Raw genomic sequence first — 277,345 nt, 5'->3', positions numbered from 1 at the left:
TTCTACCTGACAATAGTGGTAGTGTCAGGCTGCTTTCTCTGGAGGAACCATATCCTTGCTAATATTTGTCATGCTGGTGTGTTGATAGAAACAGAATGAGGGGCTGCACTGGTCAAAGTGCTGACATTTATCCTGTGTGCTTGTGGCTGCAATGGTTTGGTTGGGACTCGTCATTTGACCGCCTCGGCTTTGTTGCATCTCTGTCTGCAGACCATCATCCAACCATGATGGAAACCGTCAGGGACAAATTAGCCACATATGTTGAATAATGGTTACAACAATTGATTGGGCACAGCTTCTCTTCAGGGACTTTCTGTGTGTGGGTGTGTGGAATGTGCGTGTGTGTGTGTGTGTGCGCGCGCATGTGTCAGTGGATTTGTGAATGATTGTACTCGTAAATTCAGCTGTCTCGCCCCCTGCATGTCTGTTAACTGGTACGAGTGTGTTTGATTGTGTTCATATCGATTCTTCGGCAGCGATCAGCCACAGACATATTTGCACCAATTGTTGTGATATTCCCGACCAGGGAGGAGGAGGAGGAGGAGGAGGAGGAGCGAGGGAATCGCACCGACAAATCTGGAAAAGCATGAATCATTTTCTGTGATGCTTTTCCAGCCGAGCCTCCCTCGGCAGCACACATGCCGTGGCAGCCGCTCTACCTATGATTGATGACTTTTCCTATTGTCGGCCCTCCTGTCTATGATCTTTTAATAAAGTACGTTTTTTACACCCACGGAGCCTGTTGGACTGACTGCAGTGACTCACTGTAAGATGTTGCTGTGTCACAAACAATCCAAAGAATAGCTCTCATTGTGTGTATGTGTACATTTGAGATGAATGCAGCAATACTTCTGTATGCTTTGTAGCTGACATTGCATCTGTTTATCAGCCCTGTCCGTCTCTGCTATGGTAACACTGTTAGTTAAAGGGACACTGCCAATTTCACACATGGAGTTAATTTGTTAGATGAAAATGTGTTTGTTGCCACAGGCGGACAAAATTGTAAAAATAATTCCGTCGATAGCGAATCAGCTAAAGAAGTTATGTTTTTTGCAGCTGCAGCCTCGTCCTATTTGGTGTTGGACTGTTGCCATGATCAGATTAGTCAAGTCAAATTAATTTCTAAAGCACATTTAAAGCCATACTCAGAAAGTGTATTTTGCCTTTCAAGTACTCACAAGTAGTTGTCTTGAGCTCATGATGACATTTTTCCCCTCCTGCATTATTTCTTTCTGACTCCAGAATGCAGAGGAAGCCTGCCATGTATATTTAGCTTGAAGCTAATTGCCACAAATAAACTGTCCAGAAATGTCAGTTTACAAACCCTCAAACTCACTCTCTGGTATAATCCATATCTTTTTTAGCCAGCTGTATTCTCAGAAAATTGCAAACACTTTGATTTGGGTTAATGCACTTGAGTGTTTGTAAATCAGCCATTTTTGCAGTTGTTGGTGGTAACTCTCGATTAGCTCCAAGCTAATTATATCTTGCTGGATCTCCCTGCAGTTTTTTTTTGTTAAAGTTCCCTCAGTAAAAGTGAGTGTGAGATTAGACAGGTTTAAAAGCCAAACTCAAGAGGCAGGTCTTGAGCTGGGCTTTGACAAACTCAGTAAAGGGGGCGGGACTGATGTGACAAGGAAGTTAACTTCACAAACTTGAGCCCGCCGCTGAGAGGGCTCAGTCACTCCTAAGGTAGTGTATAACAGATATTCAGAATAAGGAAAGCTGGAACTGGCAACTGTTTGCAATGTCTCAACAATCTTAAAGCTGCTAGTTTAAACTGCGGCCACTGGATTCAAGCTGAGTCATCAGTGACGCCCTGTGCCAGCTGAAACTGGCAAGTTTGCACTGCTGCAACTTTCCCGGCAACTGTTTGGCTTCGGCGTGCATCTTAAACTGGGCTTTAGCCTCTACTTAACCTGGGGAGCAACCACAGGTAATGGCCAGAAGACCTGAGTGATCGTGGTGGGGTAAAGGAACTAAAAAACTCAAATAGCTAAGAGGGAGCCGATCTGTGGAGTGCTTTAAAATGAAGGAGCAGAGCTTTCAAATGAACTCTAAAACTAACAGGGAGGCAAGGTTTTGTTTTTGTTTTTTTTTAAGTCTAGCTAGCCTTTCCAAGCATACACGTTTGTTTTTTGGTGAAGAAATGACAAAAATATAGCCTCTGGTTCAGTCGGGTTGATGTCTGGGTGTGTACAGGTCAGAATGGGTTTGGTTGTTAGCCCGTGCAGATCTCCTCTAGTGCTTGAGACTTTAGACGGATATCCTTCGTTGTAAGTGTGCAGAGTTTGAAAAAGGAGGGCAATTAGGAGGTGATGGGGTGACATGGAAAACACAATATATGCAGGTCATGTGGTTTTGGGGAAAAAAAACAAAAGTCAAAGGTCAAAAGCTAAAGAGTTAGCTCTTAAAACCTTTCAAAAGCACCATTAGCAAAAGTACTTTCAAAGAAATTGAGGGGAAAAAAATCCTAAAGACATGGATTTGTGTGCGGAACAAAATGAATGAGATGATGATTTTTTTTAACTATATTTTACTGATTATGTAACACAGTTAATTTGTTTAATTTTAACTCACCAAATTGATGTTTCGCGTGCTGTGGTCAAAATGGCCACTAATGGAAAAGATGAATGCCGAAGGAACTGCACGGCAAAAATAGAAAACATTCTTAGAAATACTGTCGCCATCGCAGCGGACACGCAAGCAGGATGATGAAACCGCCAGTGTGAGCTGTCCATTCAGAGACAGACCCTCCTATTTATTTTTCTTTCCTCCCCTCTGATTGGCCGGCAAAGGTGTGCGGCCAGTGAGCTGCAAGCCTCCCTCCAGAGCTCGATGACAGATCTAAAGGATAGTTCCCTATCCCTCTTGTTACAAATAACTTCCTCTGACATGTTTGGGCACGCTGACAATGTTTTGACTGAAAACAGCTTTCAGGGTTGGATGGGATACAAGCTTTCAACCCCTAGGGTGGGCTACTTCTTCAACTGCTGCTTTATCCCTCAGAGGAGAGGAGGCGAGAGGGAGCAGAAAGAGAGACAGACAGAGCCCAAGCAAGGCTGGGATTAAGGACTGCAAAAGACAGTGAAGCGCCATGAGTAAGAGCAGTCTGGGCTATTAAGCGTTTTGGCTTTTCAGTGTGACACAGGCCTGTTTTTTCTCTTTCACTCGGTGCTTTAAAGACAGGCGGATGAGGGAGGGGACAAGCCTGAGCAGAGGTGTGTCATTGTTGACACAGGCAGGCAAGAGTGCCTGGACAGTTTTCCTCTAGTGCTGTGACTGGATCCACTTCTGTGGTCTTGGCTGTGTGTTTAGAAGCAGTTCCAGGTTGTTGCATGTGATCTGTGTCGTGGGCGCAGACAGGCTTTGTGTCTGCAGTCTGTCCTCCAGGTCGGAAATCATTGAGCAGAACACGTTCAGCTGCTTTGTATGGACCAAAAACCCTTTGATTTGAGGCAGAGTAGGCATAAAGGCGTACCAAAACTTGGTGTCCTTCCAGAGGGTGGTGTCTCACGTCCGGCACCATGGGGAGGGAGTAAATCGGAAGTTTCATTGCGATACCAAAGTGACTCTTTGAACAATGATGCAATATCCATATACAAACTCTGGCATGTGATTCAAGTTGAAGGCCTTTGATCGAAATGAGATGATATAAGCTCACGAACACACTCATATTTACATCATCAACACAAACATACAATAAAAACTCGGTTTCACACTTAAAAACGTGATAATGAAATCATGAACAAAAGTTAAATCAAAAACACTTTTCTTTTTAAGGAGCAAAAGGCTGACTATTGAGCTGCACAAAAGGGGGTGTGGCGCAATGTTGCAATGGAACAACTAAATAGTGTTAATATATACTGACGCATTTTTGGCCAACAACAAACAAAATTGTCAGTAATATTCATCAATAGGCAAACAGTGCAAATGGGATCAATTTCCAATGCAGATGTGCAAATGAAAGGAAAACAGCAGTCCCCTATCACTGAATGACAATTCACAAAATCTCTCCGCTGAAAGACGATAATCAAATCATAGTTTAGTAATTGTAGGCACTGCAACCCTGGCAGATATTTATGGTTTTCTGGCCCAGTATACACCCGCTTTCACGACAGCGTGACTTTTAGATCAAAATTAAATAAGCCTAATCTGGCCCGAAGTTTTGGTATGCTACTTCCACATCTGGACCGTTTCTGGCTCATCCACGGATGATCTAGCCAGCTGTCAGCCGACACTGACAGCCAGAAGTGGCCCAGAACTGACATCGAAGCATTGAGGCTCAAATAAAAAATGTTAATCTTTCCAAAGCAGAATCACAAGAGTGAAGGTGTAATGAATGAATGAATTAGTGTGTTTATCTGCCCTAATATAAGCAGTAATCATTAGCAGACCCGGCAGTGAACGTTAGCGGCTCTGGATTGGAGTTTTCACTGCTGCAGCTCAGCCAACATTACCCAACAAAGCAGTGCTTTTGCCAAACACATTTCAAAGTTCTCATACTAAAAGCTTTTGGCTTATAAAGTTATTAATAATAATAATACAGTGTTTGAAAAATGAACTAATGTGCACTCTAATTTCAGTCAAGCAGGGTTATGTTAGCATTAAATAATTGATAATGTAGTGAGCTTTCGTTGTTGCACATAAAATTCGAAGACTGATTAGCTCAACACAGAGGTACGGGAACAATGACGCTTGGTTTTTGCTTGACGTACGCTTTTAGCTGTTAACTTTTGAGGTTAACTTTAGCTTTCTCACATTTCTCTGTATTAAACTCTGCCTCCAGATCGGGTTGTAAATGCGAAGCTTATGTTTGTCGTCCATTGAGATAAAGGCCCATTGTTTCAAAAGCTGTCTAAAATGTGCCATGTAGAAAGAGAAATCAGGTGTAGGGAACATTTTTAGAGGGGCTGGGCATATTTAACCATCAGTTCAGCACTCAGCCCCCACCCCCCACATGTCTTCCTTCTCTTTTTATCAGCTGTCCTTTGGGGCGAGTCTTACAGATCAGGCAATCGGAACGCCGGTATGTTCCCCTCAAGTGCCTAATCAGAGGAGATAGTGAAATCGATGAGGTGGATGGATCCTAACAGGAATCTGAAATGAACACCAGTCCCAAGGATCAATGAGTATCTGCAGCTGTTTGCATGTGAGAGTGTGAGGAAGAGATTCGACCTTGCTGGTTGTATTCGATCACTATTTCTAAAGGATGAGGGGGGGGGGGGGGGGGCTCAGGGAGGGTGTTAATTAGAAGGTCAAAGGTCGGCTGAAAGAGAAAGCCACCACAAGCCACTTCAGTAAAGTCAGAGCACAGTGCGCTGAGGTCAAAGTCAATCTATCTCCTGTACAAAGGGATCCCACTCGATCAATCAGAGACATGAAGGAACTCCACATTGATTTGAGCTCCGACTCGTCTACAGCAATTGTTCTAGAAACCAAAAGCAATAGAAAACATTTTCTGAAGGCACCTGGGATGAACTGTGGTCCTCTGATGGTTGGATAGGCAAAAGATAGAAATAAACCAACGCTGATGAGAGGCGAGGACAGATTCTCATTACCATCTGGTCTCTATCGCCTCTGCCATGACTCGAGTGATGTCACTCCGAGAGGACATGGTACCAATTACAAACCAGATTAAAGATGTCTCATGAACAAGAAAATAAAGTCCTGGGTCTGAGTCAATGAGTTTACATGCACAGTTGTGGTTGAGCTACAGTTGTAGCTTGATTAGGCCATTTTATTATACTACTGTCGTCGTCTCAGTGTACGGGGAAAGAATCTGTTCATTCACCCCAAGTATGTCCTCCTCCGGGACAGTAGGTGGCAGTGTCCCCCCTTACAGCTGGTTACGGTGGACGCTTCTCTAGTTCATCTTTGGTCATCACATGTGAAACAAGTTCGCCTGACACTTTTAATGGCATTTCTTTTAAACGGCAGACGTTAAGTTAAAAGCTATTCACGAAAAAACCCATAAACATCAGGATGAAGTTTATCTCTTTGTGTAGAAATGTGTTGTTTTCAGCGTGAACAACCATGATCATACCCCCCCCCCATCCCACCCCACCCCCCATTCCCCAGACTGTTAATGGTTCTGAACACCACAGCGGATCCGACTGCACATGAGCAGCATGCCAGGCTGATAAGGTGACTGATTCCTGACTGCATTATCCGGGTGTTTTAGCACGGCTTGAAAAATTACGATTTCACTCAAACTAACGTGTTTATATGTATTTTTTAAAGTCCAGTTTAGTTGGACTACCGAAATAATTTGACTTCTGACATCATCTAAACGGACCGTGTGTCAGTAGTACTGAAGAGCTAGCATCTTTCCCACTAATGCCGGCGATGTGGCTTTTGATATTTCCACACACTAAAGTATTGATCCAGTATTTTTGCAGAGCAAATGGCATTATTATTATTCAGCTTTGTAGATAATGGCGAACCATCTGGGCAAATCCACCACATTTTAGTGCTCCCCTGTCACCTTAGGAGCGAGACGAGCAGTGCTGGCTCTTCTCTTGTTTCTTTATCAGGACCGGAGACGGCTCAAGCGCTTTCCCAGAATCTGTCAGGGCCCGGCGAGCGCAACGCTTCATCCATCACAGGAGCCAGCTCCACAGGCTTTTCATTTTACTGGAGAGGCCCACTTCAGAGGCCAGGCCTATTAAGTTTTCACATTCGTGTCCCAACGCCTGTCATTTGGCTCACATCAACCAAAACACTCCTTCATTCTTGCCGTTTCTCTCTATATTCCTCATGTCCCATTTATCTTTATTTCTCAGTTTCTCCCTCCTTGCCCTCTGTCGCTCCCTCACTTTTCTCACTTCTAATGAGGAGTGAACTCGTTCTGAAAATTATGATGTGATCCCTGGGTCAAAGCTGCAAATGAAACGCACATTTCGGAGCACACCCAAGACAAAGCAAGAGGGGATGTGTAGCGCTTCCAAAATAAAGTTACTTCAGTCCGTGCATGCTTTTGTGACTATTAGTTCCCAGTTATCCCATATAAACGGAACATTACGCTATAATTACTGCTTTAACAAAACAATCTCCATTAATCCTCACGTCACGTGTACCAATCATAAGAATGAGGGCACTGCTGTACTCCTCAGCAGTGAAGCGGAAAATATCTGGATCTGCTGAACTGACCAACTAAACACTATCAGGTTCATCTATTTCCCCTCAGAAAGCCTGGCGTGCCGTGTGTGTCATGCTGGAGTGCCCGATCACAGACTAAGATGGTTGACAGTCAGCTTTAGTTTTTGGAACGGTCTCAACGTCTCAATCGCTTTTCCTCCCTTCATCTTATTTGACCATTTAAAAAGCGGTTCTGGTATCACTGCCAATCATTTTGCAAACATTTTCCCTAATTCGATGACTCAAAGCAATTTATCCCTCATTCTGGCACGGACCAAAATTGTTTTGAGGCCGCAATTCTGGCAATTTAACATCTGGTTTCAAAGGATGAGCGATGATCTCTCTGAACTGTCTTTATTATGGTTCTAAACTGTAACACAGTGATGCAACACTGACAAACATGAAACGCTCCTGTAGCCTACAGTATACACAGTGTGCAGGGCCAGCTCCTGGCATGGGGCAGTACAGGCGGTTGCCAAGGAAGCAAAATGTCAGGAGGGCGCCACTTAAGTTTTTTTTTTGTTTCTTATATGTTAGTTTGGGTTGGAGGAGATGTTGGCCCTGGTTACAGTAACAATATTAGTAAAAGCTGATCTAAAATTTAGCCTCAGGCTCCAACACTGTCAGAGCGGGTCCTGACAGTATATATATATATATATATGCCTTATTAGCTATAATTTACTCTTCAGTTAAAATGAGACTATATGTTTAAAGTAAATATTACCTCCGTCTTACAAATAAAATCCTTAAATAATTGGCCATAAAATGCACAGACGATCAACTCCATACTCATGCTAATTGCTACTGGAGCCTTACTTGGTCTGGTATGACCATGAACTTGTGTTAGCTAATGTTAGCTCTAGTCAGAGCAGTCTGTTCAACGACCTCGTGACAGTGTCACATGGCGCAAAACTCGCCCACTGTTTAGCAAGATGGTGCGACTTTGCCTCCTTTCATCCAGAAGCGTTCGGCCTCTTTGAATCACTGTGTTGCGAATCACACACATAGATTTCTTATGCCAAAGAGGATTTTTGTTCAAGTGCAAATAGGTGGTATTAAGAGAGACGTTTTGACCACTGCATTTCTTTTTTGTGACTCCAAAATGCAGAAAGAGCCAGACACATATATTTAGCTTGAAGGTAACGGTGCCTTTTTTTTCCCCACCAGCTACTTACAACAGTAAATTTGTGGACTTTTTATGAAAAAAAATTGAAACACCTTAAAGTTACTATTTGTCACAGATCTCTGAAAGCCAGCGCTTCATATTTCACACCCCAAATCAACAGAGGGACAGCGATGGAGTTTTATTTATATCTATGTAGTAGAATTACTACATGACCCACAGTCCTAAGGTGCAACAGCGATGTCTCTGAACGGTGGAGCACGCTGTTGCCATGGACACATTCCTGCGATCGCCTGCCACAGACATGTGATTTCCCTTGGTTTAAACAACATCGTGTCTGAATTGTTTACAGAGGATCGTGGGGTGAGTGGTTCCTAGAAGTCCTTTACCTTTGCCTTTTATTGCATTTTCCTGATATCTTTTTGCTCCGAATCAAATATTTTAGCCTCGCATTTCATCTGCTCTCCAGCTGGTTTGGTTGCGGGCTGAAAAATTCCTTATATTAGGCTTTTCTGAAACATCAGCGGAGGAATTAAGTGGGGAAATTTACTCCCCGAATCAGATCCTGGGGGGCAAAAAGTGGGCAGTCACCGTTGGGCTGCCCCTCAAAAATCACAGAGAAATATCTGTAATGTTTGGTTGAATGTTTCATGAAAGCTTTACAAAGCAGTTTATTATTATGAACCAGACAGTGCACACATATGTTTACGATTCCTGGCAGTGTATTTTTCCAGTATTTTCCTGGCACATTTTCTGAGTTGTTTTTTTTTTTTTTTTGCCAGGCTATCATTACTGATTATGAACCCATGATGCATAGAGGCTCTTTTGGATCTCTTTTATTGCCAGTAAAGCAGACAGTGAATGAATTATTGTTCGTTTTATTGGTTTTTAACTCCTTCGCCCTGAAATAATAACTCTAATTCACAGTTAATTTAAAACCATATCCGTACTTCCATTGAATCTACTTCCCTCCAGCACATCATTACCAAACATGCCACCCAGGGCTGTAGATTCCATGTAGATATTCTGTAATAGGTGTTCTGATGGTGACCGCAGCTCCCAACTCATTAGGCGTGTGCAGACAGGCCACGGTTGGGCTTTGCCATCATATTTGCATGTTTTCATTGTTGTTGTGCCAGACAGACATTTGTGGCCATCCACATCACACCACCAATGAGGCAGCATTTCAAGTAAACATGCTCAGCATTCCTGTGTGTTGTGATTGTGGTACAGTGTGTTCTCACGTTTCTGGCGCAGACACTTTTCACCCTCAGCATGTCAACACTCAACAGTTAGGGTCCAGAGAAAGAGAACTGATTAGGGGTCAGCGGCGTGCGGAGGGTTTATTTACTCACCTCTGACATTTGCAATTTGAAAGGAGGAACTGACAAATTTTCCTCAACGGCCTCTTTGTCGATTTTGACCTTTTCTCCTCCCTTATCCCTGCTCACCACTCCCTCCCTCCCTCCCTCCATCCCTCCCTCCATCCAGGAAGGAAGCTGTTGTTGTGAAACACTCCACCGTTTTCCTCCCAGACATCATCTGTTGGCTTTCTCGGAAAAAACGGCAGCAAAGTTGTTTAGGACACAGTTCTATCGATCCGTCAGTGTTTAGGTTAACTTACAGGGCAGCAAACTTTGAGTTTGAAGTATTTTGCATGTGTGCTGCACTCCAGTGAAAACTCCGCCTAAATTGAATCTGTACATTTAGAGTTTGACTCTCTTTCCCCCTCTCTCCCAGGTCTTAAGGTGTTTACATAATGAACATATTGAATCTGTTACTGGGCCCAAGTCTTATTTCCACTTCACTCTGGGTAAATAAAAGGATAGACCCTATATTAAAACATATTTTTAAAATTATATGATAATTAAACCAATTAGGAGTTGTTTATGGGCCGGTGCATGGGTTATGGCCACTTTGGGCATGCCATTGAACAATGTGGATCTTGTTTGGCTGACGTTTGAAGCGGTTTGGCTGTTTAGAGGGTCCTGTTAACTTAGACTTTTAAATAGCTGCTTTTTGAAGCTCTGTCGTGTGCTCTGCGCTCAGCCCAATCCGTGAGCTCCTGGAAACCCGAGGGGAACATTATCGAATTTAACACAAAAACACACTTTCTGTTTTGTATTTTGTCAACCATATCCCCACTCGACAAACCTCAAATAAAGAGTCGCTTTTTTCTTTTGTCCAGAGCTCCACCTTCTGTATCCATCCTCTTTGTCCCGAGTTTCTCTTGATTATACAATGATCGTATCTGTGGTGGAGGCGCAACAATCAAGTGAGTTGTCCACTGAAAGAAAATTAATCGACTATTTTTATGACTGATTAATCCTTTCTGTCTGTATTAAAGCAGAAATAGCAAACCGTTGCTGGTTCTAGACTCCTGAATACAAGGATTTGTGCTTCTTTGTTATTTATGGCAGTCTTTGGTTTTTGTAGAGCTGGAATGGTAAAAGATGCCATCTGAACACAAGTGTCACTTTGGGTTCTGGATGGCTCTGATCACCATCATTTGTCAGAATTATTTTTTTCCATATTTCATAGAATTCATGATTCATTAATCAATGGTGAAAATAATTCTTGCCGGCCTAATCTACAGGCATGTTGAAGTCTTTGATTTTTTTTAATTTGGTATATGTATTTTGAATTGCGAATGGGAACATTTTCATTTATGTTTAAATTCATAGAATGAAGCTCGTAGACACCTTTTTTCCACTTTTGTGCCGATGAACAGTCAGCTTCTAAAAGATTCCGCTCTGACAGTTTTCGCCCCTCTCGGCTTCTTGCTGCCCGGAGTTCAGCAAAGACAGTGGAGAAAAGATGCATCGGTGCTTTCCCCGCGTACATTTCAGAGAAGGCTTTCAAAAACCACTGGTAAAAATGTTTGTCTCAAGTTAATGGTCCTCTTCTCACACTTGAGACCAAACAGAACAAACAAAAAGCACTTATGTCAAACAGCATCCTTCATTACATAGGAAACAGAATGTTTTATTAACTCTAAATAAGCCCCACACCTATCGTAAACACCTATATTACTGTAATGCTATCATTAAATGAGCAAGAGGAAGCCTTTTAGCCTGATAAACAGCAAACTGCTTTCCATTTGCCTCTTACTAAAATGATTTAATGGCCAGATTGAATCAGTGGAATTAAGTTGTTGTTTCAGTCACAATGTATAAGCAGGCTAGCCTGAGCCAGAGGGGAACATGTTCTCTCACTCCAGGAAACTGTAGCTTCTCTATGTGTTTTATGGTGCTCTGGTTCTATCACTAAGTCGGCACGCACATAAATCTATCTGCTGTCTCTAATATTGTTGAGTGTAGAAGGACATTATTATTACAGGTCCATGCTTGATGATAAAGGCATGTTTACTTTTGAATATCAAACGACTTGGTGCGTGCCCATAAAGAAGCCGCATGCCAGCATGTGTGGGAGGACTCCCAGGCCTGGGCTCATACCTTTGGTTTACCATTATCTTACATCAGGTTTTGCATGTAAGGCCACAACCCAGATTAGGCCTGAAATAGGCAGTTGATGTGAAGTGTGTGTGATCAACGTTAGCTGCAGCGGCAACACTAGCGCTGCTCACGGCCAGCATGGGGTATTTTTAACTGTCAGCACTAAATGCTTCATTCAGCCCCGCCATACTCTGCCACCCACCCACCTCGTAACCTCAGCCAGAATACCTCCACTTCTATGTGCACAGCACCACAGGCAGGCTTGCCAGCTGTTTACACATGCGCACAAACACTCAGACGCAAACACACATAGTAAAAAAAAAAACAAAAAAAACGCAGCAGGGCTTTCTTTGCTGTCCACAGAGAAACACTCATCTATAAACTAAGACATCCAAAAATGCAGACTCACAAACAGACTCTTCCACTGTACACACACTCATCATGTGATTTGGCCTGGGCCTGTCGCATCCGTTGGCAAATTTGTGGAACGGAATGTGTAAGAATCCGTGCCCACACATCGAGCAGCCGCCTAAAAGCTAACTTTTGGCATGGTACACGATTGGGAAGTGTACCCAGTGAACAGCAGGAGAGGAATGTAGGCAAATAACCTGTCTTTACTAGATAATACTGTTGTAATTAAACATGTACTTTCTCACCCGCCATCTGTCTCCCTCTCCCTATCGTTGGATCTTGAATAATGGGTGGCACTATTTGACGAGACGATGCTTATCTATGAGATTCAACCACAGGGCAATTGGTAAGACAGTTTAATGACTTCTAATGAATTTCTCCCACGCCACCACCAAGGCTGCATTGTCAATCCCAGCCGGAGGAACTTTTTATCTTCAGGCTAAGATCCGAAGGCATTTGTCTGGAGTTGTGCTCATCTTCCTCAGGCTCACAAAGTTGTCTCAAAGCAGGCCGCCATGTTTGAGATGTTTCCCCATTGCATCACCCGGCGTGCACAGCCATCCGGTGAGCCCTGCTTTCTCTCCGTTAGCTCTGTTAGCTTGTCAGTTCAGTGCTAATGAATGAACGAGGGGAGCTGCGGCCGGGCTGCTCTGTATTTTTAGGGCTGTGTGCCTGTGGTCTATGTGGCCTGTCCCATTCAGAGGAGCCATAGGAAGATATTTTTGGCCACAGACTGAGCTGAGTCCAGGCCCACACAGAAATGCTGACAGACGCAGTCAAAGAGGAAAGAAGGATGTTTTCCTATTGGGAGGAAACCAGATTATGCAGGCCTGATTATGGAGAGGAGAAAAGAAACCAAGAGAAGATAGATGAATGTGTTTAAATGTGAATATATTTGTGTGTAACAGGAGAGAGAATAGAGAATTTTGACATCTTTTCTTTATGTAGACCAACCCTGAGCCTAACACTGAAAACCATCAATCATGAAATAGTGAAACATGTTACATTGTAAACGTTATGCTGTGAAACACACACAAGGTCAACGCAGCGATATTCCCCAGCATGTTCACATGAAAATTAAAACAAAAAAATGATAATTACAGTAATTGTGTCCCAGTTTTATATTATTTTTTCCCTCTGCAGTTGGTTCAGTCCATAGTAGTGATATTAAAGATAACCATAGTCTTATTTATATAGCTCGCCAGATGCTATTTCAGTTGGCTCACTGATTGGGGCGATTTGCATGCTCCATGTAATGTGGATACAGCTTTCAGGCTATGATTCCCCATATTAATATTTAATTGCCATCAAAGTGTGTTTTCAAAGTATAGGGTGACACTCCGATCCCCCAGCCCAGTCACAATAGAGCTGATTCTGGAGCGGGGTGAGGAGCGGAGTGTGGTTCCAAAGAGCCCAGTTTTCGGTCATCTTATCCCTCCTTCCTTATGCTATGACACCTGTAGCGCCTCTCCAGCAACAGTAAATCACATGACCATTTCCTCCAGAAGAAATCCAAGTCCTCGAGCAAGATACGTCTGGGCGCAAGCAGCAACCTCGGCCCAAGACAGATTGAAACCTGAGGCGACGGCATTAAGAATTAAAAACGCTAGAAAGTGGTCCCTGTGCGCGCCTTGTTTTGTCATCAATGTTCCATTAGTGTCACTTTATTCCGCACCTCCCCTCCTTCTCCCCTCAGTGTGTTTGAGTCAATATCGGGAAAGCCGGCTCGTTTCGGCCAAAATGGTTACAATATACCTTCTTCACGCCTAAAGAGCTGACAAAGGTTATTAGGCTGACCTGCGCTCAGATAAATCAGCGCTGCAGCAGATACGTCATCTCTGGGATTCATGCACATGCGTGAGTGGACCCGAGCAGGTCGATTTATTGTAACCGCGCCGAAAAGATACAAGCACCTCAAGAAATCCAGATGAACAAACACACACACACTCAACGAGTGTTTAATGTCTTGGTACTTGACTTCCTGGACAGTGGCCTCGGTATTTAGAGGCCTGTCCTGCTGCAGGAAGTCGCATGAATATAATACCTTTGTGTCTCCAGCCAGTGGCCAGTGTGGTGATGTTGATACAGAAGCAGACCTGACACACAGATGTTGTTTATGATGTGGCTAACCTAACCTCGATCCACAGATCTATAGTTCCAACCAGGACTGTTTTGGGGAAGTCAAGTCAGGCCTAACCAAGCAAATATAAAAGCCCCAACTCCTTTAAAGCCACATCAAATCATATCATAAAGTGCAAGTCATAATGTAGATAATCCAGCTTCTGGTGGTTTAGCATTTTCTTTTCAAGCTCTTGCCTGAAACCCATTTTAATGGAACTAAATGTGCTAGCGGAAAGAGGGAGTGTCTACTTTTTTTTTTTTTTGAACATTTTATATTCGGTGTTCAAATATAGATTTTAACAAGAACAATGCTACAATTTTCTTGACGCTCAGGACTTTTGCCTCTCTTCCCCAGCCTTTCCTATTGCTTTAACCTCCTGCCTCTCCTGCTCCCCCTGGACCTCCTGTCCACTTTAAAGCAATACTTCACCCAAAAAGTGTGTTTTGCCTTTCACGAATTTGTGTCTCAAGCTCATGAGGATGTTTCTTTTGTTTTGTTTTTTACCTACTGCTATAATTCCTTATAACTCCAGCATGTGAAAAGAGCCAGTCACGTGTATTTAACTTGAAGCCAATGACAACTGACAAAGGAAAAAACTTTCCAAAAACACAGTTTACAAACTCTCGTGCACATCGTCCGATATCAGCACACATCTTTTTTTTTTCCAACTGTACCCTCAGTAGTCAATAAACCCTTTGATATGAGCTACAAACACTAAAAACGAACGAATCCCTCTGTTTCAGTGCTCGTTCACAGTGGCAGCGAACGCAACCAGCGGGCACATTCCTTGTTCTTAGCCGTCGGTCACCATTAGCCTCAAGATAAATATAGGTGTCTGGATCTCAATGCATTCTTGAGTGGCAGAAAAGTCATACAGGATGGAGTAGTTGTGAGTACTTGAAATGCAATAAACCCTTTTTGGGTGAATGTGTCGCTTTAATTGTTGGTTCGACTCCAGTCCGCAGCTTCCTCGGTAGAAACGTCCACAAGGTGTTGAGCAGACACAAAGAAGTTGGTTGACTAAATTCACAGACTTGAATGAGAGAATACTGTATGTTACTTTACATGCAGAATATTCTGCCAGCTTTCCAAAACCGTTCCATAATGAATAACGTTTTTATTAAGTCAGCATATGTACTTACAAACCTGTCTAAACAGAGATACTTGCTACTACTAGATAGGTCACGTAGCTACAGCACAGTCCAGTTGCCTTTGAATCAAACACCCTTGCATAATCATGAAGTGGGAACAAGCACAGCTCCCCAGGATCTTCATAATTAGGAGCAATGCCCTTTTACACAGTTTTATTTCACAGTGTACAAGCATTGCAAATCCCTACATCTTTTGTTGAAGCCTGGTGCGTGTATGCATTCACTTCTACTGATGTGCACGCAAGCACAAAGGCAGTAAAGGACCTCTCTGCTCCTTGGCCTTCGAGTCATCTCGCTACATCAATAAATACAGTGAAATAACATTAGCAATAATTTCAACTATACGACCAGGCTATAATATGATAGAATTAGTATCAGTGTTTGAAGATTTGGCCATTTAGGTGAAATTCTAAGCCGGGCAGGGAGTAATTTGGACACAGAGAAAATTGATTTTGACCATCAGCACTTTCTCATTTTCAAACAGCGCCTGCGGCTAAATGGGTTAGCCTGTTAAGCACATTACACAGGTAGCTTCTCCTTTCCTCCCCAATGATTATGTGTCCGCCTTGAGCAATTGATATTTCTTGCAAATAAGAAAATTATCATATTCCATGACTGGAAAGAAAAATTAGGGCCCGTTGATGTGGAGTGGAGCCTCAAGACTGAGGAGGGAGACTGAGGTACAGTTTTCTTTTCTTCTCTTGTTTTTAAGGGCGGAGTGTGCATATCAAATGTCCAAAGATATATGGGAATTGGGACGCTGTCAGACCTCATCAATAAGAATATACAATGATAGACTGTAAGTGGTGGAAGGGAGGCAAGGAAGCCCGGGGGGGAGACACGAAGAGAGGGGTAGGCTTTTACTCTGAGGCACATACCATAGTGTGTTCCACCACTAAATCACAATTCTTGTGAGTTTCCTCCTCTGATTCCGATTTTGCTGCTGTGTCTTACTAACATGAAGCATTTTATCCAAATCACTTGTAAACCTTTATCAGTCAAGGTCACTTGTTACCTCTCCGTGTGTTTTCATCCCATGAGAGCCCGAGAGCGACAGCGATGATCAGGGGGCAGTAACACATTCACCCTAAAGAGGCACCGGTTGCTAGCAATGAGGTGTATGCCATTATGTGGGTTTTTGGCAAATGCAGCCATGTCAGAGGAGCCTTCTTTTGTATTGCTCTTGCCCTGTGGCCTAAAAGGCCGTCTGCAGACTGCAGCCCCTGGCGGTCTAAGTGGAACCACATGGGGGAACCTGATAGTGGTGCTTGGCTGGAGGAGCAGTCAACCTGGACAGTGTGGCAGGCAAGCCCAGGCCTGTGAGACGGATGGTCACTACTGTGGGGTCTGACCCGTCTTGATCGAACACTAATGCTCATACACCATACGTGCTTACATGTTTGTTTGCTCACAGGCATGTAATCTCTTATGTTGCCCTCACATACACACCTCATACATCGTGCACCCTCTCAGGGGTTGTTGCGGCTGCGGTGCCCTCAGGAGTGGCCGAGCGATAAGGAGCATTTACCGTAGGGCCAGTCGGCATGCAAACAACACCAAGCGCACTAATGAGAGGGAGACAAAGCCACAGGCCACAGACATCCAGTAAACAGCAGACCACAGTCCACAAGATGTAAGCTCTTGTCTTCCATTTGAACATGCAGGTACTGTACATCTACCAGACTTCCTCAAGTCTTCTTAGTTGAGGAAGTGTGTGTGTGTGTGTGTGTGTGTGTGTGTGTGTGTGTGTGTGTGTGTGTGTGTGGCCAGAGTAACTTGACTAACTGTCCACCGTGGACTTGCATACACCAGCTACTGTGGAATAACAATGTCATTAACTTGGTTGCTCTCTTGCACCTCAGCACTGTGAAGGATCTTTAATTGGTGGGTCAGGCAACAGGAATAATCAGTTTCTCCCTGTCTCGCTCCTTCTATCTAATGTGCTCTGCAGACATGTGCTTCCAGTTACGTTGGCGCTCAGCCCTGAGCAGAGGTTAAGTGAAACTACCTGCTCCTCTGTGTCTGGCGATTATTTGCTTTGTCCACGGCACAGCCAGATCATAAAACACTTGCGTCCACTTTCCCCCAGCTCTCAAAGTCCCTGAGGGTCATTATTGTTACGCCTAGATGTGTGGCTGTACAAGGCCGACCTTTTAACGTCATGCTGTGACACCCGACTGAGGGTTTCACTAACAACACGCACCGCAGGACAATATTTCAACAGCAAACTATTACGCACTTCAAACCTTTTCCAAAAAGATCACTCCCTCCTACGTTTACACAATATTGATGATCATCAGTCTGGAAGTGATACAGTAAATAATGAAAAATGAGGTTTCTGAAGGCAAATGGGATGAGACATGAAAGCGGACTGGGGAGCTGGCTCTGGTTTCCTGTCTGAATGGCTGTTAATTAATGGAGCAGACGAAGGCCATAATTCTTCACTGGCCCAAGACTGCCACAGTGCCAAGCAGCTCAGCCATCACAACATGCTGCTGGCCTCACACTTACATCGTTGTGTTTTGGTTTGGGTTGTTGGTTTTTTTTCAGTTTTAAAGAATCCACAATCATTAGTCCATTAGTCAAGCCACCTTGCGCTCCCTCTTTTTCACCACACACGTGCATAAAGAGAGAGGGAGAGAGAGAGATAGATCGGGAATAAAGATCAAGGCCTTTTCACCCCCTATCACTTTGGAAAGCTAGACCGTTCTAAATGATTTCCAAAACCACAGGTGATTCATCTCTGTCTCTCCCCTTGACTTCATTTGCAGGATTGATTCAAAGATCAAAAGGGCATGCAGCTCTTCTAAGATGAGCTCTAATCGCTTGAACTCCAGCGCAGTCATTAAATACAGTAGTATGGATGTCTCTGCCCTCGTGCCAGCTGAAAATGGCCCGCTCTAGATTTCTGCTCTCTTTAGCAGACGCCACTCATGGGGAAACATTGGTGCCTCCCATAGACTCTGATTAAAGTAAATGAATGAAATAAGATACAAGGAAATTGAAATGATTAGTTTTTATTGTAACCACGACGACTGGCAAGGCCCTGCCGCTTAAGAACAGGAACAACTGAGCCAACACAGCGATTGCATTCAACTGTAAACGAGGGGGGTAGGCAAGCAGGGCGGGAGGGTATGAAAGCAATGTAAGACAAAAATTACATTGATTATGTATTCCAAGTCAAGGGTTTCTCTATGAAATATGGTCGGCTTTCAAACACGGTTGAATTTAAGAGATATAGTCCGAAATCCCCCAAACAAAGTCTGGTTTCGATCACTGACAGACACTGAGATTTCTGTCATGCAAGAATGTAATTCCCAGCAGAACGGCCCTTTACTCTGTGTGTGTGTGTGTGTGTGTGTGTGTGTGTGTGTGTGTGTGTGTGTGTGTGTGTGTGTGTGTGTGTGTGTGTGTGTGTGTGTTCAATCTGAGTATGCATTTTAAAATGTTTGAAATGAAATTAAAGCTACAACTCTGACCTTAACCTTTGGCTGCAGTTATAGTAACAAAACAAAACAAAATTCCAGCTGAAACTATAATCCCTTTCAACCCTTTTAATTCAGATTCTTGGTCACATTTGTTACATATTCAACAATATATACCAAAAATAAAAACAATATTTTTCTTTGTAAATTTGTATCGATTTTTTTTTTGTTTTCTTCCTGTTAAACAAATACGATGTGATCTTACTTAAACATGTTCCCACCAGTTCCAACCAACCTTCAGTCTTCAGCCTTTAACAGCATTGACAGCGTGTCCCCAAGCGAGGCTACATTATTAGAGAGCTCGTTAAAATGGGACGTGGATGTCTCAGGCTGTTTGTCTCATGAAACCCTGTTTTCCTTCCTCAAAATACCATAGTTATTGATCCGCTAGCAGGAATGTTGTGGATGGGCTCCATCCCGTCAGTGTATATCATCGGGGCTTGACCTTACTGTGACAAAGCTTTGGACACGCCCATTTTTCAGTGTTCCAATCGAGCTCTTCCAATTATTTCCTGCCTTTCTATCTTGTTTCACGAGGAACGATACAGAAGTGAGACACCAAAATGCTGTCACAGCTGGACTTAAAGGGTTTTTTTGTCAGTAGAATATGTGAAGAGCTACATTTCTATGTCTATAATGTCTTCGCAGTCACTCTCGTGACTCATTCCTACAATTTAATTTACATCCAGTTTTGGAGACAACATCATGCTGTTTTTGGAACTTGTTGTTTTGCACAGTCAACGTATTTGGTACACTACTTAGTATTTTTACTCTCCCTCTCCCTACACCTAGTCCTCAGGCTGTCTTTAGGCGTGGGTGTAAAAGTGACCGCATTCCCAGCAGGGACAGTTGAGGGGAAGCAATCAGACCCAAAACCTCCAAATGATGAGTGTCGTCGTCTTCTCTCCCTCATCCGGCCCGAGTCTGTGAGTAGTGGTTGATTGGTTTGTCCCATCTTCGCCGCCACTTCTGGGCTGGAGTTCCCCTCGGAGAGCCCACACGGCTGAGCTGGAAGGGTGGGATAATGAGATGCTGTGGGGACAACAAAGTCCTCTGCCCCTGCTCGCTGTCCCTGCACTGGTGCAGTTTAGATGTGAAACTCCCAACCTCAAATACAGTATGCAGAATCAGAGTTTAGACAGTGACACTGTTGACTGGCAAATTACAGACATTGGTTATGGTGAAAAAAATAAAAGGTATATTTCATACAATATGATTTGCTACTGCACAGGGAGTAGTAATTTAAGACACGACTATAAATACATCCATTCATGTGTTTTCCAATCTTTTAGTCCAACATCCGGAAGCATAAGCAGAGCAAAAGTGATTTCATTTGAATGTTGGCAGGGCACCTAGCAGTTTAGTGGGGGATGTTAACGACCTCAGTAATAACCCCAAATCAGCGACAGAGGGGCGGAACGTGCCTCGACGATTTCTGCAATAAATAATCACATTTTACTATGACCACTCCTTTCACACTCGTCACACAACCCTTCACTTCCTGCCTGTTGATCTGATCCCATCCCTGTACACACCCACCACCCCTGTGCCTTCTTTAATCCCCCACCCATCTGGCGAGAGATGAAAGGACGCCTCTTAACCCGGTGCAGAGTGGGCCAGACCCAGTGGGCATCGCGCCATTCGTACATTTCCACATTCTCTCACCGCCTGTGCTGTGTTTCCTCTCCAGAGGCACATCAGGACCGCTGGGCCTGTGCCTTGCCCTGCCCTGCTCCTTTCCACTTCACAACACGACTACAAAGCCACGGGCCAAACGACAAGAGTAGGGACCATCGTGTACAGCATGGCGGGAAAGAGGAGAAGGGGGTGAATGGAAGGATTCAAGTGAAAACAAGGAGCAATAAGGGGCGATGCGAAAAGCTCCCAGCAAATTAAAACAGCTGCATGAATGGGTGTCATGCTGTGAAACTGGGTGAGGGTGTGGATGTCGTGGCTGCGTGCCAAACTGAAAACTTCAGGGATTCCTAGTAGGGCACAAATTGTCACATGCTCCAGAGGCCAAACCCAAACCACCATGACCATGGCTGGAAGTGACATCATTCGCTATGGTTTGGCAGGCAGCTATAATGGTATTATAATAGCGACGATGGCATCACACTCGAGGAATGATCCAAGAATTGGTTAACCACTGAGGAAAAGAGGGGGGGGGGGGATCTCTCAGGTAGAGGTTTACTGATCTGGTTAGAGAAACCAGTAATGACCCACGCCAGTGAATCATGTCGGTCTGCCTTCTACTTTGATGTCAGCAGCCCTGACATTCATGGTACTCGGAGCATAATAATCCTTATTAATCCCCTGACTTTTCATGAAGAGTGAAAAATATCGTCATCCAGATGGACTGGCACAAACTTTTGTTCAAACATTCAAGGTTCTAGAGGATTCAGCCGACTACTTAACGTTTCATCGGAACAAAAGCTTAATTTGTGATGGTTAAACAAAATAATAAATGACAAAACTACTAGTTTTTGAGAGAAATATGAGAAAACACTGACAAATTATGCAGAAAATAATCAATCGATTAAATACAGGTATTGCGTATTATTTAAGATTTCTCTGAACGTCCAAAACACAACTTTGGTCATATCTTTTGTTGTGTTGTGTACTTACACCTAGAAGCAGAAAGCAAGATTAATTAACTTGCTATCAAGCGAAATCAAGCTTAGTTTGTGCAATAATGTATTTTACTTATAAATTACTGACTTATTCTTCGTCTGTGTGGACCCTGCAGCTCTCTACTCATCACTGGGGCTCTCGAACACACGATACCGCCGAAGCATGCTGAATGTGTGTTTATAAACAAGATTCAATATTATTGTGACGTCCGAGCTGAATTCAATAGATTCCTTCTCTGTCAGTTGAGCTTCCGTTGCAATACGATCCGAAATTGCATTCAACAGCAACAGGAGACGGGCACGGATCATTCTGTCTGCCGTAGCGCTAGCGCAGCCTCTCTAACTTCATCATCAAGACTCAGCGGGCCCTGCTAGGGGCCTTGGGAGTCTGAAAACACCCTGGTCCATTACCCAGAGTGGGAGGCTAACCTGGAGGTAGAGTGTCTTGGCTACCTCCATCAGAGTCCCATGTCTGGCTAGAAGCACTCCCTCGGAGGCTTTTGGCTTTAATGGACTCTGCTAAACACATTCTCTCAGTGTATTACTGTACCTTCAGGATCTGGTTTCTATATGCTCTGTTCACACATGACTCAAGCTTGTTCAAGCTTATCTTCTTTCCTCCCTTTCTTCAGTTTTTTTTTTTTATCCTTTCCATAGATTCTTTTGTTTTTGTTGACAGCAAGTCTTTGTCCCCGGCATGTACACAATTTTTAAAAATAGATCCGAATTTGAACTGAATATTTTCCACCAGCTCTCTGTGTCGGCTGCTCCTCCCGAGAGGGTCAGATTATAGCTCACATTAGGGAAACACCTCATTCATTCACACACGTAACCCTACATCAGTGCAGATTGTCTGGCCGAGACAGTTCATTGACTCTGGAATATCCGTCATTGTTTTCCCTGTCCTGTTCAGCATTCCCACGTGTGCGTCTGGTTTTAATGACTGCAAGTCACAGCCACAGACCAGAACTCGACACACCAAATGGTGCCAACACCACACTGGAAATTTCTGCTCTGTTTGTTTTTTTTTCACTCTGTTCTAACACCAGCAATTGTCTTTGTCATTAATTGTGCTCTAGTTCTGAGTCATCACTTTTGTCGTACCGTTCTAAAACGTGTGTCCTGAGCTGCCATTCTTCACCTTGAATTTCCAGTCTTAGCTCACCTCCGATCTATCATCATCAGTCTTTCACAGAGGGCAGCTCGTGTGTTATTGCAAAACAACTGAGTCATAAAGTCAGTTCTCTTCATTTGGGCTCCTAACATTTGCAGTTGTATGTGGTTGTTTAATGCCAGTATGTTCGTTAAAACTAATGCAGTACAATGCTGTTTATGATGTCCAGTTCTCACTGATGTCTGTTTATGTTAGTTATCATTGTGGAGGCTGTAACAACCTCCACCAAAGAGGTAATGTGATCAGTGTTAGCGGGAGATCCGAAAAACTATTGGAAGGTTTGGATTAAATTTGGTAGAGAGATAGGTTATATTACAAGGAACAAATGAGTAACCTCTGGACCCAAGCTAATAGCTATTAGCGGTACTTTTCTGGACTTGTCAGACGAATTTCCATTAATTCCTTGAGTCGAACTGAAACAACTGAAAGAAAAATGTTCCGGCTTCTGGAAATAACTATGATTGTATTCTGGTTCTGTGACCCAAAAGACCTATTTTCCATTCATCATTGATACCTCCAAAAGGTATTGAGCAGATTTTTTGACAAAATCCAGTTAGGCTGTGTATTTTAATCAGAGATTATTCTGGATTGATGAGCCAGAAGCCTATTTTTTTGGTGGTTTGAAAGTCAACCTATGATCAGGTTTTGTCTGTTTTCACGTTCTCTGAATCCTCTCTGGTATGTGATGATGTTGAGGTGTTCTCGTTCACACGGCATTACTTAGTCTAGTTTTATATTCACAATGTAATGTGAGGAATTTGGTTCGAAGCTGCCTGATACAGATTTGACGGTACAGCATTGTTTGTTTCTTGGCTTCAGTCATTTTTCGCGCATTCGGCTTCATGCATATACAGTTTATCTGTCTCGCTGTGCGATAAAAGTGGGATGGTGAAGGGTGAGGAGAGGTGGCAGCGTTGGTGAGTATAAAATGTTACAGTGGCAGGAAAATGAATAGATAAAGTTAGGCTGCTGTGTCAGGACACATAGTGCAACATTAATTAACATGTGGCTTCATGCTTCGTCTGTGTGTGTGTGTGTGTGTTCAAATGAAAACACTCTTCGATAACGCAAAAAATTCAGTGACAAGAAAAAAAAGTTCTGCACACTGCAGAAGTTTACCTTATCGCCACCTCAGTGTTCGTGCTAACCGTTCGAGCAGAGCAAATTCTATATATTTTTAGTATAAAAGTCGTATTATATTTTCCCACATCACAAATTGTACTTGGACATCATTCCCAGGGGAAAACACTCTCCACCTTGAAAAGAACTAAATTCAAATTTTCTGCTCCACAAAAAAAGTTTGTTCATGAATATAAAAGATCTTTTTAATCCCTAAATAGTTCAGAGAGTAAACCATACTGACCATGAAGAAAGAGCTCATTTATCACTTCGAGGTCCACAGTGGCGTTGTTGTTGACACTTGTTTGAGATATTTGGCACTGGTTTCCTCATCATCCGATTTGGAATTAGATCATCAGCTCCTTGAACTCAACATGAAAGGAGCCACCACAAGGTCTTTTTTTTTTTTCCTCCCCCTTCCACTAAATAGATTGTTAGTTCTCAGAGTCCTGAATTAGATGGGAATGGGCTTCACTTTTCTGTGTTTCGCCCGCATGCGTTTTGACTCGTAGTTATTTGATCTGATCAACTGATGTTTTGCGTGTCAAGCCGAGGACAGATAGAGAAAACTGTTGGCCTACACAGCTGCATGTCCAGAGGCTGTTCTCTCGCCACCTCTTATCACAGCCCTCTATAACAGTGTATTGTTTGGCCAACTGAGAACTAAACTCTCTCATTAAGGCAAACGGATGGGAACTCAGAAGCGGAAACCCATGACACTTTTGGGCTTTGCTCAAGGGAAGACACTCATGTTGAACTTGTGTGTGGGTTAAGATGGTGAATGGATGTTTCACAGCAGAAATGGTGCTCAGCGCTTTCATCTGTGGTGAGAGCTCAAATTGGTGATTGTGGTTGTGGGAAACAGAGACAGAATTGCATAAATAGGAATAGGCATGAAATGAAAAATAGCCTTTTCCTTTAATATTCTCAGTGAGGTTTAAGAGGACTGTCATTTCTGGTAAAATATCAGGGACATGCCTCCCTCTTGTGGTTGGAGTTCGATGAGCTACCGGGGAAAGTGACTGTCAAGTGTTCTTTCCTCATCACGATGTCACAAACTCTTCCATCTGATAGTCCCACTAGGCCCCCACTTAGCAGAATCAAACTTTTTTTTTTCTGTTTTTATTGCCGTCCTCTGAGTTTATATTGTTGTTGCACTTTAATTTTGATCAGTAATTATGATCATAAAGTTTGTGGATCAGTCTGAGTTCCTTTGGATGACAACACAGGAGACATCTGTGTGCCCGCAATGTGCGAGCCATAGAGCTGCTCTCCCTGTGGTTGCTGCTAGTGGAAAACCCATAATGGCCTTTAATTGGGACTTTAATTGTGTGTGGTGGAGCAAAAGCATTGACTACAAAACTAGTGGTATTTGAGTGCATACATGCATCTTTTGTGTAAGTATACGTGTTCCTCACCAAATCCTCTTCCTCTCCCGGCTTTGTGAGAGGCTTCAGTGCGACTCAGAGCGTCATGTGCCGTGTCAAATCACATACGTCATGATCTATATGACACTAACTTTCTTTTTTGCCGACGGGGGAAGAAGACAATCAGTGAGTTGAGCTCAGTAAGGACACAAATACATCGGCATTTGTCCTGACACAAAGATGCGTTTGGTGTGAGGCGTTATTTGGGGACTCTGCTCCAGAAAGATCTATGCTCACTTCATTCATCCATGCCCTCTGGGTATAATATGCAGGAGCAGCTTAAATCAATGGGATGCATTTTGAATGCTAGGGGTGGCTGATCTAATAATGTGCTGTGAGGGATGGTTAGAGCTGATAATGTGTTTGATGACCCTGTGAGGGATCGCAAATTCTCCTCTCAGAATAAGTATTGCTGTCATGTAGGTGAAGAAGCTATCCCACATGGCTGGTGAGGATTATGAGAAGGGATACCAGAGGGAAGTGAGGCACACAACAGCTGCAGGGCTAAACAACAAGCGAGGAGAAAGATGGATCAAGATGGTTTGTCTGTCATGACTGTACCGGCACCAGCAGGAACATTCAGATGAGATGGAAAACAAGACGCCATCTTGTGTTCCATTCACGTCTGTAGCACTTTGGCCCCTGTTCTCTATACATTCACACACTGACATTTCACATTCACACCAACACACGCTGGCGGGAGCTTGTGGTTCCAGTCCAGTGACAGCAGCCTGTAGTCAGGGTGGCGACGCTTCACGAGTAGCTCCTCGTATTGGAGAAGCATGTTTGTGTTGGCCCTGAATTAATAACTTTTCATTTAGTGCGGAAATGACAGGAATAGTAATTAAGGAAATGGAATGATTTTATTGGCCATGATGTTTATATTAAGTTCCAGATGTGAAGCAGCTGCTCGCGCAGTAAGAGGCCCCCCCCCCCCCCCATGTGCTATCTTGAGGAACTCTTATTAAGAGCAAGATAACAGCACCAGTCAAATGTGTTTCTGTGTGTACAAAAACATATAGATCCCATTCACAGCATGTCGAAAACTGAGCTAATATCATGTCCACTTTGATTAACGTGTGACGGTTATGAGGCACCAAGAGGTCTGTTCTGTATTTGTGAATGTGTCCCTCAAGTGCAATTTATTTGCAGATATAATGTTACTCTATTTCAAGCCTGATTTGCTTGACTGGAAAAGTTAATATTGAGGAGTGGTTGTTCAGCATTTTTGGGTGGCCTCCCCCAACACATGTGAGATCCATGTCATACTGGACTAAAGTTCATTCACCCTTAAACGGCAATGACAGCCTTGCTGAGATCCTCACACTGCCTGTCGCTAAGCCTCTTTGGATTTGAAGTTTAGATCAATCCAATCTCCTCTGTAACTTATGAAGCTGTTGTCAGCGCCGTGACGAGCGCTGGCACAGGAACAAAATACCCACAAGATGGATTGAAACAGAGCAATGATTAGAAATTTCAATCTGCCTATATTTTATGCAAATATAAAATTCTCTACAATATGATATTGTATTCTCTTGGCTGATTATCGTCCGCTTTGATGGACTTTCAGCATAGATCACAAAAGCTTAAGTTATTTGATAGTTTGAGGTGATTTACAGGGATGGACACTCGAGTCTGAGACTTGGACCGATATGTTAGCTTACTGCTAACTTTGTAGGATTTTAAATCAATGCTTTGTCTAATAACAAGTATTTTGCATGTCAAATACTCAAAAATAGATGGCTTAAGCTTACAAAGATGTCTTTTCAACACTGCATCACTTCATTGTGACTCGAAAATGCAGACAGACCCAGTCACGTTTAATTAGCTTGAAGCTCATGGCGCCTCTCTGCTACCAACTACAAACAACGGCAAAACTTTTCAAAAATGTCTGTTTACAAACTATCAATCACATTGTCCAGTTTATTCCACATCTTCTTTTTCAAATACTTGTATTTGAGCTAAAAACAGACTAAAAACAAGTGGAGACAGTTTGCTCAAATGAATGTGTCAGCTGCCAGCACCCAACCGGAGGGTTTATAGTTTGTTTGTGTTCAGCTCAAATGAAAGCTTTTTCTGGATAACTGAGCTCACAGTTGGACAAAGAACGTGAGGATTATACCAGAAAAAAAACACACGTTTTCAGAGCGTTTTGCCGATGTGTCTTCTTGGTGTTCATGGGGCACAATTAGCTTCATGCTAAATATACATGGCTGTCTCTTTCTGCATTCTGGAGTTACAGAAATGTGATGGCGTGGTGGTGGTGGGGGGGGGGGGGTACGGTCTTTGGATGAAGAATTACTTATTAGATTGGTGTCCACCGATTATTTTTAAAAGATTAGCATTGCCATGACAACCGTCATTCATACATGGTCCTGTGCTAACTTTCTAAACAGAGAGAAGGAGAACTGGCATAACTACTCAAGAGCCCCCTGCCCCCTGAAGGGGGGGGCGGCTTAAGACTTGCACGAAACTTGAACTTGTGAGCATCTCTGACTGCCTAACAAGCTTACTGTCTACTCCCAGTGGACAGAAACCTAAACATTAGGGTGACCAGAGGAGGTGAGTGAAGCCCTCCGGAGGGTCGTTTCCTTGCAAACTGGAAAAAAAAAAAGATGTGTGTTCGATGCTTAACAAAGGAACAGCTATGGAGAAGAGCCTGGGCAACTATAAACTCTCATTTTACAGCGATTTCCATAAAGTCACATGCACACCACCCTTAAATCCTCTTTTAATGTTGTTTTGCAACTGTTCTGCACACTAGCATTGTAAATCTAAATTAAATACAGAGGAGCTGCTCTTGTTGTTTCCGTCTCTTTCCTCTGATTGCTTTCCTCTTTCTTATTCATTCGAGAGTCGTTTATTATAATTTTTTTTTTTTTTTTTACGGCAATAGAAGAACCCGGCCCATTACTGTAGCCGATGATGTTTTGCTCCGTTGTGATGTGCTCCCATCTGGTTTCGAGTGAAAATGCATCACTCCATTAACATTGCCTGTGATCTGGAGGATGCTTTAATCTAAGACTATAAACTCCATTTAATTACATCCACCAAAAGAGCTCTATTAGTATAATGCAATCAAACAGGGAGCACATCCATTTGGCAAGTCACACGTGCACAAATGGCTCTTGAAAGTGTTTACTTTTGTCTTCTGATCAGCTCATATATTCATATTTGGAGGTCCGAGCTTTCGCCCTGATTGATACTTGTGATTTTTTTTATGGGTGAAAAAAAGGATCTTTTTCAGTGTAAGAGGTTTTAGATTCGATTTTTCCTCTCTAAATGTGTGGCACATGACTTTATGACTGACCTTTCATGCGTCTCGCTGTATAACCTCCAGTCATAGTCATGATTGCCGTCTGTGTTGTGCCAATTTCCATTAGTCAAGCAATATTTTTAAAATTCATTATATCTCATTTCAATTTAAAAAGGAAGCAGGACAACCTAGATTAACATGATATACAAAGGCATTATTGTAAAAAAAAACCAAAAAACAAGCTGCCTGGCTATGACTTCTGTCCCTGTGTTGTGATTTAAAGCCCTAACAAAGTGTACATTTGATTAGATTACTGTATTATAGATATGTCAGCTTCTCAATGTTTTTATGTCTAATAACTGATGACAGATCTGTTTCATCGCTGACATCCATTCATTCATTCATTCATTCACAGAAGATAAGAACGTCATAACCTGTGTAAGGTCTGAGAAGGTCTCCTGTGAGATGAACTTCTGAGGATAACCCTCGGCTCTCTTTCTGACTTTCAGACATTCGCTAGTGCCTCGTCGCTAGCATTCATCGACGCTAAGCTAACTAGTAGTCAGTCAGAGCTCCTTGATACACACAGAGAGGAGAGATGCTATCTATCTGCTTGTCTTGGTTCTTCTTGCTCAGCCGTGCAGCAAAACTGATGTGAGCTCCTCCTCTCTCTTTTCCTCTTAAGTGCAACCAAGGGTCCATTAAATATTGAAAATGGCCGCATTAGCAGTTGTTATTATTTGGACAACTGGTCCACTTAATGTGTGTCCAATAACTTTACTATACTAGTAAATATACTGACAAGTACATTTAATTTTTATGATAGATTAATGAACACACCACTGCAGGCTTCTTTTGTTCTAGTTTAGAAGTTGCTTTTAACATGTGTGCACCGAACTATGCGAGACTGCTGTTTGAACAGCTGGCAGGAGGTTCTGCTGGTAGTTGATCTTCATATCTATTTTTCTAGTGTCGTTTTCTTGCCGTCGTGTACTGCCACCGCTGTTCTACCCGCCTCTGACAGGACAAAGGAGCTCCTGCAAACTCTTAGGAGAAACTAAGGGAAACAGTAAGATACCGTTTATCATCTTAATTGCTCTACAGTAAATAGTTGGGATATTTTATAGCTACAGTGTAATTCCTTAGTATATAATATAAAATCATATAGCTACAATAACAAGTACAAACATGTTAACATCCACAGCGCCAGATTTGACTCACCAGTGTTTTGATGTCTCGCTGTTGTTGGGAAAAAAAGGTTCAAGTTTTTCTTGAGGGCCGTCCTGGTGATACTGCACCAACATGTTGGAAATACCTTGTCTGTTATTTGAAGAACAACAAAGTATTGGAAAAAATAATGTTGTTTTTTTTTTCCTTTACATCTTTTATTTTTTTTACCTGTTTGCTTTCACGTGATTTGATGTCATAAAAGACTTGGTCTCGATCCATGTGGGCCTTCGTAGCGACGATGGGATGTTTAATTGCCCGACGCCTCTGTGACGCAGTGATGTCACGGCGCTTTTTCAGCCACGCAACACAATCTAAAACACACGAGTGTGTCTCTCATGAATCTACATATTGCAACACATAGGTTTTGTTTTGCATGGTGAGAATAAGTTTATGGTGTATTTTTGAACATTGTACATATGAGAGAGAGAGAGATCTATATATTAGTTTAGTGGCATTGGAGCAAATAACCTGCTGCTGGACACAAGATGACGAATTCCAAGTTTATTGAGAGAGCACTCATTGGTTGTGTGATGTCACACAGCTTTTAATCAGCTAATCTTTCAATTAAGGCTTCGTGACGTCTGAAACCCTGAGGTAGTAACAGAGCAGGGGAGCTCTCATGTCTGACGGTCTCAGCCTGTCAATGTGCTTATTTATTTATTTGTTTTAAGCGTTCATGTTTCTTTGTGCGATTCACCATTCAATTACAAAATAATGTGGAAGGTTGTGCTCTCCTGTCGTATTTACATGTGTGTTTCCATGTTACATTCAACAAACAAAACATCAACAAATACTTCGATCTTCATCGTAATTTCCGTTACAAGTGACGACTTCCTGTCTTCTTCCGCGGTGTAGCAACAGTAATGGCGTCGAGCAACGACGTTGAGGTAGGTAGTTGTTGATTTAATGACGCTTTACACAGGACATTTGATCGTGTAACAGGGTTTAGAGGATACGTTTATTTCCTTTTGGAGGCTTTAGTCGCGATACTGGAGGAGAATGTGTTTTGTTTGCCTTAACACGGTGCTAAGCTAATGCTAGCTAGTGGAAAGTGAACGTATACTCGACAAAACATCAGCGGATCTTTTGCGTTATTATTATTATTGTTATTATTATTGTCAGGGTTCTGATAGACATTTTCACATATCCAGTCTGTATTGGGCGACCATTAAAGTGGCTATTGGCGAGTGTGTTGTTTTGTCACCGATGGTAACGGTGTGGTTTACAGGAGAGCACTACAGCCACTGAGGAGAGCTCGACTGAAACGTTTGCGTCCTCCAAGAGAGAGGACAGACTACGGAAATTCCGGGAGTTACACTTCAAACGGGTGAGTCATTATCATAATTTGGGACATGTTTCCGTCTTGTGGATAAGTTATTGTGGGCTGGGGTTGCTGAGGTTTGCCAGGTGTCCGTTGTGAAAACTTAGGTTAGACCATCAGTGACGGTACAACTGGTGATAGACTTATACTAGAGAGGGGATATGAGATTGGAAATACCAGGGTAAGGATCACCTGATGCTGGCTTATTGGATTGCTTGCATAGGACCATGACACTGGGGTTACATAGCTCAGAGGTGGAGTGGCTGTCTAGCAACCAAAGGGTTGCTGGTTTGATGTGTTATTTATTATTATTATCAAATGAAGTTGTTCATATTTTTTCACATTCTAATAAGTGCTGCGTGATTCACCACAGCCTAATGAGGGAATGTTAAACATATTGGCATATTAACATGATAGTGATCATTTTAAATCTGTCTGATATCAGTAGATGTGTATCAGAACTGCTGTTTAAAGTGCTAAGACGTTGCACAGACATTTCTCTCACCTTTGTGATGGTTCTCCAAGTGTGGTATTAACAGGTCAACACTCCTACAACAAAAGTGTCCTCTCTGTTTGGTAAGACAGGAGTGGCGGCAGACGTGACATCAGTTGTGTCTTTTCCAGTGGTTCAACTGCCTTTCTCCCTCAATTTTTTTGATTCCCTCCTCAGTTTGAGTTCTTCTCTAATCATACCAGTTTATCACCATCGAAATGAAATGACAAGCAATGATGCTCATCATGGTCCACAGGATCATCCAACCAGACCCTCAAACGAGTTTGGTAAGGCCAATGCTAAGCACTTGATGTTTTGCTGCACAGAATGAAGCACGGAAACTGAATCACCAGGAGGTTGTTGAGGAGGATAAAAGACTGAAACTCCCTGCTAACTGGGAGGCTAAGAAAGCCCGACTGGAGTGGGAACTTGCTGAAGATCAGAAGAAAAAGGTGTGTAGATGTCTTCAGTCTGTGAAACATTATGTCGATCAGCCAGTATTTTCATATTTGTCTATTCTCCATCTACATTTTCCCCACATTGAGGGAATATAATCAATAATATTAATTTTAATAATCAATATTTGGCTGTCAGGAATGTGCTGTGAGGGGTGAGGACTATAAAAGAGTAAAGCTACTGGAGATCACGGCTGACGATGCAGAACGGTGGGAGAGGAAGAAAAAGAAGAAGAACCCGGACACAGGATTTGCAGGTTGGTGTCAGTGAAGGCACACGTCAACTCTGGGTCCCACAGAGGGTTCATACCTTTAGTCAATTCCAGCACGTAAATGTAAAATGTGGCATGCTAAAACAGATCCACCCACAAATGTAACGTGTTCTTCCTTGGCCCGTGCTGCACTCCTCCAGCACTCTCCTGATCTTTATTAGAAATAAGTCATTAAAAATCATTAAAATTCACAGAAATGAGTTAATATTGCCCAGCCCCACTGTATCTAATAATTGAGTGTATGTAAAAAAAAGATCATAAGGAGATTATTTAACTTCACTCATTTTTTAAAGTTTTCAAGGGACTTAATGTAAGTGACAGAGAAACTTTAACCTCTACATTTGAATTATTTTGCTCTTCCCACACTTTATGTATGTGTGACTTTACAAACTTGTGTAGAGACATTAAAGAACCGTTGCTTTCACCTCATTGATTTATTAATTAAGGTCCAAGTACGATCTAAAGATAGCCAACGTATTGAATTTGACTCAAAGATAACTACACACGGGGCGGCACGGTGGTGCAGTGGTCAGCACTGTCCCCTCACAGCAAGGAGGTTCCAGGTTTGAGTCCCGACTCTACGGGATCTTTCTGTGTGAGTCTGCATGTTCTCCCTGTTCCTGTGTGGGTTCTCTCTGGTACTCCAGCTTCCTCCCACAGTCCAAAGACATCAAGAGGGGACGAGGCTGATTGATACTCTAAATTGACTGTAGGTGTGACTGTGAGTGTGAATGGTTGTCTGTCTGTATGTGTTGGCCCTGCGATGGACTGGTGACCTGTCCAGGGTGAACCCCGCCTCTCACCCAAAGGCAGCTGAGATAGGCTCCAGCCCCCCCCCCCCTCAACCCTTAACAGGATAAGAGGTAGAGAATGGATGGATGGATGACTACACATTTCAATTTACAGAAAAAAAAGGTTCCCACCTAATATAATCAAGGTCCATGTTGAACACACTGAAGTCGTTGTAATTTTCTGATTGTATTGACAGTGGAATCCTGCAGGCGTTTGTAATCACACGCACACACACACACACGCAATATCACACCAGAGAAGTAATTCAATACACTTCCCAGTTGATTAAACAAGTCCCACATTCTTCATTCTACACTCTGTTCTTTTTTCTTTATTTTTTTTTGCTGTTTAGTCAAGCATGTGATTGTTTGATGTCACATTTTATCATATTGTTGGTTCCAAAGGTGGCTCTTGATCTAAATCCCCTACATAACCAGGGTGTATGGCAGCACCAGGACCACATTAATCTGTTCCTAATTTAATCTGCTAAAAAGACCCTCACTATGTCTCCTAAATATGGCTGCCATCTGTTGTAGCAGAGCTCCCTTCTGAATTAGAACCTTTGGGCAGAATATTATCACCAGAGGGGCTTCAATAGAAGGGGGAGGAGGAGAGTTGCCCCCTCATTGCTCCTTAACCAGCTGCAGGCAGCGTTGCTGTGCCTCGTGCCTGCTTGCTGTTTGTTCTGGTGATTAGAACTCACTTGCATTTTCCTTCTTTTTCCCCCCTCAATCAAACACGCACGCAATGGGACACAGGTTATGCCGAGGCCCAGTTCAGACAGTACCAGAGGCTCACGAAGCAGATCAGACCAGACATGGAAAGCTATGAAAGGCAGCGAGAAGAATGGTGAGTCCCTGTTCTATCGTTGTGTGTAGTTATGGAGATGGAAATCTCAAAATAGGAAGTATTTTCCCCTGGAGTTTTGCGCATTCCCCCAAAATTAAAATGATACCTGAGGACATCTCTGCTATTAAACCCATAACTGTGAAAGGCCACGTCAAGTGAAATAATTGTAAGGATTTGTTTGGCATAATCATTTTAGCCGTCATCCCATCACATGTGTACAAAGCATTTTCTATATGTTAACGAGTGTACAATCCTCTGCCCTGGGGATAGTGTTGAAATAGCTGTACACTCTCTCAATAATTTAAAGATTGTGAAGTGCAAATGCAAGGCATGCGTGTTAAGGTCAAAGAAGAGTTAAATGCCTGCAGGTTTTTTGCCCTGAAAGGCTGCCACATGCATAACCGTGAAGGATGCACCGACACATTTTGCCTGAGGCCACATCTTGTTTAATCAGGATGACCGTAATCACAATGATGGAATAGAAAAGCCAATTTAAGTATGTTAAACTGCTGATTTTCCTTGGTTCTGTATTTCTAATTCCTTTGCTGGTGCTCAACAGTGGCGAGGACTTCCACCCCACATCCAATAGCCTGATCCACGGCACTCATGTCCCTACAAAGGAGGGCATTGACCGCATGGTGGAAGACGTTGAGAAACAGTAAGTCACATTCAAAATCACGACAGTGAAGCAGAGGTGCCGTTTCCCCTCCTGACCCTCCAAAAATGTCGTCTCAGTATCTGACTCCGCACGATGTACATCAACCCACTGAGCTGACGAGCTTCCTCTCCCACCAGTCCTCAGCCCGTTTAAAAGAACCTTGAAGGGTTCAACCACTGGTGCTGATAGTTTGGGTCTTGTGAAAGCAGTAATCATAACTGTTGCCGACCATAACAGCTCGTCCAAGACCACCCATCCCACTTGGTTGTGGTCAGCTTCCAAGCAAACCCTGGTGCAGTTCGATTGCAGTGAGGGCAAAGTCCGACTCAACTGCAGAAAGCCATCAAACCACAGAGGATTATGGGCGGTGTGCACGTGCCATTTTCTTCAGCTGGCTAATGAGATGAGAGGAGGGCTGACTTGGACTGAAATCTGATGTTCACTGGAACTCAAGTTTACATTTTCCAGCACAAAGTTTTTGACCAATTAGGAAAACTTATGTGAGCCAGTTTTCAGTTCCGCTCTTTGGTACACGCCCCTCAGCAAAAAAAAAAAAAAAGTTTTTTTTTCTTTATTTTTTTTCAATGGGTCTGCTTGAGTTTAGGCACAATGAGACTGGAATAAAAAGAAAATGAAGACTAGTCGAATGGACTGTAAGTGCCTAAAGTTATGGAAAACTGTGGATTTGCACATGTTGGACATTAGCTGCTGTTCTTCTCAATAGAGTTGAATCATGCATCCAGGAATGATTTATGATATTCAAACCCTCAAATCATTTTTACATCTGTCTCTAGGGTGATAATAACTTCAGTCAGACCTTTTCCAGCACTTGTGCACCACAAGCACGGTTTGTAGATAGTTCATAGCAATGGGAGACTATGGGCCCTTTCAAAACTCTCCCTCATTTGCTCTGGTCATGAGTTAGTAAACTCCTCCATGGATTCTATTCACACAGAAAAATTCAAATAACCAAAACTCATCATCAGTAATTCGAAGACTGTTCACTTTGTTCATTGTCAGGGATGGGAGTTTGTGTTAAAACAGGAAAGAAGGTCCCAAAGTGCAAATACCCATGAGAAACCTTGATAAACACTCCGTCTAGCTGCCGGCTATTTTGCTCATCCACATCCCAGTCTCCAAAACACTCCATCTTGCAAAAAACATTCAGCCCAAACTTTCAGAGTGGCTCTCACAGTTGGGTCGGACCGTATTCCCACAACAGCAGCAGAATTCTTTTGGGAGCGGGTGGTTGTTTTGGTCATGCACCCAACTCCAATATCTGAGTTCAGATCTGACCACACGAATTGCGCCAAAGGCAGGCAACAAACCCAAGGCGAATTCAGCCGGACTAAACAAGGCACCCAAAAAAAAAAAGAAGAAGATGATCCTCTGAGAATCTCTGTCGTAACAAATTATGTGTGGAGTTTGTGGCCTCTTTGACAATTAGGAAGCAGGGATGTTGTGCGTAAATCAGGGCCCATCTGATCTGGATAAATCTGCCACTGATGCAAACAGCTGATTGGGCGTTATTGGTTTTAGGCTGTAGGAGGAAGAGTTCCCAGTAGTGTTGGAGGTGGGTATCGCCTTGTTTACCAGCACGACAGCTTAAAATAGCGCCATTGACATTGTACAAGTGGAGGTGGAAGGACCCTAAAAGTGTTCCCTTCTGTTGACGGTCAGGTTGGGCTGGTAGCAGAGCAGCAGATGCCCTCAGTCCTTGATAGCACAGACTGAGTTTCGGTTTGTAAGTGGCTGTCAGAAGGAGGTTTCAAGAGTCAAACGGTACATTTAAGTGACGGCCGTTTCCAGCTCTTCACTTCTTCCACTGTTTTTATTAACTTTGCTGCAGAAGTCCACGTCTGCTTTGATTAGTCTGGACTTTGCCTTAATTGTAGCGAAACTGAGAACGTCTTAGCCCGGTGTTGGAGATGCGACTGTGGAGCATTAGACAAGCGTTGAACTGCCAGGGGATGACGCACAACAATGCTTTGAAGACACACTGAATCAAGCCTAGTTGCTCACTAATTGACAATATTTTCCTCGGCCTGTGTGTGTATTATATTTTCCGTAGCCACTCTGCTCACCAAATTGAAAAGCACAGCCCCAAATTATTGCCTGCAGCCAATTATTGTTATTGGATATGGCACGGTTAGTGGCTCTGTTGGTTAATGGAATCCTCCCTAAGCTGCTTTCATTTTGTTTTTGTTTTTTTGTCAGGATTGAGAAGCGAGCCAAGTACAGCCGACGAAGGGCCTACAATGACGACGCAGACATCGATTACATTAACGAGAGGAATGCCAAGTTCAACAAGAAGGCGGAACGTTTCTATGGCAAATACACGGCAGAGATCAAGCAAAACCTGGAGAGAGGGACGGCTGTTTGAGTCCCTTTTATCTTCATTATTATCCATTCAGTTGACGGCTCAGATGTTGCTTGTTTTTAGGCAGTTGCGTTCTACATTTTTGATATATAACGCTTAATTTTCTGCTGAAAGATGATTCCGTCATCTGATGCTATGTGGTGTTTCTTTGTACAGTAAATGAAGAGCGTAGTCTCATCCTGATTTTTAAATAAACCACTTCCAATTATCCATTCATCTTGCACACTTTCTGCCTCCTCTGAGGGTTTACTGTGTGTGGTCTCATGACAGAGAGATTTTGGGCGTGAGAATGAGGTACCATCAAAACCTTGGGGGGGGGGGGGGGCGTGTTTAACGGAAGATACCAGCCAACGTGTTTTGATGTAGGTGTAGAGAGATAAGGGCCGACAATTGGGCAATTCAATTCATTCATTATCGTCTACATCTCGGTTTTACCAACTCGCCTGGAGCTGCGACATGAGCAGGAAGGCCTTGTGACTTGGACAAAAGATAAAAGGAACGAAAACAGGTTCCCATGCGAGTCTCCCATCGGAGTGCGAGATGGCACTGCACCCTCTTCGGGATAAACCAGCCCCTCAATGAGACCTGTGTCCTTGCATGAATCACACTTGTGTTGTATTTCATCGGGATTACTCAATCTTCTTTTCAGAGAATAAATTTATGGCATGCCCTCAAAGGATAGCCTCGATACAATGACATAAGATGTTTATATTTTGCTGAAGCCAAAGGGGGATCATTAATTTCCGTCCTTGATATCCAACGCTACTTTAGAAGTGCGCTGGAGTGTGTTCAGGTGGGATCAGTTCGTCGTTTTATCTGATCAGCCCGAGGACCTGAAACGTCGTCCCAGCTTTTGCTTTTTCAAAGTCCGTTGGCTGGGAAGAACTAGCTGACTGAAACATTGCGTTTGTCTCCATGTGTAAGACCTCTATGTATTTACATGTCTTATCTTTCATCTAGGAAAATAAATCAGAATCACAGGTCAGTTTACAGTAGGCGACAACCAGTCTGGCAGTCAGACGCATTAAAATGTATTACCCAATCGATGGTTATCTTACTCAATAAATGTGTTCCTTGAGAGTAATAATTCATATGTCAAACTAATCATAAACTAGCTTTAGGGAAAGCCGCAACATCACGATAGATCAAGGTACTCGTGAAGGAACACGTCTCAAGGCTTGTGTTCGCAGGCTTGTTGACGAGGGTAGCTGGGGATTGTCTGGGCCCCCATCAAGAGCCGGGCTCCCTGCTGTTGATTGGTGCGCGCGTGTACACATAGCACCCCTCTAAACAGAACTCCATTGTGAAATCCGATGCCTCTACTTCGTGGAACGGTGACGTGTCATTTATTTTGGAATTCTCTGCAGAGCTGCTCTCCTTTGTTTTACTACGCTCGTCTTACATCACATATTGGACGTGTAAGGTTGGCTTTCAGGTCTGTAACCGGACTACCGGCTAAATATAAACCTCTCTCAATGAAAACATTACCCACACCTAGTAACCAAGTGATGCGCAGACAAAACACTACTCCGGAATTTCTGGGATGATGCTGACACCTCGTGGCCATGGTGAGAAATGTAGCTGGCGTGTGAAATCTGTTGCCAGCTTTCGATGAGCGCTTGTCAGAGCAATTACGGTAAATCCATGACGAACACAATCTGTTGGTTCGGAGGAGAGAATTGTGGATATTTAATGTTTTTTTTTTCTACTGAAAAACTGAGGTGAATCCTACCTAAAATTGAAATGCATAACAGGAGGACTGAGAAGTGACAAGAAAAGCTTACATACGGCTTAGTTTCAATCATCAGCAATTATTTTTGCCTGAGCCATAAAATTCAACACGCAATGTTACTGATTGGTCTGAGGAGCTCTTCAAAAAAATATGATTGCATAATTTTTATTTTAATCAATTGAAATTAATTACATCTGAGAATTTTAAAAAAAAACTGTCGGTTTTGGTAAACCCGCTGATAAAATGGAAGCATCGTCATCAAACCTTCAGAACAATTCACTGCTCACGTTGCACTCCTACATATATTAAGAGAAGGCGTGGGGTCAAGGGTCAAGGTCACACTGATCGATTGTGCTCCCCCTTATCTCAGTGTTTATGGATTTGACTGGAGAGGTTTTACTGTTCGAATGTGAACACAAACATAAGTAATCAACTTTTTTTTTTTTTTGTTTGGCCCCTTTATTCAGATGAGATGTCCCGAGCTCGTGGTTCACTTCCACCGCCTCTTCTTGAGGAAGACGAAGCCTTGTGGCGCTCGCATGAAAACCATTTAATATTTCTGGAGGATATGGAATTTTTGGTACTGACACACAGAGGTCTGTTGACATTGCTATCGCCATTTCACTCCAATAATTATGGGCTCATGCTACTGTGAATGTCAGGATGGCACCATATTTTGGTGTAGTTCAACTGATCTGAACTGATCTCATTTTACGTTGTTGAAAGCAGAAATGGTTCCTTAACATTCAGCATTATGTCACTTGTTTTTAACTTATGAATTATGGTCGTAAGTGGGAAAGACCACTCACTTGAAGGCTACAAGCAAACATTTACACAAGTAGTGAAACAAATGATGGAAACAAAGCTTTTATTAAATAAATACTTTATTGAGGAAACAAAATGCACAACAAAGGGAGAGAAATAATCCCACCTGAGTGACTTCTTCACCTCCTCCCACTTAACTCTTTAACATCAGCAACACCTGCCATAAAATGATAGAACAAGATATGTACAGCATATGGACAATATTTACAGGTTCAGTGTACTCTGCAGCCACACTACTGTGATTTGTTTGACTTGTGTTTGCGTGCGCTGGAGTGGCCTGATCTGACGGGGACCCAGTGGCCGTAGGGCTTTCTGCTCTCATAGCTGTCCATTCTGGCAGTTACCTTTGCGCTAGGTGGCCCCGCCACAGTGGGCCTGGCCACAGAATTCTGGAGGGACGAGATGACGGAGAGAGGCACATTAGTCTCTACAAGACAATGCGACAGGGAAGGTGAAGGCAGAGTAACAAACAAGTGTGGCCACTCACATTGATGCTGAAAGAGATGAGTTTCCTTTGCGGGGACATCTTTGGGCTGGACTCGTCGGGCTCGTCTTCACTGCTCTGTTCAATAGAAAAAAACAGCAGCAGTTAGATACCAGTATGCAACTGATGGAAGGCTGAGCTTCAACAGTTTGTGAAATTCAATTTGGCTGATTGACTTTCCATTACTGCTAGTATACGTCACTTAACACTGGCATAGATTTACTCTAGGATTTTAGTTTCAACAAACTGCAGCTCTCATGCACACTTCCTCCTCACACTGTCAAACATTAAACATGAAATGAAAGTTTAAGGACAGACCTTGAAACACCATTTAGAAAAACTACATGAACATTAAAAAGAAATGCAAACAAAATAATTAGATATAAAGTGTGTCTTCTCTGGGAAAGATGGCGGGCGATGTAGGTTTCCCCTCCCCCACAGCACACGCCTCATGTACCAACTTATCTTTGGCATATGGAGAGGACATCTTCATCTGTTTTTAGCTCTTGACAGGAACTGTCACTATAATGCAGTCCACACGCCTGCGCTCCATCAGCGAGTGGAGGACTCTGCTAAATAACAATGACCCATTTCAACTGCAAGCATTCATACATTTGTCATGTCAAAGTTGTCCTGTCTGTAACAAGTATGTAGGTTCTAGAATTAGCATCTGTAAGATTTATGTGTGCGTCTACATGTGAGGCAATCTATGTGTTTGTATGGTTAAATCTATGTGGGGAAAACTGCAAACTGTATACATTGCAAGAATAATGAGTCAACCTTTCACGCAATTACACTGTCATCACCCAAGTCACATGACAGCCTTTTAATCCCAGGTGCCGATGAGTGAAGGAGACCACTGTCATGTAATCTATGAAGACAGGAATAAATACAGAAAGCATGTGTATTCCCTCAGGGGTCCAAAGGTTAACAAAAGACAAGAAATTCAACAACAAGGACATAAACACTGTTGGCGCTGTAGCTGATAACAGTACAAAGCAACTTTTATCTACAAATGATCTCGTCACTTACCCACCGTCAATAATCAACAGCCAGTGCCTTGTTGAAGGGCCTACCTATAGCATAATTCCCTGTGCTCGCCTTAGATTTTAATCTGATCCAAACATGGAGGAAGACACTTTTAATATTTTCATTAGATTCCTTAACAAAGCCTCATTTTTATGTTGTGTGGAGATGTGTTAACTAGCGTTCCCTCTCAGACACCCACCTCTGATGGAGATTTCCTGGGGTCTTGTCTCACCCTTGTCTCTGGCAGTGGTGACACCCCCTCAGACTGCTTCTCTGGCAAGACGGGTTTCACGCTTTCAGGGATTTCCAGCTTCTCCACTCCCAGAATCTTCATGGCATTGGCCTTGGCGGCTTGGAGGAGTTCCTTTTTGTCTAAGAAACACAGTTGAGATACAATGTCCTCAGTTGTGACACATTCACCCACCAGCTGACTAACAGTCCTATGATTGCTGATCTAATCTAAATTTACCATTCAAGCTCAAACTGCAGCTTCCTGAAGAAGACCTGGATCTGGACCTCGATCTTTTGGGTGGGGATCTGGCAGGTCTGGACCTAAGAGGACTCCCTGTTCTCCTGGATCTGTTCCAAGCACCTGGGGACCTGGATCGGGACCTGTAGCGTCTACGCTGCGAGTATCTGTCCTGGGAGGGTGAGCGGCTGTAGGACCGGGAGTAGGCCCTGTAACGTCTTGGTAGGGATCGGCGGTGGCGACCACGACCATATCGACGATGGTTGTCACAGCGGCAGCGAGAGGAAGGTCTGTAGCAACGTGGATAGGAGCGGGATCTGGAGCGAGAACTGCGCCCGCTGCTGGGCGAGGACGAAGATGACGAAGACCTGTGACGCCTCTTGACGAAACCTGAGAGGCGGCGGGTGCCGCTACTCATGCTGCTGCTCCTCGATCGGGATCGAGCACAAGTTGAGGGGGGGCTGTTCACGTCAAAAATCACACTTATGCCCTCGCTCCGACGGGCAAGCGCCATGGCAGAGTCTCCCTTCGCCATTTTGTTTTAGCCACGACCTAAAATGGATCAAAACATGTCAATCAAGTGCCTAATATCAAAAAAGCTCAAACAGGCAGACCATCCCACCACTATAATCACTAAAATTACCACCAAGTGCCCCGTTAAATATCAGTTCAAATCGGTTGTAGACGTTGATTGTTTTAACAGTTCAGCTCCGCGTCGACCCGCGCGGGCGTAAGCTACGTTGCGTAATGGCCGGAGGGAACTGGAAAATTCCAGACTGACGCAAACACAAAAGGATGGCTCGGCTAGCTAACGGCTAACATGTACGATACTTTTTGATTTGGAAACAAAGACAAAAAGGAACACGCTTGATTGGTAATTTAGGCGTAATTAGACTGAGAGCAACATTGCGTAACATTCTTAGTCAAAAGAACATTGCTGACGTAGCGATACCGGCGCCATTCTTACCAGGTTGATGGTCTCCAGCAAGCTTTCTTCTTCTTCTTTCAGCGACGGGTTAGAGAGCTAGGTCCTCCTTGGCGTATCGAGGGGTGATTAGTTTTAAACGCGATCTCGAAATAGTCGGATTTTGTAGTTTAGGTTGATGAGTTCGGTGAGCGATTCTAGTTCGAAGTCACGCACAGCTAAGACGAATGAGGAGGTGGGCGGAGCAACGGCTTATAAACCTGCCTATGGAAAGTTCCAGTCACGTGATTCTGTGAACGATTTGATTGGTTTATTTGAGTTGTTTTGAGTCTGCTCCTGCTCAGTGTGGTCACATAATATGAACACGGTGGCAATAATAAGTCATACCGAGGTAAAAGCGTCAGACCTGGTGCAGGTTGCGATGTTAGCGTGCTATGAAAGAACCACTGATGAGCAGTGAGAGCTGCTGATGAGAAAGAGCCACCGACTGATGGAAGTTTATTCCAAGTTTATTAGATTTTGAGTGGATTTTATTGGGTTGTATAACCACCAAACATTCTGACTAATCTCTGACTTTGGTCCCAAAGGTGACGGTTTTTCCCGTGAGAAGTACAGTTACCCCTAAATCCAGTTTGTATTCTCAATTAATTCGATACTTCTTCATCTTATAAAATAAAGTACATTTTATGAGGCAGTGTTTTTCATCTCGACCTAGATTATTTCCACAACAGAAACACAAGTCAGAGACGTCTCTCTGACGCATGTAGAAAACGATGCTGTTACTGCCCCTTCACACATATCCTTAGCAACCAGTCGATCTCGCGATATTTTATGTTATCTCGTTCATGTTCACCTCGCTTCCTCTCCCGTCTCTCCGCCAAACACAAGTCTCGACCGCGCATTATCGTCCTGCAACCTGCAGAGGAAACGAAATATCGCCCAGCGATGGATATTCTGACTGTATTGCCGTCCAGTTTTGGATATGTGATATTTACTTACCTCTACAGCTGGATTATGTTAGGCTACTTAGCTGTAAAGGTTGGAGGAGCCCGAAAGAAGTACAATGTTCAGGCAAGTTTGAGAGCAAGTTCCATGTCAGGGCAACAAATAGTGGAAAATGTTGGGGTCAGAGTTAGCATTGGGTGCTTGTAATCGTTTATCATGTTTCTGGCTAATTAAATCATGTAATCTTTGCAGTACCCCACCATGTACAGTGACAAGGAGCAAGTATTCAACTGCATCCAGAGGGCACATCAGAACACTCTAGAAGTGTATCCTCAGTGGCTGCTTTTCCAGACCATTGCAGCTCTCGTCTATCCGGTGTGTGTCACTTTTGCACAATTAACTATTATATATATATGTATATGTGTGTGTGTGTGTATATATATATGTGTATATATATATGTATGTATATATATACGTGTGTGTGTGTATATATATGTGTGTATATATATGTATGTGTATATATATATATTTATATGTATATATATATGTATGAGGAAGATAGACTCCTCTGAAATTGTGCGTGTTCATAACTTGTGGGAGTGGCAACTGGCCCCCCTCATGATCTTTGGCATGAATTCCTTTGATAAGGGAGTCCAAACTACACAGTCATGATGATAAAGCAAAACTGGCGCCAACCTGAATAGTAGGTGATGCATGCTTGCTGTGTCTCCTCATCTCTGATGCTCTGTTTCAATTCTCAGTTATCAGCCGCTGTGCTGGGAGCTATTTGGGTGACCAGCAGGTTTTCCTATGCCTGGGGCTACTACACTGGAGGTAAGAATGTATCAGTGTTGGAAAAAATACACAGTTCTTTTTACTTGTGTCAAAGCAGAAATGTCTCGGTCTCGGTAGCATGCTGGGGTCATGCGTTTGTGGCGCTGACCGTGCATGACATCATGGTGCTCAAACTGATCCGTTTAAAGATTTACACAAGATGGGTGTGTTAGGATAATATGGATCCAATCTTGTCCTTTTGACACGAGCCTCTATGTTTTAGTAAACTGGTTATAGAACTGTATTGCAGAATATGAAATGATTTGATTAAGTTCTTGTATATTTCCTTCCAGATCCAGCCAAGAGGATGAGGGGAGCCTATGGCTACATCGGATACTTTGGGGTCATCTTTCTCTCCATATCTGTCGCCTTGCAGTTGCTTGGAGTTTTTTAGGATCTCTTGTCCTCTGTTTGCCCATGCGACTAAAAACTTCACAAATATTTTCATGGATCAAGTTTATATTACAATTCTTTATACACTGCTAATGTGATTCTAATTTTTCTTTTATTTTCGTGAAAATGTATCCGCCTAAACAACACTACTATATGCTGACTTTAGCTACAACTGTGCAACCTTTCTTCTTTGGTGGTGATCAAATAAAAAGACTACTAAGAAAAAAACAACTTGAAGTATTCCTCTTTTAACAGTTGCAAGCACTGCTGTGTGTGTGTGTGCATGTGTGTGTGTGTTCATCGAAAGCAGGAAGGCCCCATGTGACCCACACATGATGTTTCAGTCTCAAACTGCACAGCAAACGTCTGCAAGAAAGCTTTGATCATCCCAGCAAACAAGTACCCTGAAAGCTGCTGCTAATAACCATGGCGTTGCTTTTTTTTTTTTTTAATTCACAGCAGACAGCATTATTTCCACACTGCCCGAGTTCCAGACGGGTAGAAGTCAGAGGAGTCTGGGATGTCACACAACCCGTGCCCCCTCAAATTCCGATAAACCTGCCATCAGGTTGTTGCTCCACCTCCTCTCCAGCAACAGACCACAAGAAACTGTGTCATCGGGGGGTTTGACATGACACGGCCTGGGAGTTTCTTTGTTCACAGATCTGACTTGAATCTCTGAACACAGACAATGATCTTTTAAAGGAGGGGCGTTATCTGAGGACAACCTTGAGCCTTTTGTTTCAGCAACAGGAGATATCAAAACATTGAGAAATCAAAACATGAGTGAAACAGCTCAAGCACCATGTTATGCATATATATATATATATATATATATATATATATATATATATATATATATAGTTAAAATTGCTGTTCTTACACACAAGTGTTTGCTTTTGTGTACATTCTGGAAACAGTTTCCATGGTTAATTTTCATATTTAGTTTATGCATCTTTAAATTGTATTTATGTGGTTAATTGCACTGATGAAAAGCTGTTGTTTGAAGGCTGTTGGTGTTTGTGTTGCAGTTCAACAGCCGTGTTCGAATCATCTCGAGTTGCCATCTAATCCTCCACTCACAACGTATCTTGTGGTAAAATGAGCGACTATGTCACAGTTGTCCCATACAGGCTGGTTTAGCAACATATTTGGCACAGACTTTCAGAACTCTGCTGTGAACCACAACATACTCTTTATAAGAAGAGAGACTCTGAATTTAAACACTTTATGCAAGAGTTTGCAAATTAAACAGTAAATAACGTAGAACATACAGCCCAGTTAACATTTATGAATGCCATTCTTATACTCATCCTATTATGTAGTTTTGAGATTTCCCATTTTGTGCCGCAACACTTGAAGGCACCAATATCAACAGCGTCTCAGAGGTTCCCTCATCAAATGGGTGTGTGCGAAGTGCGCATGTGCACAACAGGGCTCTCTCTCTTTCTCTCTCGGAAGCAAAGTCGGGCTTATCCAGGGGGGCTCACATCAAAAAACCGAAAATACAAGGTAACCATTCCTTTGAAAATGACATGACATGAAAGCGGCACGGCTCTGGTACATGTTTTTCCTCAATTCCACCGTTGTCGTTTGGGTTGTGTCACTACTTTCAGCGACTTAGCTGCGTGAAGGCACCTTCAAGGAAATGTTTGCTAATACCAAAGCGATGAACAAAAGAATCCGACGTAACAGTTGTGTGTTTTATCTCCTGTACGCACCAACGGGGTTTTCTTTACTCATCTATCCGTCAGATGACGGTGCTGTTGTCGAGTACATGTCACACAACGGCTTATTTTGGGGTTAAAAATTTCGGGGTCACGCAATTGTTGGTGCTTGATTCACTGTGGGGAGTTGAGCATCACCGTGGCTGTACGGCGATTGCGCACAAAGATGGACATTGTTTTCCAGATTCACGTTATTCTTTTGGTGTTGTCATTGTATCAGGTTGCCTTTGAGATGATTCAGTGTTTCGTTTTGTTTTTCCCTCCCCTACAAAGTTTCGTGATCGTGCTGTTACGGCCCTTCCCAGAGTCATGTCAGGGTTTCTGGACGGGATCCGATGCGGAGACTGTGAGTGTAATGTGGACTGGGGCGAAAGAAGAAACACCATCGCATCTATAGCTGCTGGAGTTCTGGTATTGTGTCTGACTTCCCGGCTGTTTGTACCATAGTGAATACGTTATTATTCCAACCTCTCTGACCGCTGAATACCCTTCAACCAACTTCATCCTTTGTCCTTGCAGTTCTTCACGGGTTGGTGGATCATCATCGATGCAGCAGTGAAGTATCCTGATCAGGGACAGTTTCATCACGCTTATCACACTTGTGGAGTCATCGCTACTGTGGCTTTTCTCATGTAAGACTGACTATGATTGCTGCCGGTTGTATATCAGGTCCACAATGTCTCTGGGGCTTCTAGTCAAGGCTCTTCAAGGCCTTCCTCAGAAGATAGGGGCGGGGGGGCTCAGTGTAGAGTGACGGTCACATGATAGCAGCTCTTAAAGGGGGAGATTGTTGTTACCCTATGGCTGGTGTCAGTTATGCATGGATTTTTTTTTTCTCTTTTTAAATCATTTTCCATCCATGCACTGGCTCCCCGTCAGCAACTTCAGTTCTCTCATCGCACCGATGCTGTCACATGATTTTGTTGCGGAATCTTGCAATCACACATCCTAGCTCGTGTCACAACACGTAGCTGAAAGCTCTTGAAACAGCATTAGTTGCCAATAATCAGTCGCTGTTGAAATGTTCTCTGCGCGCAGGATAAATGCTGTGTCCAACGGCCAAGTGAGAGGCGACAGCTACAGTGAAGGCTGCATGGGCCAGACAGGTGGGTTGATGGGAGGGACCTCATCATGCATTCTCAGTGTCTTTTTCTAAAAGATAAAACATTTATTTATTTTTTCAAACCTCATTTGTCATTGAACTCTTTTCCAGTCAGCTGACTATGGGGATACTGTCACATCTGGTCTCAGTACTCTCTGTATGTCCTACTGTCACAGGTTGTCTTTTCTGTAACTTGCGCCTCCTTGTGCGTCTGCAGGTGCTCGTGTGTGGCTCTTCATTGGCTTCATGCTGGCCTTCGGCTCGCTCATCGCCTCCATGTGGATTCTGTTTGGAGGATTTGTTGTGCCTCGTAAGTCCTGTTTGTCTACTTCGCACATTTCAACTTGTCTTTGTGGTGCAGTGTACAATTTTGGGGTGTGACTTTGAGTGACACTTGACAGTTCCTATCCCTGCAGCCTTGGGTGAGAGGCGGGGTTCACCCTGGACGGGTCACCAGTCCATCACAGGGCCAACACATAGAGACAGACAACCATTCACACTCACAGCCACACCTACGGTCAATTTAGAGTATCAATCAGCCTCGTCCCCTCTTGATGTCTTTGGATGGTGGGAGGAAGCTGGAGTACCAGAGAGAACCCACACAGGCACAGGGACAGTTGGTGCATAAGTTCATGGTGCATCTATATTATTAGTTGGTTACTTTACATAGCTTTTAGCAGCAGAGACATTGTGAGAGGGTCATCTGATGAACTGGCACCTGCCAAAGGCTTTGTTTGGACCACCACTTTGGAGCCACTGATCAGTGAGTCATCTTCCATCTGGGGTTCTGGTCTGTGGCAGATTTGTGGCGCTTGCTATGGGAAAGAATCTCAATCTGCACCATCGTTCCAATATCCACTCTGTATACTGTAACACCACCTGATTCCAACATTCCCAACAACATTCGAATCCCTTACAGCTTTGCCTACAGTAGTGATCACAGGTACGATGCAGTACCTGAATATACGTGTTGGTGAGAGATGCACACAGCCCTGATGCGGTGTTGTGCACTAATGCACATCTTAAAAACTTTGTGTCATTTGCAGAGAAACCTGTTGTGTACCCTGGCATTGCCATTTTCTTCCAAAATGCGTTCATTTTCTTCGGGTAAGTTCCCAGCGGGTTCCTTTTCACGTCACCACCGGTGCTCTTCTCAACTTCCTGCTGACATCTTGTCTTCTCACGCAGGGGTTTGGTCTTCAAGTTTGGCCGTACAGAGGATCTGTGGCAGTAATGGACTCTCGACTCGGTCTGTCCACTGTCCTACACACTTTGCTTTCTATATTGTATGAGGCGACTTGCTTTAGTGGTTATTCACTTTATATATAGACTTTTTTAGCTTTCAGATTAACATGTTTAATTTATATTGTTTGCTGTCTAAAAAAAACCCGCTAAATCATTACTAAGCACAAATATTCATAGATTCCTTGAAAGGTTAAATATTTTCAAATGTGGCACATTTGTACATGTGTCTATTTGCACTCGGACTGTGTAGCCATGTTGTTAAAATGGTTTACAACTTGTGTATAACAAGATGTGTATTTTGGGAACTTTACTTCCCTGAACTGTCCAGCTTTCTTTTGGGTATACTTACTCCATGACATCATTTTAATTTCGACTGTTTGTTGAGTGGAAACAATAAATTTTATGGGACTAAATATTGTCGAGGCCGTTACTGTGCACATATTTACTGAAATGTGTGGTACCGTTGGTGAGGATAACTTATTTTTGCAGGTTAGCGTCAGGTACGTTAGCTAGCATCACCATGGGTTTCCTCCATCTAAAGTAACAATTCTTTAACTTGTAGCTTTTTGGAAAATTGACACAAATAAGCTCTTCTCTTTTTGCCATGATGATGTTTAACATCACTTGCGACAACCGTTTTCAAGATGCATTGACGCTTCAAAAATCACAAGTGTGTTTTACAGATGTATTTTATACCTTCAGTCAAAACATAGAAATATCTCAAGCTGTTTGTTAGCCACAGATCTTATTTCAGCCATTTAAAAAAAAAAAAAAAACACCAAAAAAAAAAAAAAAGGTGAAGAAGCGGGACTTTCGACCATGCTAACTCATTTAACACTTTTAGGACTCTTAGCTTCACCACTCTATTATTCTGAAATAGCTCTTGGTCAGTCAGTCGTATTAATTTAAAAGTCATCCAGGTTGATTGTGGGAAATTCATCAGCTTACAGTTCCAAACTTAAGTCAACAAGTTTTGAAGCACTGCTGGATATATTCACACATGTTCTATATACACATTTTCAAACAAACATGCTGAAAGAGAAAGGATTCTTCATTTTGGCCACCTTCATTTTTATGTATATCGATATGAATGAGTTGATAAAAGGTTTGCCCCTCCAGGATGGGTCTTTGTTGATTTACTTGGGGACTGCAAGATGGGGAAACTGCAAAACAAAGTGTTTTTGTTCATTTTTTAATGAATTCACCTTTTTAAGACAGAAGTGAATGCTGGTAATTCTCTCAAATAATTATGAGGAATAATTTAACACATAACTGCTTTGTGTGTGTGTGTGTGTTTGGGTGTTTGGGGAGGTCTTAAAAGATGGTGTTATGTAGCCTACCTCCCAGTAAGCTTGATCATCAAAACATTTTTTGTCCTGGGGGGGTCTCCACAAGTTCCACTTTAGCAGCAGCCCTGTGAACAATGACAATCGAAAGAAAAACAAATGGCATCATTCCACGTTGACAAGTAACTAAAGTTAACGTTCCTACTACAAGAGGGCACCCCGACGTATAAGGTCACTAGATGTTCCACCAAAGTTCCACTAAACGAAAGACGGATTGATCAAGGTGACCGCAGGACCTCCTTGGTGGAGGCATCCACAGGAGTCCACTCCTCAAAATGGCCCACAAATGCACCTTGTTTCAATATAAAACCCTGGTAACATTCTGTCCAGTGGTTGAAGGTAATAATTTAAAACCAAAACACACCACTTGAGTAGGACCTTAAGAGGTCAATATGTGGAGTACTGAAGGCTCCCGAGCGCTGACATAAACAAAGATCAACTCCTACCAGTTATGGTCCCCATTGTAAGACTGACACTTAGGGTGATGAAGAGAAGAGAAATGTCAAACACAGCAAACCGGATCGCCCTGTAAACGAGAGACTATTTAGTGTCACACCTCTGATTTGTGTCGGTATGACTGTGGTGAGAGTGCATTCCTACATGGTGTGATCATCCAAGGCTCTAATCTGCAGGAGAAGATGAGCCAGCCATCCAAGCAGACCAGGGAGTCCGTGTGTGCTGAGAACGGCACAGGTGTCATGGCACTGAAACGCCACCAACATGTGGACCTGGAAGACGGGAGATTGTCAGTAGGACTAGATAATTAAATCAAGGGAAAATGAGCAGTGATCATAACCTTCAGGTAGCGGAATCCAACAGTCGATACCACAGCCGCAATGAATCCGATTGTCATGGCTTCCCACGGCTGAAAGCTTGGTGGGGAAACCCCGACAGCAACACCCCCAGCCAGGATGCTGGACTGCAGATGGACCTGATAAGAGAGTGTAACATCGTAACTTTTGAGACTGGTCCAGCCTCTTCTTTACATTGAAGAGAACATTTCAAACGTACAAGGTTGAGTTTCCCCTTTGAACTGGAGAGCACAGACACAGCAAAGGCTGTTACAGCACTGACAGCCAGGGCCAAGTAGGTGTTACACATGGCCATCAGCCTCTTTTCAGGATCCATGGGGTTTACCAAGCTGGAGTTAAAACTGGGCCAAAACATCCAGAGAAACACACTCCCTGCGGACGAGGTGACAGCAGTTTTGGTTGAGATCTCAAAAATACTTATCAACTCAGGGTTTGAACATGAAACTGAAAGCCATGCCTAACATGGAGAACAGTCCTGGTGTACGATCAAACTTCTCCTTCTCAAATCCCTCTTCTGATCCTTCCCTGGACATGATGTAGGACATCATTAACCCAAAGAAGGCCCCAAAGATGTGGAGAAACCTGAAGCTGCCATGAGGTGGCTCCTAGCATTGAAGAAAAAAAAATCATCAACAAAAACAGGCCAAAAATAATTTAAAATATTCTCGGGCTGAGAACTAAGGTCAAGCAAAGGGTTACTGACGCTCAGCAGAGTCAGGAGGAGCCAGTCATTGAAGAGGAAGCCTGGAACCTCCAGCAGGGTGATGATGACCAGTTGGACCGGGTTGGTTTTCCCCAACACAGCTCCAATAGAAATGATAGCAGAAGCTGCGCAGATCTCAGCATCGACCAAGCTGTGTTAAATGATAACGCATAAAAACAGAAGCTCTGAAATTTTCACATTTTCTCCAGAATATTTGCGCGTGACATTTGCTTTTCATTTCATAGCCGAGTGTGTGTAACCAGGTAGACTTCAGTTACCTGTAATACCCTACCTCCTCATGTCTATGACTATCTTGCCTGAGTGGTACCAGGCCTCCAGGCCTCGAAGGATGATCGCCCACTGGATGGCTATGACAGCCACCAGGAGGTTGAACCCAAGGGCGCTGAACCCATACCGCGCTAAAAAAGTGCCTAGGAAGCCAAAACCCAGAATCACCATCGCATTCACATCCTGGAATCCTGCCAGAATGGAGGGAGAGGCATAAACGGTAGAGTTTAATATTCTCATGAGGACAACTTAAAAAAAAAAAAAAAAGGCATCGGCTCCAAAAGGAGCTGGAGCTTATCATTGACCAGCAGTTCTAACTGCCGCGCCTCCCCGACTTTTTTTTATTTTACATATTATTTTTTGCTTTGTAAAGAACTTGCAGTGTATACTTTTACATAAAATTTTTTACTCATCAAGAAAGATTCGATTGAAACACGGAGTGCAGCATATACATTTATATATATATATATATATATGTGTGTGTATATACATGTATATATAAATATATACGTATATACATATATATATATGTATATATAGGCCTATATTTTTTTTACTACAATATATCCAAACTCACCTGCGTATATTTTGTAGAATGTTAACTCGCTAAATGCCGAGTTTGAGATCTCAACGAAAAAGGAACAAACGACAATGAATCCGATCTGTAAGAAAAGCAGTAAAGGAGACAAACGGGAGCGCAGACTGGGTGCGTACTGAGGAGCCATGGTCGGGTGATGCGCTCCTTCCCTCAGACCGAAGAAAAGGGGCGAAGCTCTCTTTTTTATCACGTTCAGCGCAGGCAGGGAGGAAACATCTACTCACCTCTTATTGGTGCAGGGGTGAAAGTTGATTAATTAAGTTTGGAAAGATCTCTCTGAGGTTGCATATTCCAGCGTCGTAAGCTGTATATTAATTTTCCTCCTGTTTTCCTGGAGGAAACAAGTCTGCATGATCACCTCAGATCCTTTTTTATTTATGACGCACAGACATGCAAGTCCACAGAGCCACTTTATTGTTATTGTAGAGACGATGCTAAACAAAACCAGCAATATTATTGTAATATTTTAGCCTGGTAACAAAGCTAAGATGACATACTCAAGCCTATAGGGGAAGAAGTTTAGTTTATTAGTTTACAAGTGTTTTTGTGGACAATCCTCGTCAATTAACAGTAAAGGTGGCAGCTTTAGCCCACACGATTATCTCCAGCTACTAAGTAAAAATACCCAGTACCTTGGTAAGGAAAAAAAAGGGAAAAAAAGGGGGAAAAAAAAGTGCAGCTTCACCCATAAAGACATTTCAAATTTGTCGGTTCATAACTTTTTTTTAGTGACTAAACATCAGAACTCCAGTGAATCCAATCGGCGCCATGTCCTTGAACATTGGGGATTTTTTCCTAAAAGAATAAATATATCAATACATATTTTCAGCTCATACTAAACCAAGAACGTATAGAATAACCTGAAGGAAGCCCCGCCTCCACGGCCAACTGATTGGTCACTCACCAATACCCGATTTGTCCACAAACAATCTGATTGGTTGGAGGCCGAGACTTTCCACACACAGCGCCCCCCCCCCCCCCCCCCCCCCAGTCCTCGGCGGTGGAGGGGAAGTGGGAACTACCTGCCACAGCGGCACACATATGGCTGGTCTGTGTATCAGTCAAGGCGGCAGCGCTCGGCGGGTACACTGATTGGATACACTGGCCGTCTGGCAACTGGACGCACGTTAAACGCAGCGCCGTTGTGGGCTTATTGAGCCTGCGCTAACAGCAAAAGAGGAGGTTCCCGAAGAGAGTCCTTTATTTATTTCTTTGTTTCCAGTAGGGGGGGGGAAGAATTACAGCGACATATACAACAGCACTTCATTTATTGTCCTTGTCCGTAAACACAAGAAAACTGGATAAGATTACAGTGGTTACACGAAGGCCAAAGCCAAGGGGAGGAGGATGAAGCGGCGCAATGCGGACTGCAGCAAACTCCGACGGCCGGTAAAACGGAACCGAATCACCGAGGGTATATACGGCAGGTAACTTATATGGAGCCTGACGTATGGTTCCTTATCACGACAATAACGGGGGCAACAGAATGCCAATGTTTGCCGGTCGTTAGTTGCTTAACACGTAACTTCTTGGCGTCAATATTGTTACCAATGAAATGCCAGCGCTGGCTAGCTTGTTGACCTAGCTAACTAGCTGCTAGCGTTAGCTTAGTGTGTGCTAGCGATTTGTTTTCGTTGTACATTAGCAGGTAGCTTTAACGGTAACTGTTTAGCTAACCGTAGCTCTAGGCCACAAAACAGCCCGTTTTGACTTAAAGTCGCAATGTGTCTTTCGCAGCAGTAGCACAGTTTGAGAAAAGCTGTTGTGATATTTCAACGTTAACTAACGTAGAGTAACGTTATCTGCCGTTTGCCTACCGCAGCTGTCGTTTCTCAGCCGCGTAAAATTGCCTTCACCTAAAGGCACCTATATTAGCCAGCACTACAGCCTTGTCTGCTCATTGCCAACTTAAAAAATGGCTTTTTCTGTGGTACGCTACACTTTTTAACGCGGACCATAACTTTACATGAGTAAGCCATAAGACTTCAGTCAGGCATATGTCGTGATTGTGCTTCACAGTTCAGATCCGACAACTTCGTTGATGATTGGTTGCTCTTTCCAGCCACACCTGACAGGTTCCACTTCCTTCACATCTGGCTGCTAAAGGGCACCGGTTACACACGTGGCATCTACACCTAGAGATGTGGAGCAGTCCTTGAATTATTGAAGAGGTGCCCCATCACTAAACTGCCACGCGTTTGAGTTCAAAGAAAAACCCCGCTGTTTCAAATTTTGAATCTCAGTCAGAGAACAAAAAAAAATGTCAGTTGCGATGAAATTCATCTTATTTCATGAACTGTGAAACTAGAGAAGAAATGTCAGCTCACTACAGTAACATCCCAAGCGAATTCACCATCAAACAGTCGAATATATTGTGTTAAACTTAAAGGAGCGTCATGGAGGACTGTCAGACATGGACGGCATACAAAATGTTTTTTGGAAGGGTAGAAGATTTATGTGTACTTTTACTGCATATGTAAGCCTTGTTGCATACTGGAACATAAACTGCATAGACTCAATGTAGCCCACAAAAGCATCTAATCTGTCAAACTGAACAAACACTGAATTCATCCTCGACATCACAGGTGTCAAACTGATCCAGTAAAGGGCCGGTGTGGCTGCAGGTTTTCATTCCAACCGAGCAAAAGCAACACCTGATTCAACTTAAATCAATCAAGCTGTGTCCACACAACTCATTTGTTGGATCAGGTATTGCTTTTGCTTGGTCGTAATGAAAACCTGCAGCCACACCGGCCCTTTACTGGATCAGTTTGACACCCCTGCCCTACATGTTCAGCACTTGGGATGTACTAACTTCACGATGTTTGTCTCCAGATTAAAAAGGATGAGATCAGCATCACACTGTCAGTAGGAAAAAAACAAAACATTTAGAGTTGTTCATTTGTGTTTGTTTTTTCTAGTACCTTCCTGTACCTGAAGTTCCTGGTGGTGTGGGCACTGGTGCTACTGGCTGACTTTGTATTGGAGTTCAGGTTTGAGTACCTCTGGCCATTCTGGCTCTTCATCCGGAGTGTGTACGACTCCTTTAGATACCAGGGGCTGGTGAGTGGCTGTTAAATAATTTATCGTTCATAAAGGTTGAGACGGAGCATTGTAGGAGAGATTGACATCTTTTCAGCTGTTAGTCTTCTGTTGTACATCCAATATTAAGATATTGCTCTAAAAGACAGATATGATAATTATATTTCTCAATTTTCCTTCTGCTTTGATTGGAAATGTTAAGTTTTGATGGGTGTCAGTCGTCAGCAATGGATTTTTATTTAAGGAATTTTATGTGTCGAACGTCACGAACAAGCTTTGAGTAAAACCAGCTCAATGAGACAAGCCAAATGTCTGTATGCAAAATATGAATTTGGACATTTATGTATACAGAAGGATGTCAAATGAAAGAAATACCTGAATGACTGAGTTTAGAAATATAAGGAATGATATGCCTCCACACAGAACAGAGGATCACCTAAATGTTTTAAGTATTAAAATTATGTGAATCATATGCTATGTCCTGAGCAGTCACAAGACTTTAACCCAATTGAACATGTATGGGAGATCTTGGACCGCCATATTTGACGAGTCTCTCTGCAGTCATCAAATTACCAAAGGAGGGAAAATCTCAACAAATACTGCTCCATCAATCACTACTCTTCCAAAGAATTGTAGCATCAATGCCAAGGTGGATTGAAACTGTTCTTGTATCTCTCACTCATGTTAGTTTTTCCTTGAGTAGTTACTGATCTGTATCACAACCCAAGGCATATATTGGTCTGTTGATGTTGGCCTTTGACTGACAAATTGATATTCCTATATATGCATTCAGACATGTTTAAATATTTCGTTTTTATTTGAAATTTATTTCAAAACTGGCTTCATTTTTATGGCCATAGTACAATAAGATGTGCTTTGGATAACTCAGGTATCATGTCATTTTCTAGCTTGCCCAGCAGAGCTCATTCTCAGGGCATTATTTACAACTCCATGGTGAGAAGCTGATGTCATGAAATATACCAGGTCCTTTAACCAATGACTAAAACTATAATCTAGGTCATTGAAGAAAGTTGCCAACATAAGAAGCCATTTTGTTATGGACAGTTGTGATAGTGTTATCATGATTGAGGGCCCATTTTGACTGATATATGGATCCAATTGTGTTTTGTTTTTCAAAGATGTAGGCCCCAAAAATATGTGTGTGAATGGAAAAAAGAGCCGGAAAGTGAAAGTGTTGGTTTGCCAACTGTGTGGTTAGATGAAAGGAAAGATGAGCAGAGAAAGTGTTGCGTCATGGGTTGCTAGGGAAGACAGCAGTTGGCTTGCTGTGGCACATGTGAACAGAATTTTTAACAGAGAAAACCTGTTGAAGTTTACTGACTTCCCTAGTTAGCTGTTCATTTTTCACAATAACTTATTTGTGCATGTTTAAACACAATAGGCGGTTTATTTTGTTACCAAGGAAAAGTGACTCGCAAGAAGGAAAGATATCAGACTGTAGAACAGCTATCAAGATGCTAACATGATTCTGAGACAGCTGAACTCAAATAAAAGTAGTAGAAACATCGTGAACCTGAGAGGGGAAACGAGGTGATAAATAAGAGTGAATTGTTGATTTTTATTTTTTATTTTTTTTCCAGGGCAGGCCATCTCCTCCATAGGTTGTAACATTGTTCAAAATAATAGATTTTGAATTTGCAGCATGTTGCCGGTTAAAACCTACATCTTGAACAACAAAACCTGTGGGTTTATATGTGTTTTTTTATTGTAGTGTAGATATTAGACTGACCATCTGTGGGTTAAGCACAACCTATGGATGTAATTCATAATATTGTGATACATTTTTCAGGTTTGTCACCCAGCCTAAAGTTCCACCACACTCTCAAAAATGGCAAGCTGATATTAGCTGCTGCCTAGGATATAAACTCTTACCTGACATGATGTACAAACGACAGACCTGTTGGAAGGGCTCCTGCTATGATTTAGGCTACAATGCAAACTAAACTTTGTATGTGACTGTTGGTCTGTTATAGCTTCACCTCCACTAATGTTGAGCAGATATTTTTTTAAAAATTGAAATCCATTAGGGAATGTGTTAGTGTCACTCAGAGATGCAGATAAACAGGGAAAAAACAATGTAGCACTGGTGTAACCATTCATAGTATGATTTTTGCATTAATGAAACATGAATGTTAATCACTTAACTGTATCACTTCCAGTATGAAATATTAAAATACAACAACTGACATCTGACATCCAAGAGCTGGAGCTGTGCTGTTAGCGGAAAAACTGCTCCTTTTTTTTTACTTTCTAAGGCAGTGGTTGAAATTTAGATGAAATCTTTGTGTTGAGCATGATTAGCTGTGATATTTGCTGCTGACTTGATGTGATGAATTTGACCCTAACCCTCTCTTCTCCTCTCCTCTCCTCTCCTCTCCTCTCCTCCCCTCCATAGGCCTTTTCAGTATTCTTTGTGTGTGTGGCATTTACCTCGGACATAATTTGCCTCCTCTTCATCCCAGTACAATGGCTGTTCTTTGCTGCAAGTACCTATGTGTGGGTGCAGTATGTTTGGCACACAGGTAAGGCCCGATGCTTTTAGGGTGTCCAGCTAGTTTCTGAAGCCTCTTTCCCTCTGGCCACTAAGCCTGGTAACACTCGCTAACATCTGGCTTTTGCAGTGAGAACAGGTTTAATTGACAATGACCCTGAGGTCCCTGCAGTAGTATCAGTTTTTCAATGAAAATTTGAATAATGATGTAAAAATCAGCATTACCTCAGTTGTTGCAATTCATACGGCATTCACAATATTCATCAAAAATAATGGCAGTTACATATATTTTCAAAGTCCTACTGCCCTGGTAACCACAAAACACCATCACTGCCTTCCACGCTCATTTATGCTGTACCAAAGAGGATAGAAACCCAGGAAAAGAAACCAAGGTGCTTTTTTGACAACACCTTTCTTTCTTTCTGTCCATTGTGTTCTCTGCATTTATGATGTTGATTGTGATCCACAAGGGGGAAAAGTGTGCAGCTTTTATTAACTTGTTTAATCGTGTGTTAAAAACCAGTGTTTACGCGGGTATGTGCCATGTGAAAAAAGTATTAGTTTGTTTAAATTCTTCACATTAGAAATGGAAAAATGACCCTGGATTAACTTAATAGATGGCCATAATTAAGACTTATTAACCAAGAACAAAAACCTTGATTCAACAAACTTTGTGTGGGTGTTCGTAAGAGCTACAGAGAGCTGCACTCTGCGGATTAGTTGTCAGTCTGATTTAGTGGCATCCCCCTGTTGACCAAAGGCCAGGTGTAAGATTGAAATTCTAGTGCCAGCTGGGGGAGGGGGTTGTCGCAGTTGCTCTGGGCCATACAGCTCCTCTCACCAGTAACATTCAAATCTTTTAGATGTCATGAGATTATTAATATCTCTTACTCCTCTATAACCTGTTAGTAAAAAGGTCTGAGTTAGTTACAAATGAGAAGATTGGTAGTGACTTTATCCTGATGACTCTGTGCTGAGGCAACTGGTTCAGTCAATATGAAGATATCCTCAGATGATTAAGGTGTGAGTGTGTGGGTGTTCAAGAAAGGGGGACATATTTGTCTTAACTAAGTCATAATGACTCTGGTGTTATCCCCGTTTTAAATCAAATGTTTGGGACAGGCAAATTGGCTGTCATCCAGGGGGCAGCAGTCCCAAGACTTCCCAGAAGAATAAACAGATTAGAGTAGAAAGCCTTTCATTGTACAGAGTATAACAGAATTAGGACTGTATAATTGAAAGGCATAAAAGACAAATGCGTTAAAGGACACAGAGAAACAAATCAGCCTTGGCAAACAAATATCCACTGTCAACAGGCAATGACAATGACCAAGTATTCTTGCTAACTTCATTCCCTCCATTATTGTGCTTTGATACTGACTTGTATCATCTATATTTTGCTTTGTTTCATCAGAGAGAGGAGTCTGTCTACCCACCGTGTTTCTCTGGATACTCTTTGTGTATATAGAGGCAGCCATCAGATTCAAAGACCTGAAGAACTTCCACGTGGACTTGTGTCGTCCATTTGCTGCACACTGGTGAGCCACTGTTCTGTCTCAACAGTCGGACGCTGTCTTAGACCGACATGCTTCGAGGTTAAGTGTCATCTGTAAATGTGTCAGCATGATTGAGAGGGATGATGTTGGCTAAATGCAGCTTTAAATGCAATAGACTCATCATCTTTGCATCACACAACATGGAGTCGTTACTGTCACATGAGAGATTCCACTGTGGGGCACATGCCTCGTTTTCCCTCCCTTGGTGAAATTTAATTGTTTATCAGTTGAAAAAAAATAAAAGAATAAGTGTACACACAAATGCGTTAATTAGGGATTGGCATATGTAATGTTTTCCCAGATTGAGTAATCACAGGAATTACTCAAGTGGGAGAGATTCTTCACAAAGGGAACGTTATTTTTAGAGCTCATCTAAAAACACATTTCATCAGGAAACAGGAGTATGTCCAGTGCAGATTGTCATTCAGAACAGTTCATTCACAACTAATGAAATGCTGTAACTAAAAGGCCCTGTAGAATGAGAATATTAATTACGCCAAGGATAAATAGTGTCAACTACCAACGATAGCTATGTGATATCGGATGTGGAATGCCACAACCTGCCTCATTCACAGGTTTGTGGTTGTCAACATGTCTGAGACATTTACTGATGTTTGAGGGGGTCCAGTAAGTTGGCCTCTGAAGTCTCTAGATCCAGGCCTCAGTTTCAGAGTGTCCTTGTAATGTTTCCGCTGATCGTCATAGCAGTGCTTCCCATGACACAGTTCGCAGTAGAGCACCCTTTGGCAGACATTCATCTGGCATGTGGCTGATGTGCCCTACCCATCTCAGCTGGGAATGCTGGAGCATGACGTGGATGCTCTCCATTTCAGCTCTGTGGAGGACCTTGGTGTTGGGATATTGTCCCCACATTTGATGTGGACTAGTTTACTGAGGACTCTCATATGAAAGCTGTTGAGCTGTCTGGCATGCTGAGTCTAAAAGGTTGCAGGTCCAACAGGCATACAACAGGCTGGGGAGGACAACTGAACAAGTGGACAACTGGAGTTAATTTTGGCCAACATCACTCCACTGGAAGTGTTTTTTGTCAGTAACTGATCCAGGATCATGCCTGGAGAGGCATTCAAAGGAATTAATAAAAGATGAAGTTCATTATTAACCCCTCCAGTGTTGTTACAACAATAGCAAGCAACTGAGGAATCAGTTGCCACCCGTCCCTAATATTTGTGCTGTATAATGCACTCTTTAGTAGAAAAACAAAACAAGTTTTCCCTCACGAGAAGAAGTATTTTCACTGCCAAATTTTATGTTAGCCACTGGTTTTAAGAAAACTATCATATTTAGCCATAAATTGATTCTGTTTACAGATAAGTCTCAGGTTTCCTTTGGATTCTCCCTGGGCCGTCTGTTATTATGAAGAGAATTTTTTTTTAAGAAGACATTTTCTCATTGGCCTGCTTTTTACAGGGAAAGAGATTTTAAGATGGCAATGTATGTTAACCCGTATAAAGTAGTTCATATGCTGAGAGGATGTCATTTTTTAGTCAAAGGGACTTTTATCACTGTTGATGTGGCTGTGTTATCCTATGGTTTATCTTCCTCCCTAATAAACCATGTCTGCAGTTGTTGTGTCATTAATGGGATCATTACTGTTTTATCATCTTGTTTGTCCTCCTTCTGTCTCCCTCTGTAGCATTGGCTACCCAGTGGTCACACTGGGCTTTGGCTTTAAGAGCTATGTAAGCTATAAGATGCGCCTCCGGAAGCAAAAGGAGGTGCAGAAGGAGAATGAGTTTTACATGCAGCTCCTGCAGCAGGCTCTGCCTCCAGAGCAACAGATGCTCCAAAGGCAGGAGCGAGAAGCAGAGGAAGGTAAGTGTCAAGCCCACACATGTACCGTACATTCTGTACACACTCAAGAGAACTCACAACATTGTGATTTCCTCATGTCCATGTAGTGTAATTGTCACCACGTGTGTAGGATTTAAGTTTTATCTCAGGATTATGAAGAAACACATCAATTACAAAGTGAAGTTATCCAAAAATGGCAAAATTGTTACCCACATATGGTTCACATGTTCTGGCATTTATCAATGTGGTGGAGAGAGTAATTATATTCCCCACATAATTATGCAGTAACGCGTAGAACGCATCACCTAGTTTGTCCTTGATGTTGTAAACTCATAGGAGTGGACATTGGAACAGAGCTGAGAGAATCTCTGAACAGTTGTGACTTATATTTCATATATATATTTCATCTTTCACTGTCTTCCTTACAGCAGCTGCAGCAGCTAAAGGAATATCTGAAGTGGACACTCCCTCAGTGTCACAGAATGGTGCTCCCGCCAATAAAAAGACATCGGCACCGCTGCCGGAGCTAGAGTATAGAGAAAAAGGGAAAGATGGGAAGGGGGGCGGGGAGACTAAAAAGCAGCACAACAGTAACAGCATCTTGCCATCATCAGTGGACTCTAAACTCCAGGAGATGGAGTATATGGAGAACCATATGAACAACAAGAGACTAACCACAGAGCTGGGCAGCACAGAAAACCTGTTGCTCAAAGAGGACAACAATTCCTCCTGCTCCTCCTCTTCCTCCTCCTCCAAAAACTACAAAAATGCCAGCAGCAATGCCGCAACACTCAACTCCTCACCCCGCGGTCATAGTGCTACCAATGGCAGCGTGCCCTCCTCTACACCATCCTCCTCCTCTTCTTCGGGGAAGAACGAGAAGAAGCACAAGTTAGCAGTGGGGAAGGGAATGTCGGGTGGCTGCCACAGGGATCCTACAGACAACTGTATTCCCAACAACCAGCTGAGCAAGCCAGAAGCTCTTGTTAGGTAAGAACATGCATCCCCATCGGTGTGTAGTGGCACACAAAAATCGTGGTTCCGTACATATATTGGTTTTGAAGTAATAGTTAAATTTGTATTGGGTACAGAAATAAAACTGTTTTTTAAATGATCTTTTAAACTGCAGTTCACTGAACAACCTGTAATTCTCCTTTACTTAAATAGCCCATTAATACTGCTTCACCTGGCTTAAAGGATGAGATCTACTTTCCAAATATTCTCTCTAAAGAAAACCAAATGAACCATTCATTAAGATTCAACATTTAGAAGAGGAACTGTTCTTGTTGACAGAGATCTAATGTGAATTCCTGGCTGACATGTAGAAACTTGTTTGATTTCTTTCAACTCGTTTAAAACAAGTGTTCTCACCATGGACCCACTAACTCCCTCTAAGTATTGAGTCAGTGCTGATTGTCAGTTTGTGCACGTGGCTGAAGAGTTCAGCTTATTTTCAGACAATTTACAGCACGGCTAGGTTTTTCCTCTTCTCTTGACATTCTCTGGAGTTCATATGCGATGTTTTTTTAGTCTAACTTTGCATGTATGTTAGGGCACATTGATGTGTATTTTATCATCAGAGGGTTGTTCTCAGGCACTGTGCATATCTGGTTATTTGTTGTGAAGTGAGGTGCGAGGCTTCTGTTACACATTCTCAGCTCAGCTCAACTCAGAAGCATAAATGTGTTTTTGGCATTATTACACTTAAATCATTCGAGTGATTTTAAAAGACTCCATTTATTTTATTTTCAAGTCTGTAGATCGAACGTGAACATCCTTTGGCTGTGTTAATAATATTGACGGTGCTGCATGGTACTTTGGGCTGAACATGCATGCATTTACAAACTTCCTGTACTTTTAGGCCTCTGTAACGATCATGCGGTCTGCAAAGTTTGATATCTTCATGTCATCCTGTGTCTCCTCTGTTCCATTTCCCACCTGAGACAGATTGGAGCAAGATGTTAAGAAGTTGAAGGCAGACCTGCAGGCCAGCCGGCAGGTGGAACAGGACCTGCGCAGCCAGATTGGCTCCCTGGGCAGTGCTGAGCGTTCAGTACGTACTGAGCTGGGCCAGTTACGCCAGGAGAACGAGCTGCTGCAGAACAAGTAAGTCACTTCTGTAAGGTGTGGGATTTTTTTTTTTCTTCTTATGACTCTATTGTCATGCATTACCAGTGTAGGTTTTTGTCATTTACACTCATCCGTTGTTTAATTTCTTTTTAGTTCCATTCGATTGTATTTCAGTGAGTGACTGTATAAAGTACTCTTCGTGTTGTGGGGATTTTTGTAGGTGGGAATATGTGATGAAAGTTGTGGGTATTTCTGGGCTGGTGCTGTGTTTTTTGACAATGTGTTCTGCGGTACTCACAAGAAAATAATCAAAACTGTTAAAACACACATTGGTGGCCAGACAGAGGATTTTGATGTTAAAACTATGATATAAATAAATCCAGAGTTTGTCCAGTTTATTTATGAGTTATTGTTTTTACGTCCCGTTTCAAAACCATACATTCCAGCAATTCTGAGACGTTTTTGGCAACTACTTCTGCTGCATAATCAATATGTATGTTAAAGTTATGAATCAAACCAATCCTACATGCACCCTTTAAAATTCTGCATTAGATTCAAGAACATGGACACCAACCTGGAGCTCATCAGTTATCACATTCTTCCCTAAAGTTTGGAAGAATTTAACAGAGCGCTCAATCGATGCAGTAAAGCATTTGATGAGGTTCTTTTGCCCTTTATCCTCAAAAGCTTTTGATTCTTGGCAGAAGTTGATCTGTTGTCTAGAATAAGTGTACCAAAATCTTGCAGCACCAGTATGGGTCAATGGTACCCCATCAAAACCTCTAAAAATAGATAGGGGAACCTGATCCACTGTCCAGCCTTATTTTGACCGTGTACATGGGAGCTCTGAGTGAAGCGAGACAGCAGAACCATGTTAAAAGAGGAACAACAACAACAACCTTGTAGCTTACTTTAGAGAAAATTATACAAGAAAATGTGAATCCTTAGGATATAAATGCAAGTACATGGGAATGGATAACCATGGGTAAATGACCAAACCAACTTGGTTCAGATAATTGAAAGTAAAAAATGGATTGAAATCAAATAAGACACATTGAACGCTCCATTTAAGTAGTTTTCTGACAAAAATCATAACAACCCTTGCAAGAAATAATATAAGGCTGATGTAAACAATTTGAACAGTAACATTTTTTTTTAAGTATCTTTGAAATGGGGAAGTATGCAAATAAATATTTAAAATCTAAAAAAATGGAGGGAACTTGCATGGAAATCATGCAAGGTTTTTTTCACCCTCCAAATGTACGTTCCAAAAGTCATTGAAATTGGACTGCGAACTGTTAAGAGGAAGCAAACCACTCTCTCATTTTCTTTTTCTGTCCTTCATAAAAATCCTTTTGGCATCCTTAAAATGATTTTGGGAAACTATAAAAAGATAATGGTTTAAGTGGATGAGATAAGAGGCCATAAATCATTTCAATATGAAATACCATTCATACATTTTCCAGATCTGAAAAAGAATTGTCATAAAGGAAAAAATGGACTCTAGCCTCTTGAAGTTCACTGACAAAGCATTTTGGAATGTTTGCAGGGTTCTCCCAGACCCTGCAAAGACAGAAATATATACTGGGCATTTTTTTCAAATGTTCCTAATTTGTTTAAGATAAATTAAAGTTTAAAAAAAAGAAGTCATGTACCAGGGCGGCACTGGTGCAGTGGTTTGCACTGTCACCTCACAGTAAGAAGGTTCCAGGCTGGAGCACGGGATCTTTCTGTGTGAGTCTCCATGTTCTCCCTGTTCCTGTGTGGGTTCTCTCTGGTACTCCAGCTTCCTCCCACAGTCCAAAGACACCAAGAGGGGACGAGGCTGATTGATACTCTAAATTGACCGTAGGTGTGACTGTGAGTGTGAATGGTTGTCTGTCTCTATGTGTTGGCCCTGGCATGGACTGGTGACCCGTCCAGGGTGAACCCCGCCTCTCACCCGAAGGCAGCTGAGATAGGCTCCAGCCCCCCATGACCCTTACCAGGATAAGCAGTAGAAAATGGATGGATGGATCAACACTGAGGAGCAGTTTTACACTGACACATTCATTTCTGTTGGGCAGCAAAAATATTTCACACTGTCAGAGACTCTTCAGTCTACATGCAATAATCAGTCGAAGCAGATTTGGCATATGAATTCCTTTCTCCCCAATCACTAACGTGCTGCTCTCTTTACTTGTAGGCTCCATAATGCTGTGCAGGCAAAGCAAAAGGACAAACAGGCTGTGGGTCAACTGGAGAAGAGGCTCAAAGCAGAGCAGGACGCCCGCGCCACTGCTGAGAAACAGCTCGCAGACGAAAAGAAGCGCAAGAAGTTAGAGGAGGCCAGAGCAGTGGCACTAGCAGCCGCATCCAGGTAGCTGCACATCTGACACTTAGTTTCCTGACTCTATAGTGTCAACTGTCTTTGTTTTAAGCGTTTATTTTAAATGATTGGCATCAAAATGAATTCTCATCTTTTCAGAGGGGAGTGCACAGACACACTGCGGCGGAGGATTACAGAATTAGAAACAGAGTGTAAGAAACTAACAATGGACAACAAGCTAAAGGAGGACCAGATCCGAGAGCTTGATTTAAAAGTTCAGGTAAGGATCTTTTCATTTAATTCGTTTAATTCAGAATAGTAAAGTTGAAAAATGAGCTGCTTTGTACATCCTGAGATCTCCCATGAGAGGCAGATTCTTTGTGAATTTATTATCAGTCTGTCTCATGCGTTGTGCAGTAGGCATGTTATAATGTGTTCATTAGATGAGTTTTTCCCTCGTCAAAGATCAGCGCAAAATCTACTCTTCCTTTAGACTTAGTGCCCCTTCATCAACATGTTGCTGTGCAATCAGTCAGGATTTAGCTTTAACTCTTAAGCTCTAGTTTATGTTACATTCTATCTAAACCTCTGTCCCACTGCTAATTTCTGCATTTATGTCAAACTGAGTGCATTTACAGAGCATCAGTTCCTCAGTAACGTGTGCTGATCTCCTCTCCTGACTCCATCTTATAGGAGCTTCATAAATACAAGGAGAATGAAAAAGACACAGAGGTGCTGATGTCAGCGCTGTCAGCCATGCAGGACAAGACCCAGCACCTGGAGAACAGCCTGAGTGCAGAGACCAGGATCAAACTTGACCTCTTCTCGGCACTGGGAGATGCCAAGAGACAGCTGGAGATTGCACAAGGTCTGTGTGATTGACAAATCAAATGTGTATTGTGGGCAAACATATAAATGTTTATATGCTCTGAACAATAGTTCTGGAGTGTTTTTAGACTGACTTGCTGGTATCTGTCCTCAGGTCAGATCCTGCAGAAGGACCAGGAGATAAAAGATCTGAAGCAGAAGATAGCCGAAGTCATGGCCGTCATGCCCAGCATCTCGTACACAGCCGACACCAGCAGCATGACCCCGGTGGCCCCCCACTACTCCTCCAAGTTCATGGACACTAATCCCTCCGGCTTAGATCCCAACGCCTCTGTTTACCAGCCACTCAAAAAGTGAATGCTTCATCCCATCCTTCCATCCATCCTCTCATCATTTTTACCCCTCTGCAAGCCCACCACCTTTCATTCTGCTCGGCGTGTCTGCGGCAGAGAACGTTGTTTTTCTTGGGTTTTTGTTTTCTCCTCGCCAGGTCAGAAGGATGTTGTATTGTGTGTAGTTGAAACAAAAGACAAAAAAAAAAAAGTAAAACAGACATCACGTCAACTAGGAAGTCCCAGTTTTTTCTCATAAGTGTCTAGTGAAACCTCACAGATTCGGGTTTTCATCTCGAGGGTGTTGCTTACTTTCTCACCACCACTGAAACCACTGGCAACCAGTTTTCTGCTCTTTGGTCCCGGGGAGTAGCTGCTTTATTACAGCAGATTGGAAAACGGAGTTCCCCTACATCTGTCAAACAGCCTGACTTGTACTCCGACTTGTGTCCCACATATTGGTTTTTTTCACTCTAGAAAGGTAACATCTGTACAACCAGAGGAATGTAGTGCAAAGTTAGCACAGACTTGTCCTGTTGTATTTAATTGAATCTTTTAATCCATAATCAGACCCCAAATGATTCTTGCTCCCTGCTGCGTCTGAGTTTGGCGGTAAAAAGTTTTTAAAATGCGTTTTTGCCTCTCTTTTTTTTTTTTTTTTAAAGATGCAAGTGTTGATTTCAACAAGCTGGAAGGTTGTTTACCACATGTCGGAAGGGAGATCTTTGATGTAAGCAAAAGCAGCTCCGAGTATTTGGCACCAGTTTGAGAAAAAGCAAACAAGCAGCAGTTTGGTTTCCCATGCTGCCTTTACTGAAGTAGTTATTGAGTTGAAGAACGAGTGCAGATGGAGAAGTCCTGTATGTTCCTCAAATATTTTGCGTCATGTTTCAGCGGTTGTCATGATCACAGTGCCTTGAGTGAGGACATATTTAGTTTAATAGTGAGATTCGGCCCCAACCCACTGGCATCTGGCTAAGCTGGAAAGGATGAGACAACACCCCCCCCCCCCCCCCACCTGAAGCAGAACAAAGTTGCCTTCAGAAGCTTTTTTGGGGGGGGGGGGGGGGGATTGAGCTGATTTCTCTGCTGAGGAATCTGATCCATCGTGCTCTTGAGAACAGCTTTGTCCCTCAAAGAAGAAATGTTAGACACATTGGACAGCATCAAATCAAAGAAATGGTCCATCTGTCCTGTTCTTCATGCTCTATTTGCCCATCGTTGTATTGGCCAGCGCAGAGTCGACTGCAAACAGGTTTTATTTCTGCTGCTGTTCCTAATCCCTCTGTTCAGCTGTTGCCCTCCCTCTTCGTTCTGATTTATAATTTAAGAATTGCACTGTAGAAAACACTTGTTTGCAAGGGAAAAACTGTTGAGTTGGATTATAAACAAGAGACCAAGCTTGGGAAATGCCAAATCTTGATATTGCAGTAAAAACAATTGTATTAAATTGATCCTCCACTTCAGTTTGTGTGCCAAGAAATGCGATGCTTGTTTCTGTCATAATGTGTTCAAGAATGTACTGCAAAGACATCGGGTGACAGGTTTGTCAGATATCCGGTCAAAGATGACTTTTCTGTTCAACTGGCAGCAAACAGTCACCTGTTTTGAAAAAGACCGTAGTGAGGGACGAGAAAATCCAATTTCTTTTAGTGAATGTTACAGTATTTGCTACTGTGGGGCAGCAGATTTCTTTACTCCTGTTTCTGATTTTCTTTTCCTACAGTGAGCAAATGGCTGCACTGATATGGTTTCACTATCATCTGAAATGGTCGTTGTTGTGCATGTGGTTTTCACCTACTGTACACAGAGGGGGTTTTCATTACTTTTTGCGCGATTGCTGTCATTGGCTCTTGGGAAGAAAAAAACAAAACAAAACAATGTTGTGAAAAATTACAGTCTAGCCAGTTGTTTGGTCAACTGATTGTTGAAAGTATAGAAGTGTTTTTGTTTCTGTGCCCACAGTCACTGCTGTTTCTCCCCAGGTCTGACCTTGGCTGCGCTCTCGCTCTGTGAGGTTTACAAGGAATAAACATCTTTTTTTTTTCTTGCAAAATGACTTTCCCTGCCTGTTGCTGTTAATGGAATGTGTGATTGCAAAATGGCTCACTGGCTTTGACTTGGTTGCCTAATGACATCCTGTCATGTTTTGTTGTAACTAAAGCAAGACTCCGTAGTTTGACTAAACAGGATTTTATTTATTTATTTATTTTTTGTATACTGTTTTTGAGTATATGTATGTGACATTCAGTTATAGGGGGCAGCATGGCTCAGAGGTAGAGGGGCTAGCAACCAATGGCATGCTTGTTCGGTCCTCATATCCCCCAGTGACCATGTCTAAGTATCCTTGAGAAAGATACTGAGCCCCTGATTGCTCCTGATGGCCCTGCGACAGACTGGCGACCTGTCGCCTGATGTCAGCTGGGATAGGCTTCACCGCCGTGACCTTTAATTGATGAGCGGTATAGAAAATGCATGGGTCGATGGATGGAAACTCCGTTACATAGCATTTTCCTAGCAGGAAAGAACTACATAGGCATTGTGTCAACTCGTCACAAGATGCACTGTCATCAGATTGCCACTAGGAGTCAGTATTTATCTACATAATTCAGGTTGAAGGGGATTACTTTGGTCTGCCGGAGCTCCCGCTAGAACCACTAATTCCCTCTTTTCAGAGCTGTAAAATCCAATTCAGCTCACACAAAAGGAACTTCTGATTCTTCTTTCATGCCAGTGAGTAATAATGGCTCATCAAAATGTGATAACCAGCAGTTCTCCCACAATGCATCTGGTAGCTCCAGTTCAGCAGCACTGGCAGGTAAATGCACCACTTCACACCAGGGGGATTAACATGCTCAAACTGATGCGCACATTTCTGTGCTGACCTCTGTGATTTTAATCATCCAGCCGCAGGATACAAATCATGGTTTGTACACATTCTAATCCGGCTGGTAATTCATATCATGCACCGACAGAGAGATGAAGGATCCCACTGATAAGGATCCGGATTGTCAGTGCATAAAAGAAAGCCGTCTTCTCAGCATTCTGCCAGGTCCCCCCAAATACTCCTGATGAACCTGCAGGCATGAAGATCCTCTCATTTTAACTGCATTAACTCTCAATCCTCAGTATGTTAGTGCCCCCCCCCCCCTCCATTTTGGCACCACCTCTTGTTTGGCAGAGTCATGCGTGTGGAATTAACAGATTATAAAAGAACTATTTTCTAGCAGTCAGCATTTGGCCCTGCTGTACTCGCAATGCTATTAGGGCTCTCAAATCCAGCTGTTTGAAGAGAGGAAACTCCATCACGGCTCTCCTGCTTCCCTCGACCAGCTTAATTAACATGAACTCCATATGTCATTTTTTTTCTTTCTGGTGAAGCTTAATGAATCATATTTGAAATGACTTGGGTTTCTTAGATGATTCTCTAGGCTGGCAACAATATTCTCACTTGGCTATTTACTAATGTGTGTCCTTACATAAGAATAAATGATGTACCACTTTTCTTCTCGTTCACAGTAGGCAAAACACTCAGTTCAACGCTCTCTCCCTGCAGACGCATTGCCCCCCCCCCCCCCAAAAAAAGACTTCACTCCAGCAAAAAAACAGAAGGTAAAAGCAACACACGCCAACCTGAGGCATTTAGCTTAGCGCTTGCACAGCGCAAAGTCAGTGCTTTGTCCGTGTCATCAGAGTTTAAGAATGACGATAGTAAGTTTGGTGATGTAATAGCCTGTCTGTGAAATCCGGCACCACAAGATTTTTTGAAAGCCTCTCCGCAGGGTGAGTCGTTGATTGTTTGATGATAAAAGCCTTGCGAAACTCAGGAGGGGGTGTTAAGGGGTTGGTATCACTTAAGATGTGTCCCACTGATGTTTGATCCCAACAGCAGTAGTTGTGGAAGGAATGATTAATTGCATTAATTAAAACCTTGTCCCATTTAGGTCACAGGAGCCCCAACATTTGTCTCTTGTGGGGCCAAAACTCAGATAAATGGTGGGTAACGCGTCAAAGGCGAACGTGTTGTTCTGTTCAAGTCTCTTCTGTCCGTGCATCCGGTAAAGTGTCCCTCTGCTGCCTCGTCCTATGTGATAAAAGTTTATAATATCCCATAAAAAGAAAACAGCACAAACATAAATTTGATACATATCAATATACTTGTATTATTAGAGCTATTATCATTGTTCTTGTGTTTATTTGTTGCATTTTTTTTCTTGCAGGCAAAATTTGATCCCAAGGCCCCACTTTGGGCAGCCCTGATTTAGGTGGTCTACCCTAATTACACCTTTGCCCCCCCCCCCCCCGCTGTGACTTGTCCAAGTGTCTGCCTCAAAAGAAGGCCATTAGTTATCAATTAGAATGACTCAAATGTTCTTCTTTTCGTCCCTCAATCAAAACAGAATTAATAGATCCTGACACTTCCTTTTATTTCTGGTCATGACACTCCTGACATTTCCACTTCTCAAGAGTTGGATGCAAGAGAGAAGAAGCCAATGTGGCTGAATAAAACATGATAAGTCTCCACAGTCCGTGACATGACTAACAAATGACCTGTCACTATCACGGCGCGCTGGCTGGAAATAAAACTGTACGGCGCGTATACGTGTGTATGAACAGCACCGCCCGCCCGGGATGTGAGCGCTGATGATACAACCGCCCCCCACTCTCCCTCCCGTGCTTCCACAAACGGGCGTCACGCGTATTATCGGGTTAATTTACATATGTAGCACCGCCCAGGGGGACGAGCATGATAAACCACCATCGACTGAGAGCTAACCGTGCGGAGGGGAGGAAAAACAGCTGAAAAAAGTTGAGTTGGGAGACGGCTGTTGTAAAGCCGGGGAAGTGTTTCGACGGACGCGGACAGGCTTGACTGGGGCGGGGGGGCGGCTTGCCCCACTTTTGCACTTCGATATGGACGCCTTGAAATCCGCTGGTAGGGCAATTATACGAAGCCCCAGCATCGCTAAACAGTCGTGGGGAGGCGGCAGACATAAAAGTAAGTAATGCGTTCCTAACACACGCAACTAACACATCTGTGTGACGGCGTTAGCATGTGCTAATCTGGCTAAACCAAGCTAGCCCCCGCTGGCAGCTAACGTCAGGAGACAACCGGCGTGAGTTGACTCGACTTTAAAACTCGGCAGCTGCAGTTGTAAAGTAACTTGTCACTGTCGGGGGGAGTGTTTGATAGACACATCAGCTCAAGTGCTTAACACAGCTGCGGATATTTAACGTCAGAAATGTTTTTTTTTCTCAAATAAATATTATGCTTTTGAACTTGACAGCAGCGCCCCGCAGCTCGTCTGCGCCAGATCAGCGCTCAGTCTGCGTCTCCCCACATCGAACCGGTCACTCCTTTGTGAAACCTAAAAAAGTGGAGGCGTGGGACGTTTTTTTTCTGAGTGTGTTTTTGTGTGTGTGTGTGGGGTGGTTTAAAAAAAAAAAGTTAGAAGGTCCTGTGAAATCCTGCAGTTTACTGCCACGTCACTGAGACTCGTTGAGAGGCTCAGCGGGGAGGTGGCATGTTGTGATGTGACTTGTGGAGGAGACACGGGGGAACGAGTGGTCGTGTTTCTGGCAAGGCTGCACCATCCTAGCAACCTTGCCTGTTGCTAGGCGATACACTACACTATGGGGAAACGCGCCCGCACGCGCGCGCACACACGCACTCAAAATATGAGGAGTGGTTGCGGAGTGTCGAAATCTTCCAGAGTTGTCTTATACAGTATTTTTGTTTGTTTGTTTGTTTGTTTCCGAATTAGCTGAATGATCCCCTTCATGTGCTGCCTCCGCAGCTCCCTGCAGCCACCACGTAGTAGGCTAACACACGCAGGCAGAGCTGCCTTTTATATCTGCTCACACACCCCCGCCAGCACCCCCTGATCTGTATTTCATAGACAATGGAGCACTTGGCAGCAAGATGTCACACGTGCCAGACAGTGCAATTGATCCTTTGTTTTGGTCTCCTGGGGGTGGGGGTGGTGGTGGGGGGTGGGGGGTGGGGGTGGTGGTGGGGGGTACAATGAGCAGGGTTCATCCACGTCTGACCAGGAAGTAGTCCCACATCAGCAATGCTTTGTCAGGATCTTGCAACTCTGGAGTCTTGGACCAGGAATCTTTATTTCAGGGACTCTGGTTTAGGTGTTTTTTTCACAACGCAACATAAAAATAGTCTTGAGTTCTCACTCTTTTTTTTTTTTTTTTTTTTTTAATTTTCAGCAGCCTGAGTTAAAAACTCAAAGAGGAAACAAGAGCCCCGACAATTCACGTTTGAATGTTTTGCTCGCAATCGACCGAACCGGTCTCAGCTTCTTCTTCCGTTGCGTGATGAGGGTTAACCAAACCTAAACAGAATCTGCCACCTTCTGTCTTCTCGGTTCTTTCCTCCTCGTTAACTTATCCTCAGCTCCTCCTCTCATCTTCTCCTTTCTCCTGTCTTGGTCAGAAAAAGAATGCAACTGCGGCCGGATGATAACTTGCAATCATATGTTGAAGCCATACTCCATGGATATTTAGCTGATAAATGCCAAGATGTGAGTCATTTATGTTTATTATTTTGATATTATGTGAAGAAAACAGTTTTTGGGTGGAGTATCACATAAACTGTGCTATCTGTCTGATTGCCTCTCTCCTCTTCATTGCTCGTCCTCATCTCTGCTCTCTCCCCCTCACTTCCATCCTGTTTATGAAAGAATGCTATCAGCTTTCGGCGTATGCTAGCCAAGTCTCTGGCTTTAGTCGCTTGTTAAGGTGAGGCAGTGCTTTCATCAAGCGCGTGCCTCGTGGCAGAATCATCGCAGAGCCACCGAGCTTTTCGACGGAACAGTGGCCTTCTCAGTTTTTGACTCATCTGCCATGGCGACAGGACGTTCCCTCACCTCCTTCAGCGTCACCTGCCCAGCGCTCTCCCAGCAATCCCATGTCTGACGAAGGCTTCTGCTGGAGCTTTCAGGTCTGGCTGCAGTGAATTAGCTGCCATCATGTGCCAGCAATGAGGAACCTTGGAACTGATCTCTCCGGTTCTCCCACGCTCGTGCAAATCCACACATGCCAAGTTGTGAAATGAGGAGAATGACAGCTGAATCGCTCAGGGGCAATTTTTCTAATTTGTGTGATGGTCCAGTTGCAGTTTACTGGACCGTCCTGTGGTCCATCAAGTTACGGTGCGATCTGGGGCTGTTCGTCAAACGATCAGGTCTAGGCTTGGGTGCTATCTATTGTTCTTTCCTTCCTAACGTTCTCATGCATTGCACAGTACATCGCGGTGCTTTTTTAAACAAAAACAAAACTCCTAAGGGCCACATCCATTTTTCCCCTCCCACATTACTCATTTATTGGGAGCGACTGAGAAAATGATAGCTGCTCTTTCTCCAGCCCGTTGATGTAATTACAGGCGGGGCAGTTTGAGAAGGCACCAGTGAGGTGCGACCCTATTGTCAGGGTGGGGCTCTGGTGTGGTCCCTGTCTTTGTATCTGGTTCATACATCATTATTTCAGACAGCAGAGTAATGCCAATTCATTTAAAAAGAAACAAAAGTCTTAAGCTTTAAATTGTAGGCCAAGTTTTGACACCCCCCCCCCTTTGGCATCTCGCAACACCGCATTCCTTCTCTCCCCCGGTCCAGCATTGTCTTCACTCTGCTGTCCACTGTCTCAGTAATGGTCGCTGCATGTCATCAGTTCAGAGGCAACACAAGTGCCTGCATGTCCTGTCTTTGCATCTCTTTCTCGGGGAAGAATGTGTCAGTGATGTCATTTCCTGCACGATTCCACCGGCTCACTTGCCTTTTGGCAGGCCGCTGAGATGACAGCTTTTTCTTCTCTCTCTCTCTCTCTCTCTGTCTCTCTCTCTCTCTCTCTCTCTCTCTCTCTCTCTCTCGTTCTCTTATTACAACTAAAGTTCCCATCTTCAGAAGGAATACATGGTGTACAATAGAAATCATCTTCTCAGTCCGTGAAGACCCTGTTTTTATGTCTTTGCCAGTCTGGAATATGTAGGAGGCAGGGAAATCCCTTTCTGCAGTGAAGAGAGCACGATCTCTCCCACATCCGTGGTCAAGGAAGCGTCTGCATGGAGGTTTTTAAATACAGAACCCATCAAATATCAGGATGTTGCTCTGTCGACGTGTCAGTGAGTAAAGAGGAGCGAGAGTGCAACATGTTTTACACCCAGCAGATGCGTGGCTTCCTGTGGAGATGGAATTATTTTGTATAGCGGCGGACTAATTTGCATTTTTGAACATTATTCAGATAGTGTCACTGCAGCGACAGAAGTTGACGCTGGTTGTGAATAATACATCTGTAGTTTCAACTTAAATGTCAGAATGGTTAATGACAGAGACAGTATGCTCTAATCTATGTATCAATACTGAACATACCGAGGAGTTTCAAGTAGGAATGTCACAAGAACTGTAGGAAGTCAATGCTAAAATCCTGAAAATATGTTGTTGTTTTTTTTCTATCGATGGCACCAAAATTACTGAAGGCACGACGGGAGTTACCAGAGATACTTGACAATATCAACAACAAGGAATCAAAGCAGCAGCAACACGTCTGCCTGCATTTGAGAAACATTTTTATGAAAAGTGTGTAGTTGAGAGAGAGAGAGAGCGAGCGTGTATGTGAGGTGTGAGCATCATTGCGGCGCCGCTGGGGTCCAGTAAAACCACTGCAAACCCAATAATGGACGCACATCTGCACGTTTATAGTTGAGGCTTTTCCTCTTTGAGTAAATGGCACGTAGGTCAGGGACCAAACTAGTTTCCCCTGTGTTTTGCTTGATTGAAGGGTAAATCTGAGGCCAGTGGCGACTTAAAAAAAAAAAAAAAAAAAATCCGCATCAAGTCTTTGTTTCAAAGTGTGTTGAAATATTTCATGAACAAATATCTGTCAGGGTCAGTGTGGTTCAGTTAAGATCGACAGATGAAAACTTGAGTAAATGAACCAATGTATGCTCAAATTTATCAGCAGAACTCCTGACTCAGCACCTTCAACCGTAGCTCTGAAAAGCTGTTTCCTCCTTATTGTTTGCCTGATCATCTATTTCGAAGAATCCCATAAATTCAGCAGTAAATTTCTGGTATTGTGACAGCCCTAATTTTGATTCTCATTTTCTGCAGTATCAGTACTAGCAGTACCAGCTGCACTCCCTGCTTTCACAGTGCTGTGCTCACGTTGCGCTGCTTCCTGTGGCGTCACTCTTCCCATTCACTCATGCCTGCTCAATAAATGGGACCAGTTTTTAGTGGTTAAAGAAAGCAGAAGTTCAGTGTAGAAATACTTTGCATTTGAGGCATATCAACAAGAAAGGTTTGGGTGACACACACACACACACACAAAAGCACACACACACACAAAAGCACAATCACCACAAATTCAGCAAATCACCTGAAGGGCCAAGAGACCCTGTGGATACTTGAGGGAAGTCATGACAGCCCCACATTTGATCACCACTGAAGCATTAAACAAGATCAGAGGGATTGTTTTGAAGTTCTAGAAACACAAGTGGTCTGCACTGATCTGACCCCCCCCCCCCCCCCCCCCCCTGCACCTGTGGCCCCGATCTGACCGCTGTGTGTAGGTGGTGGTTTTTGTTACCTATTGGAGACCTTCTCTGGTATAAAATGTTCTTTTCACAGCCCATAATCCTCATGGGTACCAAAGATGGTGCTAATCTAGTAAAGTGGCCTTTGTGAGCTTTTGGTGGTGAGGGTTAAGGTGTGAATGAAGGATAGATTTTGGGATGAATTGTTAAAGATTTGGTTTTCCACTATGAATGTAAGTGATTGTAATGTCCTAACGTGTGTGTGTGTGTGTGTGTGTGTGTGTTGCCTAAAGTCATCCAAAGTGGTCTATCAGGCTGTAATGGAGATTGCCTCCTGTAGGATTTCTTTATAGAGTTGTAAAGTCCTCACTGATAAATGGCTCTGTTGGGTCTTCTGTATCCTTAAGTATAGTGTGTGTGTGTGTGTGTGTGTGTTTGTGTGTGTTTAAAGGACTGCACAATCACGCTTTCTCACTGTTTCTCCAAGAGGATAATTTTTAATCCTGTGGGGAAATCAATGTTTGACTTTCTCTTGTTCCAGCAGACATGAAAGGAAAAAAAAAACCCAGTTGTTTTCATTGCACCAGTAGCTACACAGGCTAAATTGAAGGCTTAATTGCAGTTTGATGAATTTGTGAGGGAAAAGATGATCTACTTTCATGTTATTGCATGAGCTAGATTGCAGTCAGTTGCGTGCAATTAGGAATCTACTCTGAGTTGTTTCTGTCAGTGCAGAATCTTGATTATTATTTCTGAGTAAACATTCCTTTTTCTGCATGAGCTGCAGAATCATCCTCAGAGGACACCCCGGTATTAGAAAAATATTCAAACAGAGACGCAGTGATAGAGAATACACTCTCCTGCATATTCATAATTTTCATATGAAAGGGAATGTTTTAGTCATGTCAGTATTTTAAAAGACGAAACCTTGCATCGCTGCAAAGGCCTTCGGGAAGTCAAGGCAGCGGCTAGCCAGTTCACCTTGCTGGTAAGAAATAATAGATGTAATCTTCTTGAGCCATATGTCTACACATATGGTCAGTGTGGCCTGTAGCTTTCTTTTTGAGTAGAATACATTAGTTGCTGAATAAAAGCCAGCTGACACTGTGGGAGAACGGCTGGGGACACACAATGACCAATGTCTGGAACTCGTTAGTCAGGCTGGGGAGGTTGAGGGGTGTCTCTGGCATGTTTGGCCGGAGGACAGGAATGAAAATCAAGTAGTTGTAAGGAAACCTGCACCCACAACCGCCCTCCATCACCACCAATTCCTCTCAAAGTCCCAAACACATCATGTGCTTTTGTCTACTTAAAGATATACTTCTTTTTTTTTTAAACTACAACTACATCTGTTCCTTTCTGTCTCTCAGCAGGATTATGTAAGCATGGTGATCTTTGGGCCCTCTGCAGAGAGCTCTTGTTGTTGTTCATCGTATTGTTAAACCAGTTACAATTTTAAAGCGACATTTTCAGTTTTTCTTCTTGCTCGTCTGAATATTCCTGGAGCAGGTTGTGTCCTTTCAGTGGAAATCAGACACAACCTGACAACACACCCTTCGCCCTAAACTCAACCCCCTTTTTTTAAACTCGCTAGGAATGCAAGGGGGATTATTTTTCTTAATGGAATATTCCCCTACCTCTCAATGACCTGTCCTTCTCTACTCTCCTCTTGTTCTTCTGACGGCGCTGCTAGAATTACAGGATGAAACATGCCTCCGCTGAGATTACAAACACATGTTAATGGTGGGCCGACATCCACACATTTTAGACAAGTTGCTGGAGCTGACATACACAGCGCCAAAGTGGAGCGAACACAAATCTGTGGACCTGCTGGTCAAATATTGATTGGTCTGTCAATTAACCTAATGGTTTGGTTTCGGCCTGAACTATGACTCTTTTTTTTTTAATCAAAATTGCAATATGAACTGTAGGAGGTGCAGTATTTGCTAAAGGAAAATGTCTGGCAAACACAATTGGCAATTAGATATTTTTTTCCAAGTTGTGCAGCTGTAGTTTGGAGTTTGAACGAGACCTCTTGGTTTCTTCTCAGTGAGACCAGTCCCAGCTGAGGCATGTCCAGACTGCATCGGGTGTAATTGTTTCCAGGTAGAGTCTTGTTCTATTGCTGTGTGCCTTGAGTCAGGAAAATCTGCATGTCTGACCACCCATCAGCCGTCATCAGGTGGTAGGTCATTATCACTCAAGATGAAAGATGCTTTTTGAAGAGATACAGTGTCAATTTCAAAAATGAAGTGCAGCAAAAAAAAAAAAAAGAATATTTATTACCCTCTTTGACTGTGGCTGCTTCTAAGTTACTGCTGGTTGTTGCCAGGTTTTGTGCTCGTGTCTAGTTAAGTGTATTTGGGGCAGCCAAGTTTTGAATTGGGGTCAATTATCCTTGGGTGTATTTCACACCTGTTCCTGTCCGTCCTCTGGCTCGCTTTGAAGAGAAGCTCTTCTCTTGTTGGAGATGAGTTTCTGCATGTTTGGTTTGGGTAGTTTCGATTAGTTTGGTGTGGCTCGTTTAATTGAAATTTAATTAAAATCACAATATGGCGCACTGCAATTTTCAAACACCAGGATGGTGCGGGTTTTTAAAAAAAAATATTTTTTTTTAAAGGTTAATTGTGTGTCAAAATATTATTTGAAATTGAATATTGTGGCGCTGCAGAGACTTCATAGTCTACAGACGTGAGAAACCTTTCTTTGATACACATCCTCACAAAAATCAGCCTCATCGATTTGAAGGGCTTTTTACATTGAAATGATGTAAAAAGGATTTTTCCCTTTTTAGTATTGCAAATCAGAGTAATTGCCCTGCTTTGGTGTACATGATGGTAAAGACATCAACATTGTTTTATTCCACAGGTGTTTATACATGTAAAGATGCACCCAGCAGCTGCATAAATGTTCCGCTCTTTTGTTATTCGAGTTTCATCAGAAACAAGCTTCTCCAGTTAAGTGCGTCCGTGCATGCAGTGCTTTAAGTATCCATTACATCATCGGGATTCTTGTTGAGTACATTCCGACCTTAGCTGGTCACCAGCTGTAATCCTTGACTTGCATGACCACTCCTTTCTTTTCACTCCCCCTTCTCCTCACTGTTTTTGTTAGTTTTGTTTTGTTTTTGAGTGGATTTACCCACCGCTGAGAGGCACGTGTCCCAATGTTTGGACTTAAATGACGACCAAAAGACTCTTATCCTCTGCAAATCCTTTCTTTTACCCAACTGGAATTGTTTTGTTGTCATCAAATCAACAAAGGAAAGCTTCACAGGCGTGCAACACTTTCCCTATGTCGCTTGGAATGCTCCAACTTGGATATGTAAGAATATCATAAGCCTGCGGGTATAGAAGATTAAACTAGAAAAGCGTTCCGGCGCCCAAGGACAGAAAAAAAGAGGGCACGGGCTGTTAGGCATAACTGATCCCCTCTGACTGGTCATCTTACTCACTTTGTATTGATTGTTCTCTCCATGAGCTGGCCTGTCTCTGAGGTAATGTGTGTCTAAGGCTGGTATTTGTGTATGTCACACAGAGACATTGACCTGGGTTTTGGATACTATGTGAAACATTTCCTGTATCCTTCCCAAAGAAGCTGACGATAGGAGGTGGAACAATGGTACTGGATCAGCCTTTGTATGAGACGGGAACAATGACAGTTGCCCCATGTGTAGTAACACACTTTTCCCTTTGACTGACAATAATGTGTCTTATGTTGGTGCACATCTCTGACCTGCTCTGGGAGTCAACCGCTACAGCAGAGCATGTATGTTACACTCGTGCAGTAAATTACATAGTGAGATGAGCCCCAACCACAGACATCTGCAGTAGAAATGCAGAACTTTTCTGTCCAATGCTATCTCTCGCTCTCTCCCATTAAGCTTTGTGCTTAATGTGTGTAATCTGTGTATCCTTGCAGGCATCTTTCCTCATCTGACTCTGCAGTTTCTAAATTAGTCCAAAATGTCCTGATTGGAATCTAATAATGCTGGATAAGTCTTTTTTTTTTTTTTTTTTTTTTTTAATTGCACGTGACTGTCTTGTTGTTTTTTAAGGAGGATCATTTCACCACAGGCGTGGGTTGGCTAGGGTTTTAAGTAGCTGAATAGACGTAAGCAGTTGTTGTTTGGGTCGGAGTAATCGCTCTATCGGGTTAATATTACGGAACACAGGTGTAAATCGCTCTGCTGCACCATATAAAAATAATATGAATCTTTAATGGACAAGAGTTCCTAACAAATGAACAGACAGCTGTCGTTACTAAAACTCGACCTGGGACTGGGGGTGGCCACTCAGAAGCTGCTTTAGGTAGCTTATTCCCGGGGTCCCTTTTCATGCATCTTGTGTTTTGTGTTGGATCCCTGCACAATTAATTTCAGGGACATCTCTTGAAATGTGAAATAAATACTTTGAATTCATTCAACTCTAATGAAAAAGGAAAACATGGAGATTTCATAATTCTGCCCTTGTGGCGTGCAGTACAGTGATAAATGTAAAATGCTGTAAAATGATTTTCAGCTTCATTTTTGAGACAGACACCGCTATGCAGTATATAAATCCGTGGTATTTGGGGAGTATTTCTTCTTCAGTCACACATTTTGTTGTGATTTTCAAAGATGAAGTGTTGTACAATATATTAAGTATATTGTGTATATTAAGTTGTTGCGACTTGACTTAGGCCTCACGGCCATGTTGGGAGCAAAGGGCGTCTATCATAGTTTCAGCGGTTATTTATTCTCAACAGGGTGGGTGATGAGCCCAAGCTGCTGTTTCCACCAGTTATCCACAGGGGTCATAGACAATCTTTTTAAAAGCTCCGTGGCCGGGAGGTGGTGTGACTGTTTTTATCTGACCCCTCCCCCTCAGACCTGTCTGGTTTGGTAACACTTGCCGGGAGTTGCCTCCCACTGGCTTAGCTCTTCTGGTTCATTGGAGTACGTAAGGTAACGGTCACAAATGAGCAGCAGAATCACTGCGCAGTGATACTGTTGTCGTCATGATTAAAGTGATGGACTGAAAAGTTTTCACGTCAGAAAATATGGAAAGATTAACATGATGTTGTGGTCTTTTGGTTTATAAAACTTAAGAATGAGGTTTCCCTTGTATTAACCAGCCTGTGCCAGTTTTTTCCTGAGAATTGCTCTTGTCCTGCTCATGTTCACACAGCGTCCTTGGCTGGAGAGCATGTAGTGTTACCTCTGTCCAAAGTTCATACATCTGAGCTGACTGTGTAAAGGGCAGCCAGACAGCACAGCTTTCCCAAAATCCCTGGCTGACGCACTTCTCCAAACAAAACAAGAATTCAGAGCCTCATATTTGCCAGAATTCAATGTGGCCAAGTGTGTTTTCGAACTACTGATGCCCCGATGGACATTTATTCATTTTCCATCTTGTTCTGAGACTGCAGGCAGGTGGGCAGGAGCATGTCCAGCCAGAGCAAAAACAATGAGTCATTCACAATTTGTGATCCAGAGGGTTCATGTGACTGCACTGGGATTCTGTGCCCTCCCTCGCCCACTGAAGCCAATGCAACCCCACATGCACCGAGCACCCAGTGCTCAGACGCTCCTTTCAAATCTTAACAAAGGGGAAACTGTTGATACAGCAGGCCTGACTTGTGGAGCCTGCTGGAGCTTTGATCGTTGACCTGACACTCTTTATTTATGTTGGAGTGTGAAACCAGACTGTGTAGCTTTGTTGCTTCACACCTCTGGGATCCCAAAATAATGGCCGTTGCATATCTGAGGGATTCGGCGCTTTGGTGGCTTACTCGTGTACTCGCAGCTGTAGTCGATTGACCTGGTGTTACTTGTAGAGTGATGTCAATAACGAGCCTGTGCAATAATTTCCCCTGATGCTGTTTGAACATTAACTCCTATTTGGTGTTGCAGGTAATTATCAGGCAGTAGTCACACCAAAGACGTGCCCCCTGATAAATGCTCCTCTGAATATATTTCCAAGCAGAAAAACATTAGGAATGTTAACTGGCAGCGAGCTGGATCACGGCGCTAAAACGTCTAAGTTGTGTGGTGATTTGTGTTTTATGCCCGTAGCGCTGCCTGCATATATCTCCCTGTCTGCCAACCTCTGAGTATTAACCACATGATTTAGCCGCCATTCGCAGCATAGCAGAGCTCTCCCGCTGTTTCCAAGGTGATTACACTGTTGCATCTCCCTAATTGTCCATTACATTTGTTGTGTGAGGGCTGTGTGTATGTGGATTTATAGTGGGACAGTTTGACTCCCTCCCTGTCTTTGCATAATTTGGCTTTAGTTCATAACTACCACACTTCCTCTCTCTTATCAGCTTGTTCTTCATTTATGAATGTCTCCATGCCTCCTCCCCCTCCCCCGCAACTCCGTCTGGCTGTCGTCTTCCACGCTTGAGGCCAGGAAGAGCAGATCGTCTCTCCTCATTACTGCCAGTATCACTGGCTGTTGACAGACACCAATACAGAGATCCACACTGACTCTTCCCCCTTGTCCACATCGCCTGTGTCTTTGACCGCTGTGCACACCAACACCCCAACCACCGCCCTCCATAGTCTCAGCCCTTTGATTATAATTCCTGAGACCTCTGTGGTGTCTTGCCTCTCCAGATCCCTTGTAGCATCAAAAGGGCCCAGCTGCCTCTGTAGCTTCATTAAAACTTCATGAAAAGTCCCAGATTGCTCATAGAGTCAAATGATTGGATCTTAAAGGCATGTCTGAGGCCCCTCCAGTGTATTTTCCTCTACCAGGGTCTGGCGAAACCACCCAAGGAGTCTACTTGGCTCCACATTCCCGCCTAGAGTCATTAAAGCCCATATCATAAAAGACGGCTCATTGTTGGTTGAACAAAGTAAAACCTACTAAAGCCTTTCATTCTTGGCCCCTGCACTGTAATGGGAGAAAATCTAGAAACAATAATTATTAGTAATTCTTTGTCACTGAACAAGTTCCTCTAATCTCCCATATTGCTTTTCTTGAAATACTGAAGTGAAGAAAATACACCACAATTTTTAAGGAATTGAGATTTTAATGTGTTCAACACCGTGGGGATGTACAGTTCTTATGTTTGCAATAACCATGCCACTTTTTTCATTAATTTACACAAAGGTTTTAGCCAGATATCTGATGCTCCTTTATTAACGAGACTATCTGTCTGTTTTAACTCTATTTTCCATCACCAGTGGCCTGGCTTAAAGGTTGTGCAGGTTTGATGATGTGATCTTAATTTACATCCTGATTAAGATGTCCTGGTGGAGGTGGCGGGACGGAGCCCATCTAAGCAAGTTCTCGACTGATCTAGTGGACTTCTTCATAGGCTGATTTTGCTTCAACGAGAAAAGTCCATGTTTTGTTTTGTTTTGTTTTGTTTTTCTGTGGAGGGTTGTTGCAAAGTGTTACAACAGCTGGTATCACATTACTAACTATAGGTCACTCGGAGAGGGCATACCTCCACCAAGGGGAGCCAAACCCAGTCGCACCACAGCGTACGTCAGTGTGGTGGTTCTTTAGAGAGGATGGGAGGTGAAACCTGATCATATTTGTATTTTTACATTCAGGGATTAGACTAATGTGGGCGCTGTGGTGTAAATATCACCTCCTGTGACCACTAGGACCAGCAGAACAAGACACAATTCAGCAAAAACTTGGTCTCTACAGTAAACCATCACCAAATTCTGAAGGAGTTTCTGACCGAGTTGAATGTGGATCTGGTTGACCCATTAGGGCCGTATAAAGGAGTGACTTCCTGTTGCTAGTGGTGGAGTGACGACTAATCTGCCCCAAAATTAAATGGGTTCTTCCCCGGCCCGTGTAACACCCATCCACCAAGTTGAGTAAAAATCGGGCTCATAGTTTTTTGCACAATCCTGCTGACACACAGAGAGGCCCAGTGAAAACATGACCTCTCTGGTGAAGGTTACTACACGACAAATCCATAACTATCGACATGGAAGGTTTTTGCCATTACAAAGCTTTGGTCAAAAGATAGCCAGAGCTGTAGCTTTTGAGATATTTCATAGGTGATACCCCTATAATGCGGGTGGTGGCATAATAGGTAATGTGTAAGGATAAATGAAAACAATGTGCAGTCATATAAGCATGTAGCTTTATCCAAGGTTGCCTTGTATGTTAATATTTTGTAAAAGTGATGTTTGCTCATGTGTAGGACACGAGTCTGTGTCAATAAACACCGATATGATTTGAGCAACTGCAGACTTTAGACGTTCCTCTGTGCAGTATAGAGTGTCTCATGTCCTTTGGAGTTCAAATTTAGTAAGTTGAACTTGGGAGAGGAGGACCGAGTACATTCATAACGTTGGCACAACAGCGTTATTGCTGACATCACCGGCTTGTAAGATTCCCCAGATTCACCTCAGCTGTACTTTTATAGTATAGAGAGGGGAAATAAATTAGGATAGATGCACTACTCTACCTATCTTCCCTGTTTTTATGTTTATATATAGGATTATTATTTTATGAAATTGTGGTTAATTCCTGAATGTAAGGAGCCAAAAATGCAGACGTGTTACACAATGTTACCTATCAAACATATTGAAGGACGTTACCTCCACCTTCAAAAATTAATGTTGGGAATGAATAAAATTTTCAGAGCAAAATGGAAACAGTATTTTTCTGGTAGAAACTCACTGGCATCAAAGTGGTTGAAGTTCAAGTCATCTCTCAAAGCATCCTGGACATTATGGCTGGAACACTTAATGAGACACACAGCACTTGGCCCTTGACCCCGCTAGTCCATGAGAACTCGGATAAATAACACAGACAAGACCGATCGATTGGGAGAGGTGTCTCCTGGAGTCACTGCCTTAAGTCCTCCAGCGCGCTGTGTGAATATTGTAGATGTTAATGAATATTTATAGATGCTCAGCTGGCTGAGGAAGGGAGGCTTTTCTTTTTGTCAGTTACGGTGTTCAAGGGGATTCGTCATTTTCATCTTGGCTACAGATGGGATATCGGAATGGTGGTGCAGGTCCACATACCCGTTCAGATCAGAACTGAAAAAAGTGTAGATCCTGCATCTTAACTGTTAATTAGATGAATGATTTTTGTCTCATCTGCTCCAAGGTTTACATATGGTGATCATCATTCGTTGGTCAGCTAGCAGATTCTTTATGTTCTTCCATGCATGATGCATTTGCGTGATGCTTTGTGTGGCGATGCAGTCTGAACTGGGCAGCTATAGAATGAGAACCAAGGTGCTGGCACCTGGATTTGCAAAGAGCTGGAGCAAGACCACCCTGCTGGTTCATTATCCACACTGTTCTTTAAAGATGATTAGCAAATCAAACCCTTGGGCTTTTTTTTTTGTTGTTTTGTTTTTTTTTTGCTCACTGACACTGGCAGCAGCTGTGGCCCAGTCCCCCCTTGATTGTATCCCAGTCTACTCTGCAAACATCAGTGCTCCAGTGTCACCCAGGCGAGCAGCAGTCTCTGACCAGCCAGAGCTCCAGCGTAGCCAGCAAGCCTTTGAAGTTTGCTCTAATCAGCAGTGCAGCTGCAGAGAGCTGCTGTAGAGGGGGCTGCTGCTGGGGCGGGGGGGGGGGGGGGTGTGAATGCAAATGTGACCAATATGAAAATGGATTATTATTCCACACAAAAGCAACACTCACTGGATGTATATGCACCAGTCTTAAAATAGCTCTGTAGAAAATTGTTTCATCGCTCATTAAAACTATTACAGTGAGCCTGTGGAGTTCCTCATGGGGAGGAGGAGTGGGGGCGGGGGTGCTCCTCAAACAAGCAGTCAGGGCAAGCTGCTGGTCATCTCTAGAGACCCCCTGCAAGCATTAGTATGGGCAGGTGAAGCAAAAGGGGCTTGCTTCTGGTATCTTGGCCGGACCAGCACAAGTCTGCTGCTGCTGCTGAGTGTATTATGTGAATGACATCGCTCCTAAGCTCTGAATCACTCAGAGCATCTTCAAAGCGTATCTGACAGATAGTTGAAATTCACTGGAGCAAAACTGTCAGCCCTGTTGCTTTAAGTAAACACTGAAAAGCCCCGGACTGAGTCCCCACTGTTGCTTTTGGGAATAGGAGCACAATCTTAAGCAGCAGAAGTGTGGTTGCTGAAGACTACTTTACATTATTCATTATTCCCGAAATGTTTGTACAATTATCTGGAGATATTTTCGGGGGGCTATACTTCCATAATGGGCATTTTAAGTCCACTTGATGCAGGTCTTGAATTGCATCTGCGGCTTGTTTGCCACAGGTTCTGTTACAGCTAGGGCAGTACTTATCCAGGCGCTAATGTACAGGATCAGCCTGATCTGTTCTCCACACACATACAAGCTCAAAGACCTTGACCTAAGAGTGAATGTTGACTGTCAGACTCACCCATCACTTAGCTATGGGGTTGGTTTGAGCTGTATTTAGACCATTAAAACCATTCTCCACAACCACTCAGCACTGGTTTGGGTTTGCTGGGGAAGGAGGGAATATTATAGGTTGGAGTCTGCTGCTGCTGTTGTCTTGTGGTTTAAATTAAATGGGTCCTTAAATCAAGTGATCTGATAGGGTACATTCTCTTGAAAATCCTTCATGTATCGAGCTCATTGTTTTCCAGTACACGGATCAGTTGTATTGTGGAGTTGTCAGAAACAATAATGAAGGATTTTTTTTCTAAAGTAAATTGAGGTCAATTGAAAATGCGGGTCAATAATAAGAAACAGTGGTACGGGCCAAGGAAGATTCCATTTCTATGAACTGTTACTTTACCCCCAAAGTGTATACCGGCTTTCAGAAATAGGTGCCTTGAGCTCAGACGTTTTCCCTCACTTCTTTGGTTCCAGAATGCTGAAAGCACCAGCCACGTATATTTAGCAGGAAGACAGTGGCCAGAGTGCCAACAGCTGCAGCAGCAAAACTGCCCCGAGATTTCCTTTTCTAAACTCTCGGGTGCATCGTCTTGTATAATCCGCGTCTTCACGACCCAGACGCACGCTCAGTAATCCCTGAACACTTTGATTAGAGCTAAAAACAAACCGAAACCCTTCCAGCAAGCGCCAGCAATTCACATCCCGGCAAAAACTTTGATCATGTGGATGGACGCTGTCAGTCGGCTGTCTGAGATGTAACCCAAGCCAGTATTGCACTAGATTGTGATATTGGATCGGGTCAGTCTCATTCCTAGTTTCTAGGCCGAGGAACTGCAGGTAGATCGGCACCTGATTCCTGTATTCTCAATCCAATGAAATATTTCTAATTTGAAGCTAGAAGCAGCGTGCTTCAAATCATTTTTCCCCCCCAGTGTGAAAAAGACAATATATGCATAAATAAATACATCACATTAAATCTCCTTCAATCAAATTGTGTATGTATTTATTTCCATTTACAACTAATTGCATGTTTCTTTAGTCAAAACAGAGACAGTGGGGGGGGGGGGGGGGTATTGATGGGTGTTGCCTAATGGCCCTTTTAGGAGTCAAATGGAGTCCCCTGCTCCTGCTGAGCGTTACAGCACATAGTGGCAGGTTCATAAAACCTTTGAGAGCAGAGGAGGAGTTGACATGTTTGTGGCAGCAAATGGAGAAATACTGAAAAAGCTGATTGTGTGAACTTTAATTGTGACATTGTGCTTTTGTAGCAGTTTGGTCTGACAGTTGCTGACTGTCGCCATAAACTGAACATGGAACTGAAAGATTTTGGGGTTATTTTGAGGTACGATCTTTTTCTCCCTTGCTGGGTAGTCCTGGCTGCGACCAGCCACGCCCAGCTGTCTTCAGACTGAGATAATTTACAGTGATAAATGAATAATGTCATTGTCTCGTTTACTTGGAAGAGATTAATATTTATGACTGACTTCTCTGGGAGAGGTTGACAGGGTTCTTTATTCCGATTCTGAAGGCTTATTCCAAATTCCACAGTTTCTTCAGTTTAACTTTGTTTTATGGCATTTATGCTTGTACAACACGTAGTGACGGATGAGAGGGGACGGTAATTCATACGTAATCACAGATGCAGTTCAGAATTATTAAACAATTGGTCAATAAAAGCAATGGATGGGAGATGTCTGATAGGAGTACCTCAGCCTGTTCCACAGCACTAGCAGCCACTTTGATGATGAGTCGATGTCTCATTGGTGTGTTTCTCTCATCTTCAGAGCTTCCAGAGAACTGGACGGACACGAGGGAGACCCTCCTGGAAGGGATGGTGTTCCAGCTCAAGTACCTGGGGGTCACCATGGTTGAGCAGCCCAAAGGAGAGGAGCTTTCAGCGGCTGCCGTCAAGAGGATAGTGGCCACGGTGAGCGGCGACGACACACACACACACACACATGCGCGCACGCGCGTTAGCGGAAGGGTATACAACTCCCCTGTCAACACATCACTGTTCAGAAAAGTTCTCCCAGAAAATGAGTTTTTCTCAAGCGCTTTTTTTTTTTTTCCCACATCATCTCGCTTCACCACTTGAAAATTATAGTGACCTGACTGACACCTTGGTGAAAAGTGTTTGGTTGGCTGCCCATTTACCCCCTCAGGCCCAGGCTGACATTTAGAGGAGGATGCAATTAGTTTGGACACTGTTGCTCAGTATAGGGCTCAGCCAGCTTTATCATGGTAGAAAAGGCTTAGTGTTATTGGATCTGGCAGCTCAGTGGATAATGAAGTTAGCGGCGGCGGTAGTGGGACTCAGGACACTGATGTATGGAGAGGGAGGCCGAGGCTCTGATTAGCTCTAATCTGCTCGCCGTCCATGCTGGATGGCAGATTGCTGAATGGAATATTTTTAACTTGTCAGATTGTGGAATCCCTAACATTCATGTTTCATTTGACCTAAATGTCTTCGAATTTTGTTTGTTTAAGACAGTGACTTTGTTCATTAGGAGTTCTAATGTTTGTTTCAACAGTCTTTGGAGGTTTTGACCCTCTGTCCAAATTCCATGAGAGCTTAATGGCAGGAGATTGATTGTTTTGGTATTCTGGGGCCATCAGAAGATTTACATGAAAGCCAGTTTGAATTTCACTGAAGGGATATTTTTGTCTCTGTTTCACATTCATCTTTTCTGTCTCCTTCAGGCCAAAGCCAGTGGGAAAAAACTCCAGAAAGTCACGTTAACAGTCTCCCCTCGTGGAATCATCCTTTACGACAGTGCCTCCAACCAGCTGATAGAAAACATTTCCATATACAGGTCAGTCCACCACTCTCAAATCCACCGGCGACTCCTCTTCCTCTGGCACCGCACAGCTACATCAGGGACACACATTGTTTGGTGTCCCTGATGTAGTCAGGCGCCCCCAGTTATGTGAAGTACTTAAAGTTGTTCTTATCAGCCTCAATAAAACAATAGTCGTTATTGTGTGATGGGTGTCATCCATCACTCAAGGGTGTGTGTGTGTATGAGAGAGGGGGAGAGAGAGAGACTGTCAGCAAGATTTCTCATCAGTTTCTCTCTCCAGGGAGCAATACAGCAGTCGTATGTCTGAGCTTTCATCTCAGGTGTGACTGACGCGCGCGCACACACACACACACACACACACACACACCCTGTCTAATAAATGCCTACAGATCTCCTGCCTGCCGCAGCCTGCATGCATGTCGTTGCCTAACCTCTGTTGGCCTCGCGCTTATGAGCCGAGCGTTAATCACTACTGTAAAATTCCTAGCGTCTGAGTCTTCATATCAAGGTGTGACGGGACTTCCTTCCTTTTCATTTTGCAAGCATGAATGGAATTGCATTTTTTTCCCTCAAATCTGGCAGATTTAGGACAAAATCCCAGTGTGAGGGAGTTTCCTTTATGATATGCTGGACCACTTTGAGAAGCGTCTTGTCTTGTTTCCTGATTTGCAGTGTCTCATTTGTGTATTCTCCTCTTTTAGTTCCACCCGTTTTAATTTTGTATCTCTTGTCGCAGAACAACTGTAGTCGTAACCAGGATGGATTTAATTTCTCAGGCATTCAACATTTATCTATATTAAATCTGTTCTCTACATCGCTGAGCTGTTTCCAAGACTGAACCTGAGTATCATGTCCCCGGGGGGGGGGCAGAATGAGAAACACTGCTGTCACTGGCTGAGATCGAACTGAATCGATGTGATTCTTATGTGTGATGTAACTGAACAGATAACATGAGCCATGGCACTTCTTTTTCTTTACTAATCACCGGGACAAAGTGGGATTCACATAATGATTCCTTAACGGATTAAGCCACCTCTCTGAAAAATGATCATTGTGTGTTCAAATTGCTTGTTTTATTTCCTGCGCGTTTTAGTTTGTGTGCAATCTTGATTGGCGTTTGTCTTTTTGTTAGCAGGATTGTGCTAAAGCTATTAGATGGGCGGGTGGGTTTCGTGTGGGCCATGAAAATTGCATTTTATTTTTCAACATTTCATTCACCAGAGTTTGTCTTGGCCAAGTTGTGATATCTGCCTGCCATCCGGTGTTCTTGAATAATTGATTATTTGCTAAAACTGAAGAACAGAGTCCATTAGTCCAAAGGCCACATTGACATCCTAAAATGTCTGTATTTGCCCAGATCAGCAGTGAGACGAGACAACCATGATATACAGTCAGGAAGAGCTGGAAACAGATTTTAAACAGTAACTCAAAGCAGTTAATTGTTTATTAATTGTTTATTAAAGTAGCTTTTTTAAGTAACCGAACAACAACTCCCAGTAGCCATGTTTTGCGATACGGCTCCAGTGGAAGTGGCTTATTTGTTTGCTGCTGCATTTAAAAATTTGTGTGAGATGAGTGCAGCTGTGACCCCCCCCCTCATGTGTGAAGACATAAAGCAGCAGCAAAGGTGTCACCCAGCCGGCTGAAGCCTCGACCCCAAACATCCACTTAGAAGATGGACCACCATTAAAAGATTGGGTGTACTTATACAAAAATGTTCCTGTGGATCTGTTTTGTTCGGCTGCAGCTGTGATTCTTCCACCAACATCATCTCCCCTGCTTTTATTGATTTAGTGTCTCCTCACCTTTACATTCCTTAGCCAGTCGTTGACAGAGTATGTGACAACCGTACTGTAGTTGAAGGGGACGGGAAGGACAGATGGCAGACGTTCGTTACAGCTCTCCTCATCGTTTTGAGCCTCCCTCCCAACTGGCCCATGTGCCCGTCACTTTGTTCCAAGGCAATCATGATCAAATGGTGGAGGAAGGCTATTTGTGGATCATTACTGCTCAGTTTAAAACCCTTCCCTGCACCTGAGACTGACGAGCAAGACTGATGCCTCACACATGGGACACAAAAGAATGAGAGAGTTCAGGCCGTCTACACCTCAGCAAGCCATTGTGACACCTCTTAAACAGGCCAGGCCTGAACTAAAAGCTCTAAATTAAAGCTCAGTGTGTGTCAGGGTTGTTAGACAAGGGGAGTGTGATGTAGCGACTTGTTTGAGAGGCAGGACGGAGCAGCATCCCGTTGGCAAACCTGCACAGACGTCCACGTCTTCAATGTGAATTTACAACATTGTTGAGCTGTTGTACCTGCACACACACAGCTGGGCTGGGTGTGTGTCTGTGTCTGTGCGTGTGTTCGATCATGTGTGGGCCGATGGGATTGTGACTGCAGCTGGCTTCAAACATGCCAGGGATTTTTGTCTAATAGCGTAGAGGGATGATAGATTGAACAGTTTAAATCAGATTGCTGGACTAGCTTAAGGGCTTAGCTCAGATGAAGTTGCAAGATGGCCTCACTTGATCTGTGATGAATTTTTATTAAAATGTGTGTTTTGTTTTGTCCCCCCCCCCCCCCAGAATATCATATTGCACAGCGGACAAGATGCATGACAAAGTGTTTGCCTACATCGTTCAGAGCCAACACAACGAGACTCTGGAGTGTCATGCCTTCCTCTGCACTAAGAGAAAAGTGGTAAGCAGAGACATCAACTATCCACACACGTCTGTGTATCCAAATTATTCACGTAATCTTTAGTCGAAGCAAAAATCGCACCTTCTTTAAAAATTATGAATCCAATTTTTAATGAATCCTCCAATGCTGACCCTATTATGTTTTTAGATCATAATGATTAAAGGATCAACTTGCCTCAAAGATCAGTAGTACTTGTCTACTTTAAATGTAGACAAGTATTTGAAATGGAGTTGACTCAAGTATCAAAAGTAAAAGTACGCATTCCACACGCTGTTTGTATATTTCAGTGCTGTGGAGCGTTCGGTCCTCTGAGGGTCACATTAAAGGTTGTGTATGTTCCAGTTGTGCTGTTTGGATTGTGTCCTCGTGAAGTTGCTGTTAAACGTGGGGGAATATAAGTTCAGTATATCCTTTGAAATGTAGTGGACTAAAAGAATAAATAAAACACAAATACCTCAACATTGTACTTAAGCACAGAACTTGAGTAAAAAAACCACGAAGTCTCTCTCCTTCACTGAAGGTCGACCACTGCTGATTGCTGTAATGAGCACATGGGTAACAGGGCAATAGTTGGTCTGTGTGTTCCATTCAGTATAGAATAATATATATATATATAATACATACACTGACTTTTATGTCGTGTGAAGTCAGGAGAGAGATGAGGAGCAGGAGTGTGACGGCAGGGGAGCCAGTCGTCCCTCTGGCATGCCCTCCATCCCTGGGGGTTTGCTGGACGAGTGAGCCACACCCTTCTCTTCCTTCCCCTCACTGATTTAACTCTGGTCTAAAGGCCACGTATCCTCTCACTTACATAAACAGCCTGCAAGATTCTCTTCCTTCTTTCAAGTATCTGTGATGGAACTTCTTGTCTTTGCGGTCACTTCCTTTTTTTTTTAAATTTTGTTTTAAGCGGGGTCGTAGCTCCTCAGCTTCCTGCCTGTGGATGAGATGAGTGTTATTCATCTGCCTTTGATCCTCTCCCTTCTCTCTCTGCTTCCCTTCGACAGGCGCAGGCAGTAACCCTAACAGTGGCTCAGGCTTTCAGAGTGGCGTTTGAATTCTGGCAGGCTGCCAAGGAAGGTACGCATGGTCGCCCCCGACGACACACAGAGTGTGACGGATGAGCGAAAACGCTCCTCTCTTCCTTCGTCCTCCCCCACTGTTGTTGTTCTCTGCATTTAACCTGCACATCCTTCTCCAGCTCTGGGTGGCCACAAAATGACTTTTATCATCATAGAAACACACATTCCAGGGAAGGGCTGGAAAAGACTACACGCGCGCACACACACACACACACACACACACAGATCAAAGAATGACCAGGGGGATTGGAGGCGTTCTCCCTGCAGTGGTTAAATCATCACCCAGGGAGCAGAGAGAGCTGTTTTCAGTTGAGCAGCTCCTCTTCATTATGAGCACCTCCGTCATGGTTAAAGGCGCATCTAGGTATCAACAGGGGAGGGGTGAGGAGAAATTAAGGTTAGCCTGGGGCACCGGTGGGCCGTCTAGAGTAAATCTTCTATTTATAGTGGGAATAGGACTCAGGACGACGTGTGGGAGGTGGGATTTTCCCTGTCGAGGATTCATTTTGAAGGCACCCTACACAACAAAAAGTGTTCTGCTCATTATTTATCTCCAGTTTTGATCTTTTACATCCAGGCATTCAATGTCTGCGAATTTGTGAGGAGACAGGCAGAAAGTGTGTGTGTGTCTGTGTCTGTGTGTGTGGACACAGCCACATTCATAGTGCTGTGTAAGGATGGTGTCACACAAAACCAGCTTCTTTTTTTGGTGCAGCTCAGCAGAACACGCATGCAATTTACTGCATGTGTGAATCCAGTACAGACGCCTGAGGAAGGCAACCTCCCATCATCCTCATCTCTACACAAATCCTTTGATTGGCCATTGTGGCTGGCTCTCTAAATTGGCACCTGGCACCTTCAGTCTCCCACCTTTTTTGTCCAACCCCCCCTCATCCATCCCAGCACTGAGAGAAGGGAGCGTAGAGAGAAAGAGGAGGGGGATGGGGAGAAGAGGGCAGGGAGCATGAAAGGCGGGGCAGAGTTTGCAAGAGATGAGCTCACAGTGTCATTGATCCCGTCTCACGAGAAGTCAGGCTTGTTTAACAGACCCACACTGGCACTGTATGAAAATTGCAGACACTCCCCAGTTCTACCCTGACTTCTTCTGTGGTGTGCAGGAATGTTTTAATGTGGGCACATTTTCATTAAAAGGAGAGCAGTACTTTTCCCATGATAAAGGCCACAGGCGCCTCACGCCTCTTCATTTGTATTTTTGTATTTCTGAGCTGAATATTAAATACCGTGTATCCCCTTCCCTCTCAGCTGCTCTAACCGCAGTTCACGCTGCCTCCCGGTTTCTTCCTCTCTCCCCACTCTTCACCTCCTCTTGTCTTGTTTTTTCCCAGAGCCTAATTTATGGAGCCGACTCTCTTGGTTCAATATAGTGTCACTGATGCTTGCTGGTGAGGGGGTTACAGAGGGGGGGGTGAGGAATTTTTCAAAACGAAGAAGTGGTGTTTCTCTTGTGGTAAAGAAGAAAGAAAGTAAGACAGAGGAGAAAAGGGGGAAAAGTCCTTTTGAGTTAGTTTCATTGAAGTTGCGTAACCCTGGAGGATCGGGGCAGGAAGATGAGGTATCAGTAAGAAGCGAGCAACAAGCGAGGCTGACAAACTCCCTCCTCCACCACCCACAATGCTTCTCTGTAGACGACCACACATTTCTGACCCACATTCCTCCCCATCTCTCTTCATCAGGTCTGTTTTTCGTAGAATATTCACTCCAAACACCAGTGCTTACTTTGAACTGGTGTAGCTTTAAGTTGGTGCCATGTTTATTGGAGACTGAAAAGCGGGGCCGCTGGGGAAGTCTTCTGACACTGCCATCGCAAAGCTGCCAGGACTCATGGGACGTGGGATGTTTGGCTTTTTTTTTTTTTTTTTCCAGACCAAGGAGAGTTCAGAATTAAAAATGTGAAAAAAAAGCGATCTGCTGTTGGTAAGCAGCTCATTTTAGAATGGACGTTTAATCTCTGACCACATCCCTGAGTTTTAGTCTCGCTTGTGTTTCCCTGTGATTTGTTAGCCTAACCTTGATGACAGGGGATTGGATGCTATTTATAACGGTGTATAACTGTACTCGCTCACGTATATACCGAGAAAAGTCCTTGTTCTGAGCAGGTGAGGATGTTTGCAGCGAGAGGCTATTATCCGTCTGACCCAGATGCCCTGCCTGGTTCATTTAAATATTGTCTCGCTGCTGCACCGAGTGTGTGTTTGTTTCTGAAGCCCTCCACGTTTAAGCTAGCAGATGGCTTGAGTAATGGCCTTAGCCTTACCTGCCAATTTACTCCTGCTAAGTTGTTTACACACATTATTTGCTTGGCTGGTGAATCATGAAATACACACATTTTCAGCTGCTAGAGGAGCGTCTCTGTAGTAATGCACCAGCACTGTTACAAGTCCCTGAATAAAAGCTCGCCGGTCTTCTTTAACAGCATTGATTTCTCTTCTCTCTCTGTGTTTTCTTCCCTCTTGTCGCACCCCCACTTGCAGAGAAAGAGAAGCGAGTGAAGTCGGGTTCTGACGGAGAAGGAGCCAGCAGCTCTCAGTCGGAGAGCTCAGCAAGCCTGGGCAGCCTGAGGGGAGGAGGTCAGTCATGTCAGCCATCATCATGTCTTTCTCTGTCACAGCAAACGTAGCCTGAGGGGAAGGAAGAGTATTCAGCCACTCGTCCGAGGTTGGCTTGTCTCGAGGTAGCAGGTCAGCTAACCACATTTGCTTGAATATTATTTGTTCCCATCACAAGTAGCACTGTCAGGAGGTGGCGATGGGAAATGATGATGCTTCTTCTTTCAAACAGTTAAGTTTTGATGGGACACCTCTGCAGCGGCACAATCACAGGCTTGTTTGTACATATAACACAGAAGAGACAAGACCCAGTTGTTTGGTCATCTTGAGATGTGAATCATGCCCTCTGTGCATGTGGTTATCCGCTGAGCTGGACATCCTGAAGGCATTATTAGCTCTGTGTCTTGTCCACAGATGAAATATTAAGATGAGGCTGTTGCTGGAGGCTGAACGGCCGCACACTCGTTCCTCTGTGTCTGTGCGGTTTTGTTCTCTGTCACACTTACTACGCCATCTGTTTTAAAATGGAAGCTTCAGTTTCAGACAGAAGCCATGCCAAAACCATCTGAAAATACCAGCTTTGCCACTGGCCCGCACCCACCCCACCTCCCACCCTCCCCCTCTGCCCTGCCACTTGGCCTCCAGCCGGAAAGGGGTCTCTCTAAATCTGTTCTGACACTTGATTTGGGGCCATGGCCCTGGATGCATGTGTTGCAATTTATGGCTGACATGGGTTTTAAGGATGATCTGGAGTGTGAAAACTCAACAAAGTAGGACAAGGAAACATGTTGTGGTAATAGAGAGGCATTTGGATTCTCCATTATCCCTCTGAGGGTTCAGATGGTCATTTGGCTGCCAGCGGTTCGGATTTCTGGTGAGATAATTGGCGCACGACAGCGGACTAATACATGGTGGAAGTTTCTGAACGGGCCAAAGTTTCTCTACTGGTTTCACTGTAGCTTCAAGGCCAACACAGCTTTATAGCCATCGGGAGGTGACATCTATGTACCCTTTCATTTGACTGATGAAATACAGTCCAGTGAGTCAGGCGAGCTCTCAGGATCAGTGGTGAGTCAGCTTTATCCCGACACACGACACCTTCAGCTTCCTCTTGGTGCCAGTGCTAGGAATGATGAATCCGCCAGCTGACCTGCTTCTACCAAGCTACTGGTAGTGTTGCCTCCTCCACAGGCCAGGCTGGAGAGAAGGGGAGTGCTGACTTAGTCTCTGTTTTTGATTGTTCCGTTAAGGATATTTAGTTCCAACATCAGCAGCGCTGTGTTGGGCTAGCATTAGCTTTTGTGTTTTGTTTGTTGTCAGCAGAGATGGTTAGCTTAAAGACAGGAAAGACACGAGCGTTGACACACACTATTGGCACACATGAATGGTCAGATGAGCCCATTACCAGCCAATCTCTCTACAGATCAGCGCTGGTTAGGCGGTTAAGTCAGGGTTACTCCGAGCTCACTCATCACACAGTGACAAGGCACAGATGGCGGCATCAGTGAGACACATTAGAGGAGTAATGAGGAGGAGAGGGCCTGAGCAAACACGAGATGATGGAGCGGCTAAACACAGCACATTCATCTCTTGCCAAACCCGTTTCTCTGTGTAGAACTAACGCTGATCACACTTGTTGAATGTTGCTTTGAGAATTTGTATACAAAAAGTGATCTCCGTGTTTGTTTTTTGCAGAAGTAGCCACAGCAGAGCTGCTGGACTTGGCCGAGGGGGCTAACGCGGCGCTGGTCCACTCAGGAACAAAGCAGACGGAAGCGAATCCATTTATGGTGCATAATCACGCAACTGAGAACAACAATACTGTATGGGTAAGACAAGAATGGGCCTGGTCCTTAAGACTCAGCTGTTCAGGCTTGATAAGATGAAAGAAGAACTCTGTGTCAGCGTTGAAGTAGAAACACTGATTGATTAGTACCTGCTGGACTCTCGGGGGGGGGGGGCAGCCTATTGAAGGGGTGTGGCCTTACCCTGGGGGGGGGTGTGTCACAGCTGTAGAGGGTGTGTAAAGATTAACCTCTACACCACTTTCTGATTAAGGAATGTGTGAGGGGTCAAGCTATTGTTATCCAGCTCTAGCTGAAGTTCGCATGTCTCCACTCCAGAAATACTTAACCAGAACTGTGTTGTGTGTGGCAGGAGCTGGAGGACGGCCTGGACGAGGCGTTCTCAAGGTAAGAAGAAGTGTGCTTCTGGTTATTTTCCTCCCTCCCAAATCACAGTCTGCTGTTCTGCAAATAGCCACCTGTGGTTTGGGCGGCTCTGGTAACGAACACAGCCTCCCCCACAGACCGGCTCAGCTCCCAGGCCTTGACACAGCCCACACCCACCCTGAGTCATGCTGCTACTGACTGCTGACGGCAAGCCCTTCATTCTGAACGTTGCCGCTTTGAGATTCATATCACAAACGCATCAGAAAGTCACTTATTTTGAGTTAAAGTCGATTCAGTCGATGCCTGTAAGTGCAGCTCGTGAGATCTCATCATGTTCAGGTTCAAGGTTGCCAGGATGGAGCGTTGTCTCTGCTGATTGGAAATCCTCCAGCTCCGTCTCTGTCAGCCTCTCACTAATCAGAGTGGAGCCGCGGCCCTGTGATGAATGTTTCCATTTGCTCTGCATCAACAGTGTGAGCCCTGGTGGCCGACTCAGGTGGCAGCCTGCAACTGTTTGTTTTAGACCTCCATGAAGACTCATTCAGACCTTTTTATTACTGCGTTTATTTCCTTTCTGGCCCTCCACTCTCATGCCCACTTAGCAGGAGAGTGGTCGTAGTAATCAAGAACTAAGAGGCCTCTCTGGCTTTGTTATTGGATGATTATTTGTCAGCTCACGCTGTAATTACACCGTTAATCTCCCACTCGGTGATAAATGAGGAGACTCCTGACAGAAGCGGAGATGTACTTACTGAGATATTCTCTGATTGAAGGGGAGTCGGGGGCCGGCGGGCCAGGTTGACTCCTGTCTGGAAGACATGTTGTGAAAATTGGGAGACAAAAGAGTTCTGGGAGAGAGGTTAGACTCTGGATTCACATCAAGGTGCCTCAGCGTCACCCTTAAAGTGTTCTTTCACAGGGTTTATTAAGAAGAAAACACCAAATATATTCACTTTTTGAGACCGATGGTGTTTATGCCCTCAAAGTGGCTCTTACCAAGCTGAACTACTCCTGAATGTTTATATGCAACTTATTTTTATTCTCTTCGATGAGCAGTTCTCTCACTATGCAGTCGTTTTCCTTGGAGCAACATTTATTCAAGGGCATTTTTGTTGCTGTAAGAGGCTGCGCTGCCCCCTGCTGGCTGTGGAGAGGACTTCCTCAAGTGCCTGTTGAGTGTGAATAAGAAGACACGCGATGCTGTGGTTTTGTTGTCAAGCACTTAAATGCATCTCTGAACAGTTCGCTGACTTGTTTCCTTCCTTACTTGTGATGTTTCCTTTGCCCCCCCCCCCCCTCCTCCTCCTCCTAGCCGCAGTCTGGATAGCTTTGAATCCTGCTCAGGTAACAATGTCATTCCCTGGATCCTCATTAGTCAACCACTATTCAAGCCTGCTCATCTGTCTGGATCTCAGTGTTCGACACCATTAACACAGCTCAGGGCCCTTGTTTGATCAGACCATACAAGGTTTTGTCCTCTATTGTGTCCACATCTTCATCACAAATGTTCCTCATCAAACTCTTTAGTGTCACGTGACGCCACACAGAGATCTAACATGTCATATTGGTTGTGATCCGTTCACATTTGTAGCCACGTTTGGCTTTTAAATCTTGGGAGTGTCACTGTGTTTATCGCTCACCCGTTTGTCCATGTGCATTGTCCCAGAGTCACGATTCATTATTATCAGTGAGCTCGATCAGAACCCAGCAGTCTGCTCTTAAATCTCTCTCCCTCTCTGTTCCTGCAGACTCGCTGAGTCTCGCACTAACCCCCAGGTCCTGGACATTGGGGTAAACCCTCAGGACTTCAACACTGAAGAGTGCCTGTCCCCAGGTAAATGGGACCAAGAGGACACAGACTTCCCAGCACAAAAAGACTCTCTGGGGTTCTAACGTGAAGCCTCCACCAGGAAGGAGACAAACAGGGAAAGACGAGGAGGAACGGTGGGTCAAACACGGCTGAAGATGGAGACGCGGCGTCGGTATGTTTTCCCACCTTCTCCTGCTGCCGAGTCCTCTCAGCGGTGCAGCCGAGTGGCTCTCGAGTGCTTCTGCATCCACGCGACCACAGAAGGACGACATGAGCCGGCTTTTCACAGAACAGGCCAAAGCAATATAGACCAGTTTAATTATTTTCTACCAGGAAACATGCAGTCATGTAATGTTTGTAAGTCAGTGTATTACTTCTTTTGTGTCTGTTTACCCATTCACCAGACGTAACGTGTTTGTGGTGTGTGCTTTTGTACATTATGTTTTTGTGTGTGTGTGTGTGTGTGTGTGTGTGGGGTAAAGGTCAACTAGAGTGGATGAGATGAACTCACTGGTGAGGGTCACCAACACACCAGTACTGTTACTACCTGTGTGCTTCGAGGCTTCAGCCTTATGCCAGGCAATAAAAGCTTTAAGGAAATATGTGTGTGTGTGTGTGTGTCAAAGGAGTGTGTGAGTGAAATAGAACAAAAAGACAATCCTATTATTTTTTTCCAAATGCAAAATCTATTTTTGCACTCAGCACTCATCCTCGTTTAAAAGCACATACGTCATGTAAGGGAATTTAATGTCAGTTAAGTGTGGAGCCCATCGTTGTCGGTGCCTGAACTCGCTCCTCCCCCGGACTTCATTTACTCGTTTAACTCAAGTTTTAAGAACTATTGTGATAAAACTATGACCTTTTGACCCGCTCTGGCATTCAAACATGTCTTTGTGAAAGTCTGTTTAACTTTTAACGCCAGTTCCAAATTCAGGTCATAGTCGGGTGCCCATACTGACTTCAGATCAGATATCAATGAGAACGCCGGTGCAGCTTCTCGCGCTGGACCGTGAACATGGCGTTGACGCATCACCGCACCACGAATGTGATTTGAAATGTGTGAAACTTCATCAACATCGTTCACTTTCATCGATTATTTTTCAAGTTCGAAAAAATTCTGCCAAAAAATTATAATCCAAGCCTCATGAATCCAGTGACCAGGAATGGAGTCCAGGGCCGAGTGAGTTCCAGCAGCTCTCAACCACTGTCGGTTAAACTGTTGCATTGACTTTGCTACTTCGCTCTTTTGATATTTTGGGCATTTTTGTTTATGTATGGATTTAATTTAATTCACTAATTTACATAAATTTCAATAAAAGTACGTTTGTGTATGATTTTTTTTTTTTTAAATGAAACTTTGTTCCGTCATCTTGAAAAAGCAAGTTTGTGAGAGGACCACTTTCTCACAAACTCCATGAGTTCAAAGTTGTGACATTTCACCAAAATAACTTATGCTGACCTTTGACCTTTCTGGGCAAGTATCACTAGAAAGAAAAACAAAAAACCGCTCCAACAACTTTGTCCAGAGTAACTCAGCAATAACGTCGTTAAATTCAAAGTCTTCGATGGTCACGTTGTAAGCTGACAGGAACATGGACTGCATCTCGAGTTCAAACTAGTCATTTTTCCATTTTATACACAAACTTTTTCAGGGGAGGGGATTTTTTTTACTTGATTGATTCATTCAAGATGTCACCCCGGAGCTCGGAGAAAATTGCCGCAACGCTGGGGTGGCAGGGATTGATTTACTGTCTTCAAGCGCACGTTCGGGTTCTGTGTCAGCCCACCATGCAGTTCCATTACTTTTCCTGCACCTGTTAGGAAAATTTGTTTGATCCGGCATAAACTTGCATGAAAATTAAATCACTCTTAGCCAAAACACAAATGTGTAAGTCAATGTTGTCTGACCCACAGTGGCTCAAGGACACACAGCTCCTTAGAGAAGCACTCAAATACAATCGCTAACCGCTTTTGTTTTTTTCCTCTTTGTAAAGAAACTTTCCCGCTGTGCTGCATCAGGACTGTTAGCAAGGGTACTTATTTAATACAGGTACTGAACTAATTTGGCCAGTTTGCGAATGATATTCCAAAGTTCTAGTTTATCAAAACATTATTTAGCATTCAGTAACAAACAGTAACTTTAACGGTCTAAAAGACTAAGATTAATAACCATGGGAGACGATTAACCTTCACAATAATCAGCGGCCCGAGGGGACACGGACAAGAAAACAGAAGCGATGCATTCTCAGTAGCTGTTGATTATTTTAATAACCAGAACAATAGCAACGATTTTAGACTTTACAACAAAGAAAAAAAGTGCAAATGTGGGGACTTATCTTGGAATATAAAAAGGAAAGCTGCTTCAAGTGTCAGTGCTTTTCCTGGCATTACCTCAGAAACATCCGAACTCCATTAAAAAACGCATTAAATTCCACATACAGTTACATGCATCACATTGTTTAACTTAAAAAAAACAACACCACACAGAAACAACAGTGCAAACACGGACCACGAAGCTCCCTTGAAACGGCAATGAGCCAAAATGCTGATTTTATGAGTTCGCCGTTGAACAGGACTGTCAAAAAGCGCCAACTCAAGGCGACGGACATCTTTGAAAAATCTTGGGTATGTTGGCAAAGCGCTTGTGTGTAGCGCAGTTCTTGGCCTGCCATTCACCAAGGTCCATTTTTGGCACCACACCCCCAAACCGTCTTTGGTAGTTTCTGGAAGTGAGTGAACGCACAACCTGAGGCTTGTGTATGTTTTTTTTTTTTTTTTTTTTAAACAGGTCTGCTTTTAAAAATTGAGACTTAACTCAAAAAGCCTATTTTGGCCCTTTGAGGTGCTCACAAAAAGCTGTTTTCCCCTCCTGCCTCACGTCTTTGTGACTCCCACATTCAGGAAAAGCCAGTCACATACATGTAGCTTGAAGCTAAGGGAGACTGATGGCTAACAAAGGCGAAAATGTTCTTTTACAAGCTCAAGCGCAGCATCTGGTCCGTTGCCGCTGATCTGTCCAGCCATTTGGTCGGAGCTATAAACAAACTGACACTTGCATCATGGAAAAAGCGTTTTGTTTTGCTGTTGCGGTCTCCATCAGCTTCAGGCTCAACACACGTAGCTGGCACTCTCTGGAGTCACAAAGAAGTGACAGAGGAGAGAAATCTTCTTTGTGAGCTAAAGACAAATATTTGTGAGTACAGTGGTTCCTCGTTTATCGCGGTGGATACGTTCTGAAAATAACCCGCAATAGACGAAGTAATCAGCTTTATTTTTTACAATTATTATCCATGTTTTAAGGCCGTAAAACCCCTAACCACACACTTTTATACACTTTTCTCAGACAGGCATTAACATTTTCTCACAGTTCTCTCTTATTTAAACACTCTCAAAGTTCAAACTTTTGCAGATTTAAAAAAAACAAAAACAACTACAATATTAGTAAATGAAACCAAAGATCAAAACCTGTTTTCAAGCCCAAACATTTTTAACAAATGTAATTTTCATGATCAATCTACGAGGTTTGACACAAAAGAAATTATTACCAGTAACTCACGCGGATTTCCCAGTTCCTCTGACGGTGCCTCTTTGTCCTGGCGCTGCTCCGCTGTAACGTCTTTTTCCTCTGAAGGCCTTGGTGCAAGTTTTCTACCCGAAAGTTTTAAGTAGAAAACTTGCAAACATACAGCACTTCAAAGTCACACTGCTAGCGATTGAACATTTATGTAAATCTGGCTAGCCGAACACATTCTGTACTCCCTTAGCCAATCAGGACGCAGAACACGTGTGTGGTTCTCCCTTAGCCAATCAGGATACCGAACACAATGCGCGTTCATACTGTACGCTGTAAAAAAAAAAGCATGCAAAATTACACTAAAAGAGGCCGCGATAGGTGAACCGCGTTATAGCGAGGGACCACTGTACTTGGAAGACAAAACACACTTGACGGAGCCTGAACGTACCTCCGGGTAAGGTCGGCCGGATGCTGCCACATTGTTCCCGTGTTCCCGGCCACATGTGTCATCAGGTCCAACAGTTCAGTCATGACACCTTCAGACGATTAAAAAAAAAGCACCATTACGATGGTCGATAGGATGTGAAGATTTAGAGAGGAAAAGGCGAGATGCCCCTCGTGGCCACTCGACCAGGAGCAAACAGGAAGTTTGAAGGAAGTAGAAATGAGTGGCGTAGAACTGCAGTGCTCTGGTGAGGGGTCCCTTAGACGGGTCAGCGTGGTTCTCTAGTGTTTCTCCAGGTGTTCCCATTCATACCTTCAGTACCTGAAGTCTCCATGTGTCTGACGACCGAATGCACGTACATCCTTTTTTCACGCTCCCAGTCCTGCTCCATGTTGAAGACCCCAGGCCTGCAAACACGACTCAGCTGCTGAAGCAGGTCTTTGTGATTAATAACGCTGAGAACTGAAACCTCATGACGCATGTTTGAAATATGACAGAGAGAGGATGACAAGACACTGTTAGCAAGGGCCGGTGCTACTGACCTAGCTAACACCGAACTAGCGCGCAAAACGTGACTGTTAGCTGTTGTCTTGGGGATTTTCATGTTTTAAACCCAGCACAGCCCTGTGGAGAGAAACCAACTTGTGCACTGAGTTTCTACGGGAGAGATGAAGTTGAGAGCTGTGCGTAACCGCCGGGTCACGGCGGCAGTTGCCACCATCTCCACCTGCTTGTATCAGTTTTGTTTGACGAGGTGAAGGGGGGGGCTCACGGGGTGGTGTCTGCGGACTGTCACGCTGTTTTATTCAGCTCATAAGGCACTAAAAGCTGCCCGACATATTTTTCAGTTGTTTCTGGTGGCACTGGCAGGAAATCCTGAGTTGAGAGCAGAAACGACACATTTCACGTTACGAGACTTTGCGGGGTGAGAGTTCTCCTGATGTTGTGACACACTAAATGTTTCTGCTGTCAACACAAGAGTTAAGGCCGGCGTTCTCGCCAGTACACTGACATTCTGAAACGAAACATTCACAGGGTCTCCTACCTTGACAAATAACCCTAAAAAACCCAAACCCTTTCGGGGTCTTTCTCAGTCCAATTCATCAAGCTAAGCAGGTGAATATTCAACCGTACAACATTAGCTCATCATAAGAGAACCTCTGGTTCCTGGCGTGACACCTGGCTGTGGAGAACCCCCGGCCCTGACTTGGACCTGCAGGCCTCTTGTTCTGCTGCATCAGAGTTTCTTTAGTGCTGCTGGTGTGCTGACAGGGAACCACCACCACCGATTTCACCTGGAGAAAGCAGATGTGTGTGTCCGGACATACAGACGGAAGCTGAGACAACAAACAGCACCAGAAGGGAACTCACCTGCACCTGGAGAGGAGGTGTGACATCGTAGCTGGTGTCAAGAGTGAGGTCCTGCCGACTGGGTGTGGCCTGACACTCGTGGAGAGACTCCTCCCTCACACCTGCATTCACTCCCCCTGACACCTGTCTGCTCTTCTCACTAACATCATCCCACTGTATGGAGACATTGTGGGATACAGACGATTCAAGTATGGGTGGACCAATGTTCCACGCCTCCTCAACATCGCCCTCTAGAGGCTCTACAGGAGCTCTGACAGCGTCCGATGGCAGCCCACCTACCACTGGATACTCGTCAGTCTCTGAGAATGACAGGCGCTGCCTGGTGTGTGCAGCCTGTGTTTGCTTCTCTGGCTCTGATGGGCTTTCAGGACGGCACTCTGCCTCTTGTGACCCGACTTCAGCTCCCCTGCACAAGAGACTGAGGCTAGTCGGGGCTTCCTGAGGGGTTTCTCTCAGTTTACAGTCCTTTAAGTAGGACGAGGAGAAATAACCCTTATCATCCTCCTCTTTCTGCTCATCTTTAACACAAGCTTCCCGGGGAGTGAGACACAAGATGCCATCGACGTCGCCATCAAAGACGAAAGCCGCATTCAAGACCTCACCCGTAAGACTACACCGTACAGGACCGGTCCTACTTCCTGGCTCTGTCGAGGACTCACATTCCACATGATCTGACTGCAGCTGAGACTCTACGGCCCCAACTTTGACTGTTTTAGCTACCAGTGTGGACGGAGACATGGCTGCAGGAGACGCTGAGTCCTGACTCACAGGAGGGCTACAGTAGTCCATGAAACACCCGAGATCAGGGGACAAAGTGTTCTGATCAACGGCCTTCTTTGCGGGTGTCTCATAGCTGACAGTTCCCTCAGGGGAATCATCTAATTTCCGTTTTGTCACGCAATTGTTGGCTATCTCAATTTTAAAGTTAATGAATGAATCCAAGTGCTTTTCCCCATGATGCAAATTGGTCTTGTCACATGATATCATCCTGGAAAATGCTGACAGAGGAGCCAGGTGGCTGAATTTGTCAGCTTGGAGCCTATCAAAAACAACAGCATCAGGCCCTGCGTGTTTATCCATGTCTGTAGAGAAAAGAAAACCAGGTTATTACTTGAGCCAGAGAGATCATTTAGGAAGACAAACAAAACAAAAACTGCATCAGTTGTTCTTGTAGTTCAGAGATATGGAATATGCCACGTATACTACTTGAATTACCAAACACTTGCAGGTTTCCAAAATCTGCTTTTTGATCTCATGAGGCCAAATGCACACAAAAAAAACCCCTGCACAAACATTCGTTCTTCGATTGATACTCATTGACAAATGGTCCCAGAAACAAGGACTAGTATCTGTGCAGCAGGAGAGAATTTACATTTAAGAGAACTTGGCAAAATGCACTTTTTTGGGGGGGAAGTATTACTAGGAAGCATAGTACTTTAATATTGTTATACATCAACTAAGATGGTAAAGAAGCAATTTAATCCGCGTTCATGCAAGTCTGTCACATTTCCACACCTTTGAGGAAAAAGTTCCTGCCTATTCACTTAAACATATCAGCAATACACCAAGTAATTTATGCCCAAAATTACCGTCTCACATTTAACTACAAGCTACATTGTTTGAGCCAACATATACACAAAAAAAGTCAGAGTAAATCAATACTGTCTAAATGTTCCAAGTCTCAGTCCATCCTAACTGAAACCCGGACTTCGATTTCTGCAGCAAATTTCCATGACTTTGCCTGCATTTTCCCGCTTTCAAAACTTGTACAAACTTGGCAAATCTTAAGCTTTTTAATTCTCCGTTCGCAATACTTCGTGTTGCAAAAAAAAAGAAAAAAAGAAAAAGACAAATAAAGAAAAAGAAGGAGGCTAAATGTGCACTTCGTTCAGCTATGATAAGCGATAAACAGATGCTAGTTTGCACAGCTAACAGCTTGCGCGGATGGCGGTCAATGGCGGCAGGACTCGGCGGGTGCCCGTGCTAGCAAGCACCAAACACTTGATTCGGGACTTTAACTAACAACTTGGTAAGCTGGTTATTTCCAGGACTGCACCCTGGACCCCACACCCACCTGATATCAGCCCCCGCCGCCCTCCTATCAACTCACCTCCGCAGCAGAGTTGGACAGCCGAGAAACCAACCGCCGCTCATCCGTCAGCTCCGGTCTCTTGGTAACGTGCACGGGTGTTTCCCTACGTGAACGCGCTGAGAGAAAAAAAATAAGGGGGCGGGGCGCTGTTAACGTCATCTTTTTTTAGTTTTCTGTCTTTACGCGACTGAGCTTTTGTGACCAAAATGAAATACTGTGGCAGTAAATCCGTTTCACCTGATGTTGAATTTAAAAAAAACCCATTGAAGTTTAAGCACTGAATATTTATGCATTGAAATGACGTGTCTGAATGTTTTGCCTCTAAATTTAATTCGTAAATTTTTAAAAAAATAAATAGTAATAATAATAATCATAAAATACCACCATTAATTTGAAACGGGAACAACGCCGGTAACTACAGGTTATCATACTATTCATACCCGTAATTTTGCACTGAAATACTGATATTAAGGAAGCAGCAACGCAAATAAGGAGAGTTGAGTCTTACTCAATGAGTTTGGGAATAATAACTGGTATTGGGTGTCACTTGGTCATGTGACAGGGCGCTTTTAGAAATAATCAATTTTCTACTGAAATATTCTCTTCTATCCTTTCATATTTTTTTTTCTTTGTCAGTCCAATCAAGTAGTATAAAGTTGTGGACCTGGTCATGAGGAATCCTCTCTAAATCCGACATGATAAGACTTCCACATAAAGTCTCATTTCATATCTCCACCGATAGGGGCACGTTACAGATGAAAGTGACTCCGGGTCATTGGATTGTAATTTATTGACAGTCCCTAAATCAAACTGGTTTGACCCACTAATTGGGTCCAGCCGTGACTGATAGCGGTTTTACGCGCGGATTAAACAGGAAAGGTAGCAAGACACCAGTCTGCTGCGATGAAAACAAAGTGGCGTCTCTTCTGTATTTTGTGGAGTTTTCTGTCACTTCCTGGCCCCGGCAGCTGCACGGCGGACACCTATGACCCTCCGTCGGCTCTAAAGAGGGAAACCGTCATCAAACGCGTCTCTCAAAAACCCACATTTGACGCAATCAAGCCGTCAACAGCTGGCGAGAGAGAATCCAGGCAGAAGTTCCCTGCCGGCTTCCATCCACCGACACCTGCGGCGCCTCGGGCAAAGACCCAGTCCGGTTTCGCTGCTCTCCCGGACGTGTCAGTAACCTGCTCCACGTCGGACTTTCTCGTCCGGGTTAAACCGTCGTTCTACGGCTTTGGCGCGGATGCTTCAGAGCTGAATCTGGGCGGCACCTGCAGAAGCACCGGGGTTCTCCGACCATACGGTGACCTGCTCTTCAAATACCCGCTGACAGCGTGTGATTCCCAGCGTGAGGTAGGATGAAGTCCGTCTGGAACAGTTTTTGTTTTTTGGTCAGGCTTGTTCTGCTTCGAAATCACAGCCCCCCCCTCCCCGACAGTTGCGTCCGGGGTATCTCGTCTACAAGTTCAGGCTACATTACGAGCCTTCGCTAAAACGGTTCCCGAGCAGAGCGCATCCGTTCGACGTCGTGATTGAATGTCGTTATCAAAGGTATTACTCGTTTGATATACATTCGAGGGTTTGCCACACTTCTAACCTCCAAAAAAACCTAAACCTCCACCCCGCTCAGGAACCACCACGTCTACCAGCTGGCCGTGAAACCCACCTGGCAAACAGCTGTCGTGCTTAAAAGGCTCCGAGGTCGTCCCAGTGACTTCCAGATCCAGCTGATGGATGGTATGTAAACAAATGTCTGTTCTTTTAATTCTCGCGAATGTCTGCTTACTGGCTCTAATGTGACCTCTCAGATTCATGGAGCGGACCAGCCAAGTCGGAGGTGTTCCAGCTCGGTCAGACGCTTCACCTCCAAGTCTCTGCTCCTCAACTCCCCGCCGGAGAGAAGCTCTACGTCAGAAGCTGCGACGCTGCACCGTCCAGTGGCTCCACATCATCCCTCAAATACACAATCATAGGGAACTCCGGGTGTGTTACTGGAGAAAAAAAACCGACTTTAAGCTAAAGGTCATTGGTGTTCTGAGATCAGTGTCTCCTGGTCATTCACAGCTGTATGCTGGACAGCAAGAGAGAACCTGGAGCTTCTCGGTTCATCTCTCGGACAGACAAGAGCCTCAGATTTTCCCTGAAGTCCTTCCAGTTCATCTCTGACCCAGACACCGAGGTGAGGATGATGACTCGTGTCACCTCAAGTCCATCCGATTCAAACGTCGCTCACATTCGTGTCCACTTGTAGATCAGCGTTCACTGCAGGCTGATCGCAACGTCAGAGAAGCCGAGCGCTGCACATAAATCGTGCACCTATGAAGGGAGCAGGTGAGCTTCTAGTCCAGACTCGTGTATTCTTTCACGTCTTTCCTGGTGGACTGAGTGCGTCCATGTATCTTCCACAGGTGGAAGGCCCTAACAGGTGATGACGCTGTATGTAAATGCTGCGATTCACAGTGTGTGACCTTGAAGCCCCCGAGAGCCACAATGGAAGGTTTGTGCATTTTTGTTTTTTTTTAAATATTCAGTTTAGTAGTGATGCAGTCAGCCAGTCTGAGATTATGAGGTTGTTTTGGTTTCCTCCTAAATGTGTTAAGTTAGGGATCCCACCATCTGGAAACAGAATCGCATTGATGCATTCAAAATATGTCTGCTTAAAAAAAACCAAAACGGCATCTCTAATTTTTCCAAGGCTCTGCCAGAAGTAGATTGTTGTTGGTCTCCGATCAGCCGCTCGCAGAAGAGGGTTTACTCCCAGTCAGCCCCTCCATGGTCAGCCTGGGAGGAGACGGCGGGACCACTGAGCTGGACGGTCCCCAGATGTTTGGGGATTATTTGGATGGACTTGACTATGGCGGGGGTGAAGAAGAACAAGACTATGTAGAAGAAGAGGAGGAGGAGGAAGGGATGCTTGAAGAGGGAAGAGGACTGATCATTCTCGGAGAAATGTTTGAACCCGAGTTAGAGACGTTTATTTTCAGGAAGAGGGCGGATGGGGAGGAGTTTGGAGACCCCGATTCCAGCGAGGACGGGTCGGGTTATGAGGCCAATGAGGATAATTTAGGGAACAAAGGGGCGGGAGGGTTTGAGGGAAGGGATGTGGAGAGGATGGTCCATGGGAACCAGGAGGAAGGTGAGCGGCTGTTATCACAGGCCAGTTTGCAGGGAGAAGTGGACTCTGAAGGCGAGGAGGAGACGGGTAGAGGTGAAGTGCAGTGGGAGTGGAATGATGACCACTCGCATGACGGGGAGAGGACCTGGTATTTCACATGGAGGTAGTATTTATTTAATGAACCCATCTGTACTCCACTTAAAAAAGAAAAAATTCTAATTTGTCTCAAGACATTTCAATAAAAACATCAGTTAATTTTGGCTCATCTGCTTGTTTCTACATGTTGTCGTCAAATTTAAAGGTTCATTTTCATTATCGAAGCATTTGTAACACTGACAAGAGGTCATATCAATAATCCCTCAATTATTCCAGATGCTAAACATGAATACATCAGTAACTGAAACCAGTAGGTTATGTAATTCCCTCACATATCAGAAATGAAAGAAGGCTGAAATAAGAACACGCGTGACGACAAAAAAAAAGCAGAAAAGATGTCATGTCGTAAATCTTTATTCTTTATAAGTGAGCATTTATCGCATAGTTTTTAAACAGTCTACTGTTCAATGCAAGAAATATGCTTATGTTCGAGCCTTAACTGAGAAAAGCCTCCATTATCAGCAGCAGAACTGTGTGTCGCTAAATAAAGATTCCATTACCTGACACGTTTGACCCTCCAACACACTGAGGGTCACGCACAGAAATAACTGAATCATCGAGGCCGACGCCGTGAATTTGTGACAAACGACATTAAAAAAAATCTGGCTCTAACTAAGAGCTATACACTCACACACTTGATTTAGATAAGGATTTTAGAGTTTTAAACAACTTTGCAAAGAAGACATTACATCTGCAGAGACCCACATCTGAACGTGACAGGGGAAAAAAAAAATAACTTAAGATTATTCATATTTTTTTTGATAAACATAAATTGCATGAAACTCCTTTGAACATAACGCATCCTTACTGATGAATTTACACGTCTGCTAAATTTACAGCTGAGCGCCCTAAAAGTCCCATTGTCAAAGCTCTGATTCAGCAGGACACAAGTGGTACAATCATTAGGAGCCAGTAGAGGGCAGTATATTCCCATCTCTTGCAACAGTAAAGTTCAGAAGACCATCTGGCGAAGAAAGCGTACTGTGTTTACTCAGTAAAAATGCTAAGTGTGCACTTGACAATATGACCCACACCCTTAACATTAAGTTCCATGGTTCTTCTTAAGAATCCACCACATTTCAAAATAAAACTTATCTCACACAAACACCAGCTCGCGGCAAAGTCAGTGTCAACGGTCAGTCCTTCCCAGGTCATCTTCAGACAATCATGTCCCTCCTCCTTCTGCAGTACCCGCTACAGTCTTGGTTGTTGTCTCTGAGGTCGAAGAATATCAGCGGTTAGTCTAACGGATAGTTGTATAATAACAGGTTATTAACCTGTCAGGTTGCCTCTTTGGACACTTAGCACACAGGTAACAAACTGAGTGAAAACCAACATCAAGAGGTTTCAGTTTTCGGCCACCATGATTGGCCAGAAAGCTTTGATTACACATCGGTATGGAATATTAAAGCCACACTTCACCAAAAAGTGTATTTGGCATTTCAAGTACGCGCAAATCCGTGTCTTGAGCTCGCAGAGATGTTTGGGTTTTTTTTGTGTCAGCATTGTGAGTCCAGAACGCAGGAGGATTCAGGATATTTGGCTGTCAGGCGCCATTAGCCTGAAGCTAAATACACATGGTTGGTTCTCTCTACATTCTGGAGTCACAAAGCAGCAAAACAAAGAAAAGCATCTTTGTGTGCTCAAGACACCCATTTGTGAGTATTTAAAGCCACTTTCTGTTGGTTCCACCGTCGTCATGTTTGACGTTACGCAAACAGGACGATTGAAAAAAAGTCAGCGCGGAGGGCTGTGACGATGTTTTTCAAACAAGACACAAATTACTTCCTAGTTACATCAGACCCGAGCTGCAGCCGGGAAATATCATGTCGACTGCAAGGTCACTTGACCTGAGATTGAATGCTGACAAAGTTCTTTCCCAGCACAAACAAAAGCCAGATGTTAGCAGGTGCTCAAGGGGTTTTGTGGCTAATGGAAAAGGGGCTTGAGCCATTCCAGAAAAATGGTCCCACAAACCAACTTGATCCCTGCCACGAGGGGCTCCTCCACCCATTTTGTCATGTTTTCTTTTAATTTGTCACACATTAAAATCAGCATGTTCAAACATAAAAAAAACCTCAGGTGGGCGTAATCTCATCTTACCTGTGATGCTCTCTGGTTGTGCTTCCTGTCCAGCAGTGTCTTCCACCCCGTCACCAGTCTCCGCTTCTTTGGCCTTTGTCACGGGTTTTTTTGCAACAGGCGGTGGCATCTTGACTGGGATTCTGTGTGAGGTTGTGTTGGCCTCCATTGCAGGTTTGGTCTCCATCACCACCTTGTTGCTCTTAGCGAAGATGAAGCTTGCTGTGCTGGTGGGGGACTGACGGACGGCTTTTGGTGATGTGGGCAAGTGGAGGCTGAGGCGAGATGGAGGGTTTTCTTTTGATCTGGCCGCTGTCCTCAGGCGGATGGCCTCCTGTAAGTTCATGGAGGGAGAGGTTGTCATGGCAGGAGGAGACTTTTTTGTGGGGGAGAGGGCTGCGGGTGAAGATGAAAGGGGAACCCCAAGGGACGGGGACTTTGGCAGAGCTGGGGGTGAGGTGACGATAGCGGGTGGAGAAGTGGATGTAGGAGAAGTCATGATGAGAGATCTTCTGATGGGCTTCTGAGGAGCCTCATTACTGGCAGATGAGGTAGGGACCGGATTGCTGGGCTGCTGGGGGGTGACGGTGACCTCAGTTTGGCCTGGCTCCGGAGCTTTGGGAGGCTCTGGGCTGCTATTAACATGCCGCAGCTTGACCATCTGCAGAATGGAAGGGGTGATAATAGCACTAGGTTCCTCTTGTTGTACAACGGGGGCAGACGGTGACTCTTGGATTTTCTTTTCTGTGCTTACAGGACTCGGCTTGTGCAAAATGCTGGACAGACCCTGCTCTGGGAGAGGTGGAGGTATGGGAATGCTTACAGGTGGGGAAGCAGAAGGTTCCTGGGGCTTCTCTGGTGACTGAGAGACTGTAGGAGCTGATGGGATGGAGGCTTCACACGGTTCTGGATGGGAGAGCTCTTGGGATGCTGGACCATCAGAGTTCAGGGGAGTATCCTGAGGGAGAAACTCGAAGGGAGGTGGAGGGGGAATACTTTGAGGGGGGGTTAGAATACCATTACAAGAAACAGAGCTAGCTTCAGATGTGAATGAGACGCTCACAGGCGGAGGCAGTGACTGCAGGGGTGGAACCGGTTCCGGGGTTGGTGGAGGTGGAATAGTTTGTGGTGGGCAGAGTTTGCTAACAGGTGTTACCTCTTCAGAGGTTTGAGATGCATCCTCAAGAGAAGGTGGAGGGGACGCCTCTGTGTACGATGGAACAGAGACTGCTTCAGGAGGCGTAGGGGAGACCTCTATAACTGGTGGAGGAGACACCGTCTTGACCAATGTGTGGGAGATGTCTTCCACAAGAGAAGGGTGAGCTTGAACCAGAGGAGGGGGGGGCTCCTCAGGTATCACAGGACTAGCTTCGTTAAGTGGAGGAAGACAGAACTCTGTGGGTGGTGGTGGAGAAATATCTGTAGGTGGTGAAAGAGGGACTTCTTCAATTGTTGGAAGAGAAATCTCTTTAGGTGGGGGTGGAATGATTTCCTTCATCATAAGAAGGGGGTCTGCTGTAACTGGCGGAGGCGGGGCCGTATAGGCTGGTGGAGGAGGGATGTTCACGGGTGGGGGTACAACCACCTGTGATGTACTGAGCTGCTGTGGTTCAGCCTCTGTGCTCACCTTAACACCTTCTGCTTTCACCACCGATACACCGTTTGCGCAAGATGATTTAAGCTGCCCGGTATTTGCAGCGCCAGGAACGGACCCCTCCGTACTAAATAAGGGTGGAGGTGGAAGGGGAAAATCTATGTCTTCAGGCACACTGACCACTTGTGCCATTGGTGGAGGAGGTGGGGGCCAGGACGACTCAGGGGATACAACAGGTTTGCCGGGAGGAGGAGAGGGAGCTGGGGATACGCGCGCTAATGAAATGGGAGGTAACGCACCCATTTTTGTTTTTACCTCAGAGGCTTGTGTGGACGTCTTTTCTGATTCTTCTTCTCTCTTTGCTGCCAACCTTTCTTCACGCTTCTCTACAGCCTTTACCAACATCCCGTTCAATATGTCACTTACTCTTACTTTCTCATCTTTTTCTGTCACGTTGCCATTTCCTTTCAAATCTACGTTCTGAGTCAGTCTTTCACTGTTCTCTTTCTGAATCTCTGCTTTCAAAATACCACTTCCTTGAACCTTCGTTGTTTCCAGCACTTGCAGAGTTCCGTTAATCGACTCCACTGTTACGGTCGGATTCTTCTGTCTTCTCTCTCCTGCCAGACTCTTCATAGAACCCTCCGTAGATGTACAGGGAGACTGCCTCTGCTGCCTTCTGTCTTTTGGATTCTTTTTTATAACATAATTGTAATCAGGGGCCGGGGGCCCCAGCAGCAGCTCAAAGGTACGCTTGTTGTGAGCCCAAACCTCCGGGGGAGGGGGAGGAGGAGCGTGGACTTTAGGTGGTGGTGGAATGTCAAAGAGTTCTCTCAAGGCTCTCACGGAGGGGCTGATGCTTGCAGAGTCCACTGAAGTGTCAGGTGGAGGATCCTTGGTGGATTTCACGCCTGGCTGTGTGAGCGGAGATGGAGCGGGCGGAGAGGACCCAGGGAACAGCCTCTGGAGCTTCGCTAAGATGCCTCTCTTGTGCCTCGGCGATGAACTGGTCGGTTGCTTGGACAGCTGTGGGGATGTGCAGTCCTGACTGGAGTAGCCACTCGATGGGGAGACTATTTTTTTCTGAGGTGATTCCTGCTTTTCCTTTGACATGTCTTTGGGAACTGTCCCATCAACCTTAGTGGAATCTTGTGTCTGTGGAGCCTTCAGCTGGGATTTAATGCGGTGAAATGATGCAGAGCCGGTAGAGTCATCCAGGGAGCTGGTGTCACCGTTGTAGCCAGGGCTGTCTATGGCCTTCATGGAGGCAGGAGAAGATCGTAGTTTGTTTTTTTCATTTTCCTCAACCGAGGCTGAGATGGTGTGAAGAGATGATTCTCCTGAAATAACCTTAAGCTCAGCCAGATCACGCGATCGCCGCTTTGCCTTGTTGTGCAGAGAAAAGGAGCGACTTGGAGGAGGAGGAGCCCTCTTGGGCTTCATGACCGAGAGGCTACGTGCAAAAGGCCCTTCTCTCTTACCCTCGTTTCCCTTCCTATTGAGCTTGCCATTAGTGGTGTATGTGGAGGCCTGGACTACGACTGTGTCCTCGTTGGCGGAGGTATCCTCGTCCTGTGACCTCTTCTGTATGGGGGTGCTGCTGCTGGAGATGGTGGAGGAGTCTGACACCAAGGTTTCCGAGGACTCAGAGTTGCTCCAACAAGAGCTGTCTGACATATTGTGGGGGTTGTGTTGGGAGGCGGAGGTCATGTTGGAGCGCTTGGAGGAAGTGGTTCTGAAGGAGGCTCTGGAGGAGGCACGGGAGGGCGCTGGGCTGGACAGCAGCAGGCTGCTCTTGCTGACGGTGCGTACGCTGTTGCGACTTCGTCCACGGCTAATTTCCACCACATCGATGGACGGTGGGAGCACAGCATTGGGAATGATTTTAGACATGTATGCAGCCTGGGGAGACATGGACATGACAGGGCTGGGCAGCTCCTGCTGGGTGCTGTTGGCAGTGGTCATCGAGGGAACTGCCAGGGACTGACGCCTCTGCCCATCTGGGAAGTCAGGGCCAAGCCGGTGCAGCAAGGCCAGGTCATCCCTATGTGCAGCGTTGGCGAGCTGCTCGATTTGGTCTTCTTTGATGACGTTCATGTTCGAATCTGCTGTATTTTGTATCCCATCAGTGGTGGGGCTGTCACCAGTCCCGCCATTAAAAAGCTGTTCCTCCTCTAAGTTCGAAGCCTGTGCCCAGCCCACTCTGTCCAGCCCTGGTAGGAGACAGGGGGGCTAATTAGCACACCATCAACGTACCCTCCCAATTCATGCTGTGTACATCCACACAGGAAAGACAATCAAGTGTGAATTACATTAAAAACACATGCCAGTTATAAGAGAATCTTGAGACCATTACGATCCTGAAAATTAAATGTTCTCAAACCACATAATTCAGACAACAGTCAAAAACATTTCTTGTTTTTTTGTTTTTTAACAGATGAGCTTCGTACCCAGTTCTCTCTGGACATGCCGAGGGATTCCGGCAACAGTCTTCCTGTGTCGCCTTCGAGTCTTGGCCTTCTCAGACTGTTTCCCGGAGTTTAAGGGCCTGAATGTGGATCCTGGTCAATCAAGAGAAGGAGTGGAAGGAAACTAACATTACTAACACCACAAATTGCTAAATATTTAAAATAAAATCCAACTGCACTTGAGAAATATGTGACATCGTGAGATTTATTCCACCCGCTGCTCAACTCTTCTTATCAACATGACCTGCACGACTTTGAATCTGCATGCACATAAAGTAGTGGGCTTGTTGTGAGGTTACCTTGCCTGGTGAGTCCGGAGCGAGAGGATCTCGTGGACACGGACGATTGTACCGAAACAACGGAGGAAGTGTCAGGAATGGTGCTGTCAGTCGTAAACCCTCCACCCTCACCATCCGTCTGGACTGTCATTGTTGACTGGCAGAAGCAGAAGACGCAAACGTATGTTAATCTTTCTGGAATAACAAAAATGTGCGCACAAGAATTTCACACTTTAACGGAACAGAAGAAAATTGGAATCCAGGGCTGGAAGTGCCACTTACAATAGTGCTTTCATTGTCTTGGTACTCCACTCCATTATTGGTTTCTGCAAGGAAAATCATCAAATCTGAGGATTTACAGTCAAGTCAATATAGTTCATAATCTGTGATTAACATCCTCAAAAAGCAATGTGCTCGTATCGACACGGTGGCATGGAAAAACTGGGTCTCTAATGTTTGTACCTTCCTGCTGCATCATCTTTAACCCTTCCAGCGCCTCACTGTGAAGGTCCTCCAGGTACTTGGGCCGGCTGGCCTCAATGAACACGTTCTCCTGGAACTGGGGGGTTGCTGAGCTGCTGTCATCATCATGTCGCTTTGCCACAGCTTGAATAGAGAGACAAGGGGGGTGGGGTGGTGGGGGGATCAGCAGGGATCAACTCGCAGCTCTGCGTTACTGTAACAGTAGATAAGGTGGCCATATGGATGGGACAAGAGCATTCAGGTGGACACGAGGAGGAAAATTAATATCCTTGAGCTTGAACTTCTGTCCTCCTCGTGCCAGATTAGTGTCTGGTGACCTTCAGAGAGACTCAAAGAGGGATTATAACATTAGAAACCTATGTTCAGAGAAATATGCTCGGAATTATGTCACAACTAAGGATCAACCAGTTGTAAAACTGGCTGATTATTGGCCTTGAATGATCAGCATTTTTCATATAATTGGTATTGGCATATTTCTGTCAGTGAGATGATTTTTTTCCTCTTCTCAGTAATGTACAAGAATAATACAACACTTAAACATCGTTCTGAGTAGAGTCGGTAAAATATTACTTGGCTATTCTGTTTTTTGATGCATTTCAATAAAGACCTGCTGGGAACTCAAGACACTTTAATGCTCATTTAAAAAAACAAAAACAACTTTTGAGGGGTTATTTTATCAGCATGTTCATTTATTTTGAAGCCTGTTCAAAGTTTAAACTAAAAGCACATTTCTAAATATCATGTTCAGAAGGAGCCTTCCGTTAAACTGACGTAAATTTAAAGGCAGCTTTGTGTTGGAGACGAATTTAAACCCTGACTGCAAGAGAATATTTGCCACAAGTGTCAGTTATCGGCCTCCTCGGTTTATCAGTACAGTATCAGTCACACATCCTGAACCGCTTCCACCTTTAACGGCAAAATACATAACATAACATGTTGGGAACCCCCGGTGCCATCCCACAAGAACAAGAACTCAAGATATAAATTGCATTCAATCACACGCAAACCGGAAGCTGTGCTGTTCCTCGCACAGTGCAACTCACTAGAGATTCCTGTGAATTCTGCACCTGAGCGGAAGTAATAAAATAAATAGAAAGAAGAGGGGGGAAAAAATGAAGCTTTATGTTTGTGATCTGCTGACCACCTGGGATGTGATGGCATGCGACTGGAACACATATGGTGCCCCCACACTCTCGGGCCACAGTCTGGGATCACGGGACTAACAACCTGCTCAGACACTTTTATGTAATAGCGACAGCTGCTCCACATTTAGCCACCTACTGTACTTAATTGTCCGAACTGTCACTGTAAGACCATGCTGGAATTAGCCTGGGCAGCCATGTGCTCAGGGATCGCTACCAATGGCTACTACTGCCTCTTCTGTAACAGCATTAGAAGCAGACAAATCCCAATAAGCGTTTACCTATAAATACATGTCCTTACACCCTTTCCTGCAATTAAGAGAAATTAGAATATAAATCATAGCAAATCTATATATCAGCATACACTGAGTTTTATGTTCTCCGGCCAGAAGAACCACACTTGGCTGTCTTTATCGGTTTTCTTGAGAGAGCCAGTCCATCCGGCCCTTCTTGGTCATATTTGAATACCAAAGACATTTTAGCAATAAAAGCAGGAGCAACTGAGTCACAAACCATTCAGGTCTGTTGGCTGCTAATTATAAGCAACTAACATGTGCTGCTTTCACTCACCTTTCCTCTTAAAGATGGTGGGGAAGCAGTGGAAGTTGGCGTTTACGTCATTCGTCAGAAGCACCACCATGACCTCTCCTTTATCTTGTCAAGTAACACAAATGTGCACAGAAACAACACCTGAGTTCTACTGAGGAAAAGTTTCTAACTTCCTCTTCCTCTTTCACATCCACAGGTACAGTTTATAGTCTGTTGGGATGAAAAAAATATATATGTATATAAAAAAAAAATCCTTTGAGGACCAGAGCAGGATTGTAATCTCGCTTGTTTGTGATGAAGCTGTTTTTATCAGTTCAGTTCCGTGCAGAGCGGAGAAGGTCCCAACAGCCAATACACAATCAGAGCTCAGACACTAATCCTCAGCAGCCTAATTCCTGCCATCCCTCTTGCTGCCCATCTGAAAACACGCTCGCCCCTGATTGGTCCGTCAGGACACAGATCAAAACCATCATCATACATGTAAACACTGAAAGAAGGGAAGAGCTGTTGTCAGGGATTTAAGAGCAAAAGTTGTGTTTTTAAGTAACAAGTCCTTTGTTAAAATGTACAACAATCTCAGTGTCGAAATCCATTCACTGAGGGTTCAATCACTTAGCCACAAGAGGGAGTGCGTGGATTGAAACTATTCATTCCTAAAACAAGATTAGAAACATGTTTGAAAAGCAGCCTGCAGCTCCCAGCACATGGACACACATGTGAAATATGTTCCCTGTTGTTTCCAGTTAGGGTTTGTACAGTAAGAATACAGAAGACAACAGAGTCTCCTGACAGTTGAGCAGAAATTTAGATTCTTAGCGTCCAGTTCCTCACTCAGAGCTGCTTCACACTCAGTCACATGGCTGACTTTTTCCTCTTGGTTTGTTGTCTTGTTTGAAGACATCACAACTTGTCTGCAGCGGAGTGGCTTATTCACTTCCTGGTGTGCTGAGCCGACATGACACGGAATGTATGACATGTGAACGAATGGAAAACATTCCCATGGTTGTGGTCCCGCCGAGTGACTCAGACAAAAGCAGTTTACAAAGAGACGAGAGGGAATTAATCAATCTCACATGTTAGAGATCACTCAACGGAATTGGCAGTTAAACGTGGAAGCTTGGGTTTTTAATTATGAACAGAAAGTTGATCCGCATGCATAGTTTGAAGTCGCCAGTATCCAGTTCCCATGCCTGAACACACACTGGACTGGAGGTGCAAGGGCGGGGCTCGGCTGCATGGTAATGAGGGGCTCATATTATCACCGATGATCACACTGGAAATTGTGTAATCTCTGATGTATTAAAGCACCATCTGTCAGTGGTGGATTGTGAGGAAGCTGGTGGTATTAACAGGCTGGAAGTGATTAGGTATGGAACCCAAACTGATGTTTACATCTCAGATTCGAATAAACCGACTGCGTCTGAATCGATTTGATCCCGAGTTGTATATCTAAGCCACTAGAGAGGAAAAACAACGTGCTGCAGACACCTGGCTGGGGGAATTAAAATGGCATTTTTAAGAATTGTGCTGTAAATAATAGTGGATTTAAAGTAAAAGAGCAATCATCTGTTGGCAAACGTGGTCTGATGAAATACAGATTCTAGAAAATAAACAATCAAAATATACCACCTCACCAAATGCCAGTCAAACACGCAGCACTGTTGGTAATTTGTTACCGATGTTTTTGGGTTTTTTTTTTGTGTGTTTATGTTGTCTTTGTTGATCTCTATTACCGTTTTTGCTCAAGAGAAATAAAAAAAAACAACCCATAAATAAATCCCTTTCCGCCCTTAATCACACCAACTTTGAGCAAATTAGATTCCATGTTACTGAAACGACATTTGACGCTGGCCGCTGCTTCTGTGCCTATCGTCTGATTTGCTGTTGCTCGACAGCGAGCCAAGCAAGACACCGTGTTTGTTATTTATCCATTTAAACCGATGCCGGGGAGGTTTTCTTCTCTGCAGTACCACATATACGTTTCGGGGATCCAGCATATTTGATTTTTGATGATGTCTCATATTAAACGACTGATTGGGATGATGGTCTATGTTTACCACTGTTGATAGCATCTGTAATTTACATGATGTGATCTTTCTGTGTACACGGAAAAACACACGCAAACCCTGAGTTTGGAAAGTTAACTTCATACACTGAAGGCTGTTTCCTGGTCACTGATGGGGAGCAGAGGTAGAGGGAAAAAAAACAAAAAAAAACAAACAATATTTGCCAAAATGAATGACGTACATACAATATTGTGAATCCATAATATAATTTTAACAAGCTAGCAGTGGTTCAGTACTCTAAATTAGCCAAATCACAAGTTCAGGTATCAGAATCAGCATTGTAAGGAATGCAACACCTGCTTTGGGATCAGGTCTGGCCCACTAGACCGCCCAACATGACACTAACACTTCAGTGAGACCTCTTTATTTTCCTCTGGACAGAAATCAGGTTAAAAAATTGCTTCTGGATTTTCATAAACTGTCCATTCATTGAAGTATCGTGTTACATTTTCTGTAAATTTAATTTACAAGACAGCCTAAATACTTCTTTTTAAGCCTTCATCAGACTGCCAAGAATACAATGCTCGCGGAGAAAAAGACAGAATCTTTACTTTTTTTATTTCATTGAATTTTTTTAACCAAAAAAGATCAAACATAGCTTTATGTAGTCAAGTTGCACTCGAATCAGCCTGAAAAATACCAACATAACCAAAAACATAAGGCATGAACTCCACGGCCTCCATTTGTAGCAACACACACCAAAATGACTTTCTAAACCTAAAAGACATGTGGAGCTCACATAAGAAGGGGCGGGGGGGCAACTGAGGATTTTTGTGGCATTACTCTTCTCCAGGAATACGCTCTCAAGTGATTTATGCTCCTCTAAACCTGCATGGCACAACGCTAAGAGCCAGGGAACCATGATTCCTTCAGCCTCAGAACGCTCGTAGCTCAAATTTATAGGCCTGAGCTGTAGAAAGCACAGTTCACACATCAAAAGAGGAACAACCTACCACAGACGAGATGCGACTCTTCCAGGAACGGCTTCATGGGAATCAAATATATGCAAATACCCCCGCGACACACATACACACACACACACACACACACACACACACACACACACACACACACACACACACACCTCAAGTCTCTGCCCTGACTTGCCTCTCTCTTGTTTTGCACCATCAGACAGACAACCATGCAGAGGCATTCTCTCCAGCGCTGAGGGTGCTGTCTGCCAGGTGCTTCAGCCTTTCTAATCAGAACAAAAGCAACTGAGCACAATGCAAAGACAGTGGGAAAAAAAGCCAAAAGCCCACTGCTTCTGTATTAGTCCTGTTACACCGGGCACGAGTGCTTGTACGGGTGAAGGCTTGTGTGCTAAAAATAACACCACATCACATCTGAGAGGGAGGATGGAAGAATGAGTGTGATGCAGATATTATGGCAACATCTGGCAGGCAGATTGACACAACAAGCATGTATCACCACTAAAAGATACTGACAAATATTTTGTGCATGTACACTAGCTTCCATCCTGAATGGCCTCTCAACAGGGGTGGGGAAAAGCCCTGCTCAGAGACTGCGGTGCCAGCTTCACAAGGCCATCAGCAACAAATCAGATCCAATTATAAAAAAGTCCAGGAGAATGTGAAATATTCAGGCCTGCTGGATCTCCCTGGAGCTGAGAACAACGTAGCCACTGGCTTCCTCTACATGTGATTACAGACCATAAAACAAGACATTGAATGCATCTGCTACGTGTCCCTGTGACCTTTGACACTGACACACACACACACACACACCCACACACACGTGTTCTCAGGTCATCCTGGAGTCAGTGTTGTTTGTACTATATTTGAAGAAATTGTCTGGAGGCATCGCTGAGACATTGTGTTCATGTGATGCCACCTTGAGCTTTGATCGCCTAAATCTTTTCAGTTCGTCTCCCACTTCCAGTGGACGTTTGTGCCAAATCTTAAAAGAAAAAAAAAAAAAAAACTCATCGTGTTCCTCAAGTAGAACAGACAACCTGGAATCGTGCTGTCTCCAGCTCACAGCTGTCAAAAATAGCTCACGTTATTGTGAGCACAAGGGTGTTTATTAGGACACACCGTATGACATCATTAGGTTAGAACTCCATCAGCGTGTCAGCGGCATGTCAGCCTTGTAGCTGCTGCAGGTGGAGCTGGTTTCAACAACTTCATATAAAGGTTGTACGTTGCAGGCGTTGAGAGGAATCGGAGACAGAAGGAGAAATTTCTGATACAAAAATTCATTCGATCGTTCAAATATTCAATGACATTTTTTTTTGAGGAAAAAAAACAAAACAGAAAACGTTTGTAGCGCTGGTTTAATCTTGAACACCGTTGCTTTCTTTAAAGCTTGTTCTACTAACTCTCGTGTAGAGCCTTCACAGTCACGAGCGAGTAAACCGTCAAACAAATTTAGTGAGGTGGAAGTGATAAGTGAAGCATAAGATGTAGGAACATAAACGGTGTGTCTGAGTAAAAATACATCATTTTCCACTACTGGCCTCTTAAAATAGAACATTTTAACTCTGATGATTAAAAACTGTGACATCATTTTCATCCACATGGCTGTAGGGGTGTTCCACTCTCCGAGGCAGTTCAGCTACGGGGTGAACCGCAGTAACACTTAGCACAAATATTCATGCTGCTGGCCAATGATCCAGCAACTTTTCCACTAGAAACATGCCATGGAGTGGGCATTTGTTTTGAATTCAATGACAAGAGTGTCTGCACACTCTCATTCTGAACGTCTTCTGTACCGATCAGGTGGAGCTCCAACGATCAACACCCTAACACCTCTGGGCACTGAGACAGCAGGTTATGCTGATGTAATCATGGCAAGTACTTCAATTACAGTACATACAAGTGAAAAAAGTGCAGGCTTATCGCTAGGAGTCCTTGAAAGAACAGCGCGTTCTGGGAGAGAAAAACTACAACAACAACCAGCACCTTTATTACTGAAACTTTCTGCACTAGTTGAGAACAAAGTTATCTTCAGCAACAGCACCGCAGATTTCTGTTCCTCATGATGAGTCATATTCCTCCAAAAACCTCCTCATTTGATTGAAAAATACTGAGGGGTGACTCACAAAACTTTCCAAGCACATACTTATCAGTCTCTCTGTGGACTTACCACAGTGTGTTGGCAAATATGTTCCTGACAACAGGCTGTGCAGTTGTTTAAAGCTACAAACATCTCATATCTCCACGATGAAACCAAGTAGGATTTGACCATTCTGTTCAGTTTGGTAACACTGACACCAAGACTGCAAAGAATAAAAAGGAACTTGATGATGGGAAACTCAAGCACATTATTCAAATGGGACTTGAGGGCAAACTGACACTTAGTGAACCTGATTTGAGTGACCTGAATATGATCCTCCGCCATTTGGGTGTGGCGACTCTGCACCTACCGAAATAAAATCCTCGTAAACTCTCATAACACTCTGTTACCATAAACAGTCCAAGCGCTTAATAAGCATGTGGTCTACTTCCGAACCATAGATATTCCTTCAGCCTCACAAGACGTATCAGCAGATTAAAGAAATACTTGGCCCAAAAGGTGTATTTGCCCTCACAAACAGGTATCTTGCGCTCAAACGGACGGGTATTCTCATTGCTTGTTTGTGGCAGAAAGAGCCAGTTACCTATAGTTGGCTTGATGCTAATGGCAACTAACGGCTTGCCACAGTTACACTGACAAAAGGGCCCAAAAATGCCAGTTTACATGCTCTCAAGATCCCAGATCCCGGGTGCTGCTGGAGGAGGCTACAGACCTGAAGAGGCTCAAGCTGCCACCCGTAGCTCCACCTGCTCACGTCCCCGTCTGTCCATCAGTCTCTTCCCTTTCTCTTTCTCTTCAACTCTGTCCCTCTCTTTCCTTCTCTTTATCCGTTGTCCTCCATTATCTGTCTTTGTCTCTGCCCTGCTCTCCTGCTGTCTTTCCCCCAAAACCGGTCAAAGCAGAAGGCCGTCCCCATTGAGCCTGGATTTGCTCCACGTTCCTGCCTGCTAAAAGGAAGGTTTTGGTGGCTGCTGTTGCAGGATGTGCTTGCTGATGGAGAATTGTTGCATGTAGATTCATTGAAGGAGTGAGGTGCTGGACCTGCTCTACTTGGAAAGTGTCATGAGAGAACTTCTGTTGTGATTTGGCGCCGTACAAATAAAATTGACTTGACTTGACTCAAGTGCATTTTTTTTAATATCATCCGGTTCAATTCATTTTCATCGTGGTGGCGGCAAAGTGGAAGTGTTGTAGTTAGTTTATTATTTAGTTCAAGTCAAAGTTTTTGTGGATAAATGAGAATAAACAACCATTTTGTTGTTGTTAGCTTATGCTAGGCAGTAGCGTCACGCTAAATCTAAGTGGCTGGCTCCTCCTGCATTCTGGAGTCCCTCATGGGTGATACAGCAGAGGAAAAAAAGCCTCTTTGAGACGAGGACACCTGTTTGTTTTTGTTTCATGTGTGTGTGTGTGTTTTTTAAATTAAGTATCACTTTAAGTAGCCGCAACTGTAACTTTCAGATAGTTCACATTTGAAGAGGCACGCCCTCTCAAAGTTCCTTAATTGTTTCCCTCATGCTTTCCCACTGAGGCTTTATAATTTAACAAAAACCCATCACAAATAGAGTAAATAAATACCTTGCCTGTGATAATGGCGCCATCTCTCAGAGGAATACGCCTCCCGGAGGTGACAGCGAACCTAAAAAGTAGTAAACTGCTTCCCAACGTGAGAGGAAGAAAGTGAAACTCGGTCAGTTTCCACAAACCTGTTCTTCGTTGTTTCATCATCACAACAACACCAACGTGCTCGGTGTCTCATAAACACAAACAAGTGCAGCTTGGCAAACCATATTAAAAAATAGTTCCATTTCTAATTCAGTGTATGAATAAAACAGGTGTGAGGAGCATTGTTGGGCCTGGGTGTTAAAGGACTTCACCCTAAAGATGTAATGTTGCTGCTCCGCGCCGATGTTTGCTTCTTTCACTTCCCTTCAGACGGCCAACAGCCACTCTGTCCACGTGTCTTATGTGCCATCCCAAGGATAAAAACTGCAGCTTCCCCAAAAAAAAAAAAAACCCTAACAAAAACACACCTTTTTATGCTGGAATGCCATCTAACTTTTTTTTTTTTTTTTAAATACAATATAACCAGTTTGAAGCTGAAACACCTGCATCTGTTTCTAATCAGACACTGCGTTACAAGATTAGTGTCTCATTTGTGTCAAAGTGCGACCACATAGCACCTTAAACTGACAAGGCTTTAAATACAAATACAGCCGGGCGCAACAATCCTGCATGTCCACGACACAAATATTCATCGGAGACAGCCAAATGAAGTAGCTCAGTATCACGTATCATGGCATGTGAGCCAAACACACACACACACACACATACACACACAAAGGGCTCCCTTTATCTAGCTTCCTCAAAAAAAATATCTTCATAAAGCTAAGGAATGCAAAGAATCTCAGAGGGAGTGTTTGGGGCTAACAGGTGACCCTCTGATGGTACCTTGATGGAAGTGTATGACCTCATCAGTCATGTCCATTTAGTTTCGCTGAGAGAATTCCTCTTAAAGCCCATTAAGAACTCAACAAAAATCTGAGAGGTTACATAAGAGAGACGTGTCATCTTGTTGTACAGGATCCAGAGGAGTGACAGCTCTGCTGGGAATGCAATAACCATCAGACAAGAACCCAAAGACTCAGGTATGACAGCTAAAGCCACTCGAAACAGAGGTTGCGTGACAACAGATGACCTCTGCCTTTTGACCTGGGATGGAACCAAACCTCTGTTACTGAGGGAGACAAAGCAGAGGAAGAGTGAGGTTTCCACAGTCAGAAGGTCCAGAAGGCCAGAGTTTATCGCTACACACAGGCAACTGTGCAGGTTCCCTCTCTGCTCAAACAAGATTCGTGGAGTTTGAGCTCAATCTTTGTTTACCAAATGACTTCCAAGCAAAGAACTAGATAACTCTATGCAGGGTTTGGGAACTCAACCTGAAAGAGCGTCTAGAATTAGGAGAGTAAAATGTTACCGTGACGTGATCCCACATCGAACCCTCCATCACCTGTTCATTAGTATTTGAATGAATCGGTCAGAAATTCACTCTAAAAGCTGGAACGATCTGAACGGAGTAAAGGAGTTCATCGTATTTGAGAGATTTGGCCTCTGCCACAGACCCCCCCCCCCCACCCCCCCACCCCGCGCTCTGTCACAACGTTTTGCAAAACAGCTGAAAAAACACTGGAGAAGAGGCGTGTGATGCGTTTGCTTCAAAACTCTCACTGGTCTGAGAGTTCCACAAGGTTTGAATTGGTGCGAATCAAAGTATTCATCAGGTCTTCATACGAGTCGCATACCGACGCGCTGCCAGTGCCAGTGTCTCGGCGAGAGGAGGAGCAGTGTGACTGGAGGGGTCAGGAAAAACAGAACCCCTTGTTCCTTTCTCACTGTAACAGTCCTGGCATGGCTTTTAATTAACTGGCGCTCGGCCACCATACCAGGCATTTGGCGGACAGGAGGCCCCTTTGGCATCAATATAGATCATCATCATCACCAGACGCTCAGCGACAAGTATACAGTTCTCTGGGCAGGAGCGGTACAGTAGTCCTGCTCTGCAAATAAAACTCCTCAGACAGCATTTCAGGAATTGGTGAGCTTCTTCCTAATCAGAGGACCCATCTGAAGGGGAATTTGCCCTGATTGTCAGCAGCACAAACAAACACTAAACAGCCTGTTCCTTGGTCAGAGGACACAACATCAGCATATCTTAAAGTAGTCAACACTTGTAGCTTTAAAAAGAACCCATAAATCGGTTCTTAACTGTTCTTCTGTTTGAGTGCGTAGTGCGAATGCGCGGAGAAGTCTGGGCCTCCGCCTGACACTGGAGGGTAGCCTCCGAGCTGACCTTGGAGAAACATGTTATCTCTTTCAAGGTTTACTTTCTCTTGCATAAAACAAAAACCCAACTGCACACTGCTGGAGTGGCTCAATATAAAGCAAATATTGTGCAATGCCGTCTACATACGTACGCACTAGCTAGTCCATGCATTTGTCATCAACCAAAAGCACAGATATGATGAAATATCCACATATTCATCTTTTGTTGTGGGTATAGTTCGCCTGTGTGATCATTGGGAAATACCCCTGGGCTGGAGGAGAGGCAGCAACAGCAACAAGCGGATCCTCCTCTGTCTGCACAGCAATACCCCAGGACTACCCACGCACTGCCAGACAAACACAAATTAAACAACTCTAAACACACAGCGTTGCTACATGTGTGTTTTTGCTTGTTTGTCTGATGTGGGTCTCGTATCCGTGAGAAAAAGTCGGAATTCGTGAGGATACGAAGCTGAAGTCACATTTCAAAAACACAGTAAACTGGAAAAAAACAAAACAACATTCAGTCTACTTGTTGCACTGAGAGCGAAAAAGAAAACTGGTTTGGAATCGTTTAGCAGGCTGATATATGAGCGCACATGTGCAAGCTCGGACAAGATCTGCTCAGCCCAGGAAAAAAAGCAATGCGGCTGCACTTTTCTTCAGAGGGTGCGAAGATGTATTTATGTGATTATTTATGTGTAGGAATCTGTGTTTTGCTTCTTTTTTTATCATTATTGTGTCCCTTCAACTTCACGCATGCCCAGAATAGACGACAGCCGCAGAGCAGCACTCCACCCTCGCGCATAACCTGCACACCAGGTGAGCGAGTGAATATATCACAGAACGGGACAGACAGAGATTTTTTTTTCACAGCAAACAAAGCAATCCTTGAGGTCAGAGGGTGAGTAGGAAGTCGGTCTGTTCAAACACGCCTCCAGTGAGCAAACATGCATGTCTGAGAGCCAAGGAGCAGGATATTCCACTGGTTCCCAGCTACTTCTTCCCACTCAACTCCAAAACTCTGCTACTGCTCCATGGGCATTCACTACCATGTGCTCTAAGAGACTACAGCACTGCTGGGCTAGTAACTCCTCACACTGATTCACTCCATCATCTGTTCATCTCATTCATCGATATTTTTCAGGAGGCCATCTAGTAATCGGGCCGTCATTGGCAGGGCTGGTATTGCAATTGTGATATGATTTACAATATCAGAAGCAATCATCATTCACTCATCAATATTCATATTTTAATTGACAACTATATTGAAAATATAATGATACAAAACCAATATATTTCCTTAGGTCTGAAGCGACGAGCATGTGTGAATGTTCCAGGCCTGGTGTTGATGTACAAAAGGTCAAATAAACTCTCGACCTTGACTGAGCTCACAGCGGAAGCGTTGGTCTTCCACGACACACGTCTTCTAAAGTCTTTGACATCCAAAAAAACAAAAAAACAACCTGATAATCAGGAGCTGACTGATTGTGTTCAGGGGAAGCGAACACAGAATTCACTATGGGTTCATGTAAACATGATTAGCCAGGTTAAAATTCCCCAACAGACATTTGTCAGAACCTCCCAGCAGCTTCCTCCCGTACTCCATGGCTTGATTTGTTTATGTAAAGCTGTACTTCACAAGTGTACGACTTCATCTTAACTTCTATTCATAGATCAGTACGGACGCAGAGTGTAATTCATTATAAACTAGAACACAACTGCAGAGGTAAACACTGGTGTAATATAACAGAGAGGATGTGATGAGCGTAAATCATCCTGTGGGCTCTTACCGTGACTGTTTCCATGTGAATGGGCCTGTCTTCCTGACTTGTGGCCTGACTTGGGTCCACCCTGCTGCCCGTCTAAGGCCAGGTCGAGAGCAGGACCCAAACCCAGTCTCTGCCCATTAGCGTCGAGATCCTTCCTCTTCTTACCCTTCAGCCAACCCAAAGCCCGACCCAGGGAGCGACTGCGCTTCTTCCGACCCAGTTTACTGTGCTTCTCCTGGGCAAAAATGTCAACCACATCCTGGGGAAGCAGATCCCCACAACCCAGCGAGTCACGGTTTGACATACCACCTCTCCTGGGAGTTAAGCCCTGAAAAAAGAGAAGGGAAGAGAGAGGAGGCAGGTATTGAATTTTACTATCGCTTGACAGGTTATTATTGCAGATTTCTACTGTCATCAGGCAGTCCATCACAGTCATTCTGTCATAGTGTGCAGTGGCGTGCAAAAGCTGGAAGGAAAACAAACCCAGCTGCTATGTTCCAGAAGATCAGGACATTTAACATCTGAGTTGCTGCAGAAGAACCTTTCAAACTCAAAGGAGCTCAGGTCTAATTATCGCCTGCCTTCCAGCTTTGATTTCCCCTCACCAGGGTTCATTATTCTCACGCATTTCTGGAGTTCCTGTCATGGCGCTCTTCTGGGTACAGCACAGAAGTAGCTGGGTGATGTCAAAGAAAGCTTAGCAAGGTGATTCCAGCATTAAAAACCTAAAAGTACAGGTTTGGAAAGGGGCATGGCAACAGAATAAAATGAACAAATCTAGCAGTCTGATCCAGTAGACACTGATAGATTTTGTACCAATTTAAAAAACAAACAAACATTTGACATGTGCCTAAAGCGTTGTTTTAATTCTTCAGACCACTCCACTTGTGTTGTCCTGCGTGTCCCTGGGCGCCGCTCATTCGGCCCACACAGCCAGCCGACTGAGACCCCTCTCCCCTGCCTCTAAACCAAACTTCACAGTTCTGCAAAGAAAGACCTGGCACCGCTCCCTTCATTCCATAACATGGAGTCATAATTCACAAAGCCGCACCCCTCAGCTCATAGGCTTTTAAACACATGCACACCAGCACACTAGGAAGAGTCAAAGATTAGACAAATAAACCATCACCACTGAGGTGTTTTGAAGAAACCCGGTCCATTCATGTTGGAGTGGTTTCTGTCCCACATTCCTTACTGTGTTTAACTGTCTTCCTTTATCATCGTTTTTCATTCTGGGCGCAATGAGCTCATTGCCTTCCTTCTTCCTCCTGCTTCCACCCTTCACCTTGCTAAACTCCTCTTGGGGATCAGCAGCTTACACTGGGCGTCTTCCAGCGGCATACTTTATTAGATATTTATCTCTGAATCAAGGGCTAAAAGTAGGAGCACCCTTTTAAAGCTGACGGGAGTGGGAGCTTGTAAATAAGCAGACAAAAAAAAGGAAGGTGGGAGTGAAGAAAGAGTGAAAAAAAATTATGAAATGCTTGAGGATTTGTTATTGAGAAAGTCGATGAAAAGTTTCTGGATGCTGCGATGCTTCACAGTCACGCGTGACTAACACTGCTGACAACTTTCAGGATTACTAAACTTTTAGTAACTGTCTCCTGGAAGATTTCCCTTCCTCACACAAGAGTCAGATGAAACTGCCTGAATCTGTGTCGTGTTCTGCGGCACACAAATGTGACTTTTCTAAATAACTTCTTGTCATCAAAGTAAGAAAACCGGTTTGGATGCAAACGGAATTTGTATTTGGCAGATCTGCACTCTTCAAAGAGCCTGACATGGACTTGGTCGTAAATTAACCTGTACTCAGTCACATCTTCGCAAAGTCAGAATGTGGGAACATAGGAGGAAGCTTCTCAAAACCAGTGGTTGTCATTAGTTTCGATACTGTTGGGGGGAGGTCTGCATGCATGCATAAAGCTCTGGACTTAAGGCAGAAGAAGAGTACTTTACATACTTGAATTCTTTATAAACGTAATACACGTGGCGTTTTTTTGGAAGTACTTTGGTTCCTCATGTAGCCAAGTTGAACTTGTTATTCAGCGCAGCACATGTCGTGGAAACACTACACAGGGTGAGTTGTAGTGAAAGGCCTTAAAAACAGTGAACATCCATCTTGTAGAGAGAAAAGCACCAGGCCTCTCTCCCTGCACGAAGCCCTGTGTTTCTCCGGCTCTGAATTACTGTCATTTGGCCATGACGAAGGTCTGTGCATCTGTATTGGCCACAGCCGCAACAATCAGACGCCTCTCTTGGGAAAAAGGGGGCTGGTTCATTCATTTATAGCCCGAGAGGATGCTGGGAGTGTCACAACTCCCTGGATTAGAGAGCAGTACTGGGAACTCTGGGATGGAGATGCAGAGGACCACCCACTGGACGGACTTGCAGCCCCGGTCACAAGGAGTTGACTCACGCTGCCGTTTCCATGATTACACATAACAACCTGCGATTATCAGTTTTGCAAACAGATTTTAAGAGGTGACACAGTTGAGCGTCCTTAAAACTGTCACAGCTCTTAAATTTCATTTGTTTGATAAGGTCTTCTTCTAAAATATTTACTTAAAGGCTTACAAAAGTAAACTTCACATCTATTAAAGGGAAAGGTAACTTGACAGCACACAGAGAGCACGCACCTCATCCAAGGTGAACTTTCAGCCCCTCGCACATCCTGCAACCACTAGGTGGCACTAAATTCACCTCGATGTCTTCAGGCCTGGACTCTCAAAAAGGTTAAGTGAGGAAAACACGATATGGGGTCCAGTTCCCTGCTCTTTGAGAAAATATATCAAATTGGCCGGATCACCATGGTAACACCATTTAACTGCTGTGACCCGTCAAATTTCACCAAACTGAGATGGATCAAGTCGACCTGCTCGGAGGAGTACATCTACGCAAAAGAAAGCACGACATGTCCTGTTGCTGCGATGACTGATCCGCCCAAAAATTAATCGGCTTCTTCCCTACGCCATCTCTGCACCCTTCCACAAAGTTTGGTGAAAATTGACCATGTAATTTCTTTCTTTCTTTCTTTCTTTTTTTTAAAAGAATATTTCTGCTGAGACAACAAACAAACATCACCCAAAAACCTTACCTCCTAGGTGGAGTAATGAGTTATAAAAGTCTCAGCGATAGACAGCAACATCTTAATGACAGACTCGATTCACTGCCTCAGCAATTACTTACAACCCAACCACACTTCTCATTTCAAACCAGCCGATACACAACACACACACACACGCGCACACACACACAAAAGACTGGGGTGCAATATTTTTTGAGGCTTTGACTGCACACTCATACCAACATCTCCTACAAAGCAAGGCATCAAAGCAGGGTGTACGATATTAGCATAACTGGTCATATGGAATAAGCCCAACACAAACACAAACACACACACACACACACACACACACACACACACACACAGCCCCAGCAGGCATGTGTCTCAACATGCTGTTTACTTATCCTTTAGAAAAGACGTCAGGCTTCTACACTGAACGGGAGGTACGGCTCAAACGCTGCAAACCTCAACGCAGAGTCAACACCTGCAGCTCTGACACTGACAGCGCTGTGTACACATCAGCTGGAAGCAAACCGGGACTGATAATAGTTTACACACAGTCATGATATAGACTGAGAGACTCAGCGCGTCTGGAAATGGCAGGTATTGATGGCATCGGTTTTAAAAGCTCTAATGTCGTGCAGCTTCAGGACGTGAATTCCACAGCAAATCTGTTTTGTTTTTTTTTCTCCAGTCTTATGCAGGCAGGTCAACAGAGTTAAAGCAACACAAAGCGCTGACACCTGCTTTGCCCAAAGCAAAGCACAGAAGCAGAAGTAACAGTGCAGATATAAGCCAGGGCCCAATCCCAGGATGATGGAGCAACACTGGGCTCTGCTGTAGCTTTTTACTAAAGTGAGAGAGGGAAATCCAGTTCTTGTTATATTTGACAATGACTTCGCTGATGTGACTTCAGCAACCTTAAGAGATCTGAGTCAAAGGTGAAGTGTCAATAAAGCCATTTTCCGTGTTTGTCTTCACCACAATGCCTTTAAGGTGGGGTTTACGCCTCAGGATCTTGTTTGACAGCCTTTATAACCTCAGCTCTGGACTCTGGATGGTGCAGGGGCCTTCTGTCTGCGACCAAAAACTCCCACAATACCAATTTTAAGCTCAAGTGCAATCACAGCCTTATCAGCTCTGGCAAAACATGAACAATCCGCAGGCGTTGGCGGGGCTGGCGGGGGTGTCTACAGGAACTGGGGCTGCGAGTGCAGGGAGTCATTCACACAAGGAGGCTGACGGAGCAGACGGCTTCGTGGGGATAAGGCAGTGCCAAGAGGGAGTGGCAGCGATACAAACAGCCACCTTTGTTTGAATTAGAACTGGCTCGGTCTCACCAGGAGGGCATTCACATCCAGGCCCGACTTAGCTGTCAGTGAGTGAGGTTAAAATCGGGTTTAATGTGGTTACTCTGTGAGAGGAAAATAACAGCTCTATCCTTCCGGGGGGGGGGGGGGGGGGGGCGTGTTTGGATCTATTAAAGTCTTCCTCAGTTTAGCAACAGCCTTTTTGAGCAATAACAACGTGTAAACTACTGACAGAGTGACTCTGAGTAAATGGCAACTGTTAAGCAACTGTGAAAACTGGAGTTACTGGGCGTTGCCTGTCGTCTCTGTTCATCATCAAACAAAGGAGAGCGCCGCTACTTAAGAGCAGGCTGAAGCAACCTTGTCTGTGCTAGAACTCTGCCCACTTGGGACTAACAAGCTGCACTGATTGCCAGGAAGATCTCCTCTTCAACAGAAATACATTTTGTTCTGGCAAAGAAGATGAGGAAAGGCAAAAGACAGCAGGAAAACAGCCGGAGTTTTAGCACGGCCATTGACTAAAAGGTGTTTGTGCTTACATTCTCTCCCTACGTGTATACACAGTACAGTAGCACATATTTCAGCCCTGATGTCTAAACAAAAGAAAAAAACTGATTTAAAACGTATTTTTCGGCAGTTTTGATGAGAGTTTACCGGGTTAAAAGTTTTACAGACGCTGGTTAAAGCGCCCCGACCAGGTCAAATGATTTCATATCATTTCCTAGGAAATCCTGACTGATATATTCCCACTGTGGTCCTTGAAGGACTTCGTTCCTCCTATTACATTATCCTTTACAGCACCGCTGACAACATTAATCCAACTTTGGATAATAAACACTTAAAATTTGTGGATTCTGCCACATATGCTTTAATAATACGAGAAAATCCACTCACTTATCATCCTCTTTCACTATCTTTCTACAACAGTTTCTTTGGGAGGCCCACAAAACTGCTTCCCAGCAAATGCTTAACAACCACATTATATCACACTTTTATCTTGAAATATCAATCTCAACATAATTGAGATGTTACATTACATTTTGACGGGAGACTGGTGCCTCCTGCCTGTTCCTGAGCTACTCCAGAGCTGACTGGACACGACAGCCCCGCTACCTTCCAGAGCTGCGCTCAGGTACTTGAATCTCTTGGAATTCACAGTGCAGAAATCGAGACAAAAGAGAAGAGGACGAAGTTAATGGAAGGAGCGACAGAGAGAGAGAAAGACAAATGAGTCCCAAGTCAGACATTGCTAATTGTTAGCAATCACACAAACGCTGTGGTTCCAGACCGGCCAGCACGGTACTGAGATGAACGACGAAAGCGCTATAGCCACAAGTCCTTGTGCTCCATGTTCAAAAAATATGTATGTATGTGGTGTTTCATTTTAAATCATGTGAAAATACTGTAATACTTTCCTGACAGTAGTATCAGGGCTCACGTTGCATCCGCTGCCCCCCCAAAAAAGAAGAAAAGTCCTTCAAACTACCTTTAAAGTCGTGTTCTCTCTAAATAAATGATCATTCAATATCCATCCGAGATAATCAAGCCCCGCTCGTGTGGACGATCTAGATTTAAAATCAGAAATCAGACTTTTACGCCACACCTAGAAACCAAAGAAGAGGTCGAAAATGCAACAAAAGACAACAAACACTTTAAAAAAAAATGCATGTATATCTATATGTAAGTGGTTTAGAGAGAGCGCCTCAGAGTTGTCTCGCATTTTTGTGTCTACGTGCATCCCTGACCACAGAGCACCTCAAACAAACTCGGAGCTGAGCACAGGAGGTGATCCAAGCCAGGCAAGAACAGAAGGAAACAATGACAGGGTGTTGGGACGTTGAGGTGATGAAAGCTGCTCACTTAGTCATCGAAGCTGTAGCTACGCTAATAGCTTCATTAGCCGGGTCCCGTTGTGTTCCAGTCGTGTAATTCATTCATAACAAAACAGCCTCACCACGCCAATACAAACTTTGACATTTCATTATGAGTTAAGGTTCAGAAGCCAAAACCTGAGATGAGCACAGCAGAAGTCTAAGTAATGACTACGTTTTTGGAACTCCTTGAAAAGTTTTGGTACCTTTTACCGTTTCTGGAATCCTGGCGACTATTAATGAGACCAAGTGCTCATGAGAATTTGAATACGAGGAGCCAGCGTCCAAGGGGCCGCAAGTTCCCTGCAGTCCGATGTCAAACCATCATTCTAAAGACACAGTGGTGAAGAATAGCAACCAACACACAATCTCTCACTGACATTATATGGTCCTTTTTTTTCTTCCTGGAGAAAGGATAAAGTTTCAGAAAAGGACCATGTGGTAACGACAGTGATGAAAATAAACACTGAATAAACACAACAATGCCGGGAGTCAATAATGACACACAGCACGGCGCGCTGCGGTGCAGATCTGTGGACGCATGTTGGCGTGCTGCGAGGCCGCTGCAGCCATGCAGCAGCTTGTCTGGTAAGAGACGCGGCTGCATTCCTGAGAGATTGATAATTACCGACCGAGGAGCTCTTCCCTCTCCAAATGTGCTCTCACCCTCCCACCACCTCCGCCTGCATCCCCTCCCCTTGTTCTCCCTTTCGCCACATCCCTGCCCCCCCCCCCAACCCCCTCACCTCCCTCACCTCCATGCTACATATCCCGTATACAGTAGACAAGGAGACTGGCTGAGCCATAAAAGAAAAACGGGATAATGGCCGGCGCATGAGGATCATTTAGAGATAATACTGTGACATGTGCTTAAGTGCACTGGCTGGCATTAGTTTGGACTCTGAGGGCTTTTTGAGGGAGGGGGGACACACACACAAACATTTTAGCGCTGGAGAAACACAACAATCATTTTGACACAAAAAGTGCAAATAAAGAAGTGTTGTTTTTTTTTTTTTTACAAACATATTAGAGTTGTTGTTTTTTTTTAAAAATACTTTCTGAGAGTGATGTGTAGAAAAGTATTCAGAGTACTTTTTCTTACACATATTTGAAACCCTTCTTAAATACAGGGCAGTGAGACTGATTCAAACTACCTCGGGCTAAATTTTTGGAGAATTCTGTCTGCAAAAAGCACGAGGCCAGATCTCACCAGACATGCTGCATGGATGCAGAAGGGGTTAAAAAAAAGAACTCTTTATATTAAGGAACTAAAAGCTTTACCGTAGTGAATAAATGCTGGGGGGGGGGGGGGGGGGTGTATGTCAATATGTTGCTGCTGTGAACCAGAGGGGAGTTCTCCCTCCTCAACAGTAGCGCCGAACTGAAAGTGTTACAGTTTGTTTGTTTTTAACTCAAATCAAAAGAGTGTGTGGGTTACGGAGCATCTGGCTGGATAAAGAAGACGTGGATTGTACCAGAGATGCACTTGAGGGTCTGCGAACTGACATTTTTAGACAGTTTCCGCTGTTGTTAACCATCGGCCATCTTGGCTTCAAGCTGAATATACGTGGCTGGCACTTCCCGCCTGCTGGAGACACACAGGAGAGATGCAGGAGGGAAAAGACAAAACACACGTACCACCCATCTTTAAGTGCACCACTGTGGGCCATGAAAATATACATCCAACATCACCTGAACGGGATACTGTGTTGTGGATTATTTTCAGTACCATGATTCCCTACTGGATCAGTGCTGGGGGACAAATAGTCGGTCAAATGTCACAAAATGATTTCTGAAATGTTGAAATGCGTCCATTCAGTGTACCACGTTTCTCATCCCGATGCAGGACCAATTTGCTGGATACTGATTGGATGACCTGATGTGTTTTTTTTTTCCCAACCATAGCCAATATTGTGATTATAATCCATATTGAAACAGGGCGTCTGAATATTGCGATATTTTTATTTTTGCACATCCCTCAGTCCTTTTTATGTGTGTGTTTTTAGGGGATAGATTAGCTACTAGCTTGTCCCCCTACCCAAACTATCCTTAGATGCTTTTCTTTTTATTTTACGATCTTTAAACCAGCTTCTACTTTTAATTGTTTAATACTTTGGTTCTTTTAAAAAAAAAAATAAAAAAATTTAAAGCTCTGGCGGGACTGAGAGAGGACAGCCCAGCAGAGATGTTTGCTTTTCTTCCAGAGGTTGCCAAGGGTCTAAGCCAGGACTTCAGCCTGCGTGGAGCTGGAGACCCCTGAACTGCAGCCGCCGCAGCAGAAGCAGCACAAGTTACCATCTCGGCAAACACAGCCGGACACTACGGTTTAAAAATACATCCTGGCATCTTGAGCGTCTCTGCTGCGCACCAGACATAACAAAGACTCTGGAGCTGCTTTGAAATCCCTTCAGTCTGAGTCTCACTCAGTCGGACGGTTGCTGAAGTGGACAGCAGTTTGGAGGAAAATAGAGTGTGGGAATAAAAAGCCCTCAACTGAGACCACAGCCCGAGAGAACTCTCGGAAAGTCTTGGTATGCAACTGGAGTAGACAAATCAGATATAGCTTTGCTCACACACACACACACACACACACACACACACACACGCTTAATTGCTGCTATTGATTAGTCTTTCAGAAGCGTTAACAGAAACCACAGACCAGTTACTCATCAGCTCATCTCCTTGATCAACAGCACACTGTGTCCCACTCATCAGCCTGGAGTCCCCCCCCACCCCCACCCCACCCTGATTGTAGGGTGACACACACATCAGCTTATCAACATTTAAACACACAATCATGAGTCTGTAACTGTTGCAACATCCCATTGTTCCTCCTGTTGCTTTCTCTCTCTCTACCCTGGCACCTTTCACCTGTCCTCCGCTGAGCTGCCACTCACCTATCTGCTTCTCTCAGGTGGAGAACCAGCTGCACCATCTCCTGACGGCAGCACACACACTGACACTTCTGACTTGTCCCCGGTGAAATCCTTATCTTGTTTTATTCCTCAACTCTGGCTGCACCATCACCACCATCACCATCATCACCACCATCATCCCCATCTGAATCCCGGGTGTCTAGCAGGCTCTGCTGTACCTCTGCTGCTTACATAACTCACCTGTAATCTCCATGGGTACAAGCCTCAGCACGGCAGGCTGGCAAAGAAGCAGCACCAGTATGCGACACACCCTTTTTAAACAAATAGCTAAGTCTCAGCCTCACCTACCAGGGTACAAGAGGTAAACTTGAAGCCATGGAGCTGGAAAAACAACAGGCCGTCAACCCTTGACTGCCGGAAGAGAAAGGAGCAGTTTGCAGGAGAGCTCTCAAAGTCCAGAAGAGGAATCAGCAAACACAGAGGAGGGTCAGGGTTATCAAGTAGAGGGACTGGACACAGCACAGCAGCATTATGACCTTCACATGCACAGGATCAATCAAGCGCAGTCTTCTTTTGCAGGGGGTCAGGAAATAATACAGTAGTCTTCATTGTGATGAAGCTCCACAGGTCTTAAATTACCTTCACTCAGGATCCCTCTAGGGCCAAGCCGAGCTAATCTCCCACACCTAGTTTCCATGCATGCCTGTACTCAGCCTGGATCTCCTACCATCCATTTGCAGCTCACTTCTTTCATTATAACGCCGGTTCAATCACGTCACCAATCATGTTTCTCTGGCTTAAATGTTCAGTTAAAAGGTTGCTGTTGTTTTGTTTCACGCCTGAAAAACTGTGGCGGACTTATCAGCCAACTTGATGCAACTGGAGCGTTACGACGGAAGTCACTTTGGTGTCACTTCACCACTTTTTACCTCTTTGCAAGCATGTAACTTAACGTTTTAACTGTTAAAACATGCCAACGTGTTCTCAAATGAGTTGACAAATCACAAAGACTCCTTGAAGACATGAAAGTGCAGTAAAAAAAACCCGACAAGTGGTGTTCAAACCTCTTTAAACTTTAATGTTCCGGATCTCCCTTCAGCCTCTCTCCATTTGAAGCGTCACAGCTGCGTCCTCTTCCTCCGCCACCTATAAACTTTCACGGTCCGAAGGAAAACTTCAGGTGAATCATTTCCGTGAGCAGCACTTGGAGAAGCGTCCGGATGTGTCCGCACTCGCTGGTACGGGTCCGTTTGTTTGGGTGTCAGGGAGAGACTCCGCCGGTTTCTGGGGGTTTGTATGTGGACGCTCCACCGGACCACGGAGGGCAAATGAGCCGAGGACTCGCTGGGGAGGACCTGTAGATCCCACCTGGAGGTTGGCGGCTCAGGTGCGAGTACCGCGGTCAGTGTAGTGAGGACATCTAGCGGCGGGACGGGGGAACTACGAGTAAAATCTGAATTTGGGAACTTCCTTGTGTGAGGTCACGTAGAGGGAAGTGTGTTTTTAGAAAGTTGAATATCCTGATTCACCAGCCTTCTCCTCCAGACATGTGTGTTTACACACAGTACTTATACCTCCTGCTTTCACATGCGTATTTAGAACTCGGCAAAGCTAAATTCAGCTTCACTATTTAACTGTTTATATTTTTACTCTTTGCTGTTTATATTTTGTTTATTCTTGTTGTTATATTTTGTTCTATAAGTACTTGATTTTTCCATCCATCCATCCATTTTCTTCTACTTATTCCTGTTAAGGGTCGTGGGGGGGTGGAGCCTATCCCAGCGGCTTTCAGGCGAGAGGCGGGGTTCACCCTGGATGGGTCACCAGTCCATCGCAGGGCCAACACATAGAGACAGACAACCATCCACACTCACAGCCACACCTACAGTCAATTTAGAGTATCAATCAGCCTCGTCCCCTCTTGATGTCCTTGGACTGTGGGAGGAAGCTGGAGTACCAGAGAGAACCCACACAGGAACATGGGGAACATGCAGACTCCACACAGGAAGACCCTGTGCCCGAGCCTTCTTGCTGTGAGGCCACAATGCTGACCACTGCAACACTGTTCCGCCTTCTTGATTTTTATACTTATTTATTAGGCTTCTTAAACTGGGACCTGAGTCCTAATTTCACACCATAAACATGTAAATGTGAACTGGTATGACAATAAAAATCCCTTGAATCCTTGAAATAAATGTGCTGAGTCATGTATAAATGAACATGTTTCTGCTCTGCTGCATGTCTTTGCCATTAACTTTTAATTATAAATTGATAAATAAAACAGCATGCGTATTATCATTACCACCGTGTTACAATTGCAGAGGGTCTGTCCACCAGTGTGAAAGAAAGACGCAATGCAAGGAGAAGAGGACAATATGGAATCAAAATAACTTGCAAGACACACTGTGTTTTTGTCTGCAGTGTCTTGCTGAAGACGGCTTAATTATCTTGATAAGAACTAATCAGAATGTATTTTAGTTTCAAATTTTCTTCAGTTGTTAAAAAAAAAGCCTTTTTATGTGCTTCTTGAGTTTGGATTTTATGTGAAATGAAACCTTTTCTCTGGAGACGCTCATGTCGCTACATTCCTACGGCTCAGATATCACGTAGCTTTGCTGTGAATGTTTCCATGGTGAATGTGAGGAGGCCGCATGCAAAACAAAACAAACACAATATATGAGCTGTGTTCAGTTCATTGGCAGGTGACCTCTAATACTGCAAATACAAGCCTGCATAAATAAAAGTGTGCTTGCGATGGTTTTCAATCTTGGTGCCAGGAGATGCTCTTAAAACCTGGCTGTATAAATATAACTCCCCCTGGCACTCGAGCTGGTCTCTACATGTATTAGTTGATGACACAGTTCCTGATCCCTGGTGGGGTCGGAGAGTGTTCCGTCAAACCCAGATAGTATTTCCTCTGTGACTCCAGTTGTTATTAATAAACACAAAATGTGCCTCTGTTTTCCTGGGGACAGACACACTGCAGAGAGATCTTTAAAGCTGAAGGAAAACCCTGTTCTTAGACGTGTGTGTGTGTGTGTGTGTGTGTGTGTGTGTGTATACCCGCTGGAGGTTTGGAGTCTCTGGACTGCCACCAACAAACAAAGTGAGTAGAAAGTGAGGCGTTGCTGATCAAACTGAGGCGTGTTTTGCGTGATCAAGGAATCACCCTTTTTAGTAATCAATCACAAATGTGATAACATTTAGAATTCTTGGTGATGCAAAACAACTTGATATTGAAGAAAAAAGGGGCTTAAAATTTCCATCCAATTATTTATTTGTGTTGGTTCAATCTTTGGCTAAGAGTTTTTTGATTTTCTCCTTCTCTCTCCTTCCAGCTTGCCTTTTAGCAGCTCATGGACAAACGAGGTGTAACGGATAATGGAAAAGCCGCGTCACCTACAGAGGGTTCTCAAACAGAGTCTAGATTTGTTAAGGAGGTCACAGAGAGCAGCTGTACCGACTCTGAAATGGACGCAGACACAACCCAAGAGGAGTGTAAACAACTCCCCGCGGCAAAGATGGACGAGCTGGACGGCTTAGGGCAGCTGTTTGAGCACTACATCCAGGAAGTGTCCCGTCTAGAGATGCAGAGGGACGAGCTGATCGGAGAGTTCCTCTGTCTGCAGGAACCCTTGAAGCGAGTGGTGGAACACCTGAGGGGAAAGCTAGGGGAGAAGCGGAGGCTGGTCACTCTGGCTCAGCTGGATTACATTGCTGTTCATGAGGAAGTACAGCAGGTGAAGAGGAAACTGTTTGCCACAGCCAGAGACTGCATTCAAAGCCAGGTGGCGCTGGCGGAGCAAGAGTACCAGGTGGCTCAGTCTGCTGTTACAAAGGTAAGAACCACTGGTTTTTGAAGGGATAGTTCACCCAAAAATAAAATGAACTCATCAGCTGGCCTCATGATGATGGAAGGTTGATTGAAGTTTGTTTTTTTCCAGACACAAAATACTACTAGAGTTTTCCGAGACAAGATATTGCACTAATTTCCCAAACCAATGACATGAAGAGAGACTAATTTTCAAAGTAAAAAAAAAACAACAACCGCTAAATCATAAAACGCCTCCATTCTGCTCGTTCATGGTCATCAAAGTCTCCTAAAATTCGACATGCGCAGCTGTTCTGAAAAAAGTGTCAGTGGTGCCATATTTTTATCCTCACTGCTCACTGCAGCCTGGAGCAAATGGGCTACATAAACGCATGAGAGGGGTCAAGGCTGAGTTTAAGTTCTATCTGCATGTTTCTACACAAACCTGTGCAGCAGCTGTTGCTCTGCCTGCTCTTGAAAATTTGTCTTCTACTGTACATCTGCCCATAGGAGGAGCTCAAGGCCCACATCCAAAGCCTGACCCAGGAGTTGTCTCAGCTCCAGGAGGCCCAGAGGAACCAACTCAACTCATTGAGGGACCAGGCTAGTAAGTCCTGCAGACCCAGAGCCATGAGCGATGTCAGCCAGTGTCGCCAGGCTTCAGTCAGACTGCAGCGGCGGCTCAGTGGCAGCGTGCAGGCGCTGGAGGGCTGGTATGAACCTCGGCTCATGGCGCTGCTGAAGAGGAGGCAGATTGGAGAGAATGCTCTAAGGGGGAGCAGGGAGCAGGCCACGGACCTGAGGGCCAGACTGGGGCCCCTGAGAGAGAACATGCAGAGACTGGAGGTGCAGAGATCCTGTATGGAGCAAAGGATCAGCCTGATGGAGAGGGAGAGGGAGGAGAGCATCACACAGCACACGGTAGAGTGGCTGAGGGCCCCCCTTCTGTTACAGCTCCTGCCTTATTATGATACTTGATCACATAGAACAACTGCTGCCAAGCTAGCTGAATATTACTTTTACACATCATTAATAACACATTCAAGCTGTTCAAAGTGATGACCCTTGGATGAAGCCAAACACACCACTAAGATGTTGCTCCTTTTTACTACAGGAGACTGCGGAGGAACTGAAAGAGACCCTGAGAGAGCTAGAAGTGGAGTTACAGGTTCTACGGAAATCCAAGAAAGATTTGGAGGATCTTAAGAATGGCCTTGCAGAAGAGCTGAAACTGCTTAAGTAGGCTTCTTGCTTTCTTAAACCGCAGCTAGTTCACCATAACCGTTTACTGCCTCAAGGTCAAAATGTTTGTTTTCTCAAACAGAGGCTGCGATGGAGCTCCTCCAACTACAGCAGAGGAACATCCCCAGTTCTGTCCCTCAAATGGGTCCTGCTCACAGACCAAGAACAGCTGCACGTCTATTGCATGAAAGTTCAACTTCATTTATAGCACCATTCAAATCCTGAATTTATCCCTTACCTAATTAGTTCATGCTGTACACTTGTTTGCTTCCATGCTGAACAAGGACACACAAAAAAATTACTGTAAATATTTATTATGAATATACTTAAGTACACAAGAGTTCAGATACAGCACAGAAAAAAAATGCAGAGGAAACAAAAAAAACGTACGAGACGACAAAAAAAAAAATCTGGAAAATTTATACTACTTATATCACCCAAAATAAAACGAAAAAAACCTATAGTATGTACATTTTCAATAAAAATGGATTTCAGTAGAAATGTTTAGGGCACAGCTAATCAATTCAGAGAAGATGAGAGAAATAAAACCATCATCGCTGCAAACCTGAATGACAACGGACACTTTTGATGGTTTAATCACGTCAGAGTTGAGGACCGGGAGTTTGAAAAACTTCTTAAAAATCAGACCGGTTTATTTTTAACACGTCACAACATGGTGGCAAAGCAGTATTTTATCATTTCTTTTTCTTTCTTTTTTTTTTTACAAAAACACTGCTGCCAAAAATGTATATTAAAAAGACATGACTGCCTATGCAACCAGCACTGGAAAATATATCCATTTTTAATGAGCAGGTCAGACAGAGAGAGAGAGAGAGGGGGGGGGGGGGGGGGGCTGGATTCATGCCTGGACCTCCGAGTCTGCTGCACCTTCTGGGTCCTCATCATTGTAGATGTTTTCCGCCTGTAGAAACAATTTTCAATTTATAAAAAACAGAGTTTTATAACTTTTAAAAAACAGACTTCATTGACTTTTCCACTTCTTGGAGGAACTATTTTGGGGGGGGGGGGGGGGGCCACACAGACTCTGAAACATCTGTTGACACGTGAAAAATAAGCTCAAATTCACATCAAAATTTACCACAATAAAATGCTATTAACAGTAATAAGACGGTTTAATACAGCATAAACATGGATGACATTAAATTAATGTAAAACCAACAGAGATTTTCCTCAGCTGATCTTATGTGAACTGCATTATGCTTTCATATTCAAGAATCTGTGGATTCAATTTCCATGATTTTTCTAAAAATTCCTCCAGGCTTGTAAATCACAATTTACGAATTCTGACATTTCCAGTTTTCCAGTTAAAATTTTGTCTCACGGGCCAACAGACAAAACTGACGGGTACCGCGTGGCAAAGAAAGCCATTACCATCTGCCACACTTGCATGATGTTGTCCTCCGACACCGAACAGATGACCCAGGGCTCATTGGGGTTCCAAGAGAAGTCGGAGATCTTTGCCGTGTGTCCACCATGGATGAACTAAACAGCAGCAAAGACAGTGGGATTTATACGACCTTCAATTTTCAAACAGACACAAGATTTACACAACTGTGTGAAAACTCACCAGCAGCTCGGGAGGACCATCCTCGGCATCCTCAGGAGACTGCTCCTCCCCGATCTTACTGAGGTCCCACACGTTTAGCCGTCTGTCCGTACCGCTGGAGGCCAGGATGGTCTCGTTATGAGGAGACCACTGAACCTGTTGTTAAGAGATGAGCCATCACACAGCAATGAATGGACCTCACACGGGCTCAAGTGCTTCATGTTTTCTGGTTTTATAACAATGATACTGAACACAATCATGTGTGGAAACAGAGTATGGGGAGTTTCCCATTGCTACAGCTTTGTACAAAAAGGAAGGGCGAAGCCCACAAAATAATGGTTGCTTATTTTCTAATCAAAGGATTTTTTTTACCTGGAAGATCTCATCTTTGTGAGACTCGAAGGAGTGCAGCTTCAGCTTCAGGTTCCTCAGGTCCCACAGAGCCACAGTCTACAATGAAAGGAGTTATCTTTCACTCAGAGAAAACATGAATGGATCTTTGGACAGCAGAGTGCCGGGTTACTAGAGTACAGAGAATTAACCCACCTTATCTGCGGAGCCAGTGGCCAGGATGAACTCACTGTAGGGATTGAAGGACAGGCAGTTGACCTCAGCAGTGTGGGCATCCACAGCATGGCTGGGCTTGGAGGTGTTGTTGGACCGCGTATCCCAGCTGTCCAAGCATAGACAAAAGCACCATTGTTAAAAAGAATGTTGACACCAAACAACATCTTTGTATCCAAAGTAGCGGCTGCTGATGTCAAGTTAAAACTGGCTCACATCATGAGTTTCTGGTCATCAGCCACAGAGCCAAAGAGTGACTCGTGGAGCAGGTGCCAGGAGACGTCCTCCACCACAGCAGTGTGGCCCGTGAAGATGGTCTTTGCGTCCACAATCTTTCCCTCCTTGGGCACGGTGCTGATGTCCCACAGGCAGATGGTCTGTTAAAGAAGAGATGGGTAAGCTTTAAAACAGTGCCATATTTATGACAGGACAGAAGGAACGCTGTGACAGGTTACCCACATGGTCATCAGAAGCACTGAGGAGGCAGCCACTTAGGTTTGGATTCCAGGAGAGGCCGTAGCCTTCTTTCTGGTGCCCTCTCAAGCGGAGGTCTGGGGTGCATTCTCCTGAGGGGTCTACAATTAAAACACAACATTCGTCTTGTCGAAAAATGCAAAAAGGGCACCTTCTAATCTGAGAATGTGGAATGTGGTGTGACTCCCACCTGGCTTGGATGGATGCTTTGTATAATCAAACACCAGCACATCGCTGGTGGGGGTCTTGGTGGCGATGATGCAGGGGTTCTGAGGCATGTACCTGGCTCTGTTCACTTCTCCTTCATGGTTAATTTTGATCTCGATCTCTATCTTTCCACTTACAGATCCAAACCCTCCAAACTCTGAAACAATGCACCACAAAAACATGACATGGCATTGCAGAGGAGCGTTCAAACGTCAAACAAAAATGTGCTTATGCTATTGCTTGGGTCATTTTTACAAGAGTTTCACCCTTGCTTCTTTTTACTTTAATAAGTTGGTAAGTGATGCAAAGTTCAACATTACAAAAACATTATAAACTTAGTAGATTTTCAGAGTAGAAAAAAAGGACAATCAGGTATGCATCACTATCTGCAGATACTCAAGGTTCTGGTGTCTGACAGCAAAAAGTGATATTGGCCCTTCGCTCGTGACAACCTGACAAAATTGCTCGCGAGTGCAGTGAACTGAAAAAGCTAAAACCGAACACTAAATATAAAATGGTAGCACTGATGACGACACCTGATTTTAGCAATTCATAACACACTGATTCATGCATTTAGTCTGGGAAACAACATCTTCAAATATGTCCATCCATATCTCTCACCTCCTTTCTCACTGTCATAGTGCGAGGCGTCAAACTGGGCGTCGTCATTTGGGAGCTGCACGCTTGCGATCACAAGGTGATTCTGCTCATCAGATGTGTGTGTCCCCAGAACTAGTCTATGAACACTGTAGTCTTTCCCCTCTGGTCTGTGAAGAGAAACAAAAACACACTTTTTTGGTCTTTCATTAAAAAAAAAAATCTCTTGGCATGTTTTGGTGCAGCAGCTCTCCTACCACTTACCTGGTGACATCTGGCAGCCACTGGGCGGTGAGACTGGGCCACTCCAGGGCATGCGTCATGACCAGGTCATAGAGGAACGGAGTGTTCTTCTTCCAGATCTTGTACTCCTCATTGATCACCCTTTCCTCCACAGCATCGTCAAATGCAGCTGCAAATATATTTTCAGAGAGTGAACACAAAATCTTGGTTACAACGACAAAACAAAGTCATGCAACTTGTGGCTCTAATACACAACCTTCAGCTAGAGCCATCACAAGCACGGAAAACCGCCAAGAACCAAGATACAAATGTTGGTCTGCCGTGATGATAGCACACCATTAAATGCAGCTACAAACGTAGATTTACATCTGGATAAAACACATGAATCAGTCAAATCAGCAACACCTCGCGATTATGAACCGTAGTAATTCATTTAATGTTGGGGGCTGTATTTTCCAACATTGTTGAACTGTGGTGGGGTACACTGTAGTAGTCGTTTACTAAAATAAACCCTTCTCTCAAAGGGATAAAAACGCTTATCAAATCATCAGGAACGGAAGGGTTTCGGCATCTCCGTCCTTCACTCATGAAGACAGGATTGTTATTTTCAACTGTTAATTTTCAATCAAACGCACAGGCAACGTCGGCCGATGAGTTCTTGCGCCTTGCTACGTTAAGCTGCACACGAACACGAGCCGCAACGGGCCCGCTGGGTAAACACAACCCACGTGAGGCGGAACGTTACCCCGCGCCACTTCGTTTAGACCCCCGTTTCGCCGGTGTCCTGGAAGCTAAAGCTAGCTAAAAGCTAGCAGGCTGGTGTGTAACAATGAAAGGAGATGCTGCCTAGCGCGCGAGCAACCGCCGGTCCATCCGGACTCACAGCTTCTGTCTGTGCGAACAACGTAAACACAATTCCGAACAACCGAGTCGGGGGAGGGAACTTCCTTACCGTCTTTGTCTGCCATTCTGCCGTAGTTGAACAGCTAATACTGAGGTTAAGAGTATTTCGGCGGGCAGCGTTCGGGAGACAGCACGAAAGCTCGCAATGGCGCCAACTCCATAGAACACGGCGAGCCAATCAGCGTCGACTAGGAAGTCGTTTCACTTACAACATCCGGATCCTCCCCCCCGTTAGCATGTTGTCACGGCTTGTCAAGACGGATATGCTAAAGTTCAGATTTGTTCTTTTTATGGCAAACTAAACAAACTTGTCGCTGAAATGGACGACCGCCAGCTTGACCTAACAGAGCAACAGAAAGTTATAAAGTCAAAATATCCTCCAATCAATAAGAAATATGAATGTGAGTATGACGTTATGATGTTGTTGCTGTGTTAGCACAATGAAAACTGAGTTGACAACCGTTGTCAGAATCTTGTATTTTGTTCTTATCCTTTTCCAGTTTTTCCATTCACAATTGTTTTTCTTACCTAAGTGACACGTCACATAGTCTCACCTTTAGTTTCTTTCAGCAAAAGTGGGAAATCAACTTTTTTCTAATTGTGCTGCCATGCTGCTGTGATTTTGTTGCAGACTTGGATCATACAGCAGATGTTCAGTAAGTGTGTTTTAAATGTCAGATGAATCTTTATCAGGCAAATGTGTGTTTTGTTTTTAGTCTAGATAATAATGTGTGAGGACATCTCTGCAGCACTGCACTGTCATATATATATATATATATATATATATATATATATATATATATATATATATATATATATGAACACACAGCTGGCTCTTAACCAGTACTGTACCTTCCTGTGATTGGTATATTGCTGTTGGCTACATTGTGATTATGGACAAATTTCGATTAATTGCGCAGCCTTACCAACAAAAATGATTATCCTAATGAACTTGTCATGTAAGAATCCACTCTTGGGGAGACTCTCTGGAAGAAGCCTTTGAGCAGTGCGCCATGGGCATGTTTGGTTACATGACAGACACGGAGACGGTGGAACCTATTGATACATCTGAAGTGGAGTCAGAGGGTGAGATAGACCTCAAATCACCAAAGCTTCAACTGTACAACTCTATCAGCCGTGATGGTACAAAATAACTGACAGTAACTGTTGCCTTCCCAACAGGCGATGACATGGAGTCTCTGCTCTTCCACTTCCTCGATGACTGGTTATACAAGTTTAGTGCAGATCTTTTCTTTGTTCCCAGGGTGAGTATGCTGATCAAAAGTCACTTATGAAATATGTCAGTGTCACAGCAAAAAAAAGCAATATTTTCATTTGGGGCTGAGCTCCTTTTGTGTAGTTTGCCTATTCACCGCCTGAGTAATATGAGTATCTTATTGTGAAAAACCCTTTTTTGCTCAGATGTCCTCCTCTTTGCTCATCACCAGTTGTTTATGAGAAAACAGTGTGGTAAATAACAGATAATTAATTGGCTACTCTAAATGTTTTAGAAATGTAAAATAAGCTTCTTCTTTTTTTTAAACCCTCAATGTTGACATGTGCTTTAATATATAAAATGCACCTGTGATACGAACTCTTCATGACTGCTTCACGATTAATTTTGTTCTTTTATTCCTGTGACAGGAGGTCAAAGTTTTGTCCATAGATAGAAGGCGCTTTAGGATTCGCTCCATCGGGTACGTTTGTCAACCTCCTCATAATAACATGAAGATTCAAGCGAATGATGTTATGTTGTCCGACAAAAAGAGGACATGTTTCGAAATATAGAAAATGGTACGAACCAAAAAATGAAAATCGTTCTTTCACCTAAAAAGCTCTGGTTATATGACCACTGTTTCTCTCTCTCACCTGATTATGTTTTTTCCAATATGTACATTGTGTTTTTGACGGTAACTCTCGAGTCAGTTGATTTTTTTTTTTCAAGTTTTGCTCTGTCCCAGACATCTACTTTCTCGTATGTTCATTTTTTTTCTCTTGCGTATTAGGTGGGGTGAAGAATTCTCTCTGACGAAGCATCCACAGGTAAGAACCTCACCGGAGTTTGTCAGAATACAGTGCTGCATGGAGAGAAATAAAATGACAGCTTGCTTCAGTTTTTCTCATTATTGACTTGTCTAGAATGATAAGAAGTAGGAGCGACATAAATTTAGAGTGTCTTCTCTAACTTCTGTGCACTGCATTGTCTTCCCAGGGTACAGAAGTGAAGGCAATCACATACTCTGCCATGCAGATCCACGATAAAGAAAAACCAGAGATTTTTGCCATCATTGATATCTGATAAAACCTCAGGAGGCAGCGCTCAATCCTGGTTCAATGGGACTGGAATAACCTGCATGGCCGGTTAAATGGCCCTTTTTATGTAAGACACTGGTAACTGAATTGGGTTTTACTTATTAAGCCAACAAGAATTTACCGACATTATGTATGGATTGTTGGAAATGACAAAATGAGCTTTATACATATATGACTGCAGATTACCAGCCATGTTTTACTTGAAACACTCAAAAAAATTATTTAACAAAGCATTGAAACTGTGTTGATACCTTATAAGAACTTTTTTTGACGAATCTGAATAATTTTATTTGACATTACTATGGTTATCAGTGTGTAAAAATAAAAAAAATTCCACCTGACTATTCTGCGTGGGTGTCGTCATTAATGGAGGAAAGTGCAATTAACCATGTTTACAAGTTGGTTCCACCTCCATCCATCCATTTTTTTTTATACTACTCATCCGTTCAGGGTCGAGGGGCCAATCAGGAGCACTCGGGCTCAGTATCTCGCTCACCGATACTTTGACATGGTCACCAGGGGAAGTGAGGATTGAACCAGCGACCGGTCGGTGGCTGGACAGCCACTCTACCTCTGAGCCATGTGGTTCCACCTCTTCAGGGACAAAAGAGCACACATTTTTTTTATGAGAGTGTACTATTTTTAATTAATTCATACAGTCTGTGTGAAGTGGAGCACACCCAAAACCGACAAAGAGAACAACTGAATTGTTGTCTCACCTGAAAATAATAACCTGTTTAAAAAAATAAATAAAAGGGGGGCCATACCTACTCACCTGTAACCACCCCAATGATGGTACAGTCTGAAATATAAATTCACCTGGAACATTTTAGGTGATGAAGACAACAGCACGGCACATTCTGACTAGAGGAAGACTTTTCCAGTACTGAATTATACTGCAGGGAATAGTTTTAATTGCATAAATTAATTATATGTATGTGATTGAAAGGAAAAAAAGTCATGAATAAATTTAACGTACGGATTACGAAGTGAAAGGACAGTTGAGTTAAATTAACACACCATAACCAAGGGTTACACAGAACAGCCTTCCACAGTACGACGGATACACTCAGGTTAGTAACAGCCATCACAACAAACCTAGCAAGGTTTTGAGAAGTCATTTAAGAAGAAAAAATAAACTGACAAATAAAAATGGATGTGGAATTTACCAACTGCACGCAGAGATGATGTCAAGTTATAACTTAAAGGGTTAATTTTGGTCAGATTTAGTGAGTGACGTCATTGGACTCAATTTTTCAAGCTCTCAGTTGCATTAAAGAACCCAAACAATACGACTTTATTTACGACAATATGCAAAGCAGTCGTTGATAAGACAAAAATACAAGTTGGGACGTCACAGGAAGGAAAAGAAAAAAACTACAATTAATAACAAAATAAGAGAATACTTCATATATATATATATATATATGTATATATATATGTGTGTATATATATATATGTATATATGTATATGTATACATAATCTTCCATATGTTCCATCATATTTATTGTTTTACATGAAATGGAACGCGTGTCTCCCCCTTGCGGAGCGCTGGCTGTGACGTCACTGCCTCCTCCTGTGTCTTGCCTCCAATTTCAATCAAATGCAGCTGCGCCATCTCTCCTTTGTCCATTGAAGAGAGCAGGAGAGACGGAATCGGGAACCTTCTGCCACTCATTTTGGGGGATTTTCTTTATAACTGCATTTTTTTGGTTTTCCCGTGTTGGAGGAGAAACTAACGAAGCGACCGAGGCTTCGTCTGTCTATCCGGTTCTGTTAGCACATTATGAGCACATCTGAATCCGCCATAGAGCCGAGTCCAGCACAGAAGAAAAGCAAAATGGAAGACACTAAATACCTCCCTGAGCTTCTGGCTGAAAAGGATAGCTTGGATTCATCATTCACACACGCCATGAAACTTATTACTGCCGGTGAGTTCACCCGGTATGATTAGTTTTAGCTGATCGGAGACAACGAGCTAACTAGCCGCCGCTAGCGGGACCTGAGGCCTACTTTCGCCCCCCTCCCCCGAACCAAGCCTTCAGCGGCAGACGGCCCCGAACAATGGTGCAGTAAACACGTGGTGGTAGCGATGTAGGTCAACCCCTCGTGGTTGTGTGTTGATCGTTACCACCAGGTTACTTCATTCAAGGGGTCACGTATCTGCTTTGAGTTTTCATCGACGTTGTCGGAGTATAACGTTAACGTCCGTTATGGTTTTTTCGAAGTACATGCAAGTTTTTTTTTCTTCCCCTATAAAAACAAACAAATCACTTGTTTGTGTTCGGTTAGATGAAAGGATTAATAAAGATTAGTTAGTTATATTACTATTATTATTATTATTATTATTGTTTTTAATCATTGCGTATGGTGGGAAACGATTACATTACAATATCCAGTTGCAAACAAGCGTGTTGTTGGTTTTTGGCTGCAGATCTTCACGATTACATTTGGTTTCAGTTTGTTCAGGTGTGTATAATCCCACCATGGTGAGGCAGTTCATGATCACAAGTCTAATGACACATTCTCATTGCACAGGTAGTAAGAAAAAAGGCCGTCCACCTCTGATTAATTATTAATTGAAGCAGTAGCGCCTGATTTACAATTAAATCCATCTTGCATCTATGTCAGAATTGAACCAAACAATAATAATCTACAGTCAGATGTTAGCCTACATTTCTTGATATGCTCAAGTCATTGCATCGGAAATGTATTGTTGCGACTATTTAATGTCTATGTTAAGAGAATTCAACACCTGAGGTGCGTGTGTGTGTGTGCACCAGGTTTTCTAAGTGTTTTTCATGCCCACAGAGATCGAAAGAATCCAGAAAGGTGAAACCAAGAAAGAACCAGAGAAGGAGACGTATCTGGACCTGTTTGCCACCAAGAACCTCAAACTTAAAGAGCGAGTCCTCATCCCCACCAAGCTGTACCCCAGGGTTCGTACTTCCCCAGCTTCGCTGTTTAAAATGGCTTACAAAGAACGCACCAGCTGCATGTGTGCTTGTAAAAATGTAATTATCTGCGTCGGAATATTGCACAAATGCAGTGAAACGGGCCCATGTAACAAGGGTGTCTGGAATGGTCTTGCAAGGATATGTGATGAGATTTGTGCTTTCGCTATTTTTAAGGAAATTGTTCACAAATGAGTAGTTGGAGTGTATTTGCTCTGCCGCACAGATTTGGACATTGCTCCGTCAGAGATAAGTGACCTTCATTGAAATTGTCTCAATGTTGCCTGTGTGGGGCCGATGGGAGACGGGGAAACTTTCTTCTTCACGACGCTGGGTTTAATTGTGTTGTGTGCGTTTCTTTTAATCCGACATACCTGACCGAAACTGTCTCTTCCGCCAGCTTACTTGTCCCAGAGTGAAGTCATGCGTTCAGTTCTGTGCTCAGCTTGTTCCTGCATCAGCGGTTTTGCTGTTGTTGAGAAGCTCTGGTGACGATCGCGGACTCGGCTGGGGAGCAGGAATGAGCTCTGCGTGGCTGATTAATGTTGTTCTCTCCTTGCAGGTGAACTTTGTTGGGAAGCTCTTGGGACCACAGGGCAGCACTATCAAGAGGCTCCAAGAGGAGACCGGTGCAAAGATCTCGGTTCTGGGTAAAGGTTCCATGAGGGACAAGAATAAGGTACCTGTGGGAAAGTTTGCTTTGCCTCTGTTGTACAGCGGGTCTAAGCCCTTATCCACATTGAGCATGTGCTTAATTCTGATTCATGTTTTCCAGGAGGAGGAGCTGAGGAAGGGTGGTGAGGCTAAATATGCTCACCTGGCCATGGAGCTGCATGTGTTCATTGAGGTGACAGCACCCATTCCAGAGGCCTACCTGCGCATGGCTCACGCCATGGAGGAGGTCAAGAAGTTCCTGATCCCGGTTGGTGTCCTAATTACTCTAGAGAAACGTATAGTGCTGAAAAAATATGTTTTTACTTACTGACTGTTTATCTGTAGGAACCTGGTGAGCAGGACCCATACATGGACCCCCACTTCCTGAATGGATCTCAGGATGGTTCAGGCAGGGGACGCGGCGGTCTTGGCAGGGGAAGAGGTGGCCCACCTGGTGCTGGAGGACCTAGGTAGGTTCCTCAGCGAATGTGACATCTGACCTTTAGCGAGATGCTCACTCATCTGAAACCTTTTAATATATTACGATGTTGTGCCTCTGTCAGTTTTTTGTTCTGTTCTCATTTAACAACCTGTCTAACCCTTTGCAGGGGGCGGGGGATGCCACGTGGGGGTCCTCGCGGAGCAATGCGTGGTGGCGCTCCACGAGGCGGACCGGGACGGGGTAGTGCTCCCAGGGGTGCACCATCTGGTAGGGGAGGACCACCCTCTGCTCCCAACAGAGGAGGCTCCTCTTCCCGTTCTAGACCCCCTGCATCAGGGGCACCAAGGATGCTCCCCTCCTCAGCCCTGTCTCACCAGCAGCACCAAGTTCCCCCTTCAGGTTCACAAGCCAAACCTGATGGTTATGATGATTATGTAGGTCACTGGTCTTATTAAATGATCTGCTTTCTGAGAGTTGAATCCTGGTTTCTTTTTGTCATGACAGTTTTGTTTCCCTTCCAGCCCTCATATGATGATGCATATGCAGAACCTGTCTACGAAGGCTATGATAGTTATTATAATCAGCAAGGTGCACCTGCGTAAGTCCCACTGAATTTTCCAAAAACGATCACCAACTTTTCTTACATTTGAAGGACTCTGTGTTTATGTCTCTTCATAATCTCTGCTCAGGGACACAGAATATTATGACTACGGACACGGAGAGGCCCAGGAAGCTTCATATGAGCAATATGGTAAGATTTGTTCTTTCTTAAAACTATGAAATTACACATTTGAATTTCTTCTTACAGCCATTATTGCACCTCCTGACTGTAGACTGATGTGTATTTTATTTTTTACCTATTTTGTTGTTTGGTTTTTGTTTTTGTTTTTTTAGGTCAAGAGGATTGGGAGAATTCATGGTCCAATTCTGGAGCCGGAGGCAAATCTGCTCCCTCCAGGCAGACGAAGGGATCCTATAGAGAGCATCCATATGGAAGATACTGAACGGCTACTGGTAGAGAGTTGCTATGGCAACTGTCTTCGATTGTAACTCGCTTAACTTTTCAAAAGTAATTTCCCTCTCGTTTGCTCTCCTTTTTATGTTTTATTTTTTTGTTTTTAGAGACATTTTGTTGGATGTATTAGGGCCAGAGGAAAAAAAATAGACTGCAAAAGGTTCTTCATTGTTTAGCTGTCCATTTAATGTTTGTTTCAGTTCCGTAGTTGGCAGTAAAGGTCCTAGTGACTTAACCCTAACTAAGAAACAGTGACATTTTAGTGCTATTTGGTGGTTATTTCAGTTTATTGTTAACAAAATGTTGACTGTGGCGACAAAACTCTTCTCACATAGGCTGCATTTTAAAAGTCCTTCATGGCTGGACATAAATTACTCATAATGTCTCAATAACTTCACCATAACTAGTTTAAATTTAGTTGCAAACTAAAACACAGCTCTGGGCTGTCTTTATTCAAAAAACAAAATGTCTCATCGTTGTTTACATTGCAATACAAATCTAGTCTTTTGTGAAGTTGCAACATGTTGTCAAACATTGAAATGCATTTGACAAAGAGGAAGAAAAAAAAACCCCATCTATTTTTGCCACCTTTACAATTTGTATATTTTGATGCCATTCTTGCAAAACCATCTCCTGACGACCCACAAATTCTTGTAAAGCTTAAAGGCTTAATTCCCTCTATGTCAGGAAGGCTGCAGCCAATTCAATATTTTGTACATAACCGTAGGACAACTGTGTATGCTTTAAGCCGTGCCGTCTCCAAAATGCATCATGCTTGTGTACCTTTTGGCTAAATAGGATTCTAAATATTTCCCAAAATGTTTTTCTGCAGTGCGTTGTTTCAATAAAGTTTCTAGTTTCTTTTTAATCAGTCTAAATATGGTATTTTGCCTTTGTTGTACCAAAGGAATGCCTTCAGTTTGTGAAAGTGTTCCTCAGTTCCTCAACCCTGAATAAGCTGTATGTATACACGTCAGCCTGATTTTTTTCTTTTTTAAAAATTAACAAAGCAGTGTTTTGACAATGACCTCATCCTCTCTTCGTCTGTTTTTCTAAATATTTCTAAATTACACTTGTAATGTCACCTACAAAAAAAAATAAAGCTCATCATTCCACGAGGTAATGTGCTGCCAAATACATGTTTGACTTGAATGATATTAACATGTATTGTCATCAAGCTTTAGTTAGTATCTCTTCAAACTCTCGAGAGCAATGTATCTTCAGCCACTTGAAATAACTGAATTTCAACAGTATTTCAAATCAAGCTTGCAGGGATCTTACTTGACTTTGATGCAAAGTCATGCTGGCTGGTTTTTATAAAAGAACAAAAATCGCAGAGGAGAGGATTCTAAAAGCCTAAAGATCGCCACAAGAAGGTAAAACTAACCCAACACTCATTTGTTAGATCTTTGTTTTGTTTTATGTGCAAAGCGTTAAGTAATGCAAGTCATCAAAACACCCCCCCCCCCAAAAAAAAGAAAAAAATTGAATTACCAAATATGCTATCAGTATTTATTCCGAGCAAAATAAGCCGTACAAAACAATCAGAAATGGTTGTGATGCAACTCTTGCTCAAATAAGACAACAACAGCAAAAAAAAAAAAAATCAATGGTCTTTTCATTTCACTCAATACCTTTTTTCCATCTTGATAATTTCTGTAGAATGTAGATGAATGAAAATTAGTTGGTGAAAGCGTTAAAACGTCCCGTTGGTGGACAAAAACCCCTCAGCTTGAGTTGCATGATATTTTTTTATTTATTTTTTTAGCATAATATTAGTTTTGCATGTGCAGTCCTGTGTGTGTGTGTGTGTGTGTGTGAGTGTGCATGCAGACAGTGGTGGGCCAAATATCTCATTTATCTTTCTCTTCATAGGTTGTCAGAAACGTGCAGTTGCACGTGACAAAATCAACACCAGTTTTCCTCTGCCTTTTAAGGTCAGTTGATGCTTTGGCGCTCCCATCTTGTGGAATTCTAAATGACTGCTTTAGTGTGTGTGTGTGTGTGTGTGTGTGTGTGTGTGTTTATGCGCGTGGAAATCTTGACTTCTGATGTCAATGTTTTCTTTCTCAACAGGTCAATTGAATGTCCCTGGGTAGAGCAGAAGCTTTGCAGTGGCTCTGATACTGAAGGCTTTTCGATCACTCGAGGGATTTGTCAGACGTGCGCTCTCAAGGATTTTTATCACTCCGTTTTTAATCCTCATTTTTTCTTTTTTAAATTTGAATGTACAGATGTACAGTATTTTTTTACACAGTGCGTCTCTAAGTGGCTTTTAAAATAAATCTTTTTGTGTAAATTGTGCTTTTATCAAATGTGTTTTTAGCATGTCTACATATCGTCAGCATTTGTGGAACGACGTCCTCTCGTGCAGGTGTTTTCTTCAGAAATTAACAGCAGCTTTTGAATTCTTCTTCTTCTCCTTTAGCTGCTGTAAAGCAGACTTGGCCAAAAAAAAAAAAAGCACATAATCTTGATGTGATAAAGTAGTAATGACTAAATAAGTCACAGTTGCGAATTTTGTACAGGCAAATAACTTCCACCTGTTTGTGTAACTGCAACAGTCCTCATCCATTTTGGCTAAAGAGGAGCAAAACCTGCACATTTCTGAAGTCCACAAACATGTTATTATGCAGCTGTGGAGCTGCATCAACTAATTAGAAGTTTACAAGGTTATACCTGCTTCCTTCACCACTAAACAGCTGTTACAGTTTTAATTTACTTCATAATTTTAAGCTTTGATCTGTAGTAAACTCACTTACCTGGGAAAGGGATGGCATTTCTATCACTATTTGCAATCATTTTACCACCGAGCAGTCAATGGATTCATGGCGGAAACAGCAGTTCTTGTGTCTGAAATGAAAAGTTGACAATGAGGTACAACTACAACAGTGAAGTACTGCTTTGAAATAAATGCAGGACTAATTTTTTCACAGTACAGGCGATATAAACGCAAAACATTCACGGCGAAGGGACATCTTCTGTATTGAGACTTTTAATCATTACAAAATGTGTCTTTGATCGTACGTCCATGAGTAGAAACATTGGCTTTTAAATTGAAGTACAGGATCTGAATATCTCAACATCTACTACATGCATTATTGTATACATTTACTTCCTTCGACAATGCACGTGTCACAGATAAACCAATATAATAAAGGCTGATGATAACAAAAGGAAACAGGAAATAAGATGAACCAATATGGTTCTATGAGGAAAATCAAACACTGGTCTATTGTTGAATAAAAATACTATACTATTCACTTTGCTTCAAATGGGTTACATCAAATGTGCACATACACTATTTTTTTTTGCCAGAGTAATAAATTCAATTTAAATATGGAGATGAGGATGACAAACCTGATAATGAACTACAAAGGGGGATTGCTACCCATAATTTCGAGATGAAGTCATTAATGTCTGAAACGCGAGTATATTTATTAGTGTATTTATTTATCAGCGTGGTCTTGTTGTTTTCTCAGTTTCGTGGCTTCACTTCCTGTCCAACAATCGGCGCACTGTCCCTTTAAATGTCTCTCCTCCCACATCTCGCGCACGCATACTCGCCCCTGTCTTTCAGCGGCCACTTTCACATCAACAATGAGTGTCTCCGTTGAATTCAATGAAAAACACGCCAGCATTCCAATAAATATTCTGAAAATCTATTGCGTTTAAGTGACTGCCTATGCAGCAGAGCAGCGTCTAAGACGTACCGCAGACGCTGCCACTGGTAAGCTCACGTTTTCTCGTCTGGCCAGTTTGATATGTTGGATGGAGGCTTAAGCTAGCTAGCTAGCTAGCTAGCTAGACAGAGGCACTGTTAGCTTAGGCCTCAATCTTTGTATTTAATCAAGCATGGTCTAGGCGGACAGACAGGGGTCCGTGCCTCATTGCTTAGCCCCGCGTTGTCGTCGGCTGCCTCATGGCTCTAGCAGAAATGGCTCCCCTCGGGATATTTGACTTGTGTTCAACTCAACTGACGTAGCTTCCTTGGCTAGTTCGTAATATCAGCTTCCGCCGAAATCTGCTTTACATTTAGGGGGATGCTGGGCGGCGGGGGGCTACTTTAACTGAACGCTAGCCGTTAGGCAGTGCACGTCAATGCGAAAACTTAGAGCAAGCCATCAGATCTGCGTTGACCTGCACGTAGTTTTCAAGATGGCTCAGCTCGACGTGCGCTGTTTGTTTTGACCACTCCTCGGTTGCAGCCGTTTATTAAATTTGTGCATTGTCATTTTGCAGTGGCAATCGTGTTCATCCCTCTAAATGTCAGTTGAATGCACCAAGCTCAGCCACACTGAGCCCGACCAGTTTTCTCAATGCAAACAGGTCCAAGAAGAAGGAAAGAAGTCAGCAGGAGTGAGCCGTGGGTGTGTCTGTGATGGCTGGTGGAAGGCGAGGGGCGAACCGTACCACGTACTGTAGACCCCCACTAAGCAATGAACCAGGCTCTGTCAGCAATGGCAACCACTCAACCAGCTCCCCAGTAACTGGGGTGCGATCTCGCACGAGGTGAGTCTGGTTCAGGCACGCCCGGTAACCCACTGCTGGGAATAGATCTAGTCTGGGTCAGGAGGGACTGCTGCAGAAATATTAACACCCGAAATCCCACATCAAAACAAAAGACTTCATGATAAAGTGTTTGCTGTGGCTTAATCTGCAGGAATGGTACGGGCACATGCATGTCCAGCCCCCCGCTGGCTGCTCAAACTGTGGTTCCCCTGAAGCACTGCAAGATCCCTGAGTTGTCTGTGGATCGCAACGTGCTCTTTGAGCTCCATCTTTTCTTCTGCCACCTGATCGCCCTCTTTGTCCATTACGTCAACATCTACAAGACTGTATGGTGGTACCCGCCATCCCACCCTCCCTCACACACGTCACTGGTGAGTACTCCATGATCATCTGATGACGGATGATCACGTCAGCACCACCCTCAGCACACCCTGGGTTCGTCAAAGTATTCTATTATCAACGTGCCCTAAATAACATGCAATTGCATATCTGATAATACAGCTGGTGTCTGTGTGTGTGTGTGTGTGTGTGTGTGTGTGTGTGTGGTCAGAACAATAACCCTGAAACTGTCTTGCTTTTTTTTTCCCTTCTTCTTCTTTTTTTTTTTTTTTACAGAACTTTCACCTGATCGATTATAACATGCTAGTGTTCACAATCATCATACTTGCAAGGAGGTTAATTGCAGCAATTGTTAAAGAGGTAAGATTTGTAATTCTGTTCTTGTTGTTTTTTTTTAAGATAATAATCTTTAACATTGTTTTCATGAATTATGGTAACATGAAATGACTGGAATTCCCTCATCTCATGTTGTTTATGATGGAAGAATCTAAAGGACAAGACTACAGATACTGGAAATCAACAGTCCTGATTCGCCTGCCGCAGGAAACGTCTCTTTATGTCTGAAGGGTTCTGTTTGTCCTGTATATTTGTGATACTTTGTTCATCTTCTGCAGTGGTTGCAGTTGAAGCTTTATGACACTTCTTATGCATCTGACCCTTTCTGTACTTTCCAATCCTTCTCTCTCCTGCAGGCATCCCAGAGTGGCAAACTCTCCTTCCCTCATTCGATCTTTTTAGTGATGGCTCGGTTCGCTGTGCTAACGCTGACAGGCTGGAGTTTGTGCCGCTCCCTCATTTATCTCTTCAGAACCTATTCTGTCCTCAGCCTGCTCTTCCTCTGCTACCCGTAAGTGTCTTCAGAGAACAATAAAAGGGAGTTCTAATCATTCCGCCTCCACGCACTCTTTGTTCAATGGATTTTGAACCCCTTAATCACCTTCAGATAATTTAGGTGTTTTGATATGGTCTGTTACGAAGAGTTTCACTCGTCGGTGTTACATAATTTGCTCCCGTCTCACGTGGTTTGTGCTGACATGTCTGCTTTTGTATTTTCACCATCCCTCAAAGCTGCAGACATTTGTTTGGCTCCTCTCATCACAGTGTCAAAGGTCCACAAAACTAATCACGATGCTCCTTTTCTCCCACAGATTCGGGATGTATATTCCATTCTTTCGGCTGAGTTGCGACTTCCGGCGAGCGGGTCCACTCTCACCCATCGCCAGCATCGGCTCCAAGGAGGTGGGAAGTGTCGGCAGGGGAAGGGACTACCTGACGGTGCTGAAGGAAACGTGGAAGCAGCACACCAGCCAGCTGTACGGGGTTCAGGTCATGCCCACTCATGCTTGCTGCCTCTCCCCGGACCTCATCCGCAAAGAGGTGGAGTACCTGAAGATGGACTTCAACTGGAGGATGAAGGAGGTGCTGGTCAGCTCCATGCTGAGTGCTTACTACGTGGCCTTTGTACCTGTCTGGTTTGTCAAGGTGAGGGGCTGCTGTCACACTGAGGATCATAGGAGGAGATTCCTTCAGTTTGGAGTGAAAATATCACTTTTTTCCCCTTTTTTTTTCTCTCTCTGTCTTCCCAGAGCACTCAGTACGTGGACAAACGCTGGTCCTGTGAGCTCTTCATCCTGGTGTCAGTCAGCACCTCGGTCATCCTCATGAGGCACTTACTACCACCTCGCTACTGCGACCTGCTTCACAAAGCTGCAGCTCACCTCGGCTGCTGGCAGAAAGTAGACCCTGCTCTCTGCTCCAATGTTCTCCAGCACATGTACGTACTCTCTACTACAGCTCACTACTAGCATCAGGTGAAGGAAATGAGTAGGGTGTTTCCGGAGGGGGGAAAAAAAACGAGTAGATGGAGTCACTTGAGGCAGATCCTCACCTCGCTCTGTTTCCGCTTCACTCAGATGGACAGAAGAGTACATGTGGCCTCAGGGAGTCCTGGTCAAACATAATAAGAACGTCTACAAAGCCATGGGCCACTACAACGTCGCAGTACCATCAGACGTGTCCCATTATCGCTTCTATGTGAGTATTTCTTGATGAGCAAGTCAGCTGGCCACCAAGACTATGTTGATACAGAGGGGAATTTTTGATATCAACTGGATTAAAAAGCAATACTCTGAATCAGAAGCTGCTGACTACCTTTAGCTGAATAAAGTCATAGTCGGACTGAGAAATATTCGCACTCAAACGTTGAGCGTTCCCGTCTTGGTTGCCGTATTGAATTGCGTTATGGACGAGTTCACCTTAATTGCTCAGTTCAGTGTAACCACAATTTTTGCAGCATTTTTGCAACGCCTATGACAGTCAAACTGCTTTGGGACGCTCGGTCCACTTTCTTTGGTGTGTTAGAAACGTGGCTCTAAGCACAGTCGCCGGCGTTGTTACCAAGAAAACCCCCAAAATGAGCAACGCAGTGATGTCACGTTGGATGCACATTTTCAGTTCTTTGTCAGACTTTGCTCTCCAGCGTGCAAACAGGAATATAGGATGAAATGTTCAAGTGGCATCTCATGTCAACACCTTCCTCCAAATATAGCCAGTGAACGTAGTAGCAGACGTGCTGAATATGAGTTTGATTGATTTGCACGGACTGACAACTGACTGCTCCTGTCTTCTTCTACCCCCTAGTTCTTTTTCAACAAGCCTTTACGAATATTGAACATTCTCATCATCCTGGAAGGCGCCATGATATTCTACCAGCTCTACTCATTGATATGCTCAGAAAAATGGCATCAGACGATATCGCTGGCTTTGATCCTCTTCAGCAACTACTACGCCTTCTTTATGCTTTTAAGAGACCGAATAGTCTTAGGAAAGGCGTACTCATACTCCAACAGCTCCTCAGACCAGAAAGTGAGTTAGATCTAAGTTATTATTGGTCACATTCACTTTGGAACAAGACAAGCATGCTTAAGAGCTCTGTATTTTTTCTACAACCGCATTTTGTTTCATGTTTTGTTCTGATCTGCCATAATAAAAAGAAATATTTTTGTATTACTTCAAATCTTTGCGTGCCCTGTGATTATTACGTCAGCACTTAACAGGTGAGCGTTCCTGTCTGTCCGCCTCCGAGGAAGGTGCACTAACATTCCCTGTAACTCTGGGATCATTTGTGACACTGCACCAATGGGTTGCGGCACTAAAGGAGTGCTGCAGTTTAGTAGCTACTGACCTTTCAGTAAGATGGGGGGACTGTTGTGAGACTGCTCTTAGAAACGGTTAGAATTGGAGCACCCGGTGAGAATCCTTACTTGTAATCCCAAGAGTGAGTGCCCCATTAATGGATCCCACAATTCTCCTAAGGCAACAAATTATGGAAGAGGACAGTAATTCCAGCTGCCTGGCTTTTATTAAAAAAGTTTTTGCAGTTAAAAAAAATAAAAGTGATAAGAGTAAAGATGGGTAAGCACAAATGTAATTAAAACTGAGCCATGTTGTTGCCGCTGCACAGGATTTACCAACTCCGATGATTCACACAACCGAAAGGCTTGGTGTTTGTAAAGGTAAACTTGGGAGTCAGCACTACCTGAACGCTGCGAGTCTGGTGAATACTCCGTCTCCGTGCATCTTCAGGCCGGATAGATTGTGTCCAACTGTCACTGCTTCTTGATATTTTTTCAATTTTTTTCTACTCAAAGCAAATTGACATCTTGGATAAAGTTTCACTCTGCTTCAATTCTGAATTTTAAAAAAAAAAAGGGAAGGAGTTTTTACATCACATACAGGAAAACAAAACATTTTTTTAAAGATTGTTTTGTATCTTTCACCATAAGGCCTCTATTCATTTTTTTTTCTTTATTGATAATAAAGTATACTGGTACAAACCGAAGTACAAAACAACCCCTGTGAGTGAGAGAGGGAGGTGCCAGCGTCATGGTGACTGGGAGCAACGGCGTCACCATGTGGCACGTTAGCGTTACGGGGGATGAGAAGGAAAAACAAAACAAAAACAATAGCGGGAACAAGTAGCGTCTTGCTCATTGAACCTGTCAGACAAAATTCAGGGCTTACGGGGGTGTTGGGCGCACTGGCCCTTTAAGAGCGATAAAGAGGACAGCTGCGCACGAGCCTGGTGCATCGCTGCCGCGCTCCCAGCTCTCATTCACTCTGGAGCGTCGCGATGATGAACGCTCTCCTCCCCCCCGAAGGTTAGTCCCGTTACGATGCTCCCAACCCTTTAGAACCTCGTCCGGAGAAATGTGACGCTGCGCCTGGCAGATTGTCGCTCCCCGGTGCGTGATTGATTCGGTGAGTCTTATTTGTGTCATCTCCGGCAGCCGCGAATCTGTTTCGTTTGTTTCTCCTTTTATTATTTTTTCTTTCGTAACCCTTCAATTGAATCCCCCGAGAACTCGTATCGTAATAACGCCCTTCAATTAGAGCTCCTAGGGCGAGGGAAGATCCCACCCGAGACTGGTCCCAGCGTGTAAAGTTGGTGTTTTGGAGCCGGAGTGTCCAGTGGCCATCTTTGGATCGCCGCCTGTCGGGGAGATAACGGCGATTATTACACTGGTTTCCATCTACTGTAGTGGGGTCGAGTGTTGTTCAGGCCCGCTGCCGAGGTCGTAAAAGCATCGATGTGGTCACTTAGTCTAATAATAGCGGGCAGCAACGATGAACAAACAGCCGCTCTGCTGATGCGGTGGTCCGGGGGCAGCATCACCGGAGCACCGGAACCAAAACAGAAACTTCAATCGATGCAAGTCGTTTGTGAAGTTAATCTTTAATGATCTTTTATGGGGTAAGAAGACCACGAATCACGGTCTCCCCGGGGGAGGGGGAGGGGGAGGGGGGGGTGCATGTTTATTGTGATTGGATGATCCCTTTCATGTCACTGTGAGGTCACAGCCTTAATGCTGAGATTAAAGTATAAATTTGTGCACATTAAAATTGCGTTTGGTGCCTCAGTCTCTTGAATTTGATCTGAGAGTTCTGACTTGATTCTTGTGTTATTCTCTGTTTGCAGTGTGATGACGTTACTGGTGGTGGTGGTGGTGGTGGTGGTGTGTGTGTGTGTGTGTGTGTGTGTGGGGGGGGGGGTTCTTCAATCCCTACATGGTAACTCTAGAGTTCTTACTTTGATCCCGGGGGTTTGACTTTAATCTCTGACTTTGTTTCCGACCTCACTGGCGCGTTATTGCCAGTACAGCTCTGAGGGGAAACCTCTGTTGTCAGTTGTTGTTGGAACAAAAGGCCAGAGTTCCAGTGTGCCGGTTCTGATGAGACCTTTAGAACATTTAGACGCACCAGTAAGAATGAAGTATATTGATTTTTCTCACTCAGCCATTAGGAACTGATGGACGTGACAGGAGAGGTCATGTGAGGCCTCTCGGGGCAGCAGTGCAATCAAACTGCGTGTCTTCCTTCAGTGTAGTCATGAAAGTCGTAAGTAGTTGTTGTTTCTTCCCTGTGTAGCTTAGAACATCCTTTATATTACAGTAAGATCTTACAGTCTAGCATGTAAAATGTACAAAAATCATTGATGCACGTTGCTGCATTTCGCTCAACTTTTCCAGTTTTTTCCAGTTTTTTTTTAGGGAAGGTAAAAAGTTACACAGCTGGCTTCCATTCCGATCTGTCCTGTGGGTGCAATCATAACGCCTCTTTTCTAACGCTATTAAGATGCAGTAATCCTGCCCTCTGCCACTGTTGATTTAGTCGTGGCGTTGCAGGTGCGCGGTGGGAGGGATGCTGTTAAAGTAATGAAAGTTTCACAAAATGGTTCTGGAATCCGTAGCTGCAGCACCCATTTTGGCACAGTTGCAATCTTTCACAGAGCCCTCCCTCCTCTGCAGGAGGCGAAAACTGCTGCTTCTCAACTTTCTACCTCTGTCGTTTCAGGATATCCAGACCGTCAGCAAGGCAGCCCCCCACCCCCTTCATCTTAACCCCAGAGGGACAATCAGTACATAATGGAAGATAAACGCAAGAAACGGAGCCCAAAGGTGTCCCTCCCTCAGCCTCCTCCGCCGCCCATCAACCCACGCAAGCTCTCCGTCCTGCCTGCCAGCAAAAGTGCCACCTTCTCTCTCGGCCTGCCGCAGCCCCCCTCCCCTAAGAACAGAGGCAAGTACAAAAGGTCTATAGGTGCACCAGGACAGCCCAAAGAGGTCTTCACAGCTGTCGTAGCTCCACCAAAGATCACCAGGTCAGTGCGTTGCAGGAACAGCAAAATCCTCTTTAACATCAGCTGCTGTATCTTTTTTAATTTTGCGCATAACCAGAAAAATATTACGCTCCCCCCCCCCCCGGTACCTCAGACAATCAGAATTTGTTTTGAAAATGATAACAAATGGGTGAGGCTGGTATAGAAGCTACTTTGTACTTGTGAGCTGAGAAGATTAATTTAGTACTTCAGCCCAAGAGTGTGTATTTTACCTTTCAGGTACCTCCAAACGGCTGTTTTGAGATTACAAAGATGTTTTTTTCAAGGCTGCATCACTACTTTGTGACTCCAGAATGCAGAGAGCCACTTGTGTTATTTTTAGGTCAAAGCTAATTGCACGCCATGGCCACCAACTCCAATAAAACATGACAACAACAACAAAAAAATGACACAGTGGTGAAAAACCTTTGTATGAGCTCATTTGTTTTGAGTGCTCGAAGGCAAAATATACTTTTTTTGGGGGGTAAAGTAAGACTTTAAAAGTTGGATTTTCTTTTCTAGAATTTGTCCGTTAAATGCAACAGGAGGTTTCACGTGATGTTTTTTGTCTCTTTATGCGTGTGTGTCTGTGTGCGCGTCTTCATGTGTCAGACCCCACAAGGAGAAGCCCAGGGCCCCCCAGCCAGCAGGGCCCAGTAAGGTAGTCCAGTCTTCCCCCCTGCAGCACTCCTTCCTCACAGATGTCTCGGATGTGAGAGAGATGGAGGGAGGGCTCTTAAACCTCCTCAATGACTTCCACTCAGGCAAACTACAGGCTTTCGGTAAGATAACCTCTGCCCGACCTGCTGCTGAGGGAATATTCTGTTACAGGCTGAAAATAAAAGCGGTTGAAAAAGTGGCCTTGTTACACAAAAGAGACTGGAATCAAATAACTGCGGCGCTATTTTTACTCATCCGCTGCCATGGAAATGCTGGTGACTTTGCTGCAACCTCCCCTGAATAGTAGAGAGTAGTACAGCGTAGCCTAGAAAACCCGCAGATGTCTGGTTTAATGTGTGTTCTAGGTAAGGTGTGTTCCTTCGAGCAGCTGGAGCACGTGAGGGAGATGCAAGAGAAGCTCGCTCGGCTGCACTTCAGCCTCGACAGCCACGTGGAGGAGCTTTCAGAGGACCAGAGGAAGTGTGCCTCCGACCACAACCTGGAGCACCTGCTCTGCAATGTGAGAACAGACAGCAGCCCTGCACCGTCCTGCTAAAATGCTTGAAGGAAAGACGCAGTATCAGAGTTTAGAGTTTCTGCCACGCCATAACTTGCATGCATTTTTAATCAGCATTTTCAGATATGATCTTTTACTTGCCTAAAGCGTCTAGGAACCACTGAACAGTCCGCCTGAAGTCCAGTCTGGCTGGACTTGTCGGTCCTCAGAAGCAGAGTGACGCTCGTTGAATCTGACGATGTGGAGACAGCGAAACGCAACTCTGACATCTGCACATTACGGAGTCATTTAAAGTACCAATAATAGCAAAAATACTCAGTATCAGGAGAGCAGAGTATGTTCTAATCGGGACATTTACCACTAACATATAACAAACAGACTCCTATCAATGTGTTTACAAAAATAAAGTAAGAACGTTTATATGCACAGCAACCGTATATTTTACCTGCTGATGAACCGATCACGAAGGTTAAATTCTTGCGTATTTTGACACCAGGAGGCAACCAAAAAAAATTTTTTTTTTTAAATACGGAAAGGTGAATGACACATTATGTGTGAGCAAAGATTTATGTCTTAAAAGTAAGGATTTTTCCACACAATCCTAAACTTAATAAGGAATTTCCAAGCAACATTTTTTCGAACCCTGCACAGGAGGCCGCGTCTTCCAAGTTATTCCGCACTCTGGATTCCGGTCACTTAGTGTTTCTTTATTGAAGCTGGAGGGAATTCGTTCTTCACCTCATCTAAAACACAATTATCCTAATAAATGATTAGGTGGCTGGGATGTAAAGTCATGAACTAATCAGGGCAGTAAAATGCGATCGAAAAAGATTCTGCTCCCTCCTGTAAGAAAAATGATATGAAAACAACCGTGTGTGTCGTATGTTCAACCGTTAACCATCACCCAGCACAGCTAGCAATTCCGTGCATGCCTGGAGTTTCTATTGTTAGTGTGTTGTGCGGCTCCACGCCCGCGGCTGGTATGCCCACTGTGGAAATCGCTGCACTCTGTGTGAGGGAGGTGAGAAAAGGCCCTGGGCTCCTCACAGAAACTGATGCTAGGGGTATTTGCTCACTGGTTGCGCTTGAGGATTCTGCTGCAGAGCTCAGGAGCAGATGGGCTGTGAATGTGTCTCTCCCTCGATGGATAAAGTTGAGTATTTGTGGACTTTGTAGTGAGACGATGTCTGCTGAATTCAAATTGACTGGACTCAGGCAGACTGTTACGTAATAAGATCATACTGAGTGATAAGTACTTTGTACTACTGCATCACTTTCTATTCCTGGCTGCTGCTACTTTCAACACCTCTCATCCAACTGTCTCTTTCCTGCAGCTGGAGGAGCTCAGCACCTCCATGTATCCTTTTATTCGAATGGAATGGAATCACATAATTACCAGGCGCTAACACTGAATTAGCAGAGCTTGTCATTTCTTCTGTGCGAACCCTTGACGAGTCCATGTTCAGACAGAAGCTCCACTTGGCTGAAAACCAAGACCTGCCCAAGACATCTGGTCCCTGACAGAAGTGAGGTGTGGAGAACAGCAGCCACACACTCGGCCTCTCTCAACATCGAACCAGTCCAGGTTGCCATGGCATTGATCCAGCTGCCTTAGTAACAGAATGGAAAGATCCATGTAGGGGGGTGGGGGTGGGGGATTTTCCATTTGGTCAGCGAAGGTGAGGGAACCAAACAGAGACTCAAAGCAGCAAAGCATTAAACAAACTCTCAGCCCAACTCGCAAACCGTCATTCATCATAGCACAAGAGCTGACCGCAAGGCAAACTGAGGGCTTGCGTTAAAGGAAAACAGGTTACTTCTTGTTTTCAGCCAGCAACAAATTCAATCCAGCTGGTTCTCTGTTACAAAAACACGTTTCACAAGTATTTATAGTTTTGTTATTTCATGTTATGCCAGATATTTTTGCATAATTTTACAAGCTATTCAGTAATGTTAAAGCGATACTTCACCTAAAAAAGGTATTTTGCCTTCCAAGTACTCACAATTCGGTATCTAGAGCTCATGAAGAAGTAGTTTTTCTCCGTCCTGCGTCACTTCTTTGTGACTAAACGATTCAGGAACAGCCTACCGCGTATTTTCAGCTTGAAGCTAACGAAGGCTGATGGCTAACAACAGAGAAGCTGCTCATCAATGTCGGTTTGCAGACTCTCAAGCGTATCGTCTGGTTTACTACGTACTTACTTTAAATTGCCATTTTAACACTCATTAGCTTTTCTTTTCTTTTCTTTTTTTTTAAGCTAACAAAACAGAACAGGAAGGGTTAGAGTTTTTTTGTTTTGAGCTCAAAGCAAAAATATTGGTGGATTACTGAGCATCTGGCTGGATCAGGAAGTGGATTATATTGGACAATGCAATTGGGAGTTTGTAAAAAGGACTTCTTTTTTTTTTAAGTTTTGCAGTTGTTAGCTGCTAGTCATCATTAGCTTCAAGCTAAATGTACATGGCTGGCTCTTCCTGCATTCTGGAGTCACAAAGAAGTGACGCAAGTGAGAACAGACACATTTGTGAGCTCAGTACACCTATTTGAGAGTACTTGAAAGGCAGCGTACACTTTTAATTTATCGATTCCTAGATGTAGCAAACATTTGGCCGTTGTTCGACAAACCACTGTGGTTAGCGAAGATGCTTTTATATCTTTGCTAAATTTGTTATACTGGAAAACAGACTGGATTTCATTAAAACTGTGCGGCTTTGTGGATTTCAAAGGAGACCAAATGTATAAAGATTGCTTGTAAAATACAATGTTTTTCCCCAATGTGCAGGTCAACTACTGTATTTGATGGTGTAATGTAACTGGAGCTTGAGGATACTGTCAGGGCTTCTTCAGATTTGCCTTTAGGGCTTTATTTTTGTGAATGCATTAGAGGGTCTAGTAGCAGCATCCCTCCAAGCACAAGCTAGACCCAGTATAGACCACCCTGCCACTAAAATGCTGTAAAATCACATACTGTAACAGGAGGATATTTACTTCTCTCTCATGACTCAGTGTTGGGTAGCACATCAAGAGTGACGCGGCTTCTCTGCAAGTTCAATTCTAAAATGGCAGCTACTTTCATAAGGGGGTGAGATCATGAACTGTGCTCTATTATTTAATTACAAACTTGGCCATAATCTGTAATCCCTGACAAGCCAATTAAAGTGGTATTACTGTGGAGTCGGAAACATCAAAGCATGTCATTTCTCATATCTTTTGTACTGCTTGCTAAGCCTACCTCTTTTCCAACATAGCCTGTGTAGTGACATGCTACATTCATTCTTCTCGTCACAGTTATTTTATAGGTTGAGATTGAACCGACGACTTTAGACAACATGTCAAGAGTTTAGGGCACAAGTGAAAGAGAACTGTGTGATGAGTCTGTCTGGTGTATCCACTGACTGTATTCGTAAATAAATACACATCTCATCAATGCAAATACAGAACTCTTGATTATTGGACATTTTAGCTTGAAAAGTGACAATTAAGATTAAAAGGGATCATTCCACCACTTTCACAAAAAAAGGAGTACAACAGCCTTAGAACTTTCGAATGTCAAATTTAAACAGATGTCCTGGTTTTAAAAGTATCTGGGTATAACTGAGGAATACGTAGTGGTGTAGCATCCAAGTTTTTGCTTGACTTGTACTTGGATTTGGCTGTCAACAACCAAAGGGTTGCTGGTTCGACCCTCACTGACCATGTCGAAGTATCCTTGAGCAAGATGCTGAACCCTAATTGCTCCTGATGGCCCTGCAACAGATTGGCGACCTGTCCAGGGTGAACCCCGCCTCTCGCCCAACGTCATCGGGGATAGGATCCAGTCCCCCCCCCCCCCCCCCTTAATGAAAAGCGGTAGAGAAAATGTATGGATGGATTGACATTTTGACCGTCTACATCATTTTGTTAATTGCATAAATACTTGAGTGCAGTACTGAGTGGCTGGAGTACCACTTTAATCAAAATCCCCATCTACTCTATTTTGAAAGAGGCACGTGGAGGTTAGTTTTACAGAAATAAAACACTTTATTTATATATCAATCTTTGTTCTTGTTCACAAACAAGTTCAATATAATTTAACAAGAATAGAGGAGTCAAAAGGCTACGTGAAGACTGGCACTATATTGAGACAGAATCATTGATCTGAGCCTTTGCCGTTGCTCAGGCAACCACCAGAGCACAGCTGATTTTTTCGTACCGACCTTGATCAGTACACATAAGAAAGATACAGTATCTTCAGCAAAAATTTGATCCTGTCGTGAAATTTTGGTCATGCAAAAAAAAAAGAAAAAGAAAGGAAAAAAAAGACAATATCAACCAGCACTTAATAACCAGTAAATTTAAACCATTACACCATAAATTACCTCTACTAACATACAGCGTACAATGACAAATTAAGCTAATACTGTGCAAATACACATCTGAGCTGTACAAAAAGTATTTTTGTACTATTCTGTTAGTCTCAATTCACAAATCTTCAAAACAACGACATAAAAATATCACATCACATTTGATGAAACAGAAAAAAAATATACACCTTTCAGGTCCCTGTCTTTTTCCTTCTTTTTGTGCATTTCAATTTTACATTCTGCAATAGTGTCTCTGATTTGTCTACAGTACAAGTTCAGATGGTGAAGAGAAGCAGTGACAATCAGTGTGATGGTAAAACTCACGTCTATCGTGATAATGAGCTACCTTTTCAAAGTGCAAAGCAGGTTGATTTTGTCAGACCTGACGTCAGTACGTTAAGTTTGTCCATGCTTCTGTACCAGAGGAAATATCACTGAGATATGAATGAGAGTTCCTAATCATTAAGGACCTTCTCTTTATCGATAGAAAAGTGCAGGCACAATAGGAAATGTAGAACATCCCTGTCTTCAAGTAAGGTCAGTGTTGTGTCAAAGTTCTTCTCCTCCAACGTGTGGTAGTGTGTGGATTTTCGGCTTTACTTTTAGGATAAGGTCCTCAGGATCTCATTCAAACCTTTATGGATGTGGGCTGGCTGGGAGGCAGCACACTCAGCCAGGCTGGGACCCATGTGGGCGTAAAGGGCTTGGCACAGATTGGCCGTAGCACCACGGATGCTGCCGCCCCGGCCGTGAACAGTGCCGCTGTGAGTCGAGGTGCCCAGGAGGTGCCACAGCAAGGGAAGCACTTTCTGCTCCACCATCTGAGGCTTGCGAGGGTAAAGCTCTATCACAAGATCTGAAAATATGCAATGAGGACAAGAGGTGGTGAGACATAAAGGAAGTAAAAGGCTGAGGCTGCATTCTTATCTATAGACCTACCTGCAACTTTTTCGATAAGATCCACCTTTGCTTTGCCGTTTAAAAACTGAGCCTTGGTGCAGAAAGGCTGGAGAAGGAGCATGTTGTCTGCCAAGGAAAGAAAGCACTCTTATTGGACAGAAATTTTAAATTCACATCTACAAAATGGTTGCAAATCCTTTAAAATGAATACCAAGATTTGAGATAAGTGCATTAATTGCTCCAATAGCAGCAGAGGAGACGGCGCTGTTCTTGGAGTTGAGGTGATTTTCCACGATGGCTGGGACTAGAATGTTGACCACTTGGGACAAGTTGTCCTTCAGCATGTGGATGATTTTCTGTAGAGACTCGAGGGCATATAGGTTGACCTTGCTGTTGGATTCCTGCAGCCTGCCCTTGAAGGCATCAAAAACCTGAAAAGTGGAAGAGAAGCAAAGTGTAAGGTCAGAGATTTTCCTCATTAAAGAGACTTGAGTAAAGAAAATAAAGAGCCATGATGGGGAACATAAAAGGAACAGTAATGTGAGATTACATTAAAATTCCTACGAACCGGAAAAATACTATTGATGACCATATTAGGGTTGTGCTGGCAATCGTCCACTAACTGGTCAATTCCTTTGATCCTCTCTCTGAAGTCCTTTGATCCCAGCAGACCTGAGATCTGCTTGATATATTCGGTCTTGTCTGCAAAACTCTGCGTCTGAGATCTACAGCTGTAATAGCTGTTGGAATCTCTGTGGATGATGCGGAATACATCAAATTATCTTGATAAATCAGCATGTTGACTTTCCAGATGTATTGATGGACATCTGTAAACTAGACCTTGTATGACTCATAGTTCCACCCACCTGTTGGTCTGGTTGAGGGGTTCTCTAGTGAGAGACGAGGATCTGACTGTTCCACTTCCTGGGAGGGTGCGTCGGCCTCTGGCTGACTGGATGTCATGAGGCATCTCACCGAGACCCTAAAAGCCCCCACAGTGCAATGAAAGCGTTTGACCTCTAGCACTAGCAACACCACGCTCGCATCCAGGAGCAAAGACAGTACCTTGGTCTTGAGGGTGAGGACAGTGTCTCTGACAGTCGGCAGGTCTTTGGTGGAGATATACCTTTCCAGGATTTTGTCAAAGTCAGGGTGGTATGACAGGAACAGCAGCATTCGACGCCCATGGTACCTATAATACAAAAACAAGCAACCAGTTGTCCCCTAACAGTCAGGAACAGCTCTTTCTCTTGGCATTTGCAGATTTGGATAAAACTAAGTACTGATGCCCAGGTTGGGACTGACTCTGAACACATGCACGAAAAAGACTCATTTATAAACACCTGATTCAAACTCTTCCTACCTAGCTTCCTGTGAGGAGTCCTGGGCCAGCTTGGCGACTGCAGGCAAGATTCTGTCGGTGAGATCTTTACTTCCACAAAGGAGACGAGCAGCACCAACCTTCTCCACCAGGTTGGCCAGATGCTGGGCAGTGCATTTCCTTACCAATGCGTTGAGATGTCTAACAGTAAAGACAAACAATACAGCGCTGAAAGACGAAACATTAAATCCCCCCTTTAGTGACTGTGCGTGTGCTCAGAGCACACTGACCTGAGTCCCCCAGAGAGAAGAGCATTAATGCTACGGGTGGGGGTGCAGTGCTGCACCATACAGTCCAGAGCAGTGTCAGCATCCTGCCTGATGAAGGCATTACTCTCAGCTGCTTTCGGCAGCAAGGCTTTAACTGTCCCCTCCAGCTCCTGGTCCATTGCCTTCTGCAGGTGCCTGAACAGATCGCCCAGGGTGCACACAGCAAACCTGGACACTCCTGACCGCAGGTTCTTCACCTGAACAAAAGCAAACTTCCAGCATCAACTAACAGAAAGATGAGATGTAAAAAAATACTAAGCGTAAGATCAAGCAGAGTACAATTACTGAGGCACCGACAATTAAAACTGATCTAAAAAAATCAGGTGTGAACCAGGGGAGAAGCAGTTAAAGTCCAGATGCAGTGATAAAGTCAAAATCTCTGGGACAAGTGTTACCTCCTGAATGAGAGACAGACAGACATCATGAAGCCTTCCCTGGAGTGTGTCAGGGTGGAAGTGAGCTAGAGAACGCAGGAATGTGAGACCTTCAATCTTCTCCTCCCTTTAAAAAAAAAAGAGGACTTTGTTCATTTACCAATTTTAAAGGCACCACAAGATAACACGAGAGGAATAGCACCGTCTCCTTTTTTTTGTTTTAAATGTACGGCAATATTTGAAACTATTGTTCACTGAAGCTGTAAAACTGTTACACTGATTCCCTCACCAGTTCTCTGAGTTCAGCAGGTTGAAGCTCTGTGTCAGTGCCAGGTCAGGCTTGGAAAATGGACACAGCTCTGGCGACTCGGAGAGATTTTTCTTGTAGCCCGGAGTACCAGGGGACAGCTCATCTAAAAGACCGTCAGACATGGCACAACACACAGATTCAGTCTCACATTACATCTCTATCACTCTGAAAGGAAGCAGTGTGTGTGGGTGGCGGTGCATTAACACTAGGTTGTCAAAACAAAGCGCTGCTGCACATTATCCCAGGCAAACATCTTATTTGTTCATGCTCTGATGGCGATGACACTCTAATTAATGTTGCAACATTTTCTATCAACAGAGACCTGTTAGAACATCTATTTATAACAGAGTGGAAAAGTGCAAGTCAGTGTCAAGACCAGTAACACAGTGTACGATGGTAACACGGTGTAACATGAACACACTTTCAGTTCCACTGACCTGAGCTGTGGGACACAGAGGGTCGGGTCCTGCCAAGGCTAGGTGCTCTCCTAATACGGGACATGTTTTTGGTATTGGGGGGCACCGTGGGGGGACTTGGCTGGTGGGGTGGTGTCAAGCACTTGGTGGGACTTTCAGGTCCCGGTGGACTGACTGGACTGGTGGGGCTGATAGATGTAAAGTTTGATTTCGAGGAGGTCAGCGTGCTGCCGTTCAGCTGCAGATCTGCAACAGAAGCTTAAACATTTCACTCTCTCACAGCTGAACCTCACAATGGGATTTTATTATTTAAATGGCATGAAGAACAAACTAACACCATATTTACACATATGACTAAAGATGAACTGAAACAATTATGCTTGCCTTTATAGTTTAATATTCTGTTCTCATTTGTGGGGGAGTCTGACAGCATCTTTCGGACACTGTGGCGAATCTTGTCCTTTTTCTCGTCTAGCTGATCCAGGTGCTGCAGCCACACGTTTTCCCGGCCAACTCTTGGATTTTTCACCCTATCCTGCACTCACAAAACACACCAGGTGCTACTTCAGCTACTGGAGACATTGCATCATGCACGATTTATTTATTTAATCTATCAGTGGAGGTGTGACTAACCTTAATCTCATCTGGACGTGGGCTGTCACCACGTTCAAAGTGACATCCAGACAGAACAAAGATGCCTGCTGAGGGATCAGTGGGGAGTTTAGCTGTGGATGTGCTCTGCTCAAGTGACAAGGCCAAAGCTGGACGGATGGAGGACGCTACCGTGCCAAACATGCCTATGACACATCAGGAGGAAGTTTCAGATCATTTAGATATGTGGTTCACCCTGGACGGGTCACCAGTCCATCACAGGGCCAACATAGAGAGACGAACAACCATTCACACTCACAGTCACACCTACAGTCAATTTAGAGTATCAATCAGCCTCGTCCACTCTTGATGTCTTTGGACTGTGGGAGGAAGCTGGAGTACCAGAGAGAACCCACACAGGAACATGGAGAACATGGAGACTCCACACAGAAAGTTCCTGTGCTTCAGCTGAGGCTCGAAACCTGAACCTTGTTGCTGTGAGGCAACAGTGCTGACCACTGCACCACCGTGCCGCCAGTTGGATTTAAGTCCCTTACTACAAATGAAAGACACTACTAACATAATTTTATTGTGTTTATTTTTGTTTACTCAAACAAAAGATTAGCCTTTCTGTCTGTTGTAAATTTCCACTCTAAAATACTTGCGTGGATTGTCTTAACATTAGGGTAAATAATACTTCTGGCCCTCCTGACCTCTTCCAATGACTCCTTCAGGCACGTCGGAGGCTGGTGAGTTCCTGCTCTGAGATCCTAAAAAACAACATTGTGTAAACACAAAAGAGTTCCATAGAAAACAGAAAGCTCAGTTCTGTTTCATATCCCTGCTGACTGACCTTTGGCAGGCTTCAGAGCTCGGAATGATTCCGTTAAGGCTGGTTTGAGCAAGGGAGGGGAGGGTCCTGTCACCTCATCTTCAGTTTTGATTGTTCCGTTAGAGTAAGAGACTCTCAGTCCGACGACGCCAACATCAGGTGACAGGTCATTCCTCTGAGACAATCCTTTATAAAACAAATGCGAATAAGCTACAAACCAATGCAGCGTAGCAGCCAAACCTACCAGATCCTCTTTATACCTGGAAGGCTGCTGAAGTCCATGGATACTGAAGACTTCATTTTTGCAGAGGGAGATCTTGCAATGCAAGGTTTCCTTCCTGAGGAGGTAGAGTTTCTGGGGCTGCTGACAGATAATGACAAGTTAGACATTATGCTGCAACACCACTTAGCCCTGCTCCACACTTAGTCATTAAACACCAGATGGTTTCATTTGTCTAATTGCTTTTACTCTTATTTATTAGATCTTTTTTTCTACTAACATTGTGATTACTATTCTTATTTCAGGCCCCAGGGAATTCTTGGTTTTCCTTCTGTGGGCATTTTTTTTGGTCCTGTTTTGAATATGCTAGTGAAACACTGATGTTGTTTTAACTGTACTACAGATATACATCTAACTTGCCTTTTTGCTAAAATATTTCCAACGTGAAACAATATCATCTAATCTAGAGCACAGAGTTCTTACCACAGCCTCAGGTGGACAGTATGATGACATATGATGATATGACTGTGTGCAGCAGTGAAGGATTTACCTGCATTTGATGCCACTGGAGTTGGAGTTGGCAACTGAGCTCAGACTGGAAAGACGACTCTCACTGGCTGAGCTGGTAAGCATGGGGGAGGTGTGCAAAGGTGAGTCCAGACCCAAGTCTAACCTCACAGCTGAATCAGGGCTGTCCGGGTCCGGGTCTGAACTGCTGAGGCTCACTTTAGCCCTCTTTTTAGCAGCACTGTTGCGTAATGAGCGCAGCGATTTCCACATCTGCAAGTAATCCAGACTGGCAAGTATGAGCTAATAAAGTCAATAGAGACTTGATAATAAACTAAAACAGAAGGGTCACTTACCTCCTGCATGTCCAGAAGATCCTGCTCCTGAGGATCTTGCGCTGTACTGGTGCTAACAGGCTCCAGATGAAGGTCCCTTTCTAGGTGCTGATTCGGAGGGCTGCCGGGATTATTGGACCCCAGGCCATTATAAGACTGCGCCTGCTCTGCTGTTGCCATGACTGGTGAGATAGAGAGAGCTGTTCTCGTGCTGCTGAGAGCTCGACGGAAGGATGAAGTTGAGGAAGAACTCCCAAGGGAAGCGCGAATAGGCCTGGGCGAGCATCTGCCAGGAAGGTCCCCTGGAGTGGAGTAAGGCAGAAAACTGATGACACAAAACCCCACAGCATTTTTCTATTTGGCTGAAAAACCGACACATCAGTCAACTGATATTCTTTTTTCTTGTTTACCTCTTGGTGTGTCTCTCCAGGGACTGGTGTCCCGCTGGTGTGGGCTGTTCTCTCTCTTGTTGGGCCAAGTGTTGGACATAGAGAGGGAGGATTCAACATGACGGCGGGATGGTGATGGAGTGAGCATACCTCCTGGGAGTGTGGCCAGAGGATAGGAGGGCAGCAGGAAGGAGCCAGGTGTGGTGTGGTTAGATGGGAGGGAAAATGTGCGCTCAACACTGGGGTTCCTGGAGGTAACGCTTCCCTTGGCTGCCACTATGACAAAGAGGGTTGACACATCAAAACTTGTGCTTTATAATTACGGGCATATTGAAGGCTGTCAACACCCCTTTCACATGCATGTAAAAACATCCTCACTAACCTTAATGGAATGAACATTTTTGACAACTTTGCAAATTCTTTTTGTCTTCTTACCACAATCTGAGTCTGTGAAGGCTGTGGTTTTAAAGATTTCAGGGTCTAAGTTGAGGCTCCCGCTTCTTCTGAGACGGACAGGAGACACCCTCCTTCTGGGGGACTGGGGCTTCTGAGGCTCTGCAGAACCTAGAAGGAAGGCTTTTTTTAAAAAACAATTTTAACAAGAAAAGCACAAAGTCGTCAAATAATAAATCAAATATCCTCGAAAGCCTCCAGATAAGAAGATGGCTTCCCTTCTTTTCTGTGTACATCTGGAGGTCGAGACCCACGGTGACTGGATGACTGCTAGTCAGCTTAGTGCAATGAATGTTAATGTTTGGGTAGGCTAGCATACCTCAGTCTTAACTGCTCATCATCTAAAACCGGTAGTTCCTCCTCTGTATTTCCTGGTTCAAAGCGATAAGTGTTGATTTTTATATTACAGTATTTCCCATAGTTCTATAAGAGCAGACAAAGACCATCCACTGTCTTATTTTCTTCTGCTTATTCCTGTTAAGGGTGGCGGGGGAGCCTATCTCAGCTGCTTTTGGGCAAGAGGCAGGGTTCACCCGGGATAGAGACAGAGAACCATTCACACTCACAGTCACGCCTACGGTCAATTTAGAGTATCAATCAGCCTCGTCCCCAATTGCATGTCTTTAGACGGTGGGAAGAAGCCGGAGAACCAGAGAGAACCCACACAGGCACAGGGAGAATGTGCAGACTCCACACAGAAAGACCCGTTCCCGAGCCGGGACTGGAACCCAGAACCTTCTTGATGTGAGGCGACAGTGCTGACCACTGCACCACCGCGCCGCTGGACCAGACAAAGACCATTTTGAAGAAAACAGTGCTTGACGGTGTTAGACAGAGACAAGCTTAACTGGCCACTCACATTTTATGTTGTAGAGCAACAAAGGTAGAAGTAGAAAACACTGAGCTATCTTAGGCTCGTACGAACCACAGACCTTATTGCAGCCATGTTACTGAAAACTGGGAACTGGACAGACTTAGTGTAGGATTTATTCACCATCTGTCATGATCTGAATCTGTTTCGTTTTAGGTAACGTGAAATGTTACATTAGGCTGGTAAATATAGTACCTTAATTGGCTGGAACTGATGATGAAAAGCAGCTAAGCAGTCTGGGCTAGAAGTAAAGCCTGTTGACAATCAGGTGATGAACTCAAATACATAGTCAAATGGTTCAACAGCCCCAAGTTGTAAGATACATGCTGTTGTTTTAATCACGGCTACTCACCTTCCAGGTAGGCTTGTCACTGTGCTCATCACAGGACTTTCTGAGACATTGTGACTCTGTTGACTCAGCATGCTAATCCAATTCAAAGCTGCTCTAATTTGAGTTCAGCTGAAGTTGACGGTGCCAACTGTACGTCACTTTGTGAGGGATTAATGAGAGTATCAGCAAAGGAAGCATTGGCACTTACAAAAACTGGGTATGTAGGTGTCTGGACTCCCGGACGGAGGAAGATTATCTTCATTGGTTACCTGTGGGAAGCCAGAACATTATTTTTAAACACTTTGTAAACAGAGTGCAATTCCATCCACGGGCCTGAACAAAATGAAGTAGAAGAGGGACTTTGGCCTTTGAATGCTGACTGTAAAGAGTATCAACTTAATGTTTATGATGTTTTTCTGTCCTCTGTGGAAGGTTGGGCAAGACAAATTAAGTAATGAGAGATTATTGTTACAGTCAATTCGTGGCTGAGGTTGGTACCACACTGCCTGCAACAGGATCACACTCATTGCTGAGCACTCAGTGTGATTGCAATCAACACTCGAGCTGTAAATAAGTGATGTTTTACAAGCATAACCTTGTGATGTAACCAATTATGCTCCTTTCACACCCCCTACATCCCTAAGTGTGCGTTGTGGTAATGGGGTTGCTGGGAAACAAGAGACAGCTGTAAACAGAAGGTTCTGAAATGGAAGCCTGTATGCTGGGTAATAGTTTCCAGAACTAAATATGGTCAATTAATACCTCTTGAAACAAAGCCACTCGTTAGCATATGGCTCACAGTAGTCTCATTTCTGTTATTCAACACTGGCAGCTGATGAAATGTGATACGGTCTCAGTTCCACGCTGCAATCACAACACAAAGTGATTAAACAGATCGGACGTGACAATATGGTGGAAATTTTCCACTGTGTGTCCAGCTCGGGAATTCGTACCCACTTTTTTCAAGAGTTTGAAACCTTTGATAGACATGAATGGGCATTAACTGGAATACATGAGAATTAATGGGAACAAAGCTGATGAAATATGATATGGTTTCATTTCCACAATGCATCCTTCACAATCCCAACTATTTATTTAATCACCCTTGATGTGACAATGGGGGCGCAAAGGGGTGGAAAGTTCCGCTAGATTTTTTTTTTTTTTTTTAAATTGCATGAAGATCAGAACCTTTCTATGGGAATTAACAAGCACGCACTGAAACTGATGGAGATTAACATGAATATATTAAAATTCTCCCATCAAATACACAATTACTGAAGGTTTCACACACTACTGCAGGGCTTGTGAGGTCAAGCCCTCTGCTCGCACTGAAATAATTGAGTTGTACTAACAAATAGGTGGAGGCAAAAGAATCATTTCAAAAGGTCTGTTTGTAAATGTTTGCATGCACATCTACTCTTGGGAATATAAAATGTTCAAACGCACGTCTGTATATTTCTGGGTAAATGCAGTTAGAGCAAATAACTTCTTCCGTCGGTGATCATGTGAGGTCTTCTTGTAGTTTATTACATCCTTATCTTCACATCCCTCTCTGGTTTCAATGCCTGTAGAACCACATGTTCCTACAATTACCTGACAAAAATATAATGTCAGAGCAATGAAACCAGTGTTATGAGTCGTCATGACAATGTCTCAAAGGTAGTGTGTGAGGATGATCTCATGCTGGGGTTTTAAAAGTGAGGGGCGGGCCTCCCCAGGGGGGCTCTACGCAGTTTCAGGAGGGACTCAGATTATTAGATCACAAACAGTTTAGCAATGAAGTAGTTTTGGGAGAATTGTGTTGTTTTTCCTTCGTGTCAGGTCAGAAACTATTAAATGGCTCAATGCAGAGCATGTATTTGGTTTACTCTCTAAAACGCAAGCTTGGCTACATATTTGACTGTCAATGGGGTGAAACAACATCATCGTGGTTCTATGTAGGCAGTCCAGTACGTCAGGAGCGGTAAAGGGGCTCAGACTTGAACCCCCCGATTCAATTTAAATCAACAGTCAACAAGGTGGAGGTTTACTGAAAAATGTAAAGCGGTGTCTCACTGTTCCTCTCAGCTGCACTTCATCCTGATTTCATGGCACAGAACATTACTATATTTAGGTTTTAGCCCTCCACTGTGAGCAGAGTGCAACCTCTGGGAGACTGTTTGGATTCGTGCCTCTGAGTGTGACTCAGCTCATTTAAGAAATGTCAAATCCATATGAAACCCTTAAAACTGAATGGAATCTTCATGTTTTCTCTGTGGAGGGAGCCATGCACACGCGACAAAAAACACAACAAAACACTCGTTCCATGCTGCTTGCAGCTCTTCCTGAGTGATTAGGGGCCAATCAACCCAACTGCCCGGCCACTTGAAATGCTCGGTAATCTCAAAAGGAGACACTCCCGTGCTCCTAAAATCTCTGTACAGGTTGTCAACAAATGACTGATTAAGCTCTAAGTGCTAAAGACTATTTTTAGTTGTCCTTTCAAAAAACAATTGGAGCAAAGCTCGTTGAGTCGATCCATTTCCATCAGCTGTTTGGGTAATCAAGCCTTTCCCAGAATATCTCTCTAAGCCGTGTCTGATTTTGACTAAGAATCATGAAGCCACGGAAAACATATACTGACTCTGGAACTGTTCCCAGTTGGCATGATTGGGAGGAGAGACAAGTGGGACTACAACAGTGATGATGGACCCCACCTGCTCAGAACACTTTCCGTTGGGGGTGCTGCATTGCTGGTCATTTTCAGAGGATGAGAGACTGGACATGTCCCAAGGTAGTTTGTTCTTGCCTTTCCCTGCGCTGACAATCCTCCTTTGAAATGGAAGCTCGTCTGTGAGTGAGCCTAAGCTGCCATAGCCATACAACTGATCACTGTCTGGTTCAGTTCTGCAACTCCTGGCACTGCTGATCCTCCCACCGTTCATCACCCAATCCAGATCAGCTCCAGAGCTATGCTGGGGGGAGCAGCGTTTCCCTGGTTTGGGCATCACCAGGCCGTACTCCACCATCCCCTCTGAAGACAGCTTTGGGAGGATGTGTCTTGCCCGTCTGGCTTGTACAGCTGCCATAAGACCCTCCGCCTCCTCATTGAGTTCAACCATGTCGACAGCTTTCATGAGAGGCTGCTTCTTCCCTGTGTCAAGGCAATGGTCAAAAACAGCAAACAGCTCCAGGGCGGCGTGGCGGACCTTCTTTTTGCTGTCTGTCAGGGACGGTGCAACATCAAAACAAAGCTTAGAGATATTAAAATCCCTCCTAGGATGAGTGAGCATAGCTGCAATAATGATGTTGAGAACATCTTCCCGAACCCGAGAATTCTTGTGTTTCAAGTTGCCGGTGATGAGATCCAACACTTGTTGCGGGGCAACGGTTTTCATCATCTGTCGAAACACACTCATGTATTCATTCCTGGTGATGGTGCGAGTGTCGCCGAGAGCCTTGAGAGCCACCAGGACGATCTGTTTGATATATTTCTCTACATTTGTATCCAACTTTTGAATGAGTAAGTTTAAAACTTGTAAGGTACCAAACAATACTTTAAAATTACTGTCATCCAGAAGTCGGGGGAGAAAATGAATGAACTCTTCGATACTGTCAGATGTGACTGATGTCATGTCCACTTCTGAGAGGATATGTTTCAGCTCCTCCACCCCATTTGTGCGATTCTGGTAATTCTTTAAGTCCAGAAGCTGCTCATGTAACTCCTGGGAGATTAATCCAAGTATCATTATTGACGGTCCAATGGATGTTGTCAAAGTCAGGAATTCAAGAAAGCAAACACAATCCTGTGAGGACCGTAATATTCCTCTTCTTTCCTACTGCCTTGCATCCTGAGCGGTTGATGAGGTGGATCCACTCTCAGGCTAGTTCAACTGTAAAAGCCAAGAAAAAAAACAAAACAGTAACAAAATTAAGAATAAAGAAGCATTTCACAGTATTGGATTTTCTTCCCCCCCCGATATGCAATATGCCAGTATTTTCTGGCTAATTTGGAAGGCAGCCGATATTGACCAATGATATGGGTTGTGTGAAAAAAATATAGCTGTCAAGGTGATTAAAAAAATATGATTTTTTTTGTTGAAATTAATCACGTACATCGATAAAACATTGGCAATGTGGAAAAAGGTGAATAGAAAACTTTAGAAGTGGTAATCTTTCTAATTTTCCATCATTCACAAGCAACGGTGGTCCGAACGCTCCAAAAATATGAACCAAACACGTGTCTCAGTATGGTTAGTAACCACATCTGCTTCCATCCTCGTTTCACATAACAACCGAAGATGTCTTCTTCTTCTTTCAATTTATGGCGCTAGACTGAGCCGAGAGGTATTTCTGTCCTCCACTGGTTACTCACGCTTCTCACTTTATAATTAATTACATACATTTTCCAGTCTAATTTTTTCCCGAATAAACAAATTAAAAATTAATAACCTATTTTGCAAACCCTGATGTTAACATAATATTCACATATTGTACATACTGGAAAAAAGTTAGCATGCATGGATCAATTTTTTTCATGTTTTTTTTTTTTTTAAACAACAACTTTTTCCTTACTTAAATGTGTCACCTTTCTTTATTTTAAGAATGTTTGGAAAAACCCATATCATATAGTTACCAACTTATTTATGCAAAAACAACAACAACAACCAGCAATAATGGACCACTCCAGCCAACAGGACCAATAAGATTAGTTAGGGAAACTGATGATATTTGCAATACTGACGATATATATCGATATTATCGTGCATCCCTCGAATGAAATAAAACAGCGAGGAGCCAAAAACCACCATGAAAGCTCGATTATTAGTCATCTAACAGCACATTTAAACAGCTCGACCTCAATGTTCTAACTAACTTGTGGGCACTCAACCACTTGTGGCTGCCAGCCATTCCGGTATTCAGCACCTACCGTAACGTTTCCTGATTCCTTCCCAATGCTACTTGTTTAAACGTTAAACTACCAGCCGGTATTTTGGGCTAGTAAGAAAATGACTCCAGCGGTCTTAACGATCGATCCCTGGTAACCGTTAGGCAAACCGTCCGCTACCCGAAACCCTTTAATGACGTTAACGTCGCCTCAACGGTGCTAAGCTAGCTGGCTACAGCCGTGTTGGTGCTGGCTGACTGGGGCTAGCAAAGTTAGAAAAACAGCCAGAAAACAGACCTTACAATTCCCGGCGGTCCTCTTGGCTGGAGCCTGTCGAGGCTGTTTGACGTTTACGTGGTCCAAGTTTGCATGTCTCAATGAGGGAGCGGCGACCCCGACAGTGGAGACGTTTTCTCCCGGTTGTTGGAGCTGCTATCTGTGGAGTGATAAATGTTTGGAGGCTACAGAGGTATTCTCATCGAGGGGCGCCCACACTCTCACACGCTCACACACACAGCACACACACTCACAGATACAAACACACACATACGGGCGCACACACACTGAGAAAGCAAAATGGCGAATACATGTCGCAAACTGAGCGCTTCCATGGTGACGCGAGTTGCAGGCTCCTCCAGGCGGTGGTGTCACCATCACCGCAGCTCCAGGTGAATTAAACACCCTTAGCTTTCCATCGTACGCATATATGCAGATATACATGCACATTATGTTCACCGTATTCTGTGTTAGCATTTCACCTTGTTATGAGATTTAAAATGGCATGCAACGTTACAAACATTGCAATACACGATTTAGATATTGAGTCAATAAAATATAAAGAACCAGCTTTTAGAACAAGCCGTTTTATTGTATCAGTAATTATTAAATGCAAAATACAACAATGACATGGGTTTCTCGCACAATCAGAGAAATTCTCCAGTTATATATATATATATATATATATATATATATATATATATATATATATATATATATATATATATATAAAATCCATTACTTCCACTGAGAATTTATCACTTCAAGACTATGCTCACAATGTTGCATCACCAATTTTTGCTTGATTACATAATGGTTTTGTTTTTGGTAAATGACTAAGGTATACAATATTGGTGCTTTCTCTCTTTCTTTGTTTTTCTTTTTTAAATAAACGCCTACCAACTATCAAACTGTGGCATGTGCCATATTCTGATCCACAAGGTCAATAAACAGATGTAAACAGTGACGTTTTTTTTCTCAGATACTGTACTTATGTGAGTGTTGTGGTAACTGTACCTTCGCACTGAACTTAATTTCAGTATTAATACTTCAGAGGACTTTGTACTTTTATTCCAATACATTTGAAAGTAAATAATTCAGTTTTAATATACCCATACCATGCTTGTAAACTCTATAGCCAGTACATTTTTCATGTTCCTTATTTAGAATTTTAAAGAAAACGTTTCTTTCACTAGGGCACTATTTCATGGCTATTATAATACATGTGTTATGCCCTCCAGCACGATAAACTAGGCAGTATTAAGAAGAACCATGGGTGGAGTTCTCTATAATTAGCATTTTATTAGTATGTCTATTATGGACATTAATCTAGCTCTATTGTGAAAATCCCTTTATTTTGAAAGCAGCGGAAGTGGGTGCGCTGCTCGCATTGCTCGTTACTATAAGAGCCCATCTGTAGCTTTGTGGCTAGGTTGGTTGGCAGTAAGTTGTTTTCCACAGAGCCGCCCGGGGTTCCCACTCGTCACTGCTGAACTCCGTCACTGCAAAATCGGTCACTACAGCGGCACACCGGACGGACTATTAACTACAGGTCTGATTTCCTTATTTTACATTATAAATTTTGATCTTAAAGCTAGCTGGAAAATGACGTTTTGTATCTGTCAGCCATGTTACTGTATATCAATCAATGATGCAGCTAGCCACAGTAACCGTGTTTATTTTTAGCAGCGCCGACTGCAGTGCAATGAAATTCAGAAATAGGCTCAGTGTATTCATTGGAAATCAACATCTGTCACTATCCACTGGTTTCGTCGGTGTAGATGGAATTGTAAAATAGGTTAACCGTAGGAAAACGTCCCTGCAAAATCTGGCTGTTGCTGGGTTTTTACACTGTTAGCTTGCGCTGTAGCTATCTGCTGATGTAAAGCTAAGAGTTAGCAAGCGAATTCTCATCTGACCATGTCCTCCGTTCACAAATCAAGACGAGGCCCCCTGACTACAAATTAGCAAATGACATTACTGTTAATGAATATTTTAAAAATCGCACACGTTGTTGAATTTTGTCAGTTTGCTCGAGGCTAACCTATAAACACGTTTACCACTCGTGCAGCGTTAGCATTAGATTTAAAAAAAAAAAAAATCATGCTTCTTTAGCTTGTCCTGCAATGGTCAGCTAACATAGCGTCTCTGAATAATGTCTGGATTTGTAGCACACCTTCAATAAATGATTACGTATGTTTCACATGCATGTTTTATTGACTTATCAGGGTAAATTTGACAGGACTTCCCTCGTTTATCTCCAATGGTCCCATGACAGTTCCTCAGAGAATCCCTATGATGCTGTAGCCTTTACAAAGTGTCTACGCATGGATTTGTTCTCTCAGATGGACCAGCAGGACCAGTCCTATATGTTTGCCAGTCTCACGCGACCACACTCCGAGCAGCTGCTGCAAGGCCTCCAGCTCTTGCGGCAGGATCACGAACTATGTGACATTGTCCTCCGCGTGGGTGATGCCAAGATTCATGCCCATAAAGTAGTGCTGGCCAGTATCAGTCCGTACTTCAAGGCCATGTTCACAGGTAACCTGTCGGAGAAGGAGACTTCTGAGGTTGAATTCCAGTGCATCGATGAGACTGCCTTGCAGGTAGGATTGGAGCCAGAACACCACAGTCAATGCACCAATTAAATAATGTGCCGTACCTTTTTATTTACAACATTTTTTATGTTGCTTTTTCCTTTCTAGGCCATCGTTGAGTACGCTTACACTGGCACAGTGTTTATCTCCCAGGAAACGGTGGAATCTCTGCTACCGGCTGCCAACTTACTCCAGGTCAAGCTAGTACTTAAGGAGTGTTGCTCCTTCTTAGAGAGCCAACTGGATGCTGGGAACTGTATAGGCATCTCCCGCTTTGCAGAGACTTATGGCTGTCATGATTTGTGCCTGGCTGCGACTAAGTTCATCTGTGAGAATTTTGAGGAAGTTTGTCAGACTGAGGAGTTTTTTGAACTGACGAGGGCAGAGCTGGATGAAATAGTGTCCAACGACTGCCTTAAGGTGGTCACAGAGGAGACTGTTTTTTACGCCCTGGAGTCGTGGATTAAATACGATGTGACTGAAAGACAGCAGCATTTAGCTCAGCTGCTGCACTGTGTACGCCTTCCACTCCTTAGCGTCAAATTTCTTACTCGCCTATATGAAGCCAACCACCTTATACGAGATGACCACGCGTGCAAGCACCTGCTCAATGAGGCCCTCAAATATCATTTCATGCCTGAGCACCGGCTCTCCTATCAGACTGTGCTATCTGCTCGGCCCAGGTGTGCCCCAAAGGTGCTGCTCGCCGTCGGAGGCAAGGCCGGATTGTTCGCCACATTAGAAAGGTATTGCTAACAATATGTAGGTGAAAGTTTAAAAGCCACATTGAAAATTTGTGTCTTCATTGTAGGGCTGGGCAATACATGGAAATCACGATGGATGTTGCACTACATGTATTTTTTTTCTTCAATATATATGTTGTGGTATACATAGCAGTGCCAAAATATCAGAATTGAGGTATTTTATCCAGATTTTCAAATATTATTTTGCTTGTATCACCCAGCCCTTGTTCATTACATTCTCTGAGAAATTACTAACTTATTGGGTATTAATCTTTTCTCTTGCAGTATGGAAATGTATTTTCCTCAGACAGATTCCTGGATAGGCCTGGCCCCTCTCAGTGTCCCCCGATACGAGTTTGGAGTCGCAGTGCTAGACCACAAGGTGTTCGTGGTGGGGGGCATCGCCACGCACATGCGACAGGGCATTAGCTATAGGCGGCATGAGAGCACCGTGGAGAGTTGGGACCCCGAAAGCAACACCTGGTCTTCTGTAGAGCGCATGGCGGAGTGTCGTAGCACCCTTGGGGTGGTGGTCCTGGCTGGAGAGCTGTATGCCCTGGGAGGCTACGACGGCCAGTATTACCTCCAGTCGGTGGAGAAATACGTCCCCAAGTTGAAGGAGTGGCAGCCTGTGGCACCCATGACCAAGTCCCGCAGCTGCTTTGCCACGGCTGTGCTGGATGGGATGGTGTATGCTATCGGAGGCTATGGACCAGCCCATATGAACAGGTAGGGAAGACTCATGTTTACGTACGTTTCTCAGCTACTTCGCACTTGTGACTGCAAAAGAAAAACATGCAGCACCTGTTCTTGTTCCTATAGAGAGCATCAGGTTGTGATGCCTCACCACTCCCCTTTTGCACAAGTCTGTACTCCCAGTGAAGAGCTTCCAGCCCTTTTTTTTTTAAGTCTTCCTAGCTTGGTCTTCTGTGAGTTATTTGATAGAACTGGCAGTCGGGTGAAGGATGTCAAGTGTTGCTGAGAAAATGGCCCAGGGTCTGTTAATGAGAGGAGAGGAGTCCTAACAGGAGTGGTAGCTGAAGTTTCATGGAGTGTGTGCCTGAGCGCTGCTGCTGCTGCTGCTGGTGAGACCTCTGTTGTTACTGTGGATCTCTAGAGAGCAGCGTCTCTGTTGCTTGTTTCCTTGACTCCCAAAACCCTTCAGGAGAATGTGTTTGGACAGAGAATCTCTGGGGACTGATTTCTTTTTTTTTTTTTCTTCCCTCTGTCCCCAATGAGTTAGATGTTCTTGCATACTGCAAAAAACATATTGCCAGTGTTCCAGTGAGTGTTGGGCCTTTTGCAACTAACCCCCAAATATATATATTTTGATAGTTCATACGTATGTCTGGCAGGGTTCCTCTTCTGAAAACCAGGCAGCCGAAATACAAAAGGCTTTCTACAGCCATTTGTGTTTTTTTAGGCATGTTGGCAGCCCTCATAGGATGAATCCTAATGACTTTGTTTGGGTTGTAGCTCACCATCTGTGATTGTTTGATGGACTGTCAGTTATCGTTGCTGCCTTTCCTCTCGCACCACTGTGAGGTTCCCATTTGTGGGTTTGTCTTTGTCCCTCAGCTTCACGTGCAAATAACTTTGGTGACTTCTCAATTCTTTTTAGCAGCTTCATCAAATCCATACTTTTTTTTTTTAATTTTTTTTAAATAGTTTTACCAATATCAACTAATCTGTGACAAACCAATCAGCCTCAACAAGCATGCCAAACGAATAGGAAGAGCGTGTTTTGAGCAGGCTAAATTTGATTGACTGGTGTAGCATTGAGCTTAGAGCAGCCTTGGGTGGCTGTGAATTCTCAAGTCTGGCTGTAATGGTGCTCCATCTGCTCTCCTCAGCGTGGAGCGGTACGACCCCAGCAAGGACGCCTGGGAAATGGTAGCACCCATGGCAGACAAGAGGATCAACTTCGGAGTTGGCGTCATGCTCGGCTTCATATTTGTGGTCGGTGGACACAATGGAGTTTCTCACCTGTCCAGCATCGAGCGGTATGATCCCCACCAGAACCAGTGGACAGCCTGCAGACCCATGAACGATCCACGCACTGGTGAGTTCACCCACTGCCTTGAAACTGTTTTTTTTTTTGTTGTTGTTTTTAAATTTTGTTTGTAGGCATTTAATTCTTGACTTCCCTATAATAGTGACCAAAGAGGTTCTGTTGCTCAGACTCACTGGCTAAGCTAATCAGATTTTAATGGCCAACATAATGAAGAGTGGACACCACTGGAGTTCATTCCTCCGTCAAAGCGCCATGGCATCATCAGTTGAGCCTGTGGTGTGCTTTTCTTGCAGGTGTGGGCTCTGCCATCGTGGACAACTACCTCTATGTGGTGGGAGGTCACTCTGGGTCGTCCTACCTGAACACTGTCCAGCGTTATGACCCCATCTCCGACAGCTGGTTGGACTCAAGCGGCATGATGTATTGCCGTTGTAACTTTGGTCTGACTTCCCTTTGACCCATGGCCCAGCCAGCTAGGACCCAATAAGAGAAATTAGACACGAAGACGTTTCTTTTTTGTTGTCTCCTCCTCCTCCTTCCCCGCATTCATCCTCCAGGTGCAAAGGAGTGCTGCACGTCAGCGTGAACACAAGAGGACATGTAGCCTTGCTGGGTGGATGGATGTACCGGGCTAGCTGGCTGGCAGAGGGGACCACACACGGCTGCAGAGGTGAGGAAGAGCTGAATGTGTGCAGCCGAGAAGGGAACATGATTCGATGGCTGTCGTCACGGCTACGTGGAGACGACCGCCCCACTGCTGCTGGACCATAATGAGGACTCGGAGCCATTTCCCAGTGGATTGCGAGAGAAAATCTGTTGTTCTAGCAGAATTTGTTGTTTCCTTCATGCCATTATTTTGTTTAGCACTTAATTTTTTTTTTAATTTCCCTGCTGCAACTAGAACCATGTGTTCATTTTTGTAGGACACTGCAGTTTGCTTGTGTATCGTATGAACATGTGATTGTTGGCCATGTAGTGTGTATGTCCGTGTGTATGCTCCAGGGGTACGTGCATGTCGAATAGGATTGTTTTCGTTTCCTGTCTGCGTGCAGAACCGATGCTCGTGTTTAGCGACACAGGAGTTCTGCATCAAAACCAGTGCTTCACAAAAAAGAGAAGTTGGAATCTTTATATTTTCTCAAAGGGCTGCCTTTCTCTCTTGTAAATAGTTGAAATGAAATATATAGATATGAATATATCCTCTAGTGCATTGCCTGTAAATGTTTAACTGCACTGGGTCACGTGTGTGCACGCGCGAGCACGTGCGGATGTGTATGTTGTTTCATTCCCAGGGACAATGTAGAGCTGAATGATGAATTCTCCTGCAAGTGTTTGCCTGTAGTCACTTATTCATCCTCAGAGCCGTCGAAGACGTTGCGTCTAGCAGAGAGCAGGTCGCACGCTTGCTCCTCCTCATTAACGTTGAACCTCGGCTCTTTGCACCCTTTGGTCTGTTCACTATACCAACTGGTGCTATATTTAGGATTCAGGATTCAGCTGTTTATGTTGCTTCACACAATTGGGTCAGCCTCCGCGCCGCATCTGCTACATTTCTGCTATAGGTGTTTAGTTTGTGGGTTTATGTGCGTTCAAAAAGCATTGACTCAGCCCCCACCCCCACTCATGCAATAAACAAGTCTGAAAGGGAAGCCTGTGATCAAACAAAGACAAACGTTTGTGCATTAAGCTTCATCTACCTGACACGTTAACCCTGTTGCAGCATATACGCATGCTTCAGTGTCGTCGACCTACCTGTCACCCGTACAAAGTCGTGCAGGAACAAACTAGGTTTTTTGTTGGGTTTTTTTTCCCCTTGCATGTGATTGGCCCGCCCACAAACTTGTAATGCTCACTAGCAAGACCTTGGCTACAAATCGAATGAAGTGCCAAAACGTAACCCCCTTTTTTTCTTTTTGAAACATCTTTCCCACCTTCCAGTGCTAGAGACGCAATCCCTTGTGTGCCACAATGTCAAAATGTTCCTCTTATTCTTCTCAATAAGGGACTAGCATCCTTCCATGCTGTCACATGGAAATGGGTGATAACGCACCAAGGGCTACACTAGCCAACTCAGGCCATGTCGCCACTGTCACCACCAGCCCTGCATCCTGGGAGATTTTGCCCCCCCCCCCCCCTGTTTGGTTCTGGGCTGCGAGAGGGTGTCTGGACTGCCGGACGGGCACCGCACAACTGCGTGTGGGGTGTCCGCTTGGGTCACTGTTAATGTTCTAGTTGTGCACTGATGGTTGCACACGAACTTAAGCTCTGCGTTGCACTTACCAAACCCTTTGGTACACATTGTAAGATATGTTTTAATTTAGGCTAATAGCAGTTAGATAATGCAATAAGACATTTGTTATGTCTTTGTCTGTCTCTTACAGAAGCCAAGGCATCTCATGTCGATTGACACTTTTGGCAGGTAACGTGTTCGTCTGATGGAATGTCACATGGTGTCATAGACTCCTTTTTACTGTGCATGCTGGGTTGTTTTTACAGGGCAAATGTTAAATTTCTGTAGATTAAAAATGTCTTGTTCATTCAGGAGTAGCCACATTTGGAGCGCATACAATTGTAGTTTTAGCCACAGAGAGGTCTTAGGATACAAGACAGGATATGACGCTTTCCTTTTTTCCTCCTACTTGATGTGATGGTAAAACCATTATTACTTCTCCTGAACGTAGAGAAATTTAGTTACATTTGCCTTGCAAATAAGGACGAGACCTTTTCAGATTGTTTGCATCAACATCAATACTGTAGTACTTTTCGATTTCCTGCCCACTTTGAACGAGTAACACATGCATCGTAGGAGCTGAATTGTGAAAACTTTATTTTAGAAATATGCGAATGACTTGTATTTATAATTTTTTTTTTTTTTAATGTCCCTTAGTCTGTCTCTGTGCTAATTATTTTTGTTTCTCAAGTCTTTTGTGATGGATTTTGTTGGTCACTTTACTACAGCACTAATCACGCAGGCGTAATTATGTGCTGCTGTCATGACAACCCCCCAGCCGCCCAGCATCACGTCCCCCTACACTGTCATGATTTCTGAGGTGTATTCTAACTACTACGATGAGTCGTGGAGAGATGAGGTTGGAGGGGGATGAATATCTGCAAACGTGAATCTGCAAAAAGAAAAGGGATGTTAAAACTGAGCTTGTACGCATTTTTATTTTATTTTTTTTAAATTATTGTTATGGCCTAACCAATGTCATTGCCACCACTCTCACCAAAGTGCTTGTTCAAAGAAATCCAGTGGATGACTGTAACACCTGGTTTGGAACAGACTGCCACTCTGTGTCTGCAAGAACGTCCTTTGAAACTGATGTCAATGTTAGCCAAATTACCACTCTGCTTCTTTTACATTCTCCCATTGTATGTCTGGAGTAAGGTAATGATCTTGAATTTTATATCCTGTGGATTAATACTGCAAGTACAAGATAACCTTAGGTGTGCAAACGGTAGCCTTTCACATTTGATCATGTTTTGATTGAAAACATTTTACATAACTTTTTAGTCTGTTTGTGTGGTGCAGTTGTGCCCAGTTTAAAATAAATGCCTGCCTTAAAAGGTACCGTCTGCTTCCTCTTTGTTTTGTCTGTCCGTGCGGTGCAACATAAATCAGCACAAATTGTACTTAAAAATATTTATTCGCGTTTTAAAAAAAAGCATAGAAAAAAACACGACATGAAAACGATGACACCGCTTAAGATTGCCATTCTTGTGATGCGCACAATTAAAAATACTTGACTTTATAGGGTGATGCTGTCAGCTCAGTGCTCTGGAGGCACTTTTAGTGTACAAAATGGCAAAATTCAGACAGCCTTGAACAGGCTTGTGTCTGGACTTTCTAGTTTAAAGGGATACCTCACTCAAAGTGTATTTTTGCCTTTCAAGTACTCACAAAAATGTACGGCTCACAAAGGTGTACTTTTTCTCCTGCTCCATCACTGCTTTGTGACCCAGAAACGGCCACAGCAAGAAAACAGCACAACAGTCCAGCAACGTCTGGTATAACCCACGTCTTTCTATCCATCTGCACGCTCACTAATCCAGGTTTTATAATTAGGGCCTGAGCCAGTCCCTGGCGAAGACCCTATTATGTTTTGAAGTCACACTCGCCACTTCAAAAGTGAATTTGACCCCCTAAACATGCATGAAAACTCACCAAATTTGGTAAGCACATCGGGTGCGGCGAAAAATTCGATAATTAAAAAAAAAAGAGGCGCTCTACTCAATAGCGCCACCTACATACACAAAAAACCACGCCACAGACTGTAGGAATGTCCTACAGACATGGGACAAACACCATTGAACTCGTCTCATCAAGACGGATAAATCATACACTCACACCCCTGACCTAACTGTAACAGGATGTCCACAATTTGGACACGAATGTCTAATTTTGGACAATTTTGCGCCCCGAACAAAATCTATCTCCTCCTAAACCGTAAATGCCAGGTCTTCCAAACTTTCACACATTACTCTCCCAACTGTGCTGATTAAAAGTTGTTCAAGGTTAATATACTACGCGCTCGGTTTGGATTTTATGAGCCGTCAAAGTGGGGGAGACACTTTTCGCCTTACAATGGAAGTCTATGGGGAGAGCGTGTCCTCTCAGGGTACATACTCTCAAACAAATGCTTCTCACATCTACACCATACATTCCACAGCTTTTAAAAACACACCACTGTATTCCTGACAAAAATCCCTACAAAAATATGGTATTTTGTGTGACTTTTGACCAACGTATGCCAACTTATTCAGCTTTTACACACTACATTTCTCTTAATCCTCCACTCTCTCCACTCTAGCACAGATCAGACACAGTGCAGCGGGGGAGGGGCTCTTAAAGGGCCAGCTGGCAGCTCTGCTCTCAGCTCTGCAGTCACACTGTGCAGCGCACTGAGGCTCCTATCTCCTAAACTACAAGGCCTAGGGATTTGCCGATTACACCGTTGGATTGGGGCCAGTGTCAAGGACGCGGCCTACGGCCGCGCGGGGGCTCAGGCCCTAACAACGCTGCTTGCAGCTTTAATTTTTAATTGCAGTTTCACGATTAGCTTCACGCTAACTACATGTGGCTGGCTCTTGCATTCTGGAGTCACAACGATGTGATGCAGCAGTGAAAGAAACGGGATAAAATAAACACCTTTAACATTTGGTCATGATGTTAAAACGCTTGTACAAAAGCTCCCTCTGGCCAAACATGGCAGTTTGTGTTTCTTCAATCCTAAAATCAGTATAATTTTTTTTTTTTAAAAAGCGCCAGTTAATTGTAGAAAAGAGCTGATATGTAAAAAAAAATTTCCGAAGTGACAGAATCAAGCTCCCAGCGTCATTTACAAAAGGCTGCTGCTTGATTGGAAGGAAAGTGAACATGCTTATAACGAGCGGTCCGCGCTTGCATTACCATGAATGAAAATTAGCTCGGAACTATTTTAGTCCATTACACTCTTGGATTCCAAGCGATTTAAGCTTTCAGGTGGAATGGAACACGTGTTCTTAGGAAGCAGGCCAGAGGAAACAACTGATGATGCGTGAATTACAAGTCAAAACAGGAAGACAGACATGATTACAGGGGATCAATAACCGAAGGAAGGAAGTGAAAGCCTGTCTTCGTCTGTGCGTTCAGCTCTGACGAGGTCACTTGTCGGAGGCACGGATATAGACCAGAGAGGACAGAAGCAGGAGCTCGGGTGGCTTGTGTAAGAGGATCAGATTGTCGCTCCTCAGGCCGTCGTAGTGCATCCAGCAACCATCAACCTGGAAAGCTGCAGAGTAGTGATGCTCCTCCTTGTTGAAGAGTGTGGCGCCCTCTAGGAAGTACCTGGCGACATGAGAGTCACTCCGTTTATGAGATTTATGGATTCACTTTTATTTACTTATTTATTTATTGCCAAATCGCAACACGAGTTTTCTCGTGACACTTCACACTCTTTCAATTAATCATTAGCACCTTTTTCTTTGTACTGTCCAGGCAACTACCAGTGAGAACATGGATACTAGCGAGAAACACACAAGCGCAGCTGCGGTAATAACAAAAACAAAAACCCAATAAAAAACACTTGTGAAGTGAAAATAAATGCATTTTTGCAAACAGGAAAAAACGACATGTACAAAGCAGTTGAGTTACTATGCAGAAATATCGTGGTCACCAGTGTTGGTTTGTCTGTTAGCAGCCTTACTCTGAAGACTGTGGTGAAATTTGGTAGGAAGACAGAGCTTAAGTTGAGTAACCGTCAATTTTAGTCTCAACCCACATTCGGATTCTGACCTCATGATGTCACACGACCTCTGTGGAGGTCGCTCTTGATGTTCCAACACCAGGACGTTCTCAGCCCTCAAGTTAGTCTTACAGGTGAGTGATCCTTGTCGCAGCTTATATCCATGATAATATAAACTCCAGCGGCTGTCACGTTGCAGACGAGCCTGCTACATTTCAACCGTTTTACAATGCAGGACCTTATTTTGTTTTCATGTTAAATTAATTGAAAAAAAGACCCAGTACTGAAGCTGTAACATTGCTTGTAGGGCTTTGCAACAAAGTCAATACAGTGGAGTGGGATTTTTTTATGATACTCTTTCGATATTCCAGCCGCCCGTATCAATATGGCAACTAAACTTCAGTATGTTCCTGTTCAGTGAGTGACACAAGAACTTGTACGTACTTCATATTTTTAATATGATATTATGGGAACTACATCCACTGTGTTCAGTGACAGTCTAACCCTGCAACATTTCAAATATAATTCTGATTCAAGCAGTTCTGATTCAGTTTTTGCACATTAAGTTTTCTCATGTTTACTATGACGTACATTTCATCAGGCTAAACCTGCTCTACTTTGAAAAAGTCACTTCATCATGTCCTGTATCGTATGGCAAAGAAATGTGATAAAATCCTGCCCTGAAGCCTCTGGCCCAAATTGATTGCCATTACAACAGGGTGACGCGGTTGTGGTTTGCACCAGTGTGTGTGGCGGCAGCAGGCTCCTGCATGCAGAGCTAATGGAAACACGCTGCGGAGGTGTGACACCTTTGCTGGCAGAGGGCCAGGTGGTAGGGGATGTAAGACAACTCCTCAGACTTCCACTGCTGCATGTTGAGAATGACAAAAGGTGGCGGGCCATGGCAGAAAACCCTCTGGGAGAACTCTCTTAGACCGTCACACCTGTTTAAAATAAATAATAATGATTAAAGAAAAATGGTCACGGAAGTGGAATAACACTCAGTTGAATTGGAGTTAATGAGCACCCTCGTTATGTCTCACCCCAGCTGTGTGCACAGTAAGAGCTTGGGGCAGAAGAATTCATCCACCGCCGACTGAATGGGGTCTCTGTGAGGCAGCTCATGAGGAGGGCTGCAGGCAAATATCAGTGAAACTATGAGAAATGTGGGAGCCGTCCAACCACACACCATTCACTGAGACACTTCGCACAACAACACGTCACACACACACACAATGAAGATTCTGCACAGAGCACTGAAGACTGAGGATTAAGAATCGCAATGTCACATTATTTAACTTGTCAAAGGGGGGTGAGGTGAACTCCCTTGAAGGGGAGGTGGTGGTCAAGTCCATCTGACACAGGTTTTGTATAAACTGCACAGACAGCTCTCAGTGGAACTGTTAGTTGATGATGCTGACAGGGTGAAACTATAAAACTTCTCATCATAACTTACTGATGCAACACTGCCAGAATGCAGTATACCTGACATTTATTGTAGTCCTGAGGAATTCCTGGAAGCGGCCTGGACAGCTCCAGTTGGAACATAAACTCTCCTGCATGGTGGACATGAGGTTCTCCAGGTTCTCTGTAAAGTTCTCATGCTCATTACCGAAAAGGTCAATCATCAGTTCAGTGCGGTGGATCTCTGAGCGGTACTGTCTTTTAGACATCCTGTCCCAGATCCACAGCATCTTCACTGTGGTGTAGTCACAGGAGTCCATTAAGTAGAGGAAATACTCCACAAACTGCCTGCCCAGGAAGACGGCCAGCTCTCGAGGAAAACCCTGGTTGTCCCGCAGGATCACATAAAGGATCATGAGGAAGCCGTCGATGGTGCAGGTGTTTTTCAGGTTGATTTTGACGTACAAGGGGGTGCATGATATCGCCTTCCTGCCAGCCTTGATGGTGTAGACGCCACCCCAGGGGAGCACAGGCCTCCAGAAGGAGCGGTCCTCCTCGTCATGGTTGTTGATGGAAGCGCGGATTTCCTGGAACAGCGTCTTTGACCTGAAGACACACAAAATAATTGGGCCAGTTCGACTGTGGGTCAGGTCCGGTTCGGTCGTTATATCGTTAAAGTGGGAACATCAGTTTTGAGACTTTAGCTACTTTAGCATTAAAGAGGCTATTCAACTAAAGTTAGCTTCAAGTTACAGAAAAATAAGGCATGCAATGTTGAATTGCAACAAGAGTCCCCCCCCCCCCCAAAAAAACCAAAACAAAAAACTGCTTGCTTAAGGAAAAGCAACCGCTATCACTTTACCTTTCGAGGTGAAGACTGTTCTGAGTGTTTGAGAATTGCGTTTGGATGTCTTCGGAGTCCTTCAAAACACTGAGTCTACTCTCCATTGCTCTCTGTATCTCTTCATGTCTAAAGGCGGACTCAAAGCCAAAGGAAACTAATCACAGTATTACCGGCATTTAGTTGTAAATATACATACATATTTATATATCGTTAAATCATGACACCTTGCGATGTGTCCATTTCCACCCACATAAACGCTGCTGTTGATATTTAGTCTTCTTTTTTGTCCCGTAACGTCCAGGAGATGTGCTGCCATCTGCTGAGTCTTATTGTAATTACAACCACGGGAGCCCCGCCCATTCAGTGACCTCTCCCTCCTGGTGAACAAGAACTAGGAATTCTATTGGCCAATAGATTCTTTCAGAGTATTGTCGTAGGCACGCGATTGGCTGTGAGAGTTGACAGCTTATTCATAGCCCCGCCCTTCTTCCTGGTCTCGCCCATTGTCGAGGGCATAGCTTACGCAGCCTCCTATTCACGAAAGTTAACACGGCGATGTTTTACCTTAGCGCTCGATTTGAGAACGGCGGCTACGTCACCCGCCTTTGACTAACTTTTTTTGAAAAGGGTTTTTGGAAGGAGCCACCGCGGTGTGTCTCCTGTTGGAGGGGCAGTGAGTGAGAAGAACAGACGACCATTGGCACACGGACACTCAGACTACCGAAAGATGTCAGCGAAAATTATCAGCGGGAAAGAGGTTTCAGCGTAAGTATCTGATTTTATCCGCTATGTCTGTGCAGCCGTTAAAAATCTATCTAGCCAGCTTTGCAAAGCATGGTACCCTTTGCTAACCAGGGAGCTAACTAGTCGTGTAAAGTCACAGCAACAACTTGAATTAACCTCGACGTCTTATGACGTCGTAGTCTTCTCAGCTTTTTTTGCACAATTTCCTTACGGGTCATACAGTTACGACTCACAGTCCAGAAAGCTTGTCTGGCTCTCTTGAGAGCAGCGGGATGAACGTTTAAAAGCAAAAGTTTGGTAGCGCCAGTCCCTGGCCACGTGACTGAAGTGTGCCAACAACATTTACCCGTGATTGTGGGTAACTGCGTTAGGATTCACGCTGGATTTCTGACTCAAAGTGCACGGGGTACCTGATAGTCGTTGGAAAGTTTGTCAGGAAGAACTGCAGATCCTGCTGCTGATCCTGGGATTATGAAAGAAGTTGTGATCTTTGACCTGTTGCTCAAGTGTCCTCAGTTGTGCGTTCGTGTCCTAGAACCCACAGAGAAAGACATAATAAAATGGGTTGTGTGACACAAGAACCCTGTCAGCGGTTGGAACGAGATCAATTTGCAAACGGGTTCCTCGAGTATGTTGCGGTCGTTGCTCCAAGTTTGATTATCAAAAAGTTCGAACAGTGACCCAAACTGGCATTTCCCTTAAGAAATAAAGTGCAGGACATTAATTAGCATGTGCCTGTCACAAGACATGACAGCTTGTTCCCTGTTAACTCCCCCTCACTGCACTCATGAGGTAATAATTTGATGCAACACAAAGAGGCTATGCAGCTTCTCCTCAAATCTCCTGTGTCCTCAATAGGAGGATTTACATTCATTTTCTCCACAGCTTGTCCACGGCTGCTATTACATCGATTGTGCTGGACGAACTGGCCCTAATGGATTCAGGAGAATAAATAACTCAAGGGTGTTTGTGGTGATCAGAGCATAAACAACTCTACTTGTCATGGTTGACATGCTGTTATTGATGAGGGTCCTTGTTATGTAATAGTGGCTGGATTCATACTGACTGAATGAATGAGCACTAGCTTTCAATGAACGTTGTTAACCTAAATTTGAAAAGGGGGGAAAAAAAAGTGCATTAGCATTAATTACATTTAGAGTTGGACAGAACCCCAAACCTTCTAGGATGTAGATCACGTCGCACGTCCGCTACAGCAATCTGAGCCACATGAAAGTTGCCCGAAATTAGTGGCACTAAAGTGTGTCACGCATTTATGATTAACGGTAGTCTGAGTGAAACACAGAGACATTGTGATTCCCCTCACATTGGAGTTGAAACGAGGTCTCCTCCGGAGCCTTCATAGTGGCTCCTCTCTTGTTCACCTGCTGAGCTGATAGACGTAGATTACAGTAGATGTGGAATGTTTATTCTGTGAAAAGATAACAAAAGAAATCAGTTTCTATCTTTGTTCAAAGGTTCAGCAAACTTGGTGTCACTGCTGTATCTCTGCTCTCTCTCTCTCTCTGACTGATTTCCTGGAGTTGTGTACATACATTTGGAAAATGATTTCCAGATTCTTAAGACATGTAGACGATAATTTAAATGTGCATATCAATCCAGTAAAATCTTTATGCAAGCTTTGGTAGATGCTTTAGTACCAGATTATTAGGGTAGAAGTTAAAAACTGCTTTGATTTTTTTTTTTTTGTTCTCCTCCCTCAGGCAGGTGAGGGAGCGTTTGAAGAAGGAGGTGGAGCAGATGAAGCTCCAGGACCCCAACTTCAGACCCGGCCTCGTGGTTTTGCAGGTAAGTGTGAGACTCGGGGACCAACCGTGCAAAAGGGAACTTCCTGATGTTTCGATTTCGGCTCATTCTGCCGTGTGCTCTCTCATGCCGTCTCTGCCACTGGAGATGGTCAGCAGATAAGGATGTGGATCATCCGTGTGTCGCATGGGGGGGGGGGGACTCCTTTGTTGATGGTCACATGATCTCTTTCTGTAACAAGTTAACCCCAAAGGTAATTCTTTCCTTCTGCAGGTTGGAGACCGCGATGATTCAAATCTCTACATCAGCATGAAGCTGAAGGCGGCAGCAGAGGTAAACAACATTATTTTACTTCATTTTATGATCTTCATCGGATTATTATGGTCACTTCACTTTTATGTGCCTACACAGATCGGAATAAACGCCACACACATGCGACTCCCCAAGACTGCCACTGAGGAGGAGGTGAGGGGGAGTTTGTTTGGAAATGTACTCAAACGCAGTTGGCCCGTGGTTCTGAATGTAACAGTAAGACAAGGGAGAGTTGGGGATGTGCAAGTGTTATTGTTTGAAAGGAAATTGTCGACATTTTGGGGGGGGGGCAATGCTTATTTGCTGTTCTCCCCAGAGGCCAGCTGACTGCTAGTTAGCTTAGCACAATGAGTGTTCGTACTGTAGGTGGGCAGGTTAGCACACCTTCATCAAAATCATCAAAAAGAAAAGCAGCGAACTGCAGCTGCCATGACCGAGAGGATGATTACTTCTGGAAGAACCAAAATGCTGAACTTTATCTATTCGATTATTTTTTCCAGAGGCACAGGAAGCTAACACTACCTGCCTGCTATCATTCATTATGCTAAGATAATTAGCAGTCAGCCGGCCCCTAATGCACACACAGAGGAGCGAAGGGTAGCTGTTATCTTGTCTGGCTCTTGGTGGGGGGGGGGGGGGGGGGTAAATAAGTTTCCCAAAGACTTTTGTGTGTTCCTTTCATAAAGTCCCAGGTCTGCACCACCCTATCGGACTACACGCACCCAAGTGTTTCTGTCCGTTTCCAGATTCTTCACAGTATCGCAGAGGTGAACGAAAACTCGTCCTTTCACGGTCTCATAGTCCAGCTTCCCCTTGACTCGATCCACAAGATCGACACGGAGAAGGTCACTAATGCCGTGGCGCCGTCAAAGGATGTCGATGGGTACGAACATGCATCAACTCTGGCTTTACACTCTGAGGTGGTTGTGGACGCAGTCGTTTATGCTGTTCATCGCTTCCTTCGATTATCACTAAAAGAAAAATCATACATGAATATTGAACATTTCATTATTATGTATAATTTACAATATTTGAGATGTGTTTTGATGTATTTACAGACTTACGAGCATAAATGCAGGGAAGCTGTCTCGTGGAGACCTGGGCGATTGCTTCATCCCCTGCACACCTAACGGCTGCATGGAACTGATCAGACAGACCGGTAAACGCAGCGATCCAAACCCGTGCACCAGTGCCGCCGTGTCAAAGAATCTGCCGTGGAACATCTCTGTTAAAGAAATGACTGATCTGATTCAGCTGCTGGCTCCGCTGCTTCTCTGCAGGTGTGTCTGTGGCGGGGAAGAGAGCAGTTGTGATTGGTCGCAGCAAGATAGTAGGTGCGCCAATGCATGACCTGCTGCTGTGGAACCACGCCACCGTCACCACCTGTCACTCCAGAACCGCCGACCTTGCTGGAGAGGTACAGCAGTTCCGCTAAAAAACAAACAAACCAACTTTAAAGTTACAACTTACCAGCACCGTGTTTGTCTGCTGTTTCTCTTTCATTAGATGGCCTTCAGCAAGTAGCAGCTACTCACATTCCTAATCTGTCACATTGGTTTAACTGGGAGATTTGCAAATTAAAAAAAAGCCAAAAAACTGTAATCCTCTTCTATGCAAAGCCTGGTTTAAATACGCTAATGAAATTCATTGGCATTATTTCGTCTGCTACAGCATCCGTATCTCCTCCGCACGTCACTTTGTGATCTTTTAGTTGTGCATTGATTTATTGAAATTAAGTATCTATCCATCCGCTTAGCTGCCGACCTTTATTGTGATATGATGTCAACTATGGTGTAAAGAAATAACCACCTGCAAATAAGCTATGTAGTGTGTCTGAGTAGACAGTCATACCGGAAGAAACGGACAAGTCGATCTCAAAGATTCAGAGGCTATAAAAGCACGACCGATATTTTGATGTTCAAATGTGTTTATAAGCCGAGTCTAAAAACAGGAGACGCGCAGCTCAGTTCAGCTCCAGGTGAACTGTATTCGCGAGAGCAGACTAGAATCCTCAGTCAAAATGTCAATATGTGGTTTACTTGGGAGCGATGTACAGTGGAACTTGTCCCGAGGCTCTGTAAATACTTCAAGTCCTGACATACTCGGAATGACAGATCTTTGCTGCCATCCAGTGTTGTAAACGATAGTATCAGGAAGTGATGTAACAAATGAGCTTTGCACGCGTTTCCTTCCAGGTGAGCAAAGCAGACATTCTGGTTGTGGGCATCGGGAAAGCAGAGATGGTGAAAGGAGAGTGGATCAAGAAGGGGGCCGTGGTCATCGACTGTGGCATCAACCATGTTCCAGGTCCGACTTCCTTTGGCTACTTTTCGGTTGAGCATTCTTGGGGATGCTGTCGGACTTCACCTCACGGTTTCTTTCTGCCACCCAGATGAGACTAAACCCAGCGGGAAGCGAGTGGTGGGTGATGTCCACTACGCCTCAGCCAAGGAGCAGGCCGGCTTCATCACCCCGGTGCCGGGTGGTGTGGGACCCATGACTGTTGCCATGCTGATGTCGGTAGGACGAACCCCTGATGTTCTTTTGATATTTAAGTTGAAGGTGAATGCTAGATATTCTACTGTGTGTCAGACCAGCAGAATCAGTTCAGTATTAATGGACATATAAGTTGTATTTTTAATTTGTTTTTAACGAGACTGTTAATAATACAGCAAACACATTTACCTCCGTCTGCAGAGGGTGCAGCTCTGGATATCAGTGCCCTCTTATTCATCTGTTTGTTGGGGGTTTTAATTGCTTGCTTGAGTATGCTTGGTGGTTAAATGCATACAGTTTTTGTCCAGGATGATGTGATGACTCGTTTAACCCGGTGAAAACCATCAGACCAACCGAATATTTGTGTGCAGAACACGGTGCTGGGTGCAAAGCGTTTCCTGGAGAGCCATCAACCGGGGAAGTGGAATATTGCCTACACCAAGCTGAACCTGCAGAAGCCCGTGCCGAGGTTCGTCTCCCTGCTCCTCCTGCATCACATGAAGGATCTGTTAGATTTGATAACGGAAACACTCTATGCCTCACGTTAGAAATCTCACGGATGTGTCACCTTTATGACTGCGACAGTGACATCGTGATTTCTCGCTCCTGTGTGCCCAAGCCCATCGACTGTCTGGCCAGGGAGGTGGGTCTCCTCTCTGATGAGGTGGAACTCTACGGCAAAACCAAGGCCAAGGTCCAACTGAGTATTGTCAAACGCCTGCAGGCCCAGCCGGACGGCAAATATGTGGTGGTCACTGGGTACGTGCCTCCACTCTCCTGAAGTGTTGTCTTCCCTTTGTGTGTTCCAGATATTTTCTGTCATAGTTTGTACTTTGTACTATTTAGTGTATACAGACATTAGAATTCAGTTCAGTTGTTTTCTGTGCGATCGCAAAGTGGAATACTTTTTTTGGCACTTAAAAATCACTTGAGGCCCTGCTGACAACCACGTGACAGGAGTCTGTGTCTGCAGTATCACACCAACTCCCCTGGGAGAGGGAAAGAGCACCACCACCATCGGCCTGGTCCAGGCACTCGGAGCCCACATGAAGCTCAACGTGTTTGCTAACGTCCGCCAGCCATCGCAGGGACCCACGTTTGGAATTAAAGGTGATCTTTGGAAAAACTGACCCTCAGCCAGAGGTGGCACAGGTCACATGCTGCTGCCGTGTAAATCAATATAATCCAGGTTTACGTATCTGTAGTTTTGTCTTGCGTCTGCAGGTGGTGCTGCAGGAGGTGGATACTCTCAAGTCATCCCCATGGAGGAGGTGAGAGAACTCTGCTGTTTCCAGTTTAAATTTTTTTTTTTTTCATTTTTCAAAACTGGTCAAAGCATCTCATTTTTGTTCTTTTTAGTTCAACCTCCATCTGACTGGTGATATTCATGCCATCACAGCCGCCAACAACTTGGTGGCTGCTGCCATAGACGCCCGCATGTTCCACGAGTCCACGCAGACTGACAAGGTGGGCTCTCACTCTTTGTCTGAGGTTCTGTGACAAAATGATAAAGTACAATTTAATGACTTTGCTCGTGTTTACACCTCAAGGCTCTGTACAATCGATTGGTCCCTCTCAGCGGAGGCCAAAGGAAGTTCTCCCCCGTCCAGATCAACCGACTAAAAGTAAGACTTAAGGTTTAGGCTTAACTAACAGTCTTGGTGACAGCGCACCCCTGACACTTCTGCTTTTGTCTGTAGAAACTGGGCATAGAGAAGACGGACCCCTCGACTCTGACTGAGGAAGAAATCACTCGCTTTGCACGCCTGGACATTGAGCCAAACTCGGTGACCTGGCAGAGAGGCAAGGACATCAGCGAGGACTCGTGCTCCTCATAACTGTAAATGTTATGAGGATCACAACTATGCATAAATATACAAGCGTCCTGATCTGGCTTCATGTTTGTGTCTCTATTCAGTGTTGGATACTAATGACCGATTCCTCAGGAAGATCACCATCGGTCAGTCGCCTACTGAGAAAGGTTATACAAGAGAGGTAAACATGAAACATCCATCGTCTTCAGCTGAAGACGCAGTGTTGAACATCAGAAATTGCTCACAATGTTTGAGAGTTGCAGTAAAAACTTTTAAACTTGCTGCATGCTCAACCATTGTGTGTCTACATCAACATGCCATGCTTTAGCAGCAAGATAAATGAATAAAGTAAAGTATTTGATCGAGAAAAAAAAATCCCATGACGATTCTCAAATCCGGTGTCGTTTTTCCTATCAGCAGCATTCTTGTCGATAAAGGGAGGCGCATTTGTCTTTCCTCCTCATCCTGCAGGCCCAGTTTGATATCACAGTGGCCAGTGAGATCATGGCGGTGCTGGCCCTCACCAGCAGCCTGGAGGACATGCGTCAGCGTCTAGCCAAGATGGTCGTAGCCACCAGCCGCAGCGGCGAGCCCATCACCACCGAAGACCTGGTCGGTAACTCAGTTCCTAAGTTGAAAACACGTGCAGTAGGTGATAATTACTCAGGAAAGGCGATGACGCAGTGCTTCTCTGCAGGGTGTGTGTGGCGCTCTCACTGTGCTGATGAAAGACGCCATCAAGCCAAACCTGATGCAGACTTTGGAGGTGGGTTGTTCGCAACACGCATGCTAATCGCACGTGTCTATAAAGTGTGAACACATGAAGATGCTGTAAGCTGGGCGCATGTGTGACTCCTCCAACCCAGAGAGATGTCTACCACAACGTTCACTCCTTCCACACTTCTGGTCTCTTCTCCTGAAGTGCGAGACAAAGAGGTGGCGTGTTGTTGTCATGTCAGTCATATTTGAGCTGTCTGTGTCCTCAGGGAAACCCTGTGTTTGTCCACGCTGGCCCCTTCGCCAACATCGCCCACGGCAACTCCTCCATCCTGGCTGACAAAATCGCTTTAAAACTGGTTGGACCTGAAGGCTTTGTTGGTAAATGCCGCTTTTCATTTCCATGTAATTGGTGTTTTTACTTTTTTCTTATGACAGTAACGGATGGCTCATAGAAGAGAATCGCAGATATTATCACTCGATATTTCTCCCACTGTGAATCTTTTCCAACCGCTGTGGATTATGCCCGACAGTGACGGAGGCTGGCTTCGGCGCCGACATCGGCATGGAGAAGTTCTTCAACATCAAGTGTCGATACTCAGGCCTGAGACCCCACGTGGTGGTGCTGGTGGCTACTGTCCGAGCGCTGAAGATGCACGGAGGAGGACCGACGGTGAGTTTTGCTCTACTTCTTCTAAATACAGGAAATGTACTCTTGATCTCGGAGTTTTTCTCGAAGCAGTCGCACTTCTCCTGCTTCACACAGCTCAATAATAGTGAGCTCATTATTGTTATAAGTCACAAAAACGACATATGTATCTCGTTCAGGTCACTGCCGGGATGCCGCTGCCAAAGGAGTATATCGAGCAGGTAACAAGCAGCCTGCTCTGTGGAGCAATGAATGGCCGCCCGTCACTGACTACACAGGAGCTAATTTGATGGCGTGTGTCTGCGTGTATACCTGCTTGTAGAACTTGGAGCTGCTGGAGAAAGGCTGCAGCAACATGAGGAAGCAGATAGAGAACGCGAAACACTTTGGCGTGCCTGTCGTTGTGGCCGTCAACGCCTTCAAGTAAGTGATGGATGAACACAACTGCTTGTTTTTATTCCAGTTGGAGCTGCACTGATCAACCTTACTAGCCGACAAATCACTGCTCTGCAGTAAATGTGAACTGACAAGTCACAGTATCATATTTCGGGATATATTTCTCACAATATTAGGGTTAGGATTTAATTTTCCATAAAGATCAATGTAATATTTCGTGAAAAGAAAACACAAATGTCCAAACTGCTCCATTTTTCTATGTCCAAGAGAGTTCACATTGATCTGGATTGCGGCCCTGATTTAGATGTGTTTTTCCGGTGGGCCACGCGCCGCCCCTCCTCCCTAAATGAATGAAAATCAGCCTTGGAGTTTTTGCTTAATAAACATAGTTTTCTGTCCAAGAAAACGAGAAAATAGCAGGATCAAAATGAAGGAATGTTTTCTTTGCTTGATGTTTAAGTCAACCAATAGCAGAGGACAAAAGAGTACCGATTAAAGAAGAAGCTCCTCAAACCATTTTAGTTCCCTCAACCCCCGTCATCTCACTCGTGTTCCTGACCTGCCGTGCAGGACCGACACCGAGGCAGAGCTGGATTTGGTCTGCACCATGGCTAAAGCTGCAGGAGCCTTTGATGCTGTGCGTTGCACCCACTGGGCTGAGGGTGGAGCCGGGGCTGTGGTCCTGGGTCAGGCTGTCCAGAGGGCCTCCGAGGCCCCCAGCAGCTTCAAGTTCCTCTATGATCTGGAGGTATGCGCTCTCATCCCGACCAAGGCAGCAGGTCACGGCCTGGTAAATACGCCACATCAGCAACAAAATGTGTGGATTTATTTGTCGACACTTGCAGCTGAATGTGCATTCATTTGTTTTCCTGTAAAAAGAAGAAGAAAATAAAGTGGGCCCAGTACCTTGGTCCATACCTCTGCCAGGGTTAGGGTTAACCCACCAGCAGTTATGAGGCCTTTCCCTGACCCAAGGAAGAAGTGTTTGTTCAATCCTACTGACAGACACATAAACCAGCAGATGTGGGTGGAACTAATTGTCTTTGTTTAGAACTTAAGTTTTTTTCCTGATATCAGTGCGTTCCTTTTGTAGCTCCCCATCAGTGATAAGATTCGAGTAATCGCCCAGAAGATCTACGGAGCGGATGATATCGAGCTTCTCCCGGAGGCCCAACGCAAGGTGGAGCTCTACACCAAACAGGTCGGTATCATCTGCTGACTTCTTCGTCTGTCCGTCAACCATCCTCACGATCGGGTACAGACAACACCACTAGCTAAGACGGCGTCGACTCTTTTCTGCCGCAGGGTTTTGCCAACCTACCAATCTGCATGGCGAAGACTCACCTGTCACTTTCCCACGAGGCTGACAAGAAGGGCGTGCCCACGGGATTCATCCTGCCAATCAGAGACATCCGAGCCAGTGTGGGCGCTGGCTTCCTCTTCCCGCTGGTTGGCACGGTGAGCTTTCAGTAATGCTGATCAAATTCTGTGACAGGGGTGTGACCAACCATGCCAGCGTTGAATAATAATGATATAGTAAAACTTCTACTTGTGTCGCGCTTTTCAAAAACAAGCTGCAAAGTGCTGGCTGAGCTGTCAACGGCAGGAAGCCCCATTGATACCAGGATAAAAGCTCTCAACCTCTCATTGATCTCACGTTGATTTTTCAGTCCATTCATCCCACTTCAGTACGACGCTGGACTGTCAAACAAAGCAGACGCTTCAAAAAACTCGCGCATTGTTTGTTTTTATATCAGTGAACGTCCACAATGCACCTTCTTTACTGTTCAACTGTAATAAAACGTTCCCTCTCTCTCTCTCACTCTCACTCTCACTCTGCCAGATGCCTACCATCCCCGGTCTGCCCACCAGACCGTGTTTCTATGACATCGACCTGGATCCTGTGACTGAGCAGGTCAACGGGCTCTTCTAACATCCCGCGCTGTCAAAAAAGGTGAGGAGGAGACGTGCAGATACCAGTGTTGCATCAGACGGAGCTGTTGATATGTTCCTGTTCCTGTTCTGTTTTCTAGATGTTTCCCAGCACCTCTCAATGAGCGTCAGTGAAACGTGATGGGAGTCGTAACTGGAACCAGTTTCAGCTCGTCTCCTCATGCTGTTTTTTTTTTTTTTTTTGGTTTTTTGTTTTCCCCCTGTAAATATTTGCTGATGTTGCCCAGAAGGCTGCTGACGGCTCCATCAAGGAGCTTAATCATAGTTTACCCATGAGATCTTGACTTGTTGACTTTTTACAAAACGGGAATTTTTATTTTCTTTATCACTGCACAAAAACGAGCCCTGCTTATATCTTCCCAACCTCAACTCCCAATGAGAAGCATGAACAGACTGGAAAACGATGTTGGGCTCTCATGTGTAACTGCTTTAGCGTACGTTAGGCCAGGAGGAGCGTCTCCTCCAGCCAACCTTCTCTGACGCGTACCTCAGCAACTCTTAAAACAAGAATACTGTAGCATTTGTTTGAGGGGGAATCATCTTGTGTAATTTTTCTGCCCTGACTTGGAGTTTAACCTTTCTAACACTGTACGAAATCACCGACGATGTTGCAAATCAACAGTTTTCAACTTTTTCTGTCAGAAAAGCCCAAATAAATCTTTGATAGAGAGCCAGGCTTCAGTCTTTGCTTGAGCGCTTTTATGATCCCAACACGTTGGGACCCCCTTTACAGTTTGCCTCTTGTATTTGATTTTACGAGCAGATGAGATGTTGCTCATGTACCAATATCAAGCCAACATCAGAGTGTGGATTTTTCCCGCAGACGCACGACCATGGACAAGATCGGGGGAAAAAAAGCACGTCGGGGAAGTTTTTGGTTTGGTTGCGTGATGTGGAGGCCGTAGAAAGACAATATCTGGCATTGGTGTGTTGAATTTGCGTCACGCGATGAAGCCACTGATGCACACACATTTGGCACTGAAATCTGAAAGGTAAGAAAAATGGAATTTCCAAAAGGGGGTTGCGCATTTGTGCGGTTTAGTAACAATATCTGGAGTTGACTTGTCAAATGACATGGAAGCAATTAAAAAAAAGATAGGGGGTGGGAGGGAATTCTTTCAAATATTTTTTTAAAAATAGGACAATAATCATGTAAAGATACTTGTGTTATATTTGTCGTGTCAGAGAAATAACTGAGTATTTGGGTTTGTACAGAAGTGCCTTCACTGCACTGCAGCCTGAGTTATGTCTGACACTACTAAACCAGCTGGAGGTGAGCTCTGACTACTGTCATCACGCTCCGGAGGGTTACTTGTACCTGTTTTAGATGAATGTGTTTATATGCTAAAAATAATGTTCAACAATAAACTGGTCATCTTGTTCTGTATCATTTATTCTAAATATGTTTGCTCTATATTCATCAGGACAGGACTGAAGGAGTTCTCCATCCCATCCTCTGTGACCGGCAGGATTTTCTTTACTTCCCACATCCTCGTCCTTGATGTTCTCCATGTACGTGTCCTCCTTGTCGCATCCCATTATTCGTCACCACCGTGTCCTTTGCACCGCAAATGAACATCAGAAAACGAGTGAGACGGTCTCTGAAAACGGATAAATGACAGATTGGTGTTTCAAGAAGGCCTGTAAACTCCCACCATCCCCTCGTTTGCTCCTCTCTGTAAAAGATAAGTGGAATTTCAAGATGGAAGGAATTCGGTCAGTGAATGGCAGGTGAGGTGAAGCGAACGTCTGGAATGGACGCGTCACCTTCTGGTCATTGCCAGAGCCACGCCCCCCTCCGGCTCCATGTGAAAGTCATCCTATAACAGAAGCAGGTTGTTGTTGTTAAACTAAGTGAACATGTTTGCATGCTGTATGTTAAGGTTCCGAGGGACATGAAAGAAACGGACTCACGTGATCGCCTGTGATGGAAAGATGCAAAAAAAAAAAAAAGTTAAAAATGAGAAAATAGACACTTGGCCAGTGTGTAAAATGTGGGCGAACACACCTGAGAAAACGCACTGACCGGATGTAGGAAAGCATCGACGCACGCGTCAGCGGGACTTCCTCATTTTGTCTTTGTCGGCGAGTGCAGCAGAAAATCCTTTCCCAGTGGAAAAATGACAGGCATTTAAAACGTTTATTCGCTGCAGCTTGCAGAAGCGAGCAATGCCACGCGCCACCCACCTGCAGCAGCAACAAACCGGCGCGTGTGCGTGAAGTGACTGTTTTTGTAAGGTACCACTGAGACGGAGTGGGTGTTCTCATCCAGCGCACAACCCCTCGTGTTCTGATGTCGCTTCTTGATTGTTCTAAGTGAGATGCAATTCGGCTGAAACGTCTGAGAGCGTTTATTCTTCAGTTAAACTGAGAGTTCCACCGAAAAACATCAAGAACACAGCAGAACGCTGAAGGAGGGAACGTAACGTGACGAGTGTTGGCTGGGCTGAGTTCTACTGCCGCTGCATTTTCACCTCGAGGTACTCGGAGTGTCGGGTGCATAGACGGGAGCGGTGATTGGTCCTCTCGGTCTTGCCAATTTATTTTGACGTGAATCTCCATTTTTATCCAGGCAGGTGTCTTCAGACTGGGACTCTCGTCAAAAGTGAGGTTTGCAGGGGATCTGATTCTGTGGAGTCTTATCGTTACCCTTGTGTTCATGAGTGTTTGTGTGAGTGCCGTCAACCTAAGACGTCTCCTCTTTAACACGTCATCGAGCTCTTCAGGTGTTTCTGACCCCATGGAGCCACGGGGAGGAGCGCATCAGAGGCTAAAAACACCAGGTAATTTCCTCTTGCCGCCAGAGCGACGCAGTCATTCGAAATGTAACTGAAATTGCAAAATGGATTGTCATTTTGAAACCATGGGAATGTGAAGTATTTCTTAGAGGTTTATTTTGTGTCAAAATACATATTTATTTTGCCCCCCCCAACATAAAAGTTTTTGATTTCATGGACTGACTTCCTTACTAAGATCCCTGCGTGTGTGCGTCCCCTCTGCATGTCAGGCAAGACTTGAATGCCCTGCAGAGAGAAAAGAACTCTCGTGACAGTGGGAAGTGAACGGCGCCCTCTGGTGGTGAGGGCCGCTCAGGAACCAGAGTGTCTGCTGCTGAGCGGAAACAGTAGGGGAGACTGGGGTCGGTTGTCCCACAGCTCGGTCGCCCCAGTGCTTATTACAGCCACGCTAGAGGGCGCCGTTTACTAAGTTGACACATAACGTTTGACCTGAGTCGTCCTCGTTTCTGCTGAGCCTTCCTGTGAGGTGAGGAGACATTCTGTGTTTTTTCTTGTTGGAATGTTTTTGCATTAAATGTTTAACAAATTTTTGTTTGACAAAGTCCTTTCGTCCTGTAAGCAATACGTTTCTGTTCTGACTTGTCTTTTTGTTTTTTTAAGTTCAGATTGTTTTTTTCTTGCTAATCTTCAAGCACCGGCTCCACTGATGGTTCATATTATTGAACACTTTTTTTTTTTTTAAATTAGGAGATTCCCGTCCTTTTAAAACAAACAAACAAATCCTGTCAAAATTCGGTTACTCTGCCTGAAATCATTTTCATGGCTTTTTCTCACATTCCTCCCTTTTACCATTGGCTTTGAGGTGAAGTTGTTCAAGCAAACAAATGAAGTAACCGAAGCGGTGCGGTGAAGCCGCCATCAGTAAATCAGTGAGACTCACGCACTCGTTCTGTTTCCGTCGGCGAGTGCAGCGGAAAATCCTTTTCCTGGAGAAAAATGACAGAAGTTACTTGGTTCTGGTTTACGACCCCACGGAAACAATCAGCGACACGCACTACTTACCTGCAGCGACAGCCAAACTAGTGTGTGTGTGTGTGTGTGTGTGTGTGTGTGTGTGTGTGTGTGTGTGTGTGTGTGTGTGAAATGAAGTCTGTTTGGATACGTGAGGCACCTTCTGAAATAAGACGAGTTGGTGTTTTCATGCTGTGGGCAAACCTCTAATTATGATGTCACCGTCTGATTGTTCCGGGACAGGTTAGGTTAGGGTGCGAGGATGTTTGCTGCTGTGTGAGACTGACTGACAGCTCCAGCTCCAAACGCAGGTTACGGATGAAGCAGGCGGTTGATGGTCAGGACGTTGCCAACCTCAACGCTGCCGGCCAGCTCGTGTTGTGCTCTGAATCAGAAAAGTTTTGTCGTGCTCAACAATTTTCCCCCCACGTTTTTTTTTTCTTTTCTTGCAGGCTGTACTGGTTCACGCTTACACCAACAAAGTGCGCTGTAATTCATACAATCTATGTAACCTCACACCAGGAGAGCGCAGGAACATTTGCAGCTTTATTCATTCACTTATTTGTATTTTAAGCCAAACCAAGTCTGAAGCCGTTGGTTTGGTTTGAGCTTCTCATCGCCAGGGTTCGTACAGGTGCGTTGCTCACCGGCGCCGTTCACGTTTGTCGGATTCCGCTCGAAAGGTCAACTTTTCATGGGACATCGTAGGAAGGAGAACAAAAAATGTTTCTGAATGCTGAAATAAAACAACGGCAGGCAAAAAAAATTTCATTTCCTTTTCCCACCAGGTGGCGCTGTGACCATTCCATCCCAAAATTTAATGGGTTCCTCCTCGGCCTACACCGTACTCCTCCACTAATTTAGGTGAAAGACAAACCTGCAGACGTAGCTAAAAAGTAGCAGCGCCATTTCAGTTGGTCTGGCTCTTCTCCACCAGTGGAACTGGAGGACACATCTTTCTCTATTCAGCCAGATGGAGACATCACATCAGGGGATGAGGGCTGATTTGACTGGTTTGGCAGTCCTAGAATAAACTGGGTCCGTCCCTGAACCGCAGACATGTTGACGCTTACGTTTTATGCTTCTAAAAAAACCAACAACAAACAACCTGCCAAACCTGATGCTGTGCCCTCAGCTGAAGGGAACTCGAAACACAGGAACGACTCATTTGATTTTCATCTCATTACACAGTGTTGGTGTGTTTGTGTTTACTTCCTGTAGTTGCATCTTTAAGTCTTCTTTCTTGCATATTGAATGAAAGCAAAAAAAAAAAAATCCTCTCCTGTCCATCCCAAAGATCTCCGCTCCTGGGAAGCCCCATCAACCATTTGCTGGGGTGGTCCAGTGTGTTTTCAGGGCCTGGCGTCGCTTTGGGGCCCCCAGTATCACTTTAGGTTTCTTCCTCTTAGTGGCTGTATAGTGACCTCTGGTGGTGAGGACCGCTCAGGACCCCTGAGGTGCCTGGGTGAAGCAGAAGAAGAAACCTGAGACCTGAGAACTGGGATTTAGGAGACCGTGGCACTAAATCTATTATCACAAGCATTTTTTAAAGATTATTTCTATTGTTTGTTTATAGTTTTTCTTCATATTGCCCTCCATCTCCATTCGAGTACTGTCTCAGTTATTCAGATTTTCTCCAATGTAAATTTTAAAATTCTGTGGGATTTTTGTAATGGATTTCAAGGCAAAGTGCTGTTTAGAAAGGATATAGTCTTCTTGCCTGGGGACGTCCTTGGTCTTTTGTCTGTTTAGAGTCAATGTGTGTGTGTGTGTGTGTGTGTGTGTGTTTTCCAGCCAGGCTGACAATTACATTTGTACCAACAATACCAGCAACTGATGTTCACAAAGTCGAACCAAAACCGCCAAAAGTGTGAGGTGGCAGCTGTGTTTGATCCTGAACGATAGTAGACTTATCTCATTCATCGCATTCGTTCATTCCCTGTCATTCACAGTTCTCCTTCAGAACCTGCCCCGCCCACCTTGACCTGAGACCCCACGCACCTGCAGCCCTCTGTCAGTCACACACCTGTAGCTTGCTCCCCACTAGGACTCTGGACGTACACCAGTCAGATCACCTGTAAGCTTCCTACCTGTCCATCTGTTCTATCTAGCCTGTTGCATTCCTGCCCGTCTGCTCTCCTGGTTCGCCTCCTTCTCACGCTGCCTCTAAATTACTCTTTATTTACTTATTTATTCATTTATTTTTGCAGGTTTCGACTGATCACTTTTTGTCAGTCTTTGAATGATCTGATTCTGGAAAACCCCTAATTAAAGGAACCCATTCTCCTACCCCTTGTTCTGCGTCCCAGGCCGTCCTCGAGCTGGGACGCGTATCGTTCGTTGCTGTATTTGGATGGAAGATTGTCAAAGAGTCACGACATCTCTCATTCATCAACACAATTAAAGCAACTTTGATTGACTTAACCAAGTGAATTTAAAGTCAGTTTGCTCCGAAGTGATCTTCCTGATGTTTTGAGCAGTAAATGCTGCAGGAACAATATCTGATCATTTACTGGACCAATGAGTGTGATTTTATTTATTTTATTTTTTTGAACTTGTCTCGTTTGGTCATGAAGTTGCAGTACTGCAAAACTACAACTCTTTGCTGTAAACCTATGAATTTTGAATACAACCAGGCAGTGGGCTGATACTTCAATCAGAACCTGGAGTAACCTGGAGAATTCAAGCTCAAAGCGTTTTCATGAATGCAGCATCGGCAGCAGTGCGCGCGTGCGTGTGTGTGTGTGTGTGTGTGTGTGTGTGTGTGTGTGTATGTGATCTCCAGGTGCTCCCGCTGTCTGAAGATTCACCAGCCTTGAACCTCTGTTGCCCAAAACTGTACATGTGAATCGACCTGCTGCTGCTGCTGCTGTGGTATCCATGGTAACATGCCACTACTACACCAGGGAACGGATAAGCTCACAATACCATAACTAGCAGAAAAAAAAGGTGAGGATTTATTGGGGATTTAATCATTTAATTAACAGGAACATTAATGCCCGTTCGTTTATTATTTAGTTAACCGTTAGTTGACTCTTAACTAACAGTTAATGAAGCATTACTGATGTGTGGTAATTGGGTGGGGTTAGAGTGAAGTGTTACTTTAGGGATACACGTTCTAATATTTAGAACATTAATAAAGGGTTAATTACGCCTAAGTAATGCTTATTCAGCCCTCTTATACATAACCAAGTATTACTTAATTGTGTTACCAGTTATCATTAAGCAGCTACTTCATTCCACGCAGTTTGTTTCACGGAGAGCTTGATCAGAATGACTCTTGAGTTCACTTGTTGCTAGGGATGCACTTATTCCTTGAACTGTGTTTTAATCCCTACATAAGTCAAATGTTTTTGTTTGTTTACAGATTTTGCTCATTGGCAGGATTGCTCCGTGTGTGCTATGTGGTTTCAGCTATGCTAAAAATGTTGTAGCGCCAGCAGGTGACTAGCAAGAGTCTGTTTGTTTCCATGAATTCTGGAATTTGTCGAACATCGTCGGTGAGTCTCAGCCGATTGACTTCACCGCAGCTCAGCTCGAGAGGCCCGATGCCGTTCATCAGCCGCGCGTTTGCTGCTCGCTGTTTCCTCTCAGACGCGGCGGCTGGCCCCTCCCCAATCTTTAGACATTTCTTTAGCATGTTGTCTGGCGGTTATAAGGCAGCTGTTGAAATCACAGGGGGAATAATAACATCTCTTATGTCACGTCTGGATTTCTATTGCTGGACGATCAAATAGTCTTGCTTTTTGTCCCTCATCTCACCACCAGGACACAGTCTTTGTTGTTGTTGTTGTTGTTTTAAAGTACTTTTACACAGAAGCACCTTCTCCACAATTTAACACCTGCAGATGGACATGAAACTGTAGCATGCAGAGCCCTGGTTAAATATCATCCAAGAAAATGAAAAAAAAAAAAATTTCAAAATTGAGAAAACCTCTCCATTCTGAGCAACTCTGCTCACATTTAACTTCGGCTGCCACGAATATCAAGATTAGAGAATGATGAAGTGTTTGAGTGGAATGGTCTGGCCGTTGCTGCGCCACGTTTACCTCTGGGAGTATTACGCAGTACTTGTGTCTTTGTTCGTGTTTTGCTTTTTGTGTCGTGACCGTTGCAGCGGATGGAAGGTTCTGCTGTGATTAAGTACCGCAATGTATATTACAGAGTTTCCTGTAAAGGAAGGGAGAGCTGCCACTTCGGCCGCAGCTCACGGAGGTCTGAATGAATGAATCAAAGTACGCACAGCAACTTATCAGAATGATTAAAAAAGGCTGCAGAAAACCAAACTGATAACTTAAAAAAAAAAGAAGATTTAATTCACTTCTAAATGTTGTGAAGGTTTAAGAGGCTGTCTTTGAGCAGAGGATAAGTGAGGAGAGGAAGGAAGGAGGGGAAGGAGCAAGTGCGTTAAAGAGGGAGAGAGAGAATGGGAGAGCATATGTGCAGGAGGGTGGGAGGGTTGGGGAGAGAGAGAGAGGGGGAGAGAGAGGACAAGCGGGTGGGTGCTGTGAAATCCGTTAACAGGGGAGCTCTGTGCATTTGCTGGATGTCTTGGCTCTTTGCCCAACTTGGCTCATTGTGATCAAGGCATGATCGTCGACTCCAGGCAGCTCTCTGCGCCGCCTCGGCTGCCTCACGCCTGGACCCAGCCTTGCTATCAGCGCTGACATGGACAAACCCGTGAGTGCCTTCTCTCCTTCCCCCTCTCTGCTTTGGTATTAGGTTCTGCTCTGTCGCAGATTCAGCTGTGGCTACATGCAGCATTTCAGTTGTGCCTCTCTCTCTCTCTTTCTCTCTCTCTCTCTCTCGCTCTCTCTCTCTCTCTCTCTCTCTCTCTCTCTCTCTCCCCTGGTGTTGCTCCTGTGGGAGGTAGGAACGCTGGGTACAGAGGAAGCTTTGGCAGCTTTCTCTCTGCAGGCCCACCCCTCCCCTCTGTCCGGGCATGGGTGCCGTCCGCTGGCTGGCAGACCCAAAACGTCGCTGTGTGTTTTGTGATTGTGCAGCAGCAAAGCAAATATACAATCACAGAACCACTCAGATGAACCCAGATTGGTACCGTCCTCACTCAGATCCGAACCGGTTTGGTTTGTGAAGCCCGGGGTTCTACGGTCACCAGCGCTGGTCTTGCTGAGGTTCAGAGTCGGCACTGTGTCTCTCCCTTTCGCCTATTCTTGGTGGTATGTCCTCATGGTCTGTTGTGTTTGGATACCCTGACAACTAAAAGCTGTGAGGTAACCACTTTCCAGCCCGACGCCTGTTTGAGTGAACTTTTCTCGTGCTCACCGTATCGTCACAGCTTTCGGAGAGCTTAGAGAGACAGTTGGGATGTGTCTTTGTCATTTCTCCTGTGCTGACACCGGCTTTGGCTCTCTCAGTGGAAGATTTAGGTGTTGTACTCATTGCCAGTCATTCTTTCCAGGCGTAACAGTGGTGACGAAAGAAAAAATGTAGGAATGTTTTTTGCAGTTCCAATGTGACGGTGCTCACCAGCTGTGAGTCATCAGTCTGTGCAAGTTAATATCACATGAGAGCAGCCAGGGTTCTGTTGTCATCACCGATGCAACAGTGGTGGATGACTTACTGACTCAGTAATGCTCCTCTGCATCTACTTCCTGTCTCTGTCAGCGCTGAATAAGCGTTGAGAATGGGATACGTGAAAAAGATGGGTTTTTATTCATAGCTGCGTTGGTAACTTTTCTGTTTGACGGTGTTTTTGGCACCTCTTCTCAGCCCTGAATGACGACGCCTGATGCCAGCGTCAATCTAAAGTGTGAAAGACGTGTTCTGGCTCAGTTTAATGCTCCACTTTTCTAAAATAACTGTGCCTGGTTCTGCGAATATCTTTCCGTTGAAAAAAGCTGAAATGGAAACACCTCCGTAACTTTTAAAAATCCTGTGTTGAAACTGAAGCCTATTAGGGGCGGTGACCCTTTATCCTGAAATACAAAAGGCCACTGCTCCAGAGGCCTGTTGCGTGGGGGCCATCGGGCACTGAACGCAAGCTAATTAGCACGTAGCATTAGCCGTTAGCTAGCTAGCACTTGCAGCAGTAGAAATCCCACCACCCAAACTAAATGCAATCTTAATGATACTAAAAGTCACATATGAAGTCATCTCTAATGTTCTACTCTAATAAGCTTACAGATAAATGTTTAGAAACTCCATCGTGTGCTGTTTAGTGCCGTTTAGTGCTGCTCTTCTTAGGTTGAATAGGCGCTTTGCGCTCCTGAATATGTACATAGCCGATACAAGACATGCACACCTGGTAAAAATGTATTTAAAAATTTAAGGTAATACTTTATTTTGTTTATTATGGAAACATGATTCACAGGTTGCATATAAAGTACTTTGTAACACTGCTGGGTATGAATTCATACTAAATTACATGTGGGTTTAAGTAGAGGTTGGGTCTCAAACCCGGCATGCAGTGTCACTGAGTAAAATCTGAACGCTTCTCTTCTTGTAAACAATATAAAATATTGGAAAAAAGAAAATAAAGTGATTAACTATAAGAGAGATTAGAGGAAAGAACACCCTCTGATATTGTGTTTCAAAGTTTTCACACAAAGCTTTGTCGTGAATCCCAGATCGGCTCCGTAGTCAGAAGCTGAGATGAAGTGAGCAGTTAAGACGCAATATGCTTTTTTTCTGTGGTGCCGTCTTCTTTGCCAAGAGCAGGACTGTTTGAAACAGCAGGTATCTTCTTCTAAGGAGAAAGACCCACTTTGTGACCAATGCTCATTAGTTAAATGATAAGATTGATGCAACAGTCATGTGACAGCCGGGAGCAGGTTCACTTAACATGCACCTGACATGCTCAACAGGCACCTGAGCCGGACCTCCAGTGACCTGGTGCTTGTTAGAGGTAACTGGCCTTCTGAGATATATGCCCTTTAATTGGCACTGCGGCCGGTTAAATGAAGCGCAGCTTGACCACTCCGATATCCTGCCAGCTTAAGAAAGATGAGACGCAGGCTTGATCAGAGAGGAACCATTAAATTACAGCAGGCCGTAAGAAATGAAATCTAGTTAATGGATCCCTGTTATCCCTCTGAAATACTGCCCTTATGTTGTCTTTGTTCACATATGAGTGTTCCTCCGCTGAACAGATCTCTTGTGCGAGTTCTCAGTAAATGACATATTTTTGTAAAATGTCTGTGACAGCATGGGTCCTTCTCCTAAAAGGGCAGCACATGCCTAGTCGCTGTTCCATGAAATCCCGTGGCATTTTTCAGTACGGGGCCTCTTGTCGTGTGAGGAGGCATGCCCTGCTGACCACACTGAGATGTTTGGGATGCTCTGAATACGCATTCTCCCTGTGTAACCGAGCTGCGTGATGAATGCTCCATCTGTGGCTGCGAGGGGCGAGCATGCGACTGTGTTTTGTGTTGTCGCAGCAGACGCACTGGTGTGGAAATAGAGAGATTTTTCAGCAGAACTGTCTATTGGCCAGTCCCTTAAGTGATCACCAGGTGGGACCGAGACATGCGAGGGGAAATGGGACGTAAACAGCAAGAGCGATGGCTATGATGACAAAAAAAAGCAGAGAAGGGTTCAGGTCAGAGAAAATCCAACGTTGTTGTGAGACTTATGGATACTTTCACGATTCCTCATCAGTTTAATGCTATATGCTGATCATCAAACAGGGTATGAGTGAGGTCCGAACAAACTTTAGTGAAAGCTCTGGCTTGGTTAGTGGATTACTGTCCGTGCAGGCGGATAAAGAAGGCAGGGATTACACCGGCCGATGCTCTGTAGAGTTTGTAAAGTGGACGTTTTTTTTTTTTTTTTTACCAGTTTCATCATTGCTTTAGCTGCCATTCGCCATTAACTTCAAGCTCAAATATGTGACCGGCTCTCTCTGCATTCTGAAGTTACAAAGAATTAATGCAGGTGATTAAAAAACAAAACAAAACAAAAAAAACAAACGGCCGTTGGAGGTCAAGACACCTATTTGTAAGTAAATTAAAAGACAAAAACAAATTAACTTTTTAAACTTTGGATTTTGAATTAGACAATTTGTTAAAAAAAAGAAAGAACGAATCAGTGTCGTTTGAGTTCAGCATGTTGAAGCTTACAGAGTAACCGTTAGGAGTCTATTAAATTTAGAAACATCCCCAACTTGGCTTTGGTTCCATCTCATTTCAGGTGGGAATGAATGGCCTCAACAGTCTTTCCTGTAATATTCTCATTGTCTTAAAATGAAGGACAGCCTCTCACTTAGCATGGCATTAGCATTCTTCTTAGCTAACCGCTAGCTCCCAAAACCACTATCAATCAGCCACAGTAATTGAGTCTGTGCAGCCTCCAATGTCTGCCCGTGATTTTCCGACCACATGTTGCACAAATGTAAGTTCTATTAATTTATATGATAATGATCTCTCGGTGTGTGAAGGTAATAATCTTGTGAGGTGTGTGTACCTTGTTCCTCTCTGGAACATTGCGGGATGATTGTGTCTCTCCGCACTGACACACACAACTTCCCTTTGTGGTTCCCAACGCTACTGGGGGAATATTTACTGCGCCAAAGTGGGCTGATTCTTGAGATACTTTTTTATGGTGTCGTGATTTTAATATTTTGAGAGTAACAAGTCTTTCAAGTCCCAAAACAAATGAGGTTGCAGGTCATTTGAATTAAAGCGAAGTTGTAGGTCAAAAAGTTCTACATTACCTTCATCTATACACTCACCACGTCCTGTGGACGAACTTGCTGATCAGATTTAAATGTGTATCCAGTTTTTTGATGTCAAATTCCTCCAGAGTTTGTGTGTAAATCATTTGTGAACCTTGACATCTTTTGTCGAGTTCAATTTCTTCCTGCGCCATCCTGTAGGCTGAAAATGCAACGCTGAATGTTTCTGCTGCAGCGCAGAAGCGAACTCGGCTCACAGTTGGCCTGATTTTGATTCGATCTGAGCTCTTATTGTCAAGACTGATCAAGGGTATATCGTGTCCTCTCTCAGATGCCCAGTGACATGATGCCCAAAAGGGATCAAGAGAGGGACTTGGAACTGGACAAGAAGATCGAGGCTCTCCGCAGGAAGAATGAGGCACTCATGAAGAGGTACAAGGTAAGGCCAAGTGCCCAAGGGCTTTGTGGGAGTCTTCACGTGTCATTATCATGTGTTGAAATACAAGCCAGAGGCTCCATGTTAAAAGCCTGCAGCTCACACATGCTTCCTGATTAGTTATCTGTTTCTGTTGAGTTGCATTTAGGAGGTGGAGGAGGACAAGAAAAGAGCGGAAGAGGAAGGAATGGCCCTGCAGAGCCGTGTGGGTAAAGCTGATGACCTCAGTATCACCATCAGCAAGTCCAACACTGTGAGTGTGGATGACACAAGAACTGTATGTGCAGATACTCACTGGTCTAATTAACGCCTCACACCACTGTCAATGATGCTGGCGGCACATAATTAGAGAATGACGCCATGGCAAATCACGACATGTTCTTTTCGGCGCTCGGGAGCAGGATAGTCGAGTGGTGGTGGCGAAGCTCTTCAGCGGTGGTTCACCAGCTGGGAAAGGACAGCAGGAGACTGGACCTGACAGAGGGGAGGAAGGTCCTCCACCCGGCGCTGGCAGAGGACACAAGAAGCAGCTGACGGTCACCATGGCAGGCAAAAAGGTAAACGCAAGGATTGTGCAGTTCAGTTCAGGGCCACAATAGATCAGAAAAGACATTGTCTGCTATTTATTGTACATTTATCTACCCCTATATTATAATATATTATATTATATTACATCCATCCATTTTCTGTACCGTTTATCCATTAAGGATCACTAATATATTATATGATAAAATAATATATTGTACACCTATATTTACTTTGTTTTCCTCACTGCTTTGCCTCATTGTCTTTTATTTTCAGTGTAATTCTATGTCTTTACAAAATGGGCGTTATTAAAGTGACAGACCGGATTTTTTGAAGCTTTGTCGTATCTGGTACTTGACAATTGATGAGGTTGGTTTTTAGTTTAGTTTAGTTTAGTTTTTTTCTTTTCTCAAGACAATCCATGTTTCATCATTGCACCTCAGCAAATTTGAGCCTGAACTAATGATGCAAGGTCAAAAGGGTCAAGCTGACCGAAGCTCACGGAAATTTCCTCCGCAGCAAACAAAGTTGACTTCCAAAAGAGGAAAAACTAAACTGTCTTTTTAAGGTCTTACGATCCGTATAAACTGCATGTCAGAACCACCGTCAAATCTTCCTTGCCCTGTTACCATGTTGTTATATGATATTAAAAATGAATTCTTGGTCAGTACCATCAGTCTGTCAGTTTGCCGCCATCATCCAGTTGAAAACATCAAATTGCACAATACTTTGATTTATTCAAAACTGAAAAAACTTTAATCAGAGGCATTTTGCCTCGACGTGCTTCTGTATGTGAAGTCAGGGCAACATGGTCGTGGTAAATTTAATAAAAACTATGCGAGGACCTGGCTTCTATCACTGCTCTGCAGAGGGTGTCATGTGTAAGGTAAACGTTTAAATTCTGCACAGTCAATTTTCACACCAAGTCAATGTTCCGGTTGACGATCCAGACCCGTGAAGCACGAGGACTCTTGTACGGTGAACCTCGCCACAGTCACTCCAACAAAAATGATTGTCTTTCAAGGGTAAGAGGGTGGTGAGTGAGAGGCCCGAGACGAAGCCAGGCCCTACAGATGTCAAGAGCCCGGCTGAAGAGGGACCGGCCAGGCATGTAGAGTCAGCGGGGAGGGGGAAGCAGCCACGTCACGTGACCACGAAAGATAAAGCAGCGCAGGTTTGGACACACTGAACACTCCGCCGATCACACGCTTCAGTATGTAAAAGCAAGCATGCTCCGTCCTGTCTGCCTCCATTCTCACATCTGCCTTTGTTCCCTCTCTGCCACTGCACTGGGCTGTTTTACATAGATGTCAGACATGTCGACTGGCCACACCCCTCCAGTGATGGAGCACAAAGGCTGGTGGACAGGAGGTGGACCAGGGCTGTGACTGACTGGTGAAGGATTAGGGGGGGGGGGGGGGGGGGGCTGCTAATAGAGCTGTTGATGCTCTGTAGAGTCAAAACTGAGCAAATTGAGCCTTCTCCAAAATGTCATCCTACTCAGTTCTGGTGGTTATTTATATTCCTTCCTCCCACTGAGGAGATTTTGTTATATATTTAGCAGAAAGATCACCTAACCTCTGGGTCTGGTTGGCCTTATTTGTGCGGAACAAGGTTCACAATTTCCCTCTGGGGCCATGACAGTTTCAATAACAAAAACCTCCTTATTCGTAATACAATGAGATGGGAGCTACCATGCTATGAACGGCCTCACCGTCCTCAGCCTGATAACACAGACAGACTGACAGACTCAGCGCACATGCGGCGGTACCCCTGGCTGGGCGGTGAAATGCCACATGGTCGCTGGCCCCCTGAGTATGCAGAAACTCTGAAACAGCTGCTCTGCCTGAGGTTGAAGATTGAAACGCACACATTTACACATGCGCGCACACACACACACACGAGCCGCTTGGTCAATAAGACAATGCACAGCACAAGCAGCTGATTCTCGCCACTGTAAGTGCAGACGCAATCTGGTCGCAGGAGGACTCAAAGGAAGGGGAGCAGCTCAGCGAGGCTCACACGCGCTACATCTACGGCCTGAACATGCTGTTCTCCCGCCTTTTATTTCTGTCCCTTTATTTATCGTGTGGATTGAATCAGCACTTGAACAGTAGCCAACGCTCCAGTGCACCAGTCATCTGTGATTCCCGGAGACCTGGTTGCAGTGTGGCTGCTGTTTACATAACCGGTGTCATTTAACATGGTTTAGGAAAGAAGCAGGGAAAAGAAAAAAGAAAATACCCGGCGAGTATTGAGGGTAAAATGAGCGCAGCTTTGCCTGAAACATTTTTCAAATGCCTCAGTAATGAAAATGAGAAGGGTGTGGTTGTCTAGCTGGAGCACCTCACGGGTAGACTGTCAGTTCACACACTGGGAATGAGGGGAAAAAAGAAACGGGAGGAGAGGAAAAGGGGGGCGACTCCTGGCAGCCCACCGTCTGGTCCCAGCCGCCATTTCTCCACTCTGAAACCTTAAGTGGTCTGCTCTCCTCTGGCATGATTGTTTGGCTATTCCCACCATCCTGAAAGGGCTGATTTGATCTAATTAACATTCGACTGCCTTCTCACTCTGAAAAGGCTCATTATGCTGCCAAAGACAGGCCTGGCGAGGTGCCAGGCTCCACGATTCAAGGCGGGGTGGGGTGGGGGGGTGACACAGAGAAGGGATGAGAAAGAGGACAGGTAGAAGGGTTCTGTTTGTGTGCGTGTCAGACTGTATTTGGTTGTGAGGAGACTGTGTCATTGTTGGTGAGTGCACTACCCCCCCGTCCAGTGTTTATTGTATTTTCCTGCGGCTGTTCATGCGAGTGTTGCTGTTAATGGCAACATGACTCATCCAGTGTGTTCACCCGAGCACAGCCTGCAGTCAGAAATACACCAGGACTAAATTCACACCCTTCCCCTCCTGTTAAACGGTGCGTCATCTTGTCATTTGTGGTGCTGATGGACTGTGCTGGGCCACACTGAACTCAACGCTGTTCCTAATATTTTGTCGGTTCCGTTTCTATTAGGATTGACCAAAAAAAATCAAAATAGTAACACCTCTCAGTGCAGTTCGACAGCCATCACGAGAAGCATTAAAATAAAACGTCCCTCTCAAACATGAAGAGACGATTTAATTCAGGGCTGTTAGATTAGTCTGCTTCAGTTAAACCTGAGTGTAAATAATGAGTCCTATCATAAAGTCTCCCTATAGCACCATCAGTCCACTAGAGGGCAGCGTAGGCCTCTACTTCTCTCGGGGTGAGCAGCGTTTGTTGCAGCTGGGATGTGGCTCCTAGCAGCCATGTTTAATTGGCTGGCAACAAGTTGCTGTGTCACACTCATTGTTGCTCGGCTCCTCCTCCTGAGGTTAGACGAGGTCAGAGACACACTGAGGGGCGTTGGGCTGTCAGAGTAAAGCGCCGTGTACCTCGCTAAGACGTGGGACATGTTGGCATGAATGTTGGCCTTCAGTTTTAAAACCAAACGTCCGTAGATCCAGATCATCTAGCCAAAAAAACGACCCTCTATTTGAAATACAAGGCAGCAGGTTTGGAACGAGGCTCTTGTCATGAGGCCCAACTCCCACCTGCTCACTTTATTATTTAGCACACATACAAAATGATTCCATTCCGATTTTACTGTTCTTAAATTTCTAAGTCATTTCAATACTGTCAGCATGTGAATGGAAAGAAATACACTTTCTTTTTAGTGAGGAAGGTGGCATGATACAAGATAGCCTCAACGTACGAAATGCATCACTTTAAGAAGGGTTTTTATTGTATATTTTCAACTGCAGGTACACTTTGACTCTTACTCCATAAAATGTCAGACAAATCACATCACTGTTGTTCTGCTGGAAGAATGTAAAAAAAAAAAACAGTTCCATTCTTTTACAAAAATATACAATAAATAATGAACTGTTCAATAAACCTCAGGTTTACAATTGACAGACTACAATGTTTTTGGCTCCATGAGGAAACTAAAGCTATTTTAGGTTGTGTGTATCCGTACGTGTGTGTACGGTTCCTCAGCTTCGCACTCGTTGAGGAAGTGCACAGACGGAGTGAGAGAGTGTTTAGCGTTACTGAAGGTTTTATGTATTCTAGTCCAACTCATGCTTGTGTCATTGTTAGTATTTTATATGGCCAATTTTACCACCTCCATTTTTTTTCTGGACTGTTTTGTCTCTGGAGCTCTTCTCAGGACCGGTGTTGCAAAATCGCTGTTCGCTCTGAAACACGTTTATAAATGCATCTTGTCTGCTGCTTGCAACAAATTCTGTATGTGTCCCTAACAAATAAACCATGAGCACATGAATGAATAAGAATGCAGGCTCTTGCAACGATAAATGACAGCAAAACACAGAGACGCGAAGATAATTTATGACATTTATTCATTTCTGTGTTTTGCTGTTTTCTGGGGACATTTTTCTCCTAATGTACAAAACAAAACAAGCTAGAACGGTGATCTAAAAACCTCAATACTAACAGAACCATGGGCTTGGTGAGCAGCCCCCCCCCCCCCCCCCCCCATACACATCCATCACAAACACCCCGGTACAGACTTGCAAACGTGTCATCATGCACACCCATTTTTCTAGCGCTTGTCCCCATCTGCCTCCCCGCTGGCTGGCGTGATGATGTCGCTGGAGTAGCTCGGAGCTGTCTCCCAGATCAGGCGTGCGATAAAAAGGCTGACTGGGGAGGATGAGCTTCAAAGGCCCGCCGTGTACGCCACATCACAAGCAAAGCTGTTCCCGCCCCTCTGCTTCGCTCTACCTTCCCCTGCTTTGCACTTTTTTGATGTGTTGTGTAACAAGTGAAGGTCAGACAGCCTCTGGCTTTCTAAACGGTTTTGGTTAACAAATACGCTGTAGTACTCATTGCGAGGCGTTTTTTTGTTTGTTTGTTTGTTTTTAGGCCTAAACACATTTGAAGGATGTGAAGTGGAAGCAGAAGAAGAAGTATAAATATAAGATAATTCTTTTTTGATATATTTTCAAAAAATGTGAATCCCTCTTAGCACTGGCCAGACTCACGGAGCAGCCTCCACCCTTCCCACTGAGGACAAGCCTCCCTGTGAGGCCTTCTTGAGACAAGAAATTGAAAAGCGCTAATTAGCAGGCCGGCTTTGGTGGGTGGTAGCAGGAGACAGCCTGTTGGAACATGCGAGAAGTGCCTTCCCCGGTGGCCCCAGTGGCCCCTCGGGCGGGAGGGCAAGAAGTGAGGGAGGGGAGAGGCGATGGAAAACAGAGGGATGAGCACAGATGCCATGTTCTTCTCTAATTGCTCTCAGGAAGGCAACATGTTTACTTGTCTCTGATTGGTGCACACCTGAGGGGGAAACATCCCCCGTTACAATGGCTGCGCGGTGCTGTTTATCTGTCCCTCACCCTCGCTGTCAGAAATCCTATTCAGAGTGGCGTGTAGATTTTTACTCAGATCCCATTATTATGATACAAACACTCCCAGCCAGATTGCTTTTACAGCATTTCCCTCCGAGCGCAGCGTTGTTTGTAGTTCTGGCTCTCTCCCGGGCTTTGGAACAACAGCACACAGCCTCCGTCCCCCTTTGATGTGATAAAAAGCCGACACCACATCTCCCTTTAGTATTAGCGGGCAATCCTTTCAGCCCTCGTCACAGTAATCAATAAACAGGTTAAGAGGGGGATGGAGGAAGGAGATGTAATTGCATTTACTGTACACTGCGCATTTCCTGGATTATTATCTCAAAGAATTTGATTGTGTTGCCATGGAGTAATCACTGTAAACAAACAAGGAGCTTTTAGCAATCAAATGGGAGCTGACAGGAAGCAACTGACTTCCATAGAAAACCAGTGAGGCAGAATTTAGGGGACTATAAATAAAATATTTCCTTTGAAACCCCGCCGATGTGTATATATGCTGTTTAATTATTTGCTTAGATGAGAAGCTGCTCTTGTTTATGTCCTCTCCTGTTTAATGTGAGGGTTGCTGCTTGGCCGGCTCCCTCCTCTGCTCTGATTAGTGAAATAATGTGTTTAAGTGGCGGCGCTCCATTTACTGATGACTCAAGACCACCCTGATGTAAATCTACATTAAAAACGCCTTCTCTGAAATACACTGGGCTTTTTTGTCTTTTTGAAGGAGCCTGAAAGCCCTCAGGCCAGCACAGACCTTAACATCCCCACATCGAAAGAGGAGCAGGAGGAGTATCTGCGGTGGAAGAAAGAGCGCGAGCAGATCGACAGGGAGCGAGTGGCACGTCACAAGAACGCCAAGGGCCAATGGAGGCGGGCGTGGGACATGGACAAAACAGAGAACATGTAAGACTTCTTACCGGTCGACCCCTCTGGAGGCCCTGAGCCAGTTAAGCACTCATTGACTCCATCAATGCTATTTCTCACATTGGAGAACTTTTAAAATCTCTGTCCAGGAAGTGTGTGATTTAAACATGTAGTCTTCACAGCCACGCCCCCCCCCCCCCCAATTGGTCGCTGAACTTGGTTGTTGACAGTGGAGGGTTGTTTACCTGTGCTGCATCTTAAAGAGCCTTTAATTCCCATACTATAGATGTGAAGGATTCCTGATAATGTCACGTCATGGAATAGTTTACTGTTTACTACTACTATTACTGTTGATCAAGTAATAAGTGCAGGAAATGGGGGGGGGGGCACCAAAATATTTACAGATCATCCCTGAGTCCCGCTGGACATTTGGACATAATTTCAAAGAAATATCTCTCAAGGCGTTGTGTTAACGAGAACAATACAATATTGTTTTTATGAGTCACAAGCCTTTTCTTTTTTTTTTTAAGAAATTCTCCCCCCCCCCCCCCTTGTTCTTTTTATTCGGTCATCAATTCCACCTTTTAAGCACGAGGTCTTAGTTGCCTGATATGACACCTCCAAAAATGTATTAATGGCACCGTGGGACAGGAAATACCTCCAACGCTACTCTGATGATGTTTATCAATCAAACTGGATACAGTGGAGCAGCGCAGGTACTGGGAGGCTATTAGAACTCCTCATCCTCTCAAGTATATTCCTTATAATAATAATAAACCCATTTTCAGCCTTTTTTTTGTTGAAGATGCTATAACTTTGGAAACATAAATCATCTTGCGACGCTCTCCTGAGTCACCAGACGCACTAAACAAGTAGCTGTTCATATAAAAACACTGTCAGGACCCCTCCCCTCCTCAGTTTTAATTCCCACGAGAAGATTGTGAAGGGATCCATTCACTTTTAGTAAAGAACAGCTTGGCTCTTTCTAGTGAGATTAGTCAGCAGCATGCCCCCGCCACATGATCACAAGGCTCACCATGTCACAGGGTTTTGCAGATGGACCACACCACCAAATGTCTGTAGTATTCAGGCAACTCCATGAACAGCCTGTGAAGCTACGATACCAGAATCTGTTGTGTCATCGTTCTTTTTTTTTTCTTTGAAGACCGAAATCTTCAGCAGAGCTTCCTGAAAATGGGCCAGTGAAATGAACACACTTGGGTCTTGTCCCAGAATTCCTACCTGCAGCTTGGCGCAGGCGCGTTCGGGCCTAATCTGGGCTATTTATAGCTCACTTGAAGCACCGATGTGGGGACTCTTGGGGTCAAATAATCATTACTGGCTGTCAGAATTCCCTAGTTTTCTTCAAATCAGCATGAAAAGACACTTTGGGACAAGGCTATCACCTGGAATCCCTTTATGACTGTGACATGACTTACAAGTATGAATCGTAAGAGAGATATAACCTGGACCGGAAGGAAGCGCAGCGTGGAATGCAAACGTTGTCAAGTTTGATTCACAGAAATATGGTCATCTATTTTGTTCGTTAATTGCGGGATTTGCATGTAGTATCGAATATTAATGATGATATTTTTAAATCATATTTTGAATTGACTGTCAGACCACTGATGCATTTTAGCCTCACGTGTGCTGTAAACCGGACGTGTGTGAACCAGCTATGGTCCCTCAATACACAATGTCCTTTGAGGCTGTCCTTAGGGCTCAGTGGGAGTTTTGGGGTGGAATCTCTTGGTCTTAAATCTGCTTCATTTTGAATTTGCATGGTCAAATCACAAAACAGCACCCCAAACTGTACGGAGGATAAAATGCAGCTTTCGGTGTCGGTCGATTTCAAAATTAATTGTAGAGCTCCGAATGTCCAAGTTGCAGGATAAATTAAAGTGCTATTTAAAGAGGCATCAAAATGTAAAGAGACAAGGGAGGAGTGGCTATTTTTAGCCAGGGATAAGGGAAGGACATGCCTTGCCTTATTTGGAGAGGCTTTAAACAAGATCCTCCAGTAAGAATAGGGGAGGACGTGTGCCTTTTATTCAACAATTGAGACGGTTTTAGTGGATGTGAAGTCTCCCTTTGTTGCTCCACCATTTTACAGCCCAGTGGTAACTGAATAGAAGTGAATTCAGAACGGCCTGTGGATGTCGGTGAATGCAGATAGTGGGCTGTTAGTTTGTCGGAGCTTCGGTACGGAAACACACGACTTGCGATGGTAAATGTTCCTTTCTGCTCAGGTTTTCAGACAAATCCCTCCCGGATAGAGACTGGGGTCCTCCCAGCAGAGGTGAGACATTCATACAGCACAAACAGAGAAAAAAAATACAATAAAACCCTTGAACGACGAAACAGGATGATAACATGAGTTGTATTATCCATTTATGTTTGAAATCCAGGTGGACGAAATGCCAGAAGAGGACAGCACAGGTCTAGCGCTGACTCACGAGGTAGCTCTCAAGGTCGTGCTCAGATACACACACACACACACACACACACACACACATATATATATATATATATATATATATATATATATATTTTTTATTCACAAGTTCATTGCCTTGAAGCAAACCTATATTTCCTGAGAATAACTGAGAAGAAGATTCACATTTTAAACTGTCTTTCTTTTTAAAAGGATTTTGGAAGTACCTCGCAAATACAATTTTATAGACTTCTATTCCAGAGAAGACTTATAAATTTAAGGCACGGTCGACTTATTGAACAGGGTAGTGGGATATGAGCTCGCTCGGGGACAGGAACCTTTATTTAAGTGTACTCAGGAGTGTTTGTTTTACTGAACGTTACAGTAAATATCAAACACTGATGGAACTAAACAGTCATTGTGGAGAGGCACTTAGTCCAAATCAACATCCGATCATTCTTCAGTGGAACCAGTTGTGTAACAGTGCCGGGCGGACTGAATTGTTTCACAGTGTCACTTCCCTTGACTGGATACATGTAAACTAAAGTACTTTTTCTAAAATATTCTTACTTAAAAGTATGGTTCCTCTAATAATGATTAAATAATAATTCTAATACACCAGTCCTCTCTCAAGATGGGATACGGGGTCACGTGTATCGGACTCGGTACTGACGCTATCGGCCCACTTCACCTGCAGATCAGATGTCAGAACGATGGTGCTGATCCACGTAAAGGACCCGGATTCCCTTCAGCTCCTTGTGCTGGGCCATGACACCGCTGTGACATCACATGAGACAAATCTCTATCCACACACTTCAAATACACTTTTGGGAATACAAATACGAAATCAAGCACAATGCGTTTGTGCATACGTACATTTGTTCTGCTCAGCAGGAAGAAGAGCTGGACGGTTTACCACAGCCTCGTGATGCAGCTTGAGACGTGAACTATGAAAAGATGATATCATCTCATTCTGGGTTTAGAAACCTGTAGTTTGTTTATCGGGGCAGCCAGACAGGGAGGATCGAGTACTTTGATCTGCCGTCATGCCGGGTCATGGCTTTTTATGCTGACTGTGCATTGTGATTTTAAACCCTCTGCCTTCATCTGTCATAGGTCATGAGAAACGAAGCAAAGACAAGGGAACTAAAAATGTGCAAGTGATGAGCAGTAAAGCAAAAGGCAAAGATCGTCTGACTGGGCGGGCCAGGAGGTCAGTAACATCTAATCGTCCAGATTGAAACCTCTCTGAGAGCCTGATGGTAAACATCTTGAACCGACCACTGGGACGCTGAGCGTCTCGCAACGCAGGCTCGATTCGTACGAGAAAATGCACTATGACTAATGAAATCAACTGTGGGAAGGATGTGGTTTCCTGCACTGTGCCTTAATGCACAAATTCCCCGGGATGTCTTTAGACTGATTTAGAGATGCAGCGGCTGACCAAACAACGCAAATTGCCCCATTCATGTCTCACTACATTAATTTCCCCTCTCTCTCCCCTCTGTTGTGAGACAAACCCGTGCATTCGGTGGCGAGGAGGCTTTCAGGTCGTGTTGTTACACAAGGATTGCTCATAAAATCTCAAAAAGCCACTAGACTGTAAACCAGGAAGTGAGGCATTCAGGTCGTTCTGTTCAGTACATGATCCCACCGAGACTTTTCTGACCCAGTGATGGCAAAGAACAGGTGACTGGAACAAAACAGCATCCTGTTCCGAGGCTGGAGTGCTCTCACGCCTGCCAATGGACGCTTGGAAAATTAAAGCCAGTGTCACATTTTGCAGAGCCGATACGAAGCTACGATGACGTCTTATCGACATTCGTCTATTTGTTATGTCAGTCTTAGGTGAGTTTTGTCCCTCCCCGGCTCCAGATCCTGTCTAAATGTTTAGGGTAGAAGCATCACACTCCACTCACGTAACACATCTGCTGCTTTTAGAGAGCAGGGATGATGAATGCACGCTGTTCGAAGTCCCAGAAGTAAAGCCGGAAATGGAGGGACAGGGGGAAAAAAAAACAAAACAACAACTCACTGATCCATGGTGGTGTGAGTAGACGAAGACATCACAAAGTGTGAAAATGTGCAGACCAAGTACCCACGCGCACACGCACGTGTGGTGAATGTATGTGGGAAGAACAGGCACCGTGGAAGTCCCAAAATGTCATACGATGAAGTGAGAAGTGTGTGACAATTGTGTGTACCGGTATGTATGTATGTCTGTGGAAATGTTGGGGATGAAACGATTGATGTAACAAAATTATTTGGACATTGTTGGCAGTGAGACGACTCAGCCTCAGACTTTTTGATCCATATTCAGGCCAAAGAGCTCCCTCTGTTCTACCGGACAACACTTAGCATAAATCACTGGCCCGGCTCTGCCCATACTTAACCCTCCGTATCTCCCAGCACCTTAAAAACGTATTTACATTTTATATCCTCTTTCTCTAGCTCTCTTTTTTTTGGAGCGAAGGAGAGGTTTTATCTCCTCACAGGGCAGGACCAGCTGTTTCCTGTTTTCAGGCTTTACTCTATGCTAAAATAAACTAAACTGAGATTACAAGCTATGAATTCACATTTACAATAAAGAAAATTCAATATGTCAGGAGTGTGTTGGTACACGGGGTCAGTGGCTCGAAATGTTTTGAAACAGCTTCCCCCCCCCCCCCCCTCTTTTTATGGAAAAAAAAAATGGTGAACAGAACAAACCACTTCTTTCTTTCCTCAATAAAACAAAAACGATGAAGCTAAATGAAAGATATGATTAAATTACATTCAAATCAACATCCGAATCAAGATATGAAACCATAAGATTAACTGTACTGACATCATTTCCCGGCTGAAATACAAACAAGAGGAGACGTTTTAACGGGGGAACTAATTTCTGCGCGGTCGCTCACCAGCTCTTGACTGTAGTTCTGTCCTTTTTCAGATGGCAAGATAATGAAGGCGATAACTTACAGGTGAGAGGTCAAGCATTCCCTCTGTGGATAGAAACAAAGAATTGCTTTGACAAACGGCATTAAAGTAGCAAAAACAACTTGTCATTCTGATTTTGGCCCCGTAGACTTCTGACACAACACTGGAGGAATTCCTGGAAGAACTCGATGCCCTCACTGAAGCTGAGGTAGACGATCAGAAAAATCAGGACCCAAAAAACAAACCAAGCCCAGATTCTCTTAACATGCACGAAGAGGTGAGCGGGCCCAGCGGTACTTCGGCAGCTACCATGAAAGAGGACACCCCCGCCGAGGGGAGGGCAGATGCCTCGTCCCCTCGGGCTTCGGAGAAGAAGGTCCGCTTCTCCGAGGAACTCATCCAGGGGACTCCCACGAGGCAAATCGCGGGCCATCAAGATTCTCCCAGCTCAGAATCAAGTCCGAGCCCCTCGATAGCCCCCTCACAGAACAAGGTCAAGCGCGAGGTGCAGAGGCCCACCAGGGGTAAAAGTATTCCATCCCAGCAGCAAACTTCAGAATCTAAAAGTTCCAAAAGGGACACCACCCCCCCCACAGCCCCCAGCTCCCCCCCTCCTGAAAAAGCCTGTGCCTCTCTACAAGAGAGCTCTGTCCAGCCTGTGGAGCTCGCCAAGTGCAACATCAGCAACACAAACGCAGGTATGCTATTAAAGCTGCAACGCCCCTGACTTTTCCTGATGTGGTTGAACGCGTAGCTGATGGATTTCTTCCACAGAGGAACTAATTGACTCCGGCTTGTCTGTCTTGAGCCTGGGATCAGGAGAAACCCACCCAGCACACTCCACCAGCAGTGACAAGGTCAGTGCGACAGACGAGAGTCGATAGAAGTGTAAATGGACTGATGGAGGTGCCAATGGTTGTTGATGTTAAATGGATGGCGGGGGGAGGGGGGGGGTGATATATCTGAACAACAGCTATGTAATATTCAGTCTCAGTTTAAGCGTATTCACCACCTCTGAGGCCTGCTGGAGTGAGCCAGAAATAGTCTCCTGAGAGAGTCTCTTCATCTCATTCACCACGGGAACAGCCTGTTACAAACGCCTACTTAAACCATTCATATAGAGAAGTGTGATACATAGATGTGAATTTATTTTTGGGGGGGGGGGGGGTTAAAAAAAACAACAATGTTTTCTGTTTGTTTCTTTTTTTTTCTCTGCAGGCAAGAGAACATGGCAAGATTGTTTAACTTTTTCAGGATGAAACCAAGCGACACCAAGCCTTGCCTCTTTGTATTTGGATGCATCGTTTTGCTTCAGGCAGCTCATTGTAGACACCATGTTTTATGGCTTACGCACACACACAAAAAAAAACAACAACAACCCTGGTTTCATTTTGCTGCAGCGTGTGTCGCACTCGTTTAAGTTTGGACGAAATTAGAGGTAAGAAGTCGTGAGAGGCATTTAAGAACCTGTTCAAACGTTTTGACATCCAAGCACTTTATGAGTATTGAAGCATGTGTACTGACACTTGGTATGCTGCTTGAGTGCAATATCATTGAATGTTTACATTTGTATGAAGGTTTCAAGGTACATATCAGATCAAGAGACGAGCTAATCAGTTGAACAGATCGGCCTTGACGGTGAACTTCTGCCACAGTCCAATTATTTAGTGCCTGATTCTGCCTTAGAGATGTTTTCACCAATAAAATAGTCTGTATTTTATGTTGATACGGTGGTTATGAACCTGCTGGAGTCTACGTTTCTACTCTGAAACCAACATGAAGCAAATACTTCCGCTATCAATCAATGAATCAATGGCCTTTGATCAATCGGAGATACGGAAGTGACCCAAGAGACATTTTTACGAGATCCTGACCAAGACACTGTCCAAATTCCTAAAATGAAACCACTGACATTGGCTTTTGGTTTAATAGACAAACACAGACCACAAAAGTGTGGCAGCGTCACATTTCACCATTGACTGCATTGACATGGACTTGTGAACCATCCCGATTTAAAAGAGAAAAAAAACAAAACAAATCCAATTGTTTGTGTCTGAATTCGAATTTCCCAAAAATTGTACTGGCACTTACTGTACTGGTCTGTGGAGAGAAGAGCTCCTGAAGATGTTAGCATCGACGCTGCTGTAGCTTTAGTTCTACCAGGGTTGTAGAGCGTTTTATTCTCTAAAGGAGCAGCAAATAATGCCACTGAAGGTTTTTCTCCACTGAAACAATGTTTTTACTGGAGCACCAACTGGCTTCACCTTCTACATCAGCTCGTTCATTTGACCGGTTGGATCTAGCAATGTGACAGAGGCTGATAGCCCGCTGAGTATTCCTTGAAAGTGTCTGCCCTTTCCCAAACAGTCTCTGCCAAGAACTTCCCAGATGTTCTGTGTAACATCTGCCGTGTCAGTTAAGGTGAACGCCACATCCTGTTTATGATCAAACAGGGAAAAGCCACGACCACGATGCTGAAGTCCATGTAAATACAGTCAATGACTGATGCAGTTGTTGTGAAATCGCACAGTTGCGAGCGCGTCACAGCTCTGGTGCGCTCATGCATGTTGCTGGATAACCGATGTCTGCCTGCAGAACCCAGGTTTAGGCCCCAGTTTGGTTGTCAACAAGGAGCAGTGACTAGCTTTCAAACTTCCAGTTGTTCCAAAAGGAACAGAAACAAGAGAAATCTCCTCTGTTCATCCGTAATCGAATGTAATTTCCATCTCAAAATGAACCTTTAACACACACTGTAGTTATTGTGTTCCCTAACGGCGGGAGAGTCTTTCAGTTGAACCCCCGGCCATCTGGTCAGACTTGGTAAATTTTAATACTTAATTACACCACATTTTAACTTTTCAAATTTAAATGTGAAAAGATTGGACTGCATTTTAACAGTCACCGATGGTACCTCCAGCATCAGTCAGATCGATGAGCGATACGAAAGTGACTAAAAGGGCACATTTGAGACGCTTTTGGGATCCTGCTCCAGTCATTGATTGCAGAAGAGGTGTGGAACAGTTCCCAACGATTTCCTCACGGAGGCTTTTGTCACCTCTGGGTCTGACAGAGTCCAGCCTTTAGTCAGCAGTTGAAACACTGGGGTTCAGCTTGAGTTTCCTTTTGACACCTTTACGCCATTTGTTATGTTTTATAATCCTAAAGACAACTCAAATTTTTGAAAAGCAACATTGAGAGTCTGGTCAGTTGTTGTGCCTTGAAACGACTCCTTGAAATATGGAATTTTTGTTATAATTTCATGGCAGTATAACACTTCATGTGCTGACCTAACAGTACAGCATCAGTATTGAATTTATTTATTTGCCTCTCTGTATGGACAACAGAATGTTAACCGGAAATCTAAAAATGTTTATGTCCATTATAGCAGCTGTTGTTCCTCTGCCATGTATGTTGTTTTGTTGTTGTTGTTGTTTTTTTTTTTTTATTTATTGCCACTCTAATATTTTATTTTTCAGTTACAAACTACAATAAGAAGCCTTACAAGAACGTTGTCCTCAAAGAAGTTTTTGGCTGTAGTCAATGCTGTAGTATAGTTATGTAACTTGGTGGACGTGCTGCAGGGTTCTGACAGCTTCTACTGCGGTTACATAAAATACAAATCATCATCAGGTAGTAGAAGCACACTGGCAGAAACAAACACGTCACCAGATTTGAGGCCGCTGCAGCCATAGAGACAAAAAGCGCTGCTCCAGAGTGCTGGCTGTATTCTGTATTATATATGGAATTTGACTGAAAGGTAAAGACATATCTGCTTGAAAAGCAGGTACCACAATTTACCTATGAGATATTTAAATTTCCCTGTGGGATTCAGTATAGTGGCAGGGCATTTCGACATGTACAATGGGAACGCCTACAACCATAGAGAAGTCACATCCTTAAATCTTTAAACGCCTAATACTCACTGTCCAAAAAGTGTATTTTGCCTTCCAGGTTCTCACAAATGGCGATCTTGAGTTTTTACCCTAATGTATAACTTCTTTGTGACTCCAGAATGCTGAGAGAGCCAGCCAAAGTAATTTAGCCGCAAGCTAACGGTGGAGCGTAGCCACCAACTCCTGTACAAATAACAGCAAAACTGCCCAGAAATGTTAATTTTAAAAACTGGAAATCAAATCATCTGGTATAACCCACATTCCGTATCCAGTTATGGGCTGCGTAGTCCATAACCACTTTGATTTGAGCACGAGTGAGTTGGTCTAACCAGATCCGCCACGTTCCGGATAATCCCAAGAGTGAGACCTCTGGTCAGTGCGCCCTTTTTAACGCCAATTTAAACGGATTTCGTGGAATTTGAGCAAATCTCAACTTTGGCAAATGAGCGTGTGAAATGGTAAGTGTGGTGTGAAAAGAGGCCTAATTGCGTGACTCTCACTCTCAAAAGCGTGAGACTTGGCAACTCTGGTCTAACCAAAACGCTCCAGCTAGTCTGACTCCTAGCTAACGTGAGTGAGTCCCAAATCAGGCCGTTTATATTGAGCTTTTAACTCACATCAACTTGTTCATGAATTACTGAGTGAACAACTGGGTTACAAAGATGCGGATTAAATGGAATGATTAGTTCCAGTTTTTAAACAGACTTTTTTCAACAGTTTTGTTTCCTGTTGTTTCTAGTTTGTGACTATGGGCCACTGTTAGCTTGTAGCTACATATACATTGCTTGCTCTTTCTGCACTTTGGAGTCACAAAGAAGTGACGAGGTTGTGGGGGGAAAAAAATCCCCTTGCGCTCAAGAAACCTATTTCAGAGTACTTGAAAGGCACAAATATACTTTTTTGTTGAGGTATTGAGGTGGCAGTTATTGTCCACTGCTGTCCTTTGTTTTAATGTTTTCACATCCAGGCGTGTGTGTGTGTGTGTGTGTGTGTGTGTGTGTGCGCGCGTGTGTGTGTGTGGATGAATGTGTGTCAGGATGTGATCACAGCTTTTTAAAGTGCTCATGCTGATTTGAATCTGTGTGCAACCTAGCCTAACATATTGTAGAACAATTTGGAAGGAGGTCACAGACTATCAATAAAGTTTTTTTTTTCTGTATTTCACACTGATTGTGACTGGCTTTTTTTTTTTTTTTTAAATCAACCTCTCTAACCACAGATTTGTGTAAACTTCACGACTGGACAGTTCTCATGTGACGGTGGAGAACAGGGCCACTGCAGTGAGTTGCAGAGTGAAAAGGGAGCAGGTGTGACTCAAATGCTGGGCTGCAACGACGCTCCTCACAGTTTGACCTCGGTCCACTGACTCTGCCTCCATGTTGGATTTGATTAATCACAGCTGAGCTCCCTGTAGAGGGGCTGAATTGAAAACAGCCCCCCCCCCCCCCCCCCCCCCCCCCCAGGTGGGACCTCCCACAGGTGCTACTATTTTAATTATCCCCTCTCAAGGCCACTGCCATGGGAGCCTTCTGTCACCAAGGATAATATCAACCTCTTTTATTGAACTACTTCTTTAAACAACATAAAAGATTAAAAAAAATCAACCCTGGATTATCTGTAAAGATAAAACCCATTTATCTGTAAAGATAAAGCCCATCCCACTATTGGTTTACTTTGGTGCAAAGCTAGCTAGTAGTTTGAAGGAGGTGACGCAATACTACGCTCCAGTGGGGGCGTTGATAATATGGAAATAAGTCCTGTAGGCTGTTTTCCAGGATTGAAGTGCAGTGTAGGATTACGTTAGCTGCACTCTGCAGCGGAGAGAAGCTCGCTTTCCTGAGGAAAAATCAAAGGGAGTTCAGTGTTTGGTCAAAGCAAGGTGATGAGGGTTTCTAGTTTCAAAGCCAGACTTAAAAATAAACCGCTCTCTGTCTTTTGATTACAGGATGGTCCAGTCGGTAAAACGTCTTTTAAACTGTGACACCTTTATTGAAGTGCCGCTGTAATGTGGGCCACCTGAAGTCAATGCACCGTGCTTCCCCGTGAGGTAACAGCGGGCGGTTTTCCAAGGTGTTTCATTTTGATGGATTCAGGTTAAGTGGAAGCAAAGTCTGTCCTGGCCCTGCGACCCTGGCAGCGTCACACGGGCAGGCTGGCGATCTCCACTGAGCATGTGCGTCATCCCCCCCCCCACACCTGTCAGGATATAACAGCCAGAACTGCGCTGCTGCTCTTAACGAAGGGGAAGGGAAGCAGCTCCCTCTCTCTCTCTCTGTCTCCTCCCAGCCTGGAGACGGGACAGGAGGATTGTCCGATGATACGTCCATCGGCTGTTTGTGTAATGAGCCTTTTGTCAGCATAACCAAAGTGTGTCAGGTATTCTTGAATCCGATGGGGATGTTAACATAGACTGTTCATAAATATATTTGAACTGGCCAAGGGAAAACCTGTTAAGTTTTATTGGCAGATCAGTCATAGCGCCACCTGGTGGCAACAGGAAATTACTTTTTCTTTTTCTCACTTTGATATACTCGTCCTCGTGGGTTGACCAGGTCAAACACCTCTATGTTTTGGTCGAGGGGTTATTGTGAAGGGATTGTGTAACCACGTCTAGTGGACAGTTTTGATATTTCAGCATAGACCAGAAAACTCCTGGACTCCACAGGGTCAGAACTTCTCGTGCGAGTCCTGTCGTCAGCAGAGCCCCGCCTTGGGGTTACAGAAGTAAGCCTGGTGAACAAACGCCATCAAAACTGCAGTGTCATCTTCGCTTGATCCAGTAGGTGTGTGTTTTCGAGCCTCACCTAGTGGATGCAGGAAGGGATCTTTGCACCAGAGTGGATGCACTAATCTGCTCCTCCATGCAAGGAAGAACAGCAGTCAGGTTTCGCCACCCTCTCGATCTATGGCAGAGCCACACGGAGGTGCGAGGGCCCTCTCATCACCACTTCCATCTCCAATGGGGGCGCCGGTGTGAGGGTGGCAGGAGCCGCATGTTTGCTCTCGGGTTTCACTCGCGAAGCAAATCAGATGTTGGTGGGGGGGGGGGGAGTGTCACATCTAATCTCACGTCTCTCAGAAGAACATAGACGAAGGTGCTAAAGTTGGGACCCGTCAATCTTTACATGTAAATGTAAATGTCAATTTCCCGAATGGAGATCGTTATATAAGTGCCCCGTGTGCTTCAGCTCTGATGTGAGTGCAAACGCAACTTGGAATCAACTTTGACCACAGTATCGGAGAAAGACAGAGCTATTGATTTGTCAGTCTATCACCTTAACCTGAGTGTTCCAGTGCTTTGAAAACAACAGGGATTAGACAGCGAACTCCCTGAGAGCCCACAGTGACTCATCACTCCATACTCTTGCCCTTTTATTGAAAAACCTTTTGTTCTCTGCTGTCATGTTGTTCTTTTGTGTTGTGAGACTACCTTTTAATATTTCATACCTTTTGGGACGGAGTCTTGCCGAAACGGAGGGAGATGGCGAAAAGGAAAAAAAAAAAAAAGGTTTTTTATTAATTCCTCCGGCTTTGTTGGAGCGTGTCACCTTCATGCTCCTCAAACCTGAGGAGGAAAACGTTGCCTCGAGAGAAAAGCCGGAGTCATTACTCTGCCTTCTGAATGACGGTTCCGCAAATATACGTGGCCGGCTCTTTCTGCATTCTGGATTCGCAAAGACAGAATGCAGCGAGGAAGCGAGCTCAACACATATTTGTTGGGGGAAAATACCCTTTTGTGTGTGCGGCACCGCTTTAAGCGACCCATACGACTGCATTTCCTGCCACCTGTGGGCCAGCACGCGAGGCTAGCTGTTCTGCTATTCATCACCTGGCTGCTAGCCCGGATGAACAGGACGCTGAGCGCCAATGGAACCTGGAAGTGTGGCTGACTTCACATCAGCTCAGGTAACCACGCGGGTGGTCGACTGGGTTCAAGAGTCACGAGGTCAGATGCTGGGTCCTGACTCAGGCGTCGCTCTCCGCAGTAACTGCCTGCGCTGATGAACTCCCTCATCGATAGGTCGGCAGTTACTGCTCTCACGGGCAGCCACGAGTGGCTCTGGCCACACATCTGTCACGGCAGTTCTTTAATACAGCGGCCACTCCAGCATCGACAGGCCTGTCTTTGTGCTGCGCGCTCTCAGTATTACATGGTTTGTGCAGTGACGGTGGTGGTGGTGGGGGGATTGTCTCTTGCGCTCTCCTCCCTGATGAATTGACTTCCTGTTTAGCGCAGCAGGCACGTACCCTGGCTTTGGTTCTGAAAATCTGTCACAAAAAAGAAAAGCAAACAAAAAAACAACAGCGCATGTCACCGCCGTTCACGTCACAGTGTAAACCCGTGCGGCGAGGAAACCGTGTCGTTTTTGTTTTGTTTTGTTTTTTTTTTCACTTTTATTTTCAGCCGGGCTTTCGATGATGCTTGTCGGCGCCGGTACGGGAAACAAAAACAAGCCTTTCATCCAACTTTTAAGTTGGATGAAAATAGGACGGGGCAGCATTGTGTAATGTTCCTCTCTGTTTCGTACAGCGCAACAACAGAGCTCTTGAATCGATTTACCTCCCTCACATGCAGCTGAGAGTGCACAGGGTGCCTGGTCGTATTTCCAGTTCACCACATGTTACTGTGTGAAGTGGTTTCAGTGAGTTACAACTGCGGCAGACAAAAAGCCTCTCGCACGCTAGACAGTTGGCGTGTCTCCTCCTGGAATTAATCCAATTTGATTAATTGTCCGTCTTAAAAGGGGGGGGGGGGGGATCAAGACGCTCTTTACGGCTATAATTATTATTACCATTATTATCCGCCGTGCTCCTAATCTAATGATTCACGCTCTTTCTAGATGCATTTTTGGACACAAAATGTAAGATGATAGGGGAAAAAAACCAACAACCCTAGGATTTATTTGAATATATTGTCCATTCTGACTCTGAATAAATAAAATGTCATCAGCATTCAGTAAATAGCAGTCATTAGTTCATGTTTTAACACGGCTCTTATTATAAAACCATAGAAATGAATCATTTTCTAAGGATGTTTATTTGTACCTTGTGATATAGTTATTATACTATATTATATATACGATACCTTTTAATAAAAATCATCTAATTACACTATCAGTTCATAAAGGCCAAAAAAGATGTATGCCTGCTCTCTATGTACATAACAAAAATACACAATACATGTTTATATGCACATACCTGAGCATAACTCAATAACGCAGGTTCTTCTACTTTGAATCCAGGCTCGATCCATGACAGAAAATACAGCCTATATGATAAAATGCAGTGATTCGGTATCGATTTATCAGCCGATGGGTGGCAGTGACGTATAAAGCGCTGCATGTCTGTTGGGTCCCAACCAAAAAGCCTCCCTGGAGCCCTAAACCAAAGATCTCTACCAGGAGTGTCCACAGCTGTCCGAGGTAAACACACATGGATTTAAGGCAAACAAATGGCCTAAAACAAAACAAAACAAACAAACAAAAACAACCCAGCATAGTTAGTGTTGAAGGGGAAACAGTGTTTAGAGAGTGAGATCTCCTCTTTACTCAGGCATGGGAGCGAGATATAAGTTCATATGTGCAGTTCAGCATCCTTTTGCAAAAAATGATTTTACACATGTGTTTTCATCCGACCTGCGGCACTGAGTCTGTAAAACACTCCTTGCTGGATCACTGTGTGTGTGTGTGTGTGTGTGTGTGGGGGGGGGGGGTGCGTTGGCCTAGGTTAGTCTCCTCTCAGGCCGCAGAACTTGGAGGAACAGTGGCAGCATCTGCAGGTGCCTGGTCTGGGTTGTCACTGCGCGCCTCCGTCTCCTCCTCATCCTCCTCCCTGCTCCTGTAGGGGTTCACACGGGTTTGAGACGCATGTCTCTCTCTACCCAAAGTCCCCGATCTCTCCGCGGCTCCCGCGCTTGTGTGGCCGTGGGAAGAAGCTGCGTGGAGTCTTTCCTCTCGCTGCTGGGAGTGCGCAGTTTCTGCTCGTTGGGAGACGCTCTCGGTTCTGGCGTCCCAATTAAACGCCCGGGTGTCCGGGGTTGTGTCCTGCCTGGTCTGGCTCAGAAATCGCAGCCCTGACTGCGTAGAGTTCCCTTCTGTCACATTGTTGCTTGTGGAAATATTAGTTGAGATGTTGGCGGAGCTGGTGACCTCCTCGGGCATACCCGGCTTCCCCGCGGAAGAGGATGCGCTGGTCGGCTTCCAGATGAGGCTGTAGTAAATAGCCAGGATAATGGCTGCTAGGGACACGGACAACACATAAGCAAAGACAGTGGCTAGTCTCACCCACTTCTTGTTAGTCTTAGCAGCCATCTTAGCCTTTTTGTCCCCTGTATAAGTGGCAGGTTTGCCCCTCTCCATATTGGGCATGAAGTCCCGCTCTCTCATATTGCCCCTATTTTTTCCTCGATGCTCCACCACCCCCTCCGTCTTGAAGGCTTCTTATTATCCACAATCCAAGAGAAGACGGGAACCAGAGAGCCGTGGAGAGAGATGCTGGACCACCTTGAACCGTCCGCACCGCAGGGCTCTTTCGCAGCTAAAACAAATCCTTGATATTCATTTGATCCGGGGAGCACTGCGCCTAATATTCGGCACCCAGTGCAGCATTGCGTCTCACAATGGACATCAAGCATCCACGGGCTGACTGCGCGTCTCAGCATCCGACAGTGGCGGGACAAACGTCTACCCCACACGACATTTCCAGGGAACAGCTGGCTGAGGGCCCACGGCGAATCCGCAGTACACGATTTGATGTCATTTATTAAAACGATTAAGTGAGATCATACGGTACACAACTGTCTGTCTTACCCAGCAAATGAAGTGGCTGGCTCAGCTAAAAATACAGGAGAGGGGGCGGGCGGTGGCTCTTAAAGAAGCAGCAGCTGTGCAGCAGCCCGAGAGGAAACCAGAGAGAGAGAGAGAGAGAGCACGTATACACATCACCTTCACACCTGGACGCCAGTGCTACTCATGACGTGTATCACTGCTGTAAGGGGGGGGGGGGGGTGTATTTGTCCAAGTGTTTACATCACACAGTGCACACCAGAGTGGAAAGGATGTGCGCACTGAGCCAGCAGACACTGGATCTGCTCTGATTCAGGACATTCTTACTCATTTGAATTCAGAATCAATCTGGACCTCTTCCCACTTGTTTGCTGACAATTTACCATCAGTTCCAGATATTTCGCTGTATGTGTTTATGAGTGTATCTCACATATTTTTCATCAAAAAAAGTAAAATAAAAAAAAAAAAAAGAAGAAGTGTTTGTTTACCTTCCATCCAGCAACCATCTGGATCATTGTGCAACGGGGCTGGCTCAGTTTCCAGTGTCCCAAACCCTTAACATATGATTCAGATATACAGATCTGTGTTCAACAAGTCTGCAAGAAGCACCGTAAAGAACTAATCACATGGTTGAATTGTTAATGGTAATTAAATGGGACACAGGACACAAACAATCCTGCATGCTGACATGCAGGAAGCTGGTTAATTTGCAAGCAGAAGGCATGGAAGCGCTGGATCAGCTGTACGTTGTTTTTTTGCTGACATTATTCCTGGAAGCAAAATAACGTAATGGACTTGTTTACCTTTACTTATGTCAAATATTTCAATTCAAATCAATAGCATCTTGGAGAAAAATGGTGATAGAGATTTCTTGTATTCGCGGGTTTATTCTAGTGATGTCCTAATGACTGCAGACAGTAGCACCCTCATTAACTTGCTCCGATGACGCTAATATATTCAAGTAATCGGGCCAGCAATGTTAAATGTGTGTTAAGCAATTGTGACCGAATTCTTCACAAAGAGTTCACACAAATTACCAAAATTCATTTGGCTTTAAAGCTGCTTAGCCCTGCGGCACGGTGGTGCAGAGGTCAGCACTGTCGCCTCACAGCAAGAAGGTACCGGGTTCAAGTCTGGAGTCTCCATGTTCTCCCTGTTCCTGTGTGGAGTCTGCATGTTCTCCCTGTTCCTGTCTGGGTTCTCTCCGGTACTCCAGCTTCCTCCCACAGTCCAAAGACATCAAGAGGGGACGAGGCTGACTGATACTCTAAATTGACCGTAGGTGTGACTGTGAGTGTGAATGGTTGTCTGTCTCTATGTGTTGGTCCTGTGATGGACTGGTGACCTGTCCAGGGTGAACCCCACCTCTCACCTGAAGGCAGCTGGGATAGGCTCCACCCCCCACCCCACACACACATACACAACCCTCAAGAGGATAAGCAGTAGAAAATGAATGGATGGATGGTGCTTTACCTCAAAAGTTGCAGTTTGACCCAGAATGATAACAAAGCAGCAACTAGAAATACCCGGAGACACTTGCATGTCTCTGCAATGGGTGTCTGTCATAGAGGCCTTGACCTCTCAGTTGCTCCTTGAGTCCCACGTGGACGTTTGTGGCAAATTTGGAAAAATGATTCCATGGCCTTGGAGAGGTATTACAATCGTGAGAGGACATTGACCTTGACCTTTGACCGACAAATCTTTTTAGTTCATCTTCCTGTCCCAGTGGATGTTTGAGTTTGATCTGACAAAAATAAATACCTGAATAAGTGAATCCCTCGAGGGATTCCAGAGATGAATGAGAATGGGACAGGCTGATGCGGAGGACAAGCTTTCTTGTTTGTGCGGGTTTTGTCACTTTGGGTCTCTGATTTTTGCCTTCAGTGCACCAGAGGTGAATGGAACTTTATTTTTGATGCTTAAATTTCAGAAGTTAGAAATGTAAATTACTGATAAATGAGACTGATGTAATTTTTTTGAACCAACATTTTAATATCGAAAGCAGAATAACAGCTTTTTTCTTCTTCTTCTAATTTTGCCTTTGCAGGCTCTTTGACATCCTCAGGTTTAGTCATGTTACATGTTTTTCTTGTCCACTTCATTTGCAATTCATATATCTTGGGGTGCGTCCTCCCTCGTACTGCCCGAGCCTGTCAGCTACACTTCACCTTGGAGCATCTTTTTGATACAGGGTTGATTGTTACACTAGTCAGTATTTTTGACTATGGTTCAGTTAGAGGTTATATAGCTGATAAAAGCTGAAGATAAAAGCAAAATGAATAAGAAAAGGTACTTTCTGGATCCTCCAGAGATCAAAGATTACCTGGTGAAAGGAGACAGATTCACCAAGTGGTCCGAGGTGAGTGAATATTTCAAGAAAAGTTCGTTCTAAACAAGTGGAAGAGAAATATTGGTGTGTTGAATCAAATCACTGCCACTCTAAAACTAACTTCCTAATACGCATCTTGGGTATTTTTGTGGTAGAGCAGATTATATGTCTGTGTTGACCTCTGATTTAAAATGAATGAACTACTTCTCCCTTAGAACTCATCTAACTCACCTTGAGTACGTCAAGTAGTTCTGTTGCAGAGACTGAAACAGTCCGGAACGTGTGAAGGTTAATCCCTCTGTGTCTCCACCAAGGACTCAACAAAGACATTCCCTGTCACCATGAAGATGGATCAGAGGGGATTTTACATCTACTGGGTCAATCAAAGCAAGGTGATCAATATCAGGAGACCGTGAAAAGAAAAAAGAAAGAAAGAAGAAGAAGCCGGGGTCACACAAACATGCCACAGCGTTTGAGTGCTGCCTCCAAACCTGGCTGATAAAACATGTATGAAATCCACGATGTGTGTAACGTGATGAGGATCTGTGTAAGCTGCGGGGTAGCCGAGCGCTGCATCGCATATTCTGATGCCAGCTGCTTGTGGAGATATTGATTAGTGCTGATGTGGGCTGCGCTGTGCTGCTGAACTCAAAGGAGAGGACTCTCTCTCTCTCTCTCTCTCTCAAAACCAGGCAACTCTCAGCGCATCAGAAACCCAGTGAAGCCTAACATCAAATATGTCTGGGTTACTGTGGACATCAACATGCTCATACTTGACAATGCAGTCAAATATTTTTCACACAAACAAAGTGAATCGCAGAGTTTTTGCACTTTGCCGAGGGATGACTTGTAGCTCAGTCCATATTTGGACTTTCGCCTACATGTAGAATTCAGTGATAGAGATGATTCTCTCTGCTTCTTGTTTCTAGGAGACAACGTTCTTGGATGTGGCCACCATCAGAGATACCAGGACAGGAAAATATGCAAAACTTCCCAAAGTGAGTATTGTGTAAATGTTTAATGTAGTAACCTACCCTCGGATCCAATGAAAACAATGCTCAGAACTTGCTTCAAGCTAACAGTGCGCGTCTCGCTTTTTCTGCGTTCTGGAGTAACAAAGAAGTAGTACAGGAGAGAAAAAATACCTTTATGTCCTCAAGACACTTGTTGTTGAGCACTTAAAAGACAAAAGACAGTTTGAGTGAAGTCTTACTTTAAGTTCAATTGAGTGTTTGATGTGAAAGGATGCAAAAAAGCCCTCAGTCCATCCATCAACAAGAGAGGCTCATTTGCATTGCAAACATGGCATCACACACACACGTTTCCGGGCTGTTCTCCTGCTACAGAAACACAGATGCGCACATGCAGACATAAACATGCTGAGACATGGTCTTAGATTTCACTCAGCTAGCTTGGGTGTGCGTGTGTTTCAGTGTGTGTGTGTGTGCACGCGCGCACATGTGTGTTTCAGTGTGTGTGTGCGCGCGCGCGCGCGTGTGTGTAGTTTTTCTTTATCAGGAGCAGACAGTTGTAGTTTCAGTTCCTTTCTGCCTCTCACTGGCCTCCACAGAGAGTTACAGCATGCAGCCATCTACAGCCCTCACCGAGGGTTCAGGCAGAGGTGAAATCTAATGGGTGGGAGGGTGCAGCAGAAAAAGGAGCACATTTTTCTTTCCCTTGAGTCCCTGGGGAGTTTTCGGAAGTGTCAGTGCCGGTGTCAGCTCCTCACATACAGGAAGTGCTTTGGTCTTCTTGCTGAGATTTGTATGAACACTTGTGTGTGTGTGTGTGTGTGTGTGTGTGTGTGTGTGTGTGTGTGTGTGTGTGTGTGTGTGTGAGTGTGAGTGTGTGTGTGTGTGCGTGCGCGCCCTTAACTTTGAGTGTGAATATGTTTGCATGTCCTGGTCAGCAAATTTGCATGTTGGAGAAGCTTCTGCTGCCAGGTGTTCAATTAGTGCAACACTTTTTCTTTTTTTTTTTCAGTAAACGGGGTTTAACATTTTGATAACACAACATTAGAAAATAATCACATGACTAGGTGATAAAAATCCTCAGTATCAACCAAAAACTTCTCATCACCTCTGCTCAGGAGGGAGGTTATACTTTCGGCTGCCTGTGTTTGACAGAATGACTGGATAGATCTGAATGAGGCCTGTTGTGTTTGGGAGCCGATCACACAGCGCATACAGGAATGGTGATCTGCTCACTCTAACATGGGAGATACGGATGGAATGGTCAGAGGCTAGAGTGGGCGACATCACACACACCGAGTGGGAGAAGGTGTTACTGTTCTCAAATATTACTCTTTGTTTCATCCTTACAACCACAAATTTCACTTCTATTCAACACATCCATTTTTGCAGGATGCAGGCAAATTTGTCTCGCTGAAAAAGACTGGCATTACCTGCAAGTAACCTCCAGTTGCCCCACGGACGCCCATGGCTAGGATTTTCAGGAGGGATATTAAAACAGGGACCACTGAACAAGCTTTATTTCCTCCAGTTTTGACACCACAAACATACAGCAATCTCCTGTCTCTCCTGTTTGGTTATAAAACTATTGGTGACGGCAGCTTCAGTCTTTGAGTAACAAGCCAGAGTTGGAGAGGTGTCTCTCAGATGAATCATTGTCTCATTCAGGGGAAACCAAAGTACGTACGGGTCAAAACGTGGCGTGCGCAGAGATTGATAAAGACTCTGTTACCTACTGTTGCAAGAGCAGGAACTGTGCACGCACGAGTCAGCAAAAATGGATGCTGATTTTAAGGAAAGGTTGAGTGAAGAGGCTCGTCTGCCCACATCTTTCTCTTTCTTCTGTTCTTCCTGCATGCATGATAATGCTTGTATGTTAATGAACAGGGTACATATTGACGATGTACATGTACGAAATGTGTCCTCCAAGTGGACACCAGAAAGAAGTAGTTGTATAGTTAGTGTTGAACAGAAGTGTTCATGTATGGCTCCATTTTGGAGTTCAATATCAGCAGTTGGCATCACCATGACAACGTCTAATCACAGTTAAAGCCTCCCAGTTGACTCAGATCAGCTGATAAAGCTGCGCCTCTGTTGTCTGCCGTGTTTACCAGACACTTGAGTGACATTTCTTCTTTATAACTTTGAGGTGAAACACATTGTTCCATCATGTATGACTGAGTTCTGCGTGGTCATCTCAGTGTCGGGATCAGCCGACCCTGAATTTGAACCCGTTACTGCTGCTACTGCTCTCATTCATGGTATAACTCCTAAATGTATTTCAGTCCCTGGCTCATGACTCATCAGTGACTTCATTTGTCTGCACGTCTAAGTTGGTTATAAACACATTGCAGGCCTGTAAAACTCCTTCTTTATTTTGACAGCATCCTAAAGTCCGCAACATCTTCAACCTGGATTTTCCAGACAGCAACCACCTCGCTAAAACCCTGACCATCGTCTCCGGCCCTGACACGGTGAATCTGACCTACCATAACTTCTTTGCCTCCAAGGAGAATGTGACACAGGTAATAAAGCACAGTCTACACTGGCTGTGTTATCAGCACGGCATCCTTCCTCTTGCTGTTTACAGTTCTGCTTTTTTTCCCTCCCTCCACTGAACTATTATCCATTACACAATGAGCCTTTGCTTCCCCTAATAATGCCCCCCCCCCCCCCTCCCTTTTAGTGTTATTAAACCTTATGAGTTCAATATCCGGATTTAATCAACGGCAATTGTTACTTGTTCAAACTCTCATTTCCTGAGTTGCTATTGTGGTAATGCCCTCTAGTGGTTGAGTTTGACAGGTACCTCTAATGGTTCAGGGTAAGGACATTTAAAAAATAACTCCTGTTGATGCTGTATGTTTGTCTTTGTTATTGAATTCACATCAGAACTGGGCAAATGACATTCTTGCAATCGTCTATAATGCTGCAAGACACAATTCCTGCCGACAAGTCTTCCTGGAGAAAATGTAAGTTTACACCATTACTACTTTTTTTTTTTCGAGTGAACGCAACCGAATTCAGATTATTTTGAACTGGCTTGTGTTTATGAGCCCTTGTGCGTTTGCTCTTAGATATGCTCGGCTTTCTCTCCAGACCAACAAAGACGGCAAGATCCCGGTGAAAAAGTAGGTTGGCAACTGTCTGACAGTAGTTTGTTTTAACAGTAGATCTCCTTATTTACATCTCACTGTTGTGTGTGTTTCACAGTATTTACAAGATGTTCCCTGCAGATAAGAAGAGGGTGGAAAGTGCTTTGGCGTCGGCACACCTCCCTAAAGGAAAGGTTGGAAACTAGACCTTTCAAATGTGTGCTTTTGTTTTTACTCTGTGGTCATTTTTGTTAAAGAGATTTGACGTAAATGTCACGTGTCCACTTTTCAGTATGAAACCATGAAGCCTGATGTCTTCACTGAGGCTGCCTTCAAGACTTTCCTGACAAATCTTTGTCCTCGGCCTGAAATCTACGAGATCTTCACTTCTTAGTGAGATAATCACTGCTTTGCTTCACTCGTGGCCTCCTGATAGCAATAAATAATGCATTTAATTGATTTATTGTTGAACGTCTTTGCAGAATGCTCCTCAAGGCTTAAATTATTTATCTGGTTAATTTGTCTCACGTTTATTTCTTTTAAACATTTGGTATTGGATCACGGTGGAGAGTATTTGGAAAGACCTACAGAGAATGCAGTTGCCTATTCTATCGAAATATTCTAAAAGTCTTGTTTAATGGAGTTGTGATGAGGATGAGCATCATTCACTGTGCAAACCAGCTCCAACAAACCCACCATGACAAAGGAGAACTTCACCAAGTTCCTCAACGAGAAGCAGAGGGACTCCCGGCTGAATGAGGAGCTGTTTCCACGTCTGCGGCAGGACCAGATCAAGGCGTTGATTGACAAATATGAACCTTGCACCTCTAATTCTAACAGAGGTGACCGTCCACCGTTGTTTTGTTAAATGAGCACTAACTGGTGTTTTTTTTAGAATCTTTTAAATGTTTTTCACCCGCAGGTCTGATTTCTCCTGAAGGCCTTTTATCCTTCCTGATGGGGCCGGAGACATCAGTCGTCATGCAGGACAGGCTGGCTAAGAGCCAGGACATGACCCAGCCCATACCCCACTACTTCATTAAGTCCTCCCACAACACATACCTGACAGGTCGCGTGCACCACTTTGAGTTTAGCTCATAAACCAGACCATCAAAAATGTTGACACAATGTGTCTCTCTTCTTGCAGCCAGTCAGTTTTCTGGCGTTTCCTCCCCGGAGATGTATCGTCAGTGTCTGCTGTCTGGCTGTCGGTGCCTGGAGCTGGACTGCTGGAAGGGGAAACCTCCGGATGAAGAGCCAATCATAACCCACGGCTTCACCATGACCACCGAGATCCTCTTTAAGGTGGTTGCGCTCAGTTTTCCTCATAAATCTGGGTCAATTTTCATGTTTTATTTGTTGGAATTGACGTTTTTATTTCATTATGATATACCAGATATATGTTTGTTTGTTTTCTTTTTGACGATGAAGAGATAGTGGGGAGAGAGAGAGAGGAAATGTGGGGAAAGGGAGTAGGACATACCACAAGCAAGGGGCCTTTCCAGGAACTCTTTTGACTCTTGTACAATGTAAACAATAGTGATGTAATACACAAACAGATACAAACAACAACTATATGTTGGAAATAACATACATAAGGTGTTACTGATGGTTTGGACCTTGCTTAACTTATCAGTCGATGGAAACCCGTGGAGCTGAAGTTAGGGATCCTTAGGAGAAATGTTTTGGTCAACAACGCACTCAGCCTCTGTTGCAAACTCTTCGAATGACTTCACATTCATCTAAACTTCGTTTCCACACACACGTATCCCCCCCCCCTTTTTTTTTTTCCCAGAAAATCATGTAATAAACCACTTTTGACACAACTCATCTCCTATTTTCATTATTCATTTCCATCCAGGCCAATAATAATGACACAGTTTATGAACCTTTATCATTTTCTTCAGTATATCAGCTGGTTAAAATATGATTTTGTAATTGTAAATTTGGTGGACCGTTAATATCCAACACCCTTTTTAGCCTTTTGACTTGGTTTGCGTGGTCTCAGTATGACGTCTTGACGTGTGCAAGTATCATAACAAGCCTTCAGAAAAACTGATAACTGCATTAGTAAAAGAGTGTGAAAGCACAGAAGTACACACAGACACACAGACACACACACACACACACACACACACCTACACACACACACACACACACACACACACACACACACACAGGAAGGCACTCCCGACATCCTATCAGACTCAACACTTCCATTTAAGGGCAGCCAGAGCTCCTCCGTCCGGGACAGTCTCAGGCAGAACACCTCAGCTCAGTTTCCTGTCAGCCTCTAGATGTGATAGATTTGACAGGGCCTCTGCAAACAGGCTCAACAGTTTTCCACGGTTGAAATATAAGCCTGCTGTTAGTTCTTTTCTTTGTTGTTTTTCATTGTATTGCTTTTTTTTATTTATTTTTTTTTATTACCATTAACCGTTTGCTCTTTTCTGTTGTGCTCTTCTGTTGCCATTGTATCTGTTCAATCTCAGTCCATCTAAAATAATAGTCAGGTTTGATAAATTTAAACCAAAATGCCTGTGCCTTGTTGATGTGTGACAGGACGTGATTGAAGCCATTGCCGAGAGCGCCTTCAAGACCTCTCAGTACCCCGTTATCCTCTCATTCGAGAATCACGTCGACTCGTAAGGGAGTTTTTCCATGACCTCGTGCTATCTAATGTTACTAGCTGAAATGAACCTCTCATTCTATCAGACAGTAACAGGTGGTACTCTGTTCCAGGGTGAAACAGCAGGAGAAGATGGCCAACTACTGCAAAACCATATTTGGTGATGCCCTGCTGACAGAACCGCTGGACAAATATCCAGTCAGTAAACTGCTGCAGCACAGTTCCCTGTCAAAACAATAGAGTTTGATATGTTTTGGCAATTTGTACACAGAATATTTATATAAATTGTCATCTCATCACAGTAGCATGAAGGCACGGTAAGGTTCATGTTTAATCTGTGTCCAATTTCTTATCTTTGCGAGACATGACCCTCGTTAGCTCGTGTTCTGGTCCAGCTGATTCATATCAAAAAACAACATCTGTGTCCTCTCAGTTCGGGCATCTTTGTGTTTGCACCGCAGAGAGAGAGAGAAAGAGAGCATGCTTACACACCTCAAACAATATCTGGTTCCACCACAAGTTCTGTCAAAGTAAAAATCATTGCAAATTTAGTTTTGCATTTGTTCGCACGTGGAGCTTAATCCTTCCATCTGGTTAAGGTCCAGTTGGTAACTGTCAAAACACTGACTTTTCATCAATTTCTATCATCACGTGCTTTTGCCCGCTACTTTTTTTTTGACCACATCGTCTGTAGAACATATACCAACTGTAAAACTGCTATTATGCTATCAGGCTAAACTAAGGTGGCTGGTGAACCTGGCTAAATTTCTTTCTTAGCAAGGTCACTGTTAGCATGTTATTTTTTAGCAAATACAGACAAATTAATTGCTTATCCGGTTGTAGAATCAATTTTTTTCTTGATGAAATGTAAATCTGTCAGAGTGCAGGTAATTTCATTCTGGTAGAGGTATAAATTGACTCGTGTATATTGATTATTTTTGCCTAAAACCGTCAAATTTCAAGATATTGCGTGTCAATTTATTCAAATGCATGTTAAGAGACTTTGTCAAGGAAATTTGTTAAAAGATTTTAAAATCTTAAACGTTCTTGAGTCAAAAATACCGGAATTTGCCCCAAAACATGCTATGTTAGAATATAGTTTTGTCAGTTTTGATCCCAGATCAGATTTTGTCTCTTCTACTGTTTGTTGCTTATATTTAGCTGAGGCAAGGCCAGCAGATCCCCAGCCCGTCTGAACTCATGGGTAAGATCCTCATCAAAAACAAGAAGGGCAGCCATGGGAAGGCGAGCCAGACTAAGAAAACCAGCACAGCAGCCAGTGATCAGACAACAGCCTCAGATCCAGACCCCCCTTCCCAGGATCCTGCCAGCCCAGCACTCAGCAGCCAGGAGAACCAGGGTAAACAAGATGGATGGCAAATTAGATTGTGTTCCAAAAATAAGTTTGCTTGGATATTTTAGGTATTACTCACATTATGTTTATATGTTTAATCAGAGGGAGACGCAGCTGTGGAGGAGAACGAGGAGCAAGAGGAGGCGGAGGAACAGGACGAGGAGAAAATGAAGACATCCGATGAGGTGGAGAACAACGATTGCGATGACAAGTTTATTGCTTTTACATCACCTGTGTCCACCCAGAGCAATTCAGACGGTTAACTTCCTGTCAATCGCTCACAGGGCACAGCTGGACAAGAGGTAACAGCGTACGAGGCCATGTCATCGCTGGTCAACTACATCCAGCCCAACAAATTTGTCTCTTTTGACAATGCCAGAAGTATGCTTCCCAAACTGAACAAACAGATTTCACAGCATGTACTCTGAAGAAGCACAGGTGAACAAATCAAAGACAGTTTGTGTTATGTAATCCCATTCTTGTCTTTCTTCGCAGAGAAAAACAAGAGTTACATCATTTCATCCTTTGTGGAGACCAAAGGGGAGACTATGATTGCCAAGACCGCTGTTGAATTTGTCGAGTATCCTTTAAGAGATGCTGTCAGGTTCCAAAATAATGTATCCTGTGTTTATGTCGGGGATTTAAAAAAAAAAAAAGCATACAAAATGCATTGCAGTCATTTCATCAGACATAAAAAATAATGATTTAATGCCATTCTTCCTTAATGGTTTCTCTCAGATACAATAAAAGGCAGATGAGTAGGATTTACCCCAAAGGAACAAGAGTGGACTCCTCTAATTATAACCCCCAGCCATTTTGGAATGTTGGCTGCCAGATGGTAGCGCTCAACTACCAGACCATGGGTAGAAAACACACATGTCACCAGACACACCACTAATTACCGCAAACATAAAATACCACACAGCTGTATTTGTTTACATATTTAATGTCCTGTTGCATTTTTTTTAAACCTGAACTTCTCTTTTTCACCACAGCAGGTCAGTGTTGTACCTTTTTGAGCTGCGCAAGGCCTCTGATGTGCTTTGCATCCCAACTGCTCCTCCCTTTTGCTGGGGAAAAGGGTGCTTGAATGGGTTTTTTTTTGTGTGTGTCCGTTTTCAGATTTCCCCATGCAGCTGAACATTGCTCTGTTTGAGTTCAATGGGAGAACAGGCTACTTACTCAAACACGATGTCCTGCGGCGCGGTGATAAGAAGTTTGACCCGTTCTGTGACAGGATTGACACGGTTGTGGCAAGCACACTGACCATAAAGGCAGGTCCACATTAGAAAGCATCTCTTGTTTTAACCATGCATGTGGAGAGTTCGGCATGATGGTAGCTTCATATTTTATTGTACTCTAAAGTAGGGATACTGATGAATAAGCTTTACAGCTGTGAATTGTTTCTGCTCTTCTTCAGTGAGCAGTAAATTAGCTAAGATAGCCTTTATTTTGCCATTTTTGCTTGGTTGTGTCACGAGTATGGAGGATGAATTCAGAACGATGCAAGCTCCCTGCTGTAAATGGTTCCTGGTATTCAGCAGGACTCAACACAAGAGACAAAAGCGAGTTCTATTTATACCCACTGTGACCTGAACACGAGTCCATAGTACAGTACACTGGTGATCGTTTTGTACGTGCAGGTCATCAACATTGCTCAACTGTCTCACCAGATCTACTCGGGCCAGTTTCTGTCTGAGAAGAACGTGAAAACAGGGGTTGAGGTGGAGGTGATTGGGCTCCCCGGAGACCCCAAGAAGAAATATCGCACCAAATGGTCCACCACACCCAACGCTATCAACCCCGTGTGGAATGAAGAGCCTTTTGTTTTTGAGAAGGTCTGTTTGTCGCCAAACATGTTCACATATGCTACAGCATGTATGAGAGATAATGTGTCAGCTGGCATTGCGTTGAAAAACACATTCATACGGTGGACTTAAACCCATGGCCACAGGCTAGCAGGGAGGCTGAAGCTTGTTGCTCACACATTTATTCACTGATATGTTACGCTCACACTGAAGGATAAATTCAGACCAAATCTGGCAGACAAAAAAAAAAAAAAAACACAAACATAAACCAAAAACAGACAAAAATCCCCCTGCAGGTTCTCTCATACAGCACTGCTAAACAGTGCCCACTTGCTTCAATTGTGCTTATAGATTTTTTTTTAGTTTAAGGGCTGGAAACAGAGGACAGGCTCTCACTCTGAACCTGTCAGAGGTTGAGTATCACATTCCCGGTTTGTTGTTTAATGGCTGTTGGCGCCTAGTGAGATCATTCGAAACTCACAAGCTCAGGAGTTACGCTATGAAAACTCTGGATCCCCTCCGATCTATCATGATTATGAGAATACTTGTACTGTACGAACTCTTTCAGCGTAATGTTAACTGTCGTCAACTATGAGAACCAGTCAGGAGCTACAGAGAAGTGGCTAGAACCCAGCAAGGACGAGAACTTTCTAATTAATCAAAATGGTCTTCGATGGAGGGGTTTCAGGTGGAGAGCCGGGGCTCAGCTCTTGAGCTGGTGGAGATACCGATGGGCCCACCGGACTACACAACTGTTGCAGCATCTCATTTGGTCTGAAACCAGCCCTCACTCTCATCCAGGGCACAGCACCAGTCTTACCTGGGTTGTGTAACCAGGACTTTCCTCTACTGTGTTGAAACTACCACAGGCATGGGAGGGAGGTGTGCTAGCATGGAGGCTTTAACCAACGGGAACTAACATCCGTTATACCCCTGTCCAGGTGTCAGCACGGCCCTGTGCCCGCTGGCTACCTTCTCATAAGCTTTTCCTGCTGTGTTGTTGTTGTTGTTGTTATTTACCATGATGTACTTGTTGTTGTCTCTCATTACTGATAGATTCTCCTTCCAGAAATGGCATCTCTGAGAATTGTAGTCCATGAAGAAAATGGTAAATTCGTGGGACACAGAATCATCCCCATTGATGCGATCCAGTCAGGTCAGTGAACTGGAAAAACCCCTTCATGCTTCATCTAATCTGCATAATTTAAAACATCAGTGAGCCATTCAAGGCCTCGGGATGTTTACTCACTTGTTTTAGCCAGCTTGTCGATCAAGGGAGTTGCTGCCTTGTATGTTTTATACCCTGCAGGCTTCCATCACATCTGCCTGCGCAGTGAGAGCAACATGCCGCTCACTCTGCCCGCGCTCTTTGTGTTCATCGAGGTCAAGGACTACATCCCCGCTGCTTTTGCAGGTGCTTGGCTTTTCACTCAGTGTTTTTGCATATGAATAATCTCTGCTAAAGCTAAATTTATTTTGCTGGAGTGACAGTTGGGGTCAAGACACCGATTCATTGTGTGCAGCTTGGTTTCACATACATTCAAATTCACTCATTTGATTATATTTCAGATTTCACAGATGCTTTATTCAACCCGACAAAAGACACAGAGAAACCCACAAAGACTCCGAAGGAGGTGAGGAACAAAACTGATAGAGCAAATTTAACAGTCAACCATCATTTTTATAAAACTGATACATCAGCAATGTCCCCAGTTCTCTTATGAAACCTCAACAGCAGCAGATACATTTCTGGAAGATGAGCAGCCTCGCTAGATTGTGATGGTACTGTTATTTTTGCACCCGTGCAGTCATCCTCAGATTACATTTCACCGTATGAGTTGCCTCTTGTGGCCCAAACCCCCACTGAGAAGTCTAAAGAAAGTGAAGCACCAGGTAATGACAAGTGTGAGAGGAGGCCTTTTGGTCATGTCCCTGATTTGCAGCTTCACGTCTGTGTTTAGAAACTCTCTGACCACTGACGTGCTGGGTTTTGAATCTTGACTAGAGCCTACACCAGCCGTTGAGGCCAGTGAGCTATCATCCCAGGCTTCACCTGGGACAAATACAGAGGAAGAAAGTACAAAAGATTCTCCACCACTACCTGCAGCAGAGGCTGCTCAAGCTCCTGATGAAAATGCAGGATGTGCCACATCTGATCTCGAGTCAGCCAAAGAGGTTGCCCCTGAGAAGGAGGTCGTCCCTGAGGCAACTCCAGACGACAAAGAGGAGCTAAGCATCAACTCTACGATTGCTGCGCCTGTTACAGATACAAGAGATGCAGAACCTGTCAGCGTTCCCATGGAGGTTGAAGTAGAACCTGTTGCTGTACCTGCACCCTCTCCACTTGAGTGTGCAGGACCAGACAACTCACCTCCACCATCGACTTGTACTGAAGGTAAGACTGAAGTGCCAGACTGTAATTAGATACTTTTGAAATGCATACGTCCTGCCCACACAAGGGTTGTGTGTGTTTATGCTGCAGAACCTTTGACTGTGACCACCGAGGATCTGACACAGCACAAGAACTACTTGAAGGTCATCAAGCATCAGGAGAAAGAGATGAGAGAAGCAGAAAAGAAATACCAGAAAAAAGCAGAAGATCTGATTCAGAACTACTCCGACTCCTTCAAGGCCATCAAGAAGAAGGCCTCACTGAAGAAACAAGAGTAAGGGGATCTATTTCTCCATATTTGCTGCCATCCTAACCTTTCAGAGGCAGCATTTTCACTGTAGACTGCTGTCTTTCCATAAAGAAAGTAGTGAATTCTACAGCATGTCGATAGAGACCCTAATCAAGTTGTTGTTTTGATCAATGTCATTAATGAGATTATATTTAGGCGCACTGAGAATACTCCTCAGCTAATGTGCTTTACTAGCTGCAGCATAATATTAGGACGGAGATAGCAGCTAAATTAAAATGGGCTGTCAGCTCTAATGCGCTCTTCAACACAGCATGAACGCTGCTGCATGATTTCCTGAAACTCCACGGTCCCGTTCATGTTTCTGTACATTGAAGGACAGTTTGTCGATAATTGCTTTGCTTTATTATCGTATTTTGTTTCCAACCAGGGGAGGAGGAAACCCCCCTGTCTCCTGTGTTCAAATTGAGAGAGCTCAGGAGCAGAAGGGGAAAATGCACGCTGAGCTGCAAACGATGTGGACGGGTCAGTATGAGCAGATGAAGAAGAAGAAAGAGCAGTGCGCTACAGAGGTTAGTTTCCTCTATTTGATTCAGAAACACACACCGTAGGCAGAAAGCAGCCCTTTTTTTTGTTGCTGTTGTAAATAAAGCTGCACTAATCAATATTTTAATGTAACCAATAAATCAAAGTGACACATTTGTGAAGCGCTTCTCTTGATAAATCCTCTGTATCGTTTCCACCCAACACTAAAGGTGACACAGACCCGGTTAGCAACTAGCATAGTGTGATATTTATATATCTACACCCTACATAATATATGCTTATATGTTAATTAATCAGTACAGGAGTGGAAGAGGAATGAGTCCAAAGACCCAGAAATAAACTGCTGCTGAAGGTCCAGGCCCCTTCTTTCGAAGTCAGTGTTCGTTTTTAAACTGCTTTTCACAGGCCTAGCATGTTTTCACGTTTTGCTCTAAAGTGTAAAATATGTCAGGGAATATAATTCTGATGGAACTTTGAAGCTTTTACGTGTCTAAAAATAAATGCCGTTGCAAAAAAAAACAAAAAAAAAAGATTCTACAGAGTTTGTCGCAGATGTTTAAATGTCATGATGCAGATGAGAGACGAAGTGCAAAATCAGTGGCGGTGCTGTTAAAGTCCTGTTTATTGTCAGCTGTTTTATGTCCAGCAACTTTGTTCAGAGTATCTTGCTGTTTAAAAAAAAAAAAAAAAAAGAAGTTTATTTTTTAGAAATAATGCAAAATCCAGTTTAAAAATTCCATTGGCTTTTGGTCCTGTGAACCTATGTCAATGCTAGCTTCCAGGTCGGACTACAAAAATACTCGTGGCGACCAAACTTAGCGTGATAGTCCAACCCAGATGGAGGCTCATAGCTCATTTGTTTCTGCTCAGGTTGCAGAAGCGGAGGATTTCCTCGTCTCTGTAACTAAGTGCTTGCTCACAGGGGAATCGTAGGATCTCTGTAAATTAATAAAGACTGCAGTCTAGACCTGCTTTTCATGAAAAGAGCCTTGAGTGACTCCTAAAAGGATTTAGGTGTCATTTGGACGCTACTGGTAAAAAAAATTGGCTGTCTTGTTCATACATGCATCATCAGTATCTTTTGATACCAGCCAGACACAGATGTTTTTAAATCAAATTCAAGATCTGCTCCTTGTTCTTCTGTAGCCTCTTTCCATGTGCTCCTCATACGCTGTTGCCTGTATTTAATTTAATGCTTCAGCCAAAGTTAGAATTCATTTCATTGGGTCAGGAAGCATTCACACCTCTCGAGAGAGCCTAATTTCACCTCTGTGCACTGTGTGTGAGAAGCCAACTCTTTATTGATTATACATCAGACTCGGGAGCTCTGGGGTGCTCTTAGCATAAGCTGTGAATCTGCATGAGACCAAAAGGTCAATCAGGTAATTTTCCAAGGGTTGCCAACTCACTGGTTCAGTCTAACCGGCACCGTAGAAGTGTTGAGAAGGAGGTGACAGAGTTCATGCTACGCAAAAACAGAGGGATAATTTTAATCAAATAACAGGCAATTTAATGACACACAGCATAGACATTGCTTCTAAGAGTCATTCAAGTCCCTCTCTTTTTTTCTTTTCTTTTTTTTTTGTGTTTTTTGCTCCTGATCTTGACTGAGAAGGTGTTACTTCCTTGCTCTTCTGTGACAGAGACTGGCTAAACTTTTGGAGATGGCCACAGACAGACACACCAGTGAACTGAAGACCCTGGAGAGGTGCGAGAGCACATACAACACATTTGGGACATGCTGTACACAGTGGGAGCACAGGGGAGTCTATGCAATCTGTGCCCTGGGATTTTAGTGTGAAACTGGCTCTGTGTGTGTGTGTGTGTGTGTGTGTGTGTGTGTGTGTGTGTGTGTGTGTGTGTCATCTGAGGTGAAGCAACCTGACATTTAAAAAAAGGAATACCTCAAATAATGAATGAATTACCTCTAGCGTCCTTCAGATGGCTTATGCCGTCGTGTGTACGTATGTTATCCCGAGTCCGGCTGGCACATGGTTATCTCAGGACAACCATTATCCAACAGGTGTTTAAACAGCAGCAGAGAAGCAAAGGCAGCGCTGTCATCTACCTCTGCACACAGACACTAGAACATCACACTAAAGCCTTCCTTTATCTACAAAGAAAAGGTCACATCAGATACACACAGCCCTGCAACCCATGCTTAAGCAAAAGGTTATTTATAGGTTTTTTTTTAAATTTTAAACATAATCAGACAGAGACCCTTCTTTTCTTTTATTCCACAGTGACGCCAAAGAAAATCAGAGGAAAGAGAAAGCGAGGTGAGTTCACAGCACGACCCTGCCTTCAGCGACTGCTCAGTTCATCGCTGTCCCTCTCGCTCAGTCGCATCTAAAATGAAAGATAAATGAGAGGACAAATGACGAGGCGCGGCTCAGCTGCCACATGGCATTGCACATTAACACGATGCTTAAGAAAGTAATCATTATAATTGTCTTCTCAGGCTGAAAAAGACAAAGAGCACAGAGCTGCTAGATGAGATGAGTCAGACTGTTGGTGCAGTAAGTATAAAACAAGTCTGTTTTTAACTCACTGAAAGTAGTACATTTAGAGATGTTTTGAGAATGTATGTGTCACCAATTCAACCTCCACATGTCACGTCAGGGAAATAAATAAATGAGATGAAGACAGAACAAGAAATGTTTGAATTGGAAAAAACCCAACAACGTACAAATGGTCAGAGATTTAAAAAAAAATAAAAAAAATCGCAAGGTTCTTGCCATAAAACATTTGAAATGAACGTATTTACTGTCCAAAAATAACATTACAGATGCTGGCACAACTTGATATTCTTCTCCTTGTTGCAGCACAAATGTGAATTAACATTCATAACCCTTTCCCAACACACACCTGTTCCTGCACAGGCTTTTCAGACCTGAGTAAACCCGCTAATACAAGCCAACGATCCCGTTCCCTCCTTCCCAGGAGACGAAAAGTTGCCCTTTTGCACCAGAAAGAAGTGATCATGGAGTCAAGATGGTATCCCAGTGTAGTGTCTTGCAGCAGTAGCAGTGTAGTATTTTTGGCTTCTGTCTGTTTTTGGAACTGAGCGCTGACTGAACAGTGTCAGGGGATCACTGTTTGAACACAGACGGGTTGAATTTGTGGCTTAGATAACTTGAGGTTGTGGAAGTTGAATTTCACTTCAATTTTCAGTTTACTGTTACCTTGCCTGCTGATCAGAGCCCAGCCGTTGCGTACTCATGTGGACGGCAGGATGATGTGACCAGGGAATGAAGGCCCATTAAAGCTGTTTCCATTGCAGAAAAAAAATGTGGGCGTTAACAGGTTTTTATGTCCAGTTGGAATGGGGCTTAAGGGTCCACCTTCACCGAATCAAGAGAAGGAATGAGGACCTGGGACAGATGAGAAGTAGCAGGCCGACAGCAGAAAAGAAGGCTCTTAGGTTGGGTGGCGTGGAACGGTCCTGCTGAAAAAAATGCCAGGACTGAATTTTGTTCTCATCTGACCCTGGTAACAATGAACACTAGAACAAAAACTTGTCTTGAACAACACACCTGTTTGAACATCCATCCATTTTCTACACCTGTCCTGTTAAGTGGGGGGGGGGGGGGGGCTGGAGCCTATCCCAGCAGCCTTCAGGTGAGAGGCGGGGTTCATCCTGGACTGGTCACCAGTCCATCACAGGGCCAACACATAGAGACAGACAACCATTCACACTCACAGTCACACCTACGGTCAATTTAGAGTATCAATCAGCCTCGTCCCCTCTTGATGTCTTTGGACTGTGGGAGGAAGCCGGAGTACCAGAGAGAACCCACACAGGAACAGGGAGAACATGGAGACTCACACAGAAAGATCCCGTGCCCGAGCCAGAGCTCGCACCCAGAACCTTCTTGCTGTGAGGTGACAATGCTGACCACTGCACCATCGTCTCCTGATACATGACATGTTTCACCTTATATCTAGTCTTTATGCTATGCTAGGCTAAGCTGCTTGCTGTAGTCCACATTATGGAAGTGGTACCTTGGTTGAAATAGTTTTTTTTCTTATGCCTGACAACCTCTAACAGACCTATTTGACTGAGCCAAGATAGCTGTTTGACCTTATTTCCACTTTTATGCTAAGCTAAGCTAACCAGATGAAAGTAGTGGCATGTGACACCTTTTTTTAACTACTGTATAAGCTGCACACTGAAACCGCATGTAACAGGTACATGTGTCCATCAAACAGCATTTCTGTCTCATCCACCTCTCTATCCAACTCATACAAGAGTAACTATGGTTACAAAGAGGCAGCAAGAGTCTTACGATTGGAACAAAACATGAAAAAAAATCACCTTAGGCGTGTAACAGTGTTATCCTTTCATACATCTGCAACCATGTTCAGATACACCCACGCGCTGCTTACTGATACACACAAAGCGTTGAGGTGTAAGCACACAAACACGAGCGTACAATACACACCCATTCGCTCCCATCCTTTTACCCGGTAAGTACAGTTCAGTGGACTCTGACCACAGACCAGACCCGTCCATTACTCAGGAGCTGTTTACAGAGAGCGGGCTGATCCATGTGTGGTTTATGACTCACCGAGCCCTCGTCTTGTTCATCTGTCAGCTCATCAGAATTCAGACCTGTTGTGTCTGGGTTAAAGACCAGCCAGTTTTCTGAATGACTCAAGCCACCGTTATCCCTCCCTATGCATTAGGGTCACGTTGCACTTCATTTTCGTCTGCTTAATCAGCACTTGCCCATTAATTACGGCAACTATTTATAACACAATCGGTTGTTTAATCAGCCTCAGTATTGAATAGCCCGCTGCAATAAGAGCTGTGTAACTAGAGCAGAGGAGGCAAACCTGCTTTGACTTAAACATATTGATTCTTTTCGCTCTGGTTGCATCCCAGGGGTGTATTCCTCTCCCTATACTGCATACACACACTCAGAGGGAGAAACCCCAGAAAATGAACTGCTTATATACTCAAACTAAAAATCGATGACGCTTTTTACCGGTGACATGTTGTGCTGTGTTTTGTTGTGTTGTTACAGCCATTAGATTACAGTCCTCAGCAAGAGACTCTGATGAGGAAACAGGCTGCTACGCTGGAGGAGATTAAGGCTCTGACTAATCAGGTGCACACACGGACAATAGGAAACACGCTAAGGAAGACATTGCGTCGTTGTAAATGCAAAGTTCGTTTGGCATGTAAGGGCGATACACCCAGAAATTGTATTTTTCTCTTTAAATAATATTTACAAATGGCTCACAAGGATTTTTTTCACTCCTGCATCATTTCTTTGCAACTCTAGATTGCAGAAAAAGACAGCCACACATATTTAGCTCGAAGCTAATGACTGCCATCCATCCATCCATTTTCCATTCAGGGTCACGGGGGGGGGGGGGGGGGGTTCTGTCTAGAAGTCAATCCCAGCTGACATTGGTTGAGAGGCGGGGTTCACCCTGGACGGTCGCCAGTCCATCGCAGGACCATCAGGAGCAATTAGGGTTCAGTATCTCAGTGTCTTGCTCAAGGATACTTGGACAGGGTCACTGGAGGAAGTGAGGATCGAACCAGCAACCCTTTGGTTGCTAAACGGCAACTCTACCTCCGAGCCATGCCGCGCCTGCTAATGACTGCAGCAAAACTTTTAACAAAAAAGTCCTTTTACAAACTCCCAAACACATTGTCGAGTAAAATCCATGTCTTCTGAGTGTGAGTTAAAAATTTGGTTCAACAGAATGCACCAACTGGTAGTGCTGGGTGCCGCCATGAATGTGCACCAAACCAGAGGAACTATTGTTTGCTTTTGGCCCGAACCAAATTAATAGTGGATTACCGAGCATATGTCTCCCTAATGAAGATATGGATTATACCAGAAGATGTGCACGAGAGTTCCTAATGTGACATTTCTGAGAGTTTTGCTGTTGTTAGGCGCCATTAGCTTCAAGCTAAATATGCGCGGCTGGCTCTTTCTGCATTCTTCAGTCAGAAAGTAGTGATGCAGGAGGCAAAAAAAAAAAAAAAACATCTTCACGAGCTCAACACACCTATTTGTGAATATTTGAAATGCAAAATGCAGTTTGGGGGTTGTATTGCTTCAACTCTGAAATGCCATAGCTTGTGTGTGCCAGCTTTTGTCCCCATAATGTCTCTGTGTAATGAGACTTGTTCACACAGTGTGATGAATACAAGTAAACTCATTTGCCCACAAGCATATACCGATAAACTCATCTACAATGCAAACTAGGCCAGTAAATCCCTGTTTTTCCAATTAGGCTTTCATGGCCCATCTGTGTGTTTAGCGACTATATAAAAAAAAAAAAATGCTGCTGAGTGACACATCTAGTTTGAGAGACTCAAAGAATACAGGTCAAGCTTCTGCCACCGTAAATGACTGTAGTGTAAAATGACAATGCTTCGCATTGAATCATGAAAATCTTGGCAAAAAAAAAAAGAGGCGTTTGAGAGTTTAGAGATTGATGCGTGAACGCCAGATGGATTGTGTGTTTTTATGCCTCACCAGTAGTATTAGTTTAGTTTACAAATACATTTTTTTTTGGGGGGGGGGGGGAATGAGCAAGGTAGTGGGTAGCTTTCAAATGAACTTTAAACCTGCAACGTTAATCGTTTTAACATGTATTTAACAACCTAGATTCCGTCAATCCATGAAAGCAAGCCATCAGCTCTTATTTTGACCCGTGTCAACAAAGAAATCCATTCTTTATAGATTATGAAAATCATCCAAAGGAGGAAAGAAACAACAACATGGCCGACCCGTCCTTATAAGAAGCTTTTAACCTCTAATTCTATCTGCAGCTTAATCAGGAGGCCCTGAAGGAGCACGAACAGAAAATGAGGAGTCTGCCAGCAGAGGTGAGGGAGGCTGTCAATGCGTGTGTGGGAGGTCACTTCCCTGAACTTGTCGACCAGGCTGCCAGCATTACAGAAGAAGGAGCCAATTTGTATGGGGATGTCTTCTTGGGCTAAATGTGCCTTTTTTTCCCCTCTTTTTAAAAAAAAAAATCCCTGACCCTTCAGTTAACCATCGAAATCGCGAGGCTCCGTTTGATTATTCAATTTAGAAACCCTGCTTTCACAATGTTTTTTTTTTTTTGCTGTGCACCAAATGTTTCGATGATTTTTGGGAGCGATTTTCATTTTGTTTTTGACTGTTGTGATGCTTTTCAGCATCGCGTGGCTGAAAATCCTTGGTTGGTTGTCGTAGTCTTCTTCTTTTCTTCATTGCTTTATTAGTAAATTCCAAAAGAGGGATGGATGTAGCGAGAAAAATATATCACTTTTAGTCTCGACGTGATTCTTCTTCTCAGAGCCAGAGAAACGTCCTTCATTCTCAGATGTGTATGTGTTGTTGTAGCCAATAAAACCCTCACACATGGACATCACAACGTGCGACAGCAATGCATGCATTTCCCGTTTGTGATCGATTTTTTTTCTTGGGACGAGCAGGCCTTAATAAACATAAAACTACACTTTGATCAGTTTTTTTGGGTGTCACTGAGTCCATCATAGCACATCAGCAGCCAGATATTTTTTAGTTTGGATTTGTCAAATGTATTTTTTAAAATTTATTTATATTCCTAATGATCATCTGCACCTGAGCAGGTGTGTCTGTTTCTCTGCTCTATTTGGGATTGTGGTGAATTTCTGGTGTGAGCAGTCCGACGAAAGAGCGATACTCTTTTTCCAGATTTCTTCATTTGCATACTTTTATGCGTCTGAAGAATTGAAATGATGTGTTTCAAAAGCAAAATGCACGGATAATAATATTAAATTTTGATTACATTATTAAATGAGAACCCAGGTACTCAGAGACATACAGTAATTATTTTGAGAAGCACGCATTAATGACAAAAGCTGAAGATAAGAATAAAATAAAATGCATAAGCAAGACAAAAGGCAACTGTCCTGTTTGTAATTAGAGTGTCAGTATCCAGTGGTTTAATAAGAGGTTGGAGTGAGAAGCGCTGGTGCACCACATCAAATAACAGGGACCAGGCGAGCCGTCGTCAGCGACAGGTACTTATTTCTTCAAGTGTTGACACACACTTGCATGCATTTATTAATGAACACAGCATGCCCTCTTTCTTATGTCCTCTTTTTCCAGTGTTATATTAACACCCGTCATCTGGATCAAATGACTTGATTGACATTTAAAAGTGGAGGATCTGAACAAGAGTCTGGGCGACACAGCTTGTGCCTGAGAGTCCTGCTGCCTCATGCACAACACAGATGAACTGTGAGGTTTAAAGTGTGAAACCAGTCAGCCCTGAATCACTGGCTTGATAATCTTACATAAGACGACACTGTGGTTGCTCTGTCTCATACCAGCTGGAGAGGGATGGCCCATGTGCAGGATCTTTAACTAGGCAACACTTGGTTATTCACCGACACTTGAAGGGAAGCCAAAGGAAGAAGGAAGTGTTTCTGTTCGCATGAATCACAGAGTAGCCACTAAAGCACATGTTCAGATAGAAAACAAGTGAGCACATGCAGAATGTCTCCCTGGACCAAAGACTCAGGTTCAGGCATGACAAAGGGAACAGTTGGCTTGTGATGAGAGCAACAACAACAGCAACAGCACAAATGAAACACAAACAGAGGAAAGTCCATTAAACAGTCCAAGGTTGAAACACAGAAAAATCCAGCAGCGGCAGCAGTAACCAAACGTGCAAGAAAAAGACTGCCTCCACAATGTGCGCCTGTTACAGTAAATTTGACCTTTGGCTACCAAAATCTTTTCACCTCATCCTTGAGTTCCACTGGATGTTTGTACTTTATTTGAGGAAGTTCCTTCCAGGCATTCCTGAGATATCACATCAACAAGCGTGAGTTGGACAGACAAACTATCCCAAATCACCCTGCCTCTGGCCCATGGCTGTTGCTGTCGTGGAGGCACAAACAAGGATCATGGTCAGGAATAGAAAACCGCACACTAGAGCGCATTTGGCTGAAAATGTGCGAAGATGTTTGACATCCTCTGTCCTCGTGCCACACACATGCCCAATAACAGGGCCGCAACTGGATAACATCAGCCCCTGTAACCCAATACCATCTCGCTCGATATCATGGCTCACAGCGAGTCCCCGTGTCCGTTAATTCAAAATGTAAGTGTGGGTCGTGATAAGCTGCTTGAACAAATGACCCTTTGGGTCGTTGCCTGAGGGAGGAGAGGCTTTCATAAACAACTACACAATTGTTCTTCTCATTTTAATTGCTGGGTAGAAATATCAACTGACAGCCTACATTAAAATATTACAAAGGAAAAACCTAAAACTGAGAACGCAGCCATCAGTGCAACCCCACTGAACCTTGGCAGTTCCAGTCTACTGTAATCCTTCTATATAAAGTAACAGAGGAACAAAATCCTGAAATTAAAAGACTCAGAACAGAATAATTCAAAGTGCAATCAAATTGTTTTTATGTGACAATTTGCCTGAGGGGGCTTCAAATTTGTACACTGTATGACTTATTCATTTAAGGTGCTAAATACAAGATTACTGTGCGCAGAGTAGAACATGTGCATGTTCAGACTAATGGACACGCACATGACAACCCAGTTAAGTACAGTGTGAAGATGGAAGTACTCAGCTTTTCCTCCCTCCTGTTTCCTGTGTGAGGAAGCTGGCCTGAACTGCAGGAGTGGAGAAGGTCTGCAGTCCATCTTGCCTTGAAGTGGATGCCATCCTGGATGAATACTAAGCGCCCACACCTCCCACACATTCACCGCCTGCTGAGGTTCTTCTGTCACAAGCTGCATGTGTGCGATTTTGTGAGTGTGTGTGTGTATGAGTGATCATTCCTCATATTGTATTTGATATATCAAGTAGGAGCCACGGCAATGACTCGATCAGAAGCCCTTTACAGATCATTTGCCTGCATGCTTTCACAGCGCTGCTCTGTGATGAAGGCGTGGATTAGCGGTATTGTGCGTGGACCAGGAGGCACATCTTCAACACGTGTCACATGAACGAAAGGCATGAGTGAGGTGCCATCTCGGAGATGCAAATTCTAATTTTCTGCATGTGTCTAGGACGTAATGCTTACATTTAGACACACAGATGCACGCAATTACACGCACCCACATGAGCCTGGTACAGACAGCACTCTGGCGGCTACTTGAATTCAGATTTTCTCATATTAGCCAGCGGTTTCAGGCACTATGATTCATGCCATCAGGCTCAGGTCAGGCGATATATTCTGCTCTTGCTTCGGCTCTTAGTTCCATTTGGATTCGCTCTTGCCTGGTGATTTTGCCTTTATTACCCCAACCTCTCTGGGGTGAGAGCACCTGTCTCACTCCAGTGTAAGAGGATGAGACACAAGAGTCATATTAAAACACTGGCGGCTGGCCTTGATGTTATGTAATCACGGAGTTGGCTGATTTGTGCTTTAAAAGGCAACAGAATACTCCACTTGTTTCTGCACTGTTAATAAGTTCAGAGCAGGAAGTTAGTCGAGCCGTTATTGTTGAATTTTCATCAATGGCAGGAGAAGCGAATCCAAGTTAAAATGCACTAACTGTAATATCAGACATACCAATACACTTTTTTTTGGGGGGGGGGGGGGGGTACAGGTCACTGCAACATCGGTTCCGAGCTGTTGGGTCATCAACTCATTTCCCCACATCTCCACTTTTTTGCTCCAAGAGGCAGCAGCTGACAGGTGGGTGTGAGATAGTGTGTGAGCCAAGCAGTGCCCACAATGTCATGACAACATGCTTTCTTGTTTCACTCTTAAGGCAGGTGAGTCACCACAGCCTCCCTTGGTAGTTACAGGAGTTCTACCCAAGGGCTCATTTTGATGTAAAACGTATGCTTTTACTCAAATCTCATTGTACTGTACACTTTATGTTGCTATGTGAGTAATGTTAGCAACTGGAAGGTGGATGGAGAACAACGTGAGTGGCGAAGCATGTGCAGGAGTGGATGGACAGCCGTGAAGCTCGGAGCTGTTGGTTTAAAAAGAGATGAAGTTTCTCCAGGGCATCGGGGTGCCATTAAGAGAGGGTTCGTGTCCCAAGGAGAGGTTTGACTGATCCAGTCCTTGTCCGGTGTGAGTGTTATCCATCAGCCTGCTGTATGAAATGTATGTCAGTCATGCAAAAAAAGCAAATTGAGTCATTTTCAGGACACTTGGCTTACTTTGGTCAAGAAGTATGGAGGCATTCAATGGTCTCGATGGGTTGTTTTTTAAATATTATTTTATGAGCTAAAAATCATGAAGGTGAGGAGATATTGACTGCAAGTTTAATTTTTATGTGAACCCCGAATGTCTCAAATTGACAAAAACATCCTCATTTTTCATTCAAAGTTAACTCCTTAGACTTTAAGTTGAACTGTGAGCTGTGTATTTTCAATAAATCCTGACAAACCCCAACGAACAAAAAAACAAAAAAGATCAGCATCACGTTCTTAGACTTGTCAGCGAGTTCCATCATGACTGCAGTTTTTGACTCCATTGCCGCAGCAGCATAAAATCACACAGTATATTAGCTTTCAGAGCACGTGTTCATCAAGGCCAGGCGGGAAGAAATGGCTTGGTTGGGTTGGAAAAACAAAAACGACAACTCTGAAACCTGAGTCAAGACTAAAAGACGTATCCTTGCAACAGTTTATGGCACTGACACAGCCAGAGTTGCAGCATTTCAAAGGGGAGCAAAATCTCAACAAAGGAGCAGAGGGGTTAAAATAACAGGCCACCTAATGTGGAATAAAAATGTGTCTATTGTTAACCAACAGCCTCTAGGGGCTTTTTTATTCCGTCCCCTGATCCTTCTAAACTTGTCATTTGCTGCAGCTTCCTTCGTGGACGCGAGCGTGTGTCAGACCTTCACTTCAGGTGCAGCTGAGTGTCGCCCATCTCTGCTGAATGTGGCCATCAAATAAATACATTTGTTATCCATTTGTACAATTTATTGAGCTGTCAGAGGTGAGCGGGCCTGCAAGGCCACAAATAGGGCCTGTCAGCTGGGAGATGGAGAGGTAGCTCCCAGGCGCTCTATCTCTTCCGCATCATTGCAAAAAAGGAATTTCCATCAGACTGATAGATTAAGGAGAGGGTTCAGGAGGATCAGAGCAAGCAGCACTGAGGCTGCGAAAGGTGTTGTTGGCACAGACTCAGCTACTCTTTGAACAGGAATCAGTTACATGTTAATTGTAAGGTGTGTGTGTGTGTGTGTGTGTGTGTGTGAGAGAGAGAGAGAGAGACCTCTTAATCCATCTAGCTTTTACATTGATAGTATGATCTAAATTCTGATTGTGCAGGGGTCGATATGCGCAGCAACAAAGCTGAAAGAATAGTTTGACGTCATGCTAAGTCTTCAACCCCATGACTGACTGGCCTCTGGCTCAATATCAGCTTGGATTGATACAGGAAGTAGTATAGATGATGATAATGCTTAAAGAGGCATCTAAAGCAAGCTCCTTTAAAGAGAAAGCCTACAAAAAAACAAAGGTCTGCATGTCTGATAATCTACATCAAACCGTGAAAGCTGGTATGGTCATAAATAACATGAATATTGAACACGATGAAATGTAAGTCTGTCGTTGATGGTGCTCAAGGTAAAGTTAGAGGGTCACCAGTCACCAGAGTTGTTGCCTGGGGAACATTAATGCTTTCGTGGCCAAATTGCATTACATGGCCTATTTGTGTAATAAACAATAGCTGTATTATCCTCATATTTATTCGAATAAGTCATTCATTGTCTCAACAACTAAAAAAAATCTGTCACACTCTTCCCCCTCTCCCACTTGTCTCCGTAAAACCTTCATCCACTGTGGCATGTGAACATGTCACGCTGTATGTGTTAATTCGCTGTTGTTGAGAATCTTTCCGTCTGAGGGCTGATATTAGAGCGCGCTACGTTCAAAGGCTGGAGAAACAGCCAACTGTTTACCATCTGGTTGTGGCTGCGTGACAGGCCTGAGTCAGAGCGATAATTGATGAGAGCAATGGGAGCCAAGGCGCTAAGGAGCCCGCCTCATGGCCAATAACATATCGGTGGCCCCTGTGACTGGCACGTCCGGGTATACTGTCAGGGCTTTCAGCTGCAACCCTGTAACTCAGTGTAATTGTCCTTTCTCATCTATATCTGTCTCAGTGTTTGTCCTCCCGCTGCCTTGCTGTCTGTCCTCAGAAATGAACAAGTATAGTACAACTCCCTTTGCCATGCATGTATTCATGAGAAACAAACTCCTAAATACAGCAAAGTGACTTTCATTCAGGCTGGAAGTTCATTTCTAGAGACTCTGCAGTTTAACAGGACGTTTGTTGTCTAGGATGCGACAGCCACACTGACCTCACCTCAACCTTCGAGGTGATGCACCAACACACCGCGGTGACAACAGGCCAGCTATTGCTTCTGTCCAGAAACAGCAAGCGAGTGTCAACTCCATTCAACCTCTTCTTCCACAACCTATCAAATCAGAGGGCTTCAGAAGAACTGAATGGTTGCACAGATGCAAGATTGTTCTTTCTGCTCACAAATATATCAATTCAGTTCGTTTGTCCTTGCAGGGGTTGTTGTCCCGCGCTGCTCAAGTGACAAAACTACAAGTGTTAAGATGTTACGTAACCAGTAACAAAGGAAGTCAGATTGTGCTTGATTGTTGTTGCTTGGCGTTTTGGTGAGTCTGAAAGGTCCAGTGTGTGGGATTCAGTGCGGATTACTGACAGAAACTGGACAGACAACTCAGCTGGGTTTTCATTGGTTGATAGTCTCCTATAACTAATAAAAAAAAAAAAGAAGCAGAAAGAATGACATATTGTCATTGTACAGAATATAATAGATATTTATCCACTGCATTTCAACCATCCAGCGTATTAAGTCCAAATATACAACATGCTGAGAAGCTTTGGGTAGTTAGCAACATTCACAAGGAGGGGGTACAACTCTACCATAGTTGCATCTACAGAAGCTGGTGAAAACCAACCCAAATTTTAAAAAAAACAAAACTTTTTTTTTTTTGTTGCTAAGTCTGTGACTTAATGCTCCGGCCCAACAACTCCAGCAGACATGTTGTGTACATCAGGGACTGACTGATCACTCTGAAGCTTTGGGGCCAGCGTAGCAACCACAGCAACAAACAGCAGCGCAGATACTGAGGGGACAGGCGACACAGGCGGACACGTGCTGTGCTTAAGTGACTGGAAAGTTTCAAACCACATCCCCCATCGACTGTCGCTGACCATGTCAGATTTATAGATGAGGAAGTAAGAAATTGGGGCTGTGAGCGTTGCCAGCTGGTGCAACCCAAGGAAATGTTACTGCAGCGAAAATATTGAGCTGTTAGCGGTGGGGCTAACGTGGCTTCCGTGCAACATACATACGTCTCTTAATCCCATGAGATGTGAACAAATATATCTTATCGATTAAGATAATCTAAGGTAAGGTAAGGTAAGGTAACTTTATCCAAACTAATTGGTTGCTGGTGCTGGATAATCACTCCCTTGTTGTTAGAGAGTTTTGGATCCCATGTGAATGATCCTGCGGGCCATCGTACAGGTTTTCCTAAAGAGGTTCGATATGAGAGGTTGCAGTCTTCAACTTCACCTATAGATGTCTCTAGATCTTACAAGCTGTTCCTTTAAAAGAGGTCTAGAGTAATAATAGTGATATTTTCTTGGAGGGTGATATCTTTTCCGGTTAGAGACGACTTGATTATGTTAATTGTGCCTGATCTGCCAAATTAGCTCGGGGGATGGAAAATAAAAGGTCGCCACAAGTTGCATCCTGTTTTTCACATTGCCAGGCAGGTGATAGCATTTACCATTTCACTCTGTTCAATTAGCGAGGAGAAGAAGAAGCAGTCCATTGAGGATGAGGGCAGGTTGAGTCATTGGTGAGAAAACATTTTTAGTTACAACGCATGGTCCTTGTTTCCTCTCTTCCTTATACCAAGATTAATTTAGTCCCAGGTGTTAGTGGCAAAGTGTTACCAAGGGAGTTTAGCACACTGTTCAGTTTCCTTTTACAAGTTTTTCTTGAAGGACCTTTAGAAATTTGTTTATTTTGTTGCGTCGTCCCCAGTGACTTATTAAGACATTTAGGGCTTCGGATAACACCTGAACTTGACACGAGCTTTAATTTCTAATCAGGCATTCAAAGTGACTCCTGCCTGGGCCATGTCCACAGTGAATGGGAGATCAGGTATTTACCATGACATGTCTGCTTTATCGCATACGTCTGTCCAATTAGCAAGTCTCATGGCTCCGACTCGTCCTCATTCTGAATATTTCATCCACATTTCATTCATTTTGCCTTCATTTTTACGTTAGGAGAACAGACTAATCACAACTTCTGTAGGGAATCATTTACTTTCTATTAATGATATAACAACCAAGCTCCAAAACCAAGTATACCAAATCAAATCACTCTATTTGGGCAAAAAAGTGAGTTCTTCCTCTTCTTTTTCTCATATAGAAATAAAAACAGGACGGATACAGTACATAAATAACTACGCCCTGGGAACTATTTCGTTAGAGCGTAGTCCATCAGTCCTGCATTTTGTCTTGTAGAAGGAAACCAACAGCTCAAGCTGAGTGAGAATGTCACCCCACGTTCAGAAAATCAGCAGTAGCCAAAATTCTTGAGGCCAACACAATAACTCCATCACAGCTCATGGCCTGCCTGTGAGGTTGCAGTCCAGGCAACTGAAATCCATTTCTGGATGAACTGTCCTCTGGAGAAACAGCCAAAGTCTTAAAGTATTCAAACTGATAAGGAGTCTCAAGATGAAGTGGTCCGCGCACTATCCAGGGACTCTGACAATGTCTCAGATGTTTTTGTGATTTTTTTTTTTTTTTATCAACGTAGCTCATGAAGTAACAGCTTAGAAAAATGATCCAGTCATACGG

At 44.1% G+C, this 277,345-nt stretch overlaps 23 protein-coding genes and 2 long non-coding RNA genes across 59 annotated transcripts; 15 read left to right on the top strand and 10 right to left on the bottom strand.

The window, feature by feature from the left end:
• The first annotated feature begins 30,459 nt into the window (after positions 1–30,459).
• On the top strand, positions 30,460–37,158 carry syf2 (SYF2 pre-mRNA-splicing factor). The gene is made up of 7 exons (XM_086183248.1): positions 30,460–30,613; positions 30,955–31,053; positions 31,867–31,992; positions 32,135–32,252; positions 33,818–33,908; positions 34,468–34,566; positions 36,784–37,158. Exons 1-7 carry the CDS (start codon positions 30,590–30,592, stop codon positions 36,947–36,949), a joined length of 723 nt encoding a protein of 240 aa, XP_086039374.1. The 5' UTR covers positions 30,460–30,589; the 3' UTR covers positions 36,950–37,158.
• Positions 37,159–39,706: 2,548 nt separating this feature from the next.
• rsrp1 (arginine/serine-rich protein 1) lies at positions 39,707–42,651 on the bottom strand. The gene is made up of 5 exons (XM_086182803.1): positions 42,453–42,651; positions 41,486–42,037; positions 41,216–41,388; positions 39,991–40,065; positions 39,707–39,892 (listed from the first exon to the last, which is right to left on the bottom strand). Exons 2-5 carry the CDS (start codon positions 42,018–42,020, stop codon positions 39,737–39,739), a joined length of 939 nt encoding a protein of 312 aa, XP_086038929.1. The 5' UTR covers positions 42,021–42,037; positions 42,453–42,651; the 3' UTR covers positions 39,707–39,736.
• A 214-nt stretch (positions 42,652–42,865) lies between these two features.
• Positions 42,866–44,804, top strand: mgst3b (microsomal glutathione S-transferase 3b). The gene is made up of 4 exons (XM_086182804.1): positions 42,866–43,481; positions 43,608–43,730; positions 44,117–44,189; positions 44,483–44,804. Exons 1-4 carry the CDS (start codon positions 43,242–43,244, stop codon positions 44,581–44,583), a joined length of 537 nt encoding a protein of 178 aa, XP_086038930.1. The 5' UTR covers positions 42,866–43,241; the 3' UTR covers positions 44,584–44,804.
• A 1,195-nt stretch (positions 44,805–45,999) lies between these two features.
• Positions 46,000–49,101, top strand: tmem50a (transmembrane protein 50A). Its single transcript, XM_086182673.1, has 7 exons — positions 46,000–46,094; positions 46,583–46,720; positions 46,829–46,941; positions 47,348–47,415; positions 47,629–47,721; positions 48,458–48,518; positions 48,600–49,101. Exons 1-7 carry the CDS (start codon positions 46,005–46,007, stop codon positions 48,643–48,645), a joined length of 609 nt encoding a protein of 202 aa, XP_086038799.1. The 5' UTR covers positions 46,000–46,004; the 3' UTR covers positions 48,646–49,101.
• Positions 49,102–49,327: 226 nt separating this feature from the next.
• On the bottom strand, positions 49,328–52,574 carry rhd (Rh blood group, D antigen). Of its 2 annotated transcripts, none has more exons than XM_086182671.1 (10): positions 52,383–52,574; positions 51,810–51,996; positions 51,518–51,668; positions 51,272–51,419; positions 51,014–51,186; positions 50,799–50,933; positions 50,603–50,730; positions 50,449–50,528; positions 49,997–50,070; positions 49,328–49,819 (listed from the first exon to the last, which is right to left on the bottom strand). In XM_086182671.1, exons 1-10 carry the CDS (start codon positions 52,528–52,530, stop codon positions 49,793–49,795), a joined length of 1,251 nt encoding a protein of 416 aa, XP_086038797.1. In that variant the 5' UTR covers positions 52,531–52,574; the 3' UTR covers positions 49,328–49,792. The 2 variants fall into 2 exon arrangements, with proteins under 2 accessions (XP_086038797.1, XP_086038798.1); XM_086182672.1 differs by having other exon boundaries at positions 51,810–51,948.
• An 828-nt stretch (positions 52,575–53,402) lies between these two features.
• maco1b (macoilin 1b) lies at positions 53,403–68,922 on the top strand. 2 transcript variants are annotated; one of them, XM_086182797.1, is made up of 11 exons: positions 53,403–53,830; positions 55,325–55,466; positions 57,862–57,988; positions 59,372–59,495; positions 61,168–61,346; positions 61,757–62,315; positions 63,273–63,431; positions 65,581–65,754; positions 65,863–65,983; positions 66,397–66,571; positions 66,686–68,922. In XM_086182797.1, exons 1-11 carry the CDS (start codon positions 53,751–53,753, stop codon positions 66,886–66,888), a joined length of 2,043 nt encoding a protein of 680 aa, XP_086038923.1. In that variant the 5' UTR covers positions 53,403–53,750; the 3' UTR covers positions 66,889–68,922. The 2 variants fall into 2 exon arrangements, with proteins under 2 accessions (XP_086038923.1, XP_086038922.1); XM_086182796.1 differs by having other exon boundaries at positions 61,754–62,315.
• A 2,673-nt stretch (positions 68,923–71,595) lies between these two features.
• Positions 71,596–101,213, top strand: ldlrap1b (low density lipoprotein receptor adaptor protein 1b). 4 transcript variants are annotated; one of them, XM_086183087.1, is made up of 10 exons: positions 71,596–71,862; positions 88,522–88,664; positions 89,438–89,550; positions 92,125–92,239; positions 93,247–93,319; positions 95,814–95,909; positions 97,584–97,678; positions 98,046–98,080; positions 99,372–99,403; positions 99,808–101,213. In XM_086183087.1, the coding sequence occupies exons 1-10, from the start codon at positions 71,778–71,780 to the stop codon at positions 99,852–99,854; spliced, it is 834 nt and encodes a 277-aa protein (XP_086039213.1). In that variant the 5' UTR covers positions 71,596–71,777; the 3' UTR covers positions 99,855–101,213. The 4 variants fall into 4 exon arrangements, with proteins under 4 accessions (XP_086039213.1, XP_086039212.1, XP_086039211.1 ...); XM_086183086.1 differs by having other exon boundaries at positions 71,597–71,862; positions 97,584–97,717; positions 99,808–101,212; XM_086183085.1 differs by lacking the exon at positions 99,372–99,403 and having other exon boundaries at positions 71,597–71,862; positions 99,808–101,211.
• Positions 101,214–102,111: 898 nt separating this feature from the next.
• Positions 102,112–107,442, bottom strand: s100pbp (S100P binding protein). Of its 2 annotated transcripts, none has more exons than XM_086183165.1 (6): positions 107,310–107,442; positions 105,200–106,281; positions 104,987–105,123; positions 104,141–104,235; positions 103,832–103,919; positions 102,112–102,592 (listed from the first exon to the last, which is right to left on the bottom strand). In XM_086183165.1, the coding sequence occupies exons 2-6, from the start codon at positions 106,277–106,279 to the stop codon at positions 102,463–102,465; spliced, it is 1,530 nt and encodes a 509-aa protein (XP_086039291.1). In that variant the 5' UTR covers positions 106,280–106,281; positions 107,310–107,442; the 3' UTR covers positions 102,112–102,462. The 2 variants fall into 2 exon arrangements, with proteins under 2 accessions (XP_086039291.1, XP_086039292.1); XM_086183166.1 differs by having other exon boundaries at positions 105,008–105,123.
• Positions 107,443–108,064: 622 nt separating this feature from the next.
• On the top strand, positions 108,065–110,663 carry LOC147246752 (zona pellucida sperm-binding protein 3). The gene is made up of 8 exons (XM_086183164.1): positions 108,065–108,647; positions 108,733–108,845; positions 108,925–109,031; positions 109,103–109,277; positions 109,359–109,473; positions 109,546–109,625; positions 109,703–109,791; positions 109,990–110,663. The coding sequence occupies exons 1-8, from the start codon at positions 108,195–108,197 to the stop codon at positions 110,574–110,576; spliced, it is 1,719 nt and encodes a 572-aa protein (XP_086039290.1). The 5' UTR covers positions 108,065–108,194; the 3' UTR covers positions 110,577–110,663.
• A 246-nt stretch (positions 110,664–110,909) lies between these two features.
• On the bottom strand, positions 110,910–140,342 carry LOC147246751 (uncharacterized). Of its 6 annotated transcripts, none has more exons than XM_086182933.1 (8): positions 140,046–140,342; positions 129,882–130,188; positions 117,450–117,593; positions 117,270–117,313; positions 117,009–117,144; positions 116,692–116,802; positions 112,669–116,454; positions 110,910–111,780 (listed from the first exon to the last, which is right to left on the bottom strand). In XM_086182933.1, exons 2-8 carry the CDS (start codon positions 130,162–130,164, stop codon positions 111,731–111,733), a joined length of 4,554 nt encoding a protein of 1,517 aa, XP_086039059.1. In that variant the 5' UTR covers positions 130,165–130,188; positions 140,046–140,342; the 3' UTR covers positions 110,910–111,730. The 6 variants fall into 6 exon arrangements, with proteins under 6 accessions (XP_086039059.1, XP_086039061.1, XP_086039063.1 ...); XM_086182935.1 differs by lacking the exon at positions 140,046–140,342 and adding an exon at positions 139,621–139,913; XM_086182937.1 differs by lacking the exon at positions 140,046–140,342 and adding an exon at positions 139,330–139,351.
• Positions 140,343–142,325: 1,983 nt separating this feature from the next.
• On the top strand, positions 142,326–144,568 carry LOC147246750 (syncoilin-like). The gene is made up of 4 exons (XM_086182666.1): positions 142,326–142,820; positions 143,303–143,713; positions 143,907–144,031; positions 144,117–144,568. Exons 1-4 carry the CDS (start codon positions 142,338–142,340, stop codon positions 144,220–144,222), a joined length of 1,125 nt encoding a protein of 374 aa, XP_086038792.1. The 5' UTR covers positions 142,326–142,337; the 3' UTR covers positions 144,223–144,568.
• A 49-nt stretch (positions 144,569–144,617) lies between these two features.
• LOC147246749 (histone-binding protein RBBP4) lies at positions 144,618–148,792 on the bottom strand. Its single transcript, XM_086182665.1, has 11 exons — positions 148,639–148,792; positions 147,708–147,855; positions 147,468–147,613; positions 146,830–147,003; positions 146,625–146,740; positions 146,382–146,542; positions 146,148–146,274; positions 145,974–146,051; positions 145,623–145,757; positions 145,427–145,537; positions 144,618–144,956 (listed from the first exon to the last, which is right to left on the bottom strand). Exons 1-11 carry the CDS (start codon positions 148,652–148,654, stop codon positions 144,894–144,896), a joined length of 1,275 nt encoding a protein of 424 aa, XP_086038791.1. The 5' UTR covers positions 148,655–148,792; the 3' UTR covers positions 144,618–144,893.
• Positions 148,791–151,237, top strand: tslig1 (tRNA splicing ligase complex subunit 1). The gene is made up of 7 exons (XM_086182667.1): positions 148,791–148,990; positions 149,221–149,245; positions 149,554–149,675; positions 149,772–149,854; positions 150,234–150,286; positions 150,596–150,632; positions 150,802–151,237. The coding sequence occupies exons 1-7, from the start codon at positions 148,909–148,911 to the stop codon at positions 150,886–150,888; spliced, it is 489 nt and encodes a 162-aa protein (XP_086038793.1). The 5' UTR covers positions 148,791–148,908; the 3' UTR covers positions 150,889–151,237.
• A 1,231-nt stretch (positions 151,238–152,468) lies between these two features.
• khdrbs1a (KH domain containing, RNA binding, signal transduction associated 1a) lies at positions 152,469–158,257 on the top strand. 2 transcript variants are annotated; one of them, XR_015109836.1, is made up of 11 exons: positions 152,469–152,834; positions 153,715–153,842; positions 154,420–154,536; positions 154,633–154,779; positions 154,857–154,981; positions 155,120–155,387; positions 155,475–155,551; positions 155,643–155,704; positions 155,848–156,022; positions 157,844–157,905; positions 158,045–158,257. XR_015109836.1 is itself a non-coding variant. In XM_086183088.1 (9 exons), the coding sequence occupies exons 1-9, from the start codon at positions 152,690–152,692 to the stop codon at positions 155,955–155,957; spliced, it is 1,179 nt and encodes a 392-aa protein (XP_086039214.1). In that variant the 5' UTR covers positions 152,469–152,689; the 3' UTR covers positions 155,958–157,086. The 2 variants fall into 2 exon arrangements, 1 of the variants encoding a protein (XP_086039214.1); XM_086183088.1 differs by lacking the exons at positions 157,844–157,905; positions 158,045–158,257 and having other exon boundaries at positions 155,848–157,086.
• Positions 158,258–159,515: 1,258 nt separating this feature from the next.
• Positions 159,516–163,828, top strand: tmem39b (transmembrane protein 39B). Its single transcript, XM_086182373.1, has 9 exons — positions 159,516–159,698; positions 160,298–160,480; positions 160,632–160,851; positions 161,096–161,179; positions 161,512–161,666; positions 161,968–162,301; positions 162,406–162,593; positions 162,733–162,853; positions 163,460–163,828. The coding sequence occupies exons 2-9, from the start codon at positions 160,350–160,352 to the stop codon at positions 163,691–163,693; spliced, it is 1,467 nt and encodes a 488-aa protein (XP_086038499.1). The 5' UTR covers positions 159,516–159,698; positions 160,298–160,349; the 3' UTR covers positions 163,694–163,828.
• Positions 163,829–164,911: 1,083 nt separating this feature from the next.
• On the top strand, positions 164,912–171,578 carry ccdc28b (coiled-coil domain containing 28B). Of its 3 annotated transcripts, none has more exons than XM_086183334.1 (6): positions 164,912–165,079; positions 166,673–166,979; positions 167,589–167,758; positions 168,002–168,156; positions 169,488–169,510; positions 169,624–171,578. In XM_086183334.1, exons 2-6 carry the CDS (start codon positions 166,744–166,746, stop codon positions 169,766–169,768), a joined length of 729 nt encoding a protein of 242 aa, XP_086039460.1. In that variant the 5' UTR covers positions 164,912–165,079; positions 166,673–166,743; the 3' UTR covers positions 169,769–171,578. The 3 variants fall into 3 exon arrangements, with proteins under 3 accessions (XP_086039460.1, XP_086039462.1, XP_086039461.1); XM_086183336.1 differs by having other exon boundaries at positions 169,620–171,578; XM_086183335.1 differs by having other exon boundaries at positions 164,923–165,063.
• A 587-nt stretch (positions 171,579–172,165) lies between these two features.
• Positions 172,166–186,162, bottom strand: togaram1 (TOG array regulator of axonemal microtubules 1). 4 transcript variants are annotated; one of them, XM_086183753.1, is made up of 23 exons: positions 185,841–186,162; positions 183,373–184,548; positions 180,885–180,945; positions 179,457–179,585; positions 179,043–179,297; positions 178,654–178,934; positions 178,341–178,570; positions 177,831–177,934; positions 177,592–177,756; positions 177,452–177,508; positions 176,781–176,944; positions 176,532–176,682; positions 176,169–176,393; positions 175,711–175,834; positions 175,443–175,548; positions 175,009–175,244; positions 174,761–174,919; positions 174,463–174,589; positions 174,264–174,379; positions 173,966–174,149; positions 173,609–173,828; positions 173,437–173,523; positions 172,166–173,353 (listed from the first exon to the last, which is right to left on the bottom strand). In XM_086183753.1, exons 2-23 carry the CDS (start codon positions 184,402–184,404, stop codon positions 173,100–173,102), a joined length of 4,467 nt encoding a protein of 1,488 aa, XP_086039879.1. In that variant the 5' UTR covers positions 184,405–184,548; positions 185,841–186,162; the 3' UTR covers positions 172,166–173,099. The 4 variants fall into 4 exon arrangements, with proteins under 4 accessions (XP_086039879.1, XP_086039880.1, XP_086039878.1 ...); XM_086183754.1 differs by having other exon boundaries at positions 185,846–186,162; XM_086183752.1 differs by lacking the exon at positions 185,841–186,162 and adding an exon at positions 185,586–185,737.
• Positions 186,163–187,075: 913 nt separating this feature from the next.
• Positions 187,076–194,738, top strand: klhl28 (kelch like family member 28). Of its 3 annotated transcripts, none has more exons than XM_086183756.1 (6): positions 187,076–187,371; positions 188,098–188,425; positions 188,525–189,162; positions 189,445–189,888; positions 191,013–191,221; positions 191,467–194,738. In XM_086183756.1, exons 2-6 carry the CDS (start codon positions 188,147–188,149, stop codon positions 191,628–191,630), a joined length of 1,734 nt encoding a protein of 577 aa, XP_086039882.1. In that variant the 5' UTR covers positions 187,076–187,371; positions 188,098–188,146; the 3' UTR covers positions 191,631–194,738. The 3 variants fall into 3 exon arrangements, 2 of the variants coding, with proteins under 2 accessions (XP_086039882.1, XP_086039883.1); XM_086183757.1 differs by having other exon boundaries at positions 187,078–187,371; positions 188,165–188,425; XR_015109919.1 differs by lacking the exon at positions 187,076–187,371 and having other exon boundaries at positions 188,145–188,425; positions 191,467–191,843; positions 193,555–194,738.
• On the bottom strand, positions 194,706–199,962 carry dorip1 (dopamine receptor interacting protein 1). 3 transcript variants are annotated; one of them, XM_086183758.1, is made up of 6 exons: positions 199,870–199,957; positions 199,664–199,799; positions 198,883–199,407; positions 198,441–198,530; positions 198,207–198,341; positions 194,706–197,000 (listed from the first exon to the last, which is right to left on the bottom strand). In XM_086183758.1, exons 1-6 carry the CDS (start codon positions 199,895–199,897, stop codon positions 196,817–196,819), a joined length of 1,098 nt encoding a protein of 365 aa, XP_086039884.1. In that variant the 5' UTR covers positions 199,898–199,957; the 3' UTR covers positions 194,706–196,816. The 3 variants fall into 3 exon arrangements, with proteins under 3 accessions (XP_086039884.1, XP_086039885.1, XP_086039887.1); XM_086183759.1 differs by having other exon boundaries at positions 194,707–197,000; positions 199,664–199,962; XM_086183761.1 differs by lacking the exon at positions 194,706–197,000 and having other exon boundaries at positions 198,291–198,341; positions 198,854–199,407.
• Positions 199,963–200,249: 287 nt separating this feature from the next.
• Positions 200,250–211,178, top strand: mthfd1b (methylenetetrahydrofolate dehydrogenase (NADP+ dependent) 1b). The gene is made up of 28 exons (XM_086181917.1): positions 200,250–200,410; positions 202,111–202,195; positions 202,427–202,486; positions 202,565–202,618; positions 203,212–203,348; positions 203,524–203,624; positions 203,746–203,882; positions 204,661–204,772; positions 204,858–204,985; positions 205,333–205,430; positions 205,547–205,720; positions 205,935–206,071; positions 206,186–206,232; positions 206,321–206,428; positions 206,512–206,586; positions 206,662–206,764; positions 206,880–206,956; positions 207,247–207,387; positions 207,473–207,541; positions 207,762–207,873; positions 208,026–208,165; positions 208,321–208,362; positions 208,464–208,564; positions 209,108–209,285; positions 209,631–209,738; positions 209,843–209,995; positions 210,381–210,491; positions 210,571–211,178. Exons 1-27 carry the CDS (start codon positions 200,373–200,375, stop codon positions 210,468–210,470), a joined length of 2,805 nt encoding a protein of 934 aa, XP_086038043.1. The 5' UTR covers positions 200,250–200,372; the 3' UTR covers positions 210,471–210,491; positions 210,571–211,178.
• Positions 211,179–211,875: 697 nt separating this feature from the next.
• Positions 211,876–213,129, bottom strand: LOC147246740 (uncharacterized). Of its 4 annotated transcripts, none has more exons than XR_015109731.1 (4): positions 212,678–213,129; positions 212,405–212,594; positions 212,146–212,310; positions 211,876–212,048 (listed from the first exon to the last, which is right to left on the bottom strand). It is a non-coding gene; the product is annotated as an uncharacterized LOC147246740 (long non-coding RNA). The 4 variants fall into 4 exon arrangements; XR_015109730.1 differs by having other exon boundaries at positions 211,876–212,166; positions 212,258–212,310; XR_015109732.1 differs by having other exon boundaries at positions 211,876–212,091; positions 212,258–212,310.
• Positions 211,959–236,815, top strand: ccdc9b (coiled-coil domain containing 9B). Of its 8 annotated transcripts, none has more exons than XM_086182381.1 (16): positions 212,499–212,970; positions 213,063–213,095; positions 213,209–213,273; positions 216,192–217,188; positions 223,203–223,310; positions 223,456–223,560; positions 223,709–223,864; positions 224,857–225,006; positions 229,945–230,123; positions 232,334–232,383; positions 232,493–232,543; positions 233,635–233,731; positions 235,451–235,481; positions 235,586–236,135; positions 236,212–236,294; positions 236,656–236,815. In XM_086182381.1, exons 5-16 carry the CDS (start codon positions 223,203–223,205, stop codon positions 236,680–236,682), a joined length of 1,587 nt encoding a protein of 528 aa, XP_086038507.1. In that variant the 5' UTR covers positions 212,499–212,970; positions 213,063–213,095; positions 213,209–213,273; positions 216,192–217,188; the 3' UTR covers positions 236,683–236,815. The 8 variants fall into 8 exon arrangements, with proteins under 8 accessions (XP_086038506.1, XP_086038507.1, XP_086038505.1 ...); XM_086182379.1 differs by having other exon boundaries at positions 213,063–213,273; positions 216,192–216,316; positions 217,025–217,188; XM_086182380.1 differs by lacking the exon at positions 212,499–212,970 and adding an exon at positions 211,959–212,002 and having other exon boundaries at positions 213,063–213,273.
• On the bottom strand, positions 214,796–237,923 carry LOC147246738 (uncharacterized). Of its 4 annotated transcripts, XR_015109735.1 has the most exons (5): positions 237,529–237,923; positions 235,419–235,502; positions 233,395–233,465; positions 233,210–233,295; positions 214,796–215,700 (listed from the first exon to the last, which is right to left on the bottom strand). It is a non-coding gene; the product is annotated as an uncharacterized LOC147246738 (long non-coding RNA). The 4 variants fall into 4 exon arrangements; XR_015109734.1 differs by lacking the exon at positions 214,796–215,700 and having other exon boundaries at positions 232,683–233,295; XR_015109736.1 differs by lacking the exons at positions 233,210–233,295; positions 233,395–233,465.
• Positions 237,924–243,126: 5,203 nt separating this feature from the next.
• On the top strand, positions 243,127–269,316 carry plcb2 (phospholipase C, beta 2). The gene is made up of 31 exons (XM_086182891.1): positions 243,127–243,236; positions 249,374–249,442; positions 251,800–251,940; positions 252,308–252,387; positions 252,493–252,546; positions 252,629–252,704; positions 252,803–252,903; positions 253,192–253,352; positions 253,433–253,579; positions 253,658–253,815; positions 255,073–255,155; positions 255,253–255,337; positions 256,301–256,499; positions 256,596–256,678; positions 256,778–256,874; positions 256,989–257,073; positions 257,232–257,356; positions 257,616–257,767; positions 258,167–258,331; positions 259,358–259,457; positions 259,611–259,715; positions 259,871–259,935; positions 260,110–260,194; positions 260,307–260,696; positions 260,784–260,967; positions 261,371–261,512; positions 263,130–263,194; positions 263,730–263,765; positions 263,948–264,005; positions 266,517–266,600; positions 268,286–269,316. The coding sequence occupies exons 1-31, from the start codon at positions 243,198–243,200 to the stop codon at positions 268,454–268,456; spliced, it is 3,585 nt and encodes a 1,194-aa protein (XP_086039017.1). The 5' UTR covers positions 243,127–243,197; the 3' UTR covers positions 268,457–269,316.
• Positions 243,371–246,176, bottom strand: LOC147246737 (uncharacterized). The gene is made up of 2 exons (XM_086182674.1): positions 244,530–246,176; positions 243,371–243,599 (listed from the first exon to the last, which is right to left on the bottom strand). The coding sequence occupies exon 1, from the start codon at positions 245,714–245,716 to the stop codon at positions 245,069–245,071; it is 648 nt and encodes a 215-aa protein (XP_086038800.1). The 5' UTR covers positions 245,717–246,176; the 3' UTR covers positions 243,371–243,599; positions 244,530–245,068.
• Positions 269,317–277,345: the final 8,029 nt, after the last annotated feature.

The sequence above is a fragment of the Aulostomus chinensis genome, chromosome 17 (assembly GCF_037954235.1).
Source record: "Aulostomus chinensis isolate RoL2024-O1b breed Wild chromosome 17, RoL_Achi_v1.0, whole genome shotgun sequence".
Lineage (NCBI taxonomy): Eukaryota > Metazoa > Chordata > Actinopteri > Syngnathiformes > Aulostomidae > Aulostomus > Aulostomus chinensis.
The sequence above is the reverse complement of the archived record's forward strand: the minus strand, read 5'-3'. Positions and strand labels throughout refer to the sequence as shown.

Excerpts from the sequence above, each read along its gene's own strand:
- LOC147246751 (XM_086182933.1), bottom strand. The coding sequence starts at position 130,164 with ATGTCAAACCGTGACTCGCTGGGTTGTGGGGATCTGCTTCCCCAGGAT. Across the intron at positions 117,314-117,449 it reads AAAGATGATGCAGCAGGAAG|AAACCAATAATGGAGTGGAG; the intron begins GTACAAACATTA and ends TTTTCCTTGCAG. Across the intron at positions 117,145-117,269 it reads AAGACAATGAAAGCACTATT|TCAACAATGACAGTCCAGAC; the intron begins GTAAGTGGCACT and ends TGCTTCTGCCAG.
- klhl28 (XM_086183756.1), top strand. The coding sequence starts at position 188,147 with ATGGATTTGTTCTCTCAGATGGACCAGCAGGACCAGTCCTATATGTTT. Across the intron at positions 189,889-191,012 it reads GGACCAGCCCATATGAACAG|CGTGGAGCGGTACGACCCCA; the intron begins GTAGGGAAGACT and ends TGCTCTCCTCAG. Across the intron at positions 191,222-191,466 it reads CATGAACGATCCACGCACTG|GTGTGGGCTCTGCCATCGTG; the intron begins GTGAGTTCACCC and ends CTTTTCTTGCAG.
- tmem39b (XM_086182373.1), top strand. The coding sequence starts at position 160,350 with ATGGCTGGTGGAAGGCGAGGGGCGAACCGTACCACGTACTGTAGACCC. Across the intron at positions 160,481-160,631 it reads GGGGTGCGATCTCGCACGAG|GAATGGTACGGGCACATGCA; the intron begins GTGAGTCTGGTT and ends CTTAATCTGCAG. Across the intron at positions 162,594-162,732 it reads TCCAATGTTCTCCAGCACAT|ATGGACAGAAGAGTACATGT; the intron begins GTACGTACTCTC and ends CGCTTCACTCAG.
- togaram1 (XM_086183753.1), bottom strand. The coding sequence starts at position 184,404 with ATGATACTTGGATTAATCTCCCAGGAGTTACATGAGCAGCTTCTGGAC. Across the intron at positions 174,380-174,462 it reads TCCTCACCCTCAAGACCAAG|GGTCTCGGTGAGATGCCTCA; the intron begins GTACTGTCTTTG and ends GGGGGCTTTTAG. Across the intron at positions 173,524-173,608 it reads TGCACTTATCTCAAATCTTG|ACAACATGCTCCTTCTCCAG; the intron begins GTATTCATTTTA and ends TTTCCTTGGCAG.
- rsrp1 (XM_086182803.1), bottom strand. The coding sequence starts at position 42,020 with ATGGCGAAGGGAGACTCTGCCATGGCGCTTGCCCGTCGGAGCGAGGGC. Across the intron at positions 40,066-41,215 it reads CCAGGAAATCTCCATCAGAG|AGCAGTGAAGACGAGCCCGA; the intron begins GTGGGTGTCTGA and ends TCTATTGAACAG. Across the intron at positions 39,893-39,990 it reads TCATCTCTTTCAGCATCAAT|AATTCTGTGGCCAGGCCCAC; the intron begins GTGAGTGGCCAC and ends TCGTCCCTCCAG.
- mgst3b (XM_086182804.1), top strand. The coding sequence starts at position 43,242 with ATGTTATCTCGTTCATGTTCACCTCGCTTCCTCTCCCGTCTCTCCGCC. Across the intron at positions 43,482-43,607 it reads GAAAGAAGTACAATGTTCAG|TACCCCACCATGTACAGTGA; the intron begins GCAAGTTTGAGA and ends TAATCTTTGCAG. Across the intron at positions 43,731-44,116 it reads TTGCAGCTCTCGTCTATCCG|TTATCAGCCGCTGTGCTGGG; the intron begins GTGTGTGTCACT and ends TTCAATTCTCAG.
- maco1b (XM_086182796.1), top strand. The coding sequence starts at position 53,751 with ATGAAGCGGCGCAATGCGGACTGCAGCAAACTCCGACGGCCGGTAAAA. Across the intron at positions 65,755-65,862 it reads GCACTAGCAGCCGCATCCAG|AGGGGAGTGCACAGACACAC; the intron begins GTAGCTGCACAT and ends TCATCTTTTCAG. Across the intron at positions 66,572-66,685 it reads ACAGCTGGAGATTGCACAAG|GTCAGATCCTGCAGAAGGAC; the intron begins GTCTGTGTGATT and ends ATCTGTCCTCAG.
- tslig1 (XM_086182667.1), top strand. The coding sequence starts at position 148,909 with ATGGACGACCGCCAGCTTGACCTAACAGAGCAACAGAAAGTTATAAAG. Across the intron at positions 149,246-149,553 it reads GATCATACAGCAGATGTTCA|AATCCACTCTTGGGGAGACT; the intron begins GTAAGTGTGTTT and ends TTGTCATGTAAG. Across the intron at positions 149,676-149,771 it reads ATCTGAAGTGGAGTCAGAGG|GCGATGACATGGAGTCTCTG; the intron begins GTGAGATAGACC and ends CCTTCCCAACAG.
- LOC147246750 (XM_086182666.1), top strand. The coding sequence starts at position 142,338 with ATGGACAAACGAGGTGTAACGGATAATGGAAAAGCCGCGTCACCTACA. Across the intron at positions 143,714-143,906 it reads AGAGCATCACACAGCACACG|GAGACTGCGGAGGAACTGAA; the intron begins GTAGAGTGGCTG and ends TTTTTACTACAG. Across the intron at positions 144,032-144,116 it reads GAAGAGCTGAAACTGCTTAA|AGGCTGCGATGGAGCTCCTC; the intron begins GTAGGCTTCTTG and ends TTTCTCAAACAG.
- LOC147246737 (XM_086182674.1), bottom strand. The coding sequence starts at position 245,716 with ATGAGAGAGCGGGACTTCATGCCCAATATGGAGAGGGGCAAACCTGCC.
- rhd (XM_086182671.1), bottom strand. The coding sequence starts at position 52,530 with ATGGCTCCTCAGTACGCACCCAGTCTGCGCTCCCGTTTGTCTCCTTTA. Across the intron at positions 51,420-51,517 it reads TCCTCCTGACTCTGCTGAGC|GAGCCACCTCATGGCAGCTT; the intron begins GTCAGTAACCCT and ends CTTCAATGCTAG. Across the intron at positions 49,820-49,996 it reads ATGATCAAGCTTACTGGGAG|TTTCCCCATCTTGCAGTCCC; the intron begins GTAGGCTACATA and ends TTTGTTTTGCAG.
- khdrbs1a (XM_086183088.1), top strand. The coding sequence starts at position 152,690 with ATGAGCACATCTGAATCCGCCATAGAGCCGAGTCCAGCACAGAAGAAA. Across the intron at positions 153,843-154,419 it reads CCACCAAGCTGTACCCCAGG|GTGAACTTTGTTGGGAAGCT; the intron begins GTTCGTACTTCC and ends CTCTCCTTGCAG. Across the intron at positions 155,705-155,847 it reads AGCTTCATATGAGCAATATG|GTCAAGAGGATTGGGAGAAT; the intron begins GTAAGATTTGTT and ends TTGTTTTTTTAG.
- ccdc28b (XM_086183334.1), top strand. The coding sequence starts at position 166,744 with ATGGAAGATAAACGCAAGAAACGGAGCCCAAAGGTGTCCCTCCCTCAG. Across the intron at positions 166,980-167,588 it reads GCTCCACCAAAGATCACCAG|ACCCCACAAGGAGAAGCCCA; the intron begins GTCAGTGCGTTG and ends TTCATGTGTCAG. Across the intron at positions 169,511-169,623 it reads GAGGAGCTCAGCACCTCCAT|AAGCTCCACTTGGCTGAAAA; the intron begins GTATCCTTTTAT and ends ATGTTCAGACAG.
- tmem50a (XM_086182673.1), top strand. The coding sequence starts at position 46,005 with ATGTGCACAACAGGGCTCTCTCTCTTTCTCTCTCGGAAGCAAAGTCGG. Across the intron at positions 46,721-46,828 it reads CTATAGCTGCTGGAGTTCTG|TTCTTCACGGGTTGGTGGAT; the intron begins GTATTGTGTCTG and ends TTGTCCTTGCAG. Across the intron at positions 47,722-48,457 it reads TGGAGGATTTGTTGTGCCTC|AGAAACCTGTTGTGTACCCT; the intron begins GTAAGTCCTGTT and ends TGTCATTTGCAG.
- dorip1 (XM_086183758.1), bottom strand. The coding sequence starts at position 199,897 with ATGTGGGTGGAAATGGACACATCGCAAG. Across the intron at positions 198,531-198,882 it reads AGGACTACAATAAATGTCAG|CCCTCCTCATGAGCTGCCTC; the intron begins GTATACTGCATT and ends ATTTGCCTGCAG. Across the intron at positions 198,342-198,440 it reads TTACTGTGCACACAGCTGGG|GTGTGACGGTCTAAGAGAGT; the intron begins GTGAGACATAAC and ends TATTTTAAACAG.
- ldlrap1b (XM_086183083.1), top strand. The coding sequence starts at position 71,778 with ATGGACGCCTTGAAATCCGCTGGTAGGGCAATTATACGAAGCCCCAGC. Across the intron at positions 71,863-88,521 it reads GGGAGGCGGCAGACATAAAA|AGCTTCCAGAGAACTGGACG; the intron begins GTAAGTAATGCG and ends TCTCATCTTCAG. Across the intron at positions 92,240-93,246 it reads TCTGCACTAAGAGAAAAGTG|GCGCAGGCAGTAACCCTAAC; the intron begins GTAAGCAGAGAC and ends TCCCTTCGACAG.
- LOC147246752 (XM_086183164.1), top strand. The coding sequence starts at position 108,195 with ATGAAAACAAAGTGGCGTCTCTTCTGTATTTTGTGGAGTTTTCTGTCA. Across the intron at positions 109,474-109,545 it reads TCTCTGACCCAGACACCGAG|ATCAGCGTTCACTGCAGGCT; the intron begins GTGAGGATGATG and ends GTCCACTTGTAG. Across the intron at positions 109,792-109,989 it reads CCCGAGAGCCACAATGGAAG|GCTCTGCCAGAAGTAGATTG; the intron begins GTTTGTGCATTT and ends AATTTTTCCAAG.
- mthfd1b (XM_086181917.1), top strand. The coding sequence starts at position 200,373 with ATGTCAGCGAAAATTATCAGCGGGAAAGAGGTTTCAGC. Across the intron at positions 207,874-208,025 it reads TGGACCTGAAGGCTTTGTTG|TGACGGAGGCTGGCTTCGGC; the intron begins GTAAATGCCGCT and ends TATGCCCGACAG. Across the intron at positions 208,565-209,107 it reads GTGGCCGTCAACGCCTTCAA|GACCGACACCGAGGCAGAGC; the intron begins GTAAGTGATGGA and ends CCTGCCGTGCAG.
- syf2 (XM_086183248.1), top strand. The coding sequence starts at position 30,590 with ATGGCGTCGAGCAACGACGTTGAG. Across the intron at positions 31,054-31,866 it reads GGGAGTTACACTTCAAACGG|AATGAAGCACGGAAACTGAA; the intron begins GTGAGTCATTAT and ends TTTGCTGCACAG. Across the intron at positions 33,909-34,467 it reads GAAAGGCAGCGAGAAGAATG|TGGCGAGGACTTCCACCCCA; the intron begins GTGAGTCCCTGT and ends GGTGCTCAACAG.
- LOC147246749 (XM_086182665.1), bottom strand. Across the intron at positions 147,614-147,707 it reads TGGCTGCCAGATGTCACCAG|ACCAGAGGGGAAAGACTACA; the intron begins GTAAGTGGTAGG and ends TTCTCTTCACAG. Across the intron at positions 146,741-146,829 it reads AAAGCATCCATCCAAGCCAG|ACCCCTCAGGAGAATGCACC; the intron begins GTGGGAGTCACA and ends TTTTAATTGTAG.
- plcb2 (XM_086182891.1), top strand. The coding sequence starts at position 243,198 with ATGGAACCTGGAAGTGTGGCTGACTTCACATCAGCTCAG. Across the intron at positions 252,705-252,802 it reads CACACCTCCCTAAAGGAAAG|TATGAAACCATGAAGCCTGA; the intron begins GTTGGAAACTAG and ends TCCACTTTTCAG. Across the intron at positions 255,156-255,252 it reads TTCGAGAATCACGTCGACTC|GGTGAAACAGCAGGAGAAGA; the intron begins GTAAGGGAGTTT and ends ACTCTGTTCCAG.
- ccdc9b (XM_086182377.1), top strand. Across the intron at positions 235,482-235,585 it reads ATGAAGGCGATAACTTACAG|ACTTCTGACACAACACTGGA; the intron begins GTGAGAGGTCAA and ends TTGGCCCCGTAG. Across the intron at positions 236,136-236,211 it reads CATCAGCAACACAAACGCAG|AGGAACTAATTGACTCCGGC; the intron begins GTATGCTATTAA and ends TTTCTTCCACAG.
- s100pbp (XM_086183165.1), bottom strand. The coding sequence starts at position 106,279 with ATGGATAAACACGCAGGGCCTGATGCTGTTGTTTTTGATAGGCTCCAA. Across the intron at positions 103,920-104,140 it reads GGAGACTTCAGGTACTGAAG|GTGTCATGACTGAACTGTTG; the intron begins GTATGAATGGGA and ends AATCGTCTGAAG. Across the intron at positions 102,593-103,831 it reads CCGGCCGACCTTACCCGGAG|AAACTACCAAAGACGGTTTG; the intron begins GTACGTTCAGGC and ends ACTCACTTCCAG.